This window comes from Balaenoptera ricei, chromosome 15 (genome assembly GCF_028023285.1).
Source record: "Balaenoptera ricei isolate mBalRic1 chromosome 15, mBalRic1.hap2, whole genome shotgun sequence".
Taxonomy (NCBI): Eukaryota; Metazoa; Chordata; class Mammalia; order Artiodactyla; family Balaenopteridae; genus Balaenoptera; species Balaenoptera ricei.
Genome location: NC_082653.1, coordinates 87,573,947 through 87,858,581, shown reverse-complemented (window position 1 = coordinate 87,858,581; position 284,635 = coordinate 87,573,947). Strand labels below are relative to the sequence as shown.

The window sequence follows — 284,635 nt, the reverse complement described above, 5'->3', positions numbered from 1 at the left end:
TGGTATATTACCAATATTTGGAATCTATTGGTTATTACCAATATTTTGTTGGTGCGGTATGTGTGGTGTCAAGAGGCAAGCTTGAGCCGGCTGCTGCAGGCCACCCCAGGCCACCCATGTCACTGTCCTGTCCCCTGGCTCTGATGCAGGGCTGGTCGCATCTCCTCATGGCTCATCCCAGTGAAATCCCCAGATCCTTGCCAATTGATGGCTCACTTCCTGTTTGAACGTGGTAGTCACAGCTGAGCCCTAGATCAGCAGCCGGCGGTCACTGGGAACTTGCTGGGAATGCAGATTCCTGGGCCGCCCCAGCCCATCTAGGACTCCAGGTGGGTCTTCCAACAGGGTCCGTCCGGCCCTGCCCTTAGTTTCTCGTCCTCCGAGGACTCAGCGCCCCCTGCCGGGCATCTGCCGTCCTCGCACCTCACTCCTGGAGATGCTCCTGCGGCCACTTGCAGACCCTTCTCCCCGGCCCCCTGCCCCCTCCCCTAACAGGATCACAACATCTGCTGCCCCTTCCCCCATGTGGGTATCCACAGGCCCCCTCGTCCTGGGGGCCACTCTCTCCCACACTGCTCCTGGTGTCTTGGTGTCAGTGACCCTTCCCACACCCTTGGCATCCCCTCCCCCAACAACCTGCCCCGCCCCCGCCTTGGTCGCCACTCCACAGTCACTCTTCACACTTTGCCTACCCCATGGCATCCCACTCTGCCTCCACCTCCTGTCTGTCCAGCTCACTCCCTCCGATTTCCTGACCCCCACTGGACCCCAGATCCCTCACCCCTCAAGGGCTTGTCCTCCCCTGGCTGAAATCCCAGTGTCCAATCATGCCCTTGAAGTCGCCGTCACCTCCCTCGGCCTCTCTCGCTTCCATATCTTCTCTTGGCCAAGCCTGTAGTCTCTGACCTGTTGCATCCGGCCCGCTGCCTGCTCACTACCCACACCTGGGTGGCTGGAGGGACCGCCTTCCCGCCTGGTGAGTCTCACCTGAGTTCCAGACCAAGTGCCTCAGGGGCCCTTGGGGAGGCCCACGGCCCCTGCCCCTGGCTCTCCCACGGCACCCCACTTCCTCTCCAGCCTCCTCTCTACTTCATAAGACCTTCTGCCACACGAGCCCCAAGCTGCCCATATGCTCTCATCACCGGGCCAGCAGGAGGGACCGCAGTCCTGTTTGTGGCCAGCCCCTCCACTGTGACCTAGGTCCCAGCCCCTCCTGGTGACTCAGGAACATCACTCCCCCAACGAACTCTTCGTCTTCCCTGCTGCAGCCATTTCCTCTGCCTACGGGACCATTACCATCAGCCTTCACACACACACACACACACACACACACACACACACACACACTTCTCTGGGCCACGCCCCCTCCAGCTATAGCACGATTTTTCTGCTTGGCAGCTAAACCTAAGAGGAGAGACAGGTCTTGCTGTCCCCACGTGGCACCGCAGAAGCACGGAGCCCCAGATGCCTCCACTCCTGGGTGCTTATCCCCCCATCAGAGCTCATGTATCCTGGGCCCCCTTCCCCAGAAGCCAGTCAGAACGGAAACCACTGGACCAGGCTGCTGGTGTGCGCTGGAGGCAGAAGCTCCGCCCTGTGCCCCCGCCAGCGCAGGCACTCATGGTGCCGAGAGCCAGGAACCTCGGCGCCAGCAATGCCACGGGAGCCTGGTGTCTTCCACCGGGCCTCGCAGCTCCCTCGCCCACCTGCGCACCTGGCATGCGAGACAAACGCTCTCCTGGGCAAACGTGCCTCCCCCAGTTCCACGGGTCCTAAGGGTCTCCCTGTGAGGTGGGCGGTATGTCGCCTGCCACCCAGGGTGATGTGCTGGGTTATGTGGCCTCGGACGACACGGCGCCTTCCCCAGCCCGCTTCTCAAATGAGAACAAGAGTGATCCTTCCTACCTCGGCGGGCGGGGGTTGGGTTGCTGCTCAGACCACTGGTAAGGACTCCGGCGAGGCCAGTGGGCGGCGAGGCGCCCGGGGACGCACCGGGAACCCCGCCTCGGGTTACAGTGGGGACGCAGGAGATGCTCTTCCTGGAGACACACCATCCTCCCATTTGGCCTCTCTGCCCGGCTCCAAGAGCCCTGCCCAGGGCCAGGTGTGTCACCTCTCCTGCTGGCCGGAGAAGGGCCCTCCTCACAGCAACCCGCGTCTCCTCAGGCCCCTCCAGCGCAAGCCCAGACTGCAAATGAGGCTTTCACGCCGTCGAGACCACCGCTCCCAGCGCCAGCCGCTCTGCACACCTGACGCCCCGCCCCGCCCACCAGGCCCCGCCCCGTCAGGCCCCCTCTCCCGCGAGACTCCGCCCGCCAGGGTCGCCCAGGCCCTAGCGGCTCCCGGCACGTGGCCGCCCTGCCCACAGACTTGGGCGAGAGCCAAAACAACTCAGGAAAAGAGGCCTGTTTTTTAAAATTTGTTTATTTTAAAACATGAAACCCAAGCTGAATAGAAACCACAGAAATTACATTGACGAGATTTTTAGTATTTGCCAAGAAAAATAAAGCCCCCAGAGAAATAAAAATCAAACCCCAAACCCAGTTAAAAAAACAAAAACAAACAGAAAAACCCAGAAACACAGCGACAGCACATACAGCCATGGCCCTACGGAAGTTGGAGAATGCCAAGCGGTTCAGGCCTCAGTTCCCCGCTCAGGACGCTAAATCACCTTGTGGGTGGGATGCAAGGGCCAGGAGAGAAACCTGGGAGGGGGAGTCTTAACAAAATTACTTTGAGAGATATATTATATGTAACAAATATAAAGTGGTGCGGCACACAACCATTATGGTTAAAAAAAAAAAAAAAAAAAGCCCGCACAAGAGGCCCTGGTCCCCGCTCGTCCCCCCATTTGGGGCTGCCACCCACGCACCCCTCCCGGGCTGGGCGGGGGTCCTGGGGTAGGGAGGGAATGGAGCTTGGACTGGGATTGCATAGTGAGATGGGGTGGGTGTGGAGGGGCATTATAGGATCAGGGCTTCCCATCAGGCCCTACCGCACCAGGCCAGGGGAGCTGGGGGGGGGGGGGCGTGCATCTGCACAAGGAGCCCCATCGGCGAGAGACCGGACTGGAACCCCTCCTGCCCGCCTAGCTCGTCAGGGGCCTCAGGGCCTCTCCCTCCCATCCACGTGGTAGAGGACCACCACCCAAGATGCTGCAGGGCCTGCGAGGGGCAAGAATCACAGGTGCAGGGGTGGGAGCGGATGCGGGTAAGTCACCGGGACGGGACTGGTTAGGAAACGGCCTGAAAACTTGAGCAAAAAGAAAACCAAGGGCGGGATGCGCTCCTCCTCCAGGACCGAGGCTTGGTCTTGCACCCCTTTTAACCTCCTCCGTTTTCCTTTCTTCCGCCTCAGTGAGTAGAAGGAACTGGGCGGAGTCACAAATGGGCGGGCAGACACGCACACGACGCACGCACGGAGGGGCCCCGAGCGGCGCAGGTGCGCGGCGCCCAGCTCTCACGCTATGTACATTCACATTTCGGCGGCCCTGCGGGCCGGGCGGCCTTTTGTGCTTCCGAGCGGCGCCCTAGGCAGCACAGCCGGCGCCTCCCCTCTGATCCGAGGCCGAGCAGGAATGCTCCGCCCAGGCGGTGGAGGCCAGAGAAAAAGTGGTCGGTTGGGCTGTGGCACCGCTGTGTGTGTATGTGTGTGTGCGCGTGCGCGCGCGGCGCGGCGCGCGCCCAGAACAGCGGGGGACCTGGAGCACAAGGTGCCTTTCAGTGAGGTTTGGCCGTGTGCAAGGGCTCAGATGCGAGGCTGCGGGCCCTTAGGCCCACCTGGGGCACCCCCGTGTTTGCCCACTCACTCCCCCAACCCCATCCAGGGCAGAGGCTGCCCCAGGAGCGGGGGAGACGTGACCTAGTCCCAGGCCCACCCACGCTTTTGGTCCCAGATACCAGCACAAAGAAGGGATCACAGAGGAAGGTGGTCTCTTCCAGGCCACCCTAGGGAAGGGGTGCCCTGCCGCTCTGGGAGAAAGAGCCCCCCATGTCTGTAAACTGCCGGGCCGGCTGCTGTCTGCCCCGGCCTGGGCCCTCGTGTGGCTGCCAAGTGGCCCTCTGCTGCCCCTGGACTGACACAGGGCAGAGCCTGCACCTGGCCTCTCTTGCTTCAGGCTGGCTGGGCAGGGCTGGGACTGGCAGGGGACTTCCCAACTTGATTTGGGGGTAGCACCCCCATCTGCGGCAGGAAACACAGCAAACATTGTACACTAAGCCAAAAGCACCTTAGGGAAGCCTTGTTCCCACTTCACAGGTAGAGAGACTGAGGCCACAGGGACCTCAGTCCTACAGCCCAAGGGACATTCATTCCTGAGGACACGGTCCCCTGGCGCAGCGCCTGCCCAGGGAGGGGTCTCCAGGCCCTTGGGCTGCCTCTGTCTTCGACACCCCCCAGCAGCGCCACGAGAAGAAACACCTTCTCCAGCCCGACTCCCAGCCGGCTATCCTGGGACTCAACTCCGGCCTGGACTCGGCGTCACGCTTGCGGGCTTTGGGTTGGCCAGGGGTGCTCTCTCTCGGAGGCTGGAGTGAGGTCAGTGGTTAGTCCCAAGAGGGGCAGCAGGGGCCGAGGGCACATTCACAGCCAGCTCGGGTCCAGCCCCCCAGCCGGCTCTGGGACACTGTGCCTGTCCTGGATGGAAAGGGAACCGAAAAGGGGGTGCCACTCGGCCTGCCACCCCGCCTGCCCTAGAGATGACAAATGTGGTTAGTGCAAAAAACGAACCGGATGAAGCTGTCAAGTCTCTGGGGTGGGGGAGGGGGTCTTGGCACCAAGAGGGCGGCCAGCACTCGATGAGCAGCCTGGGCTCCGCATGGCACCTGCTGTCTCCTGCCGCCAGGGAGGGCTGGGTGCCACAGGCTGGGTGGGTGCTGAGGGAGAGAGCGCTGCTGGGAGGGAAGCAGAGAAAGTGGGGACCCGATGCAGAGAGCCTGGGGTGGGGTGGGGGGCGAGGGAAGGAAGGAGTTATAGATGATGCAGAGGCACGTGAAGGCGCCACAAGAGGGTCTCCACGCGTGGGAGACAAGCAGGCGGGTGGGTCCGCACGGCCGCCCCTCCAGATGCCCAGCACACAGGGGAGCGGCGTGCTGCCTATGAACTAAGAGGTGAGGCACAGAAGCGTCAGGGCTGGGGGAGGGGGGGGGCGGGGCGGCTGCCAGCCGAGGAGACTGCAGGCGTCCGCAGGGGCAGCACCAGCACGACGCATCTGGCCCAGCGCAGGGCTCTGCAAATCCCCGAATCCTCGGAGGCAGAGGGGCGGGGGGCTGGGGGCCAGGAGGGCCCGGGCGTCGCTAGCAGCACCCCCAGGTGTCCAGGCGTGTGACCCGAGGAGAGGGTGCGGGCCCAGAGCCCCTGCATCGCCACCAGCAGGAGCCTGCCAGGCATCTCCGTGCCCCTGCAGGAAGGGGAGGAGAGGGGCGAGTGGCCACAGAGGCGCCGGCAGCAGGCCCGGGGTAGGTGCGGAGGGTGCGGCAGGCAGCCGCGGGTGTAAGCAGCAAGGCTGGCACGGGGAGGAGCGGGGCGATTGGCACGTGGGGCGGGTGGCTGTCGGGCGGTCTAGTGCCCGCTGCTGCTGGAGTTGGGGCGAGGCTGGCTCGTGGCGAGGTACTTGGCTCTCATGCTGGAAGTGTACTGCAGGGAGACAAGGGGAGGGGGCAGGTGGTCAGCGGGCACTGGCACAGCGGGGCAGGGGCCTCCATGGGGTGAGCCGGAGCACCCCGGGGTGGGATGGGGCAGACCACACAGTGGCACAGCTGACAGAGCCCTGGGAGAAGGGGCTCTGGGAGGGGCCAGCTGGTCCAGGGCCTGGACTCCTGAGCCCTGGCCGGGGCTGGGGGCAGTGACAGCCCCAGGGGGACAGAGGTCTGGCCGCCCACTCCCCAGGCTCAGGGCGGGGACCAGCGTCCTCACCCAGTGAGATGAGCACAGCAGCCCCTGCTGCCGACTTGGGCATGTGGCATTAGGCCAGGCAGCACTCTGCCCGCAGCAAGAACCAGAGCTTGGAGGCTCCCCACTGCACCCGACATGCCTCCTCCCCCCACTGCGGGATCCTGGCTGGGCGGCCAGAAGGAGTGTGTGGGCTCAGGCTGTGTCCAAGGCACAGACAGTCCCCAAGGGCCCAGAGCGGCAGGCACCACAGGTCACAGGAGTGAGGAGGCTCCACAGCTGCTCTGCCCCGTCCCCCCAGGGACCCCGAAGCCACAAAGGCCCCTCAGGCTGGGGTGACGCTGCCACCCACTCGGATGGGAACCAAACTGTGGGTTCCTTGTGGGTCACGGACGCAGGGACAAAGGCAGCTGGGGACGGGGACAGCCAGCACATCTCGGCCACTCTTGTCCAACCTGAAGCATGAAGGCCTCACTTGATACACATGCATGTGCACGTGTGCTCACAATGAACACACGTGGAAGAGACGTGTGCTAAAACCAAGCAGTGTGCAAGGGGCCACACGCCCATCCGGGGGACAAAAGCCAAGGCACGTGCCAAGGGTTGCCAGTGGGAAGGAGCCTGGCAGGCTGACCCCGCAGCCACAAGCCCCCAGCAATCCCTGGGGGCTCCGAACCCGAGGCCACCCAGCACAGTGTGCAGATCAGGACAGACGATCTCCCCTGGGCCCCGAGAGCCCCCCCAGGCCTCCTGGAAGGGAGAAGGCTGTGAGCGCCCGTCAGCGGCCACAAAGGCGGCCTGGGAGAAGGACGAGCGCGCGCTGGGAGCCATGTCACTCCAGGGACATGCAGCACGGGGCGGGGGACGGTGGGCAGCAGCCCAGAGCCCTGGCAAGCCCGAGCAGGCGTGCGGCGCGGAGTGAGGAGGGCCGCAGCGGCTTGCGTGCCCCTCTGCACGCACCTGCGTGCACTTCCAGACACGTGGGGCGGCCCTTCGAGGGCCGGGCCTGCTGGCGCACCCCAGGGCGCCAGGCACAGGCTGCACGCGCACACGGGTTTGGGTGGCTGACTCGCTGGGAGGTGACAGATGGGCAGTGGCCAGCTGCAGCTGGGCCAGGGGTGAAGAGGGGGCTCTGCAGGGGCTCACTGCCCCTGATGTGAGGGTGACAGCCCAGGGCCAGGGTCTCTGTGGCTGGGCTAGGGGCCACAAAGCCCACCCACCTGCACTGCCCCAAGCTGGCCCCGTAGGCGCTGAGCCGAGACAGCGCTGGGACCTGTCCGACGAGCCAGCGCTGGCGATGGGCTAGCAGTGAGCAAAGGGCGTGAGGCACGGAGGTGTGGGTGCGCAGGCGGAGCAGGGCAGGGGACCCAGGTGGGTCAGTACCTGTCACTCTGAGGACACAGCCACCACAGCGTTCATGGGCTTAAACTGTTCATGGGCTTAAACTGCCAGCCCGTGTGGCCGCCAGAGTCCAGGACAGCCAGATAGCGCTAGGAGGGCCCGGGGTGGGAGGAGTGCGGGAGAAAGAGAGAGAGAGGGTGGCCTCAACGCCAGGGTGAGGGCCGGCCCACAGCAGGCCCTGGGTGCAGACCAGAGTGCCGACAGGAGGGTGGCCCGAGCATGACACGGCCTGAGAACCCGCACAGCCTGGGCCAGGGCCAGGTCCGAGGCCAGGGCACCCCAGGCCGGCTCTGTGCTGCAGGGCACGACGGGGCCACCCCACGTGCGGGCGGGTATTTCTGAAGCAAGGTGGCCCTCAGCCTCTCTAGCCCTGTTCCTTGAGGCCCACCACCTCCAGGAAGCCCTCCAGGGGCCCCAGCCTCTCTACAAGCTCCTTTCCCACCCTGTCCCCTTTTCTGTGTCTCATTCCCAAGACCAGAGGGGACACCAGGCACAGATGGAAGAGCCAGGAGACGAGACCTGGGTTGAGTCCAGGAAGTTGAGGGAGGAAAAGAAGAGGAAGCAGGGCTGGGGTGGGAAGAGATGCAAGGGCCCTCGCAGGGGCTTGTTAGCTCACCCAGCCCCGTCTACACAGGCCAGATGCCTGCCTGAGAGCCCTGGCTGGGACCCACCCTCAGCCCTGGCACTGAAGCCTCGGGGCCGCCTGCAGGGCCTGGGCCTGCACTGCCTGTGGAGGCCACAGCAGACACGAGGCGGCGGGGCGGGGCCCCTACCCACCCTCCGGCCCCAAGACTTACTGAAGGCGGCGGGGACTCGCGCCCAATGAGAGGGGTGTTCTCACAGCGGGGATTCTGGAAATTGGCATTCTGGCTCCTGAGGTGAGAGGAAGAGGGGGCTGTGAGTGACCACTGGCCATGGCGGTCCCAGCCCTGGGCCAACAGGGCCCATTCTGGAGCTAGGAGGACTCCATCCATCTTCCCCAGCACTCTGCATACTGCCCGCCAGCAAGGGCCTGGGCTCCCGGGAACCCGGCACACAGTGAAGGGCTCCGAGCAGGCCCATGCTGGCCACCTGCCAGCCTCAGCCCGGCCCCGCCGGCTGCCTGCCCACCACGTGGCCAGGCCCAGGGCCCTTGGCAACGTCATTCCCCGCACGAAACACAGACCCTCCATCTGACAGAGTGGCCTCCCTGTGGCCTCGACCCAGGCACGTGGGAGCAGCAAGCCAAGCCCACCCAGAGCCCGGACAGCCCCCGGGGAGGCCCCTCCGCCATCCAAGGCCCCACCCCCTCCCCACTGCAGCAGCTCAAGTCCCTGCTCCCTGCAGTGGGGCTGCATCCCCACTCCAAGCCACGGCAGCCGTGCCTGCCGGCCACACTGAGTCCCAGACAGCCTATCCCAGGGCTCGGGTCTGCCGTCCCAACCTGGGCTGCCCCGCCCGCTCCCAGCACGACTCACTCACATGTACTCGGTGACCGGGGCGTTGCTGACAGTGTGTGCCGCGGCCGGGATGCTGGTCTCGCTGCCATAGCTGCTACCGCAGCTGTACAAGCTGGGCATGTGGACGCGGTAGAGGCTGTCGTGTGCCTGCCTCGGCCCTGGGGCGGCCTCCTCCTCCCCATCCTCATCAGGGCCCCTGCAGGGACGGACCCAGCACAGGTTCAGGCCCTGACGTGAGGCAGCCAGCCACGAGACCCACAGGGGGTCGGCTCTTGTGCAGACACAGCTGGTTCCAATCCTGGTTCTGTCACCTACCCACCATGGGACTGTGGGTAAGTCACCCGGGGACACCAGGGAACCTGCACCTCAGCCTCACACACGGACACCGACTGTCTACCAAAAAAAAGGGACAGGGTCCCTCCTGGGGGAGCACAGAGGGCCAGGTGCCTGGAAAGCAGGGTGCTCTTGGGCTCTGCGTCCCAGCCCACCCCTGGGGGGCCTGAGCCCGGTCCTCCGGACTCTGCTGCCCTCTGGCTCCCTGCCCTCCGGCTCCCTGCCCTCCACGCCACCCCGGCTGCTGCAGGGTGAGGCCAGGCCTCTGGCGCTCTGGTGTGTGGTGCCTCACACGCTGCCTGGCCTGGATGGGACTTGGGACTGGCTGCCTGGTGGTGAGGGTACAGGCCAGCCAGGCCGGGGCTCACGTCCCACCTCCCCACCACCGGCTGGGTGGCCTGGAGCAGAGGGTCCCTTCGCCGTGCTCCTCGCAGTGAGACAGGTGGGGCTGCAGCAGCAACTGGCCAAGTGCCAATTCCCAGCCAAGCCCAGGGCCGAGCGCTTGCATGCAGTGGTTCATCTAGTGTTCACGTCACGCCAAGAGGATGTACTCTTCTAACCCCCATCCTACAGGCAGGGAGACTGAGGCCCAGAGTGGTTAAGTGACTTGCCTATGGTCACCCAATAAGCAAGGGTACAGCTGGGATCTGAATCCAGGCCATGAGGTTCCAGGGATGTGCTCTTAGCCACTCCCCTACAGCTGCCATCTTTACTACCGCCCCCATCACCACTCCCATGAGTACCACTGTCGTCACCATTCTCACCATCTTCAGCATCACAATCACCGTGTCACCTCCACCACCTCCACCACCTCCACCACCACCGTGACTAGCATCATCGTCGCCATTACTGCCACCGCTAGCAGCAACACATCCCAACAGAAAATAACAGAGTAGAAGTCCAGACAAAAGGAAGAGATCTGAGCCGGGCTACTTGCCAAACAAGCTGGGCCACCAAGAAACAGCCACAGTCCAAATGGGAGGGGAAGTGGTGGGTGTGGGAGACACACCACAGGGGCTCAAGGAGGGTGGGCCTGGCATACCCATGTACCATTCAATCCAGTACTGACTGGGGAGACTGAGGCAGGGGCCACCAGGACAACCATTTCAAAGATAGACACAGTGGCCCATGAGAGGTAGCTGCCATCCTGGTCACCCAGCTGAGGGGGCCACGGAGGCCAGGGCCATGTGGGGCACTCCCTGCGGAAGCTCTGAGTCCCCCAGTCAGCTGGTCTCCCCCCTCAACAGCACTGCACACCTGCACCCAGGGGTGGGGGGACGGATGAGACATCCTGAGCCCAGCCAGTCAGAAGTGGGGAGGGCTGTGGGCACAGAGCCAGCACCAGCAGGCAGGGGACCCGGTTCTCCCTGCCTGCTCCGGACTCGAGAGTGTCGCCTGGACCGGGAGCGCCTCTGGGCTGTTGCTACAGAGGCCCCGGGAGTGTCAAGAGGTGAGGAGGCCTTCGTCCCTGTCTCTTGGCTATGACATGGGGTGTCCAGAAGGCACAGCCCCGGTGCTGTGTGGCCTGGGGCAGGTTCCAGGACCTCCCTGAGCCCCTCACCTCTTCTGCTGCCAGGTGTGTGGGACACTGCAGACGATGGAGCTGAACATGAGGGCTGTGACAAAGGAGAAGAGAGCCAGGTAGATGAGGCCCTCGACGCCATCATAGCAGAAGCCTGTGAGGGCCTGCACGTAGTCCTGAGGGCAGGCGGGGATGGGGACGGGGACACAGACACCGAGAGAGAGACAGGGAAGCACAGGGTGAGATGGAGTGTGCACAGGGAGCCCCCAGCAGCCTGCACCGCCCCTGACTCGAGGCTGGGCAGAGGCCCTGTGACTGCTCCCTCCCCCTCCTAGCTGCTCCCCTCCCCCTCCTAGCTGCTCCCCTCCTCCTCCTAGCTGTTCCCCCTCCCCCTCCTAGCTGCTCCCCTCCCCCTCCTAGCTGTTCCCCCTCCCCCTCATAGCTGCTCCCCTCCCCCACCTAGCTGCTCCCCTCCCCCACCCCTCCCCTAGCTGCTCCCCTCCCCCTCCTAGCTGTTCCCCCTCCCCCACCCCTCCCCTAGCTGCTCCCCTCCCCCTCCTAGCTGCTCCCCTCCCCCACCCCTCCCCTAGCTGCTCCCCTCCCCCACCCCTCCCCTAGCTGCTCCCCCTCCCCCCACTCTGCTCCTAGCTGCTCCCCTCCCCCTGCCCTCTCCCACCCTTCCTAGCTGCTCCCCTCCCCCACCCCTCCCCTAGCTGCTCCCCCTCCCCCCACTCTGCTCCTAGCTGCTCCCCTCCCCCTGCCCTCCCCCACCCTTCCTAGCTGCTCCCCTCCCCCACCCCTCCCCTAGCTGCTCCCCCTCCCCCCACTCTGCTCCTAGCTGCTCCCCACTGCTCCCTGCCGCTCCCCGTGCCCGCCCAGCCACGGGCCGGCTCTAGGAGACAGCTCTCACCAGGTGCAGGCTGCGGCAGTCCACCAAGGCGGTGAGGTGCTGCAGGTTCACCTCCGTGCCGTTCAGCACCTCCTGGACACGGAGCAGGGGGTCCTGGAGGGCGTGGACCATGCAAGGTCAGCACAACGTTCCGGAAAGGGTCCTGAACCAGCCACAGGCCTCCCTCCACCCCACACCCTGCCGTCGAGACCTTGACCCCCACAGTCCCACCACAGGCCCTGGCTTTGAGAAAGGGGGACCCCCACATCTGTGCCCTGGTCTCAGGGGGCTGCTGAGGATGTGAGGAGGACGGCGAGGAGAGTGGGACGCACAGCGCCTGCCCAACGCGGCCGCCGGGGCGGGGCCTTCACTGCAACGGGGGAGACAGCAAACGCCCACGTGTCCCCTGACACGAGCCTGGTTCTTTTAAAAGTCACGTTTTAAGGAACAGTTTAAGACAACGGAAATTTTCAGGATATCTTAAGGGACAAAACATTGTCCGAGATACTCTGTGCAGAGTGAGACTGGTCCTATAGTGTGTGTGTGTGTGTGCATGTGTGTGTGTGTGCATGTGTGTGTGTGTGCGCACGTGTGTGAGTGTGTGTGCATTGTAAAACCTACCCAAAATCCTCGGGGACGTGAAGGGAAGGATGGCAGGGGGGAGAGAGGGCCAGACCCCCCAGCAGGGTCCCCGGGAGGCAGCCTGAGCAGCGTGTGCACCCCACCTCCCTTTCGTGATGAGAAGAGGAATCCCGCTGGCTCCGCAGGCCACACCCACAACGCCTCACCTTGGCGGCCGGCTGCTCCCGCGGGACGCTCTTCAGGAGCTCCGCCACCACGTCCTGCATCTCCACCAGAGCCTTGTGGCTGCCCGACAGCTTCTGCTCACAGAGAGGCCGGCTGATCCCAGCGGGGGCGGGGCAGCCGTCTCCCCCTCCCCGAGGTCCCCGCCCACACACGCGCACGCCAGCTCCAGGGCCTTCGGCTTCTGCCGGCCCAAGGGGCGTCCAGCCTGAGAGGCCACGAGCTCGTGGGGTGGGGTGGCTGTGCCTGGCACTGTGCTCTGTGGGCCTGGGGGACACCTTTCCTTGGCCCCCGGAGGACCACACACCCCAGAGGCAACACAGTGAAAATACAGCGCCTTTAGAGCAGATAAACAGTCCTGAGGACCCCGGAGGGCCACACAGTTACGTGGGATGACGGGCAGTGGGCTACACGGCTTCCCTTCAAACTGCATCGTGACAACATCCATCCACTCATTCCACAGAGCAGGCGCACGACCCCTGCTTCCACGGCGCATCCCTGGGCCCCTCCCACACCCGCCACACAATCGGCTTTGCCCGACAGGGGTGGCTGGGGCAGCCTGAGAAATGAAAGGAGTCCCAGGGGTTCGGGGGCATTAAGCGGGCCACCCCAAGAGGCTTGTGCTGAGGCTCTCAGGGTGGTAACCCCGGGGGCAGTTAGTAATGTCAACGTGGCGTTCGCCCAACTGCCTCCCGACAGCTCCTGGGGCCCCAGGGGCCTGACGAGGTGTGAGAGTGGGCCTCATAGTCTGTGGGCACCTGGGGGCGGGGGCCAGGGGGCCAGACGCTCTGCGGGGCCGGAGCAGCTGAGCTCTCACCTGCTGGAAGGGGTTGGCGGCGCGGGGCGAGCAGGCCAGGTAGTACTGAAGGATGTCTGTGGAGAGAGGTCAGGGCGGCTGAGCCACTCCAGCCGTCCGCGTGTGCCTGTGTGCGTCTGCATGTGATGTGTATCTACACGTGCGTGTCTGTGTATACGTGTGTATGGGTGTCTCCACACCTGCGTGTATGCTGAACATACGTGTGCTTGCTTGTATATATTTTTTATGTGTATGCACGTATCTGCACGTGTGCACATATACATGTGCGCGCACCTATCTGCATATGTACGGCTGTGTCTGCATGTCGTGTGTGTAGGTATATCTGTGAACACGTGTATGTCTGCACACATGGGTGTCTATGTACACATCTGCATATGTGTGTGTGCATTCACACGTGTGCACCTGTCTGTATCTGTGAGCGTGCAGGTGTGAGGGGGGACATGGTCTCCAGGGAGCCTGGGGCCAGGGCCCAGGCCCTTCTGCTCTGAGCCATGTCCCTGAAAGGTGCACAATTCTCTCTTGGGGGGCAGCCTCATATCTCCCCTCCCTGGGGAGCAGCAGACAGGGCACTGGGGGTGGACAAGGAGTCAGAGGTCACCTGGGCGGGCATCTGCTCCCAGGCCAGTTGGGCAGAACAGTTCTTAGGCCAGAACGTCACCCCAAAGAGGGGGCACGAAGCCGGGGCGTGCAGGTGGCCTGCGCATCCCCATTAAAACAGGTGTTGATTCAGCGTCCAACGTTCAGAGATGGGGATTCACTTATAATTCTGATTTTGAAAACCTAAGAGATTCAAGCCCAGCCAGAGCTGGGGAAGAAGGCTTGGACCCCAACTGCTTAACACCCGCCCCCCCACCGCCCCGCCCTGTGCTCTCGGGTCCCTTCTTGGCAGCTCTCTGGGATCCAGCGCACGATGGGGGCCAGGAGTAAGGTCCATCACGGCCCAGGGCAGCCTCTCCGCGCCGCACCCATACTTGGCCGCCAAGATCTGGGTTCCTACGGAACTTATGTCGGAAACTTAAGAACGCCCCACACTTGACTTTCGCCCCCTGTCAACGGAGCCAGCACAAGGCCTGACCCGGACGGCCTGTGGCCCCGCAGGCAGGAGCTGGCACTCACGTGTGGCTGGGACTGCTGGGACACAACCGCAGACTCACCCCCGCTCAGCACTGAGCGCTCCTCCACCATCCTGGTCACGTAGGTGTCGGGGTCCACGCAGAAGTCGCTGGAGCCCTGGGGTGGGTGCCGGCAAGGAGGATGGGATGACTGAGCTGGGCGCCCCCCGCCCCGGACCCCTCAGCTCTCAGGGGTGGAGCCTGGCCCCCCAGGGCCTGTGTTTGGCTCAGGAAGGTAGCGTGAGTCTGCGGGCGGCGGGGACTGACGTGCTGTGTGCCCGTGACAGGTCCCCAGGGGAAGAGGGGAGGGGCGATGAGTGTGGCATCCCCCACCCCTCCCCCCGTGCATGGCCAGCAGACGGGGATCACCTGTCCTCTCCATCACCTACCACAGACACGGCCAGCTCCAAGCCCAGTGCGCCCCAGCTGATGATCAGGGCCAGGACTCCCAGCAGGCAGACCCTTGGGGCAAAGAGAGTCAGTCAGCACCCTCCAGGCCGGGGTGAGGGCTGCACCCCACGCCAGGCTGGACCCGCAGACGGGAGAGTGGGACAGGGCTGACTCAGGGGACATGGCGCTGCAGGTGCCCCACCCCCTCCCCCTGCCCCGAGGGCCCACAGACTCACCCGACCAGGATCCCCTTGGAGCTGCGGATGAGGCCGACCAGTACCAGGAGGCAGATGGCCACGTCGAGCAGCAGCAGGCCCAAGTAGCCAAGCCACCTGGGGGCAGAGCGTACACATGGGCCAGGCATAGGGGGCCCAATCCCAGGGCAGGAGAAAGAGGGTGCTGGGGCAGAGCCAGGCAAGCAGCCCAGAGGAGCATCCACAGGCAGTCCTGGGATATGGAGACTGCCCTCACTCTTGTAACGTACGTCCCCACGGGGGACTCCTGCCACAGTGACCACCAGTGGCCCCAGCCCCTCGCCCCAAAAGACCTCAGGCACTGGGAGCTGGGCGCTGACTGGCCCACAGAGACTAGTGGGAACCGAGCGGGGCAGGCAGGAGAGAGGGCCGCACCTGTACCAGTCATAGAGGTCCACTTGCTCGGCCAGCGCCTCCAGAGACACGGCTGGGTTCCTCCAAAATGGGATGGCAGCCGTGTAGCCCAGCAGCGTTTCGAGCAGGCCCTGCAGCCGTTGGACCGCCCGCAGGGGCTCTGGCCGGGCGGCCAGCTGCCGCTCCAGGCTCTGCAAGCTGGGCTCCGCCGAGCGGTTCAGGGCAGCTGCGGTGTCCCACACCTGCGCCAGGTTCGGGGTGGCGTGAGCCGGGTCACGGGCCGGCCCCCACACACGCCCACGCCTCGCTCCCACACACTGGGGCACACGCGCACACACGCGGTTTAGGGGCAGGAAGAGAGGCCCCCTCCCATGCGGCCACTCACGCGGTCCTGGACCCCCGCCACCGTGCGGTTGGCGTGGCGGAGCGAGTAGGTGGCCCGATGGATGCCGTCACTGGTCTCCCCGTTGCCGTAGAACCCCACGGCGATACCGGCGCTGGGACAGGGCGGGGCCGCCTGAGGGCACAGGCCTGGGAGCCCCGGCCCGCTCCGCCCCCAGTTGCCCCGCCCCCGCCCCCTCCCCCGGCCGGTCGACCCGGCCCCTCTCCCTCTCGGCCCAGTCACCCCTCCATCCTGCCCGCCCCTCCCAGTCTGGCCCCGCCTCTCGCTGGCCACGCCCCCACCCTGCCCGCCCCGCGCGCTCACCTGCAGACCAGAGTGGCGATGATGACGCACCAGGCGGTGCAGCAGCAGTCGGCGTCCAGGTGCTCCTCGCTCTTGCGCCGCCGGCAGCACAGCCAGAAGGAGTAGACGAGCAGGAAGAGGAGGTCCAGGGCGAGGCAGGCCAGCGCGGCCGCCCCCAGCAGCAGCAGCGCCTAAGGGAGGTTGGGAAGTGGTGCTGGAGGTGTGGACCCCCCGCCCTGGCTCTGCACAGGCAGGAGGGTCTGACAGGACCTGGCCACCCTGGCCCACCAGCTGGGTGGGGGAAGGGAGCGGGCCCAGGGTGCTGGCTCCAGGGCACACCTCGTCGGGGTCCCAGGGTGCTCGCGTCACAGAGGGGACTCCGAGGCCAGTGGCGGGGCGGGGGGGGGGGAGAGAGGGAGGTTGTCCGAGGTCACACAGGGACACCAGCCAGGCCACAGCAGGGGGTCTCCGGTGGAAATCAAGGGCCGTCAGAGGGACAGGCGCCAGTCGTGGGGGAGGGGACTCACCTTAAGGGGCCTAGTGTCGGCCACAAGCCCCGCCCCCCCCCACAGCAAACACCAGGGTGCGAGGAACAGTACCGCCTCGTGGGCTCTGCCCTCACACGCACGAGCTGGAGACCAAGCACAGCGGCTGCAGGCCCTGCCGCTCCCCTCCGCGCGGGTCAGCGGCAAAGGGTGGATGGGCCCCTGCCGCCCCCGCCTGCAGGCTGCGCCCCTAAATCCTCAGTCAGACCACGCCACACGCCTGCCTGAGCATCTCCACCAGCAACGAGCCCCGATTCACCAGCCTGGCCCCCGAGGCTCTGCGAGCCCGTCCGCCAGCCCCAGCTCGGCCGTGCGCCGGCAGCAACCGCTGCCCCTCCTCCCCCAGCCGGAGCCCGCCTACCACGGTCCTCAGGCCGGCAGGCCCACCCCACCCACCTCGCGCCACCTCCTCTCCTGCCCGATCCCCCCCCCACCCGCCCCCACGTGCGGAACACAGCTTGCTTGGAGCTGATGCTGAAATCAGTGCATCTACACGCATCCCCTCAAGGAAACCCCTCTTGGGGTGAGGAAGCCGGGGAATCGGGCCCAGGGCAGGCGGCACCCACGCTGGGGTCCTGAGTCCACCCAGCCTGGCAGCGCACGAGGCCAGGGCTCACACGGTCATCGGGGCTCGTCAAAGAGCTCGCGGGCCTAGACCACCGCCCGGGTGGCGCCAGGACGACCCAGTCCCGTGCACCACATGAGAGAACGAAGGTAAGATAAGCGTCACTGGCCAAGCAGGATCCTAGCACCTGGGGCAAGGCCGGGGTGGGGCACAGCTGGGCTCACCGCTCGTCTGGGAAACGTGTCAGGTGCCAGGGCCTGGCAGGCACCCAACAGGCATAGCCCCTGTCCTCGGGGCTGCCAGGCTGGTGCAGGAGGCAGGGGCTGGGGCCTGCCGGACGTGAGCCGGGCCATGAAAAACAGAAAAAGCAGAACAGGCAGGAGTAGCAGGGCAAGCCTGCAAGGGCACATCCTCACCCAGCAGGTCAGGGAAGAGCACTCTGGGCAGAGGCCACCGCAGCTGCCAGTGCCCAGAAGGCGCTGTGCCAGGCCTGGGCACCCGGCAGGCGCACTTGGATCTCCTACAGCTTTGATTTGGTTTGTTTTTTGCTGTTGGGTTCTTTTTTTTTCTTTTTTCCTTTTATGGTTATCTTTTTTTTTTTTTTTCTAAACCACGAACCGTACTACCTTTATAATTAAAACACGAACCCAGAAACCTGTCAGTAGCTCTTTTCAGCCAGCCGTGGGAGGCCCCTGGCCTGCTCCCAGCTCTGCCACGTGAGAGCCGGTGCATCTCCCGCAGGCCCTGCTTCCTCTTCTGGGAATGTGACATTTCCCAGTCCCTCCCAGCTGTCACGTGGGAGAAGGGCCGGCTTATGGCGATGCTGCAGTCCCTGCTGGTGCCCAGTCCCCCAGGAGCAGAGGTCGAGGGGAGGGACACCCCGGGTGTCGCCACCAGGAGGCCGAGAACCGCCTGCTGCCGGACAGAGGTGTGGGGGAGTGGCTCCTGCCCAGCCCAGAGGGGCGGCTGGTCTCGAGGGGAACCAGAGGGCTGGGGTTCGAATGCGGCTTTGCCTGGCTCTAGGATGTGACCGTGAGTCAGTGGCCCTGTGCCTCAGTTTCCCCGCGTATAGAACAGGGCCAGTGGCGTCACTCCCTTACCTAGCAGGGCTGCTGTGAGATGAAATGAGCTAATACCCGTGAAGACTTAGAACAGTGCCTCCGTGGGGAGCCCTCGGGGTGCCTCTCCCAGGCCAGCTCTACCCACGCAGCCGGGTGGGCTGGGGACAGGGAGCCGGTGTCCCAGCTGCTGCAGGGGAGTCCAGATTGCTCACGGACAAAGTGAGCGTGTGCACGTTCACGCCCACACACGCGTATTCATGCCCACACATGTTCACATGCTCACACCCACACACGTACACTCACACACACATCCTGACGCTCACGCACGTGCACGTGAAGCTGCCGCCGCTGAGCTCCCAGCAGCAGCGCCAACAGCAGCCTGTGGCTGGAAGCTCTGTGGTCTCGGGGGGGCAGGCGGGGAGGGGTTCCCAAGCACCTGGGCATCGGACCCCTGCCAGCAACGGGGAGCGGAGAGGCGTCAGCAAGCCGAGGGCAGCCTCACACGCAGGCACGGCCACCTGCCTGGGGGCCCTGAAAGTCACAGCCCTGGGGGAGGAGCCTCCCGTCCCACCCCTGCCTCACAGGCTGAACAAGTGACGGGCAGGCGCAAGGCAGGCCCAGCGCCGGGGAGCCCCAGGTCCAGGGCCTTGAGGGTGAGAGTGTGTCCCGGGGCTCCTCCGGGAGGGGTACCTGAGGGCAGGAGAGTGACTTCCAGAGGCTTCCCTGAAGGCAAGGACAGGCAGAGACCCACGTGCTATATGTCACCCCTTTAGCCCAACACACAGGAAGCCAGGCGTCCGGGCAGCTGGGGTTCCGCCCCCTCCCCTCCTGTTCTGTCTGCCCAGCTCCAGAACGCCCTTCCTGACTGTGAGGACAGGGCCCTATTTCCACCATTTAAGCGCTGGGTCTGTCTGCCCACACCTCCCCTAGGGGGTGCTGGAAAGGCCTCGCTGAGCTCATCAATGTAGCTGGGGTGGTGCCCCCTCTGGCCCTGAGGCCTGGCCCACAGTGGACACTCAGAAACACGGGGCCCCTGCCCCCGACCCCAAGCTCTGACAGGCTGGGGCAGCTTGCTCTCTGGCAGGACGGCTTCCTCCTGGACGGGGCCAGCCTTAAACCTGGACCCCACTGGGCTGCTCGTGGCCCCTGGCACAGCCCCAGAAGGCAGGCTGCGGGGCCTACACCCGGACAGCCTCACTCAGCCCCCTGGAGAGGTGACAGCACTCTCCTCCTGGATGACACAGGGTCCCAGCCCACTGCTGCAGACCAGCAGAGCCCACGTGGGGGCAGGAGCCAGGCCTGGGGCGCACGGCAGCGGGCAGCTGCTTCCTCCCGCCCAGGGGCCCGGGGGGCCTGGCCTGACCTCTGCCCTGGTCCAGAGAACAGCCTTCCCCTGGCATTCCCGCGGCAGCCCCGCCTTCCCTTTCAACAGCCTGGCGTCCCTTCTGAATGGGAAATGTTTGATCAGCATCTGGGCTCTGACCAAATGGAATTTTCCGTCTGTGATGGAAGTGATGTCAGCACTCAGTCAGGCGAGACAAGGCGCTGGGGCCTGTATCCCGACCGCGGGCCACAGCGCTGGCCGCCCGCCCCCTGAGCGCGCCTCAAGTACTGCGCCGTGAGGACTCGGCGTGGGCACACGTGCGCTGGGCTGGGGGGGCCCTGTCCACCCACCCCTCCCGGCCCCACGGCCGCTGTTTCTCAGCCCTAGACCACCCCACCCTTCCCAAGGCCCTGCAGCCCCTGCCGTGGAATGTACCACTGAGGAGGCCCGGCCCGGCCCTGTGTCCACGCACTCCCCCCAGGCCCTAAGGCCCCCAAAGTCCCCACCGGCTCTGGAAACACCTGATGGGCCAGAGCTCAGGGTCTGAAGCCTCACTCCGTCCAGTTCAGGCCCAGGCCCACATCTGAGGCCTAGCAGGGGACCCAACAAGTCCCTGGCCTCCAGCAGGTCCTGCCAGCCCCAGCGAGGGGACGAGGGACAGGGGCCCGAGGGCAGAGGTGGTCTCTGCGTGAGCCTCAGCGGGCTCCCTGTGCAGGTGGGTGGTCCCAACAGGGCGGGCGGATCCCCAGCTCAGCCTCAGACTTGCCGGCTACAAGGGGGTTATCCAGGCGGCCCTGTAAGGGGAGGGCCATGGTGTGTCACCACATCTTACTGATAAAAGCCCGTGCAGCAGAGGCTCAGCCCCATCGCAGCGGGGAGGCCACAGCGTGAGACAGCACGAGGCTGCAGGCCTGTCCCCTCCACGACCTGCTGCTGGCCCGCTCCGCTCCTTCGGCACAGCCCAGATGTGGGCTGTCAACGCACGGGTGCGCGCACCACACAGCGCCGGCTCGGGCTGCACCAGGAGGCCCCAGGCCACCGGGCCGGCAGGGCCACGCATGACCCTGGGGCAGCCCCTCCACGTGTCGCCTGCACAGGCAGCGCCAGCGAGGCGTCCGGGCAGCACGCGGCACTGAAGCCTGCGAGGGAGCGCGCCACACGCGGGGAGCCCATCAGGACCGCGGACACACTGCCTGCTGGACACGCACCCCTCCCGGCAGAGCCGCTGCCGTGCCGTTAGCAACTGACCCCGAGAGCTGGCCTGTCCACTCAGCCCCTCTGCGGGCCACCACAAGCCCACGGCCAGGCTGGGGAGACACCGCCCCACCGGGACACCCTCACGGAGGTTCTGATGGGACGTCTGGGCCTATGGCTGCCCCAGGCACAGCGCCAGAGGCCGCTTGCCGCCACCCGGCCGTCCCAGTGGCGGGCCTCCTTGTGGGAAATCACGTGCACCCAGGCACCCGCGCTGGCAGGGGGACTTGGGACCAGCAGTCCAGGGGTGACTTGGGTAGGCTCCGGGAGATCGGGCCCTTCCTCCAGGTCACGTGCTAGTGGGGTGGGGCCGGGATCCCAGCCCGGGGGCGTGACCGCAGCCTGAGGTCCCACCGCTGCCGGGCGGATGAGAGGGACTCGGGAGGGCTGTGTGCCTGCCAGAGCGGGAGCCCCCCGGAGAAGGGCTGCCCCCCGCCACTCGGGCCCTGCCCCCCTCCCCCCGTACCAACTCTCCGGGGGTGGTGGCCTGGCCAGCTGGTAAAGAGCAAGGCTCCAAAGAGGAGGCAAGTCCAAATTCCGCCAGGGACCTGGGACCTCACCAGCCCGCACGCCTGTGTCCTCACGTTGGTCACACCGGCCTCTCTGGAGTAGCAGGCCGGATTCACCACGCACAGGGCCTCCGGCCCGGAGCTGGCCCCAGATCGAGGACCATTAGCACACACGGTGTCCATACTCAGTGCCAGGCCTGGCCCTGGGCACGGGAGGGCATGGGACCCGCAGACACAGCTCCTGGTGGGCTGGCATCTCCCAAGACCCCAGCAGTGCGGGCCTGGAAGCACAGACTGTGGGAACCAGGGAGATCGGGGGAGGGGTGCAGAAGCTTCAGGGGGTGCCCTAAACTGCCGTCGCAGGGTCGGTGGGTGCCAGCAGGGCATGGTGAGGTGTGGGGAGGGCACTCCCAGAGAGGGACAGTGTGAGTGAGGGCCCAGCACCAGGTCCAGGCTGCAGACCTGCGTCCTGGGGGGCCCCGGCAGCTGTGACCAAGGCAGGGGTCAGGCCTGAGCCTGCAGCCCCTGACAGCGGAGCGGGGGCTCCAGTAGATAGGGGTGGAGTGGGAAGGGGGAAGCCATGGACCCCTCCAGTGCCTCTGGGGCTTGCCCACCCCAGCCCGGGGGCTGCCAAAGGCCCTTCTCCAGAGGAAGAGACCAGGTCGGGGCGTCCAGGAGGCTGGCAGGGTCCCACACCCCAAGGCACCCTCTAGGAACCCACAGATGTCCTGGCTGGAGCCCTGGGCCTGGGAGAGGAAAGGGGAGGGGCACCAGGCCGAGCTGCTGCCACAGCTCCTACGTCTGGGGTCTCCCGCCGGGAAGGACGCACCCCACGTGGCACCGCCCCCTCCCCCAGCGCCGGCCCTCTGCGTCAGCACCCACTGTAGCCAAGTTACACACACGGCCTTGTTGGTCCCCAGACCACCCAGGGCAGGGGTGGCACCCATCCTCCAGGGCAGGGGCCTGGGGCCAGAAGGGACACCCAGGGCCCCCACACTTGAGTAATGGAGACAGGGTGTGAGCCAGCACAGGCCTCCTGAGGAAAGTTCCAGAAGAGGCTCCTCACCTCCTGGGCCAGGCTGGCTGGGCGCTGAGGGCCGCGGAGCTGAGCCGGTTGTGCAGCCGCTGCTCCCCACCCGAGCGTACTTGGCTGTGGCTCCCAGATGCTGGCCAGAAATTAAGAACAGATTTTCCACCGAGCCAGGCTTGGGTTTCACGAATTCCATGATGGTGAGCTCGTGGCCATGCCTGGAGAAAGCACAGCCAGCGGCCAGCATGCAGGAGCCCGGGAGGGGCCCAGCTGTCTGTCCAAGTCCCCTCGCCCTGAGGTCCTAGGTCCAGGCCACCAGGCTGCACACGGACACGCTCCAGCTGCGCCTCACATCCTCACGGGCACACCCCACCCTGCCCCGCCGGGAATCACCGGGACACAGGCCCGGCGAGGCGGGACTTGGGTGAAGCCCCAGAGAGAAGCTCGGGTGGGTCACCCCCAGGCCCAGCACTCCCTGCTGCCCTCCAGGCCTGTGGGCCACGTGGAAGGACACCGAGGCCCCGCTCTCCCGCCGCCCGCGCCCCGCCTGCTGGCGGAGGGAGCAGACACCAGAGAACGAGACGCCGGCGCGGCCCTCGAAGCCGCGAGCGTGTCTATTTCGGTCCCGGTGCCCTAACACGTCTCCCAGCATGACACCCAGAAAACTCTGCTCTTCACCAGCCTGTCTGCAAGCGCCTCTCCCCCCGCCGCCCCTGCGGGCGCACGCGACAGACCTCAGATGTAGCCAGGAGCTACCAGACGGGCGGTCACATCATCATCCAGACCAGAGCCCAGCCCAGGGCTCATCTCCACCCGGGGGCACAGCCCAACCCGACTCGGGGGTCAGCAGTCTGGAGGGCCCCTCGCAACGGTCAGGAACCCAGCCCAGGGCGCACGGGGCCAGAGCAGGGGAGCAGGGGAGCCGGGCAGAGTGGCACCGCGCCTGGCGCTCTTCTCAGAGGCAGAAGCAAGGGGCCACTCAGGCTTTGGGCAGCCCGGCCTCACCCCGTGCCCTCGGCCAACACAGGACACGCCTGACCCTAGAGGGTGCTGCGGACAAAACCAAGCGCCCTTGGCACACCTACCGTTCAGAGCCCACCTGCCCCTCTGAGGGGACCCAGCCTCAGCCAGCCGACTCCCGGGAGGGGGAGGGGCGCACCAAGCGGGGGCTGCAGCCTGCGTGTGTGCAGGAGCCCAGCGGCACATGAAGAGCCCAGGCCCTGAGTGGGGGGCAGTGTGAAGGGAGGCAGCGCCCCCCCGGCAGCCCGCCCAGCCCACGTGCAGACCCCGGCACCCCTCAGCTCCGCCAGGCCCAGCCCAGGAAGTCGCTCAACCCTCCCCTGGCCCTGCTCCCTGAGGGCACACCGGGCGCCTGCCCCGACTCTGGACAAGAAGCAGAGCAGCCTCAGGGCCAGCTGGCACCGGGCGCGGGCCCTGTCCTGCCCCTGACGCTGGGCTGGAGGCCTGGAGGCCCGCTGCAGCCTCCAACAGCCCCATGCGTGGCACGAAGGGCACCCGCTGCCTCAGCAGGTGTCCGCGGTGCATGGGCCCCTCGGGAGTCCAGCAGGGCAGGCGGCAGACCCAATTCTGGGGCATCTGCATCCCCTCTGCAGCAGGGACCCCCGGGCAGGCCTGGGACCTTAGCCACGGGGGTCCTCTGCAGAGTACCCCCCACCTCTGGCAGCATGTGGCTCCCCGCTCTGGGCAACAGTGCCCGCCCGGTGTGTGCCACGAGAGCCTCGCCACGCTGAGCTGCAGCAACCCGACCGTGGGCCTGGGTCCTCACCCCCCCGCAAGATCCTGCGAAGCCCCTGAGGGCCGCCAGGGGGCCGTGGGGCCTGGGGCCTCACCCCCTGCAAGATCCTGCGAAGCCCCTGAGGGCCGCCTGGGGGCCGTGGGGTCTGGGTCCTCACCCCCCCGCCCGCAAGATCCTGGGAAGCCCCTGAGGGCCGCCTGGGGGCCGTGTGTGTGTCCCGGCCCAGCACAGGGCTTAGGGTGGGCTCCCTGCAGATCCCAGGAGGCAGCAATGGGCACAGCCAAGCGCTCCTGGGGCCTGCTGCACCCGCCCTCTGTCACGTGCCCCAGTTCTTCGGGGGCCACGTGGGGCACTTTCTCTCTCTGTGATCCAGGCCCTGGGCTGCAGGTTCGGTTCTTCCTCGCCAGCCAAGGACTCAGCAGAGCTGCCTTGGCCAGTGGGGGTCTGGTGCCAGCACCCTCTGAGCCTTCCTGCACCAGCACCTGTTGGGGGGGGACCAGACTCGGAAAGCGCACAGGGGCTGTGGCCGCAGGCAGGGCAGCGCTGGGCTGGAGCTGGAGCCTGTCCGTGCCTCCCAGCCCACTGATGCTGGCTGGCCAGGGCCCTCAGTTTCACTTCTGTAGTGTTGCTGTTTGGCTTCCCAGAAACAAACAGCTCACAAAACAAACGCCATGAGCCTCTTCGCTAGAGCAGCTGTAGCTTGGGGGTCAGAGCCACAGAGCACCCAGCCCAGAGCCTGACCAAGAGCCCCTGGTCAGAGCCAAAACAGGAGCCCTCCCAGCTGTTTTGTCCCCCAGGCAGGGCAGTACAGTGCTGGGGACAGAGCTGGTCACCGCATCTTCAGACCCGAGAAAACCAGGAGCCCCAGAAAGGCCCAAAGATGGCGCCTGGCGGCGCAGAGCCCGCACCAGCGCCAGGCAAGAGTTTGGCCCCAACACCTGCCCCTCAGCGGGTGTAGACCTGGTGGCAGAGGCAGCCAGCAGCCTCACCTCCCGGCCGAAGGGCCACGTGACGGTCGGTTCTCCCCAGCGCCCGGACACCGGCTAAGAGCGAAACTGACAAAGTTGATTTCGCCCAGCGGGGGGCTTCCCTGCCCCCCCTGCACCCTCACAGCTGCTGTCCACGCAGGGCGTGCTCTAGAAGCTTCCACGCAGCCCCTCGGTGTGCTCTGTTACGTTTGGCACGTTTCTGTCACTTGGAGCCTTAGAATCCTGACCGGTGTCGTGGGATGCTGGGCAGGCACCAAGAACCATGGACCAAGGACATGGTCCAAAAGACATGATGTTTAAAAGCAGGTGACAAATTCTAGTCTTAGGTGGCACCCCTCCCCAGGTATAAGCGCATGGACAGACTCCAGCAAGAAGGACTTTTTTCCCCTGTCCCCACACTCTTTCCTATTTTCCAAGTGTTCCATGAATGTGTCTTACTTTCATAAACCAGAAGAGAGGCGATAAATGCTGTTTTTAACCAGAGTGAATTTCCTCCTGATTGTGGAGATGGTGCCAACGGAGCCAGCCTCACTCACAGGCACACGCTGACCCTGCTTGAGTCACAGTGTTAAACCAGGGCGCTGTGGTCTCTGCTAGGAGACTACTGGCTCCTGTGGGTCCTGCCTAAGTGGCCTTCCAGGCTGGCCTCACACAACCCCAGGCACAGAGCACTCCCCAGCTCTGAGGCAGCATGTTCAGACCAGAGGGACTCCCTTATTTTGGGCTGAGGCCCAGGCTTCTCTCTGCCTCAGGACCTTTGCATGGGCAGTTCCCACTGCCTAGAACGCTCTTCCACAAGGTCTCTGCACAGCCACCTCGGTCTTATCTTTAGGGTCTCGATGGGAACATCCGAGCACTCAGGGCTTTAATGGGAAACGGGCCCCACACACTGGGCTGACGTGGAAGGTGAGCTGGTGTGCCCACTGCACGCCAAGCTCCAGGCAGGTCCTCACCTTCTGGTCGTTCACAGCCTGGCTCACCGCCTCCACGGCAGGCAAGGTAGCGCCTCCTACAAGAAGCCTTCCCTGACTGTTGGACTTCCGCAGGCCTAGTCCTGACCTGATCACAGCACCACCATACCAGGCTGTACTGTCCTCCAGCTCACAACTTCCAGTCTCCCCTTAACTGGTGGAGACAGTGAGCGACAACGAGAGAGACTGAGGGCAGAGAGTGAGTGTGATCTCTGCCTCAGGACACCAGGGGTGTGGGAGGCTTGGGAGGGGGGAGTCGGGAAGGGCTGGTAGGAGTTAAGGCGGCAGATCCCCCCCCCCCCAGGTGAAGCCCAGAGAGGTGGATGGACCCACCCAAGGTCACACAGGTGGGAAGCTACAGAACTCGAGCCCAGGCTGGGCACCCCGTGCCAGGCACCCACACTCCGGTCTGCGGAGAGGGCTCTGAGACTCTCCCCCACCCCCCGCCTGCAGCCATGACAGCCCTGACCTTCACCATGGAGGACAGATTGGCCTCAAGCCACATCAGGTCACAGGCTATGCAAGCACCAGGGAGTCTCCTCCCTCCTCTGGGCCTGCGCCCCCTCCCCTGTAAAGCGAGCATCCCGCCATCAGCTGCCCCAGGTTTGGGGAGCTCCTGGCATGCTGGCAATAGCCCAGTCCCGGGCGAGCCAGGCCGGCAGCCAGGCAGGCAGGTGCGGGGGTGGGGCGGCACAGAGCAGACCCCGGAAGCCTTCTGCCCCTTCCAGCACCTGCCAGCCCGCAGATCCCATCAGGCCCCACAGAACCCGCAGCAGCACCCTCCTGCAGTCTGTCGATTCAGCAAACAGCATGAGCCCCCAAGAGACAGAAGTCACGGCCAGGGAGCCCCTCCTCTCCAGGGTGGAGGCCTCAGGAATACGGAGCCAAGACAAATCACAAGCCTTTAGGATGCAAAACCCGATCCTTGGTCTTGCAGAGGCTCCAAGTCCCTAGCATAGGGCCGGCCAGGGCTCTGAGAGCCCACAGAACAGCCTCCAACAGCACCTAATCCCTCAGTCACATCCCCTGCAGGGGGCCAGCCGTCGGGGACTCAGGAAGCCCCTGTCCCCCAAGGCTGACTCTGGCTCCTAGGGGGGCAGAGGCAAGGGGCCTGAAGCAGGATTCCGGCCCTACCACCCACTCGCTATGTGATTCTCAGCCAATCTCCTCTTTAAGCCTCAGTTTGCTAATCTGTACAATGGAGATGACTGTCCTCATCTTCCAGATTTGTGTGAGAAAAGGCTAGTGATAGTCCCAAACAGCACCCCCAAACAGGGTCTGGCCCATGGGGTTTCCAGTGGGTTTCACCGGGCTCCCAGCAGTGGGTGGTGGGGGCAGGAAACAGCGAAGGTCAACAGCTGGTCTCCCCGGCCATACCACCCCTCTACTCCTGCATCAGGCCTCGCCTTTCCCCTGGGCGGCCTGGGAAGCAGAAGCCCCTCCCCAGCTGGGCCCAGCCCACATGGGGGGAGAAGACTGCTAGGCCCCTGCAGCCCAGGTGGGTGCCAGACACAGACAGGCTCCCAGGCCAAGAGGGGTGCCCCAAATCAGGAGGATACGGGGTCCACCACCCACCAGCGGGATGAGGGCGGCCATCCCCCCACAGCTAGGAATGCTCCCCCAGGGGAGGCAGGAAGAGGCCCTAGGCCAGGGCCCACGCCAAACCATCGCCCACCCACCCAGAAAGGGAGCTCTTTGGGCTGCACACCCAACACAGAGCAGGAGCATGGGGCCCTCACCTCCCTACCAGCCCTGCAAAGAAGGCGCACCAGCCCAGATTCAGGAATGAGGCAGTGAAGGCTCAGAGAGGTCAAGTGCTTGCCCAAAAGCACCAGCACAGGAGGGCAGGGGCAGGACGACTCCCAGGTCCGGCTAGCTCCACAGCCCTGAGCCAGCAGCGAGGTGGGGGCCAGGCTGCTTTCCACACCGTGAATTATTCAGCGGCTAATTCTGCTCCGCGGGGAGAGGAGGAGAGAGGGTGAGTCAGAACCTCCCCCGCGGCAGAAACCAGGGCCCTCTCAGGAGCAAAGGGCCCTGCGGGAGGCCGGGCTGAGCGGAGAGGGGCCTGGCCACCACTCCTGACGCCTCCACGGGCCGCAGGGGCCGCAGGCATTGGCCCCTCGCTCACTTCCCACCGCATGTCCGGGCGCCTCGGAGGGCAGGAGGGATGGCAGCCAGTTCAACCGTGGTGGGCAGCATGGGCAGGTGGCAGCCCACGGGCCAGCAGGAAAGCTCCACGTGGGTCACAGACACCCCGGGTACCCCTGGAGCTTCAGAACTGACAAGTGGCAGAGAACTTGCTAAAGTAAGGTACATTGTCCTGTTCTGTGGAAGCAGGGCCCCGGGGACAGGTGTGGCAGAGCCACCCCGGGTGAAGTTCCTGGGGTGCACGGAGGAGTGGTGTTGCCCTCACACTGGTCAGCCCCCCAGGGCTGGGCTTCTAGAACACGGGCATCCGGTTTTATAAGAATCCTGCTGTCCCTGGGTGTGCATGGGCCAATCCCTAGCCCCCTTTCTAGTCTGCTTAGAGACAGATCAGCAGGGCTGGGGGACCGGGCACCACGTGAACACTGAGGCTGGGGCGGCAGGTTCCCCTGCAGAGCTGGGGTGCTTCCGGTTCTCCACCTCCGGACAAGGGAGACCGAAGAGGAAAGAGCTCTGAACTGGAGAGGGGTGACACGGTCCACGGATACCGGACTCCCAGGCCATCTTACGAGCAAAGTCGTTCCCACCCCACCCTGGGGCTCTGCATTCATCACCAAAGAGGAACTCAGAGGGGTTCTGGGTGACCAGGCACCCCAGTCACTGGGTGTGTGGAATCCGGATCCCCAGGCAGGAAGGAAATGTCCACAGCCGGGTCCCCTGCCCTGCATTCAAACGGCAGTGGCTCAGTGGCAGGGGTGGCGCTTGGGCTTGGCATGACCCCAGACCTAGGGCTCCACTGGTACAGTCTGGTTACTCGGGGAGAGGGCTGCGAAGGGTCCGTGCCACCCCCCAGCTCTGCCCAGGCGCAGCCCCTTTCCAGCCTTCCAGACTGAGGCCAATCTGGCGTCCCTGGGGCCAGGCCTCCCTCCCTCCCTCAGGACTACAGGCAGCCGGGTCTCTGGGCAGGCACTGTGTGTACATCCCACAGCTTGGCCGCCCAGCACGGGGTCATTACCAGCCAGGGAGGGCTGGCATCTACCCAGACCACTCACCCACCAAAAGCTTGGCGGTGAGTGGGATTCCCCGGCTGGGGGTGAGGGGTAAGGAATCCCCACCTGGCTTCACCCAGTGTTCTCAGGCATCGGCTGTGGTCTCAGGGCCCTGGGTCCTCTGGGTAGGGAGCTCTGCCTGGCAACACCCCCAGGCCGCCCCTGGTCAGGGGCCTTGGCAGGCACTGACAGCTGGCAGAGGGGTCTCCATGGAGGGCAAGGAGGCGGCTCCTCCTAACCCCAGAAAGGAGGCTCTTAGTGGCTCCGGAAGAGAAGGCTAGAATCTGCAGGGCTGTGGACCCTCCATGCGGGATTGGTGGCGGGGGGATCCTTAGACTCTCAAGCAGGTGAGACCTGTGACCCAGCAGGAGGCTCTCCAGAAGAACGGGTGCTGTGACCCACGAGGAGGAGTGGGCCATAATCCTCCATGGAGGGTGGAGAGCCTTTAGACTCTCAAGGAGGAGGGGACCATGACCCTCGGGGAGGGGGGCTCAGGACCCACGGCGGAGGAGGGGGCCGTGACCGTCGGTGGGGGATAGGGAGTCTTTAGACCTTGAAGAAAGAGGGGGCCGTGACCCTGGGAAGGGGGATCGTGACCCGCAGGGAGGGGGGCCGTGACCCTCGGAATGGAGGGGCCGTGACCCGAGATCTGACCCCCGACCCAGGGGGCCCGCGTCACCTGCCGGTAGTCGGTGTCCTCGGGCCGGAACTGGCTGCTGGTGGTCTCCCAGTGCAGGTCGAAGTGGGGCAGCCGGTGCAGGAGGCTCACCCACCAGGGCGCCGCGTAGCTGACCCCGGCCATGGCGGGCCGGCGGCTGGAGCGCGCGGCCGCCGCGGGGCTCCCTGGTTGGCCTGGGGCGCAGGGATCAGGGGCCCGCCGACCCCGGCCTGGCCTCCCGCATCGCCCGCGCGCTCCTGGGTCCGGCCTGGCCCGGCTCGGCCCGGCTCGGCCCGGCTCGGCTGCGCTCGGCTCCGGTCGGCCGCCCGCGCCCGCCGCCTCTTTGTTCGCCGCCGCTGCCGCCGCCGCCGCCGCCTCCGCGCGCCCCCGCCCACCGCCCGCCGCCCGGCCCCCGCGCCGCCATTGGCCGGTCGCCCGCCGGCCCCGCCTCCCGCACCCCCCCGCCCGCGCGCCCCGCCCCGCCCTGCTCCCGCCCCGCCATTGGCACGCTGGACGAGGCTCCGCCCACTAGGGCCCCTTCCCCAGGGCGAGGGGCGCCTGGCGGGGAAGGCGCTGAGGACCCGCAATCCTGGCAGCGGGCTCTTCGTCCGCTGCACGTGGAGCTGCGCTTCACCCGGGCGCTCGCTCGTTGGTTGGACCATTGCACGTTCACTGAGCTTCTGCAGGGACTGCCTGGAGGGGCCGGGCTGGCTCCTCAGCAAGCAGCCGCGGCTCACACGCAGACTGCGGCGCCGGGCAAGGGACCCAGTGGCCTGTCTGTAAAATACGGATGATTTGGAGGCAAAGCCTGGCTTGGTGACCTAGAGCTGTGTGATCTTGGGCAAGTCACTTAACTTCTCTGTGCATCAATGTCCTCGTCTGTAAATAGGGAATACAATGACTGTAAAATGCTCAGAGCATCAGAGTGTGACCCAGTCCCAGTAAGTTGCCGGGGTGAGGGGTGGGCGTAAACTCAGTTCCTAACGGAGCTTCCCTTTGGGGAAGGTTGGGTCTTTTATCAAGACCTAGAAGAAAGACAGTGTCCTATCCTGGCATCCTTGGGCCTGGAAATCCAGGCAGCTGCCAGGGAGGGCTCAGTATGGACCTGGAAGCCACACAGCCACACTTCCTAATGGGGCGTCTCCATGCGTGTTACTGAGATGGGGACCCCATGAACAGACAGAGGAGGCTGGAAACGCTCTAGGTGCTTGGCCCAGCACACCCCTCTCTGTGTACCCCAGGGGCAATGGGTGTGTCCTGTTGGCTCTGGCTCGTCACCACCTGGGGGCATTATTTCTGGACCTCCTGCGTTCTGAGAAACAGGTCTCCACACCCGGGGCTCTGCCGTCTGCCATGCTTGGGCTCGGCCAGCTCTGTGGCTGGGCTGGGTTCTTGCAGGCAAGGACAGCACTGGGTAGTGGCTTCCCAAGAGGCCCGTCTGTCCGCTCACCTGACGGCCCTGACTTGCCCGTTTTCCTGTGATAAGTCTGGGAAGCCCCAGTGGGCCTCCTGCAGATAGGCAAGCATGGGACAGGTGGGAAAAGAGGCCTTTGCAATGCTATGGTTTCCACTCTCTGGTGAGTCACAGACACCACCCGGCTGGGGACTAACAGCCCTGAGTTCCTTTCCACGTTCCAAGAAGCTTCACAAAATTGTGCGTTTTCCTCTGGTAGGGCCAGAAAACCAGACGCAAACATTATATGAAATGGTAACTTGGGTGTACGGGGTTGAATTCTGTCCCCACAGAAAATATGTACAAGTCCCAACTCTTGGTTCCTGTGACTGCGATCTTATTTGGAAGTAGGGTCATCGCAGATGCGATCAAGGTACGATGAGGTCATAGGAGATTATGGAGGGCCCTAATCCAATGACGGCGTCCTTATAAGAGAGAAATTTGAACACGCGTTGCAGAGATACAGAGACACGAAGAGAACACCATATGAAGGCAGAGGCAGAGATGGGAGTGATGTGTCAAGAAGCCAAGGAACCCCAAGGATTGCCACCAGGAGCTGGGAAAGAGGCCTGGAGCAGATCCTCCCTCACAGCCTCAGAAGGAACCAACGCTGCTGACACCTTGATCTCAGACTTCAGCCTCCAGAATTGAGAGACAAGACACTTCTGTTGATTAAGCTGCCCAGTGTGTGGTCCTGTTATAGCAGCCACAGGAAACTCATACGTCAGGCTGCTCAGAGCTTCCGGTTGGCAGGCATTCTGTGTCTCTGATTGCACAAAATGGCAAAGGAGCTTGTCACTGATTAATATTTGCAACGTGTTTGGTGGGTGAGACAATTTCCCACAGGGATCCATGGAGAAAGAATGATAAAGGAGGTCCAGGGTGGAGAAAAGGAGGGACCCACAACATGCAGTTCTGGAAAAGCACCGCCAAAGCCTCTACTGGTGGAGCCTGAGCCTGAAACCTACTGCTGCTTGAGGTCCAGTGTTGGTGAGAAAATCCCCATGGAACTGAAAAGCCCCTGGAGAATTGTGCTTTCCTGTGGGTAAATAGGATCCAGGGGCCCTGGGGTCTGATGCTTGCAGCGGTGCGATCTCTGCATCTTTACTCCTGTCCTTGATCTGCAACATGGGGTTCCTGCGGCCAGGCACCCAGGAGGTCGAGGGTTAGAGAATGCCAGGTGGCAGGCGTAGGGCACAAGGAAAGCCTGCCGCCACCCCACGCCACCCTTCTTTTGCCTGGCACTCCCTGGCTGGAGCTGCAGTGGTTCTTCCCGCCTGTCCTGGGTCCCCTGCAGCTGGAAACTGACTTTAGCCCCACTCTACAGATGGGGCAGCTGAAACTGGGTCCCACTGTTGCTCAGGGGATACAAGAATATCACCACCCGGTCAGGGAACCAGGATTCAGCCTCATGCTGTTGCCCGCAGACTACGTGACCTGAAACAGGGCTCCAGTGGCCGGAGAAGTTGGAGAGGACTTGGTCTGCAGTGCTGGCCACTGACCAGAACGCCAAGGGACATGCCTTCAATGACCTTGCAGTGTGACTCGGGGAGGCAGCCGATGGAGAAACGGCTAATCTTCCCCCAGCTAAGGAAGCAGCCCAGGCAGTGATAAAGAGCCACAGCCTCCCATCACCTCCACCATGGGGACCCGGAGCCGGGGAGCCCAGAAGGCCCAGCAGGGCCAGGCCTGCACGGGCAGGAAGGCCCAGCTGAGCCACCCTCAGTGCCCACACCCACGATCTCCTCCGGCCTCAGCCAGGTTCCCACATCACAGAGCGGGTGGTGAGGGGGTTTTCGAGGCTTAGAAGTGAAGAAACTTGCCCCCAATGGACACATTCAAGTGGCAGGCAGATGGGCCTTGATTTCCTTTATTTGAAATGGGACTAAAAATAGTCCCACCTCCTGGGGAGGTCATGCGGTCCAGGCTGTGTGTGGAAAGCCAGGCCGTATGCCCAGCTCGCGGGATGCCCCATCTTTGGACACTGTTCTTTTCTTGCTCTCACCCAGGTCTTCTCGGCTCCAAAGCCCAGGTCTTTTCCTTTCTTTTCTTTTTAAGTTAACTATCTCCTACTGCAAGTCACAGGGCCTCTGAGCCCCAGCCTTTTCATGGCTAAAATGGGTAGAGTCCTGCTTAGCTCATAGCAACGTGAGCGTATGTAAAGTGACATGACACCGCAGCACCATGCACAACAGCCAAAAGGTGAGAACAACCCAAATGTCCATCAGCTGGTGAACGGATCAACAGAATGCAGCACCGTCACTCGGTGGGATGTTATTCAGCCATAGAAAGCAATGAAACACTGACACATGGTACAACGTGGATGAACCGTGAAAACGCAACGCTCAGTGAGAGAAGCCAGACACGAAACCCCACAAACCGTATGATTCCATTGAAATATCCAGGATAGGCAGATCCATAGAGACAGAAAATGGATTAGTTGTTGCCAGGGGCTGGGAGAGGGGAATGGGGAGGGACTGCTTAATGGGTGAGGGGTTTCTTTTCGGGGGGATGAAAAGTTTTGGAAATACATAGTGAAGGTTGCACAAGATTGTGAACAAAGTTAATGCCACCGAATTGTACACGTTGAAATGGTGATGCACATTTTGTCACAGGTACAAATGATTACATGTGCAAGGGCCTCACTCAGTATCTGCCTGACCACCTTCCTTCTTCTTTCCTCCCTCCCTCCCTCCCTCCCCTCCCCTCCCCTCCCCTCTCCTCCCTCCCTCTCTCCCCTCCTCTCCCTCCCTTCCCTCCCTCCCTGTGAAGTAGAGTCTGTGAGTGAAGGACAGGGATGAGAAAGTCTGCAAGGAGAGAGCACTGAGGACTGAGCTGCTTGGAAGCATCTGGTAGAAGCATCTGGAACAAAGGAGGAGGCAAGCCAGGCCAGGACCTCCCCAGGGTCTGTTCTCCAGGCCAGGAAGGTGGCTGGGTTGAGGCTCTGGAATGGTTTGTCCCAAGACCTGTAGGCGCTGGGAGAAAGGCCAGGCAAGGGATGGGTGCCAGACCCTGGGGCGGAAGCCAGAACAATGGAATCCCCTGCATTTGGACCCTGTCCAGCGAGATTCACATTTTCCATGGAGATAGAGCTCGTGAGAACCGGCAGGGAAAAGGGAGAGCCGGATGCCGGGTTTCCCCAGCTCCCGCTGAGATGCACAGCCAGCCCAGCGCCCGGTCCCCACAGACACCTGGCCACAGAAAAGCCACAGGAGCGCTGCTTTCAAGCTGGCCGTGGTGGAATTGCCCCGTGGCTCTGGAGGCTGGGAGAGATGCCAGCCAGTGTGGTCCCTGAGCAGGCCACGGAGCCAGCCTACCAGACCCAGCCGGGATGACGTGCGCGCCTCTGGCTTGCCTATAGCATCACCTATCCAGCCGCCTCGCTTATCCGGAGAGCGCCCCGCCCCGGGAACCAGGAAATCAGTAGGGATGGCCTCCGAGCTGCCAAGGGTGCTGGGCCAAGTCCCAGCACGCACCCGTGGTCTCTCTCAGAGCCCCTCACTCTTACTTCACACGCACTACTGACGAGGCTGGTCTCTGTGTCCCAAGCCCAAGGCAGATCCAAAGCAGCGCCCCAGAGGAGGTAGCCCCAAAGTTACAGGAAGGGAGACTGGCACCGGATGAAAAGGAGTCACAGAGACGCCCTCCCCGGGTGGGTCCCTCATCCCTGCCCACCCGCCCCGCCCAACCTGGCATCTGTGGTGAGCATTGTGCCAAGCTGTGGGACCTGGGCTCATCTCAGGCTTTGCCACCAACCACGAGCCCTGTGGGGACCTATGTCGCCCTCAGGGGCCTCAGTGCTCACCAAGCCCGGCTTCCCCATCTTGCAGCAGGGGAAGTTCAGGCTCCGAACCACAGCCTTGACTCGTGAAGAGAGCAGGAGCTGTGCCTGGGAGGCCGTCTCGCTCGAGGGCAGAGGGTGACTGCGTGCACACCGACATTTGCACAAACACCTTTTGTGCCCAGAGTCTCACTTAATTCCTGCGCGAGGCGGACAACCACAGTCCCTGTTTTAAGAGAAGGAAACAGAGGCTCAGAGAATTGGGTGCAGAGACAAGATGGAAACCCCTGTCTTTTCTTATTTCTGGTTTAACTCTCTCCCCAGTGCAACCGCTGAGTGATGTATTTTTTTTTTTAACTTTATTTTTTATTTTCTACTTTATTTATTTATTTAGGTTGTGCCGGGTCTTAGCTGTGGCACGCAAACTTTTAGTTGCGGCATGCATGTGGGATCTAGTTCCCTGACCAGGGATCGAACCCGCGGCCTCTGCATTGGAAGAGTGGAATCTTAACCACTGCGCCACCAGGAAAGTCCCTGAGTGATGTATTTTTAAAAGGCTGATGTGTTGGTTATCTACTGCTGCATAATGAACCGCCTCAAACCTTGGTGGTTTCAAGCAACCACCACAGTGTTTGTTGGCAACTCTGGGGATCAGCAGCTTGGGCCCAGCTGGGTGGTTCTTATTCTGTCACCCAGAGTCACACATGCACCTGCAGCCATGTGGCAGCTCCACCGGGGCTGGGTGGTCTCAGCTGGCCTCATTCATGGCTGGCGGTTGGTGCTGGCTCAATGGACCACGTGGCTCCAGCCAGCTACCTCGGGCTTCTTTAGCCGGCGTCTCAGGGAGGCCAGAGAGGGCAAGCCAGAGGCTCGTGTCCCCTTTAATAACTCTCCGTCGGCCAAAGCCAGTCACAGCCAAGCCCAGGGGTAAGGGACAGTCAGGACAGAACAAGGCGGGACAGAGCGGGGTGTGGACACAGGGCCATGGCTGTGACCATCTTGATTCAGTGAACTCCCCAAATGGGGAAAGGTTTCTTCAAGCTGTGGTGCTCTGGGGTATGTTCTTTGGTCAGCCAGTAAGTTCCCTTCCACCCTGCTGGGCTCAGGGAAGGGGGCTGGGTGTGGGCAGCTGGGAGAGGAGGGTCCTGGAGGCTGAGGGGCATATGGGCTCCTCCTGGCAGCCTCACGAACCTTCACTCCGTCTCCAGGAGCAGTGGGTCTCTGGCCCTCCGTGGGCTGGGGTCCGTGTCGGTGACCAAGGCTAGCTGGGAAGGGTAGACCAAGCATTGCACTGCTCCTGTGCTTGGGGAGAGGGGACGCCTTTCTGGGACTTTGGAAGCGGCCCAGCAGGGCCTGGAGGAATTGGAGTCCCCCCATCCCACCCCCTGCCTGGGGCCGTGGGAGGGACAGACGCACAGTTCCCTCTCCGGAGCCCCCCCCCCCCCCCAGCTGCTCCCAGGTTTGGGCTGCCTGGTGACATTGTTTCCCCTCCAAGAGCGGAGACCCTTCCACCGGGCAGCTTTCCAAGCCTCGGTTTCCGCGTCTGCAAAAGGAGGACAGTCCTACCTCCCTGCCCGGTGGTCCCAGGGTCACGCTGGAAAGGGGGTGTTCACAGCTGTAGCCCAGCTTCCTTCCTTCACTGTCACCTGTCCCCCAGTGACCAGCTCAAGTCACTCGCCCCACAACCGGGAAGTCTTTGCCTTGACTGCTAGAGGCCGGCCACTGGCTCCCATGTGGGGGACACTGGGTCCCCAGATTCAAAGCCAGGCCTGTACAGACCTTGTTCTTCGCACGCGGGGAGGCCTGTTTCACTGTCAGGGTGGGGTCCAGGGAGTCAGAGTGAGCCAGGGTTGCCTCTCCTGGGGAGCCCAGAGGCCTCCCGCTCCCCGGAGAGATGTGATCCCAGCCTGGGCTCCGAAAAGGAAGCCCCTCGTCCGGGCCACCAGGAGCTTGGACGGGAAGGGCTGTGCCCTTGGTCCTGACCTTCCCCCCACCGCCTGGGTCTCTGTGAAGGAATCTGACCGTGCCGTACTCCTGCTGGCCTCTCCCTGGCTCCCGGGGCCTCAGAACCAAGTCCAAAGGCGCCCACATCTGCCCCTGCTGCCCCACTCTGCCCCATCTCTCCCGGAGGTGCAGGGTGGGCGGCGGTCAGGTGAGGAGCAAGGCAGAGGCTTCCAGAAGCAAAGCCATGGTGACGACCCATCACAGCTGGGCCCTAATAGACGCTCCCTGCGTGTTTCCGGAACAGACACCATCGTGGTCTTAGGACCGCTGGCCGCCATCGGCCCCCCCAGGCCACCGGCTCAGAGCCACCCAGAGACACGGCCATCGTCACTCCCTTTTTACAGATGGGTAACAGGCTCTCCCCAGGCCACCAGCCGGGGTGGTTTGGCCCCTCAGCCCGGATTCTTCTGCCTGTGGGCCCAGGGACCCTTTCCTCCCCAGACGTCCCAGCTGGGTCTGCAGCGTGGGCGTGGGGCTTGGGGGGAGCGGGACGTCCCACCAGGCTCGCCTCCTCGTCTGCCCAAGGCTGAGGCCCAGCTCTGGCGGCACACTCTGCTATGCAGACGCCTCCACCTTCCTCCCCACTGGGGGTCCCAGAGGAGGGATGGCTGGAAACGGGCTCCCCATCCGAGGCTGCGCCCCGCCTGCCGGGCCTGCTCCCCCTCCGGGGGCCGGGGCTGCCCTGGGTGCTCTCCTCTGTGGGTAGGTGGCGGGGAGGGGGCTGGCTTCACGGGGCTCCGCTGGGCCCTGGGTTGGGGGGGCAGGCGGCATTCACAGGGTTCCTCACCAGCCCTTGGGCTATTGTGCTGCCCTCCCAGCTGCCAGCCGTCCTTCCACCTTCTGAAATGCAAATCCGACTCTGTCATTCTCCTGCCAGCAGCCCTTCCCTGTTCCCACGGCTCCTGGGGTGAAGGCCAAACTCCTCAGCAGAATGTGCAACGCCCCCTCGGCCTCCGCTTCCCTCCTGAGCTCCGTGGCCCCCGGGCCCCAGCTGCCCCGGTGCCGTTTCCGGCTCTGGGGGGGAGGTGGCGGCTGCCGGTTCCCTCGCAGGAAGAGCCGCCTCCCCACGGGCTCAGCCTCAGCCCCTCGTTCCTTCTTCTGGGCGTGCGGGAGGAACAGCCTGTTCCTGACCCTGTGGCCACCGCCCCCCCCGCTCACCATGCCCCTGGGCCTCTCCCGCATGGGCCCTCGCCACCCTGGTGAGGGGTGCTCGGCCAGACTTCTGCCCACTTGGGGCCCAGCACCTGGGCAGGTGGGTATTGGGCAGGGAAGGAACTTACTCCAGTCCCACAGAGCTCAGCCTAGCTGAGAGACAGACTCGCAAGCAGATGAAATACCCCTTGATGCTGTGCACAAAGTGCCTTCCTCCCTCAGTGCCTGGCACGCGGCAAACGTGCAGGAAATCTTAAAGCACACGAAATGAACTCGCGTTGTGAGAACACAAAGAAAGGAGGGGCTGATTGCAAAGAACTTCTCAGCAGCGGGGGCCGTGTGGGCTGGCTCGGTGGGAAGGACATTCCTGGCTGGGAAACAGCTCGTGCGAGGGGCCAGCTGGAGGTGGGGAAGGGCCGCGTGTTTCTTGAAAGGCCGGGGGATGGGGGCCGAGCTGGGGCATGGAGGGAATCCAGGGTGCCCCGTGGAATCTAAATGAATCTGTTGAGCAAGGGGAGAAGGTGTGTGTTTACGGAGATGGGGAGGAGGACCAAAGAGCCTGAGGCTGGAGGGAGACGAGGAACAGGGAGGAGAGTGCTGGCCATCCCACTGGATCTATCCTTCTCCTCTTCCCTAGTAACAGCACCTCTCACGTTTATTGAGCATATTGCCATCTAGAATAAAAGACAACATTTCCAGGCTCCCTTGTAGCTGGATGTGCAACTATGTTCTGACCAATAGGATAGGAATGATGTCCTCAAGTGAGGGGATGCCCCTTTCTTCCTTCCTTCCTGCTTGCTGGAATGCATATGTTGTGGCTGGGGCTCAAGCAGCCACTTTGGACCATGAAGCCTTGTGTTCAGGACAGGGGAGCAACAATAAGGAGCACAGGTCTTTGAAAATCATGCAGCTACCATATTTTACCTGTACTGCTTTCCTCGGGGCTTTGGAAACTTCTAACTTGTTTGGGTTACTCTTATTTGGGGTGTTATACTCCAGCCCGACCTAAGTCTAACAAATGGAAGGATGGCTCGGATTCTGAAGAATCCACTGAGACAGAATGCACAGAGCTTGGCTGCTAATTTGATGGGGGGACAGGGGAGTGAGAAGGGAGAGTCAAGGCTCCCTCTGAGATCCTATCTTGGGAGGCTGGTAGAATCCTTCACTCAACATGCATCAAGCACTTTTTTGTGTGCTGGGTACTGTGTTTGCTGTGCGAGTATACCGGTGAATCCCATGATCACTGTCTTCATGAATCTCTTGGTCCAGTGGGGACAGAGGATACAACGGAAGAGCACCGACGGAGGGAGGTAAGCACCTCACCCAAGAGATGCTGGGCCCCTCATTTATCCATTCTGCACGGTTATTGAGCACCTACTGTGCACCACGCACTGTGTTAGGGCTGGAGAACAGCAATAAGCATCACAAACTCCATGTGGAGTTTATCTTAGAGAGTCTGGTAGGGGAGTCAGACAACAATCAAATAATCTTGGCTTTACACAGAGAAGCAGAACTCTGCTGAGTGAATCCCTGCAGTGAGCGATTATGCCAGGGGCCGCAGGAGGCCCTGAGGGGATTCGTGATGCACCAGTCACATCCCGGTTGGGCGTCTCCAGGGAGCAAGGGCTGCTGGCTCTCGTAGGGCAAGGCACCGTCCCCAGCACATCCGCCACGTTCCTGCCCCCTAACCCCAGGCAGCAGTGGACGGCAGATGGGGCCTGGCCAGAGTGAGTCTGAGCCGACTGGTCACGGGGGTGTGGTTATTCAGGGGAGGCTGAGGTGGCGGTTTGGGCTGTTGTGGGCAGGGATGGACATGGAGAGGAGTGGACAGACTTGGGCCGTACTTCGGAGGTTAAGTCAATAGGACTTTTTGTTGAAGGATTGGAGATGGTGGCGAGGGGTTCACGGATGACACTCCCCGCCCAGGTGTCTGGCCTGTGCACAGGATGATGGGGTGGATGAGGAGGGCTGCGGGTGAGCCTGCTTGGGAGGGGAGAATTGTGTCGTTTAAAACACTTTTTTTGATTGGGGTAAAATACATATAACAAAAAATTCTCATTTTAACCGTTTTAAAGTGTCCGGTTCAGGGGCATTAAGCACATTCACACTGTTGTGCAACCATACCACCATCATCTGCAGAACTTTTCCATCTTCCCAAACTGAAACTCTGCCCTCAGTTAAACACCAACTCCCCTCCCCCTCCCCCAGCCCCGGGCACCCACCCTCTACTTTCTGTCTCTGTGGACCTGGCTCCTCCAGGGACCTCCTAGGAGTGGGATCACACAGTGTCTGTCCTTCTGTGTCTGGCTTATTTCACTGAGCATCCTGCCCTCAGGGTCCGTCCACGTTGCAGCAGGTGTCAGAATCTCCTTCCTTTTTGAGGCTGAGTGATATTCCATTGAATGGATGAACCACATCGTGTTTGTCTACTCATCCATCAATGGACATGGGTTGCTTCCAGCTTTTGGCTGCTGTGAATAACGCTATGATCTGTTTGAGTCCGTGCTTTCAACTCTTTGGGGGTGTAGGTCCAGATGTGGAATCGCTGGATCATATGGTAAGTCTATATTTAATTGTTCGAGGAATCGCCGTACTGTTTTCCACAGTGGCTACGCCATCTTAAATTCAGACCGTCAGGACACGGGATTCCAGTTTCTCCGTATCCTCACCAACAAACACCTCTGATTTTTTTGTTTGTTTATTTTTACAGTAGCCATCCTAATGGGTGTGAGGCCGGTGAGTGTAGTTCCGGACAAGGTGAGGTGAGATGTCGAGACATCCGGAAGGAGATGGTAAGGAGGTGTCTGGAGAGCCAGGCGTGGAGCGCAGAAGACAGTCGGGCGAGGGAGATACATGCGGATTCTGCAGCCATCCGCAGGGTGGGAATGACCGAGGCCAGGGGTGTGACACTGCTGTGAACTCACGAAGCCAAAGGATGTCTTATTTTATATGATTTTTGAATACGTATGTGACCAAATGAAGGAATCATGAACAAGCTGGCATTTGATAGTTTCATCCACACCTATGAAAAGTGTGGGAACTTTCAAGCTGGTCTTTTTTTGTGGTCTCCTTTTTGGAAAAATGGAAGCGCCTCATATAGCTCATGGTGGCTTGAGTTTAGAGGGGGTGTGTGTGTGCACGTGCGCGCGTGTGCATGCCTGTGCGTGTATGCGTGCTTGTATGTTTGCGTCGTGTGCGCGTCGTGACTGTGCGCGGGGGGCACGGCACGTTCAGGAGTTGGGTTTTGTCCTGGGGTCCGTGGGGCACCTGGTGGGGTCACCAGCCGCACCGCAGGTGTCGGGGGCTCTGAGCAGGAGCCGCTGGGGCCTGGTGACTGGAGGGCGAGGAGGATGGAGGGACGGGCGGATGATACCTGTTCCGGCTCCGACAACTGAGAGGCTGCGACCCCCTGGGGTGGGACCGCTGGCTGGGGGCAGGCTAGGGGGCAAAGGTAACTCAGAGCTGGGCTAGGCCGAGTTTGAGGCACCTGAGGCACGCACGTGCAGACGTCCACGTCGACATTTCGGGTCGGGGTGGGGTCTGGTTGGGGTCAGAGCCTTGGGGACGCCCACGTCTAAGAGACAGCAGGGGAAGGGCTGGTACAGGCCGGGAGAAAAACCATGTCAACGGGGAGGGGGTGGGGAAGGGGCCACTGCGTCCCCAGCTGCAGAGAGAGCGGCCACAACAGAGCTGAGTGGGGGAGGCCCTGTGAGACCGGCTGACAGTGTATGAGGCTGCTATTAGCAGGGACAGCGGCTTTCCGCCGTTTCCATGAGCTGCGCCCACGGCCCACCTACCCCCGGGCTTCCCGGCTTTCACTCCCTCAAAGCCGGGCCGGAGGGGAGGGCCGGAGGGGAGGGCTGCCTGAATGGCCGCCCCGGGAGCTTTGGCACACATGGGGCCCTCTGCTTTGAATCCCAGGCTGTTCTGGGCTTAATTAACGAATAGCTCAGGGGCACCCCCTCTCCCTGTTCAGAAAGGACACAGCACCATGGAAACGTCCCCCAGATTCCCCAGGCAGGCACTGTCTAACGGGGCCACCTTCTGGGTTGTTGCTGCCCGGCGGGGCTCCCAGGATAACGGAAGGCGCTGGCCCAAGGCCATTGGCTGGCGTCCAAGCAAAGAAACACGGACCCGTTCCTCATCCCAACATTCATGCTCTGAACCCAACAGCAGCTAAGAGAAACCAGGGATTTGCATTCTGACATTTTCCCCCCTTCGCCTGCGATTTTGAGGATCCTCACGTTTAGAATCATCTTGGCAGAGGCCTGGGGGTCACTCTCAGCTACCAGCCTTTAAGGAGGCTCACGTACAGACCAAGTTGGGCTCCACCTTTGAAGTGAGGAGCTGCCAAAAGCAAGGAAGGCCAGTGGCAGGAGTGGGGAGAGGGATCCCACGTGTTTGTGCACAGGTACGTGTCCACACGTTTACACCTTCCTGCCGGCTCTCCTCCTGCTGGGTGAGGGCCCGAGGGGGGACCGTACTCCATTCTCCTCTCACCAGCTCCAGCTGAGACCTCCACCCCCGCCCCCCTTGAGGCTGCCTCTCTGCTGCCAGGCCCCAGCCTCACGGGAGAGCAGGTGGCAGCAGGCTTGTGGCCGGGCTCAGGGTTTGATGAACCCTGCTCTCCTCTGTCACAACCTCTTCAAGGGCCAACCAGCACCTCTGAAAGCGCCAAGTCTTCCAAGTGACCCATTTGCCCGTAAGACACACGGTGATCGGCTCGGGCCAGTGCTGGAGCCAACGGACCAGTCCCTGTAAGGGCTTCAGACAAATTCGAAGGCCCAGCAAGCAGCCGTGTGCAAACAAAGCCACAGGTGCACCTCGTGCTGCGATTTTCCAGCAAAATATTGGAAAACAATTATTTTTCCAGAAGTCAACTTTTTTGGGGGTCATTCGCATCTGTTTGATTCCTCAGTAAATTACTCCTTCCCTGCTCCTAAAACAAGAAATAGAATTGGGGGAAATACTCCCTCATTTTCATTTCTTGATGCTCAAGTCCTCATTGATGAACAAAGAAGAGAAATTCAAAGACGGATGCACGAGTTCACGCACGGCAGGGAGCTGGCTGTGGGACCCTTTCCTCCGGCTGGCTCTACACTCCCAGGGCTGTGCTGTGACCAAAGCAAAAGCCAGGAGCCCAGAAGCACGGGGTTTGTGCAGCATGAGCTACGGCAATGGCACACCCAGAGGTCATGAAAAGTCACGGGTTTATAGGGCAATCAAGACAAAGACCCTGCAAAACAGCTTTTATTTACAAAGGCCAATGATGGGTAGCACAGAGGGAAAACCTTATGCCTTCCAAGAGATTTGTGTACAAATTACGCGCAGGTCAGAGTGCTCCTAAATACAAAGGTCGAAGACCAGCGAGTCCACCACTTCCTCCTGGAGCCACCTGATGGCTTCACATTTCAACTCCCAGATGTGGGTTCTCTCGCTTCAAAGGATGCTTACCCGGCGTGATCAGCTGCTAACAGGCCCTTGGGAGCTCGGGGAGGTCCTCACCTGGAGCGGCAGCCGGCCGGCCCCGGGCAGGTTTGAGTGTCCACTCTCCAGTCCTCAGAATTTCTGAGCTACACGAGAGCAAACACTGCTTCCAAAACCACAGGAGGGGTTTGAATTGGCTTAGATGGCTTCTCGTGGAATTTAAATTCTATTCAGCTCTTGAAGGTGAACGGGGCTTTCTGCAGAGGGTATTTATTACTTAAAAACGAAGCAAAGCTCTGCAGCTCTCACGCTGGTTGCTCTGAGCTAGGTGGCTGTCCTTTTCCTAATGCCATCGGTCTTTTTGCTGGGACGAGGGTTCTGGTCTGTCTGCAGGGCGGCCGGGCGCGTCCGGTGGGGCAGCACAGAGGCAGCTAAGCAGAAAGCAGGCCCTCTAGGCCCCAGGCCCCTCTCCCGTCCCGCCCTGTGCTGCTCCTGCAGCCCTAGAACCCCAGCCCCAAGCTGTGGGCCCTGCAAGCACGCTGGGCACCTGGCATTCTCTAGGGAACAGATCTATACAGTGTCAGAGGGTCACAGCCTTGAGTTAAGTCATTTACTGAGGTGGCTTCAAGACTGCTTACTTTTACTAGATCAACATGGCTGGGCCCAAGGAGCACAGGCAGACAGATGTACATATTTGCAATTCTCAGGAGCATTTTCTTGGAAAACTCAGGTCCCGGGGCTGACCTTGCCCATCCCAGCTCTGCCGACGGCCAGCCCGCTGCACACACGGCCTTTTCCTCCAGGACCAGGCGAGGACGTCCTGACAGTGATCCATCCGTCATAGGTCACCAGAGCCTTGGGCTCCTGAGAGTAAGGAGTAATGCAGAAATGCCCACTTTTGAATGGGGTGGGGTGGGGGGGAGAATGACCCCCTGGGGACCTGCAGGCCGCGGGCATCGCCTTCATCACCCTCTGGGTGCCTGACTGGTGGACTGGCTCCTACAGGCCTTTAGCTGAGCCAGCACCCAGAGGAGGAACAGACCCAGTGGACGAAACAAGGCAAAGGTCAGCAATGAGTTCACTCGAGTTAGCCAGCAGTCCAGCGGGGGAAACAGAAGAAAAAACGGACTTGGCAGCTCACAGACCGAGTAAAGAAAAAAATGACACAAGCCTGGCCCCCTGGCTGAACTTTTTTCAACCCACTGTATGACCGGCACCTAAGCGGTGAAAGGGGCTGGCGGGTCCCCCGCCTGACTCGGGGTGGCCGGGGCTGGGAGATCCCTCCGCCTCTCTCACGGGACAGGGCACCACAGATCCTCCTGGCCACACGCCTCGCCCGGGCTGGAGCCGGGAGCCACTGACAGCCGTGAGGAGGGCCCAGGAGTTTCCGAAAGAAGGACAAGTCTGAGCCGGAGCCCCTGAGGTGCAACACGAGAAGGGCTGCCGCGCCGTCGGGGTGCGGGGGGTCCCGCTGGCGACGGGGAGGCGGAGGGGTGGCCCGGGACTAAGCTCTGCCCGGTGCGCAGGGCGCTCCGTCCGGGCTGAGAGCGAGGGTCCTCGCATCAGCTGTCCCCGGAGGCGCGCCGCCTGTCCTGGAGCCGGTGGCCGTGCGGCGTCAGCGCCGATGACGCAGCCCTCGCCTGCACGGCCGCCGGTGGCCAGAGGTGCCCCGAGAGGACGGACGTGTCTCGGCCGGGCCCCCTGCTGCCCTCCAGCCCGGGCAGGTGTGTGTGTCCGGCATGAAGACCACCGCGGGGGGGGACCTGCAGCCGGGGGTGCGGAACGTAGGCGACCCCTTCCCGGAGATGAAATAAAGAGAGGCATTCGGGGTTCCCTCAACAAACCAGCAAACGGGCAAAACAAAAGAGAAAAACCGGGGACGGAGGTGAGGTGTCAAGTAGGTTCCGTTCTCGTCCTCACAAGGTAACTTCCTTTCCGCTCTGAGCACTTCCGTCCTCTGAACCTAACCTTGCGCGGACAGGGCATCGCCACGCGCCGGGCGACCGCAGGGGCCTAGGGCGGGGAGGCGATGTTCTTCGTGGGCAGAGGCGGAGCCACGACGATCTCGTCCGAGTCGTCGGAGTTCACGTCCTCCGCGGGCGGAGTCGCCACGGGCTGCGGCCCCGAGGGAGGGGGCTCCGCTGCAACAGAGAAGGGGCGGCGGTCACAGCCACGCTCAGCGCCGCCAGGGGCGCACACGCGAGGGACGGCGGGACAGGCCTGATGGGCGCCACGCCACGCCACGCGGCCACCCTCGTTAGAGCCTTCTTGCACCCTCTGCGCCCAGCTCCCAAGCGACGGCCAGTTTCCCCAAAGCAAAACAGCCGCGAAAGGTGAGGGCTGGCGGCACGGGGGAGGCTCAAGTCGGCGGCGGGGATTCTCTGCACGTCGCCCTCATGGCAGCGTCCGGGAGTCTGCGGCCCGGGCGGCCGGCTGCGACTCGTGGGCAGATGCAGCCGGTGGCCCCCGGCTTCCTTGGGAGGACACGCCCCCCGCAGGACGAGGGTGCGGGCCAGGCCAGGCCAACACCCAGGGACCAGCTGAGAGCTCCTGCTCCTTTCTTCACGCACATCTAAACTCTTCAAATCCCGTAATCGTAATCGACCCTAGGCTGGGATGCACCTGCCGACCACCCTGCAGACCCCCTCCGCCCTCAGTGGCCACCTGGATGGGATGTGAGGAAGGGGCAGGTTCCCCTGGGGCCTGGGGCCGGTGCTCCCAGCCCCAGAAGACGGCCTCTGCTCTGACTGCTTCACAAAGTAAAGTGCCAATGAAAAAGGAACCAATCGCTGACTTGAGATAAAAGAGGGAAGGAAATCACCACCCAGCGTGCTGCAGATACTGTAACTGTGTCAGCTTTTTTTCTGTAACTGTCCAGGAAACTATGAGAGGGGAAAAACTTATGAAATTAAAAACATCAGTTTTCAAGGTTAGCTTCAGTTTTTCTTTCCCTTTAAAAACACTTTCACAATCAGATCAAACAAGGGATCCATGTGCAGTTTTCACAGAGACCGTTTCCTCATGTAAACAAGGGCCCAAACGAGGCCGGCGGTGGCACTTTTCAGGCAGGAGAATGAGCTGCCACTTTAAAAGGACACGCATTTAACAAGAGGAGGAAAGGGCGGCATACACAGACACTTTAGCCCTGATCGAAGAATCTAAAGGTCGCCAAACGTAGGGTCTGGCGAAATCAGACTGAAACTGGTTTTTGGAGAATAATATGCAGCCTTTGGGGAGCTTTACAGACGGAGGTTTTGGAGAGAACCTCAAAGTTCAAAGTTTGCTCTGCCAAAGCCAGACAAGATGACCGAACGGGACAGAGTGCGATTTTTCACACGTGGCGGTTTCCAGGTCAGGCAAGCCCCGGAAGGGCCCCCGCGACCCGACACTCACCAGAGCAGGGCCGCGGGGCTGCCGGCGCCCCTGGCCCCCATGGCCTCGGCGCTCCGTCCCCGGGAGCCGGAGCCTCCGCGGTCTCCCCGCTGCTCCCCTCGCTGTCTTCCTGCCCTGAAACGACAGGCACGCGGGAGGCTCCCATTCACAGGCTCGTAGCACCCACCCGTCTTCCTAGGCTCGCACTTCTGTTCAGAAGTACTGCTCCTTTTGCAGTTCTCCCTCGATATGAAGCACCACGCCCTTCCCGCGCCTGCCCTTCTCTGACTGCATCTCTGCGACCTCAGAACTCAGCCTGCGCGCCACGCTTGCAAACGAGACTCAAGACTACGCTCCATCTAGTGACAGCCTCCGACCTCACGCCGCCACCTCTGTGCCACCTCTGGCGTACAGACGGTCCACGCAAGTGTGCCGGTTACAGTCTGAGGGAGGGAGGGCCTCAAGTACAGGCAGAATCATACATTTGGGGACTGAAAGCGACTTGCAAGTGGCCTCGCCTGACCCTCTGGCTCTCGCACAGGAGGAGGGAGGCCCGGGGAGGACCCCGTGTCCGGCGTGGGGCAGAGCTGGGACCGGGCCTCACCATGGGCTGTGCGCCCGGGGCCAGTCCAGGGATTTCTCCACTGACTGTTACTGGATTTTAATGAAGCAGAAAAGGAAATACAAGCAAAGTTTTACTTAACACCAACAAACAGGAAAAACATTGGCCCAAAGGAGGGACACCGCCTTGCTCTAGTTAGAGCTGAGAATAAAGATCAAAGCCACGAAGCTCCGACTGTGTGGCCTGCGGTCACCGACCCTGGTACCAGCCAGCCTGTCGGGCTCCGGGGAGTCGCTTGGGGCCTGCTCTTTCCCCTACGACCAAAGGGACAGGGGATGGAGCTGTGACAGGAAGGTGTGGCCGAGGCGTTACCCAGCTCACAGGTGGCCGCGCGGGACAAGCCCCCTTACACGACTTTACACGTCCCAACTTCCGGGACGGTGGCAGCTCTTTTGGCTGAAACCTCGGAAGGCCAGCTGCCCCTCGCGTGAAATCCAAAATGAAATGCAATTACCAGGAGAGGCTGCAGGGAGGGGCGGAGAGCGGGGTGCACTCTGTGGGGCCCACGCAGGTCTGTCGGGAAGCGCTGCAGTGGCAGCTCTTGGACCAGCAGCACTGAGAGAGAGAGAGACTAGCTGATTCTGACTTGAGGGAAGGCCGGCACCGTCTGAGGTCGACGGCCGGGCTCACCGGCTTGCTGAAGCACCCGCCCCCCGCGAGCGTCCAGCCCGGCCAGCCCGCACGGCCGACGGGCCCAGGTCCTGAGACAGGCGGGCTGTGAGGGGCCTCGGGCGTGTCCCCTGCACCCCCTGGCCATGGCTGGCTGCACCAGGGACGGGCCCCAACCCGAGCTCGGCCCCTGGCCCGCCGTTAAGTCCCACTCTTTGCCCGAGGTGACTCATACAGGGTTCTGAGCCGTGGCAGCCGGGACAGTCCCGACCAAGCCCCGGCGGATCCGGCGGGCACGGCGCCACTGACAAGAGTGTGTTGCTGCAGGAAGGCTTCTGACGACACCCGCGTCTTCCTGAACACGGGTCACGCCACGGTGTCCTTCAGGAAGGGGCAGGGCATCGGCACAGGCCGACAGGCAGTCTGCAAACCGAGGGCTCCCCGAACCGCACGGTATGTAACCCCTCCCATTTGTTTTCTCCCAGCAGGAGGAAACGGTCCTAGAAAGGCTTCTTTCCGAGGACCGGAGCCTGTGGCCCACCTCACCTGGGTGGCTGGGTGTAGCTTATGCTCTGGCGACACACCCTGTGCCTTTCTGGCTGGGCAGCCCCCGCAGGTGTCCGGCACTGCCCTGCGATACAGAACAGAGGTAGGCCTGCCAGGTGGACTTACCTGTGCCTGGCCCGTGCCAGGTGTGCCCGGAAGGCAGACTGGATGATGGTGACGGCCTCCTCTTGCCACGGGTCCCCCTCGGCCTGGACGACGGGGCTCGGGACGCGGGGCTCGGGCGAGTCCTGGGGCAGCGACGTGGGGAAGAGAACCGCGTGAACCCCCGCCACCTCCTACGTGTGGACCCTCGGCGCCAGGTAAGAGCGCAGTTCCGATTCGGGTGGCTGCCCTCGTTACTATTTCGTCAGCAGTTTCCTGACTGCAGGTCACCTGGACTCTAGAGATTCTTAGAATCGGCATCTGGTGGTTTTCACAGGGAGGGGCTCCTATCTCTGCTGTAGTTTAAGCCTCTGTCTTGACCCCAAGATGGACACGGGACTCGATGTCCCAGCACCTCAACGCCATTCGGCTCCTGAAGCTCAACCCTGGGGGGGCCACGGGTGCCAGGGGCTGGAGGGCGAGGCACACGCCCAGGGCGAGGCAGGACGCGAGGACCCAAAGGCGTCTGCGCTCGTCCCGCCGACAAAGCGTGGGAAGAAATGGAGAGAGAACGTTACGACTTGGGCCCGTGTGCAGCCCCTGAGGGTTACTTGGGTGGGAGGGCTTGGCACGGCAGGGGGGTCCGGGCCGCACACTCCGCTAGACAATGGCCTCGCCCGTGCCAGATGCGCCCGGAAAGCCGCCTGCAGCACGGCAGCCTAGCGGGGGGTCGGGGGGGGGGAGATGGAGACGGGTGTCAGTTTCCCTGGAAGACGGCCGGCACGGGTCGGGGCGTCCCAGAGGGAGAAGCTCCAACGGCCGAGGAGAGGGCTCCCTTTCTGCCGCAGAATCTCGGTGGCACCCGAAGGAGCCTCTCTCCCTCACTCGCCACAACCTCCTACAGCGAGAACGTGCCAATGCTCTGGGGAGGAAAAGGCCCAGACACCTGAACCTCGGCATATAAATGAATCGTCTGTTAAACGCTATTACATTTAGCTGCAAATGTGATTCCACGTTTTACACGTAGTTATGTTTTCATGCTGAGATCGTTTGTCCCGTGTTGGAATAGTTATTCCACTTCATACGCTTTCCATGCACATCTTCTAAAGTCAAGTAGGGTGGAGCATGATCTCAAACTATCACAAAGGAATTACGTATCCTTCGACCTTCATCTTAAATCATTTTCTTTAGAGATACACATGGATGCTCTGTAAGTTCTGAGATCAACGTTCCGGATTTTAGGGGCGGCACTTTTATTTCAGGGGTCCTGCCTCTAGTCCTGAGGACGGGCTTGCGGCTCCATAACATTTAGGAGAACGACACTCTAGCACACTGAGTCCTGCTGTTGAACCTGCGTTTAGAGGTTCAGATGCTTCCATGATCACAGGCACCAAAAGAAAACATCTTTGTCTTCCTTGAACGCAAAGTGAAGGAAATGCCACAAACAGGGGGTTAGGAGACAACAAAGAGGCGAGAGCACATCAGTTACTAAGGACAAAGTAACTCACTAAAAGCAAATGAGAATTTAGACAGACCCGGAGGGTTCCCACCACGCGGCTCACAGGAAAGCTACCGCACCCGCTGGAGGGGTGAGGGTGCGGACCGAGCAGGGCAGAAAGGGGAGCAGGCGTCCTACACGCCATGCTGCCCACACGACAGCCCGCACGGTGGGTCTGTCATCACCCTGGAGGCTGAGGGAGGAGGGGACACCGGAGGGGAGAGGGCGAAACACCATCGACAGCACACAGGCCGCCGCCTGCGTCATAAACGTGCTCTACGGTCCCCTTCCAGGGACCCTCGTCCCCTCAGTCGCTCACAAATGTTTACTGAATGCCGACCGCACGCCAGGCGCCCCTCTAGGAACCAGGGACCTAGCAGCAGAAACACGGGATGGTCCCTGCGTCCACGAAACTTACATTCTAATGGGAGAGGCAAGCAGTTGCAAAAAGGGTGAAGTATCGGGTGGGGGTAGGTGCTATGAAGAAGAGTAAAGCAGGGCGCGGGGCTGGGGAGTGCCGGTGGTGCGGCGTCCAGGGAAGGTCGTGCTTCAGCAGAGACCTGAGTAAAGCCGGGGAGCAGGACACGCGAGTGTCTGGAGGAGGAGCCTTCAAGGCAGAGGGGGCAGCAGGTGCAAAGGCCCTGTGGCAGGAGCAGCCTGGATATTTTCAAGGGTGCCAGAGACGCCTCCAGACTGAACGGGGCCGGAGGGGTGGCCGGGGAGCAGCACACGCGGGGCTTCAGGGAACAGCTTTGGGTTTTGTTCCAAGTGTGAGAGGAGTCATTACGGAGTGATGGGGTTTAACATTTAAAAACATCATCCAGGTGGCTGCACAGGGAATAGGCCGTGGGAGGGCAGAGCAGAAGCTGGGGCCGGTGGGGAGGCCGGGCGACTGTCCCAGCGGCTTAGATGTGCACCGTCTACCACATACCCGACTGTTCTCTGCTCTGACCCTCATTCCGTCACACCCCTGCTCTCCTTTTCCCGGCCAAGCCACACCCTCTCCCTTACCCAGGGCTTTGTTGCGTGAATTCTCCTGCCCGGGATGCCCTTCCTCTCACTCCCCAGTTCAGTGAGTCCCTCTCCTTTTCAAGGCCCCCCCGCTGCAGGGACGTTCCCGGCCTTGGCGAGCAGGAACCCCACAGCGCCGTGGACGTGCCCCTAAACCCCTCTTCCATCCTGGACTGGCCTGTCTGTCTTAATGTCTCTCTGTGTCCTGAGGGCGCACAGCTTGCTTGACACAGAACTGATGATCAATAAAAGTGTGTTGAGAGAATGATGAATGACTGAATGAATTATGAAAGTGTGAAATTATCCAAGTATTTATTTGATGTTAACATCACTTAAGTATTTTAACTCAGTGTTGGGGTCTGGCCTGGTTTCGTGAAAACACGGACTCAATGATGCTTCTTGAGATCTCCCCACAGTCACTTGAACCAAAGTAAAAATACGTATTTTGAAATTAGTGAAATAAAACTGGCTTACCTCGTCCAGAACGGCCTTTTTTTTCTGAAATAAGGAGATCAGTTATGAATTAACATGAGGATGAGTTTCCTGTGATACCGTATTCGTCCCTTGGTCCCTCCCCTGCCACAGCCAACAGCGACGGAAAAGTAGAGTCGGGTACCCTCCCCTCGCCGACAGCCCCCTGCCCGCCACCCATACCCAAGGGGCTCTGCGAGAGGCTGATGGAGCTGATGCAGACCCGCCTGCAACAGCGAAGGAGGAAGCAAGCGGCCGTGACCGTGACCGGGAGGCGAATCACAGCTGGAGCCCAGGCCGCCACGGGGGCGTCTGCGGTTCCTGGCCGGCTGCGCGGTGAAGTGACTCGTAGGGACCACTGAGACGGGGTTGTCTTAGGCTCCACGTGAGGAAGCCCCTCCCCCAGCCAGAGCTGTCCTATAACATGCGGTGTCCTCTCTGGATGTCCACAGAGCAGCTGGACACTGCCCGCTGGTGATGTTACAAAGGGGACCCCCGTGCAGGGTCTGGGTCACTGACTCCCAAGTCTGACCAGTCATGAAAATCACGGGGCGGCGGGGAAATTTCTCAGGTGCTGTCACGGTACTATGGTTAAGTAGCACATCCTCATTCCTAGAAGATACACACTGACGTCTCATAACGTCTAAAACTTACTTTCAAACGGTTCTGGAAAAAACAGTATGTGCAGAAAAGAAATGTGGCTAAATGTGCACTATTGTCGAACCGAGGTGGTGGGCAAGAATTAGTACATCGCTGAATATACTAAATTCTTTCAACTTTCTATGTTTTGTAAATTTTCATAATAAAAGTTGGGAAGAAGCCATGATTAAAAAAAACCTCCACCGGCAACTTTCTGGAGCTAAGATCTTACACTATTCGGGCAAGTGGAGAGCTCCAGTTTTTGTTTGTTTGTTCAGCTGGGGGAACAAGGGTCGTGCTGCGTTCTATCAAACGGGGGGAGGGGGCTCTTTTAGAGCATTTCGTCATCAGAGAGCCCGTCCTTTAACAACTGCCATCTCCGCGAGCCCCATCTCCGCGAGCCCCCCCAGGAGCTGAGGAGAGGAGCCCCACTCCTCCCCCAAGAGAGACCACGGGACGTCGCGGCTCCCGGTCTGTCGTGCGCAGCCTGCGGCCCCTGCTGCCCTACTCGCCCCACCCCCGGGCCTGAGACCCCACGCGCAGCCCTGCCGTCCCGTGACCCAGGCCGCTGTCCTCTGAGGAGCAGCCCCGAGGCAGGCTCTCCCTGTTCCTGACAAGACGGCCATCCCGGGAGCCCCAGCGAAGGGCTGCCGTGGGGCCCCGAACCACCACGGAGACCCCTAAGCTCAGTCCCGTGCTTGCAGGGGCGCTGCACCCACAGCCCGCGTCCCTGGGACCCGTGGGGAGGTGACAGAGGCTTCGAGACCAGCCACTGCCCGGCCCGCGGCAGGCACCCCACCAGCACGCCCACACGGGCTCCAGGCGCGGCCTTCCTCTCGCCCTCGCCCGCCTGAGACCCCGGGTCCCCGGAGGCTATCTTCTGCCTCCCTACATTTTCCTACGTGTCTAGGGCGTCTGGCACGGAGCCCGCCCGGCAAAGGGACGGAGGAAGGGCTGGCGAGTGAGGATGTGGGCAGCAGAGGGACGGCGGGCGAGGGAACTCTCACCTGGTGCTGGTGCCCCTTCCACCGGCGCTGCAGGAGCCGGGCGGCGGCGTCTCTTCTCCCCTCGGAGCAGCCGGAGCGGGGCCGGGAGGAGCCCCCCTCGCTCGTGTCCAGCTCCGAGTCCGTCTGGGAGGGACCGGGGGGTCGGGGCGCTTTCCGGGTCTGCAGGAAGTCCAAGGTGAGAAGGATGACTGGGTCGGGGATGGGGGCAGAGAAGCCGGCTATCAGGCCAGGAGGCAGGATATTAGGATGCAGGCGAAGCTTCTCAGACTAGACTTTAATTTAGAGGAAAAAAAAAATCAGTGTCCACACCGCTCAGCATGCCAAACGACAAAAAAAGTCTCTGGAGAAATAACATATTCGTTAGTAAATAGGGTGAAAGTCGGTTATCGTTAACCCTGCAAACTCTGGGGGTAGCGCTCTCCCGCGAGGAGGGGAAGCGACGTGACCTGTGGTGTCATCAGATGACCACAGCGCACCTCTGAGCTCAGTAACGTCTGTGCATGGGTGCACCAATTATCTGCCTCCCGGGCGGTCCTTTTACCGTCTTCCTTTTCGTCTAACACTGGATTACAAAAATGGGGCTTCTGAGATAAAAGGCAATAGATTCCTAGCTTGGTTTTTTGGTTTTTTGTTTGTTTGCTTGTTTGTTTGTTTGGCCGGACCCCGCGGCACGTGGAACTTCCCAGACCAGGGATCAAACCTGTGCCCCCTGCAGTGGGAGCGCAGAGTCTTAACCACTGGACCGCCGGGGAAGACCCCTAGCTTGGGGGTCTTAAGGTAGAAAGAAGCAAGAACCAGATGAATTGCACAGACAAAGCCATTACTGCCAATTCCGGCGGACGTGGAAAATATTTTTTCTCCCTAAGGGAAAGCTTCAGGAATAAGCAGAAATAGCCGCATTCACATGTGTCATGTGCCCCCCAGGGGTCAGGGCTGCCTGAGGCAGACGAGGCACGGGTCGGTCAGCACCGCGAGCACCCCATTGGGAGAGGAGCGTCGAGGAGACAAACAGCGCAGCTCTGCCCACCACACGCTGGGCGGTCGGCGACCCGGTGCTGCAGCCACCTGGGGCCGACAGCGCGGGCGTCTGGGTAGGTAGGGGTCTCCTGAAAAGGGCCCATCGGGCCGGGTGGCCAGTTTCCTGGACAGGAGGACAGTGACCCTGCAGGACTCAGAACATTATCTAAAGCCCTGGAAAAGCCGCCAGGGAGAGGCACCCACAAGGGTAACACGGAAAGTCTACCTTCTTGAACAACGGAAGGGACTGAGATGGACTCACGCGTCCACCCCACGTGTGGCCAGCAGGACATGCGGGGTCAAGGGCACCGCACCACCCACGGGGCTCCAGCCAGCACGCACCAGGAGAGCCACCTTTCCTTTGCCGAATCGGTCGGTGGCCTGGGGTTTGTCTCAACTTGTAACTGGAGAGAGACACGCTTATCAGCTTCTCCACGTTCCCTTTTAGGGCTTTTCTCTTTCCCTTTTGTGCTGGGGTTGAAGTACACATAGTCAGATGCTAGAAGAAGGGGCCTTAAAACAGGACTCCAGCTAAATAAGAAAGCCTTGTAAGAGGGAGGCCCGTCTAGATTTAAAAAAAAAACAAACCCAAACACTTTCCTTTTCTGCTCTCAGCAGATGAGTCAATCCCGCACCTGGTACGCCCTCCCTCTCCTAGAGGCCAGTCCCCGTCAGGCTGCCGGCTACCGAAGCAGCAAGTCGCTTTCTGAAGCAACAGAACTTCTCGGCTAAAACGTGTGCCGGGTAAAGCCTGGCCGTCCTGGTGGATTCGGCGTGTTACTCAGATCTGTAGCAAGGGTCGCAGAAGAGGGTGGCACGGCTGCCCATCCCAGCGTGCCCCCACTCTGGACGCCCCGGCCAGGCCGGTCTTCCCTGTCACACACTCACGCTACAGCCTCCTCTTGGGGCAAGCTGCAGCCACAGGATTTTAATGCCTCACTTATTAGTTTTTTGTGTTAACAGATATGAGATTATAATTGCCATCTGGGGAATCCATTAATCGGAAAAAAAAGGATTAGCGGGTTTTCTCTAGTTGCGGCAAGCGGGGGCTGCTTTTCATTGTGGTGCGCGGGCTTCTCATTGCGGTGGCTTCTCTTGTTGCGGAGCACGGGCTCTAGGCGCGCGGGCTTCAGCAGTTGTGGCTCGTGGGCTCTAGAGCGCAGGCTCAGTAGTTGTGGCACACGGGCTTAGTTGCTCCGCGGCATGTGGGATCTTCCCGGACCAGGGCTCGAACCCGTGTCCCCTGCATTGGCAGGCGGATTCTTAACCACTGCGCCACCAGGGAAGCCCACTCTCGCCACTAGAAGTCCTAGCATAGGTAGCACTGGGCCAACGGGGACCAGAGGGCTCCCCTGGTTCAAGAAGGTGCTCAGGGAGGTGCCAGGGGAGCCCCTTGCCGTCGTGTCCACAGAAATGGACGGAGCGAGGGGACAGGGAGGAGGGTCAGCCTAGACTCACCGCCTGCCTGCCTGCCTGCCCACGGGCCCTGCGGCGGGAGCTGCGGCTCCCCAGTCACCCAACCCCCGGCCTAGGGGCGGGGGCAAGAAGAGGAGCCATGCCGGCCCGGCGAGCGCCTTCCCAGCCGGGCCCCCGCGTCAGTGCCAGACTCTGCAACTTACACTGAACCACCGGCTCCTCACTGAGAGTTCGTGCCTTCCCTGGGGCCTTCCCAAACGCCTTCTCACCTGGTAACGGCAACCCTTGTTGGATATTTAAACTTTTTACATATTTGAAGTTTGGGGAGGATCTTCACTCACCAGCTTAACTATCTAAGACGCGAATACTAGTTTGAAAAGTCAATTAACTGACAATCAATTAGTCCAGAACTCCAGGATTCAATACACCCAATTTATAGAAATCGATTGTGATGGTAGAAGGAAACTGGACTGTCAACGTTGGATTCAGGCAAAACTCCGGGCACGGAGACAGTCAGAACCATAACGCATCAGCTCAGGGTCCCGCCATGCCGGACAGGAGGTAAAAACACAGACAACCCTACCTCAGGACTCATTTCCTCGGGATTCTCCTCCTCTCCTTTCTTGCTTTCTTCCAGTTCTTGAAACTTCCTGGTAAGTGCCTGAATTTCCTCCCTAAAGTGGGAAGGGAGGAAAGTGACACCTTACTTGCCATGACGCTGTGTAAGATGTCTGTACGTGACAGGAGGGGTGGCGGCCTGCAGCGCTGGCAAGGACGCCTCCCCGAGAACGAGGTGGGCCCCCCGCCACCACCTGACAGCCCAGGAGCCGGCACTGCCCAGGGCGACCCCTCCGGACCCCACTCCTGACACATGGGAGGAACGGAAAAAACACCGACTGCGTGAACGATGAACGGATATCCTTTGGGGTTTTTAGCAAACAAGGCGAATGGAAGGAAAAACAACTCATGTCCTTGCTACAGATTTTAAAGGCAAGGTAAAAATAATTCTTCACTGTATACCCGCCCGTTCTGATTTACTTTAATTCTAGGCTTCTGGCAAAGTCTAGTCACATTTATTCTGAAAATAAAATTTGGTATTCATTTCAGTAATCCGTGTCTTACTAATTATTCTGAGTGCTAAATATTTCTGCTCAGATTTCTAACCTACTTTTTTGGGCATTTCTTACTGAGATAACATTCATGTAACCCCAAATTCACGATTTTAAAATATGCCATTAAGTGGTTTTTAGTGTAGTCACAATGTTGTGCAACTATCATCACTATCTAATCCCAGAATAGTCCTGTCACCCCAAAAAGGAGCCCCTTACCTGCCACTCACTCCCTACTCTCCCCTCCCCCCCCCCCCCAGCAACCCCTAATCCACCGTCTTCTCTATTAATCTGCCCATTCCGGATATTTCCGAATTGCACAGTATGCGGGCTTTTCTGTCCACCTCTTTAGGGAGCATCATGTTTCATGTTTCTGAGGCTCATTCACGTCGTGGCAGGTGTCAGACCTCATCCCTTTGTACGGATGCACTCCCGCTTTTACTCTCTTCACCAGCTGACGGACATTTGCCACGTGTCCACTTTTTATCTACAGTGGACAGAGGTCACTGAAGGAGTGTGGGAGGTGGCGTCCGGACCCGGGGTGTGGAATCGGGGCGCGTTCTGAGGCTGCCCGCAGCGGCCGTGCTGGAGGAGGGTGCGGGCCGGGGAGCTGGCCGTGACGCCAGAGCGGCAAACACTGGCCTAACCGTGAGCAGCCTTTCCCCAGAGGTCGGATATTTACTCTGAAGGAAACAGCAAACCACGGGAGGACCTCAGGAGAGGAGTGACGTGATCGGGCTGGAGCTTTACGGGCCGCTCTTGGCGGGGGGCTCAGAGCGGATGGGCCGGGGTGGGCGGGGCTGGGGAAGAAGGAAGGGCCTGGGGCTGCGTGTCTTCTGACTTCGTCCACTCACCTCAAAGCCTCTTCTCTTTCTCTTCCCTCCTTCTCACCCTCCTTCATGTTTTCCAGCTCCTTCTCCAAGTCAGCCTTTGTCTGCAGTAGCTGCTTCACCTCCAGACTGAACGAGGAACCAGAGGTATTTCAGCGTCATTAAAACAAAGGCTCACAGTGACCTGGGTCATCAGAGCAGGAAGAGCTTTCAGAAGAAGTAACGGGTCCAACCTCCTTACTTATGCGTGGATGAGGATGAAGAAAGGCCCTTCTCTGTCACCGCAGGAGGCTGGCAGCAGACCCGGGAGCGCTCGGTTATTTACTGAGTACCTTCCGTGCGCGCCAGCAGCTCCCTGACGAGGCGCAGGCCCTGTTCTCACGGGCGTCACCGTCCCGCGGGGAGAGGCATTAACCCAGCGGTCACACAGTTGGGCGCCTAATCTGCTCCTGAGATGAGAGCTCCCGGGACCCGCCATGGGCCAGACGGTGACGCAGCCTAAGCTAAGGCCTCGAGGACGAGAGGCTACCCAGGCACCTCCACCCAAGCTTGCCTGTGCCCCGCAGGTGACGCCTCGCTAAGAACGTGGCTTTAAGACGTTCCACGGCTCACCGTGGTGGTGACCTCACGTGAACGAGATACATCACCAGGAGTGTCACATGGTAAGGGCTCACTGAGTGGAAGTTATTATCGTGCCATGCGACGGCTTAAGAGATAATCAGAGATGCTATTTGCCGTGCAAAATGACTGGCCTAATTTTTATAAAGAACCTAGCGCAGGGATGCAGTGTATTAGGCTTCGACTGGAGGTGAAAAAACAGGTGGAGCGGGAAGGGATCTGCCTTCTGCTGCAAACAGAAGGCAGCAGAGACAGGTCCTTCTCAGACCTAGACGTGCACATGAATCACCAGGACGGGTCTCGTTAGATGCAGAGTCAGGTCCAGGAGATCTGGGCCGGGCCAAGGTAACCAGCCCCAGGCGGGCAGGGCCCGAGGGTCTGCATCTCTAACCAGCCCCCAGCTGACGCTGAGGCCGTTGGCTTCCCCGGCCACACTCTGAGTAGCAAGGTCTCAGAAACACCATCTCAGAAGACGCGTGGGTTTAGCCTGCTCGTGACAGAACTGCAACTGGAGAAGCCACACGTAAACAACGGGTGGAGGAGACAGGAGCGTTTTAAGGGGGCTACGGAGCGAGACACTAGAGAACAAAGGGTAAATGAGCAGAACCTTGAGGCTTCGCCTTCCACACTCTTATGGTCACACTGAATACTCCACACGCCACAGCACCTGTGTCTTATTTGATGCACAGATTAGGTGCTGTAAACATAGTACTGAATCTTTAAACCCTTCTGCAAGAGATCTGATGGATGGCCTATTATTTTACACGAATCAATCAGAGTCAATTCTTCTCTAAAAAAGAATTTGGAAAGCCCTCTGGAATTCCGTGTAAAGAGATTTAAATGGCACCCCCCCGCCCCGTGCTTTTCATGACGCACTACGGCCAATCAGTGTCTCCTTTTGCCCACTAAAGCTGCCTTCATTTCACAACTAAGACATCACAAGTTTTAGAATCGTATAAATGTAGCCTTCCCCACATCCCCAGAACAGCTCAAGTCCAGCAACTACGCAAGTCACGGGAGCAGGACCTCTCCCGGAGGGGGCCGGGCGCCAGCTGTGCGGGACAACGTACTCTCGCTCCTGCAGCTGGGTTTGTAGGGCACTGCGCTCGCCCTTCAGCCTCTTCACAACCCCCCGCAGTCGCTCGCTCTCCTCCTGGTGGTCGGGGCGCGGCTGCCGGTGCACCGTGGGGCTGGACGCCGAGTGAGCCGGCGGGGTAGACCCGACCACCTCTGAAGCGTGGGATTTGGGGCTTTCCATCAAACTTATTTTCTGGAGGCAACACAGGCATCTGTTAGACGTTATTTCTTACTCTACTTTCCTAGGAAAGAGACAGTGGCCAAGGGGAAACTCATCCCAAGCAAGGGAATGGGAAGAGCTCTGCGTGGGATCTGAGAAACCTGGGACGCTGACTGGGGACAATTCTGCTCCACCAGAGTCCTGGGGGCGATGGCAGGGCAACCCCCCCCACCCCCGCCAGAACCCTCTTCCTCTGGAGCAGGGAGCACGCAGACCCAGCCGGGATGGGGCAGGTGCCGTAATAAACAGAGAGCAGAGGGCAGGGAACGTGAACTCGTAAACTGCTTCTCTTTGTGCTCGTTTACCCTGTTATTTCCCTAGGACGTCTGGAATCTTCAGCCTCTGCGCTTTCACACGTCAAAGACGATCCAGCTCTGCCAGCTGGAGGCACTGAGCACCTCCAGATTCCCACTGATATCAGCATCTCTCCGCGTAGAAGAGCGCCGGCCCACTGGCTTCTGGACCACCTCCGGCTGCCCTTCTTTCCTAACAAGCTGTATTCTTCAACTACCCACAATTTATAGACACTTCTTAAGTTTTCTGCTTTGTAAATACGTGAAATTATTGTTTTTTTTACTGTTCCCCTCTAGGTTTACTCTGCTCAGCCAAACAACTGACAGCTCTAACTTGATACGGTACCAGTACTCAAAAGGCAGGGACGCTTCTGACCCACTTCAGCAGAATCAGATTGACTACATCTGCAAATTCACATGGGGGATGTGAGGAAACGTTAACTTCCTAACTTTCCTGGTTGGCAAAGTGCGGATGCACAGTTTTCTGTGAATTCAAATACTGTACGAGTGGTGAGAAACACAGTCTGGGAAGTGACTGGCAGTAAAAAGCCCCCATGTGCACGGCAGGTTGGGCGTCTGAAAGGCTCTGGGATCCTACGCACCCAGCGACGGGTGTCCACGAGAGCCTGAAACGTTTCGGTGTGTCGTGTGACCACGCTTTGCCATCTGTGACACGAGGGACAGGCATGACACGCCCTTAGGTCTCGTCCGGACCCGTAGGAGTCTCCTCTTGCCAGCGTGTCTGCGTGCCCTCTGCGGACAGACGGCCACCGTTTACACGTTCAGCACGACCCGACTCCCTGCATAAGTCCCAGGAGCGGCGCTACGTCTGTCCCGTGTTCTAAGACCCGCTGCTCTCGCACAGGCAGGTCCTGAGCAGGGAAGGTGCCGCGGCGGGACCACACTCACTTTCTCCAGCTCTGCAATCCGCCGAAGCAGCCGGGGCTTGCTCCACTCCACAGAGCCTGGTGGAACAGCGGGGTGTGACGGGCGCCCTTCGTACAGCCGTCCCGACGGGCCCCTTCAGCCCGGACCTCCCGTCTGGAGCACGGCCCGACGGCGTCCCCTCCACAGGCTGGCCCCCACGGCCGGCGGCCCCACGCCCGGCAGACCTGCGGTGCCGAGGGCGGCTCCACGGCGACGTCTGTTCCCTTTCACCGCGGCTTCACCGACACAAACGGTCGGGAGAGGGCTCAGTGCGGCCTTCTCTCCCGATTCCACCCCGTTGGGCTCTGGCCTCACCAGCCTGCCAAGGCGGCCCTTCTCCAGCCCACCAGCAAGTCCACTCCGCCACATGCCAGGCCCCGGCCTCGGCCCCAGCGCCTGGGCCACCAGCGTGTTCCCCGGCACCCACACGCCCCTGGCAGCCCCTCAAGCGGCTCAGCTGGTCCACCCTCCCCCCACTCGCTCGCTGGGTGACCGGACTCTCGCCGGGTCATCTGGTCCCCGACGGCCTCCAGGACCGGTCCTCCTGCCGAGGCCCCCGCCCGACCCCCGACGCACCGACGCACCGACCTCCACCGGCCACCTACCCACCCCCCCGGCACGCTCGCTCCATGTCCCCCACCCCCGCCTGCCTTTCAGTAGCCCAGAGAAAGGCTGCGGACCCGGACCCCCGTGTCCCTCACGGGCTGCACCCACTCCCCACGGGCACCGGAGCCTGGCCACCTCTCGCCACTGCTGTGCCACCTGGGCCAGGCCACCAGCGGCCCCTGCGAGGCCCTTTCCTACACGGTGTCCACACAGCACAGGAGCAGGGGGTCCTCGAGAGACGAGGCAGACCCTCCCACCCCTGCTCCAGCCCTCTGTCCCCTGAGTGGCCTGCAGGGCCCTGTTCTCCCCTGCCCTCACCTCTGTGTCCACGGCCAGCGCGTACGCAGGCTGGGCCCCCGGCCTCAGACGCACCGGGACACTCGGGGGTTCTACGCCTGCTGGTGCCCCCCCCGGCCCCCTCCTCCTCCCCGCCGTGGCCCCCTGACCAGCGCTCTTACCACTTGGCCGGCATGTGACCTGCTGGCCTCTCGTCTCAGCCAGCGCGCCTTCACTGCTCTAGCTCAGCGTCTAGAACGGCCCCTGGCGCTCAGCAGGCTCCCGCCGCTTTGCAACACACCTTGGAGCGGCGCTGCCCCGGGGCGCGCGGGGGAAGGAGGGCCACAGCTCCCCTGCGCGCCCGCATCTTGGGGCCCCGCCTGGCGTCCCCACCCCCGCCTCCCCCCTTGGCGGCTCTGGGGAGCAGGTACCCTTTATCTTGGAGGCAGTGGGGGAGCTGCTCAGCACGCGGTCCAGGTCTTCCTTCAGGCTCTGGTTCTCCTCCGTGAGCTCCTGGACGCTCCGGGACAAGCTCAGGAGGGCGCTGCTCATTTTCTTCTGCCTTTTAAGGCCGATTTTCTTCTCCGCTGGAGGCCTAGGAGGAACGAGACCAAGCGGCTACGGTTTGGTGCCTGAACTGGTTTAATACGCGTCCTAAGTGAGGGGTGGGCGCTCGGCAGCCCGGGCGCCCAGCGTGGTTTCTGCAGATGGACGTTTGCGATTAAACAGGGAACACTAACTCTGAAGCCCGGACAAGCAGACTGCTATCCGTTCCTCTCATCAGCGAGCCTGTGTAACAAAATACTGTGTTCAGTCATTAGCAATGGACGTTAAACAGGATCACTAAAAAACTTGTGGAAATTTATTTTCTCTGTTGTTCCATAAATACTTAGATAATAGTTTTGATCTTGCCTTTTATTCTGCAAAATAAGTCTAAAATACAGTCAATCCCCATTATTCACAGAATCCGTATTTGCAAATTCGCCTACTCACTAAAACGTATCTGTAACCCCCAAATAATGCCTGCGGTGCCTCTGCGGTCACTCTGCGGTCCCTCACGGGCAGAGTGGACGAGGGTCTGAGTTGCAGGCGGGCTCACTCCCGGCTGGGGGAACAAGCGCCATCCGCATCTGGTCTCAGATCTCGTCCTATCCACAGGGTGGATTTCGAGGTCTTTTCACGGTTTTGTGCTTTCTGTTGATCTCGCCACTCTCAGTGGTCCCCTGCAGCATAGTTCTTACTTGCTACGAGGCTGTGACACAGCTCAGGGAGGAACCACACGTGTCAGAGCTTCGTTCAGGCCTGAGTCACGGCATGGTTGGTCAAGAGTTCAGTGTTAACGAACCAACAACAGACACTAAATAAGGTGCCTTTAAACAGAAACACACGTGAAGGCGGGTTGTATATTGGTCAGGTGATGGGGAAAGCTGTGACCAGAGGGTCTCAGGAACAGAACTTCGTGCTTCCCCTAGAAGCACTGGTTCACCATTTCCCAATTCAGTGTTCGTGGACACTTTACAGAACATAACGCTGTGAATAATGGGAATCGACTGTAATTCCTCTGGCCCTTTACAGAAAGTTTGCCACCCCCATTTTATTTAATTTAATTAATTTATTTTTGGCTGCGTTGGGTCTTCGTTGCTGCGTGCGGGTTTTCTCTAGTTGTGGCAAGAGCGGGCTACTCTTTGTTGCGGTGCGCGGGCTTCTCATTGCGGTGGCTTCTCTTGTTGCAGAGCACGGGCTCTAGGCACGCGGGCTTCAGTAGTTGTGGCACGCAGGCTCAGTAGTTGTGGCGCACGAGCTCTAGAGCGCAGGCTCAGTAGTCGTGGCGCACGGGCTTAGTTGCTCCTCGGCATGTGGGATCTTCCCAGACCAGGGCTCGAACCCGTGTCCCCTGCATTGGCAGGCGGATTCTTAACCACTGCGCCACCAGGGAAGTCCCGACCAGCCCTCATTTTATAGTAGGGGGAAAGGAAAAAAGGGAAGACCATGCCTGGCACATTGTAAACGCTCAATAAATGTCAGTAATTCACTGCAGAGGCTGGTGACACAACCAAATCTAAGATAAGGGATCCCTCCTTTCCTAATTTGTTGAAAGCCTGATATCACCTGGGAAAGGGACAAGGGAAAATCCACGAGATAAGGAAACTTTGATGTCTCTCCTAGTAAACTTATTTGGCAAGTTGAACTTGTACTTGGTACTAAATGTCTTCCGAAAAGGAAGATCTGCTTTGAAAAACAGTGTTTTCTAATTCTAAGCTGGAAGCTGTGAAGTAGTACGAACAATGAAAGCCCGGAGCACCGACTGTGCTGTTAGTGGGCAGCACATGGCAACTGTGAGGGCACGTCTGTAACATCCCAAAGGGAAACACGCCAGCTCTAGCCATGAGTAACATGGGCGCAGGTGCCAGCAAGGCTTCAAAGTCAGGGCAGTGTCTGCGGGTTCCACGTAAGGCCTACCCTGCTCTGACAGCAGTTTAACATGAAAACAACGTATGAAACATGGTTCCCAAGGAGGGGATCATACTTCTTTCCTGTCGTTTCAGAACTTGCCAGGAGAGTCTGGAGCCGATGAATCTGTAAACACCAAATTAAAATGCAGTTAATACAAAATGAAAAAACTGCAACGATTCCTGATTTCTGCCCAGTGGCAGGAAGTGAGCACTAAGTTGCTGATGTGCGTTCAAGTTAAGATGAACTAGAAGAGGGCCCCTCGGTGCAGCTGGCCCCCCACCCTCCAACCCCGCCCCCCGCCCACCCCGGGCAGGAGGGCACGCACCTCCTCGTAATACGTCTCCATGGCGATCCTCATCTCCTCCAAGTTAGTGGTCTTCATATCAGTCTGCAGTTTGCTAAAAACCGAAGCTCAGAGTTGACATGGCAGGGCCAGCATTCCCGGGCAGAGCCAGAGGAAGCCTGTTTCCCGGAACATGGCAGAAGGATGGGCTTTGGAAGAGAACTGGGCTGGGAAGCGAAGCCTGAGCCGGCCCTCAGCTGGGGCCGACGAGAGAATTCTCACACCTACAGGGCCCTTCCCTGTTGGACCTGCCCCTTTCCCGGGTGAGGTAACCGACCCCCCGCGGATATTCTTTGCTAACAAGGGCCTGTCTTTAAAAACCGCAGTAATTGTGAAGACAGACCTCAGGGTTAGACGGGACGAGTCATCTTTGGGGAAGGTGGGGGGAATGGTTCTTTAAAGGAAAGAGAATCATTTTTTTCAAGTCGTATTGTCTGTATAATTCTCCTTGTTCTCAACACTCAACAGACTTTAGGGAAAAGGCTCTAACAGAGAAATGAAAGTAAAGTTACAGAGTTCAGGATTCTGAGACACAGAAGAAATCAGCAAATGATAAAAAATTTTAAAGTTGACGATTCCAGCAAGAAACAAAGGAGGGAGGTTCTATTGTATAAAGAGGATACAACAGAAAGTGAAAAGTCAGATTTCCTTAAGTAAACTCAAACACAGCTAGGAAAGGCTCTCCTCTGTGATAAAACAGCAGGAAAGGAGTCTGCATTGCTGCTCTAAAAACAGCACCAGGATAGTGCAGTGACAGCGAGAGAAGCAGGGAGGGGAGATGCCCAAGCATTAAGGGCCTGCATCAAGGTCTATACAATTCATATTGGAGCCGACAAGTGACCACAGAAGACCAAGGAGAGAAAGCACTTCTTCAGCGGAAAAGGAGCAAGAAAAGAGGAGAGGGGAGCACTGTTCCTTAGGGGCGGGTGGAAGGCGCGATGCTGGACACAGACGTGGCGGCAGGGTGGGAACGGAAGCTGGAGCTGAGGGCGCAGCGGGTGTGGACGCGGAGCCGGAGGCAGGCCAGGTGCGCGCCCAGCGGGCCCCTCCCGAGCCTGTGCCCCGCCCCCCGACCCCGGCCGGCCCCCCAGTGGCTCCGTACTCGATAGTGTGGTCCTTCTCCTTGCACCGCTGCTCGAGCTTGAGGATCCTCTGCTTTAGCCCACTGACCACCTGCCAAGGGAACACGACGCGTCAAGCTGGCGTCTCTGCGGCCCTGGCCTCCCCCTCCCCCTCCCCCCAGGGGCTCCCCCGGGGGGGGGGGGTTGGGTGTCCCCTGCCCGCTGACCCGGCAGCACCTCCACAGCCTCCTGCCAGAGCGCCTTCGTACTTAACTCTCCTCCCCATCAGTGCTGGCGTCTCTTCTGGACTCAGCTGGAGAGACAGGGCCAGGCTGTCCTGCCCGCTCAGAGCAGAGGGGCTGGTGAGTGGGGGCACAGGGGGTGTTCCCGCTCGAAAGGTGCCACCCTCCCCTCCATCCCATTCCACACCCACCCTCTGGAGGAAGGACAGGACGCTGCACGGTTAGCTTCGAGGAAGCCACCTCAGTCCCTAGATGCAAAACTCAGCAAGCCTAGCCCGCCCAGGACACCCCGGTCCCCAGCACACCCCTGGGGGGGAGCGGGGCTGGAGGAGGCCGGGCAGCCGGACAGAGGCCGTGAGACGCCCTTCCGTCTCGATGCCTCCTGCTCTCTGCTCATGTGGCACTCTGGGAGACAACACCTTATATTCCCGAAAGAACATCCCTTTCTTTCCTTTTGAAGAGTCAAACAACTTTTTAACGGGATTTTAAGGTAATTTTTAATTATACTAGTAATACATGAATACATTTTCTTGAAAAAAAATTATAGATGACACTATACCCTTTGAGCTGACCCCTGTCAACTAAATACTGTTATCAACTTCCTGCGTATTCTCTAGGCCGTATTACACGCGCACACACGCGTGCACAGCCCCAAAAGTCTGGCATTTCACTGTTGTTTACACAAATGGTGCCCCTCACACGTCATTCTGCAGCTTGTTCTTTTCAAAACTCAATAGGCCGTCTTGGTGATCTGTCCCCACTAGTTCCTACAGATCTATGTTATTCTAGTTACCCGTTCCTCTACTGATAGATGCTTAACTTGTAAGCCACTTTTGCTATTACAGAAACCCCCGGCCGGTCCTCCTTGTGCACATGGGCAAGTGTTTCTTGAGGGCAGGTGATGTCAAGCAGAAATGTTCAGTCACAGGACACAGCCACTCTGAAGGGTGATTTGGCAAAGGGTAGTAGAGTGAAAACTGCACGTACCCTATGATCTAGAATTTTTACTTTTAATCAACTTTAATTTAAAAAAAAAAAAAGGGGGGACTTCCCTGGTGGTCCGGTGGTTGAGACTTCACGCTTCCACCGCAGGGGGTGCAGGATTGATCCCTGGTCAGAGAACCAGGATCCCACATGCCGCGCGACAAGGCCAAAATAAATAAATAAATACAATATTTAAAACAAAAAAACCCCGAAAAAACAAAAAGACCCCAGGGAGCTCCCTGGTGGTCCAGTGGTTAGGACTCGACACTTTCACTGCTGTGGCCCGGGTTCAATCCTTGGTCGGGGAACTAAGATCCTGGAAGCTGTGCGACGTGGCCCAAAAAACAAAAACAAAAAACCAAACACAAAAAAATCCCCACACAGCAACAGAACAACAAAAATACAAAGAGCCCTTTCTCTATAAAAGCATCCATTACTTACAGAATTCAACAGAATTCAACATCCTCACCCTAATTTGGGTGAGAAATGTCTACCATGTAGACATTTCTGAACATAGCTGTGCTGTTATATATTTTTAAAAAATTTCTTTCCTGGGAATTCCCTGGCGGTCAAGTGGTTGGGACTCTGCACTTCCACTGCAGGGGGCACAGGTTTGATCCCTGGTTGGGGAACTAAGATCCTGCAATCCACGCAGCGAGGCCAAAAAAAAAAAAAATCTTTCTGAAGATGTTTTGTTACAGCGGTATTCTAATTTTGAGTGGTTCCTCCTCAATTTCCCCCCAAATTGAGCAGCTGTAAATATCTTGTGCAAACAGCATTTAGTACTGGATTTTTTTCTCAAGACATAGTCCTAAAAAGAGCATTGTTAGACAAGTGGTGGGCATAGTGTTACAGACCATGGCTCCCGCATGGTCACACCATCCCGGCCTTCAGGGCCGATGGTCACTCACTATGAACCCAACTTGGGCAAATCTCTTAACCTCAGTTTCCTGATTTTAAAAATGGTGATTGAAGTCCCTATCACAAAAAAAATCAAACGAGATTCTGTACATGCAAGCTGTACAACTATACAGTGTTTAAGAGTGGCTATTATTTAAAAACTATTTCTTGTGAAAAACACATTGATTCGTTCTCAAGCACTTAAGTATTTACTTTGTGCTGTTGTAGGCACAGAACTAGGCTGTAATCATTTATTCAGAACAGACTGCCTTTATTCTTTATACATTAGTATAGGTTCTTTGCATACTCTGGATAAAAACTGTTTTATTGATCAATCATGTCTTCCCCCCTCACCCATTATATACTGATCCATTTTCCATTGTAGTCGTATGGGTTTTTATTATAAATTTTAAGTTTATGTTATCAAACCCTTTATTAATTGCATCATTAATGTGATTTTTGTGTTCAATAATCTCAAAATTGGATCCTTTCCAGTTTTCTTTTAGCATGTCAGATTTTTTAAAAAAATGTACTTCCTTGACTCATATGAGGTTTATTGTGATACATTTTTCTCCAACTGCTATAGCTTATTGCCATAGCATTAATCATAATGGCTCCATTTTCCATAATTTTGTTTCATTCAATCTGTTATGTATTATTACATAACATACAAGTGGGGTTTGTATGTGTTTTAAGGTCCTAATTCTATTCCTGCTTTGTTTCTCTGTCTTAAATCAGTATCACTTGTTAAGCCTGATGTGTGTTTTTTAGGTGTGACGGGGTAAGTCGCCCACTGTGACTACCTTTTTCTACAGTGTATTTTCGGCCTTTGTGCTAAGCCTGTTCAGCCTCCCTCCCACTCCCACCAAGAGCCCCCCAGCATCTTCTTGTAATCCCTACGGCTCCGTGGAGAAGGGTTTCAGGAAGTCCTGAGCCCTTCCCCTAATCGGCGCTTCCTCTGGTATGAGTGGTTTAGAGAAAAGGCATCTCTCTAGAGGCTGTTTTGAAGGTAAGATTTCAGTGGACAGGTTATGTGTTTTGCTGGAGATTATACTCACCCAGCCAGTATCAGGCCTTTTCTCTGCCAGCGTCCGAACAAAATCCGGGCCCTGCGGTAAGTAGATTGAGAAATGAAGACAAGATGTGGTCTAGCCCCCCCGTTGGCCTGCTGAGAGGAGCCGGTGACGCCCCACGCCTGCCTCGGGGCACCGCCGTGCAGGGCCAGGAACTTACTCGGGACGGATCCAAAAGCTGCTCTATCTGCCGGTCCTTTCTGCTGTTCTCCTCTTCTAAGCGCCGAAGCTTTGTTCTCATCAGATCCACATTGCTTTTTTGCATGTGTAGTGACTGAAGGAAAGAAGGACCACACACACACACACACACACACACACACACACACACACCCGTGCACACACACACATCCCGGTGAAACACTGAGTTGGAGAGGTGTTTTAAAAGCTGTCTACTTCCCAACCAGGGTGCTGCGTGTGCAGTGGGGGAGGGAGGTCTGGACGTCACAGTGAAGGCTGGGCCGGTGGGTAAATGCCCCATTAGGTGCAGGGCTACCCAGGCAACCAGGAACTCTGCCCCACACAATGCCAGCAGCACCCCTGCCACAGACAAACGCTGCTCCACCAATCGATACTGCCAGCAGCACTTCTGGAAGGTGCCCACGTGACATGCTCTCCTCCACGTCCGTGTGACAAAGCCCATGTTCTTCACACCACATACCATCATAGCCTGATGTCCATTTAAAATTCTTATCCTCAACTAAGGCTCAGTTGGTCAGAGCAGTGGTTCCCAAACGTCTACCTGGGGATGAACTATTCACCAGTCTGTGGTGAACTTAGAGGAAAGACTGTCAGTTTTTCATAAAACTAAGTTTATTCAATTTTTACCACTATCCTGTGTTTTGAAATTATGCCCTTCCTATTATTTCGGACATGTATAGTTCTTTTATGAAATGGTGATGGTAGGGTTATTTTTAAAGTTTGTTTTCAACGGCCTCACTTGAAAAAGCTTTTCCCTAGTCCGGGAAACCCCACAGCCTGAAAAGCGTAAGGTTAAGCCAGCGCTCGTAAGCCTCATCTGGAAATGCCCACACGGGTCAGCTGGTGCCGTGGTTAACTGGCTTCCAGCACCAGCCTGCACCCAAATTAGCCAGTTATCTCGAAGAAGTCCTTCTCCTTTCAGGGGACTCGTAGTTCTCGGAAGAGAGTCTGAAATGTCTGAACACAGCCAGCCCCCGGCACTGGAAAGACAATTCAAAGTGTGCGTCCCACTGAGGGAAGCCTGGGGAGTCGGCCACATGGCCGCAGCCGGCAGGAGAGGTACTGGCCCTCGCAAGTGTTTAGTGAATTAGTCATTAATGTACGGTCGCTGGGACAGATAAGAAATCCAATACCGGGAATTCTGCTTCCAGAAATATGGATTCCAGAAAAGTGCACTCACTTTTGCCTATTTCTCCTGCTTAGCACAGCTAAAAACCCTGTACTAAAGCCCCTTCACGGATTATTTTGTCGCATTCTCACAAAACCCTGTGAAATTGTATTATGATTATCCCCATTTTTCAACAGGAAACTGAGGCATTACCCGCCCGAGAAAAACTACCCTGACGCTCCAGCTCCCAGAGCGACAGAGTCTTGAAGATAAGACTCCCTCCTCTCTGAAGAGAAGCCTTGGCTTATTTAGTTTGAGTGAAGTCAGCATCGTTTTACCCGGAGACCCAGTTCTGGCCCCAGGCAGCTTCCTCCCGAGAATGTCGCTGCGGCGACTGTTCAGGGCTCTCGGAGCTCACGCGGTTCGGTCCCCTCACCAAGACGGCAACCCTCCCTGCGGCGCCCGATTCGCTTAACACGTCTCAGGACACGGACGTCCTGACTCATCGGGCGGGCCCTGCACTGCTGTGCAGCTCCCGCGGGTGAGGCTGGGTCCCGTCCAGGGGCCCTGGCCCGGTGCCCCTCAGGCGAGATGGCTTCTACACTCCTCACGTGCTCTGGGCACGCTGGCCGCCAACGCCCTGCTTAACCTCTGCTGCCCAGACTGATCACAGCCCTCCGGACGCGGCTCAGCTGGCGGGGGCGGGGGTGGGGTGGGGACGGCAGGTCTGTGAACAGACTCGTGATGGAAGGGAAGGAACCCCGGTCGCTTCTCCAGCGGCACAAGAATACGTGTGGCTGCTAAAGACCGGTGTGGTGTCGCGGTGACGGTGAAGCAGATGAGGATGACACCATTTACTGCAGTGCAGTTTGTGCCTTAGGGGACGGGTGGCAGATGACCTTGATTGAAATCCTGGTTCTACTACTGGTTAACCTTGGGTAGACTACTCACCTCTCTGAATCTCAAGGCTATGACCTCTCTCTCGGGGCCCTTGTGGGCATCAACTGAGATCAGGCCTGTGAAATGCCCTTAACGCCAAAGAATTACGCAAACGGGAAGTTATTGATAATAATAACACCAAAAGACCTATCATAAGGCCAAGTCTCAGGGCGCAGAGGGACTGGGGTTAATCTAGCCCTCCCCGAGTGCTGTCCGCCACGGGGGCTGGAGAAGCAGAGCACGACGGGCTCTAACCGATGTCCAGGCTCCTCTCACAGCGGGCTCGAGGCCCTCCGTGAGCCAGTGTCGCCCTGCTGCTCAGGCACCGGGCCAGGGTGTAAACTCAGCTGTCACTCTACAGCTCCTATTCTTCCCACATGACACATCCCAGCACAGGTGTGACTTTCCATCCACGTTACCAAGGGCTTTCCCGCTTAAAGTCAACAGAGAACAGAGGGAAACGCTACCTTCTTCAGCTCAATGATCTCGTCATACATGTCCTCCTTCTCTCTGTAGACAGGGGTCCCAGGAACATAACCTGCAGGGAGACACACAACCCTCTGAAAAGACTGTCTGCAAAGTAGAAGGAATTTTTGGCCATGCCTTAAGGGAAACCTGGAGATTAATGAAATTATCCTTTTTTTTTTTTTTTTTTTTACTTCTTTCCCCAGAAGTAAGGAAACCAAAACCGGTATTGATATAGAAAGAAAAAACAAGAGAAAACTAAAAGATGTGAACACGGGGCTTAATTATAGTAAAAGGATTAACGGAGGGAGTCAAAAGGAAAAGTGATGTCTTTAGATTTTAAACAGCAAACAGATAAAAAGACAAAAACAAACGTGGTCATGTCATCACACAGATGACAGCACCCAGTCCTATGTCTAACGGTAGGTACAGCGTACACTGGTCTCTGCTTCCATGTGATCCCTAACGGGTCAGGACCCGGAAACACACCAGCCTGAAACAGCGCTGCCAGCTAGCAGTGCGGCAAGGTGACCATCCCTGGCACCAGGACAAGGTTCCTCTGTGCTTCCCACGGGGCCAGGGCCGACAAGAAAAGCAGTAAAGCTGAGGGAGGAAGCACGTGGGTAAGACCAGACAGGAAGACAGAAACATGAAAACCAACCGATTCTTTTCGGTGAGATCTGGGGTTTTTATTATCCTTGCAGTTTTCATTTCTGAGATTGTTTATACAACAAATTTAAATACAACTCTAAGTCTAGGGAGCTAGGCACCGCTGAAGCCCGGGACGATGTCTCTGTCCACATCGGGAAAGCCGCTTTCTAGGAGGGCAGGATGGACTTTCAGGGGTCACTGTCCTCAGGACACTCCGACTGAGGGAGCCCCAGGTCTCACTTTGTCAGAGCACACCCACCAATCCCCACGCCCTTCCGCTCTGCTTTCCCTCAGTCGTGGCCGTGTCATCATCAACGTGCTCACCGTGGCTGGCAGAACGCCTGAGATTTGACCTCTTCATTCTTTCAGCTTCGGTCAAATAGTCAGGGGTGCTGCTGGGGGGCGGGGGTTGGTCCATGCACGCTCCAAGGTGAAGTCTGATTTCAGGGCTGGGGTCAGACTTCCTGGTTTCGACGTGCATGGATTTAATATGACAGGTACAAGCAGAGACAACGGAAGGCGCTGTCTCTAATAATCAGTCTTCAGGGTTGATGAAAGCTTAGGGAGACCAGTGGTGTGTGAGAAACGTCCAGCCACCGGCCCGCAAAATAAACAAAGCCCTGATGTGTGGCGTTTGCCCACTCCCGGGGTGTGCGTATCCCCGGCACACCCAATCTCAAGCTGCCGGCGTGACGTGGGACAGCTCACACAACTCCTCAAGCCAGCAGGAGCAGCTCCAACACACGACTGCCCGCGGCGCCCAGACAAGCCAGGACGCAGGCGGCAAACGTCAGGAAACACACCACATGCTGCGTGAAAGCCGGGAGGCGCGATGTCGTTGAGAAGATCAAAAACAGCGCGGCTCAAACGAGTTGTATTAAACGCTCTGTGCCGAGTCACCACCCGAGATTTCTAAGACGCTTCTCTTGAGCAGGAAGGGTTTCTCCCGGGCGACCACATACCTTGCTTTGAGCTTCCCAGCCACAGCTTCTGGGGCGTTAAGGACATTCGGCTCCCGAGAGGCACGGTCCCCGCTGTCCTCAGAGATCTCCAGGAGGCCACTTTTCTCGGCTTAGACTGATAAGGCGACTCTAAAAAGCCAATGTGTGGTTTTAGAGGTGCAAAGTATCGATGCCCGCTCAACACAGGTGCTTCAGAGAGACAAAAATGATAAAGCAAAATATTCACAAGGGCATGACAACCCCAGATGAACACATTCTGACAAAAATTAAAACTATAGTTATGATTTGTAGGTATACTTACATTTGTTTTTTACTTTTTATTATAGAGAAATAATGGGACATTTATTTTAAAATATGAATCTAAAATTCTACCAATATTACAGTACTTAATTTCCTATTCAATTTTTTCAGATGCATATGTATTTTTATATAGTTGCAGTCATAGTGAACACACAACTTTGTATCCTTTATACTTAACACTGTAAATATTTTTTCATGTTGTTGTCAATACACAGCATGCAAGTAATAATATTTAGAACTTGATATGTAAAACGGCTAGAAGAAATGAGAAAAAAATTATATTTTTCCAGGGCATTTTTGAATTTGTCATCAAAACAATGGAAAGGTTTTAAAATTATATTTTAATCTGGAATCTTACCTCTAATTATGTGAAATATGGAGATTATGCAAACTTATGCAAAACCAAGCTATGCATAAAACATGCTTATATTTCTTAAATACCAAAGAAATTTATATCTGTAGAAGGTCCTGGGATTCTAAATCTAATACATTTAATTTTTAAAATTTCTAAGACTTTTCCATGGCTTCAGAATTTATGGAAAATTTCCCATTATTGTTTAGGGTGAAGGAGTAAAGACACATTGGACCCTGAGGCATTTCCACTCATCCAGGACCACCGTGCTCCACTTCCAGGATATTTGGAAGGCCTTCCAAACTTTAAATGTGCATTTAAGTGCTCATTTACAAAGGTAAATTAGTGATTGGAAAAAACCCACAAATGACATTTCCCTCCTAAATGTATGGGATTTATCGATAAATAGTAAGAATTCCCAAACATGTACGCCTATGGATAGAGCTGTGAAGGAAGAAGAAAAAAGGCAGCAGGCGGTGGAAACCTGTTGGCGTGGAAGGACCGGAAACTGGCCGCCATCCTCGGAGTGCTGTGAGGCCCGAAAATCTGAGCGCGCCGGGAGCTGCAAACCCACGTGGCCCCGGACTGGGCAGTGAAGAGAACCACTTACGAAGTGAACAGGGCAGGCATGACTCCTGCTGTCACAGCCCGGAAATCAGACAGGTGCACACCTATTAAGGGAGTGTTAGGAGGGCGGGCTGGGGGTGCCCCAGGGAGGGGACACAGAGCGTCCTGTCGCCGTGTCCATGCTGGATGAGCAAGGTGCCTGGAATAAGCACTGGTGCGGGGACAGGCGTCAGGCGTGGCCGGGGGAGAGCACGGCGGGGGGCGGGCAGGGGCAGAGCCACTGAGTGACGGCACACCTCTTTGGGGGTTTTAATGCTTTGGGGGTTCTGGCCATCCTAAATTACGTGAAACACAATTCTGACATTTATAGAAATCGAGATAAAAGTAATTTGATTACTAGCATTTTCAACACTTGAAATGCTTGACTTCCAGCAAGAATAATGAGAGATGTCTCACATTTACCATAGGTACTTTCTAGACAAGAAGGACTGAAACAAAATGTTCTGAAAAGAGAAGGTTTAAAACACAAACACCCATACTTTCACTTTATGTCAATTCTCAATTTTCTCCACGAAAGGAGAGCCAGGACCTCCAAAATCCAAATTGCTAGATGGTTTCTTTCTTTTATTTTTTTAAAATATTTTTCTACTTTCAAGTAAGACGTACTAGAGTATAATATGTCTTTATACTTTTTTTTTAAAAGGAATTCCTTTATTTTTATTTTTATTTATTTATTTATTTTTAAAATTTATTTATTTTTGGCTGTGTCGGGTCTTCGTTTCTGTGCAAGGGCTTTCTCTAGTTGTGGCAAGCGGGGGCCACTCTTCATCGCGGTGTGCGGGCCTCTCACTATCGCGGCCTCTCTTGTTGCGGAGCACAGGCTCCAGACGCGCAGGCTCAGTAGTTGTGGCTCACGGGCCTAGTTGCTCCGCAGCATGTGGGATCTTCCCAGACCAGGGCTCGAACCTGTGTCCCCTGCATTGGCAGGCAGATTCTCAACTACTGTGCCACCAGGGAAGCCCTAGATGGTTTCTTTCTAACGCTTGTATTTGTTTGTAATATAAAACATGCTTTCTTCTCTTTGCAGGAATTTATCTTTCTGATTATGTTGTTCCTGGGCTAATATGAAAGTTCACTTGTATTCTCTGAGTGTGTCATATATAAGACAGTATGTTTCAAATACTTACGTATATAAGAAATGTAAGCATACACATATTGTACATACACGCATAGATAATAAGTCAGGCAAGGCCACAGGCTTGTGGGCAGCAAAAGGAAGCCAATCTAGGATTTGGTTTATCACAAAGGCCTCGGGAAACATAAAATTCAGCATAGCACCCAGATGAATAGCTTTGTGTCTCGAGGAATAAATCCTGCGTTTTCTTCACTTTGGCAGTGCTGGGAAGCGTATGGCGACTTGAGAAAGAGAACATGAAAGGCCGAGAAGCACGGTGTGTGTGGGAGGGAGGAGGGGGGCTCAATGGGACAGTGAGCGCTCCGGACCTCAGCCCTCGCTGGACCTCCTCCCACTGGGACGCCTGCGGGGGGGCGGTGACCCCGGGAGTGAGCGCCTGAGGTCCCAACACGAAACGGAGCCAAGTGGCAGAAGGGTCGTGCCTCAGTGACCCTAAGGGTTCAGAGAAGAAAGTGCTCCTGATCTTCCTCGCAGGACACTGGGGAAGGAAGGCTTCCAACCACCATTTTCTGAGTTAAACTGTGGAAACTTGAGGGACGGGGGCCTGGTCATACTTACTCGGTGATGTAGGGGGAGGTTTGTGGAAACTTTTCCTTTTTGCTTTCTGAAAGAAAGAACAAACGATGGAAAGTAGGTTGAGCCTTCTCGAGCAGCCCAAACGGTCCCAACCAGGAAGCACCGGTGTGTTCAGAATGGGCGGGGGCGGTAGATTAACTGGCCAAAGCAGAGTGCAAGCAAAGGAGGGAACCGGGCACAGGGAGGCGCCCCCAGACACAGAAGCAGCAGCCCAGCCTGCGTCCAGCGGAGACGAACGTGTGCCGACTCAAATCCGCCCTGAAGGTACCACCAGCTGTCCCCACGCCACCCTGGAGCACGGGGGCGTGACTGTCCGCAGGGGGGACTCAGCAAGATGAAACGTGAGAGTGAGGCAGAGGGGAAGGTGCAGCAGGAGTGGCCCGCCTGGAACCCGGGGGCCCCTTCCGTGCCTTCTTCCCCGATCTGCTTCACACCGGACAGAGAATCCCACTTACTTCCCTGCCGGTGGGAATACTGAAGTGCTCCGTGCAGGCTGACTTTCCCCCAGGAGATTGGTCCGGATCCCTCCTCCTCCCGGGAGCATCTTGGGCCCGTGCCCTCAGTGGCGTGGAGGGAACACTCTGAGCTCTGCGGAGGTCCTGCGCCTCAGACAACAGGCCCAGGGTGCTGCCCCTGGCGTCCCCAGAGCTGCGGTGGGACGTGCTGGGGCCGCCTTCCCCCAGGGCTACGTGCTGTGGTTAGGCTAGAATTTATCTGCTGGGAGGCGAGCACCTGCCAAGGTTTCCTTTCTCACACCTCAGCCTCCGACTGCATCATGGAGCTCTGCTCCCGCCCCTCCCACCCCCGTTACGTGTCAGGATTGGGGGGCTGGGGGTGGGGGGAGTGCGGGCCAAACCCAGATGCAGGATAGGAACTTGTCATCAGCCTCAAAAGTACTCAGCTCACGACTAACTTCTGGGTAAAAGTTTTAAAATCATAATCTAAGTTATTCAAATCCACCTGAGGTTTTGGAGCCTTTCAAACTCGGAGCAGCATTTGGAATTTGTGATGGGGCGCTACACACAGCACTTGTGGGGAGGCCGCGTGTAAGCGTGTGAGTACCGTGGAAGGGGAAACCCGGGCAGCCACGGCCCCCTCCCCCGCACTCACCGTCTCGGAGTCAGAGTCGAAGGTTATTGCAGACAGGCTGTCATCCCCCTGGAGGAAGAGATGCAAACAGCGAAAGCTTCAGGCGCCAGCTTGGCTCTACAGTCACCCTGACAGAGCGGGAGCGGCCGGGCCAGGCCGTGCTGCGGCCGCAGAGCCCCCATCCAGCTCAGACCATCCGCCCACGACACTCACAGCAGGAGCGGCCAGTCTGTCCCGTCGCATCCGGAGGCACGGGTGGGGACACAGAACAAAACTCTGCTGGCAGGGCTGCTCCAGGCCTGTCAGTCTAGTGACACCACCTCCACAGAATTGACAAACGCTTCTGTTTTTTTTTTTAACTTAATTGAAGTATAGTTGGTTTACAATACTGTGTTAGTTTCAGCTGTACAGCAGTGATTCAGTTACATATATACGTATTTCAGATTCTTTTCATTATAGGCTATTACAAGATATTGAATATAGTTCCCTGAGCTACACAGAAAATCCTTGTTGTTTATCTATTTTATATACAGTAGCGTGTATCTGTTAGTCCCATATTCCTGATTTATCCCTCCCCCAACGAACGGTTCTTGATAAAAGGATTTCATCTTTGTATCAAAGCACAAGGAACCTGTGACTGCATCCTGGTGAGAACCAATCAAAGTCATTCACGTATCCATCAGTACACGAGTTATTTGGGCGTATAGAGGTTCCTACCTTCTGATTCCAGTGATCTGCCCTGGCCCAGGGAGTAAAATAAAATCTGTACTAACACCAGCACTAGCATGTCAAGGAGAAAAGGGAACTTTCCCAAGAGAATGACGTGTCTGTGTTAACACACTTACTCAGGTTTAAACCCTACAAAGAGAGAAAGCAGAACAATTTCTAAAATCCCTTCACCATACTGTACAGTTGACCTAAACTGCTGATACTGAAGTTAGGACTGAATGCCTCTATTATGAACCAATAATGCCGTATCCGGGTGGCGGTGTAATTACGTTTCAGCGAGCTGTGTGGAGTGTAGCTGAGTCCATGTAGGGCTGTAGCGGGACTGGACTGCATTCTGGAAAGCCCGTGTATCGTCTACAAGGTTAACTATCGGTACATTCGCAACAGTTCTGCTAGCCGCTTGAACTTTTACTAAAAACGTACGGCCGCACAATCACACGGACAGGGGGCAGCTGTAACAGGGGGCACCCTTCCGGTACGCGCCTCTTAAACAAGGAGAGTCCAGCGTAAGCGTGCAAGGGGACTGGATTCGGGGGACGAGGGGAAGGTAGTGCGTTCCAAACAAACAGAATCTTTAAAAAATCAGCCACTGAATTAGTTTTTTGATGTCATTAAACAGGTGACATTTTAAGGTATAAATAGCAAACGATAGTTATAAAGTTTTCATTGAACCAAGTATATGGAAATGATGTGCAAAATTGAGGCAGGAGGGGCTTCCCTGGTGGCGCAGTGGTTGAGAATCTGCCTGCCAATGCAGGGGACACGGGTTCAAGCCCTGGTCTGGGGAGATCCCACACGCCGCGGAGCAACTAAGCCCGTGTGCCACAACTACTGAGCCTGCGCGTCTGGAGCCTGTGCTCCGCAACAAGAGAGGCTGCGATAGTGAAAGGCCTGTGCACCGCGATGAAGAGTGGCCCCCGCTCTCCGCAACTAGAGAAAGCCCTCGCACAGAAACGAAGACCCAACACAGCCAAAAATAAATAAATAAATAAATAAATTAATTAATTAAAAATTGAGGCAGGAAGGCAGGGAACTGGTATACACACGATGTAGGAGATCAGGAAAGCCAGTCAAAAGCTCAGTCTTGGTCCCCTGGCATCACAAAGGACAGCCCGCCAAGCATGAAGGTGAGTTGTTAACAACTGCACAGAAAAGTAGCAACACTTTCTTTTGTGAATACTTGTCACTCTTCTCTGTTCTGAATAAAGTCTCAAAAACTTTTTAAGGACCTGCAGTTTCTACGAGGGAAGGAGGTTATGTGTGTGGTGAACGAAACAAAGTGGTCTCTGTCTTCATAGGTGGGCTCACCCACACCATCGCTTTCCCCCCCAGTCAGTCCCCCTCAAACTCTGCTACCCTCCATCCTGCCAGTCAGAAGGAACTAAAGAAGCAAAATATAAGTATCTGAAATCATAGAACAGCCCAAGATCCACCCCTTCAGTCAGCAGCATGAAAGAGACCATATACAGTATTTAAAAAAAAACAACAGAGCACGTTAACGGCCGAGTCATTCTTCCTTCTCCAAGTATGATCTGAGCTGCCACGCATTCCTGCATGAGATCGCGTTCATGCACCGTGAGTCAGGAATCCGCAGGGCGGCGATGCTGGTCATGTCCCTCACCCCTCTGCATCTCAGCTTCCTCGTCGACAAGGAGGACAACGTTCTCCTACCAGGATTTTCAAACCATTAAATATATACTAATTAAAACACTGGGGAAAAAAAGACACAGTGTCCAGAAAGAGATGCAGGAACAAACGGGGATTTAGTATACGGTAAAAGCGGGGAAGGAATGCATTCATCCAGGAGGCACCTTCCAGAACGGTGGGGTGAGGAGCTTGGAAGGCCCCCCTCCTCAACAAACAACCATTGAACAGAAGAAGCCACGAAACAATCAATCTTTTGCGGTTTCTGGACACTGACCTAAAAGCACACAGCTATGGGGAAAAATTCATTCAAAGAAATCTGCTAAATCCAGGGAAGAACGTCGAGAGTCAGGGGCACCCCTCGGCTCCCCGGCTCCATCTGATAGAAAGGACTCCAGAGGGCTCTCCTCCAGGCGGGCGCGGTCAACACAACTGGGGTGGTGGTGGATCCCCTGCCCCCAGCTCCCAGAAGTAGGGTGTAAGCTCTACCCCAGAGGCGGCAGGCTAAGTCTGCCCCTGTGCTGGTAGGGCAGAGGGTCCACGCAGGGAGGGGCAGGTCCAGAAGGAGTGTCACCGCGGGGAAACACTGCGCTGTCCCTGCTGTGCAGCGGCCCAGAGGTCCGCGCCAAAGGGAGAGGCAGGACGGCAGCTGTGCCGAGGGGACTGACTGTATTTGTACCAGAGAGTGGAGAATTCCACGCCTCCCTGATTCCATTGCCAAGTCGAAGACAAGGTGGGGAGCGATCCCGAGGCCCCCAGCTCCACGGTCACGAAGCAGAGAGCTCACTGGCAGAGCAACCAGAAGGTGAAGAGCTCAGAGCGCCCTCCTGAGGTCGCGGTCAGCCCCGAGGCTCAGGGAGGCCGCCGGCAAGCACCGGAGTGCTGTCAGAGCAGGCTTGGGCCGACTCAGAAACAGTCCCCACGCTGCACCCACATCCACCAAAGGGCGCGAGCCCTGGTGGTGCTGGGGCTTCGGCCAACTGCTGACCAAACCCTGGCTGAATGATAAACTACCCTGACCCGAGAGCAGGCCCCAGGAAGCCAGGCTTCAAAGTACAATGACAGGTCTTCCGTGGTGGCGCAGTGGTTGAGAATCCGCCTGCCAATGCAGGGGGCACGGGTTCGAGCCCTGGTCTGGGAAGATCCCACATGCCGCGGAGCAACTAGGCCCGTGAGCCACAACTACTGAGCCTGCGCGTCTGGAGCCTGTGCTCCGCAGCAAGAGAGGCCGCGATAGTGAGAGGCCCGCGCACCGCGATGAAGAGCGGCCCCCGCTTGCCGCAACTACAGAAAGCCCTCGCACAGAAACGAAGACCCAACACAGCCAAAAACAAATAAATAAATAAATAAATAAATAAACAAATTAAAAAAAAAAAAAAGAAAACTTTGAAGTACAGTGACAGACATCCCCGGAAGTCCAGAGAACCACACGCATGTCCAAGGATGCCCTCTCAGGAGAGATGGGAGAGGGAAAATCCATATGCGCTAGTTCCCCGTTGCACGTGGGCAAAAATGTAAACCCCTGAACTGTGACAGCAGCCTACACACACACATACACACACAGCACTCAATGGTTAAGGGCAAAAATCTGACCGGCCCAGGGAGTGAAACACAACCTCTGACCAACAAGTGGCTTCTGCTGACCCAAGGGTAACCCCTAGGTAGTTGGGCTAAAAGATTTAAACAAGAAAAAATCTGAGACGGGAACAGAGGCCGCACGGTGCGGGGACATCGACTTCACACAGTTAGCTCAGTCAAGTCACTCGTCAAATAAACGAACCACTGAGCAAACCACATCAACCCCTGGGGAGGAGTTGCTGTAATATATTATCTAAATGTCTAGTTTTCAACAAAAATCTATGAGATACAGAGAAACAGGAAAGTGTGACCAATATACAGGGGGAAAGAGCAGGCAATAGAAACTACTTTTGAAGGGCCCAGATGATGGACCTGGCGGACAAAGGCTTCTAGAGCAGGGAGAGCCGTAGAGCAGGGAACAGAGAAGCTTACAAGTAGTAAACGCCCTGTAAATGCTCTTATTATCTTGCTCTAGAAACTGTGAGCCCTTTTAGAAGTGTTGGCCCTTAAGTCACCAGGGACCATGCCCAGGCTCCACTTCACCCCTGTGGCACTGCCCTGGCCAGCGGGGCCTGCTCACGGCCACGGCACAGTGGGCTCCCTGGCACCGCGGTAAGTGCTCTGTGAAGTTCACGAGCAAGCCCAGCGGCGGCTGTGTTCCAAGGGACTCGGGGGACTGGACAGACTGGACAGTGCCTGTTCACAAGAGGTTCTTGTCTGCTTGAGAACAGACGTAAGCTCAGCAGAGAAATCGCCAGTTAGCCTGGGCCAAGGGCGGCCAGTCTCCTAAATGCCCGAAGAGCCCTGCCCCAGCCTCTTCCACAGACTGGGTTCCTGGAGACCAAGGCACTGGGGCTCAGCTTGTCTTTGTGTCCTCAGAGGCCGGCATGTATAAGGGGCTTAACAAACGCTTCTATGTGCAAGAACGTTTACAGCAGCATTGTTTCTAACAGCACAAACGTGAAAACAAGAGAGTAAAAGCAGGCTTCCCTGGTGGTGCAGTGGTTAAGAATCTGCCTGCCAATGCACAGGACACGGGTTCGAGCCCTGGTCCGGGAAGATCCCACATGCCACGGAGCAACTAAGCCCATGCGCCAAAACTACGAAGCCTGTGCTCTAGAGCCTGAGCTCGGCAACAAGAGAAGCCACCGAATGAGAAGCCCTCGCACTGCAAGGAAGAGTAGCCCCGGTTCGCCGCAATTAGAGAAAGCCCGCGCGCAGCAATGAAGACCCAATGCAGCCAATAATAAATGTAAATAAAATCAATAAATTAAAAAAAAGAGAGTAAAAGCAAGGAAATGGAGAGTTAAAATAGGGGTATCCTATTAGGTTAGCGTTTTTATTTTTATTTTTAAAAAATATTATCTTTCCATTTTTGCATGAGGAATAACTGTCGAGATTATTTATTTATTTATTTATTTAGGCCACGCCACACGGCAGGCGAGATCTTAGTTCCCCCACCAGGGATCAAATCCATGCCCCCTGCAGTGGAAGCACGGAGTCTTAACCACTGGACCGCCAGGGAATTCCCACGTTAGAGTTTTTTAAAAAAAATTTTTTTAAATTGAAGTATAGTTGATTTACAGCATTGTGTTAGTTTCAGGTGTAAAGTGATTCAGTTATATTAGACATATATTTTTTCAAATTCTTTTCCATTATAGGTTATTACAAGATATTGAATATAGTTCCCTGTGCAATACGGTAAATCCTTGCTGTTTACATTCCATATATAAGTGAGATGATACAGTATTTGTCTTTGATGTATTTTTTTTTTTTTTTAATTGAAGTAGAGTTGATTTACAATGTTGTGTTAGTTTCAGGTGTACAGCGAAGTGATTTAGTTATATGTATATATATATAAAGTTAGAATTTTAAAAATCATGTTTTTGAAAATGTGTGGATACGGGAAGATGCTAGGAATAAATGAAATGGCAAAGGTTACAAAACAATATAAATATGATCTCAAGTTTTAAAAAGCATATGAAAAAAAAAAGATGCATTAAAAAAGGTCAGAAGGAAATACACCAAACATTAACTGTGGTTTTCTGTAGGCAGTTAGATTATGGGTAATTGATTTTCTCTACTGGGCACGAATAACGTTTATAATCACAATATGAGAAGTTGAAGGAGCAGTAACTGAGGCCACTGTAGACGGGCAGGCCTTCCAGATGAGGCAGGACTTGGTGCCTTGAGGAACAAGTAGGACACTTCAGCAGCTCCAGTGGCAGCAGCACTGAGCCCCTGCTTGGGGTGAGCTCTGTACAGCCATGCTGGGTACTGCCATCTCTGGGAGAAGGAAGCAAAGTGAGCCAAGTTCCCTTTGTCTGGAGCCCTCCAAAGGCTTCCCACTGTGGCCCGAATAAATTCAAACTCCGTGCATGGCCTGCAAGGCTCTCCATGGTCAGGCCCATGGCTCCCTTCCATCCACACCCATGCCCTTGAGGAGATCCCAGCAACTTTCTTTCAGGCCCTGGAACCACTGCACTTTCCCACCCCAGGACCTTTGCACCTGCTGGTCCCACTGCTCTCTGATCTTTACCAGACTGCCTCCTTCTCATCAGTGACATCAGGACACTCCAACTTCTCAGAGTGGCTGTTCCTGGCACCCAGTCTAAAGCAGCCTCCCCAAACCACCTCCGTTACATGGGCTGTTTTATTTTCTGCAGCGCACTTTCCACTTTCTGACTTGATGGACATGATCTGTTTTTTACCTTGTTCTCCCCCACCCCACCCCACGCCACTGGAATGCAGTTTATTCATCCACAATGATGTCTCCAGCATATGGTTGGCGGGCCAGAAACACTAGGTAAACCAAGTCCCCCGCCCTGGAGGCAAGGGGTGGGCGGACACTTGCGCAGTGAGCTCTGTCACCCGGCGGGCCGCGGTCGCTGGCTCGGCACAGGCCCGGCTTCGCAGGCGCCGAGCAGCGAGGGCGCAGTGTCCATGAGGGCTTCCTGGAAGCGACGGCCAGTGCAAGGACGAGCGGGGGACTAGAGGCGGCTGGAGGCTGGGCGAGGGGCGGCGACGCCCGGCCAGCCGCACGTGGGCGGGGGCCGGAGGCCCGCTCTTATGCGGTAACAATAATGGCAGTAGTCACCGGCGGTCGCCGGCCCTGCGCCCCCTTCCTCCAGCCCGCGCCCCGGCGAGGGGAGGCAGCCAGGGGACCTCCCCGCCCTCCGCGCTTACCGTCTCCGAGGCCGGCTCCCCGGTGCTCAGGGACATGGCGGCGGCGCTGCCCGATCGCCCCTAGGCGCTGCGGGTACGGCCGTCCGGTTCTGGGGCTCCGCCGACCGCCTGGCTGCCAGCAGCCTCGGGGCCTGCCAGCGCGCCCGCCGCGACCCCGCTGCCATGGCAACCGCGCGGGCCCCCCGAGCCCCGGATGTGGCCGGCGCCCCGCGAGGCGGGCCGACCGTAAGCGTGCTCGGGGATCCCCGGCGGGTCAACAGGCTGCGCGCCCAGAGTGTAGGGCGGAGATCGGGGCGGAGCTGGAACAGTCCAGCCGCCGCCGAGGCTGCAATGCGAACCTGTGCACTAGTCACCAGAGCCGGATATTAATATTTATTAGGTTAACGTTAAGGGACAAGGGGCTTCTGCGGTGTCCACGGTCTGCCAGCTCTGAACGCCTGGCATTCAGAAAACCATCTTCCTGATCTCGGTACCTTAGGCTCAAGGGTTCTGATGTAGCCACAGGACAATAAAAAATAAGAGTTTGCAGTCACTGTATTCAGTGTGCATCATGAAGATCTTTAGGCGAGTTGGGCTGCAAAGTTTATTTACATTATTAGCAAGTATAACCTGCCCTTTCTTTTCATACAGACCTCCAAGGGCATCTACTCTGTCCCCCTGCCCTGCTTTATTTTTCCAGCCCCCTGGCCTTTATGATCTACAAGAACTTCCCATGTCTAGCATGTAAGCTCTCTGGGGCAGGGCTGTGTTTTGTTCATGGCTGTATCTCTGTCCTTTGGAACAGGGTCTGGCACATAGCAGGTGCTCAATCAATAGGTATTTGGTGCCCGGCAAGTCATAACTTCTCTGTGCCTGTGTCCTCAAATATAAATTGGAGAAAAGCGTTGTGGTGAGGATCAAATGAGTCAGTATCTCTAAACTGCTTAGTGCAGTTGCCGGTTCCAGAGTGAGCACAGTGTGACAGTGTTAGTACACTGTTATGAGGTGAACAAATGAATGAGTCTCCACACAGGGTAGTGTGGTGTAGCAGGACGAATGCCTGGCAGGTTATTACTGTTCGAATTGCAACACCACCAATTATTATGAGTCCATGACCCTCGTTTCTTCAGTCTCTTCATCTGTACAACAAAGGGGCTGAGCCACACGGTGGTCGGACGCTGTCTCCCCACAAGCTGGTTAGTGCTCAGGAGCCCAGGTTTAGTAGTTTCACCATCGTCTCCTTGTCTGCAAAGTAGAAACAGTTTCAGGGCTTTTGTTGGCACTGAAGGAGAAAACATAGCTAAAATTCAGCATGGTGCCTGGCACATGGTAAACACCTCAAAAACACAAGCTACCAGGTAACACTTTGCCGCTGGTCCAATTACTTGAATGGTATTTTAAATGGCAAAATTTTATTTGTTCTGAAATTATCCCCTTCGCTCATTGGCGCTCCTCTGCTCTGTGAAGCCCTGTTTCCTGAGTGGTGTCAGGTACAGTCTGTACCCCAAGTTCTGGTTCCCTATTTACACCTTCCCTGATGGATCCTAAAAGAAACCACATGCTCTTCTCTGAGGTGCCACCAGAGTTGTTTATAAAAGGTGAATCTTACCAGGCTTCTCACCTTCTTAACTTCCATCTGCTTCCTCGGGATATTGTTCATGTGGCAGACAAGTGCCTTCACGATCTAAACTACCTATGCGCCAGTACCTCCTGCTCCTCTCCCTCTCCTGGGGCTCCACAAACCCCCTGCCCTTCCTGCATCTGTTGTTTCACTTACTTTCTCTTAGTTACAGACGGTTCCAGAATTTCCATGCTTCCACTTACAGTGTTTTGACTTTACAATGGTGCAAAAGCAATACATATTCAGTAGAAACCGTACTTCAAATTTGGAATTTTGATCTTCTCACATGCTGCCGATATGCGGTAAGTAGGATCCTTTCTCATGACGCTGGGCTGCGGCGGCGAGCTGCAGCTCCCAGGCAACCACGCAATCACAAGGGTAAAAAACCATCCACTTACAGCCATTCTGTACCCAGACAACCATCCTGTTTTTCACTTTCAGTACAGTATTCCATCAATTACATGACATATTCAACGCTTTATTATAAAATAGGCTTTGAGTTAGATGATTTTGCCCAACTGTAGGCTAATGGAATCGTTCTGAGCAAGTTTTAGGTAGGTTACGCTAAGCTATGATGTTGGGTGGGTTAAGGGCATTAAATGCATTTTGGACTTACAAACGGGATGAAACCCCATTGCAAGCGTAGGAAGATCTGTCTACTACGCGGCTGGCGCTTTGCTTCGCTTGCCCGCCCAGACACGTGGTCCTTTGGCCGGCGAGGCCACGCCCCTTCACGCATAGCCACGCCCCTTCCGCCGAAAGCCCTGTCTTCCGGGCGCAAAGCCTGCCGGATCCCCGAGCACTTATCTGTGAGCGTCCGGGTGGGGGTGGGTGCTGGGTCAGGTGGACGCGTTCGGCGGTGGCATGTCCTTCTCAGCCTGAGCTCGTTCCCCGAGCCTGGGCCCTCTGGGCTCTCGGAGTCGCCTCCAGGGCGCTTTCACGGTTCCCCACGCCCGCGGTCCCCGTCCTCGCCCCCTCCAAGCCCGGCGGGTCGCACGGCACGGGGCGGGGCCTGCAGCGGTGACGGACGCGAAGCGGGTGAGGCGCGCGCCAGGGAAGGGGTTGCGGTCGCTGTGGCTGGCCCCGCGGGGTCGGGGTTCGGGGCCCGGGACCAGGGCCGGAGAGCAGCCTGGGGCCCGCGTGCGTGGCCCGGGCTGGGCCGCGGCCGCCGGCCTGGCGTCCTCAGCGGGGTCCGCAGGGAGGGCGCCTTGCGCAAGGACTTAACCTGGCCAGGGACAGACAGACGCCCCAGCCCAGGCAGGCCTGTTTCTGACCCGGCAGACAAGAGTCACTGGCCACCCCACCCCCCTGCAAGAGCCCTCCCTGAGCACAGGACCGACGAGCGCCCTGAACTCTTCCCAGGCCGGACACGCAGGTCCAGTTGCCGCCCCGGGAGGAACCGGCAGTGGGCAGGGCGCCTTCCCCCCCGCACACTCCTGCTGCAGGGTTTTCACACTGATCCTGGGAGGGACACACACACACCTCCGGTCTGGACTGAGCCGCTCTGCCTCCTGCACGTGGCCGGCCCCAGAGCGCGCACACGCCCCTCGCTCTGGCCCGCCTGCAGCCTCGGTCAGCTTCGTGCTCCCTTCATTCTCGCCTCCCACCAGCGTCCCGGGTTGGCCGACTTTGAGCTGCCCAGGCCTCATGCTGTGCTTCAGATTCCGTTCCATCTCCACCGCCAGAACTGAGGGCTCTGCTTGCTCTTGGCAACCTCCGGTCCCAACTGCGCTGAGGCTTTACATCGATCCCGGCAGCTTGGAGTTTGCGTCTGAAGAGTGTGGTCACCTGGCCTGAGGTGAAAGTCCTGGGGCCTGGGCGGGCGTGGGGACTGCCTGGGACTAGGGCCGGTGGCGTCTGGCCCTGACATTGCCTTTGCAGGAGCCCCAGCCTCGTCATGGACCCAGAGTGCTCCCGGCTCCTCCCTGCCCTCTGTGCCGTCCTGGCCGACCCCAGGCAGCCTGTGGCAGACGACACGTGTTTGGAGAAGCTGCTGGACTGGTTTACAACAGTAACCGAAGCGGGTAAGGGTGAGGGTGCTGCTGGTGGTTTTCCCCGGAGGCCAGAGGGTGCCGGGCTCCCCTGTCCTCGGGGAGGACTGTCTGTCCAGTGTCCTTCCTTCATATCTTAGAGATTCCCCCTGGCTTTGGGCACGCGGCAAGCTGAGCCCAAGGGGATGGTCAGGAGAGCTCGAGCTGCAGGCCTCCCGTTACTCGGGCCATGCTAGGCGGCCGCCGAGGCCACGGGACAAACTTATCTTCTTGTTTGCATCGCATTTTTTCTGTTTTAAGAAATCGGTTTTTCTTTCTGATTATGTAAGTAATACATATTGTTTATATAAAACTTGCACAGCACAGAGGAGTAAAGAGGAAGATTAAACCACTCCGAACATTTTTTTCCTTCCAACCTTTTTTCTTGACACATCATAATTCTGTACTTTTCTTATAAAAATGAGGTCACACCGTAAGTACAACGTGGTATCTTACTTTTTCTCTCTTACTGTCCTAGTGGGTGTTTTCCCCACTGACACGTTGATTTTATTGACTGTATGTCAGTTTGCTCTGTGAATGGACCTTAATTTTACAATTAGTCCACTGTTGTTAGATGTCCGTGTTTCTAATGTGTCATTATTATAAATAATGACATAATGGCTTTCTCTGTACGTAAATCTGCTCATGTAAATGTTTGGCTGATAATTGTTTTAGTGTGGGTTACGTGTCATAAATTTCTGCTATTTGTTTCTTTGGTTTACCCTGTTCTTTTACCCTCTTTTGAGTTGAGTATCTAGGTCTGTCTTGTTTTCTAATAGATGCATTTAAGGCTACACATGTCTCTGAAGGTATCACTTTAGCTGCACCCTGGAAGTCTTACTATGCGGTGCTTTTGTTGTGATTTACTTCCAAATATTTCATACTTTTCATTATAATATTTCTTCATCCACAAATTATCAATATTTAAAGGGTATCTTTAGATTCATGACATGGGTTTTTTTTTCAGTCTTTTTGTTACTGATTTCTAATTTATTTCATTGGAGTTAGAAAGTATTTGTATTTTGATTCTTTTATATCTGTTGAGGCTTTTATCGTGGCGTAGTACACAGACCATTTTTGCACATATTCTATAGATTTCTCTATAGGATATTACTTTTTGGTATTTATAGAGTCCTCAATTGTGGCCTAGTAGTTAAATTAAAAAAAAAACTTTTTAATTGAAGTATAGCTGATTTACAGTGTTGTGTTAGTTTCTGGTGTACAGCAAAACGATTTGGTTTTTTTTTGTATATATATACACACACGCTTTTTCAGAGTCTTTTCCATTATAGTTTATTACAAGATATTGACTCTAGCTTCCTGTGCTATACAGTAGAACCTTGTTGTTTATCTTATTTATAGTAGTTTGTATCTGCTAATCCCAAACTCCTGATTTATACCCCCCCTTCCCCTTTAGTAACCATAAGTTTGTTTTCTATGTCTGTGAGTCTGTTTCTGTTTTGTAAATAAGTTAATTTGTATCATTTTTTTTAGATTCCATATATAAGTGATATCATATGATATCTGTTTTTCTCTGTCTGACTTACTTCACTTAGTATGATAACCTCTAGGTGCGTCCATGGTGCTGCAAATGGCATTATTTCATCCTTTTTTATGGCTGAGTGATAGTTCATTCTATACACACACACACACACACCCCACATCTTTATCCATATCTGTCGCTGGACAGTTAGGTTGCTTCCATGTCTTGGCTGTTGTAAATAGTGCTGTGATGAATTTTGGGGTGCATGTATCTTTTGAAATTATGGTTTTCTCCAGATATATGCCAGGAATGGGATTGCTGGATCATACGGTAACTCTATTAAAAATTATTTTTAAATAGCTTTATTTGAGATTTGATTTACATACCATGAAATTGATCTATTTAAAGTGTGTTATTAATTCAGTGTTTTTTTAGTAAATTCACACAGTTTTGCCACCGTCCAAAGGTTAATTTTGCAACATTTTCATCCCCTTAGAAGAAACCTGGTATCCATTGGCAGTTAATCTCTATTCCCTCCTCCCGCAGCCTGTATGTATTTTCCTCAGTGTCGTACATGATGAAAAGAATATAGTCTCCATACTTGTTCCTCAGTTCAAGTTTACATTGTTAAAACCTGTGATTTTCTTGCTAATTTGTTTGCTTAATTGTTTTTGAGAGATATGTGAAAATCTTAAACTAAGATGGTGGATTCAACAATTTCTCTTTGAAATTCTGTCTTTTTTCCCCCTTTGTATATTTTGAAGTTAGGTTAGGTATGTACAGTCTTAGACTGTTATATCTTCCAGGATTTGGCTGTTTGAGCAATGACTTCCTTTCTAAAACTCTGACAGAGCTTTTTGCTTTAAAGTCAGTTTTGTTTGATATTACTCTTGCTGCAGCAGCTTTTTAAAAATTAGGATTTGCCAACTGTATCTTTTCAGCCTTTACAAACGTGGCCTTCTGTGTTGTCACGCTTCATTGTTTCTTGCACACAGTGTGATGCTACCCTTTGGTTCTTGATCTAGTCTGCACAGCTCTTTATTCTCATGGACAGTTTAATTTGTTTCATTTGTTGAGTTTACTGTTATATTGGAACCTATTTTTACTATATTCTTTGGCATTTAAAACATTTTTTCCATGCCTTGTCGTTGTGCCTTTTACCTCCTTTTCTGCCCCCCATCGGTTTAATAAAGCTTTTGTTTTTTCAGTCTTTCTGGTTTTGAAGTGAAGTTTTGAAGCATTCTGCTTACGTTTTGGGGGGTTACTCTTACGTGCAAACTGGATTTTAAAAGTTGAAAGTCAGGTAGAATCTCTGTCTTCTGCGCCAGCCACACACGGAGTCTCGGGCACTTTAACTCCAGCTCGGTCCAGTCTTCCGTGGTTTGTCGTCTGGTGTTTTGACTCTGTTTTGTTTTAAACTCCTTCAAAAGTTAACTTAATTTTTAAAGTCAGTGCTTTTTTAGGTTCGCCCACGTTTTTGGTTTCTTTGATTCTTGCTTCTCTCTCCTTCACCCTGGTGTTCCCTCCTTACTGTGCCATTCATCGTCCTTTCACAAGGGCCTCGCAGTGGAGGCCCTCCCAGCGTTGCCCCAGGTTTCCTCCCCCTTCCCCTGCCCCACCCCCGGCAGCGCTTTGGAATGACAGAGCAGTCGCGAAGAGACGTTTTAGATGCCACGTCTGGAAAAGAATGCCTGTTCCATTGCGCTTCTTGCTTTCGTATTCTCAGTTTAAGAGAAAAGTATCCATTGGAGAGGTGAAAATTGTCTTCTGCTTCAGTTTGCATTTCTTTTTCATAATCAGCAAGGCAGAACATCTTTCGTGGTTTGCTGGCCATTTGTATATTCTGTCCAAGTCCCTTGCCTGTTGTTAGGTATTGGCTTTCTACATTGTCCCCCTCATTGAATTAAAGTTATGGATCCTTCGTGGCAGTTGTTGCAGCTGTTTCCTCCCAGTTGGACTGCTAAGTCTAATAGCCTGAGAGAAAGAGAGTCTGGGGGCTGCCAGAAGAATGGCCCCTCAGGGAGGCATGCGCTGTGCCCCTGGTGACATGCTTCCCGGCTGGGCCTGTCTCCAGGGTCCAGCCTCCTGTTACTACAGGAGAATCCCTGCCTGGTAGAGCTGCTGTTCCGCGTGCTGAAATCCCAGGACCTAAGTTCCAGAATCCTCTCCTTCTCACTCCGCCTCGCAGGGATATTTGCAGCCCAGGAAGACTGCTTCCAGTATCTTCAGGTGAGCCTGGGTCCTCCCACCTGAGTGACCCACCTTCTCCTGCAGGTACACAAAGCAGTCTCCGAACCTTGTTTTGCTCCCGTGTCTTGATGTGTACCGCAAGGTTTTTATTCCTGAGTATAATTCTCCTTTGAAAAACTCACCAGGAATGGTGTTGGGTTGAACGGGGAACATCTTAAAATAAGGCAGAGCTGGGGCTGGCTCTCTGCTCTGACGCCGCCCTTCACAGGTGCTCCTCAGTCCAGCAGCGCAGGCTCCAGGGGCCCAGCCCACCCCAGCTCGCTGCGGGACAGGCTTCCCAGGATGTTCTGCACTGAGGTGTGTTTTAGGAAATGACTTCACGTGTGATAATCCACCCATACCTCTGGTGCTTTGCAGTTGGTAAAACACCTCAGTTTACAAAATCACATTCATGTTATCCTGGGCGCCCTGGCCAGTAAGCAGGTCAGGAGTCTTCATCTTTTTCCTGGATTAGGAGACAGTGAAGGCTTAATATAAGAATCCCACAGAACTGGCAGAGCTCACACTAGACCCTGAAGGGTCGCACTGTTCGAATGCTCTGTTACACCATCTGTTTCTCTGAAAGTAAATCCTCAGTCCCAGTCAGATGGCCTTCCCCAACTTCATTGATTTCCTGAGTACTTCCCAGTTCCCATCTCTACTTCTCCAGGGCCTCCTCTTCCTTCCCAAGGCTGACCATGGCTTTAGAGGCTTAGAAGGCCGCTGACTGCCCTTCAGTCTGGTGGTTGGCCCCCTGTACGTGGGGACGAGGGACAGGGGCAGGTTCGGGCTCTGAGTCGCAGTGGAAGGCTGCTCTCTGTCCTGGGCCCATGGCACTGTCTTGGGCTCCTGTTCCCTTTTCACCTGGCCTTTCACAGGCTCCCAGGGGACCTGGCAGCCCTAAGGGCCCTTCAGCAGCCAGATGCTCATCAGTAGCTGGTGTCTGGGCAGGGGACATGAGGACAAACTACTTGAGGCAGGGGCCCGAGCCTTTGTACCTTCCCATTGGCTACGAGCTGCCCCCAGGGAGAGGCTGTAGCTCTGGGGGGGCATTTCGGTGACGCGAGGTCCCACAGAGGGCCTGCCCTGTGAGCTGCCGCCTCCAGCAACACCCCTCAAGGCCTCGAGGCCATTGCGGAGTTGGAGTCATCCTTGAGCGACTGGAAGTGTGTCTCCGAGGCCCTGTGGTCTCTTACCCTGGAGTCTGAGATGACTTGAGGGTGGGGACCAGCATTTTATTGTCAAGATAGACAAGGCTCAGAGCTAGTAGCTACACCCGTGAGGGGCTCCGTTGGTAAGAGGCAGCCCCCGAGTTTCCCACTCGTTGTGTTGGCACCCTGTAGTGAACAAGAATCTTGTGCACGTGGCAGCAGATCAGGACAATGCGTATTGTCCTGTGGACGTCCACGAGCAGATGGGGATTGAGTGGGGAGTTAGCCACTGCCTGCTGACGGGGTGGGGTGGCCAGCTTCGTAGGGGCAGTGGTCTTGCAGCCGGGTTGTAAGGGGTTTGAGCAGGTGTATGGGGGGGGTAGGCCTGACTCATGGGGCGTGCTGGGGAATCCAGGGTAGGGGACACCTGGAGGAGGGCAGGTGCCCTGGAGGACCCCGAGTGCCAAGCACAAGAGCCCAGTCGGCTGTGGAGACCTTTGGGGGTCCTTGAGCGCAGCATGTCATGGTCAGAGGGGGACCTTGGGCGTTGCAGCTGGTGGGCTGTGTGGGGGAAGGGTTTCTGAAGTGAACGGTGACAGGGTTGATGAGCCTTTACGGAAAACCCAGTTCTTCCTTCCGAAGTTCTCACCCCTGGAAGGCAGAGGTGGCAGTGCGGTGGCCGCCATCGGCTGGCCCTGGTGGCCACCTGCCACCTCTCACAGGCTCTTTGTGTCGGCAGCTCACGAGAAAGTTCCCCCAAAGAAGAGCCTCGACCAGCTGTGAACGATAGAAAAGCCATCGCTGATGTGTGGTCCCCTGGGACCTTGCTCAGGTCACCACTTCCTCCTCTGCTTCCCAGCAGGGGGAGCTGCTGCCCATGCTCTTCGGGGAGGTGGGCCCCCTCGGAGGAGCGGCCTGGACGGCCCCCGCTGTGCGCAGCGGCTGGATCCAGGGCCTGCGCACCCTGGCACAGCACCCTAGTGCCCTGCGCTTCCTTGCCGCCTGTGGTGAGTGCCCCCGTCTGCCCTGCCTTCCGCCTCTGCCCTTGCTGTGCCTGATGCTGTGCGACTCCTGGGAAGTCATTGCACCTTGCCGTGTCTCTTCCTCTGAACGTGAAAGTGGCTGTGGTATCGTAGGGCTGTTGTGAGGAACGTTCGGGGTAACCAAGGGTTGGAGGCCCCTCAAGGGTGTACGGTGTCCTGTGGCTTATAGGTGAGACCCAGCAGTTGGGGTGGCTTTGAAACTGCTGAGAAGAATCCAAAGTGGCCAGGGTTCTAAAGCCCCTCGCCCTGTGATCCCTCCGTCTGATTCCTGTGCCTCTGAGTAGCGGGGAGGCTGGGCCTCTAACGGTGCCTCCGCACTGGGTGGTTTCTGAGTTCTGTCCGCGAGGTTCTGAAGTCCAGTGGTTAAAGCTGCTCAGTGGCTTCCGCGTCGCTGCTGTCACCATGGACTCTGTTCCAGCTGAACCCTGTTTCTTTCCCCACCCGTTGTCCCTCCCCCTCCCCAGGTGCTGTTGACACCATCTTCTCCCTGCAGGGAGATCCCAGCCTGTTTGTGGCCTCGGCAGCCGGGCAGCTCCTGGTGCACATCCTGGACTTGGCGATGCGAGGCCCAGCCGAGGGCCGCTGCAGTCCGCAGGCTTGTGACTGGCCAGCGTGTGCCCAGAAGATTGTGTGTCACATCGAAGACTCCCTGTGCTCCATGGCCACCCCGCAGGTCACACAGGCCCTCAATGTCCTGACCACCGTGTTCGGGCACTGCCATGGCCTTTGGACGCAAGGCCTTTGGGTGCGGCTGAGCCCCCTCGTGGCCCGCCTGCTCGAGAAAGACCCTGTCCCAGCCTCACACTCGCTCGTGGATCTCCTCCTCAGCGTGGCCCGGTCAGGCCCCCGGGGCGCAGCTGGTGGGGTGGGCAGGAGGGGGGGCTCGTTTTCTTCGGGAAGTCTTGGGGCAGCCATCACACCTGGGCCACATCTCACTGGCTGCCCGAGAACGCTGCCTTGAGCAGAGGGGACACCAGAGGGGGTCTGAAAGCCCGCACACCCGGGAAGGGCCTTCCGTCTCAGCCGGCACACCCAGTCCAGGCCACGGCGGCCCCCGGGCACGGTGTGGGCTGGACGGGGGAATGACGTTCTTTTCCTGGGCTCCTCCGCAGTTCTTCTGTGCCGAGTTCTGACCGTGGCCTGTGGGAGACTTTGGCCCAGACTCTGAGCCACTTGAGCCCCACACAGGCAGGGCCTCTGGCTTTGGGGATCCTGAAACTGCAGGACTGGTAAGGATTGGGGTTCATGTTGTGTGAGGCGGGCAGAGAGGTCAGGGAACTTCAGGGGAGCTCCTGAAACCAGAGATCAGTCAGAGGCGGCTGGCCGGGGCGTGGCCAGGCAGTCCGTGGGTTATCACCAAGGTGTTGGCACAGGCTCTGGCTTCTACATTTTTTAGTGGTGGAATAGCTTTTTCACAGGCTCCCCAAAGATAAAAGAGACTCTCAGAGCAGCCCTGCTCAGAGCAGGGTTGGGTTCATACTCAGGATCTGCTCAGCTGCCTTCTGCCACCTCCCCAGTGGCCTCACCTTGTGGATTCTGGGCCGCCCCGTGTGCATGCCACTGGGGTGGGTACCAGGGGCTGTGGGACGGTGGAGGGGGACCCAGTAGACAGGAGTGACAGGACAGATTCCCAGAGGGAGAGAGATGTGCGCCCTACCAGGAAGGGGGTGTGGGGTCCGGAGAGGTGGGAAGGAAGAGAAATCATTCCAGGGTTTTGGGCGGACTAGAGCCGGACTTGTTGGCCCAGGTCTGGGGTGAAAGTGGGCACAGGGCGCTGGGGGTACGATGCCAGCCTGGCTCTGGGCTCCAGGGTCTCCGGATGTTCAGAGAGAGGGAGTGGTCCGAAGGGAGAGGGAAGGATTGGGCAGCTGGCTTGGAGGGAGAGCTCTGTACCAGCTCGGCCTCCCAACCACCCTGGGCCCAAGCACATCGGCGAGACCATGTTCCAGAACGTAGGAAAGGATATCTCAGCGTTGGGAGTACTTCCGGGAGGTGGGGCATCCCATCCCTTTGGCCCTGAGCAGGCACTGCCCATTGGAGTGGGTGTGGCCAGGCCTTGCCCAGGCTCTTCCCGGGGCCCGGGTGGTGCTTCCTAGCAGCTCCTTGGAGTCCCAGGCCAGCGGTGTGAGTGCCGGTCACAGTGCTTACAGGGAAGCTGTGTCTCGAGGGGGTGTCCAGATCCCCAGCACTGACCCCTTTGGCCCAGACTTGCTGGGGATATTAGGAGGGTAGCCAGCTTGCCTGAGGGCGGGGGCAGCCCTCACCGTGTCCTCTGTCCTCAGTCCACAGGCGCTGAGGACCCAGGCCTTCGGCGTCCTCCTCCAGCCCCTGGCCTGTGTCCTGGAAGCTGCTGCTCAGGCCCCTGGACCTCCAGGTAGGCTGCTGGGAAGGGTGGGCAGGTGCAGGAAGGCAGGACCCTGGGGTCCTGAGAACGTCCTTGGGGCCAGGGCGGGCTGATGGGCAGCGGGGTACCTGGCTTGCCACGCCCCCTAAGAGTGAAGGTGGCTGCGGTGTCGGCTGCCGCCCCGGGTGTGACTGCTGCTCGCGTCCCCGCCTGGGAGTTCATAGGGCAGCATTGCCCGCTGTGGGCATCAGCTGGAGCGGCCCCCAGAGCAGCTGACCCTGGGAGTTGGTGGTGGTTACCGGGGGCCTGGGCCACGTGGATGGTTCCTGACCCAGAGCGGGCACACGGGCTTGGCGCTCGTCCTCCCAGAAGGTCAGTTCTGCGACGGGAGAGTGAGTTTCCTCGCTGCGACTTGGCTTGCTTCAGCCGCACGATGGGGTGAGGATTAGAGAAGGGGGCCCAGCTGTGCCTCAGAGCCGCATGTCGAGCGTAGAGATGGGCCTCTGACCCGCGGAAACCGGCCCGGGCATGGGCTGCAGGGAGAGTGGGACTGCTCGAGAGCCCTGCAGACAGGTTCAGACCTCAGCTCCGGCCGGCTGGACGCCGCCCTGGACGAGCCACCTGCTCGGAACGTCCGGGCCTGGTCTCTGGCGTGAAGCAGTGACCAGCGGCAAGGCCTGTGGTGGCCACGCAGGAGGTGCCCGCTAACCGGGAGCTGTTTCTGGCTGTCCTGCAGGCTTGCTGCATGGGGCCGCAGGCGACCCGATGGCGGTGGACACGCTCCTCTGCTCCAAGTCGGCCTGCGTGGGTCTCCTGTGCTGCGCTCTCACCCACCTGGGGCTGCTGCAGCCGCTGGTAGGTACGGCCCGGCCCGGCTCCACACTGGCAGTGGGACTTGTGGCCTGCACTGACCCTCCCTCTCCCCCAGCCCCAGCGCCCCTCGCCCTGGCCGCAGGCGCCCCTGCTTGGGGCTGCGGTGACGGTCCTGCGGCTCTGCAGTGGCTCAGTGGCCCCCACCTCCGATGTGGGCGGCCGCCTCTGTGCGATCCTGGTGGGCTGTGGCCGGGTCCAGCGAGCTGCCCTGGATTTCCTGGGGGCGCTGTCTCAGGGGGCCGGTAAGTGAGAATGCTCTCTCCGCACAGCTCGGGTGTTGGGCGAGCCCCACAGCTGCGCAGAGATGTCCCCAGACTGCTGTCCTCCGCGCGTCTCCTCTGGGGCAGGGGCTGGGATTCAGCTGACCGATGGGTTCTGCCCCCTCTTCTCCTTGGGCTGCCACACTTGCGGGCTGGGGAGGCCCCAGGGTAGGAGGTTGGGTGCTTCAGCCATCCACGTCTGTCTCAGGCCCTCAGGAGTCGGTGACGCAGGTGTTTTCCGTTCTCCTGGAGTACCTCATGAGCCCTGAGTCCAGCTCCATGGTACACGCACAGGGTGCAGGGTGCGGGGGGGGGGGGGGAAGGGGAGGGGGAGGAAGGCAGAGGCAGGGTACCCCTGCAGGCCTCTCTGGGGCCAGAATTGCCTCTTTTTTTTTTTTTTTTTTAAATAATTAAAAAATTTTGGCTGTTTGTTGCTGCGTGCGGGCTTTCTCTAGTTGCAGTGAGCGGGAGCTACTCTTTGTTGCGGTGCACGGATTTTGCATTGCAGTGGCTTCTCTTGTTGCTGAGCATGGGCTCTAGGTACAGCGGGCTTCAGTAGTTGTGGCTCGCAGGCTCAGTAGTTGTGGCTCGCAGGCTCTAGAGTGCAGGCTCAATAGCTGTGACGCACGGGCTTAGTTGCTCCGTGGCATGTGGGATCTTCCCGGACCAGGGCTCAAACCCATGCCCCCTGCGTTGGCAGGCGGATTCTTAACCACTGCGCCACTAGGGAAGTCCCCAGAATTGCTTCTTAAAGTGAGTTTCAAGGGGCAGGCAGCTGCACAGGGTTCGGCCCGGGGCCTGGCATCGGTGGAGATTGAGTGAGGGGTCACCGGGCTGTGGAAAGCAGGGAGAGGATCCAGTCTTACAGGGAATTCTCCACGAGAGATGTAAACTAGAACCAGGTGGCCCTTACGCTTGGGCTCCAAACTCTCATTGAGGTTTCCTGCAAATCTCCCCGTTCTTGTAGCCCCAGGGTTGAGTCATGCTCTGGAGGTGCAGGATTAGCATGTGCAGTGAGCAGGCAGTGGGGAGATTGGATGATAGGCCTGGCAGATTCCGGGGCTTTCAGGAAAAGGTGCCGTGGGTAGTTCCTCCTGTTTTGGTGCAGAAATTTCATTTCCCCGTTAGTGGGGCTTCCTGACAAGAGCTGCCCCCTCCTCTTCTCTCTCGCTAGTCTTGGATGCCAGTCTGCCGCTTCCAGAGGCTTCTGCCTCGTAAAAATGAAGTCCAGTGTTCCCTCTCCCCATGCACCCTGTCCCCATCTTACACCCCAGGGCAGGGGCAGGGGCAGAGGCACTGGAAGGTGGACGGGGGCAGGCGGGCCAGCTCACCCCTCCTGGCCCTGCAGCCCCACTCTTCCCGCTCCAGGTTCTGAAGAAGGCCTTTCAGGCCACACTCAGGTGGCTCCTGAGCTCACCCAAGACCCCCGGCTGCTGCGACCTGGACCCCCGCACCCAGCTGTTCCTCAGGGGTAATCCCAGCCCCTCCCAGGGGAAACCGAGGGAGGAGCAGGGATGGAGGCGACTGGGGGCTGGGCGGGAAGGCAGGGTGGACATGGCCCGGGCCCCTCTGAACCGTTCCCCCTGCCCCAGAGCTGCTTCCTGTGCTACAGAAGCGCCTGTGCAGCCCCTGCTGGGAGGTGAGGGACTCAGGCCTCGAGTTCCTGACCCAAATGACCAGACACTGGGGAGGTGAGTGCAGGGGGCGGGGCCGGGGGCGGGGCGGGGCCCTGTGGGAGGGCTGGCCTGGCCTTGGCACACTGTTGTCCCCAGGTAGTTGGGAACTCGGACCACCTAGGCTGCCTCTGGGAGAGGGAGGAGAGGCTGTGGACTCAGCTTTTGGTCATAGCTGGTTGTGGCTGCTTGGACCCCCAGGGCAGGCCGGCTTCAGACAAGCGCTCCTTGCTTCAGAGGTGCCCGAGCTCACCAGGCAGCTTCTGCAAGACCCTGAGAGTTACGTCCGCGCGAGCGCAGTGACCGCCACAGGGCAGCTGTCTAGCTGGGGGCTGCTTGCCGCCCCTGCCAGCCCTGAGCGCCCAGGGGCTCAGCAGGTAGGAGGCAGTGGGTCCTGTGGCCGTGTGCCCACCTGGCGGCTGTCCTGATGCCGGGGTGGAGTGGGTCTGCCGCCCAGGGGTGGCATTCGGGGTCGGGCGTGTCCCCTGAATCTCCGGCTCCGCCTCCTGGAAGCCCTGTCACTTGGACACGGCCACCCCCGTTTGACGGTGGGCAGATGGGGGGCTGAAGGGCACATCGCCTGAAGGAAGCCGAGCGTGGCGGGGGGTCCTCAGGGGGGTTCTCCCTGCTGCCCCCCGAGCCCGTCCGCGGGAACTCGACTTCCCTGGTCCCTCCCCCCTCTCCCCACCCCGTCCTCCAGAAGAGCCTGCTCGTGGAGCTTCTGCACGTCCTCTGCGCAGACTCGGAGGGCTTCCCCCGGAGGGCCGTCACGCAGGTCTTCACCGAGTGGCTGAGGGACGGCCATGCTGACGTAGCTGAAGACCCGGAGCGGTTTGTGGCCCGAGTGCTGCAGGCGGCGAGCAGGGACCCGGACTGGGAGGTGCGGGCCCAGGGCCTCGAGCTGGCGCTGGTGTTCCTGGGGCGGCTGCTGGGCCCGCGCGGCTCCCACCGTCCCTGTGCCGTGGCCCTGCCCGAGGCAGCCCCGCTTGGCACGCTGGCCCAGGCCCTGCAGGTGCTCTGCCGTGTGCAGCTCTTTGAGTTTGCCTTCCGTGCCTTGTTTGACTGTGACCGACCTGTGGCCCAGAAGTCCTGTGATCTTCTCCTATTCCTGCGGGCCAAGGCTGCTCCCTGTGGCAGCCCGCAGGAGGCGGGGGACAGCCCCACCGTGGCCTCTGTGGAGGCCACCCTGCAGAGATGGCAGGCCGGTGAGCAGGGTCAGCCCCTGGGGTACCTGGAGCCTGGGGCCGTCATGGCTGTGCTGAGGTCTATAGACCTGGAGGGCCTTCGGGACACTCTGGCTGAGAGCAGCGACCACGTGGAGAAGAGCCCCCAGTCACTCCTGCAGGACATGCTGGCTGCCGTGGGCGTCCTCGGGGAGAACGAGGCCGACTGCTACTGACCCGCCTCGTGGCGACCTCCCCAGGACCCTGCTGCTGCACCACGTCCCGTCCTCGGGCCCTGCCATCCTGAGGGCTCTAGCCTGGCCTGGCTGCACAAGGGACCCTCCAGGGAAGCCAGGACCAGGTGAGCCCAGCAAGCTCAAAGAGCCCCACATTTTGATGTATTGCTGAAGAAGTGGCTTATTTTCTGCTCAAAATAAATGTGATTTGACGGTGCCACTGGGTCAGCACAGTGTTCTAAGACTGCCCAGGGGTAGGCCCCAGGCCTGGTAGGGGCTTGGAGAAACATCTGGGGTGGGACCCTCTACACAGTGGCCGTGTGCTTCCTTGGCATGGAGGGGTGGTTCCTCTGCTTGGATCCCACCATGCCCCAGGGACACCCAAGGTCAGAGAGCAAACAGCTCAGGCTGGAGAGTGTCTGGCCTTGGTCCCTGGCCCCTGACGATAGTGACCCCAGGTCTAACCAAGCCAGGTTTTCAGTCTCTGAACCCCCAGGATCAGCTTGACCTTGTAGCAGTTCAGAGCTCACCATTTCAACTCACCAGGCACGTAGAGTCGCCAGTGGTAACATCAGGGGAGTTGAGGTCTGGGCTGGTCCTCAGGTTACCAAACAGATGGTACACCAGTCCGAGCTCTGCCATTTCCCAGCCATGTGACCCTGGGCTGACCTGTTTTCTCATCTGTAAAATGGGGATTTTACTCTTTGCCTCCCAGAGGTAAGTGTCGCAGTGTTCTAAAGCACCCAGCACAGTCAAAGAAGAAATCTCAAGAGAAACTTAAAAATATTTTTAACTGAATGAAAATGAAATTACAGCTTACCAAAATTTGTGGGATGCAGCAGAAGCAGTGCTCAGAGGGATATTTATAGCATTGAATGTGTATATGAGAAAAGAAGAAACATCTAAAATCAATAAACTAAGCTTCCACCTTAGGAAACTAGAAAAAGAGCAAATTCAACCCAAAGTAAGCACAAGAAAAGAAATAATAAAAACTAGAGCAGAAATCAATGAAATTGAAAACAGGAAATCAACAGAGGAAATCAAGTAAACCAAAAACTGGTTTTTGAAGAGATCAATAAAGTCAGTAGGCCCCTAGCCGGGCTAAGAAAAAAGGCACAAATTACTAGTACCAGAAATAAAAGGGAACATCACTGCAGATCCCATGATAATTGAAAGGATAATAAAGGAACAGGGAGCAACTCTGTGCCCACAAATTTGATAACCTACGTGAGATGGACCAATTCTTTGAAAGACAGTCTGCCAAACTGATACAAGAAATAGATGATCTGAGTAGGCCTGTATCTGTTAAAGAAATTGAATCAGTAACTAACAACTTTCCAAAACAAAGCATGAGGCCCAGATGGTTTCACTAGTGAATTCTACAAAGCATTTAAGGAAGAAATTATACCAGTCCTCTACAGTTTTCCAGAAGATAGAGCAGAGGGAATGCTTCCTAACTCATTCTGTGAGGCCAGCATTACCCTAATACCAAAACCAGACAAATATCCAAGAAAACTAGGGACCAGTATCTCTCATGATCATAGATACAGAAGACTTTAACAAAATATTAGCAGATTGCTTCCAACAATGTATAAAAAGAATTATACACCAAGAACAAGTGGGGTTTATTTCATGTATGCAAGGCTGGTTCAACATTTGAAAATCAAAGTGATCCATCACATCAACCAGTTAAAGCAGAAAAATCGCAATCATATCAATAGCTGCAGGAAAGGCATTTGGCAAAACCTCTGACTAGCCTCAGTTTTTAGATTGGGCTGAGAGGTGAAGACCCCACAGCCTCTGGAAAGGCCCATGTCCTTTGCTGTGTCATAGAAACTTCCTGGAGGGAGAGGCGTGTATGGACAGCAGGAGACCTGTTCCTGGGAGATCCTGTGCCCTGTGGAAAGCAGGTGGTGGTGTCTCAGGCAGAATTTGCATTCTTGGTGCAGGCCTAGCAGGTCTGTCGTCTCACTCCTTCACTAAGGCAAACGCCCATCAGACGGACCTACCTGGTCAAACCCTGGCTTCACCACTTACAGGCTGCTGTGTCCTCGGGCAGGTCATTTAATTCCACTCAGCCTGGCCTTGTCTAGGCTTGGGGATGGACCTCCCCAAGCTGTTGAGAACTGACTGAGAAATGGTGAATAAAATGCCTGACATTGTGACTTTCACAAAGAAGGTAGTCAACAAGAAGGTGTTGGCTTTTTCCTTTAGTCCCTCCTTGCCCTTAACTGCTGTTCCCAGGGTTGTGTGGGTCAGCCTTTTCTCTTCCTGCTCTGCCCACCTCCTCTGAGTGATTTAGTTCAGTCCCCTGGCTTCGCACACAGCCTTCACGCTGACAGGACTCCTGTCAGACTTCTCTGAGCCCTGGACCTGCATGTCCAGTGCTAGTGGGTCAGCTGCACTGGGATAGGACAAGGGCCCTGCACGTGTGACAACACTTAGCTGCATCCACTGCCCCTCTCTCGTGGATTCCTGCAGTCATTTCTCAAAGGGCCTCCTTCCAGCAGCCTTCCCTTCCTCTAATCTTACCCTCTCTGGCTGAAGCAATCTATCTAAACCTGGTCATTCTCACTCCCCTGCCTAGACCCTACCGTGGCTCCCCATTGTCAGCAGGCTGGCACACAAGACCCTTCAGGCTGGGCACCTGACATCTCCAGCACAGTCTCTTGCAAAGCCCTACCTTAGTCCAAACCCTGGAAAATCGCCAGCGTGTGACTATGTAAATTGCTTGGCGGTGCTTAGATTTCTGGGCCCTCTATCTGAGTTTCTGAAGCAGGAGGTCCATAGTGGGGCCTGTGAAGCTGCACTTTTTTTTTTTGAAGCTGCATTTTTTTAAAAAGTTTATTTATTTTTGGCTGCGTTGGGTCTTCATTGCTGTGCGCGGGCTTTCTCTAGTTGTGAGTGGGGATTACTCTTCGTTGTGGTGCGTGGGCTTCTCATTGTGGTGGCTTGTTGCGGAGCATGGGTTCTAGGTGCATGGGCTTCAGTAGTTGTGGCATGCAGGCACAGTGGTTGTGGCTTGCAGGCTCTAAAGTGCAGGCTCAGTAGTTGTGGTGCACGGGCTTAGCTGCTCCACAGCATATGGGATCTTCCTGGACCAGGGATCGAACCCGTGTCCCCTGCATTGGCAGGTGGATTCTTAACCACTGTGCCACCAGGGAAGTCCCGAACCTTCATTTTTAACAAGCGTAACAGGAGAGCCTGGTAATAAAAGTATGTGTTTTGGTTTGTCTAAAAATGTCTTCACTGTCATACTTGAATATATTGAGCATAAATTCTAAGTTAGTGGCTGTTTCCTTCCAACACACTGAAATACACTGAGTGCATTCCACCATCCCCTGGCTTCCATTGTTGCAGCCAAGAGGTCACTGTCAGTCTAACTGCTATTCTTGGAGGGAGCCTATCTTTTCAGTGGATGTTTTAAGTTGTTTCCCATTGTCTTTGGTTTTTCTGTAATTTTACTACCATGGATAGGTGAGAATTTTTAAATTTATTCTTCTTGGGATTCATTGGGTTTCTTGAATCTGGATTGGTGTTTTTCATCAGTTCTGGCAAATTCTCAGCCACTGTGCTTTCAAAGTGCTTTTTCTCTGATCCAAATTCTCTTTCTCTAGCACCACCCCCCCTTTCTCTTTCTCTCCTCCTAGAACTGAGATCTATACATCTGAGATCTCATTGTTTTCTCCACATCTTTTAATCTCTCCACTATTTTCCATCTTTTGATTTTTGTATGTTATATTCTGTTTGTGCTTTTAAACATTTGTTAACATTTTAGCTTCCTGTTCTGTGCTGATATTTTCAAGCTTACCTCTGACTTCTTTTTTTTTCTTTTTTTAAAATATTTTATTTATTTATTTATTTAGGCTGCGCTGGGTCTTAGTTGCGTCACGTGGGATCTTTAGTTGCGGCATGCAGACACTTAGTTGCGGCATGCATGTGGGATCTAGTTCCCCGACCAGGGATCGAACCCAGGCCCCCTGCATTGGGAGCACAGAGTCTTACCCACTGGACCACCAGGGAAGTCCCACCTTTGACTTCTTTAAACCTAATAAGCTCAGTTGTTTTATAACCCATGTCTATATTAGTTATAGTAACACTAGCTGCTTACCAAACAAACCTTAAAATTTCATGGCTTAAACTAATGCAGGTTTATTCACTGACCACAGAGTAGTGCACTGTAGGTGTTTCTCCATTGGGCAGCTTTCCTGCAGGTGGTGAAATGGGGACCCAGGTCCCTTCATTCTGGTGCCTTCTCATCATCAACCCATGGTTCCTAAGATTCCCCTGGAGTTTGGGTCCAGGCCAGGCATCCAGAAATGAGAGAAGAGCACGGAGGTTCAGATGGAGGTATTTATGGGTGAGGCCCAGAAGTTGCACAGTTGTTACCACCTACATTCTTTGGCCCAGACGTCAGTCATTTGGCCATGGCTGACTATGAAGGACTCAGGAATGCAGCAGGACCAAGTGCATGGGACCAACCAGCCGGGGTTTGCCACCGTGCGCCCAATTCCAGGACACAAAGCCCATACATGTCTGCTCGTGGCTTCTTGTTTTCACGTGTTCTTGGTCATCTTTAAATGTGTGGTGATCACTGGCTTCAAAAACTTATATGTGGGGATTCTTGGAAGCCTAGGGTGAAGGGGCCCCCATCATTCCAAATTCACTGCTTGGAGTTCTCTGCCCAGCCAGCTTACACATCCCTGGGTCTCAAATCAGTGAAAGGGCAGATCTGTAGCTCTGACTTCTCAGGAACTTTGTTGCATTTTGATTTTGCTTCTCTTAGCACCAAGTCAGTCTTATCTATGGTTCCCTGAGATTTGGAGCAGGATGGAGGGGGCAAGTTTAATTCTGAGTCATTACTACCCTGAGAGCATAACCCTTCAGATTTTCAGTTTATTATTTTTGCTTTTTGAAGTATGGTTGGTATACAATATTATATTAGTTTCAGATGTACCACATAGTGATTCAATATTTTTATATATTATACTCTATTTAAAGTTATTATAAAATATTGGCTATATTCCTTGTGCTGTATAATATATCCTTGTAGATTATTTTATATAGTAGTTTATACGTCTTAATCCCCTACCCCTATTTTGCCCCTCCCTCCTTCCCTCTCCCCACTGGTAACCACTAGTTTATTCTCTATATCTGTGAGTCTTTTTGTTTTGTTATATTCATTTGTTATATTTTTCAGATTCCACATATAAGTGATAACATATAATATTTGTCTTTGTCTGACTTATTTAACATGCCTGACTATGAAGGACTCAGGAATGCAGTGGGACCAAGTGCATCGGACCAACCAGCTGGGGTTTGCCACCGTGCGCCCAATTCCAGGACACAAAGCCCACATGTGTCTGCTCGTGGCTTCCAGGTCTACCCATGTTGCTGCAAATGGACAAATATTTTTGTTTATGGCTGAGTAATATTCCATTGTGTGTGTGTGTGTGTGTGTGTGTGTGTGTAATCTTCTTATCCATTCATCTATTGATGGACACTTGGGTTGCTATCACATCTTAGTTATCGTAAATAGTGCTGCTATGAACATTGGGGTGCATGTATCTTTTCAAATTAGTGTTTTCATTTTTTCTAGATATATACTCAGGAGTGGAATTGCCGGATCATAGGGTAGTTTTATTTTTAGTCTTTTAAGAAACCTTCGTAATGTTCTCCATAGTGGCTGCACCAATTTACATTCCCACCAACAGTGCACAAGGTTTCCCTTTTCTCCACATCCTTGCCAACATTTATCATTTGTAGATTTTTTGATGGTAGCCATTTTGACAGGTGTGAGGTGGTATTTTATTGTGGTTGTGATTTGCATTTCTTTGATGATTAGCAATGTTGAGCATCTTTTCATGTGCCTGTTGGCCATCTGTATATCTTCTTTGGAAAAAAATGTCTCTTCAGGACTTCCACCCATTTTTTAATTGGGTTATTTGTTTTTTTGGATGTTGAGTTGCATGAGTTGCTTATACATTTTGGATATTAACCCCTTATCGGTTATATCATTTGCAAATATTTTCTCCCGTTCAGTAGGTTGTCTTTTCGCTTTGTCAGTGGTTTCCTTTGCTGTGCAAAAGCTTGTAAGTTTATTAAGTCCCATTTGGTTATTTTTGCTTTTGTTTCCTTTTCCTTAGGAGATAGATCAAAAAAAAAAAAACTGCTATGATTTATGTCAAAGAGTGTTCTGCCTATGTTTTCTTCAAGGAGTTTTATGGGCTGTGGTCTTTTATTTACGTTTTTAATCCATCTTCAGTTTATGTATATGATGTGAGAAAATGTAATAGTTTAATTCTTTTACATGTAGCTGTCCAGCATTCCCAGCACTGCTTATTGAAGAGACTGTCTTTTTCCATTGTATATTTATGCCTCCTTTGTTGTAGATTAATTGACTATAAATGCATGGCTTCTCTATTCTGTTGTAGATTAATCGACCATTTCTGACTCTATTCTGTTTCATTGATATACGTGTCTGTTTTTGTGCCAGTACCATACTGTTTTGATTACTGTAGCTTTGTAGTATAGTCTGAAGTCAGGGAGTGTGATACCTCCAGCTTTGTTCTTTTTTCTCAAGATTATGTTGGCTATTCAGGGTCTTTTGTGCTTCCATATTAATTTTAGGATTATTTGGTCTATTTCTGTTAGAAATGTAATGTGTATTTTGATAGGAATTGCATTAAATCTATAGACTGCTTTGGGTAATATGGACATTTTAACAATAAGAATTATTCAGATCCATGAACATGGGATATCTTTCCATTTCTTTATATCCTCTTCAGGTTCCTGCATTAGTGTTTCATAGTTTTCAGAGTATAGGTCTTTCGCCTCCTTGGTTAAGTTTATTTCTAGGTATTTTATTCTTTTTGGTGTGATTTTAAACGGGATTGTTTTCTTGCTTTCTCTTTCTGAGAGTTCATTATTAGTGTATAGAAAAGCAGCAGATTTCTGTATATTAATCTTGTATCCTGCAACTTTACTGAATTAATTTATTCTAACAGTTTTTTGATGGAGACTTTAGGGTTCTCTCTATATAGTATTATGCCATTTGCAAATAGGGACAGTTTTATTCTTCCCTTCCAGTTTGGATGCGTCTTATTACTTTTTCTTGTCTGATTGGTTCAGGTAGGACTTCTAATACTATATTAAATAGAAATGGCAAGAATGGGCATCCTTGTCTTGTTCCTGATTTTAGAGGAAAAGCTTTCAGCTTTTCTCTGTTGAGTATGATGTTAACTGTGGTTTTGTTATAAATGCCCTTTATTATGTTGAGATATGTTCTCTCTATACCAACTTTTATGAGAGTTTGATTAATGGATGTTGAATTTTGTTAAGTGCTTTTTCTGCATCTATTGAAATGATTATGTGAATTTTATCCTTCCTTTTGTTAATGTGGTGTATCACATTGGTTGATTTGCAGGTATTGAACCATCCTTGAACCCCTGGACTAAATCCTACTTGATCATGGTGTATGATCCTTTTCATATATATATATTGTTGAATTTGGTTTGCTCATATTTTGTTGAGGATTTTTGCATCTATACTCATCAGAGATGTTCTTTCTTCCTCCTTCCTTCCCTCCCTCCCTCCCTCTCTCCCTCTCTCCCTCCCTTCCTCCCTTCCTTCTTTCTTTTCTTGGTAGTGTCTTTGGTTTTGGTATCAGGGTAATGGTGGCCTCATAGAATGAATTTGAGAGTGTTTCCTCCTCTTCAATCTTTTGGAACAGTTTGAAAAGGCTGGTTATTAGCTCTTCTTTATATGTTTGGTTGGATTCCCTTCTGAAGCTGTCCAGTCCTGGACTTTTGTTTGCTGAGAGTTTTTTTTGTTGTTGTTGTTTTTAATTACAAATTCAGTTTCATTACTAGTGATTGGTCTGTTCATATTGTCTATTTCTTCCTGATTTAGTCTTGGAAGACTGTATGTTTCTAGAAATTTATCCATTTTTTTCTAGGTTGTCTAAGTTGTTGGCATATAACTGTTCTGAGTATTCTCTTATGAATTTTTGTATCTCTGTGATATCGGTTGTTATTTCCCCTCTTTCATTTCTTATTTTGTTATTTGGGTCTTCTCTTTTTCTTCATGAACCTGGCTAAAGGCTTATCAATTTTGTTTATCTTTTTAAAAAACCAGTTCTTGGTTTCATTGATCTTTTCTATTTTTATAAAAAATCTCTATTGTATTTATTTTCTCTCTGATCCTTATCATTTCCCTCCTTCTGCTGACTTTGGGCTTTGTGCTTCCTTTTTAATTTCTTTAGATGGTAGGTTAGCTTGTTTATTTGAGATTTTTCTTATTTCTTGATATAGGCCTGTATCACTATAAACTTCCCTCTTAAAACTGCTTACATTTGTGTTTTTATTTTTATTTGTCTCAAGATATTTTCTGATTTTCCCTGTGATTTCTTCATTGACCCATAGGTTTTTTAGTAGCGTATTGTTTAGTCTCCACGTGTTTGTGTTTTTCCCATTTTTCTTCCTGTAACTGATTTCTGTTTTCTTACCATTGTGATTGGGAAAAAATGCTTGATATAATTTCTATCCTCTTAAATTTGTTGAGACTTGTTTTGTGGCCTAGCATGTGATCTAGCCTGGAGAACATTCTTTGTGCACTTGAAAAGAATGTGTATTCTTCTGTTTTTGGATTGAATGTCCTGTAGATATCTATTAAGTCCAACTGATGTGTCATTGAAGACCACTATTTGCTTATTGATTGTTTTGTATGGATGATCTGTCCATTAAAGTCAGTGGGTATTAAAGTCCACTACTATTATTATATTATTGTGAATTTCTCTTTTTATGTCTGTTAATAGTTGCGTTATATACTTAGGTTCATATAAGTTAACAAATGTTATATCCTATTCTTGTAGTGATCCCTTTAACATTATATAATGCCTTTCTTTGTCTTTTGTTATAGACTTTGTTTTAAAGTCTATTTTGTCTGATATGAGTATTGCTACCCTAATTTTCTTGTCATTTCCATTTGTGTGAAATATCTTTTTCCATCCCCTCACTTTCAGTCTGTGTGTAATTTTAACTCTGAAATGAGTCTCTCATGAGCAGCATATAGAAGGGTCTTTTTTTAATCCAGTCAGCCACCCTAAGTCTTTTGATTGGAGCATTTAGTCCATTGACATTTAAAGTGATTATTGGTAGGTATGTACTTGTTGCTATTTTGTTACTTGTTTTCTGGTTGTTTTTGTAGTTGTTCTCCGTTCTTTTCTTCTTAGTATCTTCCCTTGTGGTTTGATGATTTTCTTTGGTGGTATGTTTGTGTTCCTTTCTTTGTAGTTTTTGTGTATACATTCTAGGTTTTGATTTGTGGTTACCATGGTGTTCATATATGCTGACCTAAAACGATATCTACTTGTTTTAAAATGATAGTCATTTAAGTTCAAACACATTCTAAAAGATCTATTTTTCACTCTTCTCCCGCACGTTTTGTGTTTTTGATGTCATATTTTACATCTTCATGTTTATTCCATAACTGTTTACTGTAGTTATAGTTGATTTTATAATTTTTTTGTCTTTTAATCTTCAAACTATCTTTTTTATAAACCTATTTGTTTGTTTATTTATTTATTTATGGCTGCGTTGGGTCCTTGCTGCTGCGCACAGGCTCTCTCTAGTTGTGGTGAGCAGGGGCCACTCCTCGTTGCGGTGCGTGGGCCTCTCATTGCAGTGGCTTCTCTTGTTGAGGAGCACAGGCCCTGGGCGTGCGGGCCTCAGCAGCCGTGGCACATGGGCTCAGTAGTTGTGGCTCGCGGGTTCTAGAGCACAGGCTCAGCAGTTGTGGCACACAGGCTTAGTTGCTATGCGGCATGTGGAATCTTCCTGGACCAGGGATCGAACCTGTGTCCCCTGCATTGGCAGGCGGACTCCCAACCAGGAAAGTCCCCTCTTCATACTATCTTATTTAATTAGTTGATCCACAGCCTTTTCTATGTATTTGCCTTTACTAGTAGAATTTTTTCTTCCTATAGATTCTTACTTCTTCTTGTAGCCTTTTCTTTTCCACTTAGAGAAGACCCTTTAACATTTTGGGGGGGTTGGTTTAGTATTGATGAACTCTTTTAGTTTTTGCTTTTCTGAGTTGTTCTTTATCTCTCTTTCAATTCTGAATGATAATCTTGCTGGGTAGAGTATCCTAGGTTGTAGGTTTTTCCCTTTCAGCACTTTAAATATATCATGCTACTCCCTTCTGGCTTTTCAAAGTTTCTACAGAAAAATCAGCTGATAGCCTTATAGGGATTCCTTTGTGTGTGACTTTTTTTTTCTCTTGCTGCCTTTAGAATTCTTTCTTTAACTTTTACCATTTTAATTATGATATGTCTTGGTGTGGGTTTCTTTGGGTTCATCTTGTTTGGGACTCTCTGTGATTCCTGTACTTGGGTATCTGTTTCCTTTTTCAGGTTCAGGAAGATTTCAGCCATAACTTCATCAAATACATTTTCAACTCTTTTCTATCTTCTTCTGGGACTCCTTTAATGCAAATGTCAGTATGCTTGATGTCCCAAATGTCCCTTAAACTGTTCTCTTTTTTTTAATGTGCTTTTCTTTTTGCTGTTCTGATTGGGTGATTTCCATTATTCCATCTTCCACATCACTTGTGCATTCTTCTGTATCATGTAGTCTGCTGTTAATTCCTTCTGTGTGTGTTTTTCATTTTCTTTATAGTATTCTTCAGTTCTGACTGTTTTCTTTTTATATTTTCTGGTTTCTTGTTAAAATTTTAACTGCATTCATTTATTTTTTTCCCCAGATCTGTTAACATTCTTATCACTAATGCTTTGAACTCTTTATCTGGTAAATTATTTGTCTCTGTTTCATTAGTTGTTATTTTAGTTTTTTTCTTGTTCTTTCATTTCAAACAAATTCCTCTGTCTTCTCATTTTGCTTAGTTTTCTATGTCTGTGAAATTAGGTGAAGCAGTTACCTATCCCAGTCTTTAAGGCAAGTCCTTGTGTGGGAGTGTCCCTATACAGTCTGCATGTACCCAGTGGCTTTGGTGGGAGAGGTGGAGCTGAAGTGAGCAAGTCGTGTCTTCCCCCAGGGTGTGCTGGCAGCTGTCACCTTGGTAGGAGGTGGGGCTGGAGCCAGAGCCAGGTGTGAGCTGGAGCTTCTCCTCTTCTCAGTGGCCATCACTGCCCTATTGGGGTGGTGCTGACTCCCAAGGCTGGAGCAGCAGCCCTGAGGGTTGGGCCCAGGCTGATTCTGTTCTAAGTGTGCACTCCCCCCACTTCCAGGACTGGCACCTTCACGGGGGGAGCAGTGCTGGAGCAAGAGGTGCCAGAGTGGGTGCTTGGCCTGGGCCAGGGTATGTGCTGGGGCAGCACTGGCACACCAGTCAGAGTTCCAGACTGCTCTTGATCTGCTGCCCCTGTCCTCGCCCCATTGGGATGCTGTGCAGGGTCCCAGCTGGCTCCGTCCCCCACAGCTGCACACTGTCCTCAGCTGCCACAGGCTTCACCCTCGTGTGGAGCTGGGCCGTGGAGCAAGAGCAGGTGCTCAGCTGGGGCTGGGGCGGGAGCTGGGTGATCCCGGGCAACCAGCCAGAGCCCCGGGCGGTCTTAATCTGCTTCCTCTGCCTTATTTCAGGAGTAAGCAAGCCGGTGCCCACGCTTCACGAGTGGAGTCTAGGTTTCTTACAGCCCTCCTGTTAGTCCCACTGGTTTTCAAACCAGCCACGGTGACTCATTCTCTTGGTGTGGATCCTCAAGGCTGGGATGCCCCAATATGTGGTTTGAACCACTCACTCCCCAGGGAGGAACTCCAAGCGCATGTAATCCCCCTCCTCTTCTGTGTCCCCTCCCAGGGGCACGAGCCCCGACGTGATCGCTTTTCTTCCCTTCCTTCCTGAGTCCGTACGGATCTTTCTCACGGCCTTGGTTGCACAGGAGTCTTTCTGCCAGTCTCCAGTTTGCTTTCAGTGGGAATTGCTCCTCACGTAGATGTATTTTTGATGTGTTCATGGTGGGAGGTGAGCTCCATGTCCTCCTACTGTGCCGTCTTGCTCTCCTCCTCCAGGTTTTCAGTTTAAGGTCTGCTGGGTGTTCTGTAATACTCCCCACTTGGACAGGACTGGCCCTGACTTCTGTCCCTTTACCCCATGAGGTCACAGAATGAGCTTTGGTTGGTGTGCCCGACCCGGGTGCAGCAGCCGTATGCCAGCACTGTTGCCATGCAGACATCTTTTCCCAGTGGAAGCAGGCTAGATTATCTGGGCAACCGTCTCACTGCAAACAATGAGAAATGCTGGGTAAAATACTTAAAACCATCAGTTTAGGAACACTGAAGTGCTGACAAGAGAGTGGGGGAAATTGGATGACTCAGATACAGGCCCCTGTAAGAGGGGCCCTGGCTCTCAGCTCAGGGAGGGAGGGGGCCCTGCCCATCAGATGCCCCACTGGGCAGTAACACTGATCCACAGTCCTCAGTGAATAGGGACTGAAAAATCACTCCAATAATGACCTAACAGGTGCAGTTACCCAGGAAGTAAAGTGTTTCCAAACAGGTGTCCAAGAGGAGAAAAAACAGCTCTGACCCAGCCAGGTTCTGTGGCCATGCCCACCTGCTTCTACCTATCACAGGCCTTGGGCAGGTCACCCAGCCTCTCCCACCTGTAAGGGGGGACTCATAAAGCTGCCCTCTCGGTGCTGCAGACTCCTAGAAGGCAGAGGTGGTCATCTCCCTCCCTAGGTTCCAGCACAAGGCTGGCACACAGTAGATCTGTGTACAGCTCATGTGCTCCAGCCCAGTCCTCAGCATGTTGGGGGAGCTTGTAGGGCACTCAGCATGTGCTGATTGCATGAGGTTGGGTGGCTGCTGGCCAGGGCCCTTGGGAGAGGGTGTATCTGTTAGCTGTTGCTGTGTAACAAACAATCTCAGGTCAGTAACTTAAAACAACATTTTATTATTTCTGAAGGGTCTGGGGGCCAACCTGGCAGGACTGTTGCTCTGGGCTCGCTCTCTTGCATCTGTGGTGGGTTGGCTGGGGGCTAGCTGGTCTAGAGTGGGCTCAGCTAGGATGACCCGTATGTTCTCTCACCTTCCAGCAGACTAGCCCAGGCTTGTTCTCATGCTACCGCAGGTGCCCATGAGAGCAGGCAGAAGCATGTCATCCTTGAGGCCTAAGCTCAGAACTGGCATAGCATCAACTCTGTCACCTTTTATCAACCGAAGCAAGTTACAGGGCAGGCTCAGATTCAAGGGTGGGGAAGAGGCTCCCCTATTTCACAGGAGTTGCAGCAAAGGGAATGATGGTTCAGGGAGGGGTGCAGAATCAGGGTTGCTTTTGCAGTTGATCTACAGAGGGGGAGCCCAGCATCCTCGCCCCACGTGGGCAGAAGGTGGGCGGCTAGGCCTTGGTGCTCAGGGAGCCACTGACCCGTCTGGGATGGGCTTTCAGCTGGGCAGTGGGACAACGGTCCAGTCTCAGGGCACGACCGTGAGCTCTTGTGAGCCAGGCCTACGCCTCAGGCAGCTTTGTAGCCAGCATACAAGGTTTGTTGAATGGCTGAGCGACTTGCGTCCTGGAGCAGGTAGCCCAGAAGTCCCGGAGCCTCTTCTCAGGTGCAAGCCTAGTTCAGGGCGGGGCGGCGGTGGTGTCTCCACTTATGGGAACACCCGCCCTTGCCTGCCTGGGAGCCTGAGGACGCAGAGACCTCGAGTCTCGTCCCCTCCGCGGAGGCCGTCTTCCCTGCACTCCACTGCTCCTGTCAGAGCCGAGATGTGTCGCCATGGAAACTGCTTGGCAAACACGCCGGCAGGCAGAGGCGGCAAACAGCAGCTCCGGCGCCCGTTGGAGTGAGGGTGGCGGGGACGGCATGAGCAAGGCTCATGCGTGTGACCGTGTGGGGGGGTGAGTGCCCGGGGTGGCGTGTGCGGAGGGGCACGTGTGCAGTGTGCTGGGAGTGCGTGGGAGCACGCACGCACGCGTGTGCACGTGTGTGCCTGGGGGCAGGTGAGTCCGTGTGGGTGCGCTCGGAGCGCCGGGCAGGCAGGGGTGCTGGGTGCGCGCGGGGACGTGCGTGCCGTGCCGTGACGCGTGGCAGCACACGCACCTGGGCCGAGCGCTCACTGTGGGCTGGGCGTTGCACTAGGTGCTAACGGGGACACCCGCAACCCCCAGCGTGCAGCTGCGGGCCGAAGACAGACACTGGCCAGGTAATCGTGTCGATGGAAACGCGTGACCGGAGGGCTTCTGGGAAGAAGCAGCCGTGGGGCCTGAAACCTAAGTGTGGAGAGGGAGTCCCCCCTGTGAAGGGGAGGGGGACGGGTGCTTCAGGTGGGGGCCTGGCTGGCTGGCAGAGACCTGGAGGTGAGACCGGGCAGGAGAGGAGAGGGGCTGGAGCAGATGGGGAGGGCAGCCGGGGGGGGGGGCAGCCAGAGCCCCGTGGCACCCCCATGAGGTTGGGGCTTACCCTAATTTGGGAATCCCAGCTGGGGTTGCAGGGTGGCGGGGTGCCTTCTAGGCAGAAGAACCGCAGAGGGAGGAAGGGTGGTGACGGGGTCAGACGAGCCGGGGCAGCTGACAGCTGGTGAGGGTGGGGTGTGGTGGGCGGGTGGCCAGGGCCCTCACGGGCTCCGTGGGAAGGTTGGGCTTCACCCTAAGAGCAAGGGGAGTCCTTGAAAGGCTTCTGGGGCCACGTGGCTTCACCTGGCTCTGGATGTGTGGCTTGGAAGGGGCCACGGGAGGCCTGAGCCGTCATCCAGGTGAGGCCAGGTGGCCTGGCCTGGGGCTGGGGGCAGTCGAGAGAGATTCCAGCGGTTGACCAGATGCAGCGTGGCCTCTTCAGGCCGACTCTGCCTCCACCTGGGACCCTCCCCCCATCGTCTTCCCTGACCACCCTCCACCCCCTCCTGTGCCTGCTTGCAGAAGCTTCTGGACCATGGCTTCTGAGGACTCAAACCGGCCACAAAGCTGGGACCCCCTCAGGCAGGACTTGGTGTGGCCAGGGCCCTGTCTCCTCACAGGCCTGCCCAGGACAGCCCACCACCTAGGGGTCTGCTCCCACTGGATGCTGGGCCTCTCCGGGTCTCCCTGGTGGGGCAAGCGGGGGCAGGTCATCTCTGGGAGTGAGGACATCCCAAATCCCAGTGGTGTGGCCTCAGGTGGGTCCCCTGGCCAGATCACCACAGCCTGAGCCTTCGAGACCCCTGTGTCCACCACACACGAGCTGGGCCACTTGTGCCGGGCAGGGTGCCTTGGGGTCAGAAACCTTCCAGAACGCTGATGGCATTCCTCCCCACGATGCCCTCGTCCTGGCTGATCCCGTCAGCCCTTACGACCACCCAGGTGGGGGCGGGATGGCCACGTCCTGCGGTCGAGGGATGGGGGCTGGAGAGGAGGCAGCCAGTCTGTCCGGAGCCACCGCTGTCACGGCTGAGCAGGATGCAGGCTCAGTCCTGGAAACGCCCGCGTCTGCCCTGCTCTGGGCACCCGAGGATGGAGCTGTTGTCGTCGTTGTTGGGGACCACGTGCAGGGACTGTGGCTGCCCGCAGCCCAAATGGGCGGCGTGCAGGTGCGAGGGGAACGTCTTCAGGTGCCCAGAGCGCAGGCTGACCTGCCGGGATGGGTGTCGCCAGGCGTGGGGCACTTCCCGAGGAGAGCGCGTGTGCTCCGGGAGATATCTCAGAGCCCCCGGCCCGCTTCTCTGTTTCCGTTCGAGAAGCGGCACGTGGGGATCCTCTCTGGTCCGCTGACCGCGCAGACCACGGTGGGGAAGAGAACGAGGCAGAGGGAGGGAGCAAGATGCCCAGGAGGTGGAGACAGACGCAGATGCAGAGCGGGGGTCTGTCCCCCGGATGCCGAGGACCCCCACTCCCACGCCAGCATTTGCTGAGCCTGTGGGGCCCGGGCGTGGGGACGACCCGTGCTGCCGCCAGGAGGGGCAGGGCCCTCGGGGTGTGTGTGTGGGTGTGGGTGTGTGGGTGTGTGTCAGGGGTACCCGAGCTGAGCCCACCCCCTCAGCCCAGCCAGCCTGGGCGATCTCCGGAGGGGACAAGTGTTCGCAGACACAGGCACCCAGAGCGAATGCTAATCCGGAGCTCAGAGGACGGGCGCAGGGGGCTGGGCCAGGCTGGGGCCCCGCCTCACTCCGACCCCGCGCACGCAGGAGGGCCCTTCTCGCGCTGGGGTGCGGGCCAAGCCCACTCATCCGGCCTTGAACGCCAGGGGCTTCTGTCCCCCCAGGCCTGAGGGGAGCCCCAGCCGGCCCTGAGCTCTGCGGGTGAGGTCCCAGGGCGCCCAGTGTGGGCTGGCACTCAGGAAACGGTCACTTATTTATTTATTTATTACAGAGAAAATATTTGTATTTGTATTTATTTAACATCTTTATTGGAGTATAACTGCATTACAATGTTGTGTTAGTTTCTGCTGTGTGACAAGAAACTGTCACTTTAGATTGGCTGCTGGGCAGTTCTCCAGGAGGCCGTGACCTGGGGGAGGCCTCGACTCGCATCCCTGCCCATCCAAGCAGACCCCAAGCCCCCCAGGTCCGAGGTCCTCCCCACAGCCCCCCACCTGGACCCTGGGCCAGCCCCCATCACCTCCCACCTGAACATCACCTGCCTGACCCCCCCCAACACCCCCCCCCGCCCCACTGCTCCCAGGTGCCCTAGTGAAAGGCGGGGAAACCCCTGCTTGGGCCATCTGGGCCCCCTTGGCCTTGTTCCGGTTCCCTGACTCGCCCCCTCCCCGGCTCTCACCTCCCCCAGGTAGCCCTGCCGCATGGAGGCCTGCACTCCTGACTCCTGACCACCGACGACTCCGCTCCCCACAGGCCCTGCCCACCCTGACGTCCAGGCCTCTGCTCATGCTGTCCCTTCTGGCCGGCAGGACCCCTATCTCTGCCCCGAGACCGCAGCTCAGCTTATCTTGCCCATCTCACATGGCACGAGCTCCTCAGCCCCTCCTCCCTCCTCTCTCCCCACACGATGTCTGTTCTCCCCCTTGTCTGCTGCCCGTGGACAGAAGGGACGCGCCCTGTCCCCCGAGCACAGCACCTGGCACACGGCGGGTGTCTAAGTATTGGCGGGATGAGTGGCTGCCGTGTTTTGAGGACCTACCGAGTGCTGAGAACATTCTGGATGTTTTCCTGACCCTTATAACAACCATATGAAGCATTTTCTTATTTTCCAACTTGCATTAGATTCCTGAGGCTGCTGTAACAAATGACTGTAGACGGAGCGGCAGGGGAGGGGAGGAGCTTAAAACAACAGAAATTAATTTTCTTAAATAAATTTCTAGAGGCTGGAAGTCCAAAGTCAAGGTGTTGGCAGGGCCACCCTCCTTCCAGAGGTTCCAGGGAGGATCCTTCCTGCCTCTTCCAGCTTCGGGTGGCTCTGGGGTCTCTTGGCTTGTGGCCGCATCCTCTACCTCTGCCTCTGGTGTCACCTGGCCTTCCTCCCTCTGTGTCTCTCCTCTTCTGTCTCTTAGGATGCCCCCCCCCACTGGATTTATTTATTTATTTTTATATTTAAACTTTTATCTTTTTTTTTTTTTTCTTTTTTATTTATTTATTTATTTTTAGCTGTGTTGGGTCTTCGTTTCGTGCCAGGGCTTTCTCTACTTGCGGCAAGCGGGGGCCACTCTTCATCGCGGCGGTGGCTTCTCTTGTTGCAGAGCACGGGCTCCAGGCACCCAGGCTTCAGTAGTTGCAGCATGCGGGCCCAGTAGTTGTGGCTCACGGGCTCTAGAGCACAGGCTCAGTAGTTGTGGCACACGGGCTTAGTTGCTCCGCGGCATGTGGGATCTTCCCGGACCAGGGCTCGAACCCGTGTCCCCTGCATTGGCAGGCGGATTCTTAACCACTGAGCCAGAGGGGAAGCCCTAAACTTCTATCTTTTAAAAAACATTTTATTGAATTATAGTTGATTTACAATGTTGTGTTAATTTCTGCTGTATAGCCTAGTCAGTTATACATATATACATTCTTTTTCATATTCTTTTCCGTTATGGTTTATTACAGGATATTGAATGTAGTTCCCTGTGCTGTACAGTAGGACCTTGTTTATCCATCCTATATATACTAGTTTGCATCTGCTGACCCCAAACTCCCAATCCTTCCCTCCCCCACCCCCCTCCCCCATGGCAACCACAAGTCTGTTCTCTGTATTTGTGAGTCTGTTTTTGTTTTGTAGATATGTTCATTTGTGTCGTATTTTAGATACCACATATAAGTGATATCACATGGTATTTGTCTTTCTCTTTCTGACTTGCTTCGCTTAGTACGATAATCTCTAGGTCCATGCATGTTGCTGCAAATGGCATTATTTCGTTTTTTTTAATGGCTGAATAATATTCCATTGTGTATGTATATACACATATCTTCTTTATCCATTCATCTGTTGATGGACATTTAGGTTGTTTCCACATCTTGACTATTGTGAATAGTGCTGCTATGAACATAGGGGTGCATGTATCTTTTCGAATTACAGTTTTGTCTGAACATATGCCCGGGAGTGGGACTGCAGGATCATATGGCAGCTCTATTTTTAGTTTTTTGAGGAACCTCCATGCTATTCTCCATAATGGTTATACCAATTTACATTCCCACCAACAGTGTAGGAGGTTTCCCTTTTCTCCACACCCTATCCAGCATTTATTATTTGTAGGCTTTCTGATGACGGCCGTCCTGACTGGTGTGAGGTGGTACCTCAGTGTTGTCTGCCATTGGATTTAGGGCCCACCAGAGGCCAGGATGATCTCATCTTGAGGTTCTTACCTTAATTACATCTGCAAAGACCTTTATTCCAAATAAGATCCCATTCTGAGGGCCTGGGTGGGTACATCTTTTGGGGGCCTCTATTCAACCTACTGTGGGGAAACTGAGGTGCAATGGGATGAGGCGCCTTCTCATCTGGCTGAAGGGACAGGAGACCCCATATCACTGCCCATTTCTAGATTTGGCTGTAGCGAGGTGGCTTCACAAGAGAGGTCTGGGGTCTGAGACGCACGTGTCCTGTGTGCAGGGGATGGACTGACTGGGAACTGGCCGCCTGAAGCCTCAGCTGGCCCTGGGCTGGGCGTCCGCAGGCTGCCTCTCCTTTCTGGGGGCCCTGGCGCTAGGCATCCCCCAGCTGAGGGCGAGGATCCTTCTGGACGAACAGGGGGCTCGTCTGGGTTTCCAACTTCATGTGCTAACTGGGCAGCTGAAAGGAGGAGATGTCACCCCAGGCTTGATAGGTAATTACTCTTCCAGTTCCTGTCTCTTCCTGGCCACACCAGGGACGGGGCAGGTGGGGAGGTGGGTATCCCACACCTTCTGTGTAATAACCAGTTTCGGGACAGAACACCAAGCATTTCTCAGGTTCCGAGTTCTCCGTCCCCCACAGTAATAAATCGGAAAATCCTGGTAGCTACACGTGTCAAAAGTGTAGGCTTGTGACCCGCATTCTGCAGGAATTTATCCTAAGGGGGGAACATCAGAAACCTGTGCAACAAAGATTTATGGAAAGAAGATTATCACAGTGAGATATATATATATATATATATATATATATATATATATATATATACACACACACATATGCTATTTACATAATATATATATATTATTTTACATAATATATATACTATTTTTTATAATATATATCATGTAAAATAGTGAGAAACTGGGAAAAACCAAAATGTCACAAACCAGGTGAATCCTCCATGAAATAAAACAGTGCAGACAACACAATGAAGATGCCAGTTCCTGGCTATTGACAGGGAAGGGTGTCATGCGACAAAGCCTCCGGCAGAACAGAATACTGTATTTAAATGTTGAGAGGAAAATTATTTGAAGGATGTCTGACAAAAAGGCAGAGAGGTTACCTCCTGATGGCTGGATTATGGGGTCTTTTTTTTTTTTTTAAGTTTTTTATAATTTTCCAAATCTTCTACAATGGACATCTATTGTTGTAGCATCATTTCTTAAGGCTTAAACAGAATTCCCTTGCAGTGCCAGGGATGATGGTGACACATCCCTCAGCCATCCGTGGGGGCATTTCTCCTGAATGAGGCTGGGCAGGCAGGGGTGGGCGGCCCTGCCGGAAAGGCCTGGGAGCTGGCAGCCCAGAGCTGGGGTAGCATTCAGCTCAAAGGAAGCCCTCATCATAAAGGGTTCCAAAGAGGCAAAGGGCAGCTGGAGGAAAAGTCTCCCCGTTGGGGCTGGGGCGATAATGCCAGCCTTCACGGCCGGGCTCCTGCCTGTGCTGGGGGTCGTCTCCCGCCTTGGGGTGCCACGTGGCACTGGGCAGGGGGGCACCGTCCTCATCCCGCTGGCTGTGGGGACTGGACAGGAGGCCGCTGACCAGCCACCGTGACCGGGAGATGGGACAAATGGCGGCCCTCACTCAAGGTGCATGTCCCGAGAACTGAGCCCTCCCTCCCTCTGCCCTGTCCCCCAAGACAGGACCCTAGTGGGACAGAGACCTCAGGAAGCCGGGCAGGCAGTTCCTCGCCTCCCAGAAGTGCAGGGGAAGCTTCTCCAGGAGGCGGGAGCTTCTTCCTGGCCACCCAGGGGACCCTGGCGTGACATGGGGTGCCTGTCCCCCACCTCACCTGTTCACTGCGCCTCCTTGGTCCTAACCTGGAGCCCAGTGGAGAGTCGGGACCCAGAATAGCAGCTGTTGAATTAACGGCCGTCTGCCTGGGTCTCACGGGTGGGAGGAAACCAGGGGTGAAATGCGCGGCTCAGCTTGTGTGGGTGATGGGACCCTCACTCTGCTCTGTCCACCTGCCTGTGACGGCCGGCCCCCCTGCACGTCTCGGGACACCAGTGCGCGGTCAGGAAGGCCTGATGACCCTGGGGCTGGGGAGGGAGCACCGGGCTGTCTAGCCTCCCTTGCTTAGGGAAGCTCGACGGCGAGCAGACCGGGGGGCGGGGGTGGGGGGCGGGTGGGCGGTGCCGGGGTCCAGGCCTTCTCTGCTGGGGGGCCAGGCCAGAGCCCGGGAAGGGACAAGGCGACTCATGGCTGGAGCACTGCCCACTTCCCTCTGGGATGCCTTCTGGGGCTCTCTCGGGGCTCCCCAGACCAACGCTTCCAGGGCAGGTGGCCTGAGGGCGGCTGAGTGTTAGGCAGATGGGGACCAACATGGTCCCCCCCACCTCCCCCCACCGGTTCCGCAGAGACCGCAGGGATCACTGACACCTTGTGAGCAAACAGCCCAAAGACGGGAAGTGACTTTTCTTAGTCCGGCAGCTTGAGTAGCCAATCCAGAGCCCAGATGTTTGACCGCTGACCCTGTGGCCCTGGGTGCTTCTTACACCCCCCTGGGCTGCTGGGAAGTCCTTGCAAAATCCTCCCAGACAGGACTGTCCTCAGGCAAGGTTTTCTGGGGGCGGTGAACAGCAGAAACCCCCTAAAAGGCATTCAGGGTCACAGAGACTCGGGCAACTTCCAGCTCTCAGGAAGCCCCCCCAACCTCGCCTTCTAGACCTTCCCCCTCTGCACTGGGGTCCTGGGCTCTGTGCTGATGAAAGGGGAGCCACGTAGGGGGTGCAGGAAAGGCCATGGGGCCTGTGGCCTGAGGCGCATGCTCTCTCAGGAGTGAGGACACAGGACACGGCCCTGTGCCACCGTGGGTCCCCCCGCTGAGCTGTGGAGAGGAGGAAGGAGGGAGCCCTTAGCAGCTGCCACTGCCCTCGCTCAGCGGCCTGAGGAGAATGATGAAAAGCGCAGAGGCCGCCGCGCCGCCTAGGGCCCAGGCACCCCTTTCCGTGTCTCAGCAGCTCAGGGCGGCTGCTCGAAAGGAGCGCAGCGAGTCTCAGAGGCCCAAGCGTCTCCTCCACCTCCGTCAGCACCGGCCCCGCCGCGCGGGAAGGTCCCCTCGGCCGTGCCGGCCTCCCGGGGGCTGCACAGCGAAATCCTGGTCTCGAGGCGGAGACACGGCCGGCGGGCCACAGGCTGATGGCCTTGCAGCGTGGTGGCGGGACGTGGCAGGAGCACAGGACCCTTCTCGGGGGACAAGGGGACCCAGAGACAGCGTGTGGTAGGAGCTCCCTGGATGAGGGCTGCCTGCCTTTCATCTCTGGGGATGAAGACCGCCTGGACCCTCTCTGAGGACCCACGGAGTTCGTGCTGCAAACGTGAGCTGGACACAGAGCTCGTGCTGCTCCCCTGGCCGGGTGCTGGGTCCCCGCCCTCACGGGCGCTGGGGCTCCTCAGCCCCGGCCCTGCCCTCTGGACGGGCCTGTCACTTCCCCTGCCTACTCAGAGTTTCATCTGTGAAATGGGGACAAAAAGGATAGTTACCTCACAGGCTTGAGATAGTACGTGTAAAGCATTTAATATAGTATTGTGCCTGGTATATAAAAACTTGTAAAAAAATCATTACTACATCTTAATAGGGAGACCGCCAAATGAAGGGGAAGTTCCCGGGGAATGAGTGATGGCAGGGCTAGGCTGTGTGTCACATGCTGGAGCTGTGCCCGCACAGTGCTGAGGTAACCCCGATGCCAGCCCCTTTCCTGGGCAGCTCTGGTTTACCTGTATGACCTGAGGGCCTCAGCTGGGCAGCACTGGCTTACCTCTCTCACCTGGGCAGCACAGGCTTACCTCTCTCACCTGGGCAGCACTGGCTTACCTCTCTCACCTGGGCAGCACTGGTTTACCTCTCTCACCTGGGCAGCACAGGCTTACCTCTCTCACCTGGGCAGCACTGGCTTACCTCTCTCACCTGCTTGGCTTTAGGGTCTCAGGCCCCGCCTCTCCCCCAGGTGTTTCTGGGAGGGTCAGGGGCGTGGCAAGCGCGCTTTACAAGGAGTCAGCAGAGGTCAGAGCCCACGTCTGAGGACCGGGGACTCCTGCCAGCACTCTGCCCGCTGGTGGCCCGCGCGTGATGATGCACCCATAGCAGCAGGAGGGGGTGTGGCGCCCACGGCCAGGCGGCCCGTTACACTTTCCACCGGGTCCCGCCTCGGGCCCGGCCCCTCGGCGCTGACGTCACGCGGAGACCTCCCCGATTTCCGTGGCCCACGCCACGTGCCCACGCTGCCCCCGGCCTGGCACCGCCTCTGCCGGCTCCCGAGGGCGCAGACTGCGAGGTAGGGGCGCGGCGGGGAGGAACCGGGGTGCGCGGCCCGCAGGACGGAGGGTGCGGGGAGGACCCGGGCGCGCGGCGAGGAGGACCGGGGCTGCGAGGTAGGGGTGCGGCGGGGAGGCCGAGGGGCGCGGGGACCCAGGCGGGGACCGAGAGGAGACCGGCGGGCTGGGTGGGACGGCGCCGCTACCCCGAACCGAGCGGGGCGCAGGGCCCGGGTCGGGACGCCTTGGCCGCGCCGCAGCGCCGAGTCCAGCCGCGCAAGCCCCGAGGACGCCCTGGCGGCGGCGGGCGCGCTCGGGCGCGGGGTCCGCGCGGACACGGAGGGCGCGCTGGGGCGGGAGGTGGGGTGTCGGGGACCGGTGCGCCGCGGAGGGTTTGGTGCAGTGCCGCGCTCTGTGCTCCGCGCCGGAGTCGAGACTTCCCGGCCTGGGCCCGCAGAGGGGAGCCGGGCGAGGGAAGGGGCTCGGGGACCCCTCCCGGCCTCCTGCTCCCCACGGGAGGGCGACCTGCGGGCTGTTTCGCATCCCGGCGATGGGAGCAAACAGGCTGTGGGAGAGCCCAGGGCCGGGCACGGGAAGAGGGCACTTCCTGGCCGGCCCAGGTGGGCAGGGAACGCCCCCAGAGAGCCTGGGGGCGCGGGGGAGGGGGCCACATGACCACCTAGGTATTGGTGGAGAAGCAGGCCCGGTGCTGTCTTCCTGTTTCCCAGGAAAACAGGCAGCACCTCCAGCTCAGAAAAGCAGGGTGTGGGGTTCCACAGCGATGCCAAACTTGAGAATGCTGCCAGGGTCAGAGGGGAAGGCTGGGTCCTCCCCTGCCTGTCGTGGGAAAGGAAACTGTCAGGGTGGCAGCCAGGGCAGGGAGGTGAGGGCCCTGCAACAGGAAGCAGGAGTCTGACGCGGAGACCCTCTCCCCGTGATCGCAGCCCTCGGTTCCCCTCTGAGCAGATGTAAACCTCTGAGAAGTGTGAAACCACAAACCCTTTACCTCCCTTCTGCGTGGGGCTGCTCAGAAGGCAGACAGTAGTGAATAGCTCGAGGCAGCTGCTGGGATGTTTTGCAAAGCGTATTCAGAATAACAAGAATCAGAGCGTGCTTTCTTGCCAAAGTCCGAGGCATCTGTCCAGTCGGATTGGGAAGCAGGTGCCCGGCTGAGGGGTCTGGGGCCGCCTGCCCTTCCTGCAGCAGGCCCTCCCCTGGGAGTGGAAGCGGCCTGTACCAGCGCACGCCCTTCCCTGGCCTCTGGGCAGGACAGTGGACAGGTGAGGGGGACGTGGGCGCCTCAGGGAGAGGGGAGGCGGGCTGAAAACTTTGGCCGCGGTCCCAGTGTTAACAGGGGCAGGGCAGAGACATCCCACCGTGTACTGATGGTGAGACCTTCTCTGCTTCTGGAGGCCCACTGGCACGTTAAGAGTTCTGGCTCCAGCGTGAGGCATGGCTCTGAGATTGGACCTGGCCTCGGTTTCCCCATCTGAGACATGGGCACTGTTAATAGCACCTGCAGCGGCACAAGGTTGTGCGGCTCGAATGAGAGGCTGCCTGCAGGACTCAGGCGCGAGGCCGGCGGCCTGTGCTCCGCAGCTGCTGCCCCACCTTATGGGCAGAGCGGGGCGTTCATCGTTGCCAAGATTAGCGGGCTGGCGGGTCGCGGAGAGGGCCGAGAAGCCCCTGCTCCGGCTGCGGCTCCCTCGCTCGGCACCCCGTGGCCTGGGGCTCAGCCTCGGTCCCTGCCCACGTCCAGCTTCTGCTTCCGCACGAGGGGTGGTCTTGTGCAGAAATGACCTGGCAGGACCGAAGGGTCAGGCTTTCCCTGAGTGACCCAGGAAGAGAGTGTGGCCGCCCAGGGGGCCTTGAGAGGAAATGCCATCTGGGCAGACAGATGGCCGGACCCCAGAGAGAGCGGGACCCGTGCGGATGGACAGGACACACCTGTCATACACCCTGGGGCCCAACCTGGAGCCTCCCGTTGACCTGCCAGCCTGCGCCGGTCCGGGGCTAAGGTGGCCATTTCTTCCGAGCTCTTTGGGCTTCTGTGTGGCTGTTAGGCCAGAGGCTCTGCGCCGGGGCAGGTGCTCTGGGCGTCTCTGCCTCACACCAGGCCCGTCTTTGCCACGTGGACGCTCCAAGCACACGCGTGCTCAACACGGCACCGCGGGCCTGCGATCAGTTGTCCCGGGGGGAGAAGTCAGAGTGAAACGGTGGTTCTCCAAGTGTGTTCTCGGGACCCTCCGGTCATAACAGTGCTCACAACAGTACGGAGCCGTGGCGTCAGGTGGCGCTGCTGGTGGAGGTGGCGCTTTGTGTCCTTGTGTTGCACACGGCTCTCGTTTTTAAGTTCAGACGCGGCGTATGATCAATGTCACCGCATGAACCAAAGCTCTTGGGATCCCACACGGCTCATAACGGTGCAGACGGGCCCTAAGGTGGAGATGCTTGCGGCCTCCTTGGAAACACCGCTTGTGCCTCGGGTCCCTCTGGCGCACAGGACCAGAGGGACCTGGTCGGTTCTGGGCCATCTGAGGTTTACAGTTTGGGCCCAAGTCACTCCTGGGATGGACGTGCCAGGGACCTTGAACTTTTGGTAAAAAGCAGGCGTTTTTCGTTTCCCGAGGCTTTGCCTGGCTTTGAGGTGTTTGCTGGCAGTGAAGGCCCTGAGCGGGGTCGGTGGGTGGTAAGGGACAGTGGGTGCTGGCAGGAAAGACTCTTCAGGGGTGGAAGAAGGTCCTGCACATGAGGCCCAGAGTGACACTAGACAATATTTATTTTTATTGCCTTTTATCGTCTGCCTTACGTCTCTGTCAGGAGTCAGGAGTACTGTGTCTGAATCCTGGTGAGCTGTGCAGCCCTGGGCAAGTGGCCTCCCGTCTCTGAGCCTCCGTGGCCTTGCCTAGAAGACGTGAATACTAAGAGCTGCGTTTCAGGAAGTTGTGGGTTCAGAGGAGGTGCTGGGTCAAGAAGTGACTTGCGGTTTACAGATGGTGGACCTGTGAGGAGGGATGTCCTAGGATGTCGGTGTCTGTCCCACTTTCACCTCCTTGGCAAAGCTGTGACACAGACCCTCCTGGGCGTCTGGAAGGCCCCCGTGGCCCCAGAGGAGCAATTTATAGGCCACTCCCAATTACAGAAAGAATTCTGAGCCGGCTGTGACAGCAGGGAATGCTGTAGCGGTGACTGTCAGCGAGAAGCCTCCAGCTCGCTGTGGGAGGGTGCTGGTGAGCGGAGGGTCAGGGAGAGCCCGGAGCGTGTACCGGGGTCCCGTGGGCTGCATTTTGAAACAAAAATAGGTTGGTGAGATCCGCGTGGTGTCAGCGCTCAAGGCCGCTCCCGGGGCTCAGGGCGGACCTTGGACTGCAGCTGGCACCTCCTTTCTGCCGGGTCCAGCCTCGCTCTGGGCAAGGGAGGCCGGTGCAACCGGGCTGAGGCCCAGGGGAATTGAAGGTCACAGGGCCAAGTGCAGGTCAGAGCCCCTGCTGGCCTTCAGGGCGCTCCCTCCTCAGGGCTTCCTGAGCGCCGCTCTGTGCCTGGCCCCCGGGTCCCTGTGGCCCACTGACCACGCCTGAAGCTTCCTGGAGGGTCTGCCTTCGCACCCAGGACACCGGGGAGGAGGAGCTCCTAGAGCCCGGCTTGCAGCCTCACGCTGCTCGTGTCACCCCCTCCTCCTCGCCCCGGGGGTGGGGAAGGCCAGAGCTCGGGGAGCACACGGCTTGGAGGCTGCACGACGTGGCCCTGCCTCCCCCCTCCTTCTCCCCCCTCCCCCCCCAGAACCACGCCGGCCTCCCCGCTGCCCCTGCACCCGCCTGTGTGTGCTGTGTGTGTGCAGCGGGGCCTTTGCACATGCCCCTCCACTCGGGAGCCCCCCTGCCCGGCTCCCTCCCTCCAGTCTGCTCAGCTCCCAGCTTCTCAGTGAAGCCCGCTCTGGTCACCCTCTGGAAAAAGGCGGTCACAGCCCTGGCCCTCCTGAGCCCCATGCCCTGAGCTGCCTTCTCCTCTTCAGGTACCATTAATCACCTAACACACTAGACAATACTTATTTTCCTTGCCTTGTATGGTCCGCCTAAATCTCTAGCGTTTAAGCTCCACGAGGCCAGGGGCCCGTTTTATCCCCAGGTGTAGGCCGAGCCCCACGGATGCATAGGCACGCGGTGACTGTCGGGTGGGGGAAGGAAGGGAGCCACAGGGGCTCCTGCGCCGGGACCCTGCCCACCCGCCCCCCTTGGAAATGTTGACCATGTCCTTCTGGTCACACAGTCTGTCCTCACTGGGTCCTCCTCGCACATGGTCTGGGCCCCTGGAGAACTCGCCGCCGTGGCCCTTCCGTGTGCGCCGTGTGACGCGGTTCTCAAGTGGCTGGCGTTCTTTCCTGCAGCCCAGGGGCAGGTTGCTCATCCAGTACAGACTGTCAGTTTTGCCCTGGTGTCTGGTGGCAGGGACGGGGGTCTGGGCAGGGGTCCTGAGAAGGTGGCGCCCTGCTGCTCCCGGTGATGGAAACTGGGGTACTTGAAAATCGGTGTGTTCCAATCCCACCTCTGATTCTTATGTGCTGTGTGGCTTTGATTAAGCTAGTTTTAACCTTACTCTGCCTCAGTTTCACCCTCTTGAAAATGAAGAGAATAACTGCCCCCGCTTCCCTGGGTGTTAAAGCCCCGCCTGGAATGTAGTGGGGGATTCAGTGCTCTCGGTGATTATTTTCATTTGCTGCTGACTACTTAGAAATCCGGGGGGCTATGGCGTTGCAACTTAGTGTGACCTTTCTGGAAAGCAAATACAAATCGCTTTTGTACAAAAGCACAATTTATACAGATCACAATTTGGCTATACAAATCGAGATTCTTTTTTTTTTTTTTTTTTATCTTTTGGCTGTGCCGTGTAGCACGTGGGATCTCACTTCCCCAACCAGGGATCGAACCTGCGCCCCCTGCATTGGCAGTGCAGAGTCTTAGCCACTGGACACCAGGGAAATCCCTACAAATCGAGATTCTTTAAACATCCACACACAGTATCTTCCGGAAATCTCTCCTGAGGAAATGGAAACACACAGCCATATACGAAGATGTTCACTGTGGCGTTTTTGTCCAGCCATTAAAAATGGCATTTCTTCGGGCTTCCCTGGTGGTGCAGTGGTTGAGAATCTGCCTGCCAATGCAGGGGACATGGGTTCGAGCCCTGGTCTGGGAAGATCCCACATGCCGCGGAGCAACTGGGCCCGTGAGCCACAATTACTGAGCCTGCGCGTCTGGAGCCTGTGCTCCGCAACAAGAGAGGCCGCGACGGTGAGAGGCCCGCGCACCACGATGAAGAGTAGCCCCCGCTTGCCACAACTGGAGAAAGTCCTCGCACAGAAACGAAGACCCAACACAGCCATAAATTAATTAATTAATTAATTTTTAAAAAAAGGCATTTCTTTATAGACTGTTTAAGGACTTGGGAAAGCACTCATAATATACTAAGTCAAGAGGATGTAAGATTGCACACACAACTGGATGTAAATTGGTAAAATATGTATGCAGAAAGAAATGCTTAAAGCTCTCTGCTGGCAGGGATCTCAGTAGGTGTTCAATCCTGGTTCCTTTCCCTTCATCTAAGCCAGCAATTAACTGAAAAAACACATCCATGTGTGTATGTATGTGTGTATGCATGCACACATGTATATAATATCCCTGGAAAAAAATCACATGTGTATAATTTTCTGGAGGAAGATTTATAAATTATACATACACCCAATCTCCCCCTCTATATGAATATATGTGCATATGTTTACATGTACATATATGCACACATACACACATATATGCACATATGCATTTATTTTCTGGATGAACATTTTAAACTGAGGTTAGCTAAAGGGAGTACAGTCTCGTTTCTTTATTCTTCCCACAAAAACAAGGCCGTTCCTGTTTCTCCAGTTCGGCCGGGAGGCCTCGCGACTTTGTGCTCTGCAGACATGGGTTTGCGCATCTGCCTGACTTTCTAAATCATGGACCCGCCCGAGCGCACTTCTTGCCTTACTCCTGATCTGTTACTTTGTGCATCTTCTCTCCTCTGGCTTGTCCCTTCCGTCGCCTCCCCCTCCGAGGCACAGTCAAGCCCACAGCAGCCAACCCCTTCCCGGTAGCTTTTCAGGGTGTGCGGTGGGAGGGCGCGTTGTTTCTGATTAACCCGGGATGCGCCAGCCAGACCCTGCTCCTGCGTCGGGAGGAAAACCCCACTTTGTGAAGCGACTTTGTCACCGTTCCCCCTGCCCGTCTGTCCCCCCGCCCCGCCGCGTCGCCTCCCCCAGCAGCTAAAGTGCTCTTTGTTGCTTGCCCACGTCTCCCTACTGATGCTTCCACGGTCGGCACGTGTGCCCGCCCCTCGCCTGTGCTAGGGAACTTCTGCAGCCGGCACTGTGGGGCTGCTCTCCTTCCCCACAGACACTTGTCCAGCCCCTGGATGGCGTGGCCACGTGGACTCGGGCATCGCGGCTTCATCCGCAGGCCCTCGGGGCCCTCGCTGGGAGAGCCGGTGGCTGCAGGCGCTGAGGTGGCCCAGGCGGTGGGGTGACCACAGAGGGCTCAAGGGTGGCTGGTTTCCTGGTGGAGGGGCCTCTGGCTTGGCAGGTGCTCAGCACAAGGGTGAGGGGGTCTCACTGCCAGCGCGCCCTCCCTCCTGAAGGCTGGGAAGGGGCGCGTCCGCGCTGTCCTCTCCAGGGTTCCATGGAAACCGCATCCCTGCTTGGGGGGAGGGCGGACGCTTCCCCACACTTGGTGCTGGTTAAAGACCCGGCCCCCGAGAAGAGGGGAAAACGGCATTTCTGGCCTGGCCGGGTGCAGGTGCTGTGTCCTGGGGGTGCGTTCCTCCCCACAGAGCCCCTTCCCCGGGCCTGAGAGGACGGCCGGAGGCTCAGCCGGGCGTTTCCCCGCAGGTGCCGACGGGCCGGAGGGTGTCCGAGCCGCCTGCTGCTGCCGAGGAGGCCCAACGCCAGGCAGAGCTGGGCCTCGCGGGCTCTCGGCCTCTGGTCCACGTGCCGGGAGCCCACGTGGCCGCTGCGCTCAGCCCGAGGGAAGGCCGTGCACGAGCTGGTGGCCAGGCCCTGGGCGGTGCATGGGCGGCCGCGGGGCCTCCCCAGCGCGGCCAGGCCCGTCATGCTGCAGTGCCGGCCGGCCCAGGAGTTCAGCTTCGGCCCCCGGGCCCTGAAGGATGCGCTGCTGTCCACCGACCCGGCCCTGCGGCAGCTCTACACGTCCGCCTTCTCCCCAGCCGAGAGGCTCTTCCTGGCTGAGGCCTACAACCCCCGGAGGACGTTCTTCTGCACGCTGCTCATCCGCACGGCCTTCGACTGGCTCCTCAGCCGCCCCGAGGTTCCCGAGGACTTCGAGACCTTCCACGCCGCCCTGGCGCCCCGGAAGCAGAGCCCGGCTCGGAAGCACATTTACCTGCAGCCCATAGGTACCTGCAGCCCGTGGGTACCTGCAGCCCGTGGGTGCCTGCAGCCCGTGGGTGCCTGCAGCCCGTGGGTACCTGCAGCCCATAGATACCTGCAGCCCGTGGGTACCTGCAGCCCGTGGGTGCCTGCAGCCCATAGATACCTGCAGCCCGTGGGTACCTGCAGCCCGTGGGTGCCTGCAGCCCGTGGGTGCCTGCAGCCCATAGGTACCTGCAGCCCGTGGGTGCCTGCAGCCCGTGGGTGCCTGCAGCCCATAGATACCTGCAGCCTGTGGGTACCTGCAGCCCGTGGGTGCCGGCGGGCATGGGCGTGGACCCCGTGGGGCAGCAAGTGGTGATGAGCTGGGGGGGTGGCATCCTGGGCCATCAGGACACCCCGGCGGGGGGACGAGGGCCTAGATCTAGCATGAGGTGGGGATGTCTGTGCCTGGACCGCAGGCGGGACCTGATATGAAGGGGGATGTACTGCTGTGCTTGGGATTCGGGGGTGAGGCTCAGCTCTCCGCCCGCCCCAGCCCCACACTGTTCAGAAGCCCAGGGCCCTGGGACCCTTCGGGCAGCATCACTGCCCTGTTCTACCCGCAGCTGCCGCCTCATCCGCGTGTGCCGTCCTGGCCCATCTGTTGAAGGCAGCGCCGGCCTAGGCGCTGTGCTGGCCGCTTCCTCTGTGGTGTGGGGTGCTGGGTCAGGGTCACCCCGCTTCGTCGGTGAGGACACTGAGGCTGGGAGGGGTCACTTGACCTGCCCGGGTCACAGAGCTGGTGGTTGGCAGAGGCAGGATTTGACCCCAGTGCCCGGCTCTTAACCCCGAGGCTGTACTTGGAGACACTGGCAGGGCCTGGCGGGGACTCGGGGACTCGTGCGTGGTCCTCCAGCGCGGTCCTCCAGCGCCCAGACTGGGGACACCAGGTGTGAGGGGCTGTGCGTGGACCAAGGGCCGAGATGGCTCGGCCAGGCTCTGCGGGGCTTGCTGGCCAGGTGCTGGGGGTGAGGGGGCGGGCCACTGGCTCTGCATGCCAGGGCAGGCCTTGCCCCACGCAGGCTCGTTGCCCACCCCTCCTGCCCCTGAGGACCAGAGGCCTGCAGGCACCCCTCCTGCTGCATCTCCCGCTGGCCTGGGGACGCTGCAGCCGCTTTCTCGCAGGCCTCCCGGCTTCCAGCCTTGGTCCGTGTCCAGGGCGCTGGGCACAGGCAGATGGGGGCTCCGAGGAGCGGGCAGGGCGCCTGATGGCACTGCTCCGCCCCCAGATCTGAGCGAGGGGCCGGCAGGCGGCGCGCTTCTGGACCAGCTGCGGAGCTGCACAGAGGCCTTCTTCCTGGGCCTGCAGGTCAGGTGCCTGCCATCGGTGGCGGCCGCGTCCATCCACTGCTCGTCACGCCCCAGTCAGGACTCGGACAGGCTCCAGCTCCACACAGGTGAGTGCGTGCGGTGTGGGCACAGGTCAGGCCAGCGCAAGGGCCGGCCTCCGCCGCCTGGCAAAAAGCCCTTTCTGGAGGCAAAAGGTGGGAGGGAGGAGCCTAGGAGAAGAAAGGAATCCCCCTGCTTTCCTTGGGGGAGGGAATATCTATTCCCCAGCCTTTAGAAAAGGAAGACTGAGGCAGGGGTTCCCTTCCCCGCTCAGAAGTGTGTGGAGACTGGACCACCCAGCCCAGTGTCCACCGGAAAACTCAAGGGCACACAGAGCAGGTGCCGCAGCCTTCTAAGGCCCCTTTAGCTTTTTGTTGTTACAAAGCTCTCTGACCCCATCATTCCCCAGGGGGTCACTGGCAGCTGGAGAATGAGGCTGGGTTGAGAGGCATAGATGAACTGGGGGCTCTCAGATGTACAGGAGACCCAGACTCAAGTTTAGGGAGGTCCCCACGAAGGGGCTGGGGCTCTGTCTCTGGCTGATGTTGGATCTGGGATGAGTGGACTGATGTCTTCCATTAGCTGTGGGAAATTCTCAGCCATTATCTTTCTTCCAGTGCTGCCTCTGCCTCGTTCTTTCCCCCACTGAGGACTCCAGTGGGATGCGTGTTCGTCCTCCTCACTCTCTTCCTCTTTCCTTGTATTTCATCCCAGTTTTATTCTCACCCTCCAGCTTACTAATTCTATCTCTAGCTGCACCTAATATGCTATTAAACCCATAGATAGAGTTCCAAATTTCAGTTATATTTTTCAGTTCTATAGTTTTTAGTGGATTCTTTTTCAAATTAGCAGTGTCACTTTTAAAAAATTTTATGGAAGTATAATTGCTGTACAATATTATATAAGTTACAGGCGTACAATGTAGTGATTCATAATTTTTAAAGGTTATACTCCATTTATAGTTATAAAATATTGGCTGTATTTGCTGTGTTGTACAATATATCCTTGTAGCTTATTTTACACCTAATAGTTTGTACCTCTTACTCCCCTCCCCCTATATTGCCCCTCCTCCCTTCCCTCTCCCCACTGGTAACCACCAGTTTGTTCTCTATATTGGTGAGTGTGTTTCTTTTTGTTATATTCACTAGTTTGTTGTTATTTTTTAGATTCCACATATAAGTGATATCATACAGTATTTGTCTTTCTCTGACTTATTTCACTTAGCAAAATGCTCTCCAAGTCCATCCATGTTGCTGCAAATGGCAATATTTAATTCTTGTTTATGGCTGAGTAGTATTCCATTGTGTGTGTATATATACATATATATATATATGTATATATACCACATCTTCTTTATCCCTTCATCTGTCGATGGACATTTAGGTTGCTTCCATATCTTGGAAACTGTAAATAATGCTGCTCTAAACATTGGGCCTCATGTTTTGGGTTTTTTTGGATATATACCCAGGAGTGGGATTGCTGGATCATATGGTAGCTCTATTTTTAGTTTTTTGAGAAACCTCCATACTGTTTTCCACAGTGGCTGCACCAGTTTACATTCTCACCAACAGTGTACGAGGGTTCCCTTTTCTCCACATCCTAGACAACATTTGTTATTTGTGTTCTTTTTGATGATGGCCATTCTGTGAGGTGTGAGGTGATACCTCATTGTGGTTTTGATTTGCATTTCCCTGATGATTAGTGATGTTGAGCATCTTTTCATGTGCCTGTTGGTCATCTCCATTTCCTCTTTGGAAAAATGTCTATTCAGTTCTTCTACCTATTTTTTAATCAGATTGTTTGTTTTTTTGATGTTGAGTTGTATGACTTGTTTATATATTTTGGATATTAACCCCTATTGGTCATATCATTTGCAAATATTTTCTCCCATTCTGTAGGTTGTCTTTTCATTTTGTCAATGGTTTCCTTTGCTGAGCAAAAGCTTGTAAGTTTAATTAGTCCCCGTTTGTTTATTTTTGCTTCTTTTTGTTTCAGGAGACAGATCCAAAAAAATATTGCTACAATTTCTGTCAAAGAGTGTTCTGCCTATGTTCTCCTGTAGGAGTTTTACAGCATCCAGTCTTACATTTAGGTCTTTAATCTATTTCGAGTTTATTTTTGTATATGGTGTTAGAGGATGTTCTAATTTCATTCTTTACATGTAGCCGTCCAGCTTTCCCAGCACCACTTACTGAAGAGACTGTCTTTTCTCCATTGTATATTCTTGCCTCCTTTGTCATAGATTAATTGACCATAAGTACATGGGTTTATTTCTGGGCTTTCTATCTTGTATCATTGATCTATATTTCTGTTTTTGTGCCAGTACCATACTGTTTTTTTGTTTGTTTGTTTGCTTTTATTTATTTTTGGCTGCATTGGGTCTTTGTTGCTGCACACGGGCTTTCTCTATTTGCGGCACGCGGGGGCCACTCTTCGCTGCGGTGTGTGTGCTTCTCACCGTGATGGCTTCTCTTGTTGCGGAGCACAGGCTTTAGGCATATGGGCTTCAGCAGTTGTGGCACACAGGCTCAGTAGTTGTGGCTCGCAGGCTCTAGAGTGCAGTCTCAGTAGTTGTGGCGCACGGGCTTAGTTGCTCTGTGGCATGTGGGATCTTCCCAGACCAGGGCTCAAACCTGTGGTCCCCTGAACTGGCAGGTGGATTCTTAACCACTGCACCACCAGGGAAGTCCCCCTTACTGTTTTGATTACTGTAGCTTTGTAATACAGCCTGAATTCAGGGAGTGTGATACCTCCAGCTCTGTTTTTCTTTCTCAAGATTGCTTTGGCTGTTTGGGGTCTTTTTTGTTTCCATACAAATTCTAAAATTATTTGTTCCAGTACTGTGAAAAAAATGCCACTGGTAACTTGATAGGGATTGCTTTGAATCTGTAGATTGCTTTGGGTAGTATGGTCATTTTAACAATATTGATTTTTCCAATCCAAGAACATGGTTATATCTTTCCATCTGTTTGTGTCATCTTCAGTTTCTTTCATCAGTGCCTTTTTTGTTCTTCCAAAAGAGAGACAAAGTAGAAACATTTTGCATTCTTTTCAATACGAACAGCAAGATATTGATACCAAAATTTTACAGACATTATTATTAAGGAAAATTGGAAACCAATTTCTCATATAATAAGAACTCTAATGTAAAATATTAGCAAATCAAATCTAGAAATATGTAAAATACATTACAACTCACTTGTATTTATTCCAGGAACATGAGGGTAGTTTAACATTTATTTATTTATTTTTATTTTTGGCCTCATTATTCTCTGTTTTTTTTTCTTTTTTCATTGAAGTATAGTTGATTTACAATGTTGTGTTAGTTTCAGGTATACAACAAAGTGATTCATTTATACATACATATATATCTATTTTTTTCAGATTCTTTTTCCTTATAAGTTATTACAAAATATTGAGTATAGTTCCCTGTGCTATACAGCAGGTCCTTTTTGGTTACTTACTTTATATATAGTAGTGTGTATATGTTAATCTCAAACTCCTAATTTATCCCTCCCCCACTTCCCGTTTGGTAACCATAAGTTTGTTTTCTATGTTTCTGTTTTGTATATAAGTTCATTTGTATCATTTTTTTTTTTAAGATTCCACATATAAGCAATATCATATGATATTTGTCTTTCTCTGACTTACATCACTTAGTATGATAATCTGTAGGTCCATCCATGTTGCTGAAATGGTATTATTTCATTCTTTCTTAGGCTGAATAATATTCCATGTATGAATATACCACATCTTCTTTATCCATTCATCTGTTGATGGACATTTAGGTTGCTTCCATGTCTTGGATATTGTAAGTAGTGCTGCAATGAACAGTGGAGTGCATGTATCCTTTCAAATTACGGTTTTCTCTGGATACATGCCCAGGAGTGGGAACGTAGGATCATATGATAGCTCTATTTTTAGTTTTTTAAGGAACCTCCATGTTGTTTTCCATAGGAGCTGCACCAGTTTACATTCCCACCAACAGTGTAGGAGGGTTCCTTTTTCTTCACACCCTCTCCAGCATTTATTATTTGTAGACTTTTTGATGATGGCCATTCTGACTGGTGAGGTGATACCTCACTGTAGTTTTGATTTGCGTTTCTCTAATAATTAGTGATGTTGAGCATCTTTTCATGTGCCTTTTGGCCATCTGTATGTTTTCTTTGGAGAAATGTCTATTTAGATCTTCTGCCAATTTTTCGATTGGGTTGTTTTTTTTTTTTTATATTGAGCTCTATGAACTATTTGTGTGAACTATTTGGAGATTAATGTCTTGTCACTTGCATAATTTGCAAATATTTTCTCCCATTCTGTAGGTTGTCTTTTGTTTTGTTTATGGTTTTCTTTGCTGTGCAAAACTTTTAAGTTTAATTAGGTCCTGTTTGTTTATTTTTGCTTTTGTTTTCTTTGCCTTAGGAGACAGATCCAAAAAAATACTGCTATGATTTATGCTTTCCTCTAGGAATTCTATAGTATCTGTTCTTACATTTCTGTTTTTTTGTTAGAACCATGCTGTTTTGATTACTGTAGCTTTGTAGTATAGTCTGAAGTCAGGGCGCCTGATTCCTCCAGCTCTGTTTTTCTTTCACAAGATTGCTTTGGCTGTTTGGGGTCTTTCGTGTTTCCATAAAAATTAAAAAAATTTTTTCTAGTTCTCTGAAAAATGTCTTTGGTAATTTGATAGGGATTGCATTGAATCTGTAGGCTGCTTTGGGTAGTATGGTCATTTTGACAATATCGATTTTTCTGATCCAAGAACATGGTATGTTTTTCTGTCTGTGTCATCTTTGATTTCTTTCATCAGCATCTTATAGTTTTCAGAGTATAGGTCTTTTGCCTCCTTAGGTAGGTTTATTCCTAGGTATTTTATTCTTTTTGATGCGATGGCAAATGGGATTGTTTCCCTAGTTTCTCTTTCTGAGCTTTCATTGTTAGTGTATAGGAATGCAACAGATTTTTGTGTATGGTTCTTTGTATTTCTGTGGTGTCGGTTGTAACTTCTTTTTCATTTCTAATTTTATTGATCTGGGCACTCTCCCTTTTTTTCTTGATGAGTCTGGCTAAAGGTTTATCAATTTTGTGCAGGCTTCTGGTGGGAGTGGCTGGTGCCTGCCCACTGGTGGATGGAGCTGGGTCCTGGCCCTCTGGTGAGCAGGGCCGTGTCAAGGGGTGTGTCTAGAGGTGGCCGTGGACTCAGGAAGTCTTTGGAAGCTGGTTTGCTGATGGGTGGGTTGTGTTCTCACCCTGTTGGTTGTTTTTCCTGAGGTGCCCCAACTCTGGAGCATGTTGATGGGTGGGGCCAGGTCTTGGTGCTAACATGGCGGCCTCCAGGAGGGCTCACACTGATGAACATCCCCCAGTATCTCCACCACCAGTGTCCTTGGACCCACAGTGAGCCATAGCTGCCCCCGGCCTCCCCAGGAAACCCTCCTAGACCATCAGGTTGGCCTGGCCCAGGTTCCTATGAAGTCACTGCTTTTGCCCTGGGTCCTGGTGCACACAAGACCTTGTGTGCATCCTCCAAGAGAGGAAGGAGTCTCTGTTTCCCCCGTCCTGTGGAGCTCCTGCACTCAAGGCCCACTGGCCTTCAAAGCCAAATGCTCTGGAGGGTCCTCCTCCTGATGCCTGACCCCTAGGCTGGGGAGCCTGGTGTGGGGCTCAGAACTCTCACTCCTGTGGGAGAACTTCTGTGATATAATTGTTCTCCAGTCTGCGGGTCACCCACCTGTGGGGTATGGGATTTGATTATATTGTGAATGTGCTCCTTCTACTGTCTCTTTGGGTTTCTTCTTTATGTCTGGATGTGGAATATCTTTTTTGGTAGGTTCCAGTCTTTCTTACTGATGGTCGTTCAGCAGTTAGTTGTGATTTCTTGGTGTGCTCGTGAGAGGTGAGCTCAAGGTCCTTCTACTCTGTCATCTTGTCCCAGGATCTTTCATCAGTGTCTTATAGTTTTCCGAGTACAGGTTTTTGGCCTCCTTAGGTAGGTTTATTCCTAGGTATTTTATTCTTTTTGATGCAGCAGTGTCACTTTTTTTTTAATTTTTAAAAATTTATTTATTTATTTATTTGGTTGTGCCGGGTTTTAGTTGCAGCTGGCGGGCTCCTTAATTGCGGCTCGAGGGCTCCTTAGTTGTGGCATGTGAACTCTTAGTTGCGGCATGCATGTGGGATCTAGTTCCCTGGCCAGGGATGGAACCTGGGCCCCTGCATTGGGGGCTCAGAGTCTTAACCACTGGACCGCCAGGGAAGTCCCAGTGTCACTTTTCTCAGCATTCCCAATTCCCGGCTAAAATTACATTTAGCATTTATATCTATGAGCATAGTTGCTTTATAATCTGTGTCTGTGCGTCCAGCATTTGGAGCGCCCATGTTGCTCTTTGTGCTATTTCTGCTAATTCTGTCTTGGTTATTTTGCCTCATTGTGTCTCTTATTTTTGATTGTTAGCGGGACATCTTATGTGAAAAATTAGTTTAACTTTTAGAAGACTTTGTGGCCTGGGATGATGTAGTTTTTCCGCAGAGAGGATTTTATTTCTCCTCGGCCAGGCACCTAAGGGAGCGGACGGTCTGGGCCACCCTGATGACCCCCAGAGTACAGCCTTCCTCTCCCCGGGCGCGGCCCTTTGGGGCAGCAGGCAGAGCAGGGGCTGTGTCATCAGGGTCACCTTCCCATCCCCCGTCTCAGAAACAGCTCAGCTCCATCTCTTGGGATTCTAATCTTCTCCCTGTTTCTAGTTTCTCATTAGGTCTCTGATGTTTTAAAAGTCCTGTTTATTGAGGCATAATTTACATGTAGAGAAATTATTCCTTCTGGGTGTAACCGTTCTGAGTCCTGACACACACACACATCACGTAGCCATCACCGTAAGAGTGTGTAGAACAGCTTGTCTCGCCCCCCAAGCCTTCCTCCGTGCCCCCCTGTAGCCACCCGTCCCCCGTCTTCAATGCCTTAAGAAGCTGTTCTTTGTGTTTCACTCGGCTTGTTTGGTTATCTCGCAGTGGCAGGTAGTGTGCTGTTGCAGCTGGTGTTGAGTTTCTGGGGCTGGCAGGGACTACTGGCCGGGTGGGTGCCGTCCCAGTGGTGGCGTGCCCCCTTCTCTGTCCCAGACTGCAGCCTCGGTCCCTCGCTGGGCACAGCCCTCCCCCGCCCCCGAGGGTCTGAGCGGGGCCCGAGGAGCAGTGGCCGGCCTGGGCCCCGCCCCTCCTGCCCATGATGCGCCATCGCGCCTGCTATAGCTTCCGCCCGACTCGGGGGAAACCCAGCACCTGTCCAGCTGCCCCAGGGGCTGTGGTGCCGGGGTCCGGGTGTCCATCTCTGCCCCCCTAGGCTTCGTGGGCCACTGGGAAGGAAGGGGGCCCGGGAGGGCTCAGCAAGCAGGTGGCGTGCAGAGGCTATGAGAGGTTGGATTCCCGTGGTCAGATTACGTGGTTTAGATGGCTGTGTTCGTTTCCTGCGGCCGCTGTAACGAAGCACCACAAACTGGGTGGCTTAAAACAGCAGAAGTGTATTATCTCACGGTCCGGAGACCAGAATTCTGAGACCAAGGTGTTGGCCGGTCCCGTTCCCTCTGAATGCTCCGGGGGACCCTTCCTCACCTCCTCCACCCCTGGTGGCGGCCGGCGGTCCTTGGTCCAGCCTCGGCCTCCCTCATCACGTAGCTTGTGTCGCTTCTCCTCTTAGAAGGACCCCAGGCGAATTGCATTAGGCCCACCCTACTGACCTCACCTTAACTTGATTACATCTGCAAACCCTGTCCCCGAGTAAGGTCACATTTCAGGTACCGGGCATTACGACTTCCATGTTATCTCTCTGTGGAGACACAGCTCAACCGGCAACAATCATCACTGTCAGTGTCACCTTAAGAGCTAACATTCGTTGGCCTCTCCTCCAAGGTCTCAGCCACTCGTCCCAAGGTCACAGCTGGGCCTGGGCTGTCCGGACAGCAGTCACTGGCCACATGTGGCTACTGAACACACAGACGCACCCGCATTGGAGATGCAGCATGAAAACCTACGTGAACCATCTTACTAACTTTTTAATACTTGATGACGTTAAAATTTTGGATATGTTAGGTTAAAATACGTATTTTTTTTTTTTTTTTTTTGGTTGCGTTGGGTCTTTGTTGCTGCGCACAGGCTTTCTCTAGTTGCGGCGAGTGGGGGCTACTCTTCGTTGCGGTGTGCGGGCTTCTCATTGCTGTGGCTTCTCTTGTTGCGGAGCACAGGCTCTAGGCATGCGGGCTTCAGAAGTTGTGGCACGCAGGCTCAGTAGTTGTGGCGCGCGGGCTCTAGAGCGCAGGCTCAGTAGTTGTGGCGCACGGGCTTAGCTGCTCCGCGGCATGTGGGATCTTCCCGGACCAGGGCTCGAACCCGTGTCCCCTGCATTGGCAGGCGGATTCTTAACCACTGCGCCACCAGGGAAGTCCAAAAATACGTATATTATTAAAATCAATTTGATGTTTTAATTTACTTTAAAATTAGTAAAACTTAAAACTCAGTCACACACGCAGGACACGCTGTGTTTCTACGGACAGCACTGGGCCCTTAGGCCTTGTCATGACCCACAACTCTGCCATCTCTGCAGCGGGGCTTTCAAGCGTCTCACTCTCAATGCCCCCCCGACATTTCCCGCTGTCTCCCCAGTTTCCTGCTAACGGTTCCTTGATCATCAGGTACAACCCGCTGGTCCTTCCCCCGTCTCGCTGTCTGGATCTGCTTCCTGCCCTGACTTCTACCCTCCAGGCTCGGCCACCCTCTTCCCCTCCTGTCCACACCTGGGTAAATCTGACTCCTGTCTCCCCGGCAGCTGGACGCTACTGGAGAAAAACGCACCCTCCGGTGGTCCCCTCAATGCACGACTGTAGGCCCGAGGGGTCCTGGGTGGTGCCCGGCGCCCCGGGCCCTCAGGTCTTCTCCTTCCTCTTCTTTCTGACAACGACCTTGCTTTTTTTTTTGCTGAGGAAATGCAGACAAAGGGGGACTGCCAAGCTTCCCTCACGGCGGCTCCCCGCCTGCTGCATCCGTGCTCCCCGTCGCGGACTGTTGGCCTAGCTGCCCTTCACGGACCGCCCGAGCCCTCCGCCCCCTGCCCTCGCCTGCTCCCACCCACCCAGCAGCTCTCCCCGCCGTCCCCCCTCGGACGGACAAGCTGCTGCTTCTTCTCCCGTCTTAACACACTCTCTGGCCCGCTGTGCCCCTCCAGCTGCCACCCTGCTTCTCAGCTCCTTTCTGTAGCCACACTCCTTGGAAAAGGTCTTTGTCTCCTGGTTGTATCACCTCCCCTCTCGCTCCGATCACTCTGAGACCCTCTCCTGGTCGTGGACCTCGCAGCCGCTCTGCCTGTTCCCTCGGGGCTCCTTCACACCCCGCCGGCCCCGGGCTCCATCCCCCCGCCTCAGCCGCGTGTCTACACCCGTGCTCCTGGGAGCTGCTGTAACCTGTGACTTAGCAGTGACTTAGCAGCTTAAACGACACTCGTTCTCTTACAGTTCTGAGGATGGAAGTCTCCCAGGACTAAAATCCAGGCACTGGCAGGGCTGGCTCCTTCGGAAGGCTCCGGGGAGACCCCGTTTCCTGGCCTTGCAGCCCCTCCTCCTCCAGAGCCGGCGCTGTGGCCCCTTCAGCTCTCTCTGACCCTCCTGCCTCCTCTCGTGAGGACCCTGGTGATTCCATCGGGTCCAGCTGGGTAATCCAGAATCACCTTCCCACTGGGAGACCTTTAATTTAATCACATCCGCTCGCTTCTGCCAGGTGAGGAACACACGCCCAGGTCCCGGGGATGAGATGCCACGTCTTTGGGGCCACCAGTCAGCTGCCCGAGGCTGCAACGGCTCTTCCCGCCAACACCGGTCTCGTTGGCCCGGCGGCCTTTCTGATGTCCCCACTTGGACTACCCTGTCCAAACCTGAGCTCTTTCTTTCTCCCGAGGCCCAGGCCTGTAGCGCCCGCTTCCCATGGTGCAGCTTGGCTGCTGAGTTTTCGGCCTCAGTCTGAGTTTTTCATGGAATGTCACTAGCTTGCGTCCGACTGTGGGACGAGCTGGTTCCAGGCAGAGGACGAGGGGGATGGGCCCGGAGAGGGGGGCCCAGCCACCTCCTCACTGCCCCCTCTGGCCCTGTCCCCGCAGACGGCATCCTGTCTTTCCTGAAGAGCAGCAAGCCGGGCGACGCGTTGTGCGTGCTGGGCCTCACGCTGTCCGACCTGTACCCCCGCGAGGCCTGGACCTTCACCTTCGGCACGTTCCTTCCAGGGCATGGTGAGCCGGCACCTGGGGGCCTCCCGCCTCAGCCCTGAGGCTTGGGTACAGGGCCTGGAACACGTGGGGACATCAGCCCCCTCGCTGTTTCTCCCAGAACCCCTCCTGGGGGAGAGAATGGGCATATATGGAAATGCTCTCTTGAACCTGCAGTCCCAGTTCTCGCCCCTCCTGGGCCAGGGGCTGTCTGCCCCGGGGCCGCCTTCACGGGGACGCGCTGGCAGGGCAGGGCCTTTAGGACCTGTGCATCCTGAGGCGGGTGGCTTTGCCCGTGGGCTCCCTGAGCTGAGGCCACTCCTGGTGCCCCCGCTTCTCTGCCTCTCCCCAGAAGTGGGCGTCTGCAGCTTTGCGCGGTTCTCGGGGGAATCCCGGCAGTGGGGGCCCAGCACCCCTGACCCGGCCCCCGAGGCACCCCTGGAGGACAGAGGCCGGACCGTGTGCTTCAGCGCCCTGGGGATGGTCCAGTGCTGCAAGGTGGGTGTTGGGGTGCTGCCCGGGTGGCGGGAGAAGACGGGGGACAGGAAGAGGAGGGGTGCTGGGGGCTCTGGCGGGCTCCAGGAAGAGGCTAGGTGTGGAATCAGAGAGAAGGGCGTGAGTGGACAGCCATCGAGCCCCCTGTGTCCAGCCAATCACGCTGTCCAGTCCTCACAGTGCTGAGGACCACTCTTCGCTTCAGGGACTGTGGCCACTAAGGCTCAGAAACGCCAAGTGCTTTGTCCAAGATCACACAGCTCTCAAGCGGCAGGGTTGGGACTTGAGCCCTTGTCTGTCTGACACCCAAACCTCCATGCTCTGAGGCCCCCAGAGCTGACCACTCCAGCTTGCCTTTCTCCCTGGAGCCCAGAGTAGCCCCCGCACCCAGGGGTCCCAGGGGTCGGCGGGGGGCGGGCTCCAGGATGCAAGGCGGTGGGGACCTTCTCCCTCAGGTCACGTGCCACGAGCTCTGCCACCTCCTGGGCCTGGGGAACTGCCGCTGGCTCCGCTGCCTCATGCAGGGCGCCCTCAGCCTGGACGAGGCCCTGCGGCGGCCCCCGGACCTCTGCCCCATCTGCCTGCGGAAGCTGCAGCACGTCCTGGGCTTCAAGCTCGTGGACAGGTACAAGGTGAGCCGCGGGCAGGGGGAGGGGTGAGCAGGTCTGCGGATCTCGTGGGTCTGGCTGAGTCCTCCGCCAGGCGCCTGGCCCAGTGCCGGTGGCTGTCACCACAGGGGCGCACGGCTTTTATTTCCCAGGCAACCCTAAGCAGAGCCGGTCTTTACCGGCCACTGACCGCGTACTAGACCCTGTCCTAGGGCTTCCGGTACTCAGGCCGGTTCTGGCATCACCAAGGGGGCTTCCCCAGCATCACTTTCTCCCTAATCGGCTCACAGCCCCTCCGGAGGAGGAGGCGGAACCAGACTAACCAAGAATCACTGTGGAAAGGCAGGCGCTGCTCTTAATCCGGCCCCGCCCTGCGCGGGGGCTGAGCCAGCGCGGCGATGCTGCCCTCTGCTGTCCGCACGAGGCACTGCCGGGGAGCAGGGCCCAAGCGGGACCCTAGGGAACCGGGTCCATCTGCTCCACTGCAGGGAGGAACCTTATCCAACGGGAAAGTTCGTTTGCAAACTCAGAAACTTTACTCTGAGTTCACAGTTCAAAGGCAGGTGGTGGTTATTTTCTCTTTTTAAAAATTTTTTATTTTTTAATTGAAGTATAGTTGATTTACAATGTTGTGTTGATTTCTGCTGTACAGCAAAGTGACTCAGTTATACATATATATATATATATATATATATATATATATATATATATATATATATATATATATATATATATATATATATATATACATTCTTTTGTATATTCTTTTCCATTACGGTTTATCCCAGGATATTGGATATAGTTCTCTGTGCTATACAGTAGGACCTTGTCGTTTATCCGTTCTATATGTAATAGTTCCAAACTCCCCATCCATCCCTCCCCCACCCCCCTCCCCCTTGGCAACCACAAGTCTGTTCTCTACGTCTGTGAGTCTGTTTCTGTCTCATAGATATGTTCACTTGTGTCATTTTTTAGATTCCACATGTAAGTGATATCATATGGTATTTGTCTTTCTCTGACTTACTTCACTTAGTATGATAATCTCTAGTTGCATCCATGTTGCTACAATTGGCATTATTTCATTCTTTTTTTATGGCTGAGTAGTATTCCATTGTATATATGTACCACATCTTCTTTATCCATTCATCTGTCAATGGACATTTAGGTTGTTTCTATGTCTTGGCTTTTGTAAATAGTGCTGCTGTGAACGTAGGGGTGCATGTATCTTTCTGGATTAGAGTTTTGTCTGGATATATGCCCAGCAGTGGAATTGCTGGATCATATGGTAATTCTATTTTTAGTTTTCTGAAGAAGTTCCATACTGTTTTCCATAGTAGCTGCACCAGTTTACCTTCCTACCAACAGTGTAGGAGGGTTCCCTTTTCTCCACACCCTCTCCAGCATTTGTTTTTTGTAGACTTTTTAATGATGGCCATTCTAACTGGTGTGTGGTGGTACCTCCTTGTAGTTTTGATTTGCATTTCTCTAATAATTAGTGATGTTGAGCATCTTTTTATGTGCTTATTGACCATCTGTATGCCTTCTTAGGAGAAATGTCTATTTAGGTCTTCTGCCCAGTTTTTGATTGGGTGGTTTGTTTTTTTTTGTTATTGTTTTATGAGCTGTTTGTATATTTTGGAGATTAAGCCCTTGTTGGTCGCCTCATTTGCAAAAACTTTCTCCCATTTCATAGGTTGTCTTTTTGTTTGGTTTATGGTTTCCTTTGCTGTGCAAAAGCTTGTAAGTTTGATTAGGTCCCATTTATTTATTTTTGTTTTTATTTCTATTGCCTTGGGAGACTGACCTAAGAAAACATTTGTATGATTTATGTCAGAGAATGTTTTGGCCATGCTCTCTTCTAGTTTTATGGTGTCATGTATTATGTTTAACTCTTTAAGCCCTTTTGAGTTTCTTTTTATGCATGGTATGAGGGTGTGTTCTAATTTCATTGATTTACATGCAGCTGTCCAACTTTCCCAGCACCACTTAGTGAAGAGGCTTTTTCCCATTTTATATTCTTGCCTCCTTTGTCGAAGATTAATTCACCTTAGGTGTGTGGGTTTATTTCTGGGCTCTCTATTCTGTTCCATTGATCCATATGTCTGTTTTTGTGCCAATACCACACTGTTTTGATTACTGTCGCTTTGTAGTATTGTCTGAAGTCTGGGAGGGTTATGCCTCCTGCTTCCCCCCCCGCCCCCCCTCAGGATTGCTTTGGCAATTCTGGGTCTTTTATGGTTCCATATAAATTTTTGGATTATTTGTTCTAGTTCTGTGAAAAATGTCATGGGTAATTTGATAGGGATCGCATTAAATCTGTAGATTGCTTTGGGTAGTATTGCCATTTTAACAATATTAATTCTTCCAATCCAAATGCATGGGATATCTTTCCATTTCTTTGAATCAGTTTCTTTAGTTTCCTTTATTAATGTTTTATAGATCTCAGCATATAAGACTTCCACCTCCTTGGTCAGGTTTATTCCCAGGTATTTTAATTTTGTGGTGCAATTTTAAAAGGTATTGTTTTTTTTACATTCCCTTTCTGATATTTCATTGCTAGTGTAAAGAAATGCAACCAATTCTAGTAGTTTTTGTTTGGAGTCTTTAGGGTTTTCTATATATAGTATCATGTCATCCACATATAGTGACAGTTTTACCTCTTCCCTTGCAATTTGGATACTTCTTATTTCTTTTCCTTGTCTGACTGATTGCTGTGGCTAGGACTTCCAGTACTATATTGAATAGAAGTGGTGTGAGTGGGCATCCTTGTCTTGTTCCAGATTTTAGTGGGAAGGCTTTCAGCTTTTCACCGTTGAGTATTATGTTGGCTGTGGGTTTGTCATAAATGGCTTTTATTAGGTGGAGATAGGTTCCCTCTCTACCCACTTTGGTAAGAGTTTTATCATAATGTTGAATTTCGTCAAATGCTTTTCTGCATTTATTGAGATGATCAGGTGGTTTTTGTCTTCTTTTGTTAAAGTGGTGTATCACCTTGATTGATTTGCATATATTGAACCATCCTTGTGAACTTGGGATGAATCCCACTTGGTTGTGGTGTATGAACTTTTTACTGTGTTGTTGGATTTGGTTTGCTAATATTTTGTTGAGAATTTTTGCATCTATAGTCATCAAAGATATTGGCGTGTAATTTTCTTTTTTGGTGGTATCTTTGTTTCTGGTATCAGGGTGATGGTGGCTTCATAGAATGTCTTTGGGAGTGTTCCCTCCTCTTCAATCTTTTGGAAGAGTGGTAATTTCTTCTTTAAATCCACCTTTGGATGAAAATACCAAGTTAAAAAAGTTTTTTGTTCGAATGAAGGCATAGGCCCACCAACAGAACAGCTTGGGCTTAATTTTAAGACCCAAAGTTTTAAGCCAGACGCTTTAAGTGAATCTCGTTGTGTCTGAGGTTCTGGGAAGCCCATCCTCCTCTTGGAGACGGTCAGCTTCTGGAGCCCACTGGGTCCGGGTGCTGGACTCGGGGGAGAGGCTCTCGGACAGGCAGGAGTTTACGATTCGGTGCTTGTGGAGGGGTTGGCTCTGCGTTTCTAACGGGCTCCCAGGCTGCTGCTGGTCGGGGACCCCAGGCTGGGGACCCCTGAACACGGGGCTGGGCATGTCCAGGTCCGAGTTGCCTCCCGGCCTGGGTCTCCCCTGAATGTCTCTGGGGTAAAATAGCGCGTCGAGGGGCGCTGAGGAGGCGGCCTGCCTCGCTGGAGAGGGGACCCAGAGGCAGTGCCCCCGTAGGGAGGTGCCCCTGCTGCCGACTGGCTGACGCCGCTCAGCAGGATGCGACGGGCGTGGGCGTCACCGTCACCGGAGTGCCTGCCCCACCAAGCGCAGGGCTGGGGACTTGGCCGTAAGCTGCCCATTATCCTCGTGTGCGTGTAAGGGGAAGGGGGGCAGCTGCGGCCTGCAGAAGGTCTGGGGTTTCTCACCACTTCCTTTCTTGGGGTCTTGCTCGCCTATCGGACCCGAACTTTCAGGCCCTTCGTCCCCCTCCCCTGACGCGTGCCTTCCCGCGACTCCTAACCTCGAGGGGGGCGCCCTGGGCCTGCTCTGGATCTGTTCCCATCAGTCAGCGGTGTGCTGGTAAGCGCCCTCTAAGGAAAAAGCCTCGATTGGGAGTTATCTGCCGTTTCCATGGTGTAGACTCCACCACGGCCAGTTGTGAGCCATCACGGGAGGAAAGCGGGGAGGAGGTGGGCAGTAGCTGACCGCTGGCGTCTCCGATGCCCGGCTGCACCACGTGCAGAGGTGCTAGTGGGATGTAGGAAAACCATCATTGCCTTTGCTTTGAACGGAGTGTTAACAGGTCAGCTCAATTTATCCACGAATAACGGTCAGGCTTGCAAAGCTCCCGCAAGTTCGCCGTCTGTCTTTAGAGGCCCCATTCCGAGGGCCCCTATGACACCAGACTGCCACTCGCCCTGGGTCGTGGGCACAGTGGGGTCCCCTCGGGAGAGGGGCTGGGTCTCCTGGCGGCTCCCTGGCGAGGGAAGGGGCCGGACAGGCCGACTCAGCCCGCGTCTCTCCCTCGTAGAGGCTGTACACCTGGACGCTAGCGGCGGCGGGGACACGGCCTGGGCCGGCGGCGGGGGAGCCGTCCGTGTCGGAGGACACCCTGCCCTGCAGCGCGGACTCGGGCCTGTGCGGCGAGAGCGACTCGGAGCCGGGCAGCGGGCTGTCGGAGCCCCTGTCCCCGGACGCCTGGAGCCACGCCTTGCCCGCGGGCCCGGAGCTGGAGCCCGAGGACGGGCTGGGCTCCTTGGCGGCCGCGGAGAGTCCGGCGGAGGCGCTGGCGGAGCACGGCCGCTGGCTGGCGGCCTGCATCCAGGCCCTGGAGAGGGACGTGACCGAGGAGGAGCTGGCGCGGGTGGACGGCGCCGTGGACGCCCTGGCCCGCTGGGACCTGTTCACGGGGCGGCTCCCGGCCCCCCGGCAGGACCCGCCCTGCGGCCGAGACGGCGCGGGGCTGCGCCGGGTCCTGGGCGACAAGTTCTCCTCCCTCAGGCGGAAGCTGAGCGCTCGCAAACCGTCCAGGGCCGAGGCGTCCCCGCGGCGCCGGAAGGCGGAGGACGATTAGCACGGCCAGTGCGGCTCGTCCGGCGCCTGCCTGTCCCCGGGGCGCTGCGGGCCCGGCAGCGGGCGGAAGGGCCGGTGTCGGGAAGCGGAAGGCGATCCGTCTGCAAGTGGCGACCGCAGCCTCGCGACGCGGCCGGGGTGGGGGCCGGGGTCCCAGGCACCCCGAGGGCCGTCCTCGGGCCGCACCCGACCGCACGGAGCAGGTGCCGGGCAGGTGCCTGTCTCTCCTGCGGCCTGGGGCTCGGGGCTCTGCTACGGCGAACTCAGATTGCAAGGCCCCAAGGTGGGTCCTCCGCTCAAAGGGGGGCAAAGGGGGTCTTGTTGCAATCTACAAGGTCCCCCGCCTCCCCCGACCCCAAGCCCATGGAAAGGGCCCCTTTCTGCGGCCCTGACTGCACTCTGACCCTTGGAACTTCGCGTGGGCGTCTCCCTGAAAGTTCCGGGTGGCCACCGCCTACCAGACCATGTGCCCAGAGATGTGCCACTTCTTCTGACAACTGTTGCGGGAAGGGAGGGTGTCCCGCGTGCAGGTCTGAAGGTGCTGCTGCCTGCTGTGACTTGCAGAGGTGAAAGCAAACCGCGGCTCCATCCTCAGGACAGTTTTCTGACAAAGGTGGCCTGGACCCCAACACCTGTGAGGGCAAGGAGATGAGAGTTTTGTTCAGAACACCTGTGTCTGTGTTTTTTGGTCTAGTTCTACCAGTTGCTGAGAGAACAGGTGATTTAGATGTTAAAATATCCATCACCCCAGTAGAAGTGTCTGTCTTCCTTTAATTTCGTCAAACTTTGCTTCCGGTTCTTTGAAACTCCTTTATGTGCAACACACACATTCGATTGTTAGGTTTTCCTGACCGACTGACCCTGTTTTCATTATCAAATGCCGCGGGCTGCTGCTCACGAGTCCCGGGGAGAGACGCTTCTCGTCCGGACAGCAGAGTTCCCGCGGAGGGATGCGTTCAGGAGCAGCTCTTTTCCCATCTGGAGAGAGGCAAGAACAGGGGCGGTTCCTACGTTTTGTGCATAGCTTAGACAGTTTGGGGGGCCTTCTAAGAAAAACGGTACAAACTACAAATACAGAATCAGGAGGGTCGCACCCCAAGCAAGGATGCCTGAAGCCTCCTTGTGATGTAGGTTCCAGCCCCAGAAAGATGTGAAGGGATGAGACCATCCTGAAAATAAAGCAGCAAGGATGCAGCTCTTCAGACCCGCATTCTCTCTCTTTTGCACGGGGCTGAAGATGCATCACAAGGATCCAGAGGTAACTGATGGGGAGAAGAGGACGAGCCAGGCTCTGCAGAAAGTGTGCTGGGGCCGACCCCACAGAGAGCATGACGGAGGAACAGGAGGAGGCCTCGGTGTCTGTCACTGTGAACAAACCACTCACCCCTTAGTGGCTTAAAACCCCAGCAACCTATCCAGCTCAGAAAGCGGCAGTGTGGACAGAGCTTGGTGGGGAAGGTTTGCCCCTGGGGCTGGGCTGGAGAGTCCCGCTCTAGGACGGCTCACTCACGGGGCTGCCGTGTGATGGCCGAGGGCCAGGGCCTGGGTTCTGTCCGGGTGGCTTGGGCTTCCGCATAGTGTGGCGGCTGGCTACCAAAGGAGGGATTTCCTGGAGTCACGTGGAAGACGTGTAGCCTCTCAGGACTCAGCCGTACTCTGTTAAGGCCGCCTCAAAGGCCCACCCAGGCTCACACACAGGGAGGGGATGTAGATCCCACCTCTTCATAGGGGTGTGGTGAAGTTCTGGAGAGCTTGGGAGGTGAGCAAACATTTATGAAAAACCTGCCCCGGTTAGCACTTGCTGCTCGGATTGGCCATCATACCTGCGACAAAATCTTACCTGTTTTTCTTCTGCAAAAGATTGACGACTGGGATGATGTAAGCACACACACAGGTGACGAAGAGGGAAGAGCCTGGCTCAGACTGAGGGAGGGAGCTCAAGGGGGTCGTTACGAGATTCTTAGTGCCGTCTGTCTGCACCCGTGGCCTTTGGCTCCCAACTGTGACGAGTGTCCCAAAAAAGCATTCTGAAGTGGGAAGGGACAAGCCACTTCCTCCACGGCCTTCACCAGTTGCAGATGGAGGACACTTTTTAAAGATAGCTGCTGGGAGGAAAGTTTTGAAAGTAAAACGTTTAGGAGCAGAGATCATAGCTTCCTTCCTCTGCTCAAATATCAGCCCAGGTTCTGCCCCTGCTGGGGGTGGAGGGCAGTTGGGGACAGTCCCCAGGGAGCGGCTTTTGGCAGAGGAGGGGATAACGAACGCCATCTCCCATAGCAAAGTCACGGCTCACCAAGTTCAGGCTCAGACATGGTACAGCTGGGCACCTTAACGGGGCTGAGCTGAAATAGCTTCAGATAACGGTTTCTGAGAAACAAGGGCCTGGTTTTTACTTATGCAAAAGCACCAAGTCACTGCCATCTCATCTCATGCTTTCTCATCTCCTTATCTGTCAAAGGCCCTGCAAGTCAGGAGGAGAGGTCTCCGAGCTTTCCCATGGACCCTCTTGGAGCCCGTCACTCTCTGGTGGAACTGGGTGGAGGGGCTTGAATGGAACTAAAAATACTTTGGGGTCGTGGCGTTGTGTCACCGTTCCTGTGTGAGATGGGGCTGGGACATCCACGCGTGCCTTCAAAAGTAGCCTCAACACACGTGGAAACTGCGTCCTGGTTAAGGGGGATGGGAAGCAGGGCCCCGGTCAAGAGGTGGCAGACCCTCTTCCTGCCTCTCATTCTTCCCCCTCTTCCTCCCCAAAGCCCAAACTCATCATCAGAGGAGGGAGAGGAGGATCGTTCTCAACTCCTTCCTCCCCACCTGCGGGGCAGGAAAGTGGGATTAGCCCGTGAGGCCCTCTGCCGGCCCCCCTTTTTCCAGAGCGTGGGTCGGGGGAGGGATGTGGGCCTGTTAATACTGTCCCATGGGACATCTGATTCAGACCTTTCTGGGAGGAAAGCAATCTCTGAAAGGGCTTAAAAAAATAAACACACAATAGCTTAGCCAAGCAGCTAATATTAAAGCAAAGAGTCCAAATTTAGATCCCACCAAGTTCAAAGGAGCGGCTGTAGCATTCCACGGACACACACACACACACACACACACAAGGTCCATTCGCGGGGCCACAGGAGCTGCTCTCCAGACCCGCCAGGCAGGGCCAGGCGGCTAGACCCTCATCCGTCTGGGGAAAGACAGGGAGCTCGTCCTTGCAAATAAAGCCCCCCTTTGAACCTGTCCTTCTAAGTACCAGGGAATTTCTTACATCCCTGCAAGGTAGATACCCTGATCCCATTTTATGGTTAAGGGAGCTGAGAGGTTTGGTCATCTGCCTGAGGCTGTGAAGCAGGGGCTGAGATTCCGAGCGGGTTTCCTCTGACTTGGCCCTGCGTGTTCCGGGTCTTAGGAAAGCACACCGGGAAAGTCTGAGCAGGCAGAGTCAGGAGGAAAGCACAAGGCTTGGGAGGCCTGCACCCCGGACTCCCTACTTGGGCCGCAGCCCTGCTGGCTCTGCCCTGGCTTCTAAGGTGGCCAAGAAGCTGCCTAGTGGCTGCAGCACTTCTGGCCCAGAGACTCCCCAGAGGGCCGAGGAACGGCCTGGGTGGGTGGGTGGGTGGCCGGCTCTCTCGGGCGAAGATGCCAAGGTAAACAAAGCCCGGAGTCGCTGGGGCTTTGACTGTTTGTATAAAGAGGGCGAGTCCCCAGCAGGAGTATTTTTACCCTGGTGAAGACCGGGAGGATCAGGGCTTTGCCGGGCGGCTCCCGACCTGAGCTGGAGCCCACGCGCCCTGGGAGCGGACAGAGGCCTCTTCCAGGCCGCCTTCGCCCGCTGCGGCCAGGCTGAAGAGGGCGGCTGGCGCCAGGGACCCCAGGCCCGGCCGGCCCTTGACCCCCGCCTGCCCCAGCGCTGGAGTCTCTAGCGGAGCCAGATCCGTCCTGGTGGCTGTAGGGACGACTGTCCACAGAGGAGCCCGGTTCCAAGGAAACCCCAGGAAACAGATTTACGGCCCCTAGAACGACAGGCTGTGGAAGCTAAGCGCTGAGAATAATCTGGGAAATGCCTACTGCGTGGCCGACAAGAACCACGGCCTTGGGAGCTGCTGAAACCCGTGTGAAGAGCCTGACCTCTTCCAGCGCCTCCATCCGGGAGAGCCCAGAATAACCGAGACTTATTTTTGAACTCGGCTTCTTGGGTAAAGAGACAGATGAAAACGAGCTATGTCAGGGGTTTATTTTAAAAAGCAATTTCCAAGAGGCGTCCTGGGGCCACTACGTGTTCAGTCCAATGCCCCCACCCCAGCGGCGACCCAGGGCAGCCGAGGACGCGCTGGTCAAAGAGGCGACTCCTGGGCTGCCGGAGGGGACCCGTGGGGCATCCCACCTAGCGCACGACCCCAGCTCTCCGCACACTAGCCGGAAGCGACACCAGGTCCCCGCGAGGCCACCGCATGTGCCTTGCCGCAGCGCTTCCGTCAGCCTCCTCTCTGCTCTGGGCCCTCCCGTCCTCCCCGGCCACGGCGCAGCTGAAACGCCCCACGGCCAGGCCCGCGTGGCTTCCCTCGCGTCCCCCGGATGGTCTGAGACATTTACCGTGTGGTCCTTATGGTGTTCCGCGGTCACCACGGGGATGTCTGTCTGACGGCCTCTCACTGGCCCGTGATCTGCGGGGAACGAGTCAGGAAACCCGCTCCCAGGCCGGCGCGGCACCTGCAGTCGGCACTCACCTGCCACGGGACGAGGCGGAGGCCGACCAGCTCCTCCTCTTTCCCTCCTTCAGCCTTTGAGCCACAAAAGATTTATTTTCACTGTTTCTCGCAGTGCCTGTCCAAAGCAAGAGGGGATTTCAAAAGGGGGGTGGGGCTGACCGTCTACGCTGGACGCTGGTTGCGGCCGAAGCTGGGGGGATGCTGGGGCGGGGAGCGGGGGCTGCGTCTGCCTCTGTCCTCCTGCCCAGCTCGGACTGTCGGTGCGGACGCCCCTGGGAAGCCCTGCCGCCCTCCTGGGTAAATGGGGGGGCGGAGCTAGTGGCAAAGGTGTTCCTGGAAGGAGAGGAGAGAGCCCCACGGGAGCCCAAGGGTACAGACAGCAGCTCTTCCGAGAGCAGCACCTCGTGCCAAAGGCAGGGGCGCGGGGAGCACGGCCCCCTGTGCCAGCAGCGAACAGTGCAGGGAGGGGCTGCCCGTCTACCTGAACTGGCACCGAGCCATCGTCCACCCTTGCCCCTGGGGAGAGACCAGGGCCGTTCCTCTGAACGTCCGTTTGGGGACAGTCCCCTCGGTGGACGGCGGGGACAGTGGCGTCTGGGCTGCCACCTCACCTCAGGTGGGCGGGACCAAGGCTGCGGGAGCTTCTGGGAGTAGAGGTCGACACTCCTCTTTCTTCCTCTGTCCTCGGGCCTCCCCGTCCCTCTCCCGCTTCTCCCTGAAGCAGCCGGTAGAAGTGGGGCTCTCGTTAGCTCAACCCCGGCTCGTCATACGCTCCGAGCAGGAGCGAGGCCTGAAAAAGGTGAAGGAAGGTCCACGGGACCGTGGCCCCTCGGCGCCCCCCATCGTTGGCCTCCAAAACAGGCCTTTCTCAGTGGCAACAACTTCGTCGGATTACGTGAGCTTCAATCACAACTTGATTAAACGACTTGATGGGCCTCGTTCTTATGTTTAAAACTCCAGAAGCCAAGTGGAAACACACATACACGTAGGCATCTTAATACCGGGATTATGGATGACTTCGACGTACAGAATAAATTCTGTTATTCAACTTTTTAATGCTTACATATTACATTTTCATTCTCCAAATTAATGCTACAGAACCTGAATCCTGAGGGAAGAGGATGAAATTCTAGAAGTCTAACTGAAAACAAGAGAATTCATCACTTGAATGTAATAAGTAGTTCCTTCTTGCTTGGAATGCACAGTGCCCGTTAGAATCTACTTGCAGTGTCGCCAGCACTTTCACTGTGTGTGCACCTTCTAGAAAGAGAATGGTCTGTTCTCCTCCTTGGAAGGGCCTCCTCTCAGAGACTCGGATCCTTGCTGATGTGGACAGATTGGGAGACTCTTTATTTATCCACGACACGTCCACCCAACACACATCCACTAGACACCTCTTCTGTTCCGGTCAATCTGCCCAAAGTTTAAGAAAAACGTTATCCATTGCACTGGCTCGCTTCATACATGCTCGTTCCCTGTGTCCATGTTTCTCAGGGTGGAGGTTGATGTTTTTGATGTGACATAACAAAAAGGCTACTTTTTCTTTTTGGGGGGGGGAGTGTCATTATTTCTACTTATACTAATATTACCTACAACATTTTTTCTGCGGTGGCCCTGGAGGTTCGACGTTGTCACTCGGCTGTGTTCTTGCATTTCATCCAGACTACAGTCTGTACTTGTGATGTCGTTGAGACATGCCTGACCCTATGGTTGAGTAAACACTGGAGAGTATGTGGGATCCCTGCCAGGGAGGGGACGGGATGAGGGGGCAGAGCCCGAGGCCCAGACCCCAGGCTCTAACCACCCACCCACCCCTCTCCTGCCCGGTGCCCACTGGAGGCCTGGCCACCCGCCCCAGGGGTGGAGCTTCACCCAGGAAGCCGGCAACCACAACATCGAACATGCACTCAGGGACCCAGTAACGCGCTCCCCGTTCACGGGGCCTCGCTCATGGCTGCCGCGGGGCACCAAGGACACAACACACCAGAAGAATGTAATTTACGGCAAATTTTAATAGATTTATAAAAGTCGTATATACAAAACATGTTAAACTAACCCCCGTAGCTATACAATACACTTTTTACACTGCATCATGTATCTCTTAACCTGGAACACAGCATCCGTAAACCGAGGCCTGTCCCCCACTGTTGGTGCCATTATGGGGGGGGAGGGGTGTGGAGCTGCAGCGACACCCCAGGGGCAGTGCCCGTGACCCAGCACTCGGCTGTTGCCCTTGAATTTCCTTTCCGAGTGGACAGACCCCGGAAGAGCTCAGAGCTCCGTTTCTGTGGCCGCTGCCGCAGCCGATCGTCCCCACAGCCCTGCCCCCCCTGCGGGGTCCCCCACGCACTACAGGGGCCACAGCACAGCACTGAGGAGGTGAGCTGAGGACGTGGCAGAGAGGAGGGGGCCGAGCACACAACACTGAACTTCCTGGCTGCGCTCACGTCAACAGAGAATAACATGCCTGCCAATTTTAGCTGCTTCGAATGGAGTGAAGGAAAAGACACTTGGAATGTTTTGCCATTTGCATAACAGGTCAAAAGGTAATGCTTTAAGATCCTAGAGATGGGCAGACTCAATAGAGAACTCTTTTAAATTTCTTGATAAACAGGCTTGTTAGAGAATCTAACAGTTAAGATGATGGGGAGAAAGTTACACAGGCTGCCTGTGAGCCCTCCTGGGACAGGCCTCGGCCCCGGCTTCCACAGACTCCGCAGCGAGAGCTCTGGCCACCTGTTTGCCGGTGAACCTGGAAAAGGTGCCCGGGCTCGTCCAGAAAGCTTGGGTGAAGAGGGAAGCCACGGAGAACCGGCTTTGTTAGCCTGACTGTCAGATCAAGGCTGGTTCCACGTTTGTGACCTGAGTTCCAGAGTCTCCTAGGTGACAGTGCTCTCTGCCCAGCGTGGGCACGGACCTCTTTTGAGGGCAGCCGGACAGAAGGTGGGGAGGAGACCTCCTGCGTCCCCCGAGGCTGAGGGGGGCTCCCCCGGGGGCCGGGCACTGAGCGGAGGGGCTGGGGCCCCAGGGCAGAGGGTTCAGCTGCAAGGCGCGTGGCGGCCCCGTGATGCCCCGTGAGATGCCCCATAGCGCCCAGGCTGCCGCGGCGGCACACCCGGCCCGTCGCCACTCAGGGTGGGGCCTCCTGGAACCCCATTCTCAGTTCCTTCCCGACTGGAGAAATTCTGAAGTCGGCTGAAGAGGTGAGCCCCTGGCCCAGACCCGGGAAGCACCACAACCCACAGCCGAGGGCCTGTTTCCCCCGACTCACAGGGGTCATGCTCTCAGCTGCCCCTACATTGGACTTCCCTCGGCCGGACTCCGGGTCAGCCTCACCAGGCGGGATGCGCGGTCCACGCCTCCCCCGTGTCCACACCGCCTGGGCCACCAGAGTGGTCTGGCTCTGCAACCTGCCGGGAAATACGGTCCCGCGGGAAACCTCCACCTTGACTGTGAATAGCTGCGGTTATGTTCATTTGGGGGAATTAATCAGCTTTTGAAAGCACAAAATAAAATGAATTCAGTGTTAATAAAAAGGCACCTGAGTGACAAGCCTGGAACAGACAGATCAAGACGACTGTGAGCCCGTGCGGCTCAGCCCCGTCTACACTCTGCCGGCCGTGCAATCGGAGTGCCGGCTGCCCGCCCGCCCGCCAGCCCGCCCAGGAGGAAACTCGGGCTGCTCCAGGAACCCCTAGTAGCTGCTCTAGTGTTTCACTGTGGTTTGTGTTACACACACACACACACACACACACACACACACACAAGAAAACCACCGGAATAAAAACACTACCTTCACAACCAGCTAGAAGCGGAGAACCCCGTTTCCAGGGGGAGCCAGGTGTGCGCTTCTCTCGGGGCCGCGTTTACAGCAATGGAGCCTTCGGGTCCCTGTGTAATAAGAACCTCACGGGGCCGTGCCACGGTCATGGCTGGCTTTGAGGAGGGGGAGGGAGGCGCCCAGGTCGGGGCTCCAAGCGCCGTTCCCGCCTGTTCTCAGCTGCTCCACGCCCTGATCACAGGCTGCCGGGGAGGGCCCTGCTGCCCTGCGAGTTGTGCGTTTTGGGGCAGGAATCTCATGGTCTATTTCTGAGTTCCAGCCCATTTCCCACCTCTTGCTATCCTCAGACGCCAGTTCCCGGGAACATCCATCCTGCCAGGAGGTTTGAGAACTCACTCAGGCCTGGCAACGCCCCGCTCCTTCCCGCTGTGACCTGGGGCGGGAGCCTCGCGTAGGAAGTCCCCACGTTGAGCAGCGCTCGCTCTCCTAGGGGCTCACGACCACCGTCAGGGTCAGCAGAACCCCTGCAGGTGTGTGGTCCACTCCGAGGAGCCACTCTGGGTGGGAAGCATCCCATGTCACCCAGCGAGAGGCGGGCACTGGGGGTGCTTCGGGCAGGTAGCAACCTGTTGTGTTTTGAAGTAGGTTTTCACCTGACGAGATGCCAACACGGTATGGAAACCACAACCACCTATTTCAGTACGCCATCCTGAGCACCAGCGAACACCCAGCCTCTCAGTTCTAGCGGGTTCTGGAGGGCGGGACCTGGCAGGAGAGTGAGGGCCCACACGAGCAGCTGGGCCTCGCGTGCCCTGAAGTCCTCCTCCAGCAGAAGGTAGGAACCAGACACCAAGAGTGGGACCGAGGAGGCGGAGTGGCCCTTCCGCGCCCCAGGGGCTCCCCTCCACCCACAGCGAGCCTTCCCCTTCCCTGAACTCAGCGCGAACCGCGTGCCACCTGCCGTTAAGGGCCGTCAACACAGCGAGTGCCAGCCTCTGAGCCGCCTTAACCAAGCAGCTCCCTCCTCTGGGGACCCACCACCACCCCCTTCAGGGCCCAGCAGGTGCCTCACAAACGCAGTCAGTAAAAGCAGCCCTTGCTTGGGGGCTGAGCTCTCAGCACCCCCCACCCCAGCTACAGGTCCAGCACCAACCTTGGCACCAGGGCCTGCGCCCGCCCCGAACGCCGAGTCCGTGAAACGCAGGAATCCCACACGCAAGGCCCACCTCTCCCCAGGGCCGCCAGGCACACGTTAAAAGGGCTTGTCTTTTTCTTCAAACAGAGCTCCCTAAATTTCCGGGCATCACTGAAGAATGAGGTTGCTGAGCGCATCTGATGTACCTTACGGAGAAGGTGGCGTCAAAAGGCCTGAAGGGACCACCCGACACGCTGTTGAAGGCTTAATGGGAACTTCTGCTCTTCACTTAAACCACAACAGAAAACCCAGCATCACTTTCTTCCTGAGGCAGGCTGTAGGTCACAGCAAGGGGAGGATTCGGGGGCCAGTTCGTTGTGGACCACAATTCCAGCGGCCTGGAGGGAGTCCCCCACGGTCCTCTGCTTCACGGCTCGTGACCCCGGCTGCACAGCAACCGCCGGGGAAACCAGGAGCGCGTCCACGTGATGCCTGTACTGCACGGGTTCTGGGTGGCCCAGCCCAGGGCTTTGCGAAGCCCCTCCGGTGACCTGACTGAGGCGCCAGAGCTGAGCATCATGATGTGGTCCAGCTTCTACAAATGGGGAAACTGGAACTCAAAGAGCTTGGCCCTCAGCCACGTGGGCAATGACGAGTACAGGTTTCTCTGGGGGGAGCAGTTCTGCCTTCTCTGGGGGGGGAGCAGTTCTGCCTTCCCCACACGTGGACGCACACAATGCCTAGCCGGGCGATGGCCACTGGACAATACATACGTGCCTTTTCTACAAGAGAATCCTGAGCGCCACGAGCTCTGTCGGCTGGGAATCGTTCGCACTTTGCATCAGTGGTTTCTTCGTTTTGTGATGGGGACGGTCACCCCACGGGGTTGCGGAGAAAGAGTTTCCACCCTTGCCTTCCCTTGCGCTTCCCCCAGCCTCTGGTCTCTGGCCATGTCCACGTCCATCACCAGGTCCTCTCCTTGGGCCCCCGGGTCTCAGGGCAGCAGGATCCCTCCTTCACACACACACGTGTCTTTATATGTATTTGCCACTGTTCCTTGTCCTGAAGTCGTGTTCTAGAGGCATCCACTCAGTGACAGCGCTCCTGTGTCCCACGTGGAAATAAAAACTGTGACCGACAAGTAATGAACCTTCAAGGAACGTTAGGAGAGTTATCCAATTGCTGTGAATTTTGGGGACTGAAAAAATTAATGTTGACTTCGCATGCTGAGTTGATATTTTCTATTAAGCAAAGGAAAACTAAGGATATATATTAATAAACATCCAGAGACTGAAGGTGGTCAGATCATCAAACCAGCCCCTCCTGCCAATGCTAAAATGCTGTGCAAAGTGTAAGCGGTGAGCAATTCACCCCGACTGCTCTCATCCTAACGGTGCCTTTACTCACGATACCAAGTTAGTGTCTGTTCCCAGGATGCCCAAGTTAGTCAGTCATAACTAATAATCTTGTTTCAAGATTATTTCCTGATCTTGGAGTTGAAATAACCTGACTTATTTTTATCAAAGAAGTAAAAAAATGACAAGAATAAGGAGTCTAGAGAACTCTCTATATAAATTACAAAACTACAATGCAGTATCTTTAAAACAATTTCTCTACAAACTGAAGGGTTAAAAAAATATTTCAGTAAAAAACGTACATGTGTCCTTATGTGTAAACAGTATAACTATGAGGAAAATATCTTAGTTTGAGGAAGTTTATTGTTACATTTTTGCAATAACAGATGAGGCACAACTATCTCAATAAAAAAAGACAATAATCGAGGGTAACAGTGAAATTAAAATAAAAAAAAATAGAAAAGCCTAAGGTTTTGGAGAGAAAAGTGACTATAATCTATGTGTAGAAAGGCTGTAAATGGTTTCAGTTGACCTTGCAAAGAGCGATCTTCTTCTCGGATGCCGACCAATCATGGACTTGAGGGCCGGGCGCCTTGCAGGACTAAGCCGTCCACTCGGCTTACCGTGAAGAGGGGAGCCCGGCCGCCGGGGGGAGAGCGGGTCAGTTCTGGGCCGGGCAGGGGCCCCCCCTCGGGCTGTCCCCCCTGCTTCCCAGTCCGCTCAGCTTCCCTGTCTATACCAACTCCCTTCCGCCTCCGAAAGCAAACCAGCAGCCGCGTCAGACGGTTTAAAGGACAAACGGCACTTGCCGACCGTGCTGACCTCACTTGCCAGCAAGCCGTTCGGATGGGCACCTGCACCGGCTACGCCGACCGCCCCCTCCGCCAGACCGCAGGGAGCGTTTCCAGGCTGGTGAGGAAGCGCGTGGGTCCCAACACACGTGTGAGACCTGGAACCCAGCAGGCGAGGAGCGCTCGTGCCCCAGGACAGGGTCCTCTGAGCAGCGACAGCGGGGTCTTGGGCCGCCCTGACGCAGCCCGTTGAGAATGTTCTTTTTCCCTTCAGCCTCGGTCATCGGCCCCGATCCCGGGGCACGTCCTCTCAGTTTATGAAGAGCCACAGGAAGCAGTACAAAAACAGCAACTTTTCTCCAGCCAAAAAAAAGAGCCGAAACCCCAGCAAACATCGACAGGAAGCCTTGAGCGCCCGGAGAGACAGGATTTCATGTCGTCTCCTCATTAAAACCCTGTGATAACAAGGCTGACTCAGAAGCAGTTTCTTTCCTCCCTTTCCTCCTGGGTCAGCATCTGCCACAAGATCCCTGTTCATCTGCTGGGTGAAGGCAAGCAAGCCACTCACCAGGGATGCAGGACCGGGAACAGTGTGGCCTGGGGACGGGGCCCGGGGACGGTTACTCAACCACAGGAACATTCTGGTGCCACTGACAGAGGAAGCTTTTTTCTCTTTTAAATGCTAGGCAGAGTCCTCAACACACCAGACACTTTTGAGTAGAGTAATACACAGCGGGGACCAGTTTGGAATGCAATGTATTTTAAAACACAGTGAAAGACACCTGGACAGAGTAACCGGACAAGTTAACTGAGTGTAAGACTGACCAGCTCGCCTCGACATTCACAGCCTCTGCAGTTTCACTCAGAGGAGACCACGACCGACAGTTTTCCTGCTACGTGTGTACGTTAGTAGAAGCGAGAGACCGTGATGAGAACCTCGATTCTCGGCCACCAGAAGGAGGCGCGGAGCCCGGGGGCGTTAACGAAGGCTCCGCTGGCAATGCCGCCAGCTCTCGGAAGCCCCGAGAGGAAAGGAGCTCCCCGCTTCCTCCAAAGAAGGAAAGGCTCCCTGCGGCCGACTGCAGCGTCGGAGGCGACTCACAGGACAGAAGAGTCGTCTGCAAGGCCAGCTGGCTGAAGTCTTTGCCGAGGGGCGGGCGAGGGGCGGGGAGGGTGGGCACAGAGGCAGCGGGCACTGCCCTGTGCAGAGGGGAGGGGGCCGTTCACGGCAGCGCCCGTGCGCACACCTTCCGCCCCGTGTCCCGTCGCGCTACGGGCTGATCGGATAGGGCGGGAAGAAAGCGCAGGCGGTGGGGCCTTAAGTCCACACCGCCAGCTCTCACTGCCACCCTCTCACCTGACGGCCGGGCTGGGGCCTCTCGGGACATCGGCACAAGAGACTTAAAAGGCAACGCGCTCCCTTGGGGAGGTGGTGGCGACGGCCCGCGCTTCACCTCCTACAAACCACCCCCCTCCCCCCGCCCCGGCAACACTCCTCACCAAGCACTCTCGAGTTAGAGAGAAAAGCCATCTGCAAAGATGTCGGTTTTCGTGTTTCTGTCATTAAAGACAGAGCGTGCGTGCACACACACGCAGTCCTCGATTACATTGTGTCAGAGAAGGAATAGTTTCTGTAAAAAGAAAGAAAGCTGTGTTATTAGGCATTAGACATTAATACCAAAGTGATCGCTTGGATTTTCAGTAGTTTCACTAGTCCCCAGGATTCAGTAGCTAACATCAAAGTGTCACGTCCTTTGGCCTAGAGCGTGGCGGGCCTCACAGCATCCCTGAGCCAGGTGTTGAGGGCACGGATTCGGGAAACCCGCTCCGGGACACCAGGGAGATCTGGCCTGTGGCCGGCGAGGCTGCTGAAGGACCACAAGAATGAGGGGCATCCTCTTTCACTGCAACATAATATCTTTCAGGTTCTCTTGCAGGATGGTGTCCTTCACAGCGTGAAACACAAAGCGGATGTTCTCGGTGTCTATGGCGGTGGTGAAGTGATGGAAGAGTGGCTTACTGCGATTCCGCCTCTTCCGGTCGAAACACTGGACCAAGTAGCGCTGGACATCCTCCAGCCTGTGGGGGTCGCCCTTGAAGTCTGGGAAGTGCTTCTTGATGCTGACAGTCTTTACTTTCTCCACCAGGAGGTCCATCTTGTTGAGGAACAGGATGATGGAGACGTTGAAGAAGAGCTTGTTGTTAACGATGGTCTCAAAGATGTTCATGGATTCCACCAGGCGGTTGGTGCGCCTGTCCTCCATGAGGACCTGGTCGTACTCACTGGACGAGACCATGAACAGGATCGACGTGATCCCGTCGAAGCACTGGAACCACTTCTGGCGCTGAGACCGCTGGCCGCCCACATCCACCATCTTGAAAGGGATTTTTTTGATGACAAAGTCATGCTCCACGATGCCCTTGGTGGCCTTCCTCGCCAGCAGGATGTCCTGCTTGCTAGGGAAGTAATTCTGTAAAACGGGATAAGGGAGAAATTTAGGAGAGGAAGAACATGGGAAAACAAGAACAAAAAGATGGGGTGGAAGCAAAGAGAGTTACAGTGACTTTTGAGAGAAGTTGAACCAAATACCAGAAGCAACTTTCATTTACAAAAATATAAATTTACCATGAAACAAAAAGTGAAGGAACTAAACAGCTCATTTCAAAATGAACAGAGGCTCATCAGGCTGAGGAAGAATTACCAGAATCTTCACTGTTAGGCCCCAATCTAAAATCTCATCAACTTTCTTCTCCACAGGAGACTACCATCTTTTTTCTCCTGCACCATAGCTACCTTTCTATTTTTCTAACTTCTAGGGCACATGCATTCCAAACCCTTACTATGAACTGATTTAACTTAGGTTTTGCAACGCTATTTAAATTTAGCCTGCAATATATTTAATATGTTATTCTTGGAGAACTCTTAAAGTCTTTAGCAACACACGGGCAACTGTGGTCACTCAAACCACTTTGATCCTGCACTATTAACAATCCTCCAGTGATTATTGCACACCAGCACTCATGCATCAACCTTGCCAAAAATCCAAACAGGGCTGAAGCCTCTAGAGCCAACTATCAATTCACGAGGTATAGAGGGGAGAGAGAAACATCTTCAACAACACTGCAGGGATGGAAGAGCAAAATTGAGACGTGAGAAACCCGACAGGAGAAATAATCCAATTACTCCAACAAATAAATTGAAAGGAAGAAAAAGACGGAAGGAGAAACCTATAGAATAAAAGAAGTCTAAGTGCCATGGACCAATTGCAATGGATGGGCCGTAATAGGATGCTGATTCAAACTACTAAAATAAAGCAGCATCCACAAGAAAACATTAATGAGACAACTGGGGAAGTCTCAAAACTGACTTGATATGAAGGAATTATCGCTAATTTTTTAGGAGCAATAATGGCATTGTGGTCACCTGACACCACAAACATGGCTCATAAGGACGGCGAAAGCCCTCACCGCTTGGGCTGCTTTGGTCTCCACACAAATGTTTTCTAATCCTGGATCACAGACTCCTGGAGTGGGGGTCTTACTCACCAGCTGGCCAATCCGGTCCAAGTTATCCAGGAAGTACTTCACTGATTCACCCTGTCGTGGAGGAAATAGAGTCACAACTCAGTCTTGGTTGAGGAACCCTGATTTGGTAAAATGACTGCTATTTTGCCTCTGTGTAAATAGGAAGGCGAAGTAAAGAGGCTAATAGCATACATGTATTTTTTTAAATTAAAAACACAATTAAAAAAATTTAAAAATGCAGTTTCTCTAGCTCTGATCCCAAGGTTCAAATTCAGACTGTGTTTTCCAAAGCACCCCTGCTTGATCCTGGTGATGGGCAGGGTGCTGACTCCCTTCCTTCCCAGATATGGAGATTGGCCTGCTCCAGGCCACGCCACCAGGGAGCTGGCCCATGAGATTAAGTTCCTGTGAATGGCTTTGCTCCTGGAGAGCTGGCCCAACGCACTCTAGCCACCGTCTTTGAAGAAGGTCCGTCTTTGAGAAGAGGCACATGACAAAACATGCGCCAGTTTCTGGAAACAGGCCTGACGTTCCATTATTACGCCACACATTTGTACGACCTGATTTACAGCCTAGAATGAGGGGACTCTTTGGTCTGGATTTCCGTGCTGGGATGACCAGTCTTTCTCCACCCACTGGACGTTCTCCGGACTGAACGTCGATACAAACCAGGGAGGGCTGTTCAATAGCCAGAAGTGACCTTGAAAATCACCCACGGTCCTGTTCTCGGAGGAGTGAACCACCCAACGCAGCGGCACTCACGGGGCATAAGGAGCGTTTAGAGGGCCTTCAATGTCGATTAAATGGAGGGAACAGAGGAAGTGGAAGTGAACGGGCAAAAGCTCTCCTTAAAAAGTGGGATGTTGATTGTACCCCGTGTGCCCAGAGGACACGGCTTCCTGCAAGGTTTCACCCTGAGCCTCACCCTGCAGGCGGGGACCAGCGCGGGCGCCGGGAGAGTCCCCCAGGGAGGCCACGCCAGCCCCGCGTTCTCACGACAGTGCAGGGTGGCAAGGAGGTGGCACTCTGGACTTTTAAGGAGGAAGATCATCAGGAAGGTCCTAGACGACAGCTTGGGACTTCATAAAAAAAGATGAAGAATGACAGGAGCAGCAAGCCCTGGTTCCTCCCTCCCCACGTGCCTCCACCGGGCCTGAAGGAAGAAACCGAGGGGTGGATTTCCTTCAGTGAAGAATCAACCTTCCCATTTTAAAATGAAGGCCTGTGGGTGATTCGGCAGAGAGCATTTTGTTTCAGGAACAGAAACACGCCTTCCCTGCATCAGAGCACAGACCACGACGTGCGACACGACCTTCCTCCTGGGCATCCGTGCTGTCAGGGCACAGGCTGACTCGCCCCGGGAGGCCGGGGTCCGGGCCGGCATGAACACCTCCCGCCAGCCGCGCCCCCCGGCCCGCACACAGCTCCTCCCCGTGGAGGGGAAGCTGGGCTCAGTGCAGCGGGAGGTCGCGCCCCTTCCCGCAGCTGCCGATCGTGCCCTGTCCGCACAGCCTGCCTCCCTCCCATGGCCGGACAGGAAACAGCTGGTGAGCGAAGAGCTGCCGGAGTGGACGCCAACTCACCTGATTTACGGCTACTCCTTCCCGGAAGCGCCCACCTCTCTTACCTCCCACCGCTTCTCACTCGGGGCCCTCGGAGGCGCGACGAGAGCTCAAGAACAACCAAGGCCCTGCCCGTGCCCCCAGCGCGTCCTTCCAGGGAGGCGGGGCAGCGGGGGCGGCTCACAGCCAGCCACTCCCGCCCGGCTCAGGCAGGGGCTCCAGGCACAGAGTGGGACAAGCCCCCGCTCCCACCACCACCCGGCCAGGGGTCTTGGCCTGATTGGGCACAAAAAGTCACGGCGACGCAGATACCCCGGCCATGTTCTGTCACCACGGCATGACAGTCGTCCTGGTGACACCACGACACGGGAGCAAGTGCCGAACCTCGATACACAGATGTGACATGCAAAATGCCCCGAGGACACAAGTAGGCATGAGCTAAACACAGACTATTAAGAAAGGGAGGAAATCCTTTTCCCCCAGTTTGACTTTAAGTATTTCCAACGATTGAGTTTGAAATCAGGGTCAGCCCAATGGACCTTAAAACACGCCAAATGCTAACATAAACGGACCTTTACAGTCTGTTTCTCCACCAGAAGGGTCTGTTTAATCATCTCACCAGCTTGTTTCACGACCTCGAACGCGGTGACTTATTGGTGACTCTGCCGCTTTGCATGGTTGGTGGCCTCGACTCTTTCCAGGAAGAATCATGTATGACATCGGAGAGGGGAGAAATCCTGCCTCATCTGGACAATAAGCTACTGGGTCCGTGTTAGAGCCGCTGTTGAACCGTGAGGCAGAGGACTGCGCCATTCTGCTCTCCAACGCGGGGCTAGCGGGATGGGGACAGGAGGGGATGAGAAACCAACGTGTTCAGACCAGAAATCGGCCCATAACCTCCGCGCGCGGTGCCATCCTGCTGGGCTGAGTTGGAACCGCGGTTGAGGTCACTGTGGTTTATTGTCAGAGACTGGAGAGCACGTCACTCCATTGGACATGTAGCAATAGGCTTCACGATCCCCACAGCATCAGCTCATTTAAAGGTCCAGGTTTACACTTCTGATCTATCCTCAACACCAGGAGAACACGGTCATTTCTTCAGAGAGTAGTGTCTGGCAGAACCTGAGATTAACCACTCAGACTTTGCTACAGACTGAATGTCTGTGCCTCCTGCCCCCCATTCACATGCTGAAGCCTAATCCCCAGTGTGATGGTGTTAGGAGGTGGGGCCTCTGCGGGTGCTGAGGTCATGAAGAGAGAGTCCTCACGATGGGATCAGTGCCTGTACTAGAGGGACCCCAGAGGGCTCCCTCCTGCCTGGGCCATGTGAGGACACGGCGAGAAGACGCTGTCTATGAACCAGGAAGCGGGCCACCACCTGACACTGAATCTGCCTGTGTCATGGACGTCCAGCCTCCAGAACTGTGAGAAATAAACGCTTGTTGTTTAGTCTGTGGTATTTTTATTACCGCAGCCTGAATGGATTAAGATAGCACCTTTGTAGAAAGAGGCGACACGATCCCAGAGTCTTCTCCTGACAGCTACTGGGGCAACGTGGTCTAACAAAAAGGAGTAAATGGAAAACGGGCTTTTTACAATCCTGCTTGGTTTGAAAAATCTGTATCACTTAAGATTACTAAAAACATGTATTCATGGATTAGGAAAAACACAACAAATTCATTAGCTCAGAGGCCACCAAACACATACTTGACATCAGCCTGCCCTCCCGACTCAAAGCTCCCAGCAAAGCACTGACTCTTATTAGCTCCAGATGGATGGCTGAGGTGGGGCCTCGTGGGGGGAGAAGAGGGGGCTGTCTGTTTCAAGAAGTAGCAGCAGGTTTATTTGGGGCCCGTGCAGTTGTGCTCGGCCCAGATGGCCGAGTGTGACATGAGGACCGTGCGCAGGGTCCAGGCTCATAGCACCAGCGAAGAGAATCATCTTTTTGGCAAATGGACTCTGCTCTTCACCAAATCTTCACTGGAAGCTCCTATCACCCACAGCTCTAGTGGAGGTCATACACACTCAGTGCTCCATAGTCAAGGCTTCTTTCTGTCTGGTATTACCAGACAGACCCTCCTGCACACCCACCCCACCCTCCGTGTTCTGATGGCCCCTGCAATACTGAAGCTGCTTCTCCATCGCACGTCGGCCTCAGGCATCCATTCAACCCATTTAGGCCTGAGGACAGAGCCTCAGCTCCTGCAGCGCTGAGCAAGCCCACTCTGGTCACATCTCTTTCTCTGCCAGTAATCCGATCCAGTCTCCCACACTTGGTTGAATTCTGGTCCTTTCTGTCAGTGTCACAGGGGAGCTGTGTGCATGAAAGAGAGCCCGTCCGGGTCAAGAATCACTGGCAGAGGCCCCGCAGGGGATGGAGAAAGGACAGAGGTGGGCGTGGGTTAGCCCGAGATGCAAAGGTGGAGGCGGGAAGAAAGCAAGGGCCAGCGAGTGGTTACAGAGGAAACAAACCCTAACGTCCACTTCGGGCCAGGCAGCTTTCCAGTTCCTAGTCCTAACTGTCTACACATGAGCTGTTCCTATGTTCCTGTACTCAGAGGAATTAACTGTAAAATTCTAACACAGGGCTTGTCAATGGTGAGCGAGAGGATTCGAAAATTTAGTTCACTCACTTAGACACAACAAATTAGAAAGACAAATTTTAAAACTGCTGTATATTAAAAACAACAAACTATTCTAAATGTCAGATTTTCATTTCCATTACTTAATAAATATTGAATTTATGACTTAATTTCCATTTAATAGAGATGTTAACCCAACAACCTGTTTGAATAGAGAACTTTTAAAAATACTTTAGAGGATAGACCTTCAATATGGCAGAGGAATAAGATGTGGAGATCACCTTCCTCCCCACAAATACATCAGAAATACATCTACATGTGGAAAAACTCCTACAGAACACCTACTAAACGCTGGCAGAAGACCTCAGACTTCCCAGAAGATATATATATATATATTTTTTTAATTTCCTTTTTCTCTTTTTGTGAGTGTGTATGTGTATGCTTCTTTGTGTGATTTTGTCTGTATAGCTTTGCTTTTACCATTTGTCCTAGGGTTCTGTCTGTCCATTTTGTGTGTTTTTTTTTGTTTCTTTGTATAGTTTTTAACGCTTGTTATCATTGGTGGATTTGTTTCTTGGTTTGGTTGCTCTCTTCTTTCTTTCTCTTTTTTAAATTACTTTAAAATTTTTTCCTTTTTAATAATTTTTTATTTTAATAACTTTATTTTATTATTATTATTTTCTTTCTTTCTTTCCTCCCTTTTCTTCTGAGCCATGTGGCTGACAGGGTCTTGGTGCTCCAGCCGGCTGTCAGGCTGTGCCTCTGAGGTGGGAGAGCCGAGTCCAGGATATTGGTCCACCAGAGACCTACCAGCTCCACGTAATATCAAACAGTGAAAGCTCTCCCGGAGATCTCCATCTCAACGCTAAGACCCAGCTCCACTCATGACCAGCAAGCTACCGTGCTGGACACGCTATGCCAAACAACTAGCAAGACAGGAACACAACCCCACCCATTAGCAGAGAGGCAGCCTAAAATCATAATAAGGTCACAGACACCCCAAAACACACCACCGGACGCAGTCCTGCCCACCAGAAACACAAGACCCAGCCTCATCCACCAGAACATAGGCACCAGTCCCCTCCACCAGGAAGCCTACACAACCCACTGAACCAACCTTAGCCACTGGGGGCAGACACCAAAAACAACGGGAACTACGAACCTGCAGCCTGCGAAAAGGAGACCCAAACACAGTAAGGTAAGCAACATGAGAAGACAGAGAAACACAAGGCAGATGAAGGAGCAAGGTAAAAACCCACCAGACCAAACAAATGAAGAGGAAATAGGCAGTCTACCTGAAAAAGAATTCAGAATAATGATAGTAAAGATGATCCAAAATCTTGGAAAAAGAATGGAGAAAATACAAGAAACGTTTAACAAGGACCTAGAAGAACTAAAGAGCAAACAAACAATGATGAACAACACAATAAATGAAATTAAAAATTCTCTAGAAGGAATCAATAGCAGAATAACTGAGGCAGAAGAACGGATAAGTGACCTGGAAGATAAAATAGTAGAAATAACTACCACAGAGCAGAATAAAGAAAACAGAACGAGAAGAATTGAGGACAGTCTCAAGAGACCTCTGGGACAACATTAAACGCACCAACATTCGAATTATAGGGGTCCCAGAAGAAGAAGAGAAAAAGAAAGGGACTGAGAAAATATTTGAAGAGATTATAGTTGAAAACTTCCCTAATATGGGAAAGGAAATACTCAAGTCCAGGAAGCACAAAGAGTCCCATACAGGATAAATCCAATGAGAAACACACCAAGACACATATTAATCAAACTACCAAAAATTAAGTATAAAGAAAAAATATTAAAAGCAGCAAGCGAAAAACAACAAATAACATACAAGGGAATCCCCATAAGGTTAACAGCTGATCTTTCAGCAGAAACTCTGCAAGCCAGAAGGGAGTGGCAGGACATATTTAAAGTGATGAAAGAGAAAAACCTACAGCCAAGATTACTCTACCCAGCAAGGATCCCATTCAGATTCGATGGAGAAATTAAAACCTTTACAGACAAGCAAAAGCTAAGAGAATTCACCACCACCAAACCAGCTTTACAACAAATGCTAAAGGAACTTCTCTAGGCAGAAAACACAAGAGAAGGAAAAGACCTACAATAACAAACCCAAAACAAGTAAGAAAATGGTAATAGGAACATACATACTGATAATTACCTTAAATGTAAATGGATTAGGGAGATTAGCCAAGATGGCGGAGTAGAAGGACGTGCTCTCACTCCCTCTTGCGAGAGCACCAGAATCACAACTGGCTTCTGGACAATCATCGACAGGAAGACACTGGACTTCACCAAGGAGGATACCCCATGTCCAAGGACAGAGGAGAAGCCACAGTGAGACGGTAGGAGGGGCGCAATCAGAGTAAAATCAAATCCCATAACTGCTGGGTGGGTGACTCACAGACTGGCGAACACTTATACCACAGAAGTCCACCCACTGGAGTGAAGGTTCTGAGCCCCACGTCAGGCTTCCCAACCTGGGGGTCCGGCAATGGGAGGAGGAATTCATAGAGAATCAGACCTTGAAGCCTAGTGGGAATTGATTGCAGGACTTTGACAGGACTGGGGGAAACAGAGACCCCACTCTTGGAGGGCGCACATGGAACAGTGTGCGCATCAGGACCCGGGGGAAGGAGCAGTGACCCTGGGGGAGACTGAACCAGACCTACCTGCTAGTGTTGGAGGGTCTCCTGCAGAGGCGGGGGCTGGCTCTGTTTCACTGTGGAGACAAGGACACTGGCAGCGGAGGTTCTGGGAAGTTCTCCTTGGCATGAACCCTCCCAGAGTCTGCCATTAGCCCCACCAAAGAGCCCAGGTAGGCTCCAGTGTTGGGTCGCCTCAGGCAAAACAACCAACAGGGAGGGAACCCAGCCCCACCCATCAACAGTCAAGTGGATTAAAGTTTTACGGAGCTCAGACCGCCACAGCAACAGTCAGCTCTACCCACCACCAGAGCCTCCCATCAAGCCTCTTAGACAGCCTCAACCACCAGAGGGCAGACAGCAGAAGCAAGAAAAACTACAATCTCACAGCCTGTGGAACAAAAACCACATTTACAGAAAGATAGACAAGATGAAAAGGCAGAGGGCTATATACCAGATGAAGGAACAAGAAAAAACCCCAGAAAAACAACTAAATGAAGTGGAGATAGGCAACCTTCCAGAAAAAGAATTCAGAATAATGATAGTGAAGATGATCCAGGACCTCGGAATAAGAATGGAGGCAAAGATTGAGAAGATGCAAGAAATCATTAACAAAGACCTAGAAGAATTAAAGAACAAACAAACAGAGATGACCAATACAATAACTGAAATGAAAACTACACTAGAAGGAATCAATAGCAGAATAACTGAGGCAGAAGAACGGATAAGTGACCTGGAAGACAGAATGGTGGAATTCACTGCCGCGAACAGACTAAAGAAAAAAGAATGAAAAGAAATGAAGACAGCCTAAGAGACCTCTGGGACAACATTAAACGCAACAACATTTGCATTATAGGGGTCCCAGAAGGAGAAGAGAGAGAGAAAGGACCAGAGAAAATATTTGAAGAGATTATAGTCGAAAACTTCCCTAACATGGGAAAGGAAATAGCCACCCAAGTCCAGGAAGCGCAGAGAGTTCCATACAAGGAGAAACCCAAGGAGATAAACCCAAGGAGAAACACACCGAGTCGCATAGTAATCAAATTGGCAAAAATTAAAGACAAAGAAAAATTATTGAAAGCAGCAAGGGAAAAACGACAAATAACATACAACGGAACTCCCATAAGGTTAACAGCTGATTTCTCAGCAGAAACTCTACAAGCCAGAAGGGACTGGCATGATATACTTAAAGTGATGAAAGGGAAGAACCTACAACCAAGATTACTCTACCCGGCAAGGATCTCATTTAGATTTGATGGAGAAATCAAAAGCTTTACAGACAAGCGAAAGCTAAGAGAATTCAACACCACCAAACCAGCTCTACAACAAATGCTAAAGGAACTTCTCTAAGTGGGAAACACAAGAGAAGAAAAGGACCTACAAAAACAACCCAAAACAATTAAGAAAATGGTCATAGGAACATACATATCAATAATTACCTTAAACATGAATGGATTAAATGCTCCAACCAAAAGACACAGGCTTGCTGAATGGATACAAAAACAAGACCCACATATATGCTGTCTACAAGAGACCCACTTTAGACCTAGGGACACATACAGACTGAAAGTGAGGGGATGGAAAAAGATATTCCATGCAAATGGAAATCAAAAGAAAGCTGGAGTAGCATACACATATCAGATAAAATAGACTTTAAAATAAAGAATGTTACAAGAGACAAGGAAGGACACTACATAATGATCAAGGGATCAATCCAAGAAGAAAATATAACAATTATAAATATATATGCACCCAACCTAGGAGCACCTCAATACATAAGGCAACTGCTAACAGCTATAAAAGAGGAAATTGACAGTAACACAATAATAGTGGGGGACTTTAACACCTCACTTACACCAATGGACAGATCATCCAAAATGAAAATAAATAAGGAAACAGAAGCTTTAAATGACACAATAGACCAGATAGATTTAATTGACATTCCATCCAAAAACAGCAGATTACACGTTCTTCTCAAGTGCACATGGAACATTCTCCAGGATAGATCACATCTTGGGTCACAAATCAAGCCTCAGTAAATTTAAGAAAACTGAAATCATATCAAGCATCTTTTCTGACCACAATTCTATGAGATTAGAAATGAATTACAGGGAAAAAAACGTAAAAAATACAAACACATGGAGGTTAAACAATACGTTACTAAATAACCAAGAGATCACTGAAGAAATCAAAGAGGAAGTCAAAAAATACCTAGAGACAAATGACAATGAAAACACGACGACCCAAAACCCATGGGATGCAGCAAAAGCTAAGAGGGAAGTTTATAGCAATACAAGCCTACCTCAAGAAACAAGAAAAATCTCAAGTAAACAATCTAACCTTACACCTAAAGAAACTAGAGAAAGAAGAACAAACAAAACCCAAAATTAGCAGAAGGAAAGAAATCATAAAGATCAGAGTGGAAATAAATGAAATAGAAACAAAGAAAATAATAGCAAAGATCAATAAAACTAAAAGCTGGTTCTTTGAGAAGATAAACAAAATTGATAGCCATTAGCCAGACTCATCAAGAAAAAGAGGGAGAGGACTCAAATCAATAAAATCAGAGATGAAAAAGGAGAAGTTACAACAGACACTGCAGAAATACAAAGCATCCTAAGAGACTACTACAAGCAACTCTATGACAACAAAATGGACAACCTGGAAGAAATGGACAAATTCTTAGAAAGGTATAACCTTCCAAGACTGAACCAGGAAGAAACAGAAAATATGAACAGATCAATCACAAGTAATGAAATTGAAACTGTGATTAAAAATCTTCCAACAAACAAAAGTCCAGGACCAGATGGCTTCACAGGTGAATTCTATCAAACATTTAGAGAAGAGCTAACACCTATCCTTCTCAAACTCTTCCAAAAAATTGCAGAGGAAGGAACACTCCCAAACTCATTCTATGAGGCCACCATCACCCTGATACCAAAACCAGACAAAGACACTACAAAGAAAGAAAATTACAGACCAATATCACTGATGAATATAGATGCAAAAATCCTCAACAAAATACTAGCAAACAGAATCCAACAACACATTAAAAGGATCATACACCACGATCAAGTGGGATTTATCCCAGGGATGCAAGGATTCTTCAATATACGCAAATCAATCAATGTGATACACCATATTAACAAATTGAAGAATAAAAACCATATGGCTATCTCAATAGATGCAGAAAAAGCTTTTGACAAAATTCAACACCCATTTATGATAAAAACTCTCCAGAAAGTAGGCATAGAGGGAACCTACCTCAACATAATAAAGGCCATATATGACAAACTCACAGCAAACATCATTCTCAACAGTGAAAAACTGAAAGCATTTCCTCTAAGATCAGGAACGAGACAAGGATGTCCACTCTCACCACTATTATTCAACATAGTTCTGGAAGTCCTAGCCATGGCAATCAGAGAAGAAAAAGAAATAAAAGGAATACAAATTGGAAAAGAAGAAGTAAATCTGTCATTGTTTGTAGATGACATGATACTATACATAGAGAATCCTAAAACTGCCACCAGAAAACTGCTAGAGTTAATTAATGAATTTGGTAAAGTTGCAGGATACAAAATTAACGCACAGAAATCTCTTGCATTCCTATACACTAATGATGAAAAATCTGAAAGAGAAATTATGGAAACACTCCCATTTACCACTGCAACAAAAAGAATAAAATACCTAGGAATAAACCTACCTAGGGAGACAGAAGACCTGTATGCAGAAAACTATAAGACACTGATGAAAGAAATTAAAGATGATACCAACAGACGGAGAGATATACCATGTTCTTGGATTGGAAGAATCAACATTGTGAAAATGACTATGCTACCAAAAGCAATCTACAGATTCAATGCAATCCTTATCAAATTACCAATGGCATTTTTTACGGAACTAGAACAAATCATCTTAAAATTTGTATGAAGATACAAAAGACCCCGAATAGCCAAAGCAGTCTTGAAGGAAAAAAACGGAGCTGGAGGAATCAGACTCCCTGACTTCAGACTATACTACAAAGCTACAGTAATCAAGACAATATGGTACTGGCACAAAAACAGAAACAAAGATCAGTGGAACAAGATAGAAAGCCCAGAGATAAACCCACGCACCTATGGTCAACTAATCTATGACAAAGGAGGCAAAGATATAGAATGGAGAAAAGACAGTCTCTTCAATAAGTGGTGCTGGGTAAACTGGACAGCTACATGTAAAAGAATGAAATTAGAACACTCCCTCACACCATACACAAAAATAAACTCAAAATGGATTAGAGACCTAAATGTAAGACCGAACAGTATAAAACTCTTAGAGGAAAACGTAGGAAGAACACTCTTTGACATAAATCACAGCAAGATATTTTTTGATCCACCTCCTAGAGTAATGGAAATAAAAACAAAAATAAACAAATGGGACCTAATGAAACTTCAAAGCTTTTGCACAGCAAAGGAAACCACAAACAAGACGAAAAGACAACCCTCAGAATTGTAGAAAATATTTTCAAACAAATCAACGGAGAAAGGATTAATCTCCAAAATTTACAAGCAGCTCATGGAGCTCAATATCAAAAAAACAACCCAATCCAAAAACGGGCAGAAGACCTAAATAGACATTTCTCCAAAGAAGACATACAGACAGCCACAAAGCACATGAAAAGATGCTCAACATCACTAATTATTAGAGAAATGCAAATCAAAACTACAGTGAGGTATCACCTCACATCAGTTAGAATGGGCATCATCAGAAAATCTACAAACATCAAATGCTGGAGAGGGTGTGGAGAAAAGGGAACCCTCTTGCACTGTTGGTGGGAATGTAAATTGATACAGCCACTATGGAGAACAGTATGGAGGTTCCTTAAAAAACTAAAAATAGAATTACCATATGACCCAGCAATCCCACTACTGGACATATACCCAGAGAAAACCATAATTCAAAAAGACACATGCACCCGAATGTTCATTGCAGCACTATTTACAATAGCCAGGTCATGGCAGCAACCTAAATGCCCATCAACAGATGAATGGATAAAGAAGTTGTGGTACCTATATACAATGGAATATTACTCAGCCATAAAAAGGAACGAAATTGAGTCATTTGTTGAGACGTGGATGGATCTAGAGACTGTCATACAGAGTGAAGTAAGTCAGAAAGAGAAAAACAAATATCGTATATTAACGCATGTATGTGGAACCTAGAAAAATGGTACAGATGAACCGGGTTGCAGAGCAGAAGTTGAGACACAGACGTAGAGAACAAACGTATGGACACCAAGGGGGTAAAATTGCGGTGGGGTGGGGATGGTGGTGTGCTGAATTGGGCGATTGGGATTGACATATATAAAGTGATGTGTATAAAATTGATGACTGATTAAAAAAAATACTAAAATTAAAAAAAATACTAAATAAATAAATTAAAAAAAATGTAAATGGATTAAATGCTCCAACCAAAAGACATAGGCTGGCTGAATGGATACAAAAACAAGGCCCGTATATATGCTGTCTACAAGAGACCCACTTCAGACCTAGGGACACGTTACAGACTGAAAGTGAGGGGATGGAAAAAGATATTCCATGCAAATGGAAATCAAAAGAAAGCTGGAGTAGCAATTCTCATATCAGACAAAATAGACTTTAAAATAAAGACTATTACAAGAGACAAAGAAGGACACTACATAATGATCAAGGGATCCATCCAAGAAGAAGATATAACAATTGTTAAGTATTTATGCACCCAACATAGGAGCACCTCAATACATAAGGCAATACATAAGGCAAATGCTAACACCCATAAAAGGGGAAATCGACAGTAACACAATCGTAGTAGGGGACATAGTAGTGAGACACCCCACTTTCACCAAAGGACGGATCCATCCATTTCATCCAAAATGAAAATAAATAAGGAAACACAAGCTTCAAATGATACATTAAACAAGATGGACTTAACATATTTATAGGACATTCCATCCAAAAACAACAGAATACCCTTTTTTCTCAAGTGCTCATGGAACATTCTCCAGGACAGATCATATCTTGGGTCACAAATCAAGCCTTGGTAAACTTAAGAAAATTGAAATCGTATCGAGTATCTTTTCCGACCACAACAGTATGAGACTAGATATCAATTACAGGAAAAAAATCTGTAAAAAATACAAACACATGGAGGCTAAACAATACACTACTAAATAACCAAGAGATCACTGAAGAAATCAAAGGGGAAATCAAAAAATACCTAGAAACAAATGACAATGAAAACACGACGACCCAAAACCTATGGGATGCAGCAAAAGCAGTTCTAAGAGGGAAGTTTATAGCAATACAAGCCTACCTCAAGAAACAAGAAACACCTCAAATAAACAACCTAACCTTACATCTAAAGCAATTAGAGAAAGAAAAACAAAAAAACCCCAAGGTTAGCAGAAGGAAAGCAATCATAAAGATCAGATCAGAAATAAACAAAAAAGAAATGAAGGAAACAATAGCAAAGATCAATAAAACTAAAAGCTGGTTCTTTGAGAAGATAAACAAAATTGATAAACCATTAGCCAGGCTCATCAAGAAAAAAAAAGGGAGAAGACTTAAATCAACAGAATTAGAAATGAAAAAGGAGAAGTAACAACTGACACTGCAGAAATACAAAGGATCATGAGAGATTACTATAAGCAACTATATGTCAATAAAATGGACAACTTGGAAGAAACGGACAAATTCTTAGAAAAGCACAACCTTCCAAGACCAAACCAGGAAGAAATAGAATATATAAACAGACCAATCACAAGTGCTGAAATTGAAACTGTGATTAAAAATCTTCCAACAAACAAAAGCCCAGGACCAGATGGCTTCACAGGCGAATTCTATCAAACATTTAGAGAAGAACTAACACCTATCCTTCTCAAACTCTTCCAAAATATAACAGAGGGAAGAACACTCCCAAACTCATTCTACAAGGCCACCATCACCCTGATACCAAAACCAGACAAAGATGTCACAAAGAAAGAAAACTACAGGCCAATATCACTGATGAACATAGATGCAAAAATCCTCAACAAAATACTAGCAAACAGAATCCAACAGCACATTAAAAGGATTATACACCATGACCAAGTGGGGTTTATCCCAGGAATGCAAGGATTCTTCAATACACGCAAATCAGTCAATGTGATAAACCATATAACAAATTGAAGGAGAAAAACCATATGATCATCTCAATAGATGCAGAAAAAGCTTTCAACAAAATTCAACACCCATTTATGATAAAAACCCTCCAGAAAGTAGGCATGGGGGGAACTTACCTCAACATAATCATGGCCATATATGACAAACCCACAGCCAACATCGTTCTCAATGGTGAAAAACTGAAACCATTTCCTCTAAGATCAGGAACAAGACAAGGTTGTCCGCTCTCACCACTATTATTCAACATAGTTTTGGAAGCTTTAGCCACAGCAATCAGAGAAGAAAAAGAAATAAAAGGAATCCAAATCAGAAAAAAAGAAGTAAAGCTGTCACTGTTTGCAGATGACATGATACTATACATACAGAATCCTAAAGATGCTACCAGAAAACTACTAGAGCTAATCAATGAATTTGGTAAAGTAGCAGGATACAAAATTAATGCACAGAAATCTCTTGCATTCCTATACACTAATGATGAAAAATCTGAAAGAGAAATTATGGAAACACTCCCATTTACCACTGCAACAAAAAGAATAAAATACCTAGGAATAAACCTACCTAAGGAGACAAAAGACCTGTATGCAGAAAACTATGACACTGATGAAAGAAATTAAAGATGATACAGACAGATGGAGAGATATACCATGTTCTTGGATTGGAAGAATCAACGTTGTGAAAATGACTATACTACCCAAAACAATCTACAGATTCAATGCAATCCCTATCAAACTACCAATGGCATTTTTCACAGAACTAGAACAAAAAATTTCACAATTTGTATGGAAACACAAAAGACCCAGAATAGCCAAAGCAATCTTGAGAAAGAAAAATGGAGCTGGAGGAATCAGGCTCCCAGACTTCAGACTATACTACAAAGCTACAGTAATCTAGACAGTATGGCACTGGCACAAAAACAGAAATATAGATCAATGGAACAGGATAGAAAGCCCAGGGATAAACCCACGCACATATGGTCACCTTATTTTTGATAAAGGAGGGAAGAATACACAATGGAGAAAAGACAGCCTGTTCAATAAGTGGTGCTGGGAAAACTGGACAGCTACATGGAAAAGAATGAACTTAGAACACTCCTTAACACCATACACAAAAATAAACTCTAAATGGATTAAAGACCTAAATGTAAGGCCAGACACTATAATACTCTTAGAGGGAAACATAGGCAGAACACTCTATGACATAAATCACAGCAAGATCCTTCTTGACCCAGCTCCTAGAGAAATGGAAATAAAAACTAAACAAATGGGACCTAATGAAACTTAAAAGCTTTTGCACAGCAAAGGAAAACATAAACAAGACCAGAAGACAACCCTCAGAATGGGAGAAAATATTTGCAAATGAAGCAACTGACAAAGGATTAATCTCCAAAATTTACAAGCAGTTCATGCAGCTCAATACAAAAAAAAAAACCCAATCCAAAAATGGGCAGAAGACCTAAACAGACCTTTCTCCAAAGAAGGTATACAGATTGTCAACAAACACATGAAAGGATGCTCAACATCACTAATCATCAGTGAAATGCAAATCAAAACTACAATGAGGTATCACCTCACACCAGTCAGAATGGCCATCACCAAAAAATCTACAAACAATAAATGCTGGAGAGGATGTGGAGAAAAAGGAAACCTCTTGCACTGTTGGTGGGAATGCAAATTGATACAGCTACTATGGAGAACAGTATGGAGGTTCCTTAAAAAACTAAAAGTAGAAGTACCATACGACCCAGCAATCCCACTACTGGGCATATACCCTGAGTAAACCATAATTCAAAAAGAGTCACGTACCATAATGTTCACTGCAGCTCTATTTACAATAGCCAGGACATGGAAGCAACCTAAGTGTCCATTGACAGATGAATGGATAAAGAAGATGTGGCCCATATATACAATGGAATATTACTCAGCCATAAAAAGAAACGAAATTGAATCATTTGTAGTGAGGTGGATGGACCTAGAGTCTGTCATACATAGTGAAGTAAGTCAGAAAGAGAAAAACAAATACCATATGCTAACACATATATATGGAATCTAAAAAAAAGAAATCGGTTCTGAAGAACCTAGGGGCAGGACACGAATAAAGATGCAGATGTAGAGAATGGACTTGAGGACACAGGGAGGGGCATGGGTAAACTGAGACGAAGTGAGAAAGTGGCATGGACATATATACACTACCAAATGTAAAATAGATAGCTAGTGGGAAGCAGCCGCATAGCACAGGGAGATCAGCTCGGTGCTTTGTGACCACCTAGAGGGGTGGGATAGGGAGGGTGGGAGGGAGACGCAAGAGGGAGGAGATATGGGGATGTATGTATATGTATAGCTGATTCACTTTGTTATAAAGCAGAAACTAACACAGCATTGTGAAGCAATTACACTCCAATAAAGCTGTTAAAAAAACACTTTAAAAAATATTATATAATTCCCCAAAAGAAACTTTGAAATCATGCTTTGCTAAATTAGTACCTACGATATCTCACTGGGATCTTGCGAGATTAAAATTGTTATCATAGCTCTGAAAGTATTGGAAAAAGATAAAGCATCATATTAATATATATTAGAAAAATTAAGTTTCTCACATTTTACTTTGGGTGCCTATAAATTGTCTGTTGCTAATTATAATTGTAATATATTAGGCAAAAGATTCACTGGCAAAGTAGAAGACGCACAAAGCTGTTGGCTGCAGCACTTTTACAACATCAGAAGACTGGGGACAAGCCAAATGCCCGTACCATCAGCTGTGGACGGGAATGAGGGGCCTCTAGGGACAGTTACAGAGTGACTTACAGACAGATAAATAAAAAACCAAGTTGCAAAATAGAACACATAGCGTGATTCCTGTTGTAGAAGGAATGGTGGGGAAATGAAAACACCTATACGATTTGCTTATATTTTAAAAAAGAAACATTGAAGGATAAACCAGCAAGAAGTAAAAACGACGACATACAGGGAGGGGAGAACAGGGAAGGTGGGACGGGGTGGAAGCAGACCTCTCCGTATTTTGACTTTAGAACCATGCAAACATCTTACATAATTAAAAACAAAATTAAATTAAAAAAAAATCACCCCCTCAAAATTTAGGCAAACTGAAACAAAGGACCCTAACAGTGTATCAAGCTGGAGGCCTCGACCTTCTGCCCTGGAGCACGGGCTCTCTAGCCTTGCTGTGCAGGCCTGTGCCCGGGTTTGTGCTTAAGTCCCCGTACCCAAGCTCCAAGCCCCCCACCCGAGGTCCTGACAATGGCTGCCCCTTGGCAACCAAGGTGAGACCCCAGGAAAAGCCCCAAACAGGCCCTGGAAGCTGGCCTGGCTTGGGTGGGTCTCCTTGGCCTGTGCAATGGGGTTGAAGCCACAGGCCAGTGTGCCAGGCCCCTTGTGTCTGGGATTCTTCTGTTTCTTAAATTGAGGTAAAATCCACATGACAGGACTAACCATTTTAAAGTGTACAACACAGAGGCATTGAGCACATTGGCAAGGCTGTGCCACCACCTCCTGTACCCAGTTCCAAGGCATTTCGTCACCCCGAACAGGACCCTGTGCCCATAAACAGTTATTCCCCAGCAACCACTCATCAGTCTGTCTCTATGGATTTGCCTGCCTTGAATCTTTTCTACAAACGGAACCACACACTATGTGCCCTTTTGTGTCAGGCTTATTTCACCCAGCATGTTTCCAAGGTTCATCCATGTTGTAGCAGCTGCCAGGACTTCATTCTTTTTTACAGCTGAGTAATATTCCATTGAACGGATGGTCCCTATCATGTTTATCCATTTGTCAGCGGATGTACATTTAGATTATTTCCAGCTTTTGGCTATTGTGAATAGTGCTATGAACACTCATGTAAAAGTTTTTGTTTGAACATCTGTTTTCAATTCTTTTGGGTATATAGTCCACTTAGGAGTGAAATTACTGGGTCACATGGTAATTCTATGCTTAATTTTTTTGAGGAACCACCAAACTATTTTCCACAGTGGCTGCACTGTTTCACATTCATGTCAGCAAGGTACAAAGGTTCCACATCTTCACCGACACTTGTTATTTTCTGATTTTTAAACTGTAGCCATCCTGGTGGGTGTGAAGTGGCATCTCTTCATGGTCTTGTCCGAGTGTTATGCTGGTTCTGTCTGTAGCACTATGAACTCGTGGATTTTTATATATCAGAAGCAAAGATGGCAAAGTGTAAACACATGTTACTACTGGGAGTGGGTATATGAGTATCTGTTAGGCTCATTATGTTAAATGTTTCATAAAAAGTTTAACAGTCCAAATTACAGATTCAGCTTTTAAAACTATGGATTTAGAGTCTACATTTGTATCTCAGGGACCGCACCACGATAGAAAAATGACCTAGAAAGAAATTCCAGAGCATGTTTTTAGATATTCTCTTTCTCCATATAAGAAAGCACCATGGGGTGTAGGGAAGATGAGGGCTTAGCCAATTTTTATAGCTTCCACCACAGAATCCCTAGAAACTTAGTACATGATATACTGGACATGTCATAACCATGGCTGCCTATCGCCTTTCTACATTTTGGGGGAATTCACATCAGGATTACAGCCTCTGCAATGTAGCAGCCAGAACCCAAATTCCAAGCCTCACTGGGGCTAGGATAGAAGCACGTGTGAAAAAGTTGCAAGAAGGATACAAAGAATACCCGTACACCCTTTGTGTCGGTTCACCCATCATGAACATTGTGCCTCATTCATTTGCTTTATCCTTTGTTCTCTTCCTTTCAATTTACAGTTGACCCTTGAACAACATGGGTTTGACTGGCATGGGTTCACTCATATGCACATTTTTTTCAATAAATATGTACAACATGATCCGAGGTAGCTTGAATCTGCGGATGTGGAACCGCAGATGGAGAGGGCCAAGTGTAAAGTTAGACTCGGATTTTTGACTGCATGGGGGTCAGCGCCCTCCACCCCCGTGTTGTTCAAGGGTCAACTGTGTATATATTTCTTTTTTTAAAACCATTTGAGAGGAAGTCGTCCATTTACCCCTAAAAACTTCAGTGGACCCGTCCTAAGAACAAGGACCTTTGCTTCTATGACCCTGTAACCCCGGGAGACTCGATGTTGATGTAATACGTTTATCCTGGCTGCATTTCCTCCTCCAGCACAGAATCCAGTCCAGAACCAAGTACTGCGTTTAGCCGTCATGTCTCTTTGGCCTCCTTTAATCTCAAACACCGATCTTTTTGAAGAATACAGCTACCCCCCGCCCCGGGTGGGGGTTTTTGTGATGTTTCCAATCTTTACCATGACAGTTGCAAAATGGTTTTCCAATCAGTGCTACAACCACTGGTCTGTGGTTGACATTCTCTTGTAAACAAGAGTCCTCCCTTCTCTCCTGTTTCTCTCTTCATTATCTACATGGACTTATAGATGCCTGTATTTCTCAAGGTTTGCAATTTGCTACCGTCCGTAATTATTTTGGTGCTTGAACTGAAGACGGTGTTGGCCCTTTTTGGCCCTTTGCATTTCCCTCTTAGTTCTGTAACCAGTTGTCAATTTCTACCCTCCCTCCCCACAAAAAACCTGAACAGCCTTTAATGCTTCCTGGTAATGCTTTATAAGTTTTTCTGCACAGAGGTTCTACACGTCTTGTCTTGGATTTATTCTTAAGTATTTAACCTTTTATGGTGCTTCTTAAACAGCATCTTTAAACAGTTTTCGTTTTCTAATTCTGTTGCTAATGTATAGAAATACAACTGATTCTTGTACATTGACTTGTGTCTAGCAACTCTGCTAAGCTTCACATTCATCCCAACAGTGTGTCTGTACTTTCTTGTGAATTTTTCAGGTATACAAGCACATCGTCTGTAGAGGAAGACATTTTGGTTCCTTCCTCTCTCTCGCCTTAGAGAGCACTGGCTGAGGGCTCTAGAACAGTGCTCAGTGGAGCTGGTTAGACACTGCAGCTTGCCTGCTTCTATCTCAGAGGGAAACCTTTCAATGTTTAATCATTAAAAACGATTCCTGTGGTTCCACTTCCGGCAGGAAGGATTAAACTCTTGGCAGAGAGTGTCTCCTGCAGATAACAACCATAAACTCTGGACAAAATACAAAAAAACAAAGATCTGAGGGTTCTGGAGAGTGAGTAAAAGCAGGCCCATTTTTGGAGGGGAGTAGAAACTTGGAGGAAGTGAACAGCACAGGGCGAATTCCCGTGGCTTTGCCCGAGGTCAGCCACAGTCCAGTGGGACGTGGCAACAACTAACTTTCTGATGGAAAGGCTCCCATCTCTTTGGCCAGAGAAACCAGGGGAAGGAGCCTGGGCAACCAGGAATGGCAGGGGGTGAGGAGGGAAACCTCAGATTCTGTGTGTAAACGCTGCCCAAGACTCTGGCTGTCCCTCAGTCACTCGGGCACAGGGCCCTGGAAGGGGTCTGAACTGATATCTGAGCCACCACCAACACAGGCATGACAGAGTTGGGACTTTTGGTCTCACCAAGTTAATTGCCTGCTAAAGCAAAAAAATCAACATTGACTGGTGAACATAACAGGATCTAGAGTCCCTAAAACAACATTCATAATGTCCAGGATATAATCCCAAATTACTCAATGTATGGAAAGCCAGGAAAATGGCACTCATCTTCAAGGGAAAAATAATCAATAGATACCAACTCAACCCAGATATTGGAATTATTAGACAAAGACTTTATGCTCAATTAGGTTAAGAAATGCTTATAACAAATAAAGACACAAAAAAATCTTAGCAGATACACAAAATACAAAGACAGCCAAATAGACATTTTAGAACTAAAATGTGTAATATATGAAATAAAGAATTTAATTGATGGACTTAACAGACTGGAGATGACACAGGAAAGAATTAGCAAACTTTGAAATTAGAGCAATAGAAATTATCCAATCCCAAAAAGAGAGAGAGAGAAAAAAAGATGAATAAAAGAAGATAATGACTCCAGCATCTTTGGGGGTGATTTCAAAAGGTCAAACATACCTTAACTGGAATCCAACAAGAAAGAACAGGGAGAATCAGGCAGAAAAAATATTAAAAAAAAAAAAAAAAAGCAGAAAACTTTCCAAATTTGGTCAAAGACATAAATTTACAGATTCCAAGAAGCTCCACAAATTCCAAACACAATAAATATGAAGAAAACCATACCAAGGATATTAGACAACACACTTCTAAAATAATCCATGGGTCAAAGAAGAATTCACACACTTTTTTGGTCTGACACGTAAAGAGCTTGGCAGTAGTCACTCCAGTCCTCACAACAAAGAAAAAGCTGAACAAACTGAAAATCAACAACTCTTCTTAGATCCATCAGAGAATTGATGTTTCAGGGCCAACTGTTGTTCTCCCAACTGGAGAGACAGGCAAATACAGAGAATTACGGCTTACCAGGAACAGAAGACATGGCTGGAGCCAGCAACTGATACATCAGGTACGGTTTTCATTAAATTACAAGGCATACTAAAAGGCAAAAATCACGGTCTGAAGAGACAAAGCGAGCATCAGAACCAGATTCAGATCTGGCAAAAACTTTGGAATGAACAGATTGGGAAATTAAAATAATTATGATTAATATACTAAGGTCACTAATGGAAAAAGGAGACATCTGCAAGAATAGATTGGGTAATATAAGCAGAGAGATGGAAACTCCAAGATTCAAAGGGAAATGCTAGAAACCAAGAAGAAATCACAAAGTAAATTACAAAGTATTTTCAATGGAAAGATAACGAAAATAAAACACCAAAATTTGTGGGATGTAGTTAATGTAGTACTTAGGGGAGAAATCTGTAGGTTTTTTTTTTAATTAGAAAAGAAAAATGATCCAAAAACATTGACCAAAGTTTCCATTTCAAAGAGCTTCTAAAAAATGAGCAAAGTAAACCCAAGGTAAGTAGAAAAAAGAAAATAATAAAGGTAAGACCAGGTACCACTGAAATAGAAAATGAACAAATAATGGAAAAAATTAACAAGGCCAAAAGTTGGTTCTCCAAACGATCAACAAAATTGATAGTCTCCTAGCTAGAGTAATCAAGTAAGAAAACTAGAAATCGAATCACTAGTACCAGGAATGAAAGAGGAGTTACACTGCCAATACTATAGACATTAAAAGGCTAATAAGAGAATATTTTTTAAAATTATTTTTTAGTTTATTTTTTATTGAAGTATAGTTGACTTACAATGTTTCAGGCAAACAGCAACGTGATTCAGATTATACAGGTAACAATCTGGACTTGTGATTGGCATGTGAAGTATGTGACTGGGGGACAGTCTTGTGGGACTGAGCCTTCAACCTGTGGGATCTGATGCTACCTCCAGATAGATACTGTCAGAATTGAGTTAAATTGTAGGACACCCAACTGGTGTCTGGAGAATCTGAGAACTGCTGGGTGTGGGGAAAATCCCCACACATCTAGGCACAGCAGTGTTCTTGTGAGCAGTAAAGGAGACACACAGGAATGTGTTTTCCCATACAAGTCAAAATCAACACTGTATAAAAAGGATAATACATCAATAAAACAGAAAATTAAAACCATTTCAACAAAATGAGGGGGAGAATAGAGGAACATTTCAATAGATGCAGAAAAAGCATCTGATAAAATTCAACATCATTCATAGTTGAAAACTCTCATCAAACTGTATATATGGAAAGGAACTTTCTCACTCTGATAAAGGGTATCTATGAAAAACCTACAGCTAACATCATAGTTAGTGATGAAATATTGACTACGTTCACCCTAAGATTGGTTACAAGGCAAGGATGCCCACTCTTACCACTTCTGGTCACCACCGTTTTGGAGAGCCTAGCCAGTGCAAAAAAGCAAGCAAACAAATAAAAGGCATAAGGACTGGAAAGCAAGAAATAAGACTGAATTTGCAGATCACGTAACTGTTTGCATACAAAATCCTAAGGAATCTATAAAAAAGCTAATGCTTGAGCCAAGAAGTGAGTTTAGCAAATTCACAAGATATAAGATTAATATAAAAAAAAAAAACACGTGTATTTTTACATGCTAGCAGCAAACAACTGGAATTTAAAATTTGAAAAAAACAGTTCCACGTAGTAGTAAGAAACATAAAATATTTAGGAATAGAAAATTTTTTGTTTTGCTATATGTTTTGTATTTTGAAATAACTATAGATGCACAGGAAGTTGCAAAGATAGCAGAGAGAGGTCTGGTGTACCTGTCACCCCATTTCTCTCAATGGTTACACCTTATGTAATTTTAATATATCAAAATCAGGGAACTGACATTGGTACAACATATGTGTATAGTTCTATGCACTTTTATCACATCTGTAGATTCATGTAACGCGCCCCCGCCACCCCCCAGGCTCTGCTCCCTTGATCAAGATAGAGAACTGATCCATCACCACAAGATCTCCGTCCAGCCCCCCTTTATAGCCACACCCACCCTCTCTCCTCTACCAGCCCTCATCTCTGGCAAACACTAATCTGATTGCCATCTCTACAGTTCAGAGTTGTTGACCTGTTTTCTGCCTGTATAGTTTTGCCTTTTCTAGAATGTACTTTAAATTGACTCATACAGCAAGTGACCTTTTAAAAATGGCTTTTTTTTTTCACTTGGCAAAATGCCTTGAGATTCAACCAGTTGTCGTGTGTATCAATAGTTTGTCCTCTTTACTGCTGAGTAGTAACGTCTGGTATGGATGTGCCACGGCTTATTTAACCACTCACCAATCTGGAGACATTTTGGTTGTTTCCACATTTTGGGAATTCCAAATAAAGCTGCTGTCAACATTCACGTACAGCTTTTGTAAGGACATAGTTTTCATTTCCCCGGGGTAAACGCTCAGGATGTGATGGCTGGGTTTTATGCTAAGTATACGTTTAGTTTTTTAAAGAAACTCCCAAACTGTTTTCCAGGATGACTATATCACTGTACATTCCCACCAGCGATGTATGAGGGATCTAGTTTCTCCACATCCTCACCAGCCTTTGGTATTGTTCGCTAGTTTTCATGTTCTAAGAAGTGTCTCAACATGGTTTTATGTTTGTTTGTTTGTTTTTTTAAATGAAAGCTTCTTTCTTTCTTTCTTTCTTTATTTTTGGCTGTGTTGGGTCTTCGTTTCTGTGCGAGGGCTTTCTCTAGTTGCGGCGAGTGGGGGCCACTCTTCATCGCGGTGCGTGGGCCTCTCACTGTCGCGGCCTCTCTTGCTGCGGAGCACAAGCTCCAGACGCGCAGGCTCAGTAGTTGTGGCTCACGGGCCCAGTTGCTCCGCGGCATGTGGGATCTTCCCAGACCAGGGCTCGAACCCGTGTCGCCTGCATTGGCAGGCAGATTCTCAACCACTGCGCCACCAGGGAAGCCCCTCAACATGGTTTTAATTTGCATTTCCCTTAATCTGCAGTGACCCAAGAGCTAGTGAAGTTTGCCATCTGTACGTCCTCTTAGGTGTAATCTCTTATCTTTTGTCCATTTTCTACTTGGATTGTTTTATTACTGTTGAATTTTAAGCGTTCTTTATATACTCTAGATATGAGTCCTTTTAAGATATGTGGTTGGCAGGTATTTTCTCTCAGTCTGTAGCCTGTCTTTTCATGCTCTTAAGAGGGTCTTTCGCAGAGCAAAAGTTTTGGATTTTGATGAAACCAAAGCTGATTTCCCCCCCCCCCCAAAATGATTTTTTTCTTTTATGGGTCGTGCTTTTGGTGTCATATCTAAGAACTCTTCACCAAGCCTTAGGTCCCAAAGAATCTCTACTATGTTATCCTCTCCAAGTTTTATAGTTTTACATTTTTACATTTAAGTCTGTAATCCAGTTTGAGTTAACTTTTGTATAAGGTATGAGATTTAGGTCAAGGTTCTTTGTTTTTTCCTTTTTTTGCCTATGGATATCCAACTGCTCCACACCATTTAATAATAATCATCGAAAGGCGATTCTTCCTTCTTTGAACCACTTTTGCACCTTTGTCAAAAATCAGTTGGGCATACTTGTATGGAGCTATCTTTGGGTTTGTTCCATTGATCTATGTGTCTATATCTTTGCCAACACCACACAGTTTGATTACTGTAGCTACACAAAAAGTCTTGAAGTGAGGTAGAGGTGATTCCTCCCACTTTAGTCTTCAATTTCAAAATTGTTTTGGCTATTCTAGTGCTTCTCCATATAAATTTTAGAATAATCATATTTATATTTACAAAAGATTTTGTTGAGATTTGGGTAGGAGCTATATTAAATTTGTATATAAATTTAGGGAGAACTGACATCTCTACTACGTTGAGTCTCCTAATCCATGAACACGGTATGTCTCTCCATCAGTTCAGATCTTCTCTGATTTCTTTAATGAATGTTTTATAGTTTTTATGTGTCCTATATATGTTTTGCTAAATCTACACCAAAGTTTTTCTCTTTTGGGGGGAGAAATTGTTAATGGTACTGCATTTTAAATTCTGTTTCAATATGTTCATTGCTAGTATATAGCAATAAAATTGATTTTTTTTCTATGTTGATTTTATATCCTGTAACCTGGATGGACTGACTTACTAGTTCTGTGGCTTCTTGGGTAGATTCCTTGGGATTTTTCTATGTCATCTGATAATAGGAACTTTTCTGATTTGTATGCTTTATATTTCCTTTCTTATATTTCTTGCCTCATTGCACTAGCCAAAACGATTAAAAAAAAAAAAAAAAGTAAAAAACCTCTTCGTTGGAAAATGTAGAACATTAGTACGGGACGGCTCCTTGAGCTCATTCAAAGGGTGACGATCCTGGGTGGGCCTGATCTAATCAGTTGAGCTTTTCCAAGAGGCCTCTCCTGCTGGCCTAGAGGAAAGCAAGCAGCTGTGTTGTGAGAGGAGGGGGCCACATGGCAGGGAACGGAGGGTAGCCCCTGGGAGCTGGGAGTGGTCCCCGGCCAACAACTAGCAAAAAAAATGGAGATCTCAGTCAAGCAACTGCAAGGAGATGAATTCTGCCAAAGACAGGTCAGCTGGAAAAGGCCTTGGAGCTTAGATGAGACTGTAGCCGCACTGACAACCTGACCTCAGCCTGGCGAGACCCTGAGCAGGGGACCCCGTCAACCCCAGGCAGCAGCACTCCTAATTGGTACACACCATGAGACGGCACATTTGTGCTGTTGTTTGAAGTTTCTACACTGTAATAACTTGTAAACAGCAATTAAACTAATACAGGTCTTAGGGCAAAACCCCACGAACCATCAGAGAAAAAGGTCACTTCCCTTGTATATCTGCTTGCATTAGTAGCTACTGAATGAAGATGCGTATTTTTTCAAAGCTGAATCTTAATGTGAGCTTAAACATTATTTCCTTTAATAACAGTCAATTCCTGACCTCTGTTTGCTGTCTAGGACCTATTTAGAAAAGCTTGCTCTCCCCCCACCCCCCATCAGAATGGCAATACTAAGAAATGATTCCTCCTCCCTCCTGATTAACATAAAATAGAAGCATTAAAAACCCAATAAATGTCTGAAAAATCTCTTGCTTAGGCATTAGTCATTAGCTAACTCAAAACAAATCGGATGAGTCAGGTTTCTTCAGGCTTTTTATGGAAAGCCCCTGTATTTTTACTAACATTCAAATAACACAAAGAAAGAAAGCCTCCAAAACGCAAGAGCTCCCAAACTACCAATATGTATCGTATTAGAAATTAAACCTGAGAGAATTTAAAAATACAAAAACATACAAGCATATCCCTAGTTGGCCACCAGTGATGATATTGTCACATGTCACGTGGCCTCTGGAAAACCCTGTTCTACACTCTTGGGAGAATGGAAGTTAAAAAGGCAAATAATGTCTTAGTATTATTATGAAAACAGTTTGACCTTGTGGGGCCTTTGAAAGGGTCTCAGGGACTTCCAGCCCACACTTTGAGAACCACTGCCCTAAAGAGCTTTGGTGCAGCATAATCACCAAAGCCAAAGCTGGAAACGACCCCAGGTTCAGGCGGAGTCCATGCACACATAAACTGCAGCATCGTCTTAGAACAGAAAACCACAGGAGAATGAATATGAGAGGACCACCACCATGTGCATCTCAAAACAAAATGGGGAGCTGGAGAGACAAGTCATAGTCAGAGATTTACACTCTTCTTTATTCACATGAAGTTTAAAAACAGGCAGAACTAAACATAATACAACAGTCACAGTCGCTAGGACACCTACAGCACTTCCTACGTGCCAGACGCTGTTCTGAGTGCTCTTCACTTGTTGATTCAATGAATCCTCACCACACTACTGGACGGAGGTATACTGTTACCTCCATTTTACAGATGAGAAAACTGAAACAGTGTTTAAGTAACCTGGCCAATGGGAAGTCATATGGTTCCTTGGTCCTGTTTAGGGATACACAGGCGGTAAAAATACCATCAGAACGGTGGTTACGGTGGGGTCCACGGGGTTTATAAGTTACCGCTGATATTCTTAATCTGAGGGGAAGGTACAGACGTGATTGGCTTATTTTTTAAACTGTGCGTATATGTTTTCAAACTCTCTTCTGTACAGGATATGAAAAACATTTATATATTTTACAATTTTTAAAAAGAGCAAGAGAGAAGGAAACACAGTGAAGGGCATTACAAAACAACCCTTGAGGTCTGGCCACTCCCTCCAAGTGGTTTTTCTGAAAAGTATGCAGATCTCATTAAATATAATCATTCCACCACTTTTTCCCAAGTCCCACAATTGGGGCTACTTTCTTTCTACCACCTGATCTCCTGCCACCAGACTGCCACCAGTGGCCTTGTCATATGACTATAAACACATAAAACAACACAGATACTCAATATTTAAAGCATTAAAATAGAAAAACACCCGGTATTTCAAGGCTGAGGAACTAAAAGTCAAAAAGAAAGACCTCTGTTAGCAATATCTAAGTGGGGTACATGGCTGAGAAAAGAAAAAAGCACCATGTGATGGGGTCTGTGTGTTTTAGGAGAGTCGGTCTCCGCTCTGCTCTTTCCTATTGTCCGTGTTTTTGCCTTGGGGAAGAAGTAGAAAACTTGAGAGATGACTAAAACGATAGTAAATTATGAATTATTCAGGACTTCCAAGTAGGAGAGAGGTCGCTTTTACCCAAACACATGATTCAGGCTTACTTCTGGGTAGTGCTGCCTTTTGTGAAGCCCACACGTCTCATTCCCTACACATCCCTGAGTCAACGCAAGCGCTTCATCAGCACCCCAGTGGGGCTAATCACTGCTCGCTGACAAATCTAAGTAATCAATCCTACTGGTCTTTCCCACACACAACACGAAGCACTTAAGAGCTAAAAATGCCTTTCCACCCGGAAGTCCACACTATGGTTTTCCTTACTTCTGGGCACCGTTTATTCTTTGCTCCAAAGACACACCTCTGACACGATGGCAGGTCGGTGGCCACACTCACAGACGCCACATGGGAGCCTGGGAGGGTCCATCCAAGCACACGCAGCCCACAAGTGTCCCAGAACCATCTTTTAAAACCTGTTGCTGTCCCTTTAAATCTTCCCAACCCCCTCCTCCCAAATCCATCTTCACTTCCTTCTACTGGCAGCTTAACCAGGGAGCTAAGTTTAGCTACCAAATGCTCCAAATGCTAATCTTTCCTCCAGGGACGTCGACTTTGCTGGAGGGACCCGCCCTGGCAACAGAGCACTTGCTTCCCCAGAAGAATCAAAGCAGAGCAGCTGTCAAATCCCTGGTAGGAAGGGGTCTCTCCTCACAACATTTTTTTTTGGGGGGGGGGCGAGGCGGGGTGTGGTAGGGAGGGAGCATCTTCTGGGCGAACTGTTCTCACTCCAGCTCATTCTATCCTTTCCACAGTCTCGACAAGGTCAGCCTGGTCAGTCCTCACGGTCCCTGTCTCATCTTGGGACGACTTGTTATTTTCAACCCAAAGCAATAAAATTTAAACGGAGTCAAAATGCAGCACAGACCTCACAAAACCCATTCTGGTTTCCTACATCACCTGGATCTCAGCCGTGGGAATCCTTCTCGAGTTATACTTATGGAAGGAAAAAGACGACGACCTGCACAAAAGTTCATGCGAAGTTCAAGCCCCAGCTCGGGGGCTTCACCGCGGGGGCCGGCTCTCTGGCAGTGTGGGCTCTCCAAGGGGAGTGGTTCCTTGGCTGAGACCAGACCTCCCGTCACATAGGGCTGTAAGATGGCTGACCTGGTGACAGACTGAGATACCACAGAAGTAAAAGGAAAGGAGAAAACCCAGTGAGATTTTTTTTTTTTACCTGATGGTGTTCAGGTTACACAGAAAGAGAAAGTTTAAAGACCTACATCCTCTTCTGTAGCTAATGGAAGGGACTGGGGGATTCTCCAGAATCATGACTAGCTCATCTCTTTTAATTCCTAAGGATAGAGACAATTCCCACTTTATAGCGCACATGCTTCCAAAACAAGCCTCTCAACCCTAAACCCAAATAAAATTTCACTTTATTTACAATCTGGAAACTAATGGTTCTTCTTTCCCGTTTACTTGAATTTGCTTTAAAAAAAAAATCATGAATAGTTGCCAGAATGGCCTCCTGGAAAACAAAAAATCACCAGCACAGTTGTGATAAAACTGTGAATAGACAGCAACTAGAAGGCCTGCATTCATACTCTGGGGAGTGGTTGGTGCCAACCAGCTCTTTAGATGACCACTTAAAATTCAGCTCCCAACCAGTACACGTCATCCCATCTGTCACACCAACAGAATGCCAGAACTCGAGGACAACACAGGCTGTCCAGCTGCCCACCAGCTGAGCCCTTACAGGAGCCTGGCATCACCTGACCACCTCACATGCCTGCAGAAAGGCTGGGCTCTACCCTCATTCCCACCACGACTACCAGCTCTGCCCCCAGCCTCTAAAGAAAAATTTAAAGCAGCGGAGAAATCCGTGAAATCAAGACATGGCAAAAATATTGATTCAGACACCACAAAGCTCTGACTCTGAGGTTGAGGAGGTGAACACAGGTTTCATTTCTAGGAGGAGTTATAAGGGCCTAGCACAGTGCCTGGCTAACAAATGCTCACAGGTATTTGATTTACGGACAATCACAGATGCGCAAGGGGCTGGATCAGCCGAAACCACGCACCCTGCTGGACAACAACGCCAATGATAGGCTCTCGGTGCCCGGTACTGTGCTACGCTGGCGACATACATACGTTATCTTCTTTGATCCAAACATAGCATGATTATTCCTGCTCCCCAGGGGAAGAAAGCAAAGTTTAGAAGCTAACTTGCTCAAGGTCAAAGAGGCTGCTCAACCCCAAGGCAGGCTCTCACCCCTCCACTTGCAGGGCTGGGCTGTAACCCACGACCACAGACCACCCGCCAGCCTCCAGAGATAAGCGCGAGGGCACTTCCCAGGAATTAAGTTAAGAGATCGGAACAAGCATGGGAACCCCATTCCTGCCACGAAGGCCGGGAGACGGCGCCCAGGCAGCGGGCCGAGAGGGGACGTCGTCCGGACGGCCCCGCCCCCACGGTGGAAGGGCGCCAGGGCCGGGTCAGGGCGCCTGCAGCGGCCGCTCCATCCTCCCCCACCTCGGCCGAACAAAAGGGGAAGAGAAGGGCTCAAAGCGGCCCTCTGTCTGCCAAAGCCTGACTCACCCGCAGGCTCGCCGCTTGGCGCTCGGAAGCAGGAAAAGGCAAGCTCTGCTCAGGGAACCGGAGCTGCGGCCGGCGGGGAGGACGGGAGGCCAGGGGCGGGGCCGCGCCAGACGCTCCCGTGGGCGGGGCCGGCGGCTCACAAAGGGCCCTTGTGCCGCCCCCGTGGCGGGCAGGTCCGGGGCCCAGGACCCCGGGCTCGGCACCCCCGCCCACCGACCCTCTGCACCTGGGGCCACCCCACGAGCCCACTGCCTCTCCACCCTCAGCCATGCCTCCAGTTTGCTGCTGGCCGTAAGTTAAGCAGGATTTCATAAGACACACCCCCCACCAAAAAGGAAAACCCCACCAGAACACACGGCGTAGTGTAAATGCCCCCGCGACATGTGACAGGAACCAGGGAGGTTTAGAACAGAACGGCTTCATGGCAGCGGGCGGGCCAGTGTGCACTCAGCACCTACGTTTATTTGCTTCACCTGGCAGAGAACACGCGGAGTCCAGCACAGGAAACCCACCAAGGGCTTCTTCCTTTGGCCTTGCCAACTGTCTGAGCACATGCTCGTCTGGAAAAGCTACCCGGGCTCCCTCGACCTCGGCCACCACGCAGCTCCGTTGGGTGGGATGAAGCTCTGCAGACGTGTACTAACTCATTTTTCAACTCTAAGTGGACCAGTGATCTAGACAAAAAAGCATTATTTCAAGATCTGCAATACCTGGAGAGAGCTGCCACAAAAACATATATGTTTCCCAATGAGAAGCATCGTAAAGAAGATTCTGGTAGCAGGCACTGACTGGTACCTGTGTTGTATTTATTCCTGGGTCATGCTATGGTACTTCAAAATTCAGCACTTCCAGTAACTACTCTTAAAACTAACCCCCCCCCCCCCAAATCACACCAGTAAACCTCTGCCTTAAAAAAGGTTATGTTACAAAACAAATCAGGCTGAATAAAGTGATCTTTATTTAGGTTCTAGCTTGTCACCAAATGAGACAATTCAATACAAAGATCAGCCTGTCAGAATCACCTATAAAGGTGATGTGCAGTTCAAGACACAAGATGAGTCTTAAGACATTACTTTTGTGAAACTGATTTGCCAGGCAATTTGGAGAACCAACCTCTGTCAGTAACTAGGCTTCCTGATCAATCCCTGTCTCTTTTCTCCGCAGCAGAAAATGGGATGTGAAATAAATATCCAGCTGGCTTTCTTCCTTCAAGAACCAGAGCTGGCCAGAGAGAACTTCGACCTTGGCCCTTGTGAGCAAAGTGCCACGTCCCAGAGGGCGCGCTCCCGTGGAGCAGCCACGAATGTGTGGAAACCCCAATCCGGGCTACTTTTGGGGTTCCTCCTTAGAACAACATCAGGGATTTGCTCAGGAGCAGAGCCAAATGAGACGTAAGCCACCCACAGCCTGAGCAGCGGGGGCCTCCTGACAAAGGGCACATTTGAAAGGTGTCAATAAATTGCTTCTCAAAACAACATGTTTTCCACCTTCTCAAACGGGGAGTTTTGCTTGATATTTCCAAAAAACTTTTTTAAGCTCAGTAAATAAAAGGGTGAATTGTAGGGTTATTTCACAAAATCTTGCTTCTTAAAGCTCAGGGAAGACACAACGTTCTATCACATTCGGTACTAAGACTAGTAGACCAAGTTCCTTTTTAAAAGAGAATATTCACGGAGAAGCCAAAGTAGAGATTATACGACCCACTTCCAACCTCATAAACAAAAAGAGCTGTTCCCGGTGATCAGCTTCAGCCAAGGCCGAAATGAGCAATAACGAGAGAAAGGGGGGAACGTCCCTCTCGGGGCCACCACTGCTGACTCATGGCGCTCCATAGAGTTTCTCTGGAGAGACAGGCTCGCCCTTTCCTTTCACCAGAACGACCACCAACTCACCATCGTTAAGGGACCCTAAATTCTCATGCAATGTTGGGTAAGAAGGAAAGACAGGGAAAAAATATCACCTATCGTGAAAATCACCCCAAAAGAGCAAACTTTCCTCCCTCTCGTAAGCACCATTAATATATTTATATTTCCTTTAAGAATGATGCATAAGAATGTTCATAGCAGCATTCTTCTTCTGGCCAAAGAGTGGAAAACAACCCAAATGCCCATCACATAACTGGTGAATAGATAAAGGAAATGTCTACCCACATAACAGAATACTATTTAGGGATAAAAATGAATGAAATACTGACACATGCTACAATAGGAAGGAACCTTGAACACATTAAGCTAAGGGAAAGAAGCCAGGCACAAAAGGCCATACATTGTATGACTCCATTTATAGGGAATATCCAGAAAATCTACCGAGACAGAAAGTGGATGTGGGGCTGCTGGGGACTGGGAACTGGGGTTCAGTGTAAATGGGCATGAGGGACCTTACTGGGACAATGGAAACGTCCTAAAACTGGTTTATGGTGATGGCTGCACAACTTGGTAAGTTTACTAAAAGTCACTGAATTGTACACTTTAAAAAAGCTGCATAAAAAACGTTTCCATAAAATCAAGTTATTTATTCAAAAATGCTGTTTTGCTCATACTGAGAATTAATCATCTCCATTTAAAGACTCCTAAGTAGGTGAACATTGGTTCAGGTCTAAGAACTACTTCAGGGGCTCAAAATTTTCAGGGCAGGTAAAACTCCAATCATAAAGTCTGTTATAGGGCTGTTTTCATCTTTATTAAACCACAGCTATTTAACAAAATAGCAGCAAGAAGTTAAACAGGCCCTGAATGTCACTTAAACGGAAACCAAGTTAACGTCCCTAAATGGAACGACGGGCTCCTGCATAAGCCGCCATCCCCAGGCTGGTGCTGCCACAGTGAGTGGAGGAGGATGGCTCCGGGACCCCTGGAGGCTCTGAGCTTGACCTTCCTTCCTGCACAGATGCGAGTCTGGGCCTCTCAGAACCCCCTAAGGAGGAAGGCGGAAGCGAATTTTGCTGTTGGTCTATCCACTTTCTAGTCCAAAGTGCATCCCCTCTGCCGAGACGTCCTTGGAGCGAGGTCTGGGCCCAAAGCAAACGGCCCCTCTTCCCTGGGAACCGCAGCATCGCGAGAGGCCCGGACACATTCTGCCCGGAGAGGCCTGCTTAGCCGCGTTTTACCCATTTTTCTCACGTTTATTCACTGTCAAAATCTTCCTTCACATTAGACTAAAAGTGTACCCTCTTTTAGAAATTAGAAACAAAGCCCTCTTTACAATGTGTCCTTATGAAAAAGGGAGAAAATCACTATCCTTGTTAATTTATTAAAACACTTTGGCATCTGACTGGAAGTATATCAGGCCGTCCGTGTCTTACAATTTTGACGTAAGGCAAGGATAAAAAAAAAAAAAGCGTTCAGAGAAAACATTATACGCGATAGAGAATGAGAAAGGCAGCGGGGAGAGAATGAGAGAAAGCCAATGGCTGGAGTCCTTAGCACTCCTCTTGCAACTTTTCTGTAAGTTCGAAATGATGTCAAAACAAAAAGTTAAATTAAAAATGATAATCGGAGACATTCTGTGCTCGTAAACATGGGCACAAATGCTATCTGAGGAAGGCTGTTAACAATACTTCAAAAAGTCAGCCAGTGAAATATCTACTCAGACTCTGTTTCCAGAAATCCTCTTGCACAGGTAAGGATAATCAGATGGTGCCGCTCTGTAGAAGGGCTGCTTTAGGGACTCGCAGACAGGACCAACTGTGTCTGCCTGGTCATGCACTGAACTGCCCTATAAAGATGTTACGGGAGAACGGGTCCACAGCTCTCCCCTAAAAGGCATACATTTTCTACCAGTCTCCCGAAGGCTGCTGTACTGGTAGCCTCTCTGGCTTATTACTGTTTATTATTCACTGGTTTATCATTCATGTTGCTGGGAATTTGCTGACTAGATTCCAGTTGAGATTCTGCATGAAGTTTATCTGTTCAGCTATTTGAATCCTCCAAACCATTCCTCCTAACAAATAGCTTATTTGTTAATATCATGGGGGAGCTCACTTTTATTTCATAATCCAGACCCCTCTCCGTTGGCATCTGGATAGCAGGTTTTGTTTCTAACATATAAATGAATGATTTTCTCTACCATAGTTTAGGGATCCACATTCATACTTTTATTTCACCTAATGCTAAAGAATTTCTTCTTACTCAAATATTTTGTGAAAGTGATAACTTTAAAAAGAATTCAAAACAATTTCTGAGGCTTCAATTCTAATATTCTTACTTGAGGGAAAGAAACCAAAACCATCTCTAATCCAGTGCCTATCAGCTAGCTTCATCAAAGCCACGGCCTGTCCTCTGAGCTGGGGCTGCATGTGAGTGCAGTTGAGTCATCTTTGTTTCTCTGGACTGCAGAGGAGCTGAATAAATGGCCCTGGAGGTTTCAGCCACAGTTGGGTTCTAGGGAGGCACCTAAAGTTTCCTCTCTCATTTCTCACAGTAGGTGCCAACGAATCCTGAAGGGAATGCAGAGATTAATTACAGCTGGACTTACTTTGGCCCAGTCCTCTTAAAGAATGAAATCCTTGGAGACTTAAGGAAGAATTAATTATTTTAAATGCTTCTGTTCAGGCTGAATGCACAAAGTGTTGAGATAGGTCTGTTACATTTTGTGTGGTGAAAAAGTAATAATCTGCATCATGAGGAAAATGAAGACCTTTCCTTGAAGGGAAGGGAGGCATAATCCTAGGAACTCGGATCCCAAGGAACCCCAACTAATTTTCCAAAATTTTAACCCTTGACATTTATCACTTTCATTAAAATTTAAAGGAAAGGTAACACCATTTTTACCAGGCTGATTGATGGCAGAGGCCAATATGAGATTTTGTTAACTGAATGAATGAGCAGGAATAGTGGGTACTCTCTAAAGCTGAGAACTCCTGAATTTTGTGGCTCAAACATTCAATTAAAGGTAAAGACACAGACGTAGAGAATGGACTTGAGGACACAGTGGGGGAGGGTGAAGCTGGGGCGAAGTGAGAGTGGCATGGACATATATACACTACCGAATGTAAAACAGATAATGGGAAGCAGCAGCACAGCACAGGGAGATCAGCTCAGTGCTTTGTGACCTCCTAGAGGGGTGGGATAGGGAGGATGGGAGGGAGACAGGGACATATGTATGCATCTGGCTGACTGACTTTGTTGTACAACAGAAACTAACACAACATTGTAAAGCATTTATACTCCAGTAAAGATCTATTAAAAAATTTTTTTAAAAAAGGTAAAGAAAATCAGTAACAACAAGTTGGAAGTTCTGTATCCTGTTTTTATTCACAACAATGTATCTTGTATGCTCTGTTGCATATTACCGCACACATCTTTTTTTTTTTAAGAATTGTAAAAAACACGTAACATAAAACTTACCATCTTAACTATTTTTAAGTGTGTGGTTCATAGTGTTAAGTACCTTCACATTGCTGTGAAATGGATCTCCAGAATATTTTCATCTTGAAAATCGGAAACTCTGAACCCATTCAACAACAACTTCCCATTCCTCTCCCTCAGCCCCTGGTATTCTAACTTTCTGTCTCTATGAATCTACTGTAGATACCTCATGTAAGTGAAATCATACAGTATTTGCCTTTTTGTGACTGGCTTATTTCACTTAACACAGTGTCTTCAAGGTTCATCTATGCTGTAGCATGTGACAAGATTTCCTTCCGTTTTAAGGCTGAATTATATTCCATTGTATGGATGGACCACATTTTGTTTATCCATTTATTTGTCGAAAGACACCTGTGTTGCTTCCACTGCTTGGCTATTGTGAGTAATGCTGATATGAACAAGGGTATGCAACTATCTCTTTGAGAATCTACTTTGGATTTTTTGGTATACATGTGCAAAAGTGGTGTTGCTGGATCATGTTGTGGTTCTATTTTTAATTTTTGGAGAAACCTTCATACTGTTTTCCACAGCACCTGCACCATTTTACAATCCCTGCAACAGTGCAGAAGGGTTCCAATTTCTCCATATTCTCACCAAGACTTGTTACTTTCTGTTTTTTTCTTTTTTGTTTTTATCATAGCCATCCTAACAGGTGTGAGAGATAATACCTCACTGTGGTTTTGATTTACATTTCACTGATGATTACTGAGGTTGAGCACCTTTTCATATGTTGTTGACCATTTCTGTTTATCATCTTTGCAGAAATATCTATTCAAATCCTTTGTTCATTTAAAAATAGGGGTTGTTTTTTGCTGTTGAGTTGTAGAGGTTTTTAATATATATATATATTTTAGATATTAACCTTTTATCAGCTATATGATTTGCAAACATTTTCTCCCATTCCACAGGTTGCCTTTTCATTCTGTTGACTGTGTCCCTTTGATGCACAAAAGTCCCTTTGATGTCGTTCCATTTGTCTATTCTTGCTTTTGTTGCCAGTGCTTTCAGGGTTCTATTCAAGAAATCATTGCCAAGTCCAAGGTCATGAAGCTTCTCCACCAGTTTTCTTTTAAGTGTTTTCTAGTTCTAGGTTTTAGGTTTAGTTCTTTGATCCATTTTGAGTTAACTTATGTATTATAAATGTCCAAATTAAAAAAAAATTGCTATACAGCATTCCATTGAATACATGTACAAAAACTTAGTTGAGCCTATCAACAGCCATTTAGGGTATTTCCAGTGTTTTGCTATTATGAACAATGATGACATGAATACTCTTTATGTAAGAGTATTCATGTCACACATGAGAACAAGTATCTCCCAGTCTTTTTAGGAGTTAAAGTTATCTCTTGGCTGGCTTATTTCAAATTTTAATTTTTTACTTCTTCACTTCATTTGTATTACAATCCCTTTCTTTGAAACCCTTAGTTAGGACTAGATAAATGTATTTTGGAATTCAGAAATTTCAGATTTTGTCTGTAATTAAAAAAAAAACTCCCTACAAACAGAAAAGTCCTATGATGTCCTGTGACTTCACAGGCAAATTCTACCAAACATACAAAGAAGAACTTATATTGATCCTTTTCAAACTGTTTCAAAAGACTGAAGAGGAGGGAACACTCCCAAAGACATTCTCGGAAGCCACCATCACCCTGATACCAAAACCAAAGACACTACCAAAAAAGAAAATTACAGGCCAATATCTTTGATGAATATAGATACAAAAATTCTCAACAAAACATTAGCAAACTGAATCCAACAACATATAAGAAAGATCATACACCACAACCAAGTTGGATTCATCCCAGGGTCACAAGGATGATTCAATCAATGTGACACAGCACATCAACAAAAGAAAAGACAAAAACCACATGATCATCAATAGATGTAGAAAAGCATTTGATAAAACTCAACATCCATTATTGATAAAAACTCTTACCAAAGTGTGTATAGAGGGAACATATCTCAACATAATAAAAGCTATTTATGACAAACACACAGCCAATATAATATTCAATGGTGAAAAGATGAAAGCCTTCCTGCTAAAATCTGGAACATGACAAGGATACTCACTATCATCACTTCTATTCAACACAGTCCTGGAAGTCCTAGCCACAGCAATCAGACAAGAAAAAGAAATAAAAGGTATCCAAATTGGAAGGGAAGAGGTAAAACTGTCATTATATGCAGGTGACATGATACTATATATAGAAAACCCTGAAGACTCCACACAAAAGCTACTAGAACTGATAAGTGAATTCAGCAAGGTAGCAGAATACAAGATTAACACACAGAAATTGGTTGCATTTCTTTACACTAACAATGAAATATCAGAATGGGAATGCAAGGAAACAATCCCTTTTACAATCACATCAAAAAATAAAATACTTAGGAATAAACCTGACCAAGGAGGTGACTTATATGCTGAGAACTACAAAGCATTAATAAAGGAAACTGAAGATGATTCAAAGAAATGGAAAGATATCCCACACTCCTGGATTGGAAGAATTAACATTGTTAAAATGGCCATGCTACCCAAAGCAATCTACAGATTTAATTCAATCCCTATCAAATTACACATGACATTTTTCACAAAAGTAGAACAAATAATCCAAAAATTTATATGGAACCATAAAAGACCAAGAATTGCCAAAGCAATCCTGAGGTAAAAGAACAAAGCAGGAGGCATAACCCTCTCAGACTTTAGAGAATACTACAAAGCTACAGTAATCAAAACAGTGTGGTACTGGCACAAAAACAGCCATATAGATCAACGGAACAGAATAGAGCTCCCAGAAGTAAACCCACAAACCTACAGTCAATTAATCTTCAACAAAAGAAGCAAGAATATATAATGGAGAAAAGACAGTCTCTTCAGCAAGTGGTGTTGGGAAAGCTGTACAGCTGCATGGAAATCAATAAATTTAGAACACACCCTCACACCATACACAAAAATAAACTCAAAATGGCTTAAAGACTTAAATATAAGACATGACACCATAAAACTCCTAGAAGAGAGCATAGGCAAAACATTCTCTGACATAAATTGTACAAATGTTTTCTTAGGTCAGTCTCCCAAGGCAATAGAAATAAAAGCAAAAACAAACAGGATCTAATCAAACTTACAAGCTTTTGTACAGCAAAGGAAACCATAAACAAAACAAAAAGACAACCTACAAGAAAATATTTGCAAATGAAGAGACCAACAAGGGCTTAATTTCCAAAATATACAAACAGTTCATACAACTCAATAACAAAAAAACCCAAACAACTCAATCAAAAAATGGGCAGAAGACTTAGACGTTTCTCCAAAGAAGACATACAGATGGCCAACAGACACATGAAAAGATGCTCAATATCGCTAATTATTAGAGACATGCAAATCAAAACTACAACGAGGTACTACTTCACACTGGTCAGAATGGCCATCATTAAAAAGACTACAAATAACAAATGCTGGAGAGGGTGTGCAGAAAAGGGAACCCTTCTACACTGTTGGTGGGAATGTAAATTGGTGAAGCCACTATGGAAAACAATATAGAGGGTCCTCAGAAAACTAAAAATAGAGCTGCCATATGATCCAGCAATCCCACTCCTAGGCATATATCCAAACAAAACTATAATTCGAAAAGATACATGCACCCCTATGTTCATAAAGCACTATTCACAACAGCCAAGAAATGGAAAAAACCTAAATGTCCATCAACAGATAAATGGATAAGGAAGATGCCGTACATATATACAATGGAATACTACTACGCCATAAAAAAGAATGAAATGATGCCATTTGCAGCAACATGGATGGACCTAGAGATTATCATACTAAAGTGAAGTCAGAAAGAGAAAGACAAATACCATACGATATCATTTATATGTGGAATCTGAAATGTGACACAAATGAACTTATCTACAAAAAAGAAAACAGACAGAGAACAGACTTGTGGTTGTCAAGGGGGAGGAGCGTGGAGGAGGGGTGGATTGGGAGTTTGGGATCAGCAGATGCAAACTATTATACATAGAATGGACAAACAACAAGGTCCTACTGTATAGCACAGGGAACTATATTCAATATCCCATGATAAACCATAATGGATAATAACATGAAAAAAGAATGTATATATATGTATAACTGAATCACTTTGCTGTACAGCAGAAATTAACACAACATTGTAAATCAACTATACTTCAATAAAATAAATTAAAAAAAAGAAATTTCAGATTTTGGAAAGTATTATGGCACATAGGCTACACATTACAAAGTATTATCAGTTGGGATTTAGGGTAGCACCCAGATTGCTTTGTTCTGGGAACTCTTTAAGAAAGGCAGTCTTTTCCTTCCTCTCCCCATCATCAAGTCACATCCCAGGTATTGGAGAACTGAGTACATGTTAAAAAAAAAAAAGACAATGACATTCAAAGAAGCTGCCTTTCAATGAGTTATTTTCATATGGCACCAGGAAAAGAATCCATTTAAAACCTGACCCAGTGAATTAAGAAAATTATTTTTTTAAAAAAGAGCATTACTGAGGTATAACTGACATACACGGAACTACACATATTCAAAGTGTACAGTTTAATAACTTTTGACATATGCATACACCTGGGGGATCATCACTACATTCAAGGTAATGAACATGAATCCATCACCCTCAAAAGTTCCCACATGTCCCTTCCTCTCTCCTGCAGTCCTTTCCTGTCTCCAGGCAACCACTGTTCTGCTTCTGTCACTGTATGTATTCGTCTCCTGGTATCTGCAGGAATTGGTTCCAGGACATACCTTAAAGTTAGGTAGCATCACTCTTCCAAATTTGTTCTTCTCCTTCAATATTGTATTGGCTATTCTGAGTCTCTGCCTCTCCACATAAACATGAGAATCAGTTTGTCGATATCTATGAAATAATGTACTGGGATTTTGATTGGGATTACATTGAATCTATAGATGTTGGGAAGAAGTGACATCTTGACAATATCAAGTCTTCCTATCCATGAAACATGGAATATCTCTCCATTTAGTTCTTTGATTTTGTTCATCTGAGTTTTGTAGCTTTCATCATGTAGACCTTGTACATATTTTGTTATTAGGTTTATGCCCAAGTACTTCATTTGGTTGGGGGGCACTAATGTACATGATATTGTATTTTAAATTTAGAATTCCACTTGTTCATTATTGGTATATAGGAAAACAACTGAATTTTGGAAATTAACCTTGCATCCTGCAACCATGCATCACTGTTTATTAGTTCTGCGAGTTCTCTGTCAATTCTTTTGGATTTTCTATATAGATGATCACGTTTTCTGCAAACAGTTTTATGTCCTCCTTCTCAATCTGTATACCTTTCATTTCCTTTTCTTGCCTTACTGCGTTAGCATGGATTTCCAATATGATGTAGAAAAGAAGTGGTGAGAGGGGCCACTGTTGCCTTGTACATGATCTTAATGGGAAAGCTTTGAGTTTCTCACCAGTAAGCATGACATTATTAGCTGTAGGTTTTTTGTAGATCATCTTTATTGAGTTGAGAAAGTTCCCCACTATTCCTAGTTTGAGAGTTTTTATCCCGAATGGGTGCTGAATTTTGTCACATGAGTTTTCTGTATCTATTGATATAATCATGTGATTTTTCTTTTTAACTCTGTTGGTGTGATGAATCACACCGATTTTTGAATGTGGAACCAGCCTTACGTACCTGGTATAAAGCCCACTTGGTCATAGTGTATAATTCTTTTTATACATTTTTGAATTTGATTTGCTAACATTGTTGAGAATTTTGCATCATGTTCATGAGAGAGACTGTTCTCCAGTTCTCTTTTCTGGGAATGTCTTTGTCTGATTTTGGTATTAGGGTAGCACTAGCTTCATAGAATGAGTTAGGAACTATTCCCTCTGCTTCTATCCTCTGAAAGAGACTGCAGAGAATTGGTATAACTTCTTTAAATATTTGGTAGAATTCACCAGTGGACCCACCTGGGCCTGGTGCTTTTGGTTTAGGAAGGTAATTAATTATTGATTCAATTTCTTTTATAGATAAAGGCCTATTCAGAGCATCTATTTCTTCTTGTGTGAGTTTTGGCTGATTGTGACTTCCAAGGAATTGGTTCACTTCATTAGGTTATCAAATTTATGGGCACAGAGTTGTTCATAATATTCCTTTAATATTGTTTCAATTACCATGGGATCTGTCATGATGTCCTCTCTGATTTCTGGTATCAGTAACTTATATGTTTTCTTTTTTTCTTAGATGGCTTGATTAGAGGATGATCGATTTTATTGATCTTTTCAAAAAACAACTTTCGGTTTTGTTGATTTTCTCTACTGATTTCCTGTTTGTGATTTCATCGATTTAATTCTTTGCTTTAAATCTTTCTTCTGTTCACTTTGGACTTATTTGCTCTTCTTTTTCTAATTTTCTAAGGTGAAAACTTAGATAATTGATTTTAGATCTTTCTTCTTTTCTACTATAAGCATTCAATGCTACAAATTTCCCTCTAAGCACTGCTTTTGCTGCACCCCACAAATTTTGATAAGTCTTGTTTTCATTTTTACTTAGTTCAAAATAATTTGAAAATTTCTCCTGAGATTTCTTCTTTTATCCACGTGTTATTTAGAAGTGTGTTGTTTATTTATTTATTTTAAAAATTTTATTTATTTATTTTTGGCTGCATTGGGTCTTCATTGCTGTGCGTGGGCTTTCTCTAGTTGCAATGAGCGGGGGCTACTCTTTGTTGCGGTGCGCGGGCTTCTCATTGCAGTGGCTTTTCTTGTTGTGGAGCATGGGCTCTAGGTGCGTGGGCTTCAGTAGTTATGGCATGTGGGCTCAGTAGTTGTGGCTCGCGGGCTCTAGAGCGCAGGCTCAGTACTCATGGTGCACGGGCTTAGTTGCTCCGCAGCATGTGGGATCTTCCCAGACCAGGGACTGAATCTGTGTCCCCTGCATTGGCAGGCAGATTCTTAACCACTGGGCCATCAGGGAAGTGCCAGCAGTGTGTTGTTTAATCTCCAGTATTTTGGGATTATTGATATAGCTGGATTAACATCTGTCACATTTGTTACCGTTTTCTACTTATTACCTTCGTTGCTCCTGGTTTTTTTTTCCCCCTCTCTTTTTGTCTTTTGTATACAATTGCTTAATAGTTCAGTGGTGTTAAATATATTCATAATGTCATGCAAACACTGCCACTATTCTCCACAGCTCTTTTAATCTTGTAAAGCAGAAACTCTGTAACCATTAAAAAATAACTTCTCAGGCTTCCCTAGTGGCGCAGTGGTTGAGAATCTGCCTGCCAATGCAGGGGACATGGGTTCGAGCCCTGGTCTGGGAAGATCCCACATGCCGCGGAGCAACTAGGCCCGAAAGCCACAACTACTGAGCCTGCGCGTCTGGAGCCTGTGCTCCGCAACAAGAGAGGCCGCGATAGTGAGAGGCCTGCGCACCACGATGAAGAGTGGCCCCCGCTTGCCGCAACAAGAGAAAGCCCTTGCACAGAAACGAAAACCCAACACGGCCAAAAATAAAAATTAAAAAAATTAAAAAAAAAAAGAACCCCTAACACACTCACATCAGTTTAAAAAACAAAACAAAACAAAACCTTCTCATTCTCCCCTGCTCCTAGCCCCTGGCAATCACCATTTTACTTTCTGTGCCTATGATTTTGAATATTCTAAGTATCTCATATGACTTGAATCATATAGTATTTCTCTTTTTGTAGAATGGCTTATTTTACTTAGCATAAGATCCTCAAGATTCACGCACTGCAGTACATGACAGGACTTCTTTTCGAGGCTGAATAATATTCCACTGTATGTATATACAACACACTTTGCTTATCCATTTATCCACTGATGGATACTTGGGTTGCTTTCATGCTTTAGCTATTGTGAATAATGCGGCTATGAACATGGGTGTACAAATATCTCAAAACCCTGCTTTCAATTCTTTTGAGTATACCCAGTAGAATTGCTGGATCATATAGTAATCTTATTTTTAATTCTTTGATGAGTTGTCATTCTGTTTCCCACAGTGGCCACACCTTTTTATAATCCCACAACAGTGCACAAGGGTTCCAATTTCTCTACATCTTCACCAACACTTATTTTTTTAAAAACTGTAGCCATCCTAATGGGTATGAGGTGGAAGATTTGCATTTCTCTGTTAATCAGTGATGTTGAGCATCTTTTCATATCCTCACTGGCCATTTGTATATCTTCTTTGGCAGTGTCTGTTCAAGTCCTTTGTCCATTTTTGAGTCAGTTTATTTTTTTGTTGAGTTTGGAGAATTCTCTATATGGTCTAGATATTAATCTCTTATCACATACATGCTTTGCAAATATTTCCTCCCATTCTGTGGGTTGCCTTTTTACTCTGCTGATAGTGTCTTTTAATGCACAAAATCTTATAATTTTCTTGTAGAATCCAATTTGTCTATTTTTCATTTTGTTGCCTGTGCCTTTGGCATCATATTCAAGAAATGACTGCCAAATCCTGTGTCATGAAGTTTTGCCCCATGTTTTCTTCTGTGAGTTTTATAGTGTTCAGTCTTATATTTAGGTCTATAATCCATTTTGAGTTCATTTTTGTATATGGTATTAGGCGAGGGTCCAGCTTCATTCATGGGAAGTTCCATTTTTTTCCAGCACCAGCACCTTTTGTTGAAAAGACTGTCCTTTCCCCATGGAATGGTCTTGGCACCCTTGTCAAAAAATCATTTGAACATATATGCAAGGGATTATTTCTGGGTTCTCTATAGTATTCCATTGGTCAAAATGTCTGTCTCTATGCAAATATCATACTATTTTGATTACTATAGCTTTGTAGTAAGTTTTGAAACCAGGAAATTTTTGAATAGGTAATAAAACACAGCACAAAATTAAAAGTTAAAAAAGAAAAAAAGGGACGGCGGGAAGTGGGACACTGGAGCAGTAAGTCTGTCTCCCAGCTACCCAGCTCTCCTCTCTATAGGCAACCACTGCAACTAGTTTCTTGGGTTTTAAGGTTTTATTTTAATAGGCTTGATTGAGTTGTCCATTTTCTGGAGTTACTACACTGCTTTTTCTGTATTTTAAAACCTTCTTTGGGGCTAAATATCACCATATACATTGACTGGAATGAGACAGAGCCATCCTGAACAGTCTTGGGAGATTGGGATTTAAGTAAGAAGTTCTGGAAGATAAAGAACAGGTAAAGAATAACAGAGAGGAAGAAAAAATATCTGAAAATAGAGCCTTGATTCACAATCCCTCTGTCTTAGTCACCAGAGCTCAGGAGGACCACTCTGTCCAGTGTCTCAAACAGAACTGTGGCCAAAGTTCTTTGCCAGCTCCGTGAATACATGAGGACCGCTGAAGGATACTGAAGGTATCATCTGGACGGCAGCCTTGTAACTTTCCTCTAGCTGGTGCCTGTGCTTTCAGAGCACTTCCGCAGACACTGTCTTGGCAGGCAGCACACCCGTGAGACAGTGAGAAGAAGGAAAGGAGGGCTCTGAGGAGTGTGAGTGATTAAAGCTAGTGTCAGAGAAGGACAGGCCAGGACTCCTGGCTTCCACTCTGTGGCTCGCTCCTGCTCACCCGCTGCCCCCTTCCCTCTCTCAGCCACCCCCAATCCTTCCCCAAGACAACACCTGGGGCCGCGCTGGCGGGCCGCCAGTCTTTTTCTGGCTAGAGCAGACTTCCGCAATTCTGCAGTTGCCACGACACCAGCAAAGAGGAGGAACGCATCCCCGTGGACAAAAGCTGGGTGGAGAAAGGTATCCTGGAAGAGAAGCTGAAGGATAAAACATTTGAAATGTGAGAACTGTGAAAGAGAGAGTGAAAAGGAGAGAGATGCAAGAACAGGCAGCCGATGATCAGCAAGCTGACAGCAGAGCCTGGATTAAGCAGAAGAGGGGACCTGGGGGCTGCACTGCTCACCGCAGAAGTCACTGCCCCGTTGGCGCAGCGGAGCAAGGAGTGATGCCCGGCCTCCAGGGACAGTCACCTTTGGTCTGAAACATGAACTGTGTTGGTGAGACAGCCGGGCTTGTCCCATTATACTGCTTGAGAAATACAAACTCAGAAAAAAGCTCTGGAGGATTTGCTAAAATGCCCCAGAATGATGCAGAAGGCCCAGTGCAACAGACCACAGCCAAACGGCATTCCTTTTATATCAAACATCGCTTAAGGGGGGAGATCAAAGCGTTATTAAAACAAGTTCCAACCGCTTATTCCAATGTCGTGTGTCCACGTCACCAAAGCATCTCATTCCCACCATTAGTTTGGTCTTTAAGAACTTTACAATGAAACACTGTCATGGAAGGAGCAGCTGCCAGATCGTGAATAAAAATTAACTTGTGTTTCAAGGAATAAAACCCATTTACTGCCCAGAGATTCCTGTAACGAGTTTTGCTAACATTATACCAGACTTGAAATGGCAGAGGAAGAAGCCAAAAAGCAGAGCTTCCTTGTCTTGTGGCTCATCAGGGCTGAATGCGTCTCAGAGCTACCTTACTATTTCTACATCAGCATTCTAAACCGGGCAAACTCAAACCCTGGTCCCTACTTTTCTCTCACTGCATTCTGATTTTCTCAAAACTCATGGGGTTGGGGTCTCTTTTAAAATAAAAAATTTAATGCAATCTAATTCTCTGGGTTTAAAACTCTTGGCAGGAAATGAGGGAAATCCCATTTTAATTATAATGCATTCTTATTCCAGCATATGAAAATGATGACACAGATCTGGTAATGTAGCTGAACACGTAATAAAACTTGTCTTCTTATAGAAGTAAACACAGAGGACTGGAGTGAGTGGAGGGAAAAAGAGGCTGGTGAATTAGTTGCCTTTGGGAAAGGTAGTGAGGAAGAGGGAGCAAGGGAAGGGACACGGCTGCAAACTGAATGTTTGTCCCCCCGATCCCCAAATTCTTGTGTTGAAGCCCTAACCCCCAAAGCGATGGTATTGGGAGGTGGGGCCTTTGGGAGTAACTGGGTTTAGATGAAGTCACAAGGTAGAGTCCCCACGATGGAATTAGTGTCCTTGTAAGAAGAGGAAGAGAGACCAGAGCTCTCTCTCTCCAAGGGCACAAAGAAGAGGCCACGTGAGCAGAGAAGGCGGCCGTTTGCAAGCCAGGAGCAGGGCCCTCACCAAGAACCAAATCTGCTGGCACCTTGGTCTTGGACTCCCAGCCTCCAGGACTGTGAGAAATAAATGTTTGTCGTTTACACCACCAAGCCTGCCCTATTTTGTTATGGTAGCCCGAGCAGACTCAGACACCGTGGGGCAAATACTACTTCTGTGGAATCCGCCCACTCAGATCTGAAAGGCTCCTAAATAACAACTCTGAGGTACTTCGACACCTTGAAATTACTCACAAGCAGAGAATATTAATAAAAACTTTGGAGGGGTTCCTGGTGATCCTAGCAAAGATGCCTTCCAGTTTCAGAAGATGAGGAACGCTTCCCGTCTTCTCACCTCTGTATTGAGCGGTAAGCCACAGCTGCAGTCACATCCACAGGGAATCAGTGCCTTGGAGGAAATGCTCACACACACAGACTAAGCTGCAGCACCTTAACCTGAACTTCCCCAAGACTCACTGGGATACATCTGCTCAACTGTTAACACCGGTCTGCTAGAAAGGTTTAGTGACAAGAGACATAAAAAAGAAAAAGGCATATTTTACCAAAATTAAAAAAAAAGAAAAAAGGCCTAACCAGTTAATAAATCAACTGTTTCAGTTGGCTTAAATGAGAAATTCTCAGAAAAGCTTCTTTAAGGGCAGCCAGAATAGAGCAACCCTTGATTTTTCTAGGTGTTTCTTTCACAAGTTAACTAAGTGTTTCAAAGTCTGATTACTACTTACGGATTTTATCGACCATCAACGCCCTCCTCCCTCCCAGCTTCCTTTGAGAATTCCATCTTTCAACAGAACCCCACCCAAGTTAAGGTCTGGTTTCCTCCACCACGCCGACCGATGATTCCCGCTCACATGGGTTTCTCCACCCTCTGCATGAGGCAGGTGCCCTCTGCAGGTGCCTGGACCCCGGCTCTGGGTGAGGGGAAGGGGCGAGGTACTCCTTCTGCAGCCCACGGCTGCAGGGAGCACAGGAGAAACTCCGCATCTGTGACCTGGATAATTAAACAAACGCTGCACCCCAGGCATGGTGCCCGGTGCTACCACACCTCTCAGAGTCGACCTAAAAGGAAGGCACCGCTGCCCTCTTTGATCACGGAGCTGAAGCTCCAAAAATATGGAGCAAAAGTGGTGAGTGAGGCCGGGGCTCTTCCCATTCCTCCAGCTCACTGAGCACTTGCTGAGGTTGACTAAATTTGTTGAAATCTGGTAAAAGGAGGTGGGAAGGAGGTTGACGCCACCATCCTTCGAAACTTTCAGATTAATAGTACATTATAGCTAACCAGAATTATTTAAACCCTAAGATTTCTTTCAGAAACGATAAGATTTATAAAATTGTTTTCTGCAGACATTAATTTTTATAATTCATTTAAAAATGTTTCCATGGCCTTTTCTGATTACAAAAATAATACATATTTCTATCACAATTAAAATTTTTAGGTAATTTTTAAAATACATGTTTTTGTAATTTTAAACATATATAAAATAAAAAAGGAAGATAACAACTGAGATGGTTCAGTGGATATGTTTTCTCCAGCTTTTGATTTTCTATGCATTTGTGTGTGTGTGTGTGTTGTATGTGTGTGTGTGTGTGTGTATATATATATATATATATATATATATATATATATATATATATATATATATATATACAACACACACACACACACACTTTTTTTTCACTTTCTAAACAGAGACAGGACTCTCCTATATATATAACTGATTTTTAATCTGCTTTTCCCACTTGATTTTTCAGGGACTTCTTTCTATGCCAACACACAGTTCTCTTCTAGGTTTTCTAATAGCTGTATAGCATTCTGTCACGTATTAGTATTCTAATTTAGTCAGCCAACCCCTACTGGACGGTATTTAGATCATTTCCTTTCTGCTTTTGCTTTTATAAGCAATACAATCAACACTGTTCACAAATAATTTCTGCATATTCATCTAATTATATTTTCCCTTTCAAATTCTTATCATTATTATTATAAATTATGGCATCATATAAGAAAAGTGCATAAAAGAAAAATGCACAATCGAACTGATAAAACAGCAACCCACCCACCAGGGTCAGGAGCGGACCATTACCAGCACCCCAGAAATGCCCTCGTGATATGCTCTCTGACTCCTGTGCTGATGCTGGTGATACTGTTTCTTAACCTGTCATTTCTCCCTTGTAGTTTTGTCCCATAAGCACATGTTCCTCAGCACTGTGGCTGCATTTTTAAGGTAATCATGCTGTGTGTATGTACGTTTCATGGAATGAAAGTGCACGCGCGCAATGGGTATTCTTCCGTGTCTGCCTTCTTTAGTTCAATGCCACACGTCTGTTGAGGGGAGCTGTCCTTTGCCCACGTTCTCTGCAGTACTCAGGAATAAAAAACAGTGTATTTACCATCTTACTCTTGAGGGACATTTGGATTGTTTCCAATTATGAATAATGCTGCTATGAACATTTGCATACCTGCCTTTATGTGTTCCTAGGAGTGGGACTATCCAGCCACAAGGAATACATATCTTACGCTTTAGTGAACAATACCAATCTGTTTTCTAAATTGAGGGCCCCAATCTATACCACCCTCCCCACCTGCCCCAGCACCAGGATGTATTCAATATGAGAGTTCCTGTTACTCCACATCCTTGCCAATTCCTGGAACTGTCAAATGTCTTAGTTTCTGAAATCTGGTGAGCGTATAATATTATTTCCTCTTCTCAGAAATGCCTTTCAAGCCTTGAATCCATTTTTCTATTGAATTGCCTATTTCTTGCAGGTTTATGGAGGTTCTTTAAACATTCTGGACACGTTTCCTTTGCAGGTTATAGACGGTGAACATGTTCTCTGGATGAACAGAAGTTCTTAATTTGATGGTAGTCAAAGTATTAATCTTTTCCTTCTGCATTTGCAGTTTTAATGACTTCGACTCTTCCCCACCCCCAAGATCATGAAGATGCTTCTATATCACCTCCTAAAAGATACATAGTTTCGCTTTTCATATTTAGGTCTCTAAGCCATTTGAAATCGGCTGTGTGTATAGGGATCCATTTTCACTGTTCTCTATGTGGTTCCACCAATTTGCTCACCTTATTCTGTTCCAATACCTCCACTATATTGGTTATTAAATTGTTTTAAAAAATAAATCTCAGTATCTATTAGAGAAGGGGATAGCAAACTTTTTCTGTAAAGATCCAGATGGTAAATGTTTTAGGTTATGGGGACCACATACAGTCATCTTTACTGCATATTCTTCTTCTTCAAATGTAAAAAAAAAATTTTTTTTTAAACTAGGGGTTCAAACAAAAATAAGCCAAAAGAAAGTTCGCCTTCAGGCAGTAGTTTGCTGACCTCCATGAAGAGCAAGTCTCTCCCACTTTATTCTTCTTCCAAAGTGGTGTGACATCATGCATCCTCACGGGAATGCAAACCAAAACCACAATGAGAAAAATAAAACAAAGCTGAAGGACTCACACTTCCGGATTTCAAAACTTACTACAAAACTACAGTAATCAAAATAGTGTGTTACTGGCATAAGGACAGATACATAGACCAATGGAATAGAACTGAGAATCCAGAAATGAACCCAGACATGTATGACCAATTGATTTTCGTCAAGGGTGCCAAGACCGCTTGATGGGGAAAGAACAGATGTTCGAAAACTGGTGCTGGAACAGCGGATGTCCATGTGCAAGACAAGGAGACTGGACCCCTACCTCACTCCATATACAAACATTCACCCAGAATGGATAGACAACCACAATGTAGTCGAACAACCTAAATATAAGAAGGAAACACAGGGGTAAAGCTTCCTGATCTTGGATCTGACACCAAAAGCATGACCAACAAAAGAAAAAATACCAGGCAAATTAGTCTCCATTCTTTCTTATGTTTCAAACCCTCCACCTGGAATCCCTTTCTTCTTGCTTCCAGTGTAGCCCCTATGATTCCTTTAGGGAGGATTTGCTGATGATCAACTTTGTCTGAAGATGTCCCTTTTGTGCCCTCAATTTTACAGAATTCTAGATTAGGAGTTACATTCTCTCACAGGCACCACCTCAAAGTATCGTTTACTCTTTCTGGCTTCTGTTGCAGCCTTGGGGAAGAAAGCTGTCATACCGTCACTCACTGAAAGTTCATCTCTACCTTTTTCTGTAGCTACTTTTAAGATTTTCCTCTGTCTTTGGTTTTCTGCAGTTTCGTTATGATTTATCTAGTTATAGCCTTTTTAAATAACTAATCTTGCTTGGGATTCACTGGGATTCTTGACCCTGTGATTTGATACACTCTGTCAGCCGTTACCTGTTCCAGTACTGCCCCTGCCCTGGTCTTCCTTCTGTAAGTCCTGCTTAAATGTATACTAGACCTTCTCACTTCATCCTCAATACCTCTCAACCTACCTTTTATCTTTTCCCTGTTTTTGTCTCTCTGTTCTACATTCTTGATACTTTCTTCCAATATTTCTTCTACTTTATTAATACTCTCTTTTATGGGGTACAAACTACCAAGTTTTTACTTTTGGTTTTTGTATTTTTCAATTCTAGAAGTTCTGGTTTGTTTTTTCAAAATACGTTACAGCACTTTTAGTAAGTTTCCAGTTTTTCCTGAAGATATTTTCTTTTTTTTCTTTTTTTATTTTTATGCAGTATACATTTTATTACTTTGTACTAATACATTCTCATATTACAAAGGCAATTTAGTGGAAGAATGTTTCTTTTGATATTTGAATAATCTGAAAGAACACAAACAGAATTATACATAAAAAAATACTCATTTTGATAACAATAACAACAACAAAAAAAGACAAGTTAAACAACAACAAAATTTTCCTTTCTTACAGGTGGACATTGAAGTGGACCTAATTCGGTTTTCTTTTTAAAAGCCTCCAAAGACAAAAGCAGCTTAAAATCTAATTAAAATGAATAAAAAATGTTTACTAAATTACTGGTCTCCAGCACCATTTTCTGTTTTCTGTTGTTTTGATGCAGGTTCTTCTTGTCTGTTTCTTCTCTTGCTCTTTTTACTGGTCTAGATGCACCATTTTCATCATGTTCATCATCACTATCAAATTTAGTTTTCTTGCCCTGAAACTGTACTTTTCCTTTAGCAGACCCAATCTGGGTAGCTTTATTTCCCTTTCCTTTTCCTTTAAATCTGCGACCTTTTGACTTCCATTTGTTTAGGGATTCTTGTTGATCTTCTATTATTTTTTTCAATGCTTCTTTTTCCACATCTCCTTCTAGTACTTCCCAGGTGACCTCTTTGTTCCTTAATTGTAGGTTACCATTATTTGCGTCTTTTGCTTTATCTAGTGCTTCCTTAGCTTTTTCTTTAAACAGAATTATTCCCTCTTTGGCTCCTGTGACAAAGTCTATCCATTTTATTTCACCATGATTTGAGAAAAGGATATGCAAATCTTCTCTACACGTCTGATCATCTAAGTCCCCCGAGAATTTCAGCAAGCAGCCAATCTTTTCTTCTAGAGATTTCATTTCAGCATTTTCTGCTAACTTTTGTTTTTCTTCTTGCTCTTGTTTAGCTCGTAATTTAGCTTCGATTTTATTTTGCTTTCTTTCTTCATTTTTTTTTGCAAAGTAATCTTCCTTGAAAAGTATTAGCAGGTCTGTGTCTTTGTACTTCTGGCCAGGGGTCTCGAGAAACTTCTTAGCAGATTCAATGGTATCAAATACAGCAAATATTGATCCCTTAAATGCTTTGTGCAATGTTCTTCTCATCTGAATATTTAGTACCTGATCTTTATCTTCCAACCATTCTTTTATGTCATCAAGGGTTGCATCAATTGGGAAGCCTTTAATATAAACAGATCTGTTTTTTACATCATTTTTATACTCATCAGTCACTTCAGGGAGGGGTTTGCTTGGAGATCTTCTAATTTTAGTTTTATCTTCACTTATTTCCATGAGTTCCGCCTTTGATTTGCTCAATGCTTCTACTATTACATTAAAGTCTGTTGTTAGACGGTTTAACCTATTAAATTTTATCATTATCTCCAAAGGTACCCCGCCTTCATCCAGTTTGATCTGTTCCTTTAAAAATTTGTCGCGTGGCAAATTGAAGTCACCAAAAGAATACTCGATTTGATGACAGATTTTGGCCTCCAGAGCAGCCATTTTTTCATTATCACCATTTTTTGCCATTCTGGCTATCTTCTTCTTTTTAGCCACCTGGAGTTGCTCCCTGAAGATATTTTCTAACTTTTATTTCTTTATATACATATAAAGTTATATATGTAGAAAGAATAGTTGTTTATGCACATACTTTATATGTACAACTTTACATGGCTATAAAGTATAGTTGTTTTAAAATCTGTGTCTGATAAGTCTAATACCTGAAGACTGTGGGTCCATTTCTGCTGTCTGTTCTTTCCTCTGATTCTAGGCACTGTGCCCTGTCTCCTTGTGACTCTGGCTATCTCTGTGATGCCCTCTGTCCTCAAAAACATCATTTGTGGGGAATCTCCAAGGTTTAGGACTCGACTGTCTTTTCCAGAGACGGTTTCCATTTGCTACTTGGGCACACTACCTGTTTGGTGTCACTTTAACCTAAATTCAGAGCACTGGGGTTCTTGGACTGCTCTTGTAGCTCTGGGTGGCAAGTCCCCTGAGGAGCCAGGCTACAGGTGGGTTTTCTTTGCCTCTTCCCTCCTCCCTGCCCTGGCTCAGCAGCCAAGCAAAGCTCTCTTCTCTCCCCCTTTTGTGGGTTTCCTTTTGGTTCATCCTCACCCTCTGAGGTCCCAGCTTATTATGGAAGAGTCTCCTACCAATTCCTCAACTTTGATGATCTTAAGTTTCTACCTCTTTTTGAGTCCCTGAAAAGTCTGTCGAACATCATAGCTCAGGTTCATGATTTAGATCACCAGCTCTCTCAGGAAAAAACCACTGCTAGGGGTCCGCTTATCTCTCGAGGTTCAACTCTCTCTTAGGGTTTGGCCTGGTCATACTTTATAAACTTGTCAGCGCTTAGCTGCTTTCATAAAGTTATTTTTAACATTTTATCTAGCATTTTAAATTATTTTCAGCAGAAGTCTCTAGATAACTATTCCACTGTAATTAGAAGCCGGAAATCTTATAATTATGGCTTTAGGATAAATTCCTTGGAAGTTGAACTACCTCCAGAGGATATAGCACTTTATGTTTTGACACAAACTAAGAAACTGAACCACATTATACTCCTGCCACCTATGTGTATGCAGGACCTATTTCCTATGACCCCAATCAGCCCAGGTCATTATTAATCACCATCAATCTAACCGACAAAGATTATCTCATTACTGCTTTAATTTGCATTTCCATAGTTAGTAGCAAGGCTGGTAATCCTACTTCTTCTTTCACTCAGTCTTCTTTTATACACTTACAAGAGCTCTCTCCTGCAGGCTGCAGCTGTTTTATACCCTCTCTTAACATACAGAAAACACCTTTGTTTTATGTTGCGGATTTTTTTTCTAATTTGTCATCTTTTACCTTTCTTTATGCTGACTTTTCCCATACAACAGTTAAAAATGTTTACTTAGTCAAATCCATTATTCTTTTTCTTTGGGGTTTCTGGCCTTGTTATCATGCAACATATTCCATTATTGATTCTACTATATATCACATTTCCACCCTGGGCCATTATGTCACTGGCTTACAAACCCTCCAGAGGTAAAGGTTTACAGCAACATTTTTCACAAAGATCTATGTTAAAATGCATAACATTTCATTTTTTTTTTTTTTTTAAGGAATAGCTTTTTTGAGGTCTATAAGTATATAATACTCTTTGTGATTAATGAAATGGAGGGGAAAGGCCAGCATCACAAGCAGGAACACTTGTTTCTCACCAGCACATGATCCAAGAATAGCAAATACCTCCGCTTCCTGCTTCTGCGTCCTCAGGCAAGAGCCACTCCAGAGGCAAACTAAGAGTGCCGCCCTCTGCAGAGCTGGGTCCAAGGCCTGAACATGCCTCCAGCAAGAGCTAGTCAAGGTTCCTGTGCCCTAATCTTGGCTGGGCCGCTCATCAGCTTTGCCACTTCAGGCACATTTCTTCAACTCCCAGGCTGCAAACTGTCTCAGTATCAAACAGGATTTGCTTAGAGGGTTTCTCAAGTCCCTCCGACCTTAACAGTAAGTTTTAGGAAGACTGAGCTTCTCCCCTATGGACCACACTAGCAAAGTTAATTTAGTTTGAAAGGTTAAAAACTCACACACACATACACGGTATCAAACCCAAACTAAGAAACTAATTGCCGATAATTCCATTTTCTCTAGAAATTATTCACTAACTTCTGACATTTCTGACGTCAGAAAAAAATGATGCATTCTTCAAATATATGTATGTATGTGTATATCTAGCTGTATGTGTATATATATGTGTGTATGTCTGTGTATCTGACTATAATTAGATAAAAAACTGTGGCACCTCCACACCATGGAATATGGCTCAGAAAAGATATTCTATTGATACTGCAACAACCTGGGTGTATCTATCTCAACGGCATTATGAGTGACAAACGTCAGCCTCGAAAGGTCACATTCTATCTGATTCCATTTGCACAATATTCCCCAAATGACAGAATGTTAGAGATGGAGAACAAATAAGTGGTTGCCGGGGTGAGGGATGCGGGAGGGAGAAGGGCAGGGTGACTATAACGGGTCAGCGGGAGGGCCACCTCTGTGGGGACAGGGCAGTTCTTATCTTGATCAAAGTGGTGGTTACACCAATCCCATGTGATAACATGACAGAGAACCACACATGCACAGGGTACCGATGTCCGGTTCATGGTTTTCATATCAGACTGTACTCACGTAAGATGTAACTTGACCATTAGGGGAAATTGGGTGAAGGATGTGAGGGAACCTCTTTGTACTATCTTTTAGACTTCCCGTGAATCTATAATTATTTCAAAATAAAAAGTTAAAAACAAAACGTGTTAGAAAAAATGAGCACCTAGTGGTGCTTATTCCCAACAGAAAAAAAGAAGCAAAGGGTATCAATAGCAACACACAAAAGAATAAATATAAATGGCTAATAAACACATGAAAAGAACTAAAAATCATGGGAATTTTCACTTATCAGGCTGGTAAAAATATAAGAAGAATAAAACTAGTATGACTGAGGGATTGGAGGAAAATGCTCTCATACACCATTCCAGAAGGTACAGCTGGTAGGAGTGTAAACTGGTACCATTTGCTGGCTTCAGTTTTCACTAACTAAACCCTAACCAAATACTACCTGGAGACTTCAGAACGCACCTCGCCGCCACCCCGCACACACGGGGACTGACGCCACCTGGCGGAGGGTGGGGTCTCTAAGCTGCTTTCACTCGGCCTTCCTCAGCTCAAGATCTTTCCTCTTGGCATTCCTAATGGTAAGACGTGAGGAAATGAAGGCCAATTGATCTTCGCAGAGAGACTGGGTCATACAGTCTGAAATGTGTGTCCTGGCGGAGAGCACGGACCCCGAGAATGAGGCGCAGACACGTTCGGATGGGCGCGGGTGTGGTGGGTGTGGCGGCACGTGCTTTGCGCCCTGGGGCTGTTCCAGATGCGTGGAGCAGCCTGGGAGCCACCACAAAGAAGAGGAATGGACTCTCCACCAGCGTCCGAAATTTGAAAGATAAAATACCGGGCTCAGTATCGACCGTCAGGCCTGATGCCGAGAGAATCCCTAAGCTGGACGGGCAGCGACACTAGATGACCTACGCAATCCTCTCCGGGTCTCAGATACTCAGACCCAACCACTCCTCATCGCCCCCGGCACCATCACACTCAGTTCAGCCGCCGTCACCTGCCACCTAGATTATGGCAAAAGCCTCCAAAGGGCCTCCCTGTTTCTTTTATCCATTCAGCTGCCAAAGTGATCCGAGTAAAACGTAAATCAAACCGTATCACTCCTCTGCCCAAAGCCCAAGTCCTTCCAGCGGCCCCTCTGCTCTGCAGACCCCCCCCCCCACCCCCATCTGCTTGCTCTGGGACACAACACTTGCCCCCACCCCAGGGCCTTTGCACTTGTTACTCTTCTGGGCTAGAACACACTTCCCTCTTCCCCCCGGGCTTGCCTTCCCGTCTCCTTCAGAGAGTTCTCAAACGCCACTCGGGAGCTCCATCAGTTAGGGCAACGAGCCAAAACACGGAGGCTTCAACAAACGTGGGCTGGGGTGCCTCGGCCACATGGTGTGTGTTGCTTCCTCTTAGGTTTGTGCTGCCTGCCCACTGCCCACGTTCTCGACACTGGACGGCTAGCGGGAAGGAGGAGAGAGGCCGGGACGGACTGTCCGGTCATTTTGAGGGCCAGTCTCAGACCTTGGTTCCACGGCTGCACCCAACCAGGGAGAGCAGGACATGCAGCCTGGCCCTGTGGCCACATTCCCAGCTCGGCCACCACGATGGAAGGGAAAACAAAAGGTGGGGAGGCCCAAGAATCGCTACGGAAACTCCCCGTGACCACCCTGTTTCTCCATCGAGGCTCCTCTCCACACTCTCTACCCAGTTCCCCGCTTCACTTTTCTCTAATCACACAACATGTATGCTCGTGCATGCGTGCACACACTAATACACATAATGCACGTGCGCGTGCACACACACGTCTATTACTAATTTATTTACTGTCTGTCTCCTCTTGTCAGAAAGTCAGCTCCACATGGGCCGGGATTTTTTTGTTTGTTTGTTCGCTACTATTTCCCAGGATTGATAAGAGTGCCTGACACGGGGCGGCTGCTCCACGAATATTTGCTGAATGAATGAATTCCATGAAGCTAAAAAAGACACACAAGACGGTAAGCACAGCTGCGAGATTTCGCAGTTAGCCCGAATGTAACGCTGCGAGAATAGCACGCCCGACCCCGCCTTCCCTGGGGTCCACACTAAGCACCAGCAGCCCCCCATCACCGCCCCCCTCCCCCATCATCTCAGAGGCAAAAAGGTCCAAAAAGGGCTCTGGCAGAGGCTGCAGGACCAAGTTGCAGCCGGCGGGGGCGAGGGCGAGGCGGGCGTCCTGGACGGCACCTGCATGAAGCCGCCCTGAAAGGCAGAGGCTGGACTCTCCTTCCGCCCCCTCCGCCCCCTCCTGTCTGGCTGGGACGCAGGCTGGTGGCCAAGTCTGAGGACAGGGGCCACGGAGTAGGACACGGGGAAGGGTCTGGACAGAGACCCACCCGGCTACCCCTTCTTTCATGTGACAGGGAAAAGGAAGAGTCACTGCTGTTTGGGGTTTCCCATCACATGAAACCCAGCTTCACGGAAAAAGTACAGACACCCAGGAATCTTCCCACCTGCCACAAACAGCAGGGGACCACTGGCGTTTCGAAGTAGAAAGTCTCTTTGAAATGTTCCAGACTGTACCACAGGAAAACCTGGGGCTGAAGGCACCGTCCCTATCACACTTTCTGGGGGTTCCCTTGTCTCCCTCTGATCTAAACCGTGGATTACGGTATTTTAAAAAATCAAGAGACAGGATATCTTAATAGCAGAGAAAAGAGGAAGAAGCAAAAGGATTACAACGAACAAGGGGTGGACCTGGGAAACACTCAAGACTGGCAGAGAGACCTCTAGACTCTCACAGCACTGCTACCCCCAAATAGTCCACGGGTGTCATCTGTCACTCGCCAAACATGCTGCTACTTCAGGACTTATTCTTAGTCAACCAGCTACCATGACACTGTTCCCCAAGGGGCTGAAAGTAACCACCAAGCCATTACAGAGTAGATTCCTTTCCTAGAAGGACAGGGGACTGGGCACAGAAAATGCCCCAAACTGCCTGTCACTATATGTCACTTTGTTTCATGTGGCCTCGAAGAAAGTTACAAAAAGTTACTGTGGCTGCAAATCACCTCCTCTTCCATTTAGCCCCGCCCTCTAGCGCCTCAAAAGCTTCCTTACTAAGCAAGCTCAGGGAAAGAATTTTGAAACCCAATTAAAATAATACTAGCAAAAGCACAGGCAAGTTTCCAAAGGAACATTAACCTGTGGTGTCAGGCCTTTCTGGAAAGTGATTGGCTCATTCTTTTTTTTTTCTAAAAAGATGTAACCACCACACAGCACAAGCTGCTGTTTGTTTCAGGAATGCAAAGGAGAATTCTGGGCACTACTTTACCCCAGAGTTTCACCAAAGAAGCATTCCAAGCCTGAGAACTTGTAAACCATGGTTCTCCAGCCCTTAAAAAGCACATCCATCGGGTGAGGGGTGGGCAAAGACCACAGGCCGTGCTGACAGTGTGGACCTTGCCTCTGTGAGCTGAGGCAATAAACCCGGAGTAATTCCGAAGCCCCAGACATCACAAAAGTTGAGCACAACACGTGGATTTTATGTTAGGAACTAGGCGGGTAATTCCGGCGATTCTTCTTATAGTCAGCACGTTACTCACTTCGCCGCAGGGTAATTTGCCTCTTAAAACCTCACACCCAATTGGTTCTAACGCAGCGGCATACACACACACACAACCGTGATGGGTCTCTCCTCTACATCTAAAATTCAGCCTTAGAGTGAGCCTTTTCTAGCAATTCAGCCATCTCTGGTAATGTTACAAAGACTCAATTCTTCTAAACACTACAGGAAAAAGAAACCTCTGTAATTAGCAGAATCACTTGACTTCCAGAAATCAAGAAACACTGTGCCATCAACATAAACTCCCTCCTCTGAACTGAGTCTCCAGCTCCATCTTCCAAAGCCAAGAGGATGAAGACATTTTCAAGAAAGCACAAGGCCCTGCCACTTCGAAATAGGAACTAGAAGGAAGTAAAAGACGATTCACAATACAGTGAACTTTTTTTAATATCCAAGTGTGAAGCAAAAAGCATCTGAGGAGAGAACAAACTGTACTCTCCATGTGTGCTGAACATTCATCTGTGGAAAGTCCCCCAAACTTCTGAACAAGCAAATGCCAGGCTCATAATCGGACAAGAGGAAGTTAGGTGAGGACTCGAGCAGAGGTACCAAACTCCCCCGTAACTGTCCAATCCTCTAAGAAAAGACACACCGAACCCATAGGAACAGTAAGTTGTTAAATGCAGCTGCTGGGCTGCAATTTCAAGAGTACAGTTGCGAAAAGCAAAAACTGGTTCCATTTATCCCAGCAGCTCTGTACCTACTGATTTTCCCTGCTCACACGGCATGTTTGGAGGGCACGACGATGATGAAGAGGATGATTAACTAGATAACAAGCAAAGAGTTGTGCAAAGAACCGGGAGCGATAAATCCTAAGACTAAGGCCTAAGGCTAAGGGAACCCCTCCTGCCCAGGTTCAAGTTCACAGTCCCTTAACCGGACTTCTACAGGAGCCCCCCACAGCCTTCGCCTCCAGTCTGCCCCCTTCAGCCCATCCTACGTGCTACCGCCAGTGGTTTCTGGAAGCACTGGCAATCGGGTCCGCTCCTCTCTCTTTACACACCTCACTGGCCCCTCTGCTTACAGGTGACTCCCAGCTGCTCGGCGTGGCCCGCGTGGTCAACCCCCCACCCCCGCTGTGCCGCCTGCAGACCACGTGCCCGCGGCAGGAAGGTGAGGGGTGGAGACTCACCCAGGCCTCAGCAGCCCTGGACAGCGTCTCCCTGCACGGGACCCCTGTGCTCCGGGAGGCGGCGGGCACTGCCGAGGCCTTGCTCAGGGGCAGCCAGGCCAGAACTGACCTGGCACAGAGGAGGGGCAGAGGCACGAAAAGCGCGGAGAAGCAGCGCAAACCACACGTAAAGCTCCCGCCTCACCCCCAGCCCCGCACTTAGCCAACCGAGTCCCTTATCGTGAAGGCAGTTGGAGTGGGAGAGCTGTTCCCTGCACACCAAAGCCTGCCGACCGGCCGGGGCGGCCTCTCCTGGCGCAGCAGCGCTGCTCGGGCGGCGCGGGGCTCTGCAGCTCCCTGGCGAGGCTCCCCTGCCACCTCCCTCCCAACCGTGGCCCCGGTTCGTTCCTACCTCCCCTTGAGAAGATCTCCTCCAAAAAATCTCCCCACTCCTCCTGCCAGGTGGGACTGCCTACCTTCTTCCTTTATGCCTAATGTAGCTGGATGTTCCTCAGTTATACTTCTTAGCACACTTTATTGCAATTGTTTGCTTGGATATCTGTCTTACCAGCTCTTTGAGGAAACTGCACTTGACCTCGGCAGAGTGGCCGGCACACTGAAAGGCTCCCTGAAAGAGCGCCCACCACACCGCCCGGCAAGGAGGACCACGACGTACACATTCTCAGTCACTATCAGTGCAGGAGTTACATACACACAGAAGACCACTGGCCCGCCTGCTGCACCGTTCCAGAACTAGACCCCACATTAAAAGGTGTACGTAACCAAAAGCAGATCATGGAAATACTACCCATGTGCTGTATCATAAGCATATTAGTTAATGATAATTTGCCAGATGTGTTTAAAAGTTCGAAATTCTCTTACTGGAGAAAGGGCATGTAAGTAGACCATATTTATGTGACTTATGACAAAAACTTCCCTTTTAGTGTTCTACTACGTCTTCCTCAAATGTGTTTTAAAAGATTAGGTCTAACATAGCAAGGTTATCTTCCTTTCTTTTTTATGAAGCCAGAGAAGTGCTATCGAATCCTGTGTCTAAATGGCAGTTGACATCAGTGACTACGCAGGAACAGGTGACTTGTGAGAAGGGCAAGGTTTCTCCTTTTCAGGACAGGGAGAGTCCCCTCTGAGGAGGAAAGGCCCTCACAAAGCAGTCACCAGACACTGCCTTTCTTCTTCCCCTTTTTGTTTCTGCCTCTGCCTGGAATGGCAAGGAAAACCAAGGGAGCAGAGGAAACAGGCAGCGTCTAACACCTGGCTGACAGCAGGTCTCACGGCGGCTGGGTCTCCACTGAGAGACCGTCAAAGGCTCTAAGAGTTCTGTCACCTGGGGAGGGAAGGAAGGTAACAAAACTAGTTGCTGAAACATCACCCTGGAAAGGTTTCTGACACTAAGCAAAGGATCCGAAGAGAAAACTGACCACACCGTGTTAAGACGCTTAGGTTGCAACTGTCTATCTTGACATAAAGACTATTAAGGGCCTACTGTCCATCGAGTTAATAAGATGCTCTATAATTTTTTTAAATAAAAATATAGAAAAGTACGAAACATCAGAATAACAGACACTCACATACTTACCCTCCAATAAACAAAATCAGCAGCTTCATATTTGCTTTCGGTCATCGCAGTTCAAAAGCACACAACATGAGAACACTTGTCAGGTAACCACACCCTCACAAAGTCGGGCTGTTTGAAGCACAAGATCAAAACGATGGGATGACGGACCCACCTGGAGCCAACCTCCCCCAATCACTCGCCAGGTTCAGGTCCAGAGCAAAGGCTCTCTGGAGACAGGCTCATCTTCGGTCTTATTCCCTGCCATGTCCCCAGCATACTGCACAGTGCCTCGCACACAGTAGGTGCCCCATAAATGCTTAACTAATAAGTGACTATAGAAAGAAATAAGCAGACGGGCCTTTTAGGCCCGAGTTCCTCATAGTGACTGCTGAGAAGACAGGGCCCTGGGGACTTCTCTGGTGGCCCAGTGGTTAAGACTCTGCCATTCCACTGTAGGGGGCACGGGTTCAATGCCTGGTCAGGGAACAAAGATTCCTGCATGCCACGGTTAAAAAAAAAAAAAAAAGATAGGGCCTTGGGAAGCCATGACCTTTTGGGTTTATTTCCCCATCTGTAGCGAGACAAGGGCTCCATGTACCAGCCAGGAGGGCCCTTCCTGCTCCAAAACACTGCACCCAATCGAGGACGGTGAACATAAAAGTCTGACAAAACCACCCCACCACGCTGTTAAACACTACTTGCAAATATTCAGCTCAGGATGTTTACATTTCCTTCTTTGGTAAATTCTCAATTGATAACAGCAACTTCCATCCAAGCTCTGAAGAGACTAGAATCTTCTTCCCCAGACCATGTGAGTTTATTGGGGCAGAGGGGGAAGGGAAGACTTAAACCCCAATTTCACACTTAGATATTGTGTATTCCCTCGCTGTTTCTGATATTCCTGCCCTTTAGAAGATTAAAATTTCCTTTTTATGGCAAATCTGTCTTCTAGTTCATCTGACTCTTTCACTTTAATTTTTAAACTTAACTTGAGAATGAATGTGAAAATGAAACAGTTATAAAAATGTCATCCTTCAGGTCCACCGATGGACAGTAAAATTAGTGGGCAAAAGCTTGAAGAGAAACAGGATATTTGCATAGTTGCAAAGTATCTCCCCCAAATATTTATGTTACAGAGAACAGTAGAAACTTTATAGTGGAGAAACCTGGCAAATACCCTGCTAACCAAGTAACCAAGGCTCACATCGCCAGGAACTGGATGTATAAAGAGCAGGTACCCCTGACAGGATGCTCTGGGCAGACACATCACTTCAGTGGCTTTCTTGCCAAAAAACGCATCATCTCATTCTAATGATGAGAAAACACCAGACAAACCCAAATAGGGACATTCTACAAAATGACTGACCGGTGCTCTTTCAATGTGTCACAGTCATGAAAACCCAGGAGAGACCGAGGGGCTGTCACTGACAGCAGACTCAGGAGAAACAAGGACGAAATGCAGGGTGGGGTCCCGAGCCCGATCCTGCCTTGTAAGAAGGGCTTTTAGAGGAAAAGCGGTTAAACCTGAATGAGGTCTACGGGTTAATTAACAGTACCGTACCAACGTCAGTTTCCCGCTTTTGACGAGCGTGCTACGACTGTGTAAGCCGTGAGCATCAGGGGAGATCAGGTGAAGAGCTCATGGAAGCTGAACTGAGGATTATCAGGCAGACTGTGCAGAACCCCGGAAATAAATGAGAAAACTACACGTAACTCATTAGTAAAAAACTGGCAAATGACAGGACTAGGCATTTCCCAGAAGAGGAAACACATACAGCCAATACGTCTAGGAAACGTCAATTAAACCCTAAGGAGATACTATAAAAATATAGTGCACTTTGGCTCCTTCGGCTAAAAGGAGATTCTTAAAAATTTTTGAAGTCTGATAACACGAAAGACTGGCCAGGATGAGAGCAACAGGAGCTCTGCGCTGCCGGCAGAAGCACAACTGGTATAATCACTCTGGAAAATAACTTGACATATCGTGTCTATTTGGAGGCATATATGCCCTACAACTGGCCAATTCCCCTGCTTGGTATATGTCCTGGAGACCCCTGAACACGTGCATCTGGGGGCGCACGGGAGAGAGCGCAGCAGATTTGTTTGTAATAGCAAAACACGGAAAACGATTCCAAAGTATATGCACGAGAGAACGGATGCATCCGAGTATGCCCACACAATAGGATAGCAGACAGCGGCGAACATGAAAGGACCACAGCCACATGCGCCGCATGAATAAATTTCAAAATACTGGGTGAAAAATGCAAGTCACGGAAGAATACATACAGGATGAAACCATTCATGTAAAGTTTGAAAATAGGGAAAACTCAAGACTCTTTTTAAAAAATAAATACATAGTATGGCAACATCATAACGAAAGGCAAGGGACCGGTGACTTAAAACTTGGGAACCTGTTTCTCAAGGGCAAAGGGATGTGAAGGTCAGTGCGATTTCTGGACACTCCAGGGGGTGCATTTATATCAGCCGGGCACATCTCTTCTAGTTATAGGAGAAATATGATACTCACCTTCATATACAGTTAATGTTGAAGGATACTCAGGAAAAAACCAGAATGCAAACAGGCTAAACACCCCAAATTTTCTGTTTAAAGACTCATCCTAAATGAAGCTAAGTGACAAAGATGATTAGGCTTTGTGAAACTTTCAGACCTTAAAATAAAAGGAAAGAATCCTCAGGGAACAACTTAGAAGGGTTCAGATTAGCTTCCCAGGCATAGATCTGAAAACATTCATGATTTGCCAGGCAGGACCCATACTTCACAGCTGGAAAGTTCTCTTAAGGACGCATTAATTTCCTGCTATGAACAAGATCTAGAAAATGTGAGCTCCTTGAGTTACACCAATCTTGACTATTTTAAGAATCCTTCATATTCCTTGAACAGAAACATTTATCTAGCCTGAGTGAATTAATTTTGTTCCTCTCAAACCATTTAGATGGCTTAATTAGCCTCTGTTATGTGTTTCCGTTCTTAAATATCAGGGTTTAGAGCAACTTACACCTTGCCTGTACTTTTACAGTTTTTAAAGGAAATTCTACCACAGGTCAAGAACACAGTCGTGTAGTCCAGACAGAGGGCTCACTCACCAGTTGAAACTCGCTCCTCCGGCTGAAAGCTTCCCTGATGCCAGAATCCCTCCAGAGCGCGCTCAGAGCAGGTACGTACAGCTGAAAGGTGGCAGGCTCCACGGGCAGCCCTGCTTTGTTCTCAAAGGCCATGAGGAACATCCCGTGCTTCTCATTTTCAGAACACTGCCAAGGAATACCAAGCTTGTCTCGTGCATCAACCAGAACCCTTGAGCCCTAGGAAAGAAAAGAAATCAAAAGGATTTCATTGTGCTGCAAAGGCTAAATCACAACAGAGAACCTCGCTGTGGGCATTAATCGTCATACAGCAGGAAACTCACAAGCTGCAGCCAGGATTTGTCTCTTGGTTTGTTTTGTCCTGGCATGAATGTCTTGCTCCCAGGAATGTAACTATTAAGACAGACGGACACACAGATCACATCACAGGCCTGCCCTTTGCTGTCACTCATTTGAAAAGGTCCCGGAAGGCAGAAAATTGAATGGGGAAGAAGCAGCAACAAACCCAGCAAAGTGACATTTGAAAACGAAGCGTGAACCACGTCAGTGAAAGGGACAGTGTTTTAAGACAACTACAATGGTAGTACTACAGCTGCCGTCGTCACTGAAATCTGGCAGCTCCTCCACACCAGAGGATACACTGCTCATCCCACTTAAAAGGAGTGGGAATGCAAACACACAGGCAGTCACGAGGCGGGAGGAGACCGAAATGGACACAAGGCAAGCGGCCCGCCCAGTGGAAACAGGAGCTGGGGGATCACGTTCTAGATTTGTGATGATGAGAAACTGTTTTTCATTGATTTGCTTATTTCCCCACTGTTAAAAATAAAGTTAGGATTTTCTGCCTTTTCCTTACCTCACTGACAGGGTCAAGGGGACAGAGAAACAGCCTAAACTAAAATAGTATTAGGGAAAGTGGCCAAATTGTGGAAAACACTGTCGTGGTGAAAACTGCCTCCCTGGGCAGGAAGGAAGTAGGTCTAGCCCATCTTTCTCAGGTTAGGGCTTCAAAGTTAGCAACACAGCATCTAAGGAAGTTTCTGAGCTCTTCTGACGGGACCCCCTCAGTACTCCCTGGCAGCGTCAGTACTGGATGAGCCAGAGCAGAAGGGGCCCTCCCTACCTGGAAAGGCCTTGGCTGGCTCCGAGTGGTCTGGGGGACCTGGAACGATGGACAGCAGTACCCTGTCCCCTAGCACAGAGAACGGCAGGACATCACTGCCCAGCTGGCAGTTACTTTTTTTAAAACAAAGAACAGCCTTGTTGGAGTATAAGTCACATAACATACAATCCCCCATTGACACTGTGCAGCTCGATGGTTTACCCCAAACCAGGGCAAAGGAGACGAGTCCGTGCTGCCTGCCTCTGCTGTAGCACCTGCCTTGAACCACCAAGGTGAGTGGTAATGGTGACCAGAAACTAGCTACAGTCTCCCCTCCAGACCCAGGGAGCCGCACTGCCTGGTTAGAGATGTTCCTGTGAGCTCCCTCCTCAGGGTCCTTGCCCATCTGCCACTGGTGACCATGGCCAGTCCTTCTGATCCACAAACTTGTTTAATGCTTCCCTGGGGCGAAGCCCTGACATAGGCACTGTGGGAAAACAAAATGCTTATGAAGCAATGTCCGAGCTCTGGACACTCAGAATCTGGCTAGGGAGACAGATATGTGGATTTAAAAAATTAACACCCACTAATAATAAAAACTCTCAGAAAACTAGGAATAGAGAGAACTTCTTCAACTTCATAAAAACATTGGCAAAAACTCTACAGCTAACACCAAAATCAATGGTGAAAGACTGAACGCTTCCCTCTAAGAATGAGAACAAGACAAGGATGCCCACTTTTATTACTGCTATTCAGCATGGTTCTAGCCAGTGTGGTAAGGTGAAGGAAAGAAATATAAGGTACATGGATTAGAGAGAAAAAAAATAAAACTAAGCCTATTTACAGATGAAATGATGGTCTACGTAGAAAATCACAAGGAATATACCAAAGAAACTCCTAGAATTCAAGTTCATTCAGCAAGGATAGAGGATGTAGGATATAAAAATCAACCTACAAAAGTCACCTGTCTTTCTATATACTAGCAATTAACATATGGAAATTGAAATTTAAAATGCAATACTATTAATAATCACACAAAAATGAAACACTTAGGTATAAATCTAACAAAACATGTACAGGACTTGTATGCTGAAAACTATAAAATGTGTTGATGAAAGAAATGTGTTGATGAAAGAAATCAAAGATCTAATAAATGGAGGGACATACCATGTTCATGGATTGGAAGCATCAACATAATTATGATATCAATTCTCTCCAAATTGATATACAGGCCTAACAATTTCTAAAAAACCCCAGCAAAATCTTTTATGGATATAGATATAACTATTCTGAAATTTATATGGAAAGGCACTAGATTAACTAAAACATTTGTGAAAAAGAAAAACTAAGGGGGAGGAATCCAATTTCCAGATTTATTACATAGCTACAGTAATAAGCAAGACTATGCAGTATTGGTGAAGGACTAGACACATAGATCAATGGAACATAACAGAAAACCCAGAGATGGTCCCACATAAGTATGGTCAATTGACTTTTTTGAAGATCCAAAAGCAATTAAATAAAGAGTAGCCTTTTCAATAAATGATGTTGGAGGAATTGGATGTCCATAAGCAAAGGAAAAAAAAAAAAAAAGACCTTGACCTAAACCTCACACCTTATACAAAATTGACTCAAAACGTAAAACTACTTCATAGGAGAAAAACTTCAGGACCTACAACTTGGCGAACAGTCCTTAGACATGACACAAAATGCATGGTTCGTACAAGAAAAATATCAATAAACTGGACTTCATCAAAATTAAAGCTTTTGCTCTGCAAAAGACTCTCAAGAAAATGAAAAGACAAAAAAAAAAAAAAAAGAAAATGAAAAGACAAGCTAGGGACTGGTAGAAAATATCTGCCAACCACATATCTGAAAAAGGACTCATATTTAGAATATACAAAGAATGCTCAAAACTCAATAGTTAAAAAAACAAACAATCCAGTTGGAAAGTGGACAAAGACATGAAGAGTTGTTTTCACCAGAGAGCACACACACATCAAGTAAGCAGATGAAAAACAGGATGTCCAAGTTCACTGGCCATCAGGGAAAAGCAGACTAAGACTTTGATGAGACATCACTACACGTCTATTAAAACAGCTAAAACAAAAAGCAGTGACAACACCAAATGCAGAGATATGTGATCTCTAATACACTGCTGGTGCAGATGTAAAATGGGACAACCACTCTAGAAAATAGTTTTTCAGTTTCTTAAAAAAATTCAGCATACGCTTAACATACAACCCAGCAACCTCACTCCTGGGCATTTATCCCAGAGAAATGAAAATTTATGTCCACACAAAAACCTGTGCAGGAATGTTCACAGCAGCTTTATTCACAATGGCCACAAACTAGAAACAACCCAGATGTACTTCAATAAACAAATGGTTCAACTGTGGTACCTCTGTACCATGGAATACTATTCAGCAACGAAAAGGAATGAACTACTAAAGCACAAAACTTAGATGGATCTCAAAGGTCACATACTACGTGATTCCATTTATATAATATGCTTGAAGTGAAAAAATCATAGGGGTGGAAAACAAAATTAGTGGCTGCTAGGGATTAGAGCTGGTAGAGGAAAGAGGGTGAGTGTGACTCAAGAGGGGAGGGGGATCTCTGTGGTGACAGGGCAGTTCTGTATCTTGATAAGCAGCGCTGGTTACACAAAACTACACAGGTGATAGTAAGTCTCAGAATCCCACACATACGTTGTACCAATGTCAGTCTCCTGGTTTTGATATTGCACTATAGATACATAAAATGTAACCACTAGGGGAAATTTCCTGTGAACCTATAATTATTTCAAAATAAAAGTAAAATAAAAAAGTTAACTAGCAATTACAGCGATATATGTTCCAATTACATGGTGTGGAAAGGGAAGGTTATTAGAGGCCGAAGGAAGAGAGACTGGTAGGAAGAGGTGAGGCTCAGAAAACCCTAAGCGCCGAATAATTTCAACAAGTGGCAACAGTAGATCAGAACCTACCCAGAGGGGAGACAGGGCTCAAATCAATCCTCAGCTCTCCTTCCTCCCTGTCCCCTCCTCCACCCATTCCTGCACTCTCTCTGGCGACATCACCCCGACTCCCCCCGCCCCAGAGGACAATAGTGAAAATGTTCGAGAACCATGGAGACAAAGATGCTTCACATTCTCCACGTTACGCGCAACAGCAAGCATCCGAGCACAGAGAAGGGAGAAGCGATTTCTCTGGTGAGCTTCTAGGCAAAGCGTCATAGCACCTTTGTGTGAATCAGAGGAAGGTTCCCGCCGGCTGGGCAAGGAGCTGGGTCAGGACTTCAGCCCCACCTGCCCCCGAGTCAGGCAGCCAACACACCTACCATTCATGATGGCCCTGCCTGCACGACTCAAATGCAGCACCTCCGACCTGACACAAAAGCTATCTTTCCAGTGCTCTGTTTACGAGTTAAAAAGTTTACTTCCCAAGGAGCACACACAGCCCTACTCACGGGTTAAAGCGAGTCTCTACTCCCTCGGGAACTGATGTCGGAGGCAAAGGCAGGGAACCAAACAGGCCTTTAGAAGCCTGAGCCGTCGTTTACCAAGACTGCTTTCAATGCTGCACAGACCAGGCCTGCCCTAATTACTGGGGTGAACATAGGTTTGGCTTAAAAAAGCCCGGTGTATCCAAAAGCAGCCTGTGTTCCCACTGCACACTGCCACCCAGGCAAGCTGGAACTGGTCCAAATTAACTTCACCCAAACACGAAGAAAAGGCTCCTTATTTCTCTTTTTAGAAATTCAGGGAAATTGGCAAAACTGCTGACCAACTCTGAATTCTACCAGTGAGCCATAGTCCATTTTCTATACCTTACTCACTTCATTTGGAGGGAAAGGGCATCAAGAAAAAAAGACATCTCTCTTTTGCCCTTATTTTAAATTATTCTAGTCAAAAACTACTCTCTGTTAACTTTCTTCTGAATCTCAAAGCTGAGCTCTACGGAACTTTTCTACTCTGGGACATCTGCTTAAAATCTGAGTCCGCTTTTTCCTCCTTTTCAGCGGGAGCTTAACGTCTTTGGAAATGTTACATTCACTGTATTTTGCAGAAATGATAGTTATATATATCCCCGTCATGATATAGAGTTGCTAAGTCTTAAAAAATACTAATACAGGGCTTCCCTGGTGGCGCAGTAGTTGAGAATCTGCCTGCCAACGCAGGGGACACGGGTTCGAGCCCTGGTCTGGGAAGATCCCACATGCTGCGGAGCAACTAAGCCCGTGAGCCACAACTACTGAGCCTGCGCGTCTGGAGCCTGTGCTCCGCAACAAGAGAGGCCGTGATAGTGAGAGGCCCGCGCACCGCAATGAAGAGTGGCCCCCGCTTGCCGCAACTAGAGAAAGCCCTCACACTGAAACGAAGACCCAACACAGCCAAAAATAAATAAATAAATTAAAAAGCAAGTTTAAAAAAAAATACTAATACAGCAAGCATAAAAAGCCTATTTAAAAAGCCCTTCTTTCAGTAACAGTGTTACTGAAGTATTAATTTTTTCAATAACCATACACTTATTCAGTTGCCCAAATATAAAGTATTAAGCAGATTGATGACTTCATCTCAATACTATGTAACACTTGAAACTGTTCAAAGAACACATTTTTTTTGAATTTTATTTCATTTGTTTTTTTATACAGTAGGTTCTTATTAGTTATCTATTTTATACATATTGGTGTATATATGTCAATCCCAATCTCCCAATTCATCCCACCACCTCCACCCCCCCGCCACTTTCCCCCCTTGGTGTCCATACGTTTGTTCTCTACATCTGTGTCTCTATTTCTGCCCTGCCAACTGGTTCATCTATACCATTTTTCTAGGTTCCACATATATGCGTTAATACACGATACTTGTTTATCTCCTTCTGAATTACTTCACTCTGTATGACAGTCTCCAGATCCATCCACGTCTCTACAAATGACCCAATTTCGTTGCTTTTTATGGCCGAGTAATATTCCATTGTATATATGTACCACTTCTTCTTACTCCATTCATCTATTGATGGGCATTTAGGTTGCTGCCATGACCTGGCTATTGTAAATAGTGCTGCAATGAACATTGGGGTGCATGTGTCTTTTTGAATTACGGTTTTCTCTCGGTACATGCCCAGTAGTGGGACTGCTGGGTCATATGGTAATTCTATTTTTAGTTTTTTAAGGAACCTCCATACTGTTCTCCATAGTGGCTGTATCAATTTACATTCCCACCAACAGTGCAAGAGGGTTCCCTTTTCTCCACACCCTCTCCAGCATTTGTTGTTTGTAGATTTTCTGATGATGCCCATTCTAACTGGTGTGAGGTGATACCTCACTGTAGTTTTGATTTGCATTTCTCTAATAATTAGTGATGTTGAGCAGCTTTTCATGTACTTCTTGGCCCTCTGTATGTCTTCTTTGGAGAAATGTCTATTTAGGTCTTCTGCCCATTTTTTGATTGGGTTGTTTCTTTTTTTAATATTGAGCTGCGTGAGCTGTTTATATATTTTGGAGATTAATCCTTTGTCCGTTGATTTGTTTGCAAATATTTCCTCCCATTCTGAGGGTTGTCTTCTCGTCTTGTTTGTAGTTTCCTTTGCTTTGCAAAAGCTTTTAAGTTTCATTATGTCCCATTTGTTTATTTTTGTTTTTATTTCCACTACTCTAGGAGGTGGATCAAAAAAGATCTTGCTGTGATTTATGTCAAAGAGTGTTCTTCCTATGTTGTTTCCTCTAAGATTTTATAGTGTCCGGTCTTACATTTAGGTCTTTAATCCATTTTGAGTTTATTATTGTGTATGGTGTTAGGAAGTGTTCTAATTTCATTCTTTTACATGTAGCTGTTCAGTTTTCCCAGCACCACTTATTGAGGGGACTGTCTTTTCTCCATTGTATATCCTTGCCCCCTTTGTCATAGAATAGTTGAGCATAGGTGCGTGGGTTTATCTCTGGGCTTTCTATCCTGTTCCATTGATCTATATTTCTGTTTTTGTGCCAGTACCATACTGTCGTGACTACTGTAGCTTTGTAGTATAGTCTGAAGTCAGGGAGTCTGATTCCTCCAGCTCCATTTTTTTCCCCTCAAGACTGCTTTGGCTATATGGGGTCTTTTGTGTCTCTGTACAAAGTTTAAGATTTTTTGTTCTAGTTCTGTAAAAAATGCCACTGGTAATTTGATAGGGATTGCATTGAATCTGTAGATTGCTTTGGGTAGTATAGACATTTTCACAATATTGATTCTTCCAATCCAAGAACATGGTATTTCTCTCCATCTGTTTGTATCATCTTTGATTTCTTTCATCAGTGTCTTATAGTTTTATGAGTACAGGTCTTTTACCTCCTTAGGTAGTTTTATTCCTAGGTATTTTATTCTTTTTGTTGCAATGGTGAATGGGATTGTTTCCTTAACTTCTCTTTCTGATCTTTCGTTGTTAGTGTAGAGGATGCAAGAGATTTCTGTGCATTAATTTTGTATCCTGCAACTTTACCAAATTCATTGATTAGCTCTAGTAGTTTTCTGGTGGCATCTCTAGGATTCTCTATGTATAGTATCATGTCATCTGCAAACAGTGACAGTTTTACTTCTTCTTTTCCAATTTGTATTCCTTTTATTTCTTTTTCTTCTCTGATTGCTGTGGCTAGGACTTCCAAAACTATGTTGAATAATAGTGGCAAAAGTGGACATCCTTGTCTTGTTCCTGATCTTAGAGGAAATGCTTTCAGTTTTTCACCATTGAGAATGATGTTTGCTGTGGGTTTGTAGTATATGGCCTTTATTATGTTGAGGTAGGTTCCCTCTATACCCACTTTCTGGAGAGCTTTTATCATAAATGGGTGTTGAATTTTGTCAAAAGCTTTTTCTGCATCTATTGAGATGATCATATGGTTTTTATTCTTCAATTTGTTAATATGGTGTATCACATTGATTGATTCACGTATATAGAAGAATCCTTGCATCCCTGGGATAAATCCCACTTCATCATGGTGTACAATCCTTTTAATGTGTTGTTGCATTCTGTTTGCTAGTATTTTGTTGAGGATTTTTGCATCTATATTCATCAGTGATATTGGTCTGTAATTTCCTGTTTTTCTAGTATCTTTGTCTGGTTTTGGTATCAGGGTGATGGTGGCCTCACAGAATGAGTTTGGGAGTGTTCCTTCCTCTGCAAATTTTTGGAGGAGTGTGAGAAGGATGGGTGTTAGCTCTTCTCTAAATGTTTGATAGAATTCACCTGTGAAGCCATCTGGTCCTGGACTTGTTTGTTGGAAGATTTTTAATCACCGTTTCAATTTCATTATTTGTGATTGGTCTGTTCATATTTTCTATTTCTTCCTGGTTCAGTCTTGGAAGGTTATACCTTTCTCAGAATTTGTCCATTTCTTCCAGGTTGTCCATTTTATTGGCATAGAGTTGCTTGTAGTAGTCTCTTAGGATGCTTTGTATTTCTGCAGTGTCCGCTGTAACTTCTCCTTTTCATTTCTAATTTTATTGAGTCCTCTCCCTCTTTTTCTTGATGAGTCTGGCTACATGTTTATCAATTTTGTTTATCTTCTCAAAGAACCAGCTTTTAGTTGTATTGATCTTTGTTATCGTTCTCTTTGTTTCTATTTCATCTATTTCTGCTCTGATCTTTATTATTTCTTTTCTTCTACTAACTTTAGGTTTTTTTTGTTCTTCTTTCTCTAGTTCCTTTAGGTGTAAGGTTAGATTATTTGAGATTTTTCTTGTTTCTTGAGGTAGGCTTGTATTGCTATAAACTTCCCTCTTAGAACTGCTTTTGCTGCATCCCATAGGTTTTGGATCATCATGTTTTCGTTGTAATTTGTCTCAGGTATTTTTTCATTTCCTCTTTGATTTATTTAGTGATCTCTTGGTTATTTAGTAACACATTGTTTAGTCTCCATGTGTTTGTGTTTTTTACGTTTTTTTCCCTGTAATTGATTTCTAATGTCATAGCATTGTGGTCGGAAAAGATGCTTGATATGATTTCAATTTTCTTAAATTTACCGAGGCTTGATTTGTGACCCAAGATGTGATCTATCCTGGAGAATGTTCCGTGTGCACTTGAGACGAAAGTGTAATCTGCTGTTTTGGGATGGATGTCCTATAAATATGAATTAAATCTGGTCTATTGTGTCATTTAAAGCTTCTATTTCCTTATTAATTTTCTGTCTGGATGATCTGTTCACTGGTGTTAAGTGAGGTGCTAAAGTCCCCCACTATTATTGTTTTACTGTCGATTTCCTCTTTCATAGCTGTTAGCAGTTGCCTTATGTGTTGATGTGCTCCTATGTTGAGTGCATATATGTTTATAATTGTTATATCTTCTTCTTGGATTGATCCCTTGATCATTATGTAGTGTCCTTCCTTGTCTCTTGTAACATTCTTTATTTTAAAGTCTATTTTATCTGATATGTGTATGCTACTCCAGCTTTCTTTTGATTTCCGTTTGCATGGAGTATCTTTTTCCATACCCCACTTTCAGTCTGTATGTGTCCCTAGGTCTGAAGTAGGTCTCTTGTAGACAGCATATATATGGGTCTTGTTTTTGTATCCATTCAGCGAGCCTTTGTCTTTTGGTTGGAGCATTTAACCCATTCACGTTTAAGGTAATTATTGATATGTATGTTCCTATTACCATTTTCTTAATTGTTATGCGTTTGTTTTTGTAGGTCCTTTTCTTCTCTTGTGTTTCCCACTTACAGAAGTTCCTTTAGCATTTATTGTAGAGCTGGTTTGGTGGTGCTGAATTCTCTTAGCTTTTGCTTGTCTGTAAAGCTTTTGATTTCTCCGTCGAATCTGAATGAGATCCTTGCTGGGTAGAGTAATCTTGGTTGTACGTTCTTCCCTTGCCATCACTTTAAATATACCATGCCACTCCCTTCTGGCTTGTAGAGTTTCTGCTGAGAAATCAGCTGTTAACCTTATGGGAGTTCCCTTGTATGTTATTTGTTGTTTTTCCCTTGTTGCTTTCAATAATTTTTCTTTGTCTTTCATTTTTGTCAATTTGATTACTCTGTGTCTCGGCGTGTTTCTCCTTGGGTTTCTCCTGCCTGGGACTGTCTGCCCTTCCTGGACTTGGGTGGCTATTTCCTTTCCCATGTTAGGGAAGTTTTCGACTATAATCTCTTCAAATATTTTCTCAGGTCCCTTCTCTCTTCTCCTTCTGGGACCCCTATAATGCGAATGCTGTTGCGTTTAATGTTGTCCCAAAGGTCTCTTAGGCTGTCTTCATTTCTTTTCATTCTTTTTTCTTTACTCTGTTCCGTGGCAGTGAATTCCACCATTCTGTCTTCCAGGTCACTTACCCGTTCTTCTGCTTCAGTTATTCTGCTATTGATTTCTTCTAGTGTATTTTTCATTTCAGTTATTGTATTGTTCATCTCTGTTTGTTTGTTCTTTAATTCTTCTAGGTCTTTGTTAAACATTTCTTGCATCTTCTCTATCTTTGCCTCCATTCTTTTTCCGATGTGCTGGATCATCTTCACTATCATTATTCTGAATTCTTTTTCTGGAAGGTTTCCTATCTCCACTTCATTTAGTTGCTTTTCTGGGGTTTTATCTTGTTCCTTCATCTGGTACAAAGTCCTCTGCCTTTTCATTTTGTCTATCTTTCTGTGAATGTGGTTTTCCTTTCACAGGCGGCAGAATTGTAGTTCTTCTTGCTTCTGCTCAAAGAACACATTTTTAAGACAACTTATAAATCCAGCAATTTAAACTTTTAGTCAAAGAATAGCTTCCCTGTCTGCTGGGGATGTAGCTTTGCGGGTGTGTGTGTGTGTGTGTGTGTGTGTGTGTGTGTGTGTGTGTTTGGTTTTACTGGACGAAGACCAAAATCTGCAAATCCTGATTAACTCGTTTCAAAATAGATTTTGTTAGTTTAGCCCCTAATCAAACCAAATCTTTTTAGATTAGTCATTCCTTACTAAAATCTTCCCACAATAAATACTAAAGCTAAGAAAGATGTAAAATGCTAGTAGATCAAATGAGCTTTCTCTACAGAATGAAAGTTACATGAAGAAAATGTTAAGGTTTTGCATGTTCACCCAATTAGATAACAGCATATGTACTTGGAAAGCTCTGTTTTTGTTTTTTTTTTAAACCCACTAGGCTGAGTTGTTTGCCTTTGGCCAGCATCCAAATAAAAGAAATGCTGCCAGAAATGTAAACAGGATACATTTCTTTAAGTTAATGAGTCCAGCAAGCAAAGGCAGACGGCTCCTCTTAGTTTCTCTCTGAGGCTGGAGTGGAGGCTACCTTCTAATTTAGAGGTCGGAGAAAAAGTGAGGAAGGGGATGCAGCAAGCAGCAAACCAGTCACCAGAGCGCCATCATTTCTACGACACAGAGCTGGATGGCCTCCCGGGCCAGGGTCCCGTCCCCACTACACCTCCTCCTCCTGTGAGCTTTGGGAACAAATGCATTGTTCTCATAGAACAGACTGCCCCTCACCACGCCCCGCCTCCCGGAAAGCCACCTACAGAGCTCTCCCTGCAGCCAGACTGAAGGCTGCCTGGCAAAGAAAAGCGCCAGGCAATGGGGGAAAGGCCAAAGAGGTGCTCGAAGTGGCGCCTGCTCCGAGAGCTTCCAATACCATCACAGGAGTGGGGCAGAGCAGCGGAAGCACAGGCCAGAGGTAAACACCACCATCGGGTAGATGAAAGGTCTTGGGACAGTCGGAAATGTCACATCAGTGAGAGGAGCAGGTTAAAGCCAGACTGTGGCGAGCTAAGAAGTCTGGAATTTACTCTGTAAGAAGCAGGGAGCAATCAAGGCTCTGGGAAGGAGCAGGACAAGGTCAGGGAAGGAGCAACTGCAGGTGGGGAGGGCGCTCAGAAGGGACGCCGAGGCTCTCACGTACGGAGATGACGCACAGGGAGATCTAAAAGCGGAGAGCACGGGATGGCTCGGGAGGGGTGAGATTTGGGTGAGTTTATGACAAATTAAATTTAACAGGACAATGGGAAATCCAAGGCAAAATTTTCAGGAAATAGATGGAAGTGCAAGAAAAATTCTAGGTGTAGGAAGTGCACGGAGAAGCACCATTAGCTCTTTTTTGCTGCCTAGAAAAGGTTGGTTCTCCTAGAAGTTTAAAAAAAAGAAAAAAAAGAAAGGAATTCCGCATCAGTTCAGAATTCCTCAGATCTCCTAAACTGGAATGTGAAAATCCACGCTCAGTTTCAGAACTCAAGAGCCAGCTGACTGGAGGCTTGTGAAGTCATCTCCTGGTGCCGCGAACCGACCAACCTGTCTCTCATCCACCCTTCCAGGTGTGTGAGCACTGGAAGCTGCTTGACTAAATGATTCACTGAATGTTATAAAGACAAACTGTGGTACGAGGGGAAGTGAAGCCTTCCTGTTATGTACAGAAAATATTAAAGAAACTTGAGAATAAATAAATACTAAGTATCATTCCAAGGGGAAAAAAATTCCTGCAAACACTACAAACAGGTAACACAGCTTAATGTGCTAGTTCAGGGTTTTCAAAATTCAAGTTGGGACTCACATTGTGAAATAATTTAGCAAGAATTAAAAAAATAAAATACAGTGGTAAATATCTGAATAAACTGTAAATAGTAAAGGTAAGTGCTTCATTGAATTTCCGTTTCAATTTAGACAGATATGCTGATATACAGAGAGATATATATGGATGGGGGTGTGTGTGTGTATTAGCTCACTTCATCTTTGTGACCATGCGAGGTACGTAGTATTGTGCCCATTTTACAGAGTAGAAAATGGAAGCTCAATCACCCAGCCACTGAGGGTGATTCAGTGACTCTCAGGCTAGTGTTTTTTCATCTATATTCTCTTCCTCTACGGGTGTGGCTGGGGAGATAAGGGAGCAAAGAAAGAGGCAGGGGGTTGAAGTTGCCCTGTTCGCTGTTTTTCACACAGTTGACAGCAGGCACTGAGGCTAGAACCATCTGAATTAACCTTCCATGGAAACAGTGTTTCTGGTATTCTCCAGAATTTTTTTTTTTAAAGCAGTAAGTAAATCTAGAAGTATGGGATAAGTTGCACGCCTGGCTAAATTAGAGGAAATTTAGTAAGTTCAGATTCTACTTTAATCTCCAAACAGTAAAAAACCTCATATGCATTATCTTGGCACAGAATTAGAAGAGGCTGTGGCCGCTCTGTCCAACAGAGAGGCCCCCGGCCACCCGTGTCTGGTGGGCAGTGGAAGGGGGCCAGTCTGAATTCAGATGTGTTATAAATACATACTGGATTTCAGAGACTGACTATGAAAAGATAAATGTATTTTATCTTTTAATATTGATTACATGTTGAAATTATAACATTTTGGGTAGTTTAGGTTATTAAAATATATTACTAAAATTATTTTTGTGTTTCTTTTACCTTCCTTAATGTGGCTAAAGTACATATGTGGCTCATGTTACATTTCTGTTGGACAGCATTGTTTATGGGCACATTTCTTAAAATGGAATTTGTTTCTTTCTGATTACGAAAATATTTTTAGTGTAGAAAATAGAGGAAACATAGAAATGCATAAAAAAGATAATTAAATCCTCAAAAATATCACTAACTAGAAATAACTTTTGTTAACATTTTAGAATGTTATCTGTATATAAATTCTCTTTGGGTGTATAAACATTTTATAAATCTTTAAAAACACTTCAAGCAATATATCAAACATTTCCCCATGTCATTAAATATTTCAAAACGTCGAGGTTTGTAATTGCTGCACAGCAATCCAACACTGGGACGTACTAGAATTAAACTGATGCCCCCTTGCTGAACACCTGAATTGTTTCCAATGCATGGGAAGTGTGAACACACGTCAGGGACTCCCGGGTACAGGCGTATCTGCACATACCTGACTCTTCTCCTGTGACAGATTCCTAGAAGTGGAACTGCTGGGTCAGAGTATGAACACATTTTGAGGAGTCTGATAAATATTACTAAACTGCTCTCCAGAAAGGCTGTACTAATTTACACACTTATATTTGGTAACTCTTCATTTTCCTTTAATTTTCCCCAAGTTTTTTTTTTTTTAATTGGCCTGTTTGCTTTGCTAAACTTGTCCTCCAGTAATATTTACCAGTCACATTCTCAAACCATAGCTCCATGAGAAATCACAATAATTAGCAACTGAAAATGAAGCAAATTTAGGGTGTGCGTACATGCATGCGTGCGTATGTGTATACTGATAACCAAGAGTTAGGGGAAAAAAATAGAAAATTAATAGACATGTGCCTTCTATATTTCAAATAAGCTTTTATATAAGTATTCATTTTCCCCTCTAAGTCCTATTAATAACATGAATAAGTAATAAGCTAAATAAGTTAATAAAATAAATGAATGATAAATAAAATTAGTTAATTAAAATAATGGAGAAGATAAAAATAAAGTAACCATTACTAATAAAAATGCTTGACTTTCCCAAGCACGTGTGACGTCTAAAGTCTCTCACTTCCAATCAGAGAATGTGGATCAGTCAACACTTCCAATCAAACATTTTACTTCAAGGCATAAAGAAGAATTCAAAACATTTAGTCCGAGTTCTTAGGAGAAGTTTCCAAATCAGGAGAGCCTTGAATTTGATGAGAGAGTTAACATTAATTTGTGTCTATATAAACAGAAATCCCTTGAAATAATGAGGCCTAAGAGGTGGTGTTAAGAGGGGAAAAAAGAGCCTGGACGACATGTCGGCTTGTTCACTGCCCCCACCTCTCCCATCTGAAGCTGGCTCAAAGACTGACTACAGAGAAGCTAAAAGAAGATAAAATGACTACTGCAGACTTCAATTACTATGCCACACAATAAAACTCAACGGTAACATAAACGGCACCGAAAACACACTCGGACATGTCAGCGTTAGGCAGACTTGCACTGAACTGCTTTGACACGGCAGCGTTTCAAGCAAATCAAGTCTTAGGAGCTGAGCAGAATCGGTCATCGCAGAGAGGAGAGGGCAGCTATTCAGCTCACGAAAAAGAGCCCTTAGAACATGACAAACCCGCTCTCGTGCCCCACGGAGGAGTACGGAAGAACAAGGTCAAGGTGCCTAAAAACTCTCCTATTATCTGGGCTCTTTCCTTCATCCTGCTCTTTAGAACCTCTTTATAGAAAAGACCAGTCGTAGTTTAGGGAGCAAAAAATGAAAATCTTAATTTATGCCTTAATTAGCACTTATAGAGAGCCAAGAGTTGGTCTCCACAACTTTCAATACATACTTCACGTTCATGCATTTCCTTCTCACTCGTACCGACGTGGACAAGACGTGCTGTGGCCTCTGACACCGGCACGTGGAGCACACACGGCAGCACAGTTCAGCAGGAGACTTGGCAGGACGCAGGCTCTGCCACCTCTGTGCCTGTGGAAAAGTGACTTCAGGGCCCTCTGCGGGTCGCCAAGGCAGGGGCCAAGAGACCTACTTGCCCTTGGAGCCTGCGCCTACCCCTGCAGGCCGGCACCCACAGCGGCCACCCCGGGAGGCCAACGTTCACAAGGGGTCGAGAGGGCCTGTGCTGGACAGAGCCGGGCCACACGCCCGCAGGACAAGCCTGCAGCACGGAGCAATAAGCACCACCCCTGCTCCCGTCGCCCGGCTGTCAGCAAGTGCTCCGGTGCCACCTTCAAAACAGGTCTAGAGCTTGACCGTTTCCTGCCACTCCCTCGGCTATCGCTTTGGTCCGGCCACCGTCGTCTCTCGCCTGGATCACTGCAAATCTCCTAACTGGTCTCCTCATGTCTACACTTGTCCCCGTCAGTCTGTTCTCAACATACGTCACTTCACAGCACTCTTTGCCCAAACCCGCTCTCATCAGAGGAAAAGCCCAGAAGGCCTGATCTGGCGCTGTTACTTCTCTGACCCCATTCCTCCTGCTTATCTCCCCTGCCTGCTCCACGCCAGTCACATGGCCACCGCACTTCTGCCTCAGGGCCTTTGCACTTCTGGTTCTCGATGCCTGAAACCCTTCTGCCCTAGATAGCCACACAACTCACTTCTGTCTCCTGTGAGTCTTTACTCAGACGTCAGCTTAGCAAGGCCTTCCCCGGCCATCTTCTCCTCCACCTGCTCCCACCCCATACCTCCCCTTCCCATCCCTTCCGTGCTTCTCATCTCGCGAGCGCTTGCTGCTGGCCAGCTAGCGTACCTGACAGTTCACTCGTTTATCTGGTTTATTGTATTTCTCCCCCACTGCAGCGCGAGGCCCCTGAGGAAGGCTCCTTTGTCTGCTTTGCTCACTCCCGTGTTTCCAGACCCCGCCCACAGATCTACAGATGTGCACAGGATAAACACACAGATCTCAGGTTCTTCGTCTGCTAAACAAGGGGAACAGTCCTTTCTATCTCCCAGTCTGCAGCGAGGAACATCTGAAGCAAGAGATATTGTATATTAACAATTAGATTTGCCTTGTACCAAAATTGGTCAGACAGTACATGAACCAAACATCATTAGTCATTTCAATTTATTTCTCTCTGGAAATCTCACCACATGAGGAACCATTATTGAGGTTAATACACTAATACTGGCCCATACTTTATTTGAAAGCAATTCAGTTATATAATAGGTCTGGAAAATTCCTTTTAAAACGATCTCCTTTTCATATGTCAAAGATAAAAGAAACGCCTGTTTACAGGAAAAGTTCAACCAAAGAGACAGCTTAATTTACTGTAACAAGTAAATTAAATCTGCAAAGTGACAGTTTAAATAGAAGCAATTTTCACACATATGTATATTACTTCTTTTTTTTTTTTAAAGGAAAACAACATTTTAATACAACCTTTTCAAAATGATTTGAAATGTGCTAGCATCACTGGAAAAAAACTTTCAATATTTACCCACAACATGAATTGATTCTGATTGGATTTTTGGTCTAATTTTTAAAGGTAAATAATGAAATTTATAGGAGAAAACTATGGAAAACATCCCTACATTTTTTTTTTTAAGTGTCCTTTTTTTTTACTTCTTTTAAAAGCGTACAGATGCTTTTCTGGTTAACACGATACAAGTAATTCTTTAACAGCATACTGAATTTGAAGCAGCCTTCCAGTACGATGCCTTCTCCTAGTCAACAGATACGATAAATACAATCACTTTCTTGTAGGGAGAAGTTCTGACATTAGAAAGGGATCAACCCCAGGAGTGGAAGGGATCTCTTGTGAAATATCTAGCTTAAATTTTCAGGGTTTGCTGCAATGGGTAAAATAATAGAAGTAATAATAATAACCATATCATTTCCTTTAGGAGGAACTTAGGATCCTAATAATAAGAATAAGAATAAGTTGGATCCCAAACAACAGATCCTAGCAGTCGCTGGAAAGATAAGGAGAAAAAACTGGGGAAGTGGGGCCCCAGGGAAGATCTCATTCACAGGGACACCGAGGCAGCAGCTCAGCCTTTGTCGACAGTAGGTGCAGAATCGGAAGAAAGAGACTTCTTGTGTAGTCAAGTGGCGGGACTCCATCCTCTACAACCAAAAGAGATGAGAATTTGAAAGAGAGCACAGACTTACTGAAAGCCCGAGCCTGAAGGCCCCGGGCTTGGCATATGCGGGGGGTGTCCCAAGGGCCGGGCAGCACTGGCACCAAGAGATCCAGAAAGGAAGGCCCAGCTCCCACCCGGGCAGGGCTGGCTCTGCCTCGGGCAGTGCTTTCCCTCGCCCCGGCCCCAGGCCCGCGTGTTCGGAGGTGACTCAAGCCATCTTACATGGAAGACAAACTGGACCTCCATTCAGTACACGTCAGCTGCTTCATAGTCCTCAGATAAACTTTATATAATGACCATTAGAGTAACTGTTACCAAACTTTTGTTTACTATATAGACTTCTTACAAAAATCATTTGAGAAGAGACCTCCAACTACAATCAATGTACCTGAAAGTGCACTGCCCGTACGCCACAGGCTCTAGAGTAGGAAAGAAGACTGTAAAATGAGAATTATTTCTATTGATAGGCTCCCAATGAGCTACACTCGATTCGATTCTGTTCTGCCAGCCCTGAGGGCCTGCTGTGCCAGCAGGACGGGAAGCAATGCTGGTTTCTAACAGTCGACAGAGTACTCCAGCTGCACACACGTGCAACAAGTGCTCCATCGAATGGATTCAGATCACTGGTTCAAAGACAGTCCAGCAGGTCACACACAACACCAACGTCCACTTCCTAAAAAGCACCTTCCATCGGGAACCAGGTGAAGTCACATTTTGCTTCCAAATAAAACCAAAGGAAATCTGGTATTTAGCACCTAAAGCATTCGTTATTTACAGTGTGGACGGAACCTCCCGGAAAGTTTCCCTAGCAATGCGATGCCCCAAGACAAAAAGGCTTTCAAGTGCTCAACAGAACCAGCATTTCAGAGCATTCTTCATCAGAAACTCCCAAACTGAGTTAATCCTTTTGTTACTAATTCTGTGAAAAAACTATTTTCAGTTTTCAAGTAAGGAAGAATACTTCCTTAAAGACCCACATCTGCTTTTCCTCAAAATTATGATAAATCATTCAGACAGTGTTTTTCTTAGCTTACTTTCTTTTTCTTTTAAAGCTGCTAAGACATTAACAGACAGTCCTGAGGCCTTCGTAGTTTGCTAAAACCGGGTAACTTCATGCTCCTGAGCAGCCATGCCCAGTTTCTACGACTTCTACCAAAGCCACATGAATGTACGGACATTTATCATGAACCTCAAGGTCCACCTAGATAATGGGGGGTGAGTACAGAAAAGACAAACAAAAACCCCACAAAACCTCTACCCCTAACTAATGATAGAGTTGGCAAATGAAGTAGTTACTCAACATTTTTAGATGGGTTTAAGGATAAATACATATATAAAAATCAAAAGAACTTGGTACCTTTACAGTGTAATTGCTTTGTCCCAAGTAAGAAGAGGTTACAGCTCTAAGATGAAAGGAAGTTTTAAAATTACAAATATTTACCAGCTTTGATGAAGCAGAATGCTCTTGTTCAATAGGATGACGCTTTGTATTTTCCTATTATTTAAAAAGTAGATGATGCCCACAGTACAAACTTCATCAGGTACAAAAGGTACCCGGCGACAAGTCTCCCGCCTGCCGGGTCCTGCCGCCTCGCATCCCCTCCGCAGGGGGACACGGCAGCCCTGGTCAGCAAAGCATGCTGACGGGTCACAGACACCGAGGAGACCCCCTGTCCGATGCACGTGAAGCAGGCGGGTAACGGGGACCGACTGACCTGCTGCACCTGGAGAGGACGAGGCTGGATGAAGTGACGGCGGAGAGCAGAGGCGGCGGGACCAGACAGGAAGGGAACGCAGGGTGGAAATGGAGCCCGAGGACCAGCGTGCAGGTAGGGTCTGACTGCACTGGACTGAGCCCAGACAGGACTGGAAAACTGGGACACACCGGGATGAGCGAGAAGACTCTGGGATGTGAGGCCCAGGCTGTCCCTGCCCGTCTGCGGGCTCCTCGGGGCCTGAGGAAGACCCGCGGCACCCAGGCTGGCAGCGAGCCTGTGTTCAGAGCAGGCGGACGGGCAGCTCCCACCCGCTGTCCCGACTCACGTGAGCCCACGCTCGTCTTTAGGAATCCCAAGTACCTGAGTTAAAGACAATTAGTGCAGCAGAATAAAGACCCCTCTCGACTTTGTCCAAATTCACAAATAAGGTCAGAGTCACAGCCTGAAACTGTCAGGGGATTTCTTCTGCAAACTTAAGTCTTGAATATTCAGGAGTCGCCTTCTCATTGAGGCCTTACCTGGCCACCCTATTTAAAACCACAGCCCCACAAGATTCCTCGTTTCCTTTTCCTGCTTTTTTCATGGCCCAGAATTTCACAGAAGGTCAGAGCTGGAACGACCTCCAAAAGGGGCTGCGTCAGGTCCCCCTGCAGGTGTGAACCCCTTATAATTAACAGCCTTCCAGCTATAAACGGCTGTCAGACTCACTTTCCGGAAAGGACTTCCTGACTTACCCACAAGCCCCCTAAGCACGCTTCCTGCGTCCCCGAGGTGCCCGCGCTCACCTGTACCTCTCAGCAGCTGAAATGACCTCTGTGCAGCCCCGTGAGGCCACCTGCTCTCTGAGCGCAGTGCCTGCGACACAATGACCTTTTACTTCTGGAGCCTAGCGGACAGTGGGCACTCTGATAGAACGAAGCCATTTCTATCCTGCAGCCTCGGTCCCATTCAGTTCATCCAAAGACACCAGGTGCCAGCACTGTGGCAGCCACCGAGGCTGCAGCAGAGATGGAGACAGAGGGGCTCCTGCCCGCATGAAGCCTCCTTGAGAGTGGACGAGCATTCCAAAGCGCAACTCAATAGAAAGTGAAACAAACTGCAACCCAGCCCTTGCGACCTGGGCTCTAAAAGGAAATAAATACTCAGCAGAGAGAAGCGTAAAGGAGGCTGCTGTCAGCATGGTGGTCAGGGAAGGCCACTTAGGTGCCGTGTAAGCTGACCCTGACGACAGGAAGGGGCTTTCCTAGTGGAAGGGAAGCAAAGGCCCTGCGCTTAGCATTTTTGAAAAACTAAACCTCAGAGAGGCTTGGAGCTTGGTGAGCGAGGGGAGAGGGCGGAGGGTGAGGGAGAGGGCGTTCAGTCAGTCGTGAGCTGTATGTGCAGGGCCACAAAGGCAGCGAAGGCTCCCTGGGGGTCATCTGGATTTTTCCTTGATCACAGTTCAATTATAAAATGTAATTCAGAACCAGGAGAAATTTAATGTCAAAGTGTCGTTTTATCAAACAATCTTTGAAAGTTAGCCAAAGTAAAAACTCAGAAATGGCACTGGGATTTGGGATGGTGGGTTTCTGGGTTATTAGTTTATCCAAGTTAGAAGGCAAGGCTCTCTCACAATCGGTCAAGAAGAAAACAAACGGAGGATCCTGAGTACGCACGCCTCATTGCACAGCAGGGGAACCAGGCAGGGACTTCAGGAAGTTGTTCCTATTTGCTGGCAAACTGAAACCTCTAGCATTCACCTTTATTCTGAGGTCACCTGAGGCCCCATCTTCTTCTGAGATGAACTTCGGTAAGCGGGCTGCACATCCCAACAGCAAAGGGTAAATGAAAGTTTCTCCCCACGCCCGCCTAGTCTGAGAACCACCGGAGGGGAGGGACCGCTGCTCTGCCCGCAGTGTGGACTCCTGGCCCTGGCTCAGAACTAGGCAGACCCTCAGCCTGCTGTGTCCAGGGAGGGGGCAGGTCGGCAAACTACGACAGCCTGCGGGCCGAATCCATCCTGTGAGCAAAGGGTGGTTCTCAGAGATGAATCTCTGCATTTGATTCAATGGTAAGAACACTAACTCTGAACCCCAATTAAGTGAAACGTTATCCCCACAAAAGAATGAAGTTATCAATAAAATCTGTGGACATTTGTTTTCTTTCTTGTTACACGGGTACCTAGGTAATATCCCTGATATTGACCCCTAGCCTCCAGAGCCTAAAACACTCTCTGGCCGACTTCCGCAGCTTTGGCTTCTCCCCTCCAAGGCAGTTTATCTGACGTTAAGACCCTTCCACCCCGAGTGGGTGATCAGAATCCTCTCTCTCAGATCAGTGCTTCTCAGGCTCGGCTGCCCGTCCATCACCGGGGAGCTTTAAACATCCTGACACCCAGGCTGCATCCCAGGCCCATGAACTCAGGGTCTCTGGGGGTGGAGCCCACGGTGGGCACTTCCGAAAGCTCCTCAGGTGACTGTACTGCCCTGACTGCTGCCGACCTGAACTCGGAGGGGCAACCCACTCACAGGGGAAAAATGAGCGATTCCTGTGTCTCGGCGTTCCCAGTCTATGGCCCAGTGATTATCTTCGGATGATTTCTCCTTGTGTTAATCACGTCTTCTACTTTCTGTATTTATGATGCTTTGACATCTTAGGAGACTTGCTAATCCTGGAGAGACTGCCCCTTCCGGGTGAGCTAATTCCGTGCCACAGGGAAAACAACCGGTCCAGAGCCCATCCTCCCGAACCACCTTCTCTCTCTGGCTTTACACTCCAGGAGGCAGGGTTCCTCTGGCCTCATCACCCAGCGCCAGGTACTGGACAAGCAGGACCACCCCCATAGCCAGGGGCCCACCGCGCCATTCAACCCGAAGCTGCTCCCCCTGCCTTGCCCACTCCTTCCCACAAAATACCATAAAGGCTCCTGCCAGGCTCCTCCTACCCCCTCTGCCTCCAGACTGACCCTGGTGCCCCCCGCATGGCCCTGCATGATGTGCTGGGCCTCCTGTTTCTAGGCATCTGTCAGTGTAGACTTCCTCCTTCAAGGCCACCGCTTCCACGTCTGGGAGCCTTTTGACTCCTGATTAAAACAAACCCTGGGAGTGTTCCCTCTCACCCCTCTGCTCCCATCTGCAGTGCAGGGACTCAGCTAGTCTCCCCAATCTGTCTACTCAAGCACATACACAGTGATTTTTCATGATCTGAAATAAGGACTGTGGTTTCCCGGTTCATTTAACAGCTTTGTTCACTAAGACTCTCCGTAGAAGCAATATCTGACATATTTGAGAGGCAACAGTCCAGTAAAGCTGGAATAAACAACATCCAGTGAAGGTGCATAGAACTGACCCAGCAAGTCCACACCCAAGCGTACACTCCAGAGAAACTCTGGCCACAGTGCATTGCAAACACGGACAAGGACATCCAGTGGGGCACTGCTGGTCGCAAAGAAAACAGAAAACAGCTAACTGTGCGCTACTAGGGAACGGATCACAAACCGTGGTCATTACTTCGATGGCTAAAATGAACAAACTACATCAGTACGTGCCAACGTGGACAGGATACAAACATACCGCTGAGCAAGCCAACGTTCTAAATGATACACTCAAAACGATACCACTTACATAAACTCTTAAAGAGACATAAAATAAATATATGTGTGGATTACGGATACTCATGTAGGTAGGAGAAGTATAAAGACACAGACTGAATACACACAATTCAGGACAGCAGTTGCCTCCGGGGAGAAAGGTAGTAGAAGCAGAGGTCCTAACAAAAACGAAGCGAGTGTTAACTGAACCCTCACCGCGTCCAGGCACAAACCCAGCAAGCATCAACTCATTCAGTTCTTAGAACTACTGTGAGACAGGCACAATTATCCCCGCTTCACAGATGAAAAAACCGAGGCTGGTGAGAAGACAAAAAACCACTTCCAACGCTCCCACCTCATCAGACATCCAACAGAACGCGCTGGACGCCTGCGGTCCTCCCCAGGGTTCCCACCTCCACTCTGGCCCACACTCCCACCGCCCCAGCCCCGTCTACGTTCCCCACTTAGTAGTACACAAGAGCGACCCTTCTAAAATCCTAAGTCGGATCATTTCGCTTCTCTACTGAGAGCTTCCCAGTGGCCTCCCGCTGAACTCAGTTTTAAATGTGACATCCCTGGCACGGCCTACAAGACTCTGTGTAGGGCTTCCCTGGTGGCGCAGTGGTTGAGAATCTGCCTGCCAATGCAGGGGACACGGGTTCGAGCCCTGGTCTGGGAAGATTCCACATGCCACGGAGCAACTAGGCCCGTGAGCCACAACTACTGAGCCTGCGCTCCGCAACAAGAGAGGTCAACGATAGTGAGAGGCCCGCGCACCGCAATGAAGAGTGGCCCCCGCATGCCGCAACTAGAAAAAGCCCTCGCACAGAAACGAAGACCCAACACAGCCAAAATAAATAAATAATAAATAAATTAAAATTGAAAAAAAAAAAAAGACTCTGTGTAACTTCCCCATCCCAGCCACCCCCATCTCCGACTGCCCACCCGTCTACACCCGCGTTGGCCTTTCTTCTCTCCGACCCCACCCCACCCCACCCCCACCCCACCCCCACCCCCGGGGGCACAGCCCAGCCTCCAGGCTTCCCAGACCCGGTTCCCTCTGCCTGGAGCACTCTTTCTGCAGACAGCAGGGTGGCTCACCTCCTCGCGGGCCTCTGCCCTCCGCCAGCGGCTTCATTTCCAGACCTGCGCCCACAGTTAGTTATGATCTGCTGATGAGGGGACCACCCTGGCCTCTTCCTCACAACTTCATAAAGAGGAAACTGTTGCCCCATTTTAATCAACACAGACAAAAATCCCACGGGAAACACATTCTACAAAAATGTCAGGTAAGTGAAAGATGCTCCCTGATTTTCTGAGTAACATTCCGCTTATTATAGGCTTGAGAATTTTGTGAGGATTCTTAGATTGCGGATGTTCTACAAGGACAGGCCGAGAAATAAAATCACTCTGATCGCTCCAACTTTATTTCAGCAGCGGGAAGCCCACTGCTTCCGGTGGCCGGGGGTCCACGTCTCGGTGCCACCCCACGAGAGAGCTCACGTGAATGAACCAGCCAACCAGCACCGCCTTCAGCCGTAGAGCCCACGGCGTGAGAAAACGGATGGCAGTCTCCAGCTGACAGCGAGCGAAGTCAGACCCACGTGTTTTCAGTTACATAGAATAATGAATAGAGAGCTGCTACCCTTGAAACTCCCGAACTGTATGAATGACTCTATCTAAGGGAACGACTGTTGCAACTCCTGACTAACTCACTGGGTGGCCCCGAGCAAATCAATTCACCCCCGAACAACTTCCCCGGTGGGTAACGGCAATTCCTCCAGTTATTCTATTTTCTGAGTCCTCTGCTCCGCGTTCCCCTCCACCTTGGCACGAGAGCTGGCTACACACAACCAGGTAAGCTCTTTTTCTTCCCTTGGCAAGTCTACAGGCCCAGGGTTAGTTGCCAGGAAACACAGGGTTAGATTATCTTCCTGCTCAGTAGAATCCTGACCTTCATGTACTTAAAACATGAAAAATATTTTGTTTTACAAGATCATCAAAATTAAAATTTGGTTTTCAAGTTCTTTCAGACTTTCTTCCTCTTAAAGTGTGTATTCATACAACCAACAAATATCTGAATGCCTACTGTGTGCTGGTGCTACACCAGGCCTGAGAGATACAAGGGCGTGCGACCAGGTCCCTGCAAGCCCGCCCAGGTCTGATATTCCAGGGTGCACCCAACTAGAAGAACTATGTACAAATGGAACACACACATGAAAATTCAGAATGACACCAAAATTTCTTAATCCAGTTAAAAAAGATTAGATTGTATTTACTCAGCTTTCCTATTCTCTGTTTTGACAATTTTTTACTTAAATTACAAATTCTGAAGCTACTACCGGAAGCTACTTTTCCTTTGAGATGTTCTCCTTTGTGGGTTTTTTGTTTCCCTTCCCAGATTTCACTGGGACAATATTCTCAGAATTCAAAGACGATCTACCTGCCTGACCTAGCATCTGCAGAGTGTCCAGTAACCAAGAGTGGTAATTCTGAATTACGGGGCCTTAGCCCTGGTGCACTCTGATCTCCCAAGTCTAAGATACATCTTAGGAAGCCCCTAGTAAAGATCAAAGACAGTGACTTGCAAAGGAGTGGAACAAAATTAACATTCTCAACCCTCCCCATCTCCAAGATGGTCTGCTAAAGCCACTCCTAAAAGCACTGACTTAAAAGATGCTATAGGAATTTATCATCAGGCTTCCTAACGTCCATCTCCTGACCTCGTATTTGCCCGAATTCAATGCGGTTTAAGAGATTAGAAACAACACGTTTTTCAGGAACACTGCCATTACCAGTAACTGCTATAGCTTTGAGAAAAGTAACTTTTTTTAAAAAAATAATTTTTATTGAAATATAGTTGATTTACAGTGTTGTGGGTTTATTTGGTTTTTTGGCTGCATTGGGTCTTTGTGGTGTGTGGGCTACTCTTGTTGAAGAGCACGGGCTTCAGTAGTTGTGGCACGAGGGCTCAGTAGTTGTGGCTCACGGGCTCTAGAGTGCAGGCTCAGTAGCTGTGGCGCATGGGCTTAGTTGCTCCGCGGCATGTGGGATCTTCCCGGACCAGGGCTCGAACCCTGTCCTCTGCATTGGCAGGCAGATTCTTAACCACTGCACCACCAGGGAAGTCCGTAACTTTAATTCTTATGGATTATTCATACATCATTTGTAACAACAACAACAACAAAAAGTCAGGTCTGAGGTATTACGACAGGCTTTGTGGGAGGGGCCTCTCCCACAAGTCCTGGTCCACATGGTCCAGAGCCAACCCTATGCATTGATGGGTCCTCCTCCCTTTAATTGTGTACAATACACAATTAAACCCAAGGGACCTGCCTTCCTATAACTACGCAGAGATAAGAGGGAACTATTTACATACAAGGCTACTTATCTACTGAAGTATTGACAGCACTACGGGCAAAAGCGAGTCCTGAGATTACAGCTTCTATGAGCTCAAATTAGGAACTTTTTGATGGTCTGGGGGAGGGTATCTAGGGAAGTAATAGGAACAGAGACCATGATGAAGACAACAAAAGAACCTGAAGGACTTAGACATTCTTGGTCTTTCAATCGTGCGAATAATAAACCTCTGCAGACTTAGGAGAAAAAAAAAACTGTTTTGGAAGAGGCCCAGTCACTGCTCAAACGAATCAGAACTTATTCAGTAAGACTCAGAATCTGCTACAAGACGGAGCAGAGAGAACATCAAAATGAAATCCTGAACTTCAGAGGATCTTGCATTCTCGTTGGCTAGACACATACGATTAACTAAAAAGGCAAGCTGAAGGACTTCCCTGATGGCGCAGTGGTTGAGAATCCGCCTGCCAATGCAGGGGACACGGGTTCGATCTCTGATCCGGGAAGATCCCACATGCCGCGGAGCAGCTAAGCCCATGCGCCACAACTACTGAGTCTGTGCTCTAGAGCCTGCCAGCCACCACTACTGAACCCATGAGCCACGACTACTGAACCCGTGTGCCACAACTACTGAAGCCCGCGCGCCTAGAGGCCGTGCTCCGCAACAAGAGAAGCCGCCTCAATGAGAAGCCCGCGCACCGCAACAAAGAGTAGCCCACGCTCGCCACAACTAGAGAAAGGCCGCGTGCTGCAACGAAGACCCAACGCAGCCAAAAATAAATAAATAAATTTATATATATATATAAAAAAAGGCAAACTGAAGATGCATTTTGTAGACAAAGTACAAACTATGTTTTCTATAAAATGCAATGCAAATGAATGATCTTGATGGAGTAAAGGACATGCAGTAGAACTACACAGAGAAACAGGGAAAAGTTGTTTTTATTTTCTATAAAAGTAATATATGTGCTTACATAAGTAGGAAAAATGAAAGTAAATCCCCTTTAATTAGAAATAAATACGTACTACATTTTGGTGAAAATCATTACTATGCCCCCCATTAATTTTTTTACACTCAAAATCTGGACCTAAAAACATAAAAAACCTCACTCCTTTTTCAACTAAACACATCACAACCATGCTTCCATGCCTCAAAAACACTACTTTCAGCATCAGTACCCTCAAAGCCTTTCCAGACCCTGACCACGCCTAACACCCTGGTCTCCCTCCAGTGGCAGCCAGCAACCCTCGGGTGTCCAAGCAGGCAGTGTCACTCCAACCTCAAGTGGAGCCCGAGGAGTCCCTCCGACGGCCTGCAAGGCCCCTGGGACCTGCGCCCGTCTCCGGCCGGTTCCTGGTCTCTAACCTCCCGCCGGAAGCCCCACCTCCCGGGGCCCCTCCACAGGAAGTGCTGTCCCCACGCGACCCCCTCCTCGGCTCACATGCCACCTCTGCCAGCCATCTCCCCGGCCCCTCCCCTCCACCCCTCCCGCTGCTCCGTTTCTTTTCCCACCAGCACTTCTCACCCTCTGACATTTTAGAGAAGTTACCCCGTCCGTTTCCCACACGGAATGTCAGCTCTGGCAGCACAGGGGTTTGTTCGGTTTTGTTCTGACTGGGGCCTCCTAAGCACCACAAATTTCCGCTGATTCAGGGGCGATTACTACCGGCTGTGCGGTGTCCGTCCCACGCTGTAACTAACCACGCACCCCCGCCACCCCGGGGGCAGTTAGGGTGCTGTGAACACCGCGACTTCAACGCCTGTCCTCGCTATTCAGAGGGTGGCCTGAGCGACACAAACCTCCCCGGGAGCCGATCAGAAGTGCAGAACCCCAGGCCCCATCCCAGGCCTACTGAGCTGGCACCTGCACTCGCACAAGCTTGCCAGGGGCTCCCGCGCACACGGACGGGCCCGGCCCAGGGTGCGGCGAGCAAGCCCAGCACAGGCCGAGCAGGCGCCTCTCTCTCGGGTCACCGGAGCCGTGCCTGCCCCTTACCACCCACTCGCCCCGGCCCCGGCCCCGGCCCCGGCCCCGGCCCCGGCTCCGGCCCCGGCTGCACAAGCCCCAGTGGCCATCTTCAGTCATCAAACTGCCCTCAAAAGACAGATAATACCAATTCACACCCCAAGTCAATCCGGGTTCCAGAAAGGACACATCCACACGGCACACGTGAATTAGGGGTTACGGACAAAGGTGTGGGTGCACAGGCAGGATGCTCGGGGGGATAAACACCCTGATCTCAGGCTCTTCCCGCCCTCCCGCCCTCCCTCCTCTGGCCAAGCAGAGACCAGAGCACGAAACGTGCAGTGTCAGCCCACAGGACAGAGGGCAGAGCGGGAAGGGCGCAGCGAGGCTCTGGGGGCAAACGGGACTACCTGGGGTGCAGCGCCACCGCAGCGCCCGAGGAAGCCTTTCCCTCTGCCCCAGGTGCCTGTGTTTTCACTTTACGTGATGATATTTAGCAGCCAAGTGGTAAGGAAAGTAAAACAGAACTCAGGCACCAGAGAGAAGGCAGCTATCTCAGCAGGGGCAGGAGGGCGTCTGTGCCAGCACACAGCTGCTGCGGTCCTCCCTGGCTTGGGAATTATTTGATCTGAAGGGAGATTAAGGGCCACTATAATTTCAGAAGCAGGATGATGGTCTTATTGAAAAACGTCTGAGGAAGCTTATGCTGGAGTATGAAAGGCAGACAAGCCAGCACAAGGGCTGCTGTGGAAACGCAGGCACGAAGCAATGACGACAGCTGAAAAGAACAAGACTTTGAGGTGTTTTCATTCCAATTTCACATTCCCAACATTCTCTTAAAAACAATAATAAAACTCTTTAAAATCACTGGATATTTCCAATTCTCTGGCACCCGAGTGGCAGAAATGGTCATTAGCTGCCAAATATATACGATCATTATAAAAATATGATGATCCTCACCTAGGTTTGATAAATAGGAAGAAGTCAGAAAGAAGAGCTTAATCAGAAGCAGAACAACAACTACAAATAAACATATGAAAAGATCTTCAATGCCATCGGGACAGGCACACCCAAGCCACAGTGGCTATGTAAAAAACAACAACAACAAAAAAGACAATAGCAAGTATAGGTGAGGATGTGGAGAAACTGGAACCCTCATACACTGTTGGTGGGAACATAAAGTGGTGCAGCCACTTTGCAAAACAGTTTGGCTGTTCCTCAAAATGTAAACATAGTTACCATATATTCCAGCAATTTCACTTCTAGGTACATACCCAAGAGAAATGAAAACATGTTCACATAAAACGTCCATACAAAAACATTCATAGCATTAATTAATAAGAGCCAAAAAGTAGAAACGACCCAAATGTCCACCAACTGATGAATGGATAAGCAAAATGTGGTATACCCATACAAGGGAATATTATTCAGCCATACAAAGGGATGAAGTACTGATACATGCTACAACGTAGACGAATCTTGTAAACATCAACGTAGATGAATCTTGTAAAAAAATCTTGTAGGTGAATCTCTTAAACATTATGCTTAAGAGAATGAAAAGACAAGCCACAGACTGGGAGAAAACTGCAAAATACATATATGATAAAGGACTTGTATCCAAAATACACAAAGAACTCTTAAAATTCAACAAGAAAACAAACAACCCAAATAAATAATGGGCAAAAGATCTGAACCTCACCAAAGATACACAGATGGCAAATAAACATATGATAAAAGCTCATCATATGTCATCAGTGAAATGCAAATTAAAACAAGATACCACTGGAATTAGAGTGGCTAAAATCCAAAACACTGACAACATCAAATGCTGGCGAGGATGTGAAGCAACAGGAACTCTGATTTACTGCTGGTGAGAATGCCAAAGGGTGCAGCCACTTTGGAAGACAGTGTAGTGGTTTCTTACAAAACTATACATACTCTTACCATGTGATCCGGTAATTGCACTCCAAGGTATTTATCCATAGGAGCTGAAAACTTATGTCTACACAAAAACTTGCACACAACTATTTACAGCAGCTTCATTCATAACTGCTAATGATTGGAAGCAACTGAGATGTCCTTCAGCGGGTAAGTGGAAAAACAAACTGTGGTACGTCTAGACAAGGGTATATGATTCAGCGATAAAAAGAAATGAGCTACCAGACCATAAAAAGACATGGAGGAACCTTAAACGGATATTGCTAACTGACAGAAGCCAATCTGAAAAGGCTACACACTGTACGATTCCACCTATATGACATTCTGGAAAAAGGCAAAACTATGGAGACAGTAAAAGATCAGTGGTTGCCAGGGGTGGGGGAAGGAAGGATGGAGGGACGGATAGGTGGAACACAGAGGAGTTTAAGGGTAGTGAAACTATTCTGTTTGATACTGTGATGGTGGATCCATTTGTCAAAACCCAAAGAGCTATATAACACAAAGACTGAACCCTAATGTAAATTATGGACTTTAGTTAATAATAACGTATCAATACTGGTTCATCAATAATAACAAGGTACCTAACTAATGCAAGATGTGAATAATGGGGAAACTCTTAGGAGGGGTATGTGGGAACTCTTATCTTCTGTTCAGTTTTTCTGTAAACCTAAAATTGTTCTAAAAAAAAATAAAGCTATTGATAAAAAAAAGTTAAGTGAAAGAAGCCAGACACAAAAGGTTACACATGATATGATTCAATTTACATGAAATATCCAGAATAGGTAAATTCATAGACAGAAAAGAGATTAGTGGTTGCTGGGGGAGGGGTAACAGGGAGTCACAGCTTAGCAAGTCAAGGTTTCCTTCTGGGGTGATGGAAATGTTTTGGAACTAGATAGAGGTGATGGTTACACAACATAGTGAATGTACTAAATGCCACTGAATTCTTCACTTTGAAGTGGTTAATTTTATGTTATGTGAATTTTACCTTGATTATGAAAAAAGCAGAGTAAAAATGAAAAGGTCATATTAAAGCAACTCTAGCTGGTTAGGTGACCTTTTTGATGTCCCATAGAAATTCAAACACTGTCATCCTGATTTAAAACACCTGAACTGACTGTGAGAATAACCACACAGTGACTGCACCTGGGGCCACTCGGGGGGCTACTGCACAACTGGCCAGAGGCCAGCGGGGCTTGGACTAGGCTGTGCACAGAGCAGGAGAGAAGAGGACTCAGGATACGCACGTCATCAGGACATACCAATGGACTGGATGCTGGGAAAAGTGGTTTTAAAAACGATTCGGTTTTCAGATTGGACAACCAGGCAGTGGGGCCACTAGCTGAAATGTCAGAGGGGAGTGGGACGAGGGGTCAGGAGTTTGGTTTTGTTTGTCGAGTTCAAGATGCCCACTGGACAGAGGTGGAGACATCGAGGAGAACGTGGTATACAGGAGTCCAAAGAGCAAGGGTACAGACAGGGCGACATACGTAAATTTGGAAGCTGCTGGTCGGTGGACGAATATTAGAGGATTAAGGACACCAATTTTTTACAATACGTTGTAAATACTATTTCCCACTCGACTTCATGCTCTTTTGGCCAAACAGAATTTTAAAAGTTATGGAGTCAAAAACATCCACCCCCTGACCTGATCATTTCTGTCTTTGGTGTCATAACTTGAAAGGCTTTCCTTATCCTGAGATCCTAAAAGTGTTCATCTACATTCTATTCTGTCTTTTCATGATCCCCTTTTTAATATTTTTATTTTTAAACCATATGGAATTTATTATTGCATTAGAAACAGATCTAACTTTTTTCCTGAATGGTTAGCCATTTTCACAGCACAATTTACTCAATCATCCATCTTTTTCTACTGTTTTGAAAACCCTCCTTCATGATATTAAGTCCCAAGCACATGTGGGTCTGTCTGGGATTCTATCCTATTTCACTGACCCTCTGTGCATGCCTGAGCCAGTGCTGCCCTACTTTAATTACGGTAGCTCCATAATACTTTAATATTTCTCATGATAACTACCCCAAACAATGCATTCTCAGAATGTTATTAGTTCTTATCACACATTTACTCATCACACAAACCTTAGAATGGTTCTGTCAAGTTGCAAGAAAAATAAATAGGGATTTGACTGGTGGTGTGCTCAATTCATAAATTGGAATTTTTACAATATCAAGAATTCCTACTCACAAAAAATAATCAATTTTTCCATGATTTTTATGTTCTTCAGTAAAGTTTTATGGCTTTCATCAAATAGATTTTATTCACTTCTTGCTTATTCCTAGGTATTTTATCCTTTTTGTTGGTGTTATGAGTGGGAGATTTTTCTTTTTTTTTTTTTTTTTTATTAGCACCTTTAATTATTTATTTATTTGGCTGTGTTGGGTCTTCGTTTCTGTGCGAGGGCTTTCTCTAGCTGCGGCAAGCGGGGGCCACTCTTCATCGCGGTGCGCGGGCCTCTCACTATCGCGGCCTCTCTTGTTGCGGAGCACAGTCTCCAGATGCGCAGGCTCAGTAGTTGTGGCTCACGGGCCTAGCTGCTCCGCGGCATGTGGGATCTTCCCAGACCAGGGCTCGAACCCGTGTCCCCTGCATTAGCAGGCAGATTCTCAACCACTGCGCCACCAGGGAAGCCCGGGAGATTTTTCTATTACAGAGAAGCAAATATGTTCAGGCACAAACATTTACTTTGTATCCAGCCGCTCCTGTAACTATTTTTAATTCCAATAACTTTTAGATGATATTTTGGGTTTACTACTTATAATGTTAATTTTGTTCCTTCCTTTCTAGTAGATACACCTACTTTTTTTTCTTTTATTTAACTGAGTAGAATCTCCAGAACATCACTGAATTATTAGATTAGTAGCTGGCATTCTTGACTTGTTCCAGTCTGAAATAAAAATGTCTCTGTGCAGGGATAACTTTTCCTCAGTCCCCGAAACACCTTCAGGCACTCTAACCTCTAGGTATTTGTGACTGTTATCTATAATTGAGCACTAAATGATTTCCTCTTTGATCATGTCATTTATATAAGATAGGTCAGATGACAGGGTCAATGTCAAAACTATTTGGGGGGAAAAGTCACATTCAAGGAAACAGTCGCCTGAGTATTAATTATAAAAACAACATAAAAGAAAATAACTATTTAGGTATATTTATTATATCACTAATTAACTATATAAACATTGGACGAAATTGTTTTAGAAGGTTCAATTCAAGATTTAAGTCTTTAAAGATGTGGTATATATATACAATGGAATATTCCTCAGCCATAAAAAAGAATGAAATAATGCCATTTACAGCTACATGGATGGACCTAGAGATTATCATACCAAGCGAAGTTAAGTCAGAAGGAGAAAGACAAAAACCTTGTGATATCACTTATACGTAGAATCTAAAATATGACACAAGTGAACTTATCTACGAAACAGAAACAGACTCACAGACATAGAGAACAGACTTGTGGTTGCCAAGGTGAGGGGTGCGATGGGGCAGGGATGGATTTCGAGTTTGGGATTAGCAGATGCAAATTCTTATATATAGGATGGAAAAACAACAAGCTCTTAATGTATAGCACAGGGATCTATATTCAATATCCTGTGATAGACCATAATAGAAAAGAATATGAAAAAGAATATATATATCTGAATCTGAATCACTTTGCTGTGCGCCAGAAACACAACATCGTAAATAAACTATCCTTCTATAAAATAAAAAACGATTTAAGTCTTTTAATCTACTTCAAAAACACCTACATTTAAAACATTCTCCTTATTCCCAATACTTTTATTTTTAAGAATGTTATTAGTAAAAAAATTTGTGAAAGACTAGAAAAGGGCATTTTACTTTGTCAGAAGAGTTTTAATCTGTCCTAGACAGAGGAAGGAGCACTCAGGCAACCTGGCGGCTCTTTTCCTGAAGTCACCAAGAATTAAGAAACAAGCTCCCACTTAAAATGCTGAAGATGCCATGGTCTCCTCAGCAAATATTTACACATTCTGAAAATATTCAAGATTACAAAAATTCTAAAGCAAGATTCAAACCACAAATTAGGTGTTTTTTTTTTTTTTTTTTAAGAATACCTACGATTCAAAATGAGAACGTCCTGGTAACTGCAGTAAAGTACATAAGGAAAGAAAGCATTAAATCATCACTCCTGGACTGTTCAATTATATTCCTAAGGACTCATACTTTAAAATTACTATTACCAAGGCAGTCTTTAAAATAATGTTTACTGTAGAAAGTGTATTTTAAAAAAAACCAAATTCATAAGTGTTTCATAGAAATAAAGATATATCAGAAGCATAACAAAATAAGTGTTTAATGTATGGTTACATATATTTTTATGACAGTATCATAACACATGAACTATTTTATAGTGTGTGTGAGTGAGTGTGTGTGTGTGTGTGTGTGTGCGCTTCCCTGAGGTTTGCATTGTATCCTACATGAGATTCAGCTGTGGTTAGGCTCACCTGTAACAATCATCAGTCTATGCTAGCAAAGTTCCCAAATCTACCGCTGATGTCATAATACAGGAAAAACTAAACTTGCTGGGAACATTATCACCATGGAAGCAATACTCCCATTTCTTAAAAAGGTGAGGCTACGTAAATCCCCATGGTCCCCGGTCACCCACTTCCCAGCAGGTGGAGTCACATGTCACAAAGGGGGGACCACCTCCGTTTTCTCATCAGCAGCGTAGACCCCGCCTTGCCTTTCTCCAGTTACTGTAAAGCTGCCACAGTTAACAAACCAGATAATTAAGTGAAAGAGGGTTTGAAAACTGTGAAGCCACACACACACACACACACACACACACACACACACACACACACACACACACACACACACACGAAAGCTGTCACTTCGGTTACGTGGTGCCGAGGAGGAGCCAGAAAAGGACAGAGTTCTTACCAGACTCTGCAGGTGCCACCCCAAGTTCTCTTCTCCCATGACGTGTGGGCACAACGTTAAACACCAGGAAAGAGAAACCAGTGAAAATATTCCTGCTGCTGAGGACCTCAGGTTAGCAGGTGGCTAAATAAATGAAGTTCTCTCTACCCAAAAAGGTCCTTCTTTAGGGGACAGACCCACATCTAAAAGGCCCGTTTGCCACAGGGGAGTACAAAGGGCTCACAGGGGTGACACGGCGATGGGCTGAAAGCACAGAAGTCCACTTGCAGTCCCTGCCCTGGACAGTTTAGAGAGAGATGAGAGGAGAGCAAAGTGACCGTAAAGTCGGCAAAAACACCTTTATTTATCTCCCTCTGTGGGCACAGCAGGACTTCTTTGGACACCGAAGTTTAGGGATAAGTTTACATGCACGTGTCTCTCCAAGTCCTAAGTCTACAAACACGGGGGGATCAACAGTGAGTCAGACTGGACACTCCCCCACCCATGTCGTGATTAATTTTCCATTCAGGTCCTTCCTGTTTCTGACCTATTTATGAGATCTATAATGGTGTTGCCCGAGTTTTCAGCGTATCTCACTAACTCTGCAATTTCCCTTTTTCTCTCATTTTATTGTTTTATCATACCCTTGAGCTCTGGTTTTATATCTTCTAGATGTTTCTTGTTCTTATACAATATAAAGCACTCTTGGGCAATCTACTTCTGTGTCAGTTTACCTTTTTATCCAGACTTGGTTTTTCATCTGTCTTTTGCACGCTAGAGGCGCCATGCCATTTCTTTCCAACTTTCTCTTGCTTAACTCTCCACTAACCTTTATTCTTTGACTTCAATTTCCCTGATAGTGCTTCTACCTTAGTTGACATCCCAGACCAGAATTAGAGTTTGACAATGTATGTTGCTTTCAATTTACGTCTGAGGGGATGGAGGTGAAGAAAGCTGAAAACTATGGATTCTCTTCTGAAACCCCGCCCAAAGCCCTCCACCCCCACCTCCCCTCCCCGTCTCAGGAGCTCTGGCTCGGCGCCGTGCTCTGGCGGCAGCACACGGTTGGCCCTTGCAGCCGGCCCTCTGCTGGAGCAGACCTCTCCAGGCCCCGGGTCTGCTTCTCTCCAAACTGGAAGCTATCGGTACAAATGTTCAGGATTCTGCTGACTCACCTTCTTTCCTCGATGTTACTTTCAGGAGCAGCAGCTGAGGTTAAGAGACGCACGACACAGCCCTAGAATCCTCTCTTTTTGTCCCTGGATGCAGTGTTTTTGAGATGTTAGGTTGGGCCATATAATACTGCCGTTTTTGTAAGTCAAAAAGGGTCAAATATCAGAATTTTATACAGTTCATGTGTATAAACTACATGTGTAATCATGTTCTTTTTCCTTCCTTGATTACTTCTGCTGAATTTTTCTATATTCATACGTAAGATTATTTTTTAAATGCACACATGGCTGTTTATGTATGCAGCTATACCACTAGGGAATGGGAGAAGAGTCTCTGATCCTGCCTCACTCTAACATATTCCCCCAGACGGAGCTTTGGAAAAGGAGATCAAGGCAATCCTCTGCTTGAAACGCTGCAATCCACCTCCTGCTGCCGCCAGGATCACCTCAGCCTGGAAGGCCCTGCCAGGTCTCACCCAGGTTCCCTCTCCCACCTCCCCACCCATCATTTCCACAGAGCTTTTTTCATTCCTTCCAGTTTCTTTCTGGCCTTCCTGCCTCAGGGCGTTTGCTCCTGCTTCCTCTGTGTGAATTCTTTCCTTCCAGCTCGCCACAGGGCTGTGCCTTTTCTTCCTTCAGGATTCTGGATGCGCAGAGCTGCGAGTTACAGAACACCCCACTGAGAGATGCATGGGCTGTAAGGACACGGCACGGGGCTGATGGCAGCTCTACCCACAGGAGTGAGGCATTCTCCGTCTTGTTCTTTGCTGTATCACAGTACCTGGGCAATCTGCTGAATAAATTAATTCACTCAAGGAGGGTGAATTAATTCATGTAGAAGGAGGCTCTGTATTTTGTGCTGCTCCACAGAACACTGTGTCAAATGGGTCCAAGTGTGTCAGAGTCTCCAAAACATCTCCACGTCAAGGAAGCTCCTTCAGTGAGGTCAGTTCCCCGACATGGGAGAAGTGGGAGGTTAGAAACCCAGCAACTCCTAGGCTTGCAGGCGCTAACATCTCACATAAGCCAGTAAGCACAGCGAGCTTCTACTTTCTATGAGGAAATAGAAAGTGATGGTGTCCTTCGGGTGCAACTACATTTATTCCTAAAATAATGATCACTTTGCTATTTCCTCTCGTGGCAGAAAAAGAGCCAAACGGATACGTCAACAAGGGAGTTCCAGCCCAGTGGGTGCCCCAGGCAAGCTTGTACTCACGAGTCTCGATCTTCCTCTTCCGCTCCCAAGTCTAGAGTCAACGTGGAGATCAAAACAGGAGTCAGATAGATAGATGGAGATCAAAATACTGGCTTTCCTACTAATAAAAGCCAGATGGGAGAGTTTGGCTTTCGATCTGCAGCCAAGTAGGTCTGCTCCCTGGCACAGCTGGACCAACACAGGCAGGGCCACGCCTACAGCTCAGGGCTGAGAACCGGCCCCTGTGGGCAGGCGGCAGGAGCCCAAGCCCACTCCTCCCCGCTTCCTGCAGAGGGGGCAGAGGGATGGCGAGAGAGGCAAAAATACAACTGCATCTGGAAAATGAAAATCCCTCCCGTCAGAGTAAAAAAACCCCAACGAGCCTACTGAGCGGGTCCAATGAGATAACAGAGAAGGTGCTTTAAACACAAACACAGAAGCTCCCCACACCAAGGAAAGGTATTACTCCTTCTGGGCAGAGACGGTGCCCAGCACATAAACACATGCTTAAGGATTTGTTGACGTGGCTTCCTGAGATGATTACTTTTAATGAGACATCTGCTTTAACCAGTCTGTTCTGGTAGTTCTGGCTTGTCTGTTTAAAAACACAGTCCCATTACTTTATAGCTGTATCAGATATGTACTGATAGGAAGGGAATAGCTTCTATTCCTCTGTTCTGATCGGCTCATCTCGGGAGTCCCCGCCCCCTGCCCCCTGCCCCCCGCCTTGTGTTCCCCGTCACTGCACACTTCTAACAGAGCTTTCAGCCTCCATCTACCTAATCGAGTCATCAGACTCCTGGGGAAAACATTTCCTTTCCCCAGACTAAAACTAAAATTATAGAACTTCATTTCCTTGGAAAAAACAAAAAAACAAAAAACAAAAAATCCCAACACTTTAAGTGGCCACAAAAAGTATAAATAATTTTGGGGTCATCTCCTGTGTGCCAACAATTGTAGATGGAGAACTGATGTCAGCGGAAAACACAGATTAAAAATCCTGCTGACACTGTTATAAAAATTCCAAAAACAAACCTCTGAAGCAGCTGTTCCCTTTTACCTGTAAGGGAAACCAGCAGTAAGGTGAGACTTTAAATAATTACTTCCTTTCCTTTCTCGGTAAATGTCAAGTCTTTTGCTTGTAACACTGAGTATCTTGTCTTACAGAGACGCACAAAGATTTACCTTGAAAACGAATGCAATCTGCAGCACAGGGCGTGCTGTCAGTGACCGTGGAGCTTGCTACAAGCTTCTCTGAGGTCTAAGTCAGTGATGTGGCCCCAGGATATTTACTGTCACACTAGTGCAGATGAATCTCATCATACAACCTGTATTCGGTTATATGAATACAACGTGGTAGCCTCCTTCAGCTAGGCTGGGGCGCCCCGGTCCTGCCAGTGACTTAACCAGGGATGTCCCCTTTCCTGCCCTGCCCTCCCCTGTGTTTCCCATCCCCAGTGAGGCCACCCAGGCAGAGAAGCACTGTGAAAGGAGGACTCGCCATCATGCACAGAGCACAACACAAAGGGCTTGGCCCGGAATGATGGGTGCTGGTTTCCCGTGGCCCTGACCTCTACCCTGGCCTTCCCTGGATGTGGCAGGGAACCTCCATATGACTGCCCCAGAAGGCACTCAAGGCCTCGGTGGAATCCACACCACACACAATCACCAGAACACTCCACCAAGGTAATGACAGTATTAACACAGCACAGGACAAATTCTCTGAGTCTGAGCATTCCCTTGGTTTAGAGCTTCTGCTCAAGTTTACACAGTCACTTGACTACCTAAGGCCTAGATGCGCTGGCTAACACCAGTGAACGTTCATTAAGGCCAGTCTGCTGCTGAGCCTAACAGGGCCATTTGACAAAGTTGGTGCCGTGGCTTGTAGACTGGACAGTAAAATGGATGCCCAGGTTCAGAGAGAAGTGCCATCTATTCAATACGTGGCCTGTGCAGGGATCAGGAACATTTTCCTCCCCTCGGCATCCAGAACAAGGGCAGCGCTGCTCTCCCACTACCTCTATCCTCTTGCAAATACTCTCAAGAGTAACAACTGTTCCTTTTCTGTCCTCTGGATGCTGCACCGCCAAAGCACAAGTGCCAAATGACTCAGTTCACCATGCCAAGGCAGAAGCGACGGCTTCTCTACCCGACACACTAACGCAGGACGCAAACTATGTCTTCCATTCCATAAACCACATACCTGGACCTACCTGAACATTTATCCTAATGTGAGATAAGTATCTTAATGCACAAAAGAATCATGCAAAAAGGTGACTATCACATGGTCAGCAACTATTCTTCGCATCTTGTTCACTCTAAGAGGGCAATGCATTGCAACTAAGGAGCCGCTCTGTCCAGCCCCCCTGACAGGAGATGCAAAGAGGACTCTACTGTTTTTGTTTAACTACAAACTATAGTAGTTATAACATGAAGTAAACCCGCCTGTCTTTACGGGACGGCATTGCCCTTCAGGTAGTGTAAGTTAAGCATTAGGTCCATTACACAACATTAGCTTCTTTGGTTTGAAGATCACCCTAGAGTTAGATCTGTAGGTAAGACTTCAGTTTAAATCTTCAGTTCCATTTAAAACCGATAAGATCCACGTCCCCACTCTCAACTATGTAACAACAACAAATAATTATGAGCTGCCAACAGAACACTATCTGGCATCAAGCACAGCTATATCCCAAACCCCACGTGACAGATGACTAAAGGTCCAATACTGCTCCCTGAAAAATAGATTTGGTTAAAATAATCAACATGTCAACCTGAAAGCTGGAGGGGAAAACCAACTGCCCATGTGCTCTGAATCCCCAACAATGGCCAGAGGGCAGTCTCTGGATTATTTTAACCAAAGGAAAAAGATGTTGTTTTTGTTTTTTGGCATTACTGAAGGACCAACCACCTGTGTCCACATGTAAAAGTAAACTTGCTTACTTAAATGCAATTTGCCAAAACAGCAATAAAAACCCAACTGTTCTTCCAGACCCAGAAGCACATTTGTGCTCCTGCTCTCATGCAAGCCCACGGTAGCATCAAGCCCAGAGTGCCGCTTCGGAACCCAAGAAACAAAGATTCTGCAGGTCAGGAGTTTCAAAGTGCTTAAAAATTCCAGACAGCGGTGGAGGCTTCTTCTAAGTCTTCTTCGCCTTAGCAAAAAGGTAAATATAATACAGCAAACAATTCTAAAGAAATAATAATACTAAAAGATTTTTTAAAACCTCACATAATCTTGGTATTCTACAACAAAAGTTCTTAAACTGCAGCCCACAGAGCACATGTAGGCCCACTCTTGGGATTCAGCGTGTTCAGGGAGCTCCTTGAAACTCTGTGCACACACACGAATTTCATAGGAAGAAGGTCCAGTTTTCAGCCACAGACATCGTGACCACAGGTCCCTAGCAAGCCGTCTCATTACAAGTCCCTGGCACTAGAAAGTTCTGTCTCCCTCCTACATTCATTCTTTAATACCTCTACTTACTAGAACTCTGTCTTAACTGATAGACAAACGTAGGGCACTGAGATGGTCTCAGCTGTGCGTTCTTCTCCACCTGCTGGACTCCAGCAGGGCCCTCGCAGGCCAGCTCACATCACGCCTCCTTGGCAGGCTTTCCTGGGGACCTCAGCCAGAGTTAACCTTCCCTACTCGCCACTGGGCCGCCTCCCCGCCTCTGCACTGGCGTCGAGTCTGGTTACACTCAGACTCAGCACTAGTTACAAGAGCAACTGTCTCCCCAGCTAGTCAGAGCGCCTGCAGGGTAGGGACTGGGCAGGACTTGCCATTAAATATCCCTCTCCCCACCAGCACTGAGCACAAATCCTTGGATACATGGTCCAAACATTTTGTTGAACTGAATTCTTTTGTTTCAGTGCCAACAAAAGACCACTAGTTCTAATAATTTAATTACTCACAAGGTTTTAAAATCATCAATACGTATACATACAAGGAAGGTGTGCCTTTGTGTGGTTAAATGACGCACCCATGCGATTCTGCATTCAATTTCCAGTCCACGTCACAAAGGACCTTCACACAGCTAACATTTTACTCACCTCTAACTGGATGTAAAAATTGGTTAATTAAAAACCATTCTTGAAATTACAGACGAGGGAGTGGAAAGCACGGTGAGATAAAGTCAAGCTGGTTTAAAGCCTTCCACACATGTACTGAGGCACTTGCTAGCACCAGAGGCGTTATTAAATAATTTCTGAAGCACCAAATACATGAACATTTGGGACAGCCCACTTGGGAAGTGACAGACTAGCATCTTTAAGATTATAAAAATATGGAAGCAACCTAAGTGTCCATCGACAGATGAATGGATAAAGAAATGTGGCACATATATACAATGGAATATTACTTAGCCATAAAAAGAAACGAAATTGAGTTATTTGTAGTGAGGTGGATGGACCTAGAGACTGTCGTACAGAGTGAAGTAAGTCAGAAAGAGAAAAACAAATACCGTATGCTAACACACATATATGGACTCTTAAAAAAAAAAAAAATGGTTCCAAAGAACCTAGGGGCAGAACAGGAATAAAGATGCAGACGTAGAGAATGGACTTGAGGACATGGGGAGGGGGAAGGGTAAGCTGGGATGAAGTGGGAGAGTGGCATGGACATATATACACTACCAAATGTAAAATAGATAGCTAGTGGGAAGCAGCTGCATAGCACAGGGAGATCAGCTCCATGCTTTGTGACCACCTAGGGGGTGGGATAGGGAGGGTGGGAGGGAGACGCAAGAGGGAGGGGATATGGGGATACATGTATACACATAGCTGATTCACTTTGTTATACAGCAGCAACTAACACAATATTGTAAAGCAATTATACTCCAATAAAGATGTTAAGAAAAAAATTATTATAAAAATAAAAAGAAAGATTAGGAAGTCTTATGGATAATATTCACAGGAAGTCAAAGCAACTAGTAGATTCAAATAATCCATCACAGGGGGTAGAGTGAGGCAATGAAGTTAAAGAAGCAATGTGTTCAAACTCAGGCACAACTGTGATCACGAAGGAAAAGCCCTGAACCTGGAATCAAGGACCAGGAATATGAAGACGTCTGGTCCGGTTCTGCCAAGACAGAGTAGCTCCATTCCTCCCAGGCCCTCCCCATTACAAATGAAAAGGCTCTAGAAACAACACAACAAAACAAGCATAGGAAAGGGGGTGGGAAGAAGGCGGCGGGCTGCCTGGGACCCGGGACTTGAGGAGAAACGCGGCAGTGAGTCCCCCAGGTGTCCTGACTGTCCCTACCTGCCCAGGACGGGGTGCTGCCAGTGCCTCCAAGCTGGAAAAGCCAAAAGGCAGATGGAAAGAGCTCCAAGAGCAGCTTGTCTCCCCAGCCAAAGGGCCAGGAAAAGGGTGGTCTTACAACAGAACAGGTTTTTGACAACATCCACCCTATTCCAGCCAAAAACCAACAGAAAAACTGCAGAATCGTCCTCTGAGGTTTCAGTGGGGTTGAAAGGGAAGCTGACCTTCCACATCCCCTTCCTGTGCCTCAGAACCAGGCATGTTCCAAGTGGCCCACCACGTCGTGCTGGCAGTGGGGCCACACAGGGATCTCACCTCCCATCCCTGCCTAGACACACAGGAAGTGCTCCCAATCCCCAACCAGGGCAGTGTTGGGGGAGGGGGAGCTGAGCCTCCACCCCACCCAGTCCCAGAGGGTAGAAGGTGGGGGGGACTGGGCCGATTGCCACTGCTGCCCCCTCGCCTTCCCTGGTGGCAGCCAGGCCTAGGGAGAGCCGGAGCTAGAACCCCACTCCACAAGAAACAGAGTCTCAGGGACCCAGAGGTCAGGAACAAGAGCTAGATGCCTATTGACAGAGTCCCAGAAGAAAGGGAGAAAAAGAGCGGGACTGAAAAAGTATGTGAAGAAATAATGGCAGAAAATATCCCAATTTTGGCAAAAGACATAAATATACAGATTTAAGAAGCTGAGCAAACCCCAAATACAATAAGCTGAAAGAAACCTATGTCCAGACAAATTATAATTAAACTTCAGGAAACCAATGACAAAGGAAAAATCTTAAAATCAGGCAGAGAGACATGACAAGCTTACAGAGGAACAGCAATTTGAATGATTTGATTTCTCGCCTGAAATCAGAGGTCAGAAGAAGGTGGCACATTTTTCAAGGACTAAAAGAAAGTAAGTGTCAGCTGTGAGTCCAATCGCTAGCTAAGACATCCTTCAAGATTAAAGGTGAAATAAAGACATTCTTGGACAAGGAAAGCTGAGAGAATTTGTTGCAGGCAAATCCATGCTTAAAGACTGGCTAAAGGAAATTCTCCAAAGAGAAAGGAGAGAGTAACAGGAGAAGGCTAGAACTTCAGCAAGGAAAGGACACAGTCAGAATAGGTAAAAACAGGCATAAATATAACAAATTCTATTTCTCGTGCATTTCTTAAATCATATTTGATGACTGAAGTAAAACCATCCAATGTGGTGCTCAAAGTATAAGAAATACTTAAGACACTGATATTTTAAAAGTGGGGAGGTTAAGGACTTCCCCGGTGGTGCGGTGGTTAAGAATCCACCTGCCAATGCAGGGGACGTGGGTTCCAGCCCTGGTCCGGGAAGATCCCACATGCCGCGGAGCAACTAAGCCCGTGAGCCACAACTACTGAAGCCCTCGTGCCTAGAGTCTGTGCTCCGCAACAAGAGAAGCCACCACAATGAGAAGCCCGCACACTGCAACAAAGAGTAGGCCCCACTTGCCACGACTAGAGAAAGCCCGCGCGCAGCAACGAAGACCCAACACAGCCAAAAATAAATAAATAAATAAATAAATAAATTTTTTAAAAAAGGTGGGGAGGGTAAAGGGATCTAAATGGAAATAAAGTTCCCACACTTCACTTAAAGTTGTAAAACACAGTTTCCAGTAGACTGGGATAAATTGCATATGTATATGGTAAACTTAGAGCAACTACCAAGAAAATGATACAAAGCTTTGATTGATATGCTACTCAAAAAACCAATCAATCAAGATGTTTAAATAACCTGCAGGAAGGATAGAAACAGAAAAAACAAAAACAAAAATATAAGATAATAAAATAGGAGACTTGTGCCCTAACATGTTAATAATTACCTAACCTTAAATGTAAATCATCTGAATATACAAATTAACAGAGCAGCAGAGTAGATAAGAAAATATGATATAACAATATGCTGTCTATAAGAAACTCATTTCAAAACAACAATGTGGGTAGGTTAAAAGGATGGAAACATATACCATGAAAGCATTCATAAAAAAAAAAAAAAAAGAGTGGCTATGTTAAAATAGCTGATAAAGTAGACTTCAGAGCAAAGAAAATTACTAGAGACCAAAAGGGACATTACGTAATGACAAAAAGACCAACCCATCAGGAGGACATAATAATCCTAAATGTTTACGTACCACACAACAGAGTCTCAAAATACATGAAGCAAAACCCAATAGAACTAAAGGAGAAATGGACAATTATAGTTGGAGACTTCAACACCTCACTCAGCAACTGATAGAACTACTAAAAAGAAAATCAGCAAGGATACAGAACTCAACACCACCATCAAGCAACTGATCAAATCAACATATGCAGAAAACAACACCAAACAACAGAATACACATTTTTTTTCAAGTACCCATGGAACATTCACCAACATAGGCCCATAGAACATATACCAAGATAGACCATATTCTGAGTCATAAAACAAACCTCAAAAAATTTAAAAGAACTGATGTCATACAAAGTATGTTCTCTGACCATAATGGAGTCAAAGAAATCAAGAACAGAAAGATAACAGGAAAATCTCTCAACTCTTGGAAACTGTAACACACTTCTAAACAATCTATGGGCCAAAGAAGCTATCTCAAAAGAAAGAAAAATACATACAAAACTGAATAAAAATTAAAATGCCACATATCAATATATGTGACTACAGCTAAAGCAGTGCTGAGGGGGAAATTTATAGCACTTAAAATGTTTACATTAGAAAATAGGAGAGGTCTCAAGTAAATAATCTAAGTCTCTATCTCAAGAAATTTTAAAAAAAAGAGCAAAATAAAATCAGAGCAAGGAAAAAAATAATAAAAAGCAGAAATAAATGAAACTGAAAACAGAAGAAAAATCAATGACATAAAAAGCTAGTTTTCAGGGGAAAAAAAATCAGTAAAAGTGATAAGCCTCTAAAAGACTGAGAAAATAGAAAGAGAAGACACAAATCACCAACATCAGGAAAGAAACATAAGATATGACTATTCTCACCTCTCTTAATACTGGAAGTTCTAGCCACTGCAGGAAGGCAAAAAAAAGAAATAAAGGCATACCTAACTTTAGGGAGAGAAGAAACAAGTGTCCCTATTTGCAGATAACACGATGATCTACATAGAAAATCCCGAAAAATCTATAGGAAAGCTCTTAGAACCATTAAGTGTATTTGGCAAGGTCACAGGACACATGATTGACACAAAAATCAATCCTACTGCTATACAGTAACAATGAGCATGTGGAAACTTAAAGTAAAAGCACAGTATCACTTACAACTGCTCTAAAGAAAATGTAGGGGCTTCCCTGGTGGCGCAGTTGTTGAGAATCCGCCTGCCAATGCAGGGGTCACGGGTTCGAGCCCTGCTCTGGGAAGATCCCACATGCCGCGGAGCAACTAGGCCCGTGAGCCACAATTACTGAGCCTGCGCGTCTCGAGCCTGTGCTCCACAACAAGAGAGGCCGAGATAATGAGAGGCCCGCACACCGCGATGAAGAGTGGCCCCCACTTGCCACAACTAGAGAAAGCCCTCGCACAGAACTGAAGACCCAACACAGCCATAAATAAATAAATAAATAAATAAAGGTTAAAAAAAATGCAGAATCTCAGGCCCAGTCCCAAACCAACTGATTCAGATTCTGCTTTAAAAAAAAAAAAAAAGAAAATGTAATACTTAAGTATAAATGTAACAAAACATGTACAGGATCTGTATGTTGATAAGTGCAAAATGTTGATGAAAGAAATCAAAGACAACCTAAATAAATGAGGACATACCATGTTCATGAATTGGAAGACTCAACATAGGAGAGATGTCAATTCTCCCCAAACTGATCTATGGTTTAATGCAAATGCTATCAAAATCACAGCAAGTTTTTTTTTTTTTAATATAGACATAAGAAAGCTTATTCTAAAATTTACAATGGAAAGGCACAGACCCTAGAATAGCTAAAACAATCTTGAAAAAGAAAAATGAAGTGGGAGAAATCACTTTGATATTAAGCCTACTATACAGCGATAGCAATCAACATCATGTGATATTGGCAGAAGAGGGGATAGATCAGTGGAATAGAATGGAAAACCCAGAAATAGATCCACACAAATATGCCCACTTGATTTTTGACAAAGATGCAAAAGCAATTCAAAGGAGGAGGGATAGTCTTTTCAATAGATAATCCTGGAACAACTGGACATCCATAGAGAAAAAAACAAAAAAATCTCCACCTAAACCTCACACCTTATACAAAAATTAACCCAAAATGGATCAGGGGCTTAAAAGTAAAATGTACACCTATAAAATTTTTTAAAAAATAGGAGAAAATCTTTGGGATCTAGGGTTAGGTAAAGAGTTCTTAGACTTGACACCAAAAGCATGATCCATAAAGGGAAAAACTGATAAATTGGACCTCATCAAAATTAAAAACTTTTGCTCTGCGAAAGACCCTGTTAAAAAGGACGAAAAGACAAGCTACAGGTTGGGAGAAAATATTTGCAAAACACGTATTTCACAAAGGAGTGGTACCCAGAATATATAAAGAACATTCAAAACTCAACAATAAAGAAACAAGGAACCTAATTACAAAATGGCTAAAAAGTAGGAAGAGACATTTCATCAAAGAGAATATACAGATGGCAAATGAGCACAGGAAAGTATCATTAGCCATAGGGAAATGCAAATTAAAATGGCAGTAACATAGCACTTACACACCTATCAGAAATGGCTGAAATAAAAAATAGTGACAACACCAAATGCTAGCAAGGATGCAAAGCACCTGGATCGCTCACTCATACACTGCTGGCGGGAACGTAAAATAGTACAGCCACTTCAGAAACAGTTTGGCAGTTTCTTATAAAACTAAACATGCAACTGCCACACAGCTGAGCAACTGCACTCTTGGGCATTTATCCCAGATACATGAAAATTTATGTACTTACAAAAAACATGTACACAAATGTTCATAGAAGATTTATTCATAACAGGCAGAAACTGGAAACAACCCAGATGTCCTTCAACAGGCGAATGGTTAAATGGTGTACGCTGGTAAATCCTTACCATGGATACTACTCAGCAATTAAAAGGCAGGAACTATTGATTGTGAACACACACAGTAACTGGGGTGTATCTCTAGGGAATCATGCTGAGTGATAAAAGCCAATTCCAAAAGGTCACATCTTGCAAGACTCCATTTATATCATATTCATGAAATGACGAAATTATAGAATTGGAAAATAGATCAGTCACTGCCAGGTCGGGGGAGGGCGAAGGGTGGCAGTGGCTATAAAAGGCAACGTGAGGAATACTTGTTGTGATGGGAACGTTCTGTGTCTTCACTTTCTCAACGTCGGTATCTTGGTTGTGATATTGAACTAGTTTTACAAGATCTCACCATTGTGGGGAACTGGTTAAAGGGTACATAGGAGCTCTCTATTATTTATTAAAACTGCATGGGACTCTACAATTCTCTCAGTATTAAAAGTTTAATTTAAAAAAAAGATCAGGTTTGGTTCCCAGCTGTGTCACCTACGAATTAGGTAACTGACCTTACGCAGATTTCAAACTCTCTGTTTTCAATTTCCCCACTGGCTAAATGCAACAATACCACTTGAAGCGTTAGGAAAATTAAAGGCCATATATGAAAAGGCCTGGCACATAGCTAGTGCTTTAAAAATAGCCTGTTAACATGAACTCTATTTGTAGACACAAATATTATTCTGAAGAGTTACTATTCAAATATCTGCTACTAGAGCCACTACAAAGCAATTTATTTAAAAAGTCTCTTCCCAAAGTGATCTGCCCAAATAAAAATGAGGGGAGAGGTAATTATTGGTTTTACAGTGAAAGATGAATTGCTAACTACTCATTGAAATGGTCAAAACAGACAAAGTGAGCTTAATATGGAATTACAATTATTAAAAAAGAAAAAAAGTTGACAAGGAAAATAGGATACTGATTAACAAATCTTGTTTCTTGCTGGTAAGGAAGTTAGTAAAAGTTAGTGTCTATATGTACTGGGAAAAGCTGAGACTGAGTTTTCTAAAAATGCACTTAATACACTGATTTAGATTTAAGATTCTGTTTCTAAGTATTTTCTCTGCCTCCCGAGTTGAAAGAAACTGCGAGTCAATCAGCCAAATCTTATAACCTGCTTGGTTCAGAGGTCCAGAAAAGCCGCAAAAATAAAATCCAGCTCTGTGACAGAGAAAGACAATCAAATGAACTTTACCCCAGAAGATGAGGGGAATTTTAAACACACAGTTAATCCCTTGGATCATACTGGGCACCTAGCCTTTAAAGTTTATGAAGTATTGGGCCAGAGCTCTGACTCACAGAGAGGCTTTTGAAAGAGGTGAAAAGGAAACGGGTGTTTTATCATTCAAATTATTCTCTTCCCGGCAGGACCCTAAAAGAGCTATTTCTATCAAAACGAAATGCTTTACTAACAAATACATCAAGTGAGAATACTGGTGCGAGATTCCTGATGCAGGCCTGCAAGTCTGGAGCCCAGGGTTCCAGGTCCCAGCGGGGAGCCACTTTGTCCCCAAGGCCCAGAGCTTCCTCATGGGTGAAGTGAAAGACATGTGCCCATGGGTTGGTTCTACAGCCCTTTGCTAAATTTAGAGTCCCTCAGGCACCACAAAATCTCGTCTCCAGAGAGGATTCTGGTATGACAAGCTTCCCTCCACCTCTGTTTTGAGACAACTTTCCTCATACCTATAATTTGGTTTCCCCAAAATGGGCCATGGAGAGGGCAGGTGAAGGGGAAAGGAAAGGGTAGAAGTAAGAAACCCTAAGAAAGAAAAAAAAAAAAAGGAAATGATCCTATTCTAGGTACAGGAGAGGCTCTATTTTCCCCTCCTCATCAGGGTTCTCCAGAATTCCTTTCTTTGGGGCCCCTCTACTACAGGTTCACACCGTACACAGAAACTAGAACCCAAACTTGGTCAGCTCTACGCTTTTTTTCCCACAAACAAGTAGCAAATGATAAAAATGGAGCAAGGGACAGAAGGAGCACCTGGGGATTATTAAACACCACCTGAGAGATATATTACAAATTGCAATGCAAAGATTTAATTTATATCCTAACGCAAACAAAACAGTTATGTGACAATGGAGGAAATCTGAACCGGGCTGGGTATTTGACCATGTTAAGGAGTTATTAAATTTTCAGGGTTGATAAGGCATCATTTTAAAAAACATAACCACCGTACGCTTATCTGTGAGCTCTGTAAACAAACATTTTCCAGTGAATCTATACAGTGTCTGGGGTTTGCTTCAAAATCACAGGGGCAGAGGTACAGGTGAAACAAGACGGGCGCTGAATCCATCACTGCTGAAGTTGTGGAGAGGGGCCTGGGTACTTACTGTTCCTTCTATTTTCTCTACTCTGTATATGTTGGAAATTTTCCTAATAACCAGTTTAAAAGGAGAGACGTGCGGCCGGTTTCCTCTCCAGTCTACACCGCTCTTCTGAACCTACTGGGAGGGCAGGGCAAGGACGGCACCCTGAATCCAGGAGGGGCCCTCCCCACTGCTAAAACCCCCGCGCCTCCAAAGCCCCAGAAGATGTCCGGCTTTCCCGCTACCTCAGTCCCCAGATCCCCGAGAAGAGCAGAGGCGAAGGCCACCAGGCCGACGGGGAGACAGGGTGCGCGTCCTTGGCCGGCTCCCCCAAAGCTGGGGGCACGGGGCCGCTGCGGCCAGACCAGGGGCAGACAAAGGCGTGGGCCGCGGTGCTGGCCGGGGCGCAGGGGTCCGCGGGGCCGCACCTGCGCGCACCTGGGCGCAGGTGTGCGGGCGGGGACGCGGGGAGAGCGCACCTTAAGGATGTTGTCGAAGATGGTGTCGCGGAACTCGAGCAGCGCCTTCTGGTCGAACTCGCGGCCGTGGATGATGCGCATCTGCTTGAGGAAGGTGGACTTGCCGCTCTCGCCCGCGCCCAGCAGCAGGATCTTGACGAGGCGCCGCACGGCGCGCCGCTCGCGGGCCAGCCCCGCGTCGATGTCCCGGCTGCGCCGCCGCGCCTCGCGCTCCGCGTCGCGGGCCCCGCCGCCGCCCGCCCTGCGCTCGCGGGCCCCGCCGGCCTCGGCCGGCAGCAGGCAGCGGCTGAGGGTCCGCACCACGCCGGACATGGCCGCTCAGGCCATGGACCCCGCGGCGGGCGAGGCGGCAGCCGGCCGCTCCCTCAGGCCGCGTCCGCCGCCGCCGCCGCCCCGAGGCCCGCTCTTGCCCGCCGCTCGGCCCGGCGGAGGGGCGGGGCGACGCGGCCCGAGGCCCGGGGATTGGGCCGGCTGCCGTCCGTCCGGACGGTCGCGCCCTCCGATTGGGCCATGCTACGCCGAAAGGCGGGCATCTCTCCGGCCCTGGGGGCGGGGTCGGCGCCGAAAGAGGCGGGACCTTTGGGGTGGGGGCGCTTCTCATTGGGCATCCGGGCCGAGGTTCTTTCTTTCAGAATGAAAGGGAGGCGGAGTCTTCGAGGAGGCGGAGCGGCAGTTCGTCATGACCAATTATAACTGTTCTGGGGTCACGTCAATCGCGAAGAACGGGCTTAGGATTGGGGGTGTCGCGAAACGGGGCGGTACCAGAAGTGCCAGGTGTACAGAAAGAGTCTCTCTGGGTTCCCAGATTGGGGCAACCTGTGAGACCCAGAGGCTCGCGGAGTGGACTCGGCGTTGCCCGAAAGCTGGGAAATGTCGATAAGAGGTCCAGCTGGTCGTCTTAGGTTTAGAGAGAAAGCTGTTCTTTCCAGAAACACTGGAGGGGGATGGGCCAAACATTGCAAACAGATGCATCCTTTAAGAGTGGCGTGGGCCTCTGGGCGGCTTTTCTCACAGCTGGCTGATCATCAAAATCACCAGGAGCCCCTCCCACCCCAAACCCACCCCGCCAAAGGCTCCTGTAGCACGGATCTGAGATGGAATCTCCTCTCGACAGGTTACTAGTTACATAACCTTCTAGGCAGCTACCCCCACCTCCCCCCCCCCCCCATTTTTAGCTTAAATTTCTTCCTCTATAAAATAGGGGCCATAATAGCAACTACCTCAGATGGTTGTGAAGATGTAAACTGAGAACATGAACTTGTAAAACACTTAGCACCATGCCTAGACCCAAGCAAGTTCTTGATAAGTGTTAGCTGATCTTATTACCAATTCTTACCTATCCCAGATCTATTGTGAGTCAGAACCTCCAGGAAGGAGCTCAGGTATCTCTTAATCTCCAGGTGATTGGTGGGCTTTGGGAGCCATGATCTGTTAAAAGATAAACTAAGACATATTTTAAAAGTTTAAGAGTTTATTTGAGCAAAAATCAATTCTAATAGGGTGGTGTCAACCCAGTTGGGAGCACTTTGCAGCAGGGAGCCGGGGGAAACTTATAGAGAGAGAAAGTGCAAAGCAAAGATAGGAAATTATTTGATTGGCTACAGCTTAAAGGCTAGTTAGCTGTTTGTGATTGGTTGTCTTTAGCTTATGGTATCCAATTTGGGGATTTGACAAGGTCCCTGAACACATCTTTCACATTTGTTAAAAGGCTAAGGTGCTTGAAATCAACAAGCTTATCTGCGTTGACTTTTGGTTTCCTAACCTTGAGGCATTCACAGGCTTAAATTTTGGTTTGCTCCTGTAGGCTGCCAGGGCATTAGGGACACCTCCTTGTTTAATTAAACAGGTCCTAAAGATCATCCTGTCCAAACCCTCCCTCTCACCGGGTGGATAAAATAAAGACCAGTCTACAAATGACTGACATGCCATCCCACACAAAGGCCGACAAGAAACCGCTCTGCCTCTGACTAGAGAGGGGTATGCACAGTGGAAAAAAGAATTCATGAAGGTGATGCCATTCAGTTCTACAAATAATTTTTGCATAATCATGAAAACACCAGGCACTGGGTACTTCTGGAGAGGAATCTGAAGATGAAGAAGATGCAGCCTTTGCATTAAGAAATGTTCACATTTTGGTAAGGGATCCAGGCTGCTCTAGTTACCAGGCAAAGCGCAGACTAAAGGAGTGCCTAGTTTCTGCCATAGAACCGTGGTATTCAAGGATTTGACTCAGAAATATAAACTCCCTCGGGACCTTGAATGCCCATGGTGTGTGGCATTTGTCAATTACTGAGGTGTGAATCTGTACCACTTGTGAATCAACACATTATCTAGTACTTTCTCATCTTTCAAAACGATGAAAAATAAAGTCTTGTTTCTTTGTGAAAATGGCCTTCCGCAGAAAGCCAAACACTAGTATATGACAGAAGTGCAGAGGAAGTGGAGAGGCCTAAGAAAGCAATGTTTCTTACACACACACAAAAAGGAATTTTGAACAAATAAAGAGAGGAATGTGGAATTCAGCAGTGGACTAGAGTTGGTCTGTCATTCGGTTAAAAGAAATTAAGAAAAGGTGATTCACAAAACACTTGGAGCAACTGCTCCAGACAACATTTACAAATAACTTTGTATCTTTAAAAACAGCTATGCCTTGTTTCTGCAATCATTATATAGTATCCAATTTGGAGATTTGACTAGATCTCTGGACATCTTTCACATTTGTCAAAGGGCTACAGTGCTTGAAATCAAGAAGCTTAAATGTGTACTCAGAAATAATCTCAATTATTTGTATGGTACGTGATAGTTTTTTAAAGTGCTTCCACATACACAATCTCTTTGACCTCTTCCACACTGCTGGGAGAGAGGCAAGGCAGAGATTATTGGAATAGAAGAATCTAGGTCCCAAGAAGCTAATGTCACTTGTCAGGGGAAGTATGGTTATTAAATTTCAGAAACTGGACTGGAAATCTGACCCAGTGTATTCTCCATGCAGGGTATGGATATAGTGAAGGCATGAGAACTTTGAAGCTTGCCTCCATCCCCTATTAGCTGTGTGACCTTGAATGAGTCACTTAACCTCTCTGAGACTTAATTTCCTTATCTGTAAAATCAGGATAAAAATAGGGCTGTGAAATAAGTGTTAAATAAGTTAACACATATAACGGCCTAGCACATCATGGGCATTCAGTAATTTCTAACATTTTTATTATCATCATCATGGAGCTTTGGGAATCAGGTATTGCAAATTTAGAATAATAATAATAATGGCGTGATGATGAAGACTCATAAGGACTGTACATTGTATGATACTAAAAATCAAAATCTGGGAAAAGCTCAGATTAAATAAATTAACGCACAGCCATATAAATGCAATAACATATGGTTCCTAAAAAGAATAAGCAAGACCAAAATTTGTAAACAGATGGACACTGTGTGTTTAAAAATTGGCAGAGGGGGTGGGAAGGGTGGCCTGAAAGTTCCTCCCAGCTTGTATTCAACTCCACCTCCTGAGCTAAGGGGCAGCCAGAAGGGAGTGTCCGCTGGCAGGGCCTGGAGCATATATGTGGAAAAGAGAGCTCTTCCAGAATCTCTAGAAAAGGGAACAGCCACCGACTCTTTCACCCTCCAGCTAGGTGGGATTGAGGGGATCAGAACTCAGAAGCCAAGGATAAGGCCCAAGATTCTGGGGTTCCTAAAAGGAAGAGGGTCCCCTTGGGTCCCATTGTAGTCTCCTGCGAGCTTGTAGGGCTACTCTGGCCTGGGGAGGATGTGGGAGAGCCGCGTGGGCGAGGGGCCTGGGAGCTTGTCAACACATTGCAGCTACTGACAACTGGGAGCTTCCTCTCAGGGCTTGTCAGGGTAGCAACAGCTGGCTTGTTACCTCGGCTTTCATCACTGCAAAAGAGACCCTAAAAGCTTTCACTGAAGGCCAAAGAGCTCTGAGCAAGAAAAAGAAAATTTAAGTAGGCCTAAGGGGAACCAGGTGCCAGAGAAAAGAAGACAAAACAGAACATCTCAACTAGTGGTAAATAAATGAAAATTTACACCACCATCACAATCATCACCACCATCATCTCCACTGTCACCACCATCATCATCATTATCACTGTCACCATCATCACGCCACCTTAGGAGAATTGTTCATGGCATAAAAAGACATTATACAACAACAACGAATGATGATTTTTTTTTCCCATAGAAGATAGAACGGTAACCATTGAGAAGGGTTGAGGACAAAATGAGAGAACTGGAAGATAAAGTGAAGGAAATATCTCAAAACCCAGAGGAAAAGTATAAAGAGATGGAAATCTTGAGAGGAAGGATCAGAGAGTTACATGTGAATGGTAAGAGTTCCAGCAGGGGGGGAAGAGATGGAGGAGAGAAATAATAAATAGACTTCCTTTTCTGGCAGTGTGGTAGACCAAAATACTACAACCCTCCTCCAGCAACAATTAAAAATGCTGCATAAACTATTAAAACTTTTTAAAAGAGTCACCAAGCTGAGTAAGGAAGTCTCAGAGGGCAAAATCAAAGTGGAAGCAGAAATTCAGAGTTAAACTGGTTAGTGGTGGTCTCCAGCTGCCCTGAGGACATCTGCTGAACCCTTGTAAACCTGACCTTCTATTTTCGTGGCTGCAGGTGAGGGACAGGAGATAAAACCTAGAGATCATTGAAGGTAGTGAGTCTGATAGGAGACGACTGCATAAACCCAGGACCACAAAGGACTATACATTCAGTGAAAGGGTAAACTAGTAAAATCAGCTGTATGGATATCAATCACTTATCAAGAAACTGAATATCAAGGAGAGTAAGTTTACATTTAAAAAAAAAAAATCACTGGGACTTCCCTGGTGGCGCAGTGGATGGAACTCTGAGCTCCCAATGCAGGCGCCCAGGTTCGTTCCCTGGTCAGGGAGCTGGATCCCACAAGCATGCCACAACTAGGAATTCGCATGTCACAACTGGGGAGCCTGTGAGCTGCAA

The 284,635-nt window shown here is 50.6% G+C and overlaps 5 protein-coding genes, 1 long non-coding RNA gene and 1 pseudogene across 13 annotated transcripts; 2 read left to right on the top strand and 5 right to left on the bottom strand.

The window, feature by feature from the left end:
- Positions 1-2,794: 2,794 nt before the first annotated feature.
- Positions 2,795-30,049, bottom strand: TTYH3 (tweety family member 3). Its single transcript, XM_059896527.1, has 14 exons — positions 29,767-30,049; positions 15,911-16,080; positions 15,590-15,701; positions 15,226-15,446; positions 14,833-14,928; positions 14,596-14,668; positions 14,249-14,324; positions 13,095-13,150; positions 12,262-12,354; positions 11,495-11,587; positions 10,624-10,760; positions 8,752-8,925; positions 8,088-8,163; positions 2,795-5,634 (listed from the first exon to the last, which is right to left on the bottom strand). Exons 1-14 carry the CDS (start codon positions 29,887-29,889, stop codon positions 5,560-5,562), a joined length of 1,575 nt encoding a protein of 524 aa, XP_059752510.1. The 5' UTR covers positions 29,890-30,049; the 3' UTR covers positions 2,795-5,559.
- Positions 30,050-43,369: 13,320 nt separating this feature from the next.
- Positions 43,370-84,618, bottom strand: IQCE (IQ motif containing E). Its single transcript, XM_059898260.1, is given in 24 exon segments — positions 43,370-45,703; positions 46,956-47,069; positions 48,011-48,111; positions 48,838-48,959; positions 49,425-49,532; positions 51,797-51,820; positions 53,440-53,598; positions 56,456-56,546; positions 57,836-57,940; positions 59,500-59,699; positions 60,929-60,984; positions 62,260-62,423; positions 64,356-64,405; positions 64,608-64,680; positions 65,728-65,798; positions 68,871-68,921; positions 69,046-69,159; positions 71,598-71,668; positions 72,571-72,652; positions 72,655-72,710; positions 73,209-73,337; positions 76,181-76,226; positions 77,309-77,356; positions 84,425-84,618. Coding segments are annotated over 24 exon segments (2,199 nt in total). The 5' UTR covers positions 84,461-84,618; the 3' UTR covers positions 43,370-45,575.
- A 2,186-nt stretch (positions 84,619-86,804) lies between these two features.
- Positions 86,805-100,726, top strand: BRAT1 (BRCA1 associated ATM activator 1). Of its 8 annotated transcripts, none has more exons than XM_059896445.1 (15): positions 86,805-87,062; positions 87,710-87,822; positions 87,906-88,048; positions 91,612-91,766; positions 93,777-93,924; positions 94,425-94,797; positions 95,073-95,189; positions 96,243-96,334; positions 97,041-97,159; positions 97,233-97,419; positions 97,646-97,719; positions 98,806-98,908; positions 99,030-99,128; positions 99,312-99,487; positions 99,811-100,726. In XM_059896445.1, exons 3-15 carry the CDS (start codon positions 87,922-87,924, stop codon positions 100,507-100,509), a joined length of 2,469 nt encoding a protein of 822 aa, XP_059752428.1. In that variant the 5' UTR covers positions 86,805-87,062; positions 87,710-87,822; positions 87,906-87,921; the 3' UTR covers positions 100,510-100,726. The 8 variants fall into 8 exon arrangements, with proteins under 8 accessions (XP_059752428.1, XP_059752430.1, XP_059752429.1 ...); XM_059896447.1 differs by having other exon boundaries at positions 87,635-87,822; positions 93,780-93,924; XM_059896446.1 differs by having other exon boundaries at positions 87,635-87,822; positions 99,814-100,726.
- A 22,778-nt stretch (positions 100,727-123,504) lies between these two features.
- AMZ1 (archaelysin family metallopeptidase 1) lies at positions 123,505-148,831 on the top strand. Its single transcript, XM_059897623.1, has 7 exons — positions 123,505-123,545; positions 130,445-130,968; positions 132,214-132,381; positions 142,446-142,574; positions 142,903-143,048; positions 143,501-143,677; positions 148,197-148,831. The coding sequence occupies exons 2-7, from the start codon at positions 130,665-130,667 to the stop codon at positions 148,737-148,739; spliced, it is 1,467 nt and encodes a 488-aa protein (XP_059753606.1). The 5' UTR covers positions 123,505-123,545; positions 130,445-130,664; the 3' UTR covers positions 148,740-148,831.
- On the bottom strand, positions 144,563-153,935 carry LOC132349304 (uncharacterized). Its single transcript, XR_009497643.1, has 3 exons — positions 153,320-153,935; positions 150,579-150,840; positions 144,563-149,716 (listed from the first exon to the last, which is right to left on the bottom strand). It is a non-coding gene; the product is annotated as an uncharacterized LOC132349304 (long non-coding RNA).
- Positions 153,936-155,427: 1,492 nt separating this feature from the next.
- On the bottom strand, positions 155,428-280,041 carry GNA12 (G protein subunit alpha 12). Its single transcript, XM_059895866.1, has 4 exons — positions 279,653-280,041; positions 229,213-229,428; positions 164,044-164,094; positions 155,428-162,968 (listed from the first exon to the last, which is right to left on the bottom strand). Exons 1-4 carry the CDS (start codon positions 279,962-279,964, stop codon positions 162,399-162,401), a joined length of 1,149 nt encoding a protein of 382 aa, XP_059751849.1. The 5' UTR covers positions 279,965-280,041; the 3' UTR covers positions 155,428-162,398.
- Positions 215,723-217,199, bottom strand: LOC132348818 (lupus La protein homolog; annotated as a pseudogene).
- Positions 280,042-284,635: the final 4,594 nt, after the last annotated feature.

Excerpts from the sequence above, each read along its gene's own strand:
- GNA12 (XM_059895866.1), bottom strand. The coding sequence starts at position 279,964 with ATGTCCGGCGTGGTGCGGACCCTCAGCCGCTGCCTGCTGCCGGCCGAG. Across the intron at positions 229,429-279,652 it reads TCTTCGACAACATCCTTAAG|GGCTCAAGGGTTCTGGTTGA; the intron begins GTGCGCTCTCCC and ends TTTCTTTCCTAG. Across the intron at positions 162,969-164,043 it reads TGGACCGGATTGGCCAGCTG|AATTACTTCCCTAGCAAGCA; the intron begins GTGAGTAAGACC and ends CCCGTTTTACAG.
- AMZ1 (XM_059897623.1), top strand. The coding sequence starts at position 130,665 with ATGCTGCAGTGCCGGCCGGCCCAGGAGTTCAGCTTCGGCCCCCGGGCC. Across the intron at positions 142,575-142,902 it reads CACGTTCCTTCCAGGGCATG|AAGTGGGCGTCTGCAGCTTT; the intron begins GTGAGCCGGCAC and ends GCCTCTCCCCAG. Across the intron at positions 143,049-143,500 it reads GGATGGTCCAGTGCTGCAAG|GTCACGTGCCACGAGCTCTG; the intron begins GTGGGTGTTGGG and ends CTTCTCCCTCAG.
- TTYH3 (XM_059896527.1), bottom strand. The coding sequence starts at position 29,889 with ATGGCCGGGGTCAGCTACGCGGCGCCCTGGTGGGTGAGCCTCCTGCAC. Across the intron at positions 16,081-29,766 it reads AGGACACCGACTACCGGCAG|GCGCTGCTGCTGCTGGGGGC; the intron begins GTGACGCGGGCC and ends AACCTCCCTTAG. Across the intron at positions 14,929-15,225 it reads GACCTCTATGACTGGTACAG|GTGGCTTGGCTACTTGGGCC; the intron begins GTGCGGCCCTCT and ends CTCTGCCCCCAG.
- BRAT1 (XM_059896445.1), top strand. The coding sequence starts at position 87,922 with ATGGACCCAGAGTGCTCCCGGCTCCTCCCTGCCCTCTGTGCCGTCCTG. Across the intron at positions 98,909-99,029 it reads CACCCAGCTGTTCCTCAGGG|AGCTGCTTCCTGTGCTACAG; the intron begins GTAATCCCAGCC and ends CCCCTGCCCCAG. Across the intron at positions 99,488-99,810 it reads AGCGCCCAGGGGCTCAGCAG|AAGAGCCTGCTCGTGGAGCT; the intron begins GTAGGAGGCAGT and ends CCCGTCCTCCAG.